Source organism: Neoarius graeffei, chromosome 4 (genome assembly GCF_027579695.1).
Source record: "Neoarius graeffei isolate fNeoGra1 chromosome 4, fNeoGra1.pri, whole genome shotgun sequence".
Lineage (NCBI taxonomy): Eukaryota > Metazoa > Chordata > Actinopteri > Siluriformes > Ariidae > Neoarius > Neoarius graeffei.
The window spans coordinates 17,653,872-17,917,540 of record NC_083572.1 but is presented as its reverse complement, the minus strand read 5'-3'; the positions used below and the strand labels follow the sequence as shown (position 1 = coordinate 17,917,540).

At 42.0% G+C, this 263,669-nt stretch overlaps 3 protein-coding genes and 2 long non-coding RNA genes across 7 annotated transcripts; all 5 read right to left on the bottom strand.

Annotated features, from left to right (window-relative positions):
• Window positions 1–35,980: 35,980 nt before the first annotated feature.
• Window positions 35,981–52,579, bottom strand: catip (ciliogenesis associated TTC17 interacting protein). Of its 2 annotated transcripts, XM_060918151.1 has the most exons (11): window positions 52,531–52,579; window positions 52,345–52,388; window positions 52,039–52,122; window positions 47,214–47,399; window positions 47,031–47,086; window positions 46,788–46,874; window positions 46,416–46,583; window positions 44,084–44,208; window positions 43,847–43,923; window positions 43,681–43,769; window positions 35,981–36,465 (listed from the first exon to the last, which is right to left on the bottom strand). In XM_060918151.1, the coding sequence occupies exons 2-11, from the start codon at window positions 52,361–52,363 to the stop codon at window positions 36,238–36,240; spliced, it is 1,119 nt and encodes a 372-aa protein (XP_060774134.1). In that variant the 5' UTR covers window positions 52,364–52,388; window positions 52,531–52,579; the 3' UTR covers window positions 35,981–36,237. The 2 variants fall into 2 exon arrangements, with proteins under 2 accessions (XP_060774134.1, XP_060774135.1); XM_060918152.1 differs by lacking the exon at window positions 52,531–52,579 and having other exon boundaries at window positions 52,295–52,480.
• A 4,347-nt stretch (window positions 52,580–56,926) lies between these two features.
• On the bottom strand, window positions 56,927–69,434 carry pnkd (PNKD metallo-beta-lactamase domain containing). 2 transcript variants are annotated; one of them, XM_060918957.1, is made up of 10 exons: window positions 69,271–69,348; window positions 68,563–68,621; window positions 65,824–65,939; window positions 65,013–65,125; window positions 64,735–64,793; window positions 64,383–64,475; window positions 64,065–64,231; window positions 61,802–61,888; window positions 61,476–61,591; window positions 56,927–58,507 (listed from the first exon to the last, which is right to left on the bottom strand). In XM_060918957.1, exons 3-10 carry the CDS (start codon window positions 65,903–65,905, stop codon window positions 58,334–58,336), a joined length of 891 nt encoding a protein of 296 aa, XP_060774940.1. In that variant the 5' UTR covers window positions 65,906–65,939; window positions 68,563–68,621; window positions 69,271–69,348; the 3' UTR covers window positions 56,927–58,333. The 2 variants fall into 2 exon arrangements, with proteins under 2 accessions (XP_060774940.1, XP_060774939.1); XM_060918956.1 differs by lacking the exon at window positions 68,563–68,621 and having other exon boundaries at window positions 69,271–69,434.
• Window positions 69,435–96,480: 27,046 nt separating this feature from the next.
• On the bottom strand, window positions 96,481–109,299 carry LOC132884906 (uncharacterized). The gene is made up of 3 exons (XR_009654504.1): window positions 109,232–109,299; window positions 96,948–97,021; window positions 96,481–96,762 (listed from the first exon to the last, which is right to left on the bottom strand). It is a non-coding gene; the product is annotated as an uncharacterized LOC132884906 (long non-coding RNA).
• An 8,086-nt stretch (window positions 109,300–117,385) lies between these two features.
• LOC132884321 (uncharacterized) lies at window positions 117,386–125,046 on the bottom strand. The gene is made up of 4 exons (XR_009654443.1): window positions 125,009–125,046; window positions 119,428–119,468; window positions 118,297–119,219; window positions 117,386–117,833 (listed from the first exon to the last, which is right to left on the bottom strand). It is a non-coding gene; the product is annotated as an uncharacterized LOC132884321 (long non-coding RNA).
• A 12,978-nt stretch (window positions 125,047–138,024) lies between these two features.
• Window positions 138,025–249,394, bottom strand: ube2o (ubiquitin-conjugating enzyme E2O). The gene is made up of 20 exons (XM_060918150.1): window positions 248,930–249,394; window positions 199,910–199,969; window positions 199,528–199,638; window positions 194,328–194,425; window positions 193,959–194,022; window positions 188,857–189,000; window positions 188,418–188,527; window positions 184,957–185,107; window positions 184,644–184,746; window positions 178,790–179,129; window positions 171,723–171,877; window positions 169,840–169,952; window positions 169,630–169,752; window positions 166,432–166,521; window positions 161,675–161,939; window positions 149,321–149,773; window positions 144,871–145,007; window positions 141,781–141,984; window positions 139,124–139,181; window positions 138,025–138,689 (listed from the first exon to the last, which is right to left on the bottom strand). The coding sequence occupies exons 1-20, from the start codon at window positions 249,392–249,394 to the stop codon at window positions 138,025–138,027; spliced, it is 3,909 nt and encodes a 1,302-aa protein (XP_060774133.1).
• Between the last annotated feature and the right edge of the window lie 14,275 nt (window positions 249,395–263,669).

Below are 263,669 nucleotides of genomic sequence, written 5' to 3'. Positions count from 1 at the left end.
GTGGATGCTATGATGCAAGGACAAGGGAGACGGCAATCCTGTGGAAGAAATGGCGGGAGGGACAGACCGCAGTGGGCAAAGAGAGACGATAGGGGTGAGTCACAGCAGTTTGCCTGTTCACGATGCAATGACCAGCATGGAAACGCACGCTCCTGCCCAGCTAAGAATAGGAGATGCAGAAAATGCAACAAAATAGGGCACTTCGAGGCTGTCTGTCAAAGTAGAGCACTTAAAGAAGTGAACGTTGCGTCCGACAGTGAAGATGCATTTTTTGTTGGCGCTGTACGTGAGGCGATGCCAGACGTGATTGCACAGCCTGACCCCGACAATGAGTGGCTAGTAGAACTGGATGTGAATGGCAGTCCTGTAGAATTTAAAATAGACACCGGTGCAGACATTACAGTAATGTCACAGACCATTTTCAATAAACTACTGCAACGTCCACGGTTGATCAGGACTGGGCCAAAACCCCTCATTACCAGCCCAGGAGGCGAGGTGCAAACTGTGGGCAGGTTCCTCGCCTTAAGTCCATACAAGGGACGGTGCTATAAGTACTGGGTGACAGTTATCAAGGGGCCATACTCTCACAATCTCCTGGGACGCAGTGTTGCCAAGAGAATGGGTCTAGTAATGAGAGTGAATGCCATTACATCCGATCTGCTTAATGATGTGTTTGGGGACATTGGACTGTTCAAGTGCGACCCAGTGAAAATCGAATTGAAGCCCGCTGCAGAGCCCTACTCCCTGGCGACACCACGCCACATCCCGCTACCTCTCCTTCCAAAAGTGGAAGCCGAATTGAAGCGAATGCTGTCTCTGGGCATAATCGAGGAGGTCACAGGCCCCACGGATTGGTGTGCCCCGATGGTCCCTGTTGAGAAAAAGAACAAAGAGCAAGTGAGTGTGCGTAGACCTAAAACGCCTGAACAAAGCAGTGCGGCGCGAGAGGTACATTTTGCCCACTCTTGAAGACATAGCTCCAAAGCTGGCTGGAGCAACAATACTCTCCACTCTCGATGCGTCAAGTGGGTTCTGGCAAGTGGGTTCAGCCACCTCATCAGTGCGGAGGGGCTGAGGCCAGACCCCAGCAAGGTGAAGGCGATCACCAAAATGGCCAGTCCAACAAATGTCGAGGAGCTGCGTCAAGTCCTGGGGCTCATCAATTATGTTGGGAGATTTCTGCCAGATCTCTCCACAAAGCTGCATCCAATCACAGACCTGCTGAAGAGGGAGAATGACTGGGTCTGGGGTGAGGCACAAGAAAGAGCGTTTCAATGCATCAAAGCCATGCTGGTGTCGGCCCCTGCTCTGGCGTACTACGAAGCTGACAGAAAGACTGTAGTAAGTGCTAGGGCTGTAACGATATGCGTATCGAAATCACGATACGCAGAGCCACAATCCGTATCGCGATACAAGAAGGCAGAATCGCGGTACACCCTTTCAAACTTCTCCTCAGCCCAAAAACAGAGGCGCTTCCAAACTTCAATTTATGAATACTTTACTTTTTATTTAAATTACATTTTAAACTTACTTAAATTACTTTTATTTTTTATATCTATTAGTAAGTCGTTTTTTCGCCGACCTGCGACAATCTTCTGCGAGTCACGCAACGTCCACACTCGCCACTGGCAGAGCATTCATTTCTTTTAAGCGGTCGCCATTCTGGTTGCGACACAAAGAGCGAATCTGTAAACAAGCAGCTCATTGGCTGGCTAGGTGTGCCACAAGCCAATCACAATCACTTGACCGGAAAGGCATGCAGTGTTGCCAGATTGGGCAGGTTTAGGTGCTTTTTGGCTGGTTTTGAACATATTTTGGGGTGGAAAACGTTAGCAATATCTGGCAACACTGAAGGCATGTCTGCTTGGGCGGAAGCCTTCTGCGGCAGTTACATTTTGACACGCGAGCAATGTTTCACCATAAAAATTCCGTAATTTCCATCTGTTTTCCACGATCACAGAAAATCATTGGCCCTATGAGAGTGAGACAGTGAGAGAGCCACCCCCCCAAAAAAAATCTTAACGGATTTACACGATTTGGAAAAATGACTTTTTCAGAACCGAAAAAAACAGAGCTTCCGGCTCAACAGTATTATTTTGAGAAATAAAACAATCTTTGGATATACATTTGTTCATTTTTGCATACATATTACTCATTCTCTGCAGTGGTCTGAATTATTTGTTATTAAATAGTTAATGTAAGTAAGTAAATGTTAATAAGTCAAATTTACTACTTTAAAAAAACATTTTAAAAAAAATCGTGGGTGTATCGAATCGTGGGTCAAAAATCGCGATACAAATCGAATCGTGAGTTGGGTGTATCGTTACAGCCCTAGTAAGTGCAGACGCGAGCAGCTATGGCCTAGGTGCTGTGTTGATGCAAGAACATGGGGGTGAGTTGAAGCCAGTGGCATTCTGTTCCCGTACACTCTCAGAGGCTGAAAAAAGGTACTCACAGATTGAAAAGGAGTGCCTGGCATGTGTGTGGGTCTGCGAGAGGTTCGCCCGCTACGTACAAGGTATGGCCAGCTTCCACGTACACACAGACCACAAACCTCTCTTGCCACTTATAAATACTTACGACTTAGACAAGGCTCCTCCCAGGTGTCAGAGGCTCCTCATGCGCCTTCTCCGTTTCAACGTGGTGGCTGAGCACATCCCAGGGAAACAGCTTGTTGTCGCCGACACACTTTCCAGGCGACCCTTGTCCGAGGTGAGCGATGGAGAGCTGGAGCACGAGGTACAAGACCATCTTGAGTCAGTTCTTGCAAATGCCCCAGTCTCATCACAGAGGCTCAGTGAGATCTGCACAGCCACTCAGCAAGACAGTGAGCTGCCACAGATCGTCGCTTTCATCAGAAATGGATGGCCGTCCAGGTCACGAGTGCTGCTATCCCTGCTGCCTTACTTTTCTGCGAGGGCACATCTCTCTGAAACAGATGGTCTGGTGCTGTATCAGGACAGGATCGTCATCCCTGCCGCTCTGAGACCTGCCATACTGGAGCAGATTCACGGAGGCCACCAAGGCCTCACAAGGTGCCGTGCACGAGCAAGGATGTCAGTGTGGTGGCCACGCATCAGTAGTGAGATAACACAGAGTGTCAACATGCCAATTCTGCATCCAAAACAGGCCCACTCAGCGACGGGAACCATTACTCACCACAGCTCTTCTGGAGGGCCCTTGGCAGCGCATAGCAGCAGATCTCTGTGAACTAAGGAAACAGACCTACCTCATAGTGACAGATTATTACTCCAGAGACATTGAGATAGCTCACCTCACTTCGACATCTAGTACACAGGTCATCAATAGGCTCAAGGCCATATTTGTGAGATGGGGAATACCACTTGAACTGGTGAGTGACAATGGCACACAGTTCTCATCTGGTGAGTTCAAAGACTTTAGTGAGAAGTATGGCTTTATCCATACTACAACTAGCCCTCACTATCCCCAAGCGAACGGTGCAGCGGAACGGGCCGTTCAGACGGCCAAGCACATCCTGAAGCAGCCTGATCCACATCTTGCTCTGTTATGTTACAGAGCAACCCCCAGTGCAGCAACCAGCGTGAGCCCAGCCCAGCTCATGACTGGGAGGTGCATCAGAACTACCGTACACTTCCTATGTTGGAAGAGAAGCTACAGCCTGCACCTGTTGACAGGCAACAGGTTCATGAGAAAGACACAGACAAAGTCATCGTACCAGTTCTACTACAACCGCCGCCACTCTGCTCGTCATCTTCCACCGCTTCATCAAGGCCAGGACGTCAGAGTCAAGATCGACGGAGAGAAGGCGTGGAAAACCCCTGCCAAAGTCATTGACCGGTGCAAAGAGCCCCGGTCGTACCTAGTGAAGACGGACAGCGGTGCAGTGCTGCGTCGCAATCGGCGACATCTACAGGCCGTGCCAGGGTCTTCGGATTCATCTGACCAATGGGAGCCAACGGTTGAGAGACCAACACCGCCTCCAGGTAGATCTTCACCTGCAGCCAGTCCAGTGCGCAGTGACAAGTCACCAGACCTGAGGGCCCCAGACTGAGCTGCGGGGCATGCAACCCCGCATACACCAGCGCAGAGTAGGGTACAGGTGACTTCCAGGGGCTGTGAGGTCAGACTTCCATGCAGGTATAGAGACACTTAGTTTAGGCCTTCCTTGTTATAACACTTTGAAAAAAGGGGGAAACAAATGTGTTTAAAAAAAAGGGAAAAAAGGAATGTGTTTTGAAAAGGTGTGATGCGAAATAATGATTATGCTATTTTAAGTTTTATTATTAAGTGATAGTTCATGTGTTATTGATGAGGTTTAACCATTTTCATACCGACAGGTATGAGTTATTATGAGTTACAATGAATGATACATTCTTGAGCCATGGCACGGGACTATGGAAATGGATTGAAAGGCTGTTGCCGAAGTTAACCACCCATTGACTTTTTGAACTGTTTTGAGTTATAGGAACAGCAACTATTGAGGGCAGAATAAATCCCTACGTTGCTGTGGATGGCGGGCAGTCTACCCCAAAATCCTAGTTTATATGGAATTGTACCTGTTCTGTCTGGGGTAGTTAATGGGGTTTCTCTTCAACCTAAAAGGGGGAAATGTGATGATATGTGAATGTATGGGCCACCGTAGTGGCTTTATGTATGATGTCATAGGGTCACGTTGAGAATAAACCGGAAGTTCTATTGAGTGCAACCTACATGGTAGTCACGTTATTGCCTCCACGCATGACAACAGCGAAGGCGAGTTTTACTACCCTGAGGAAGAAGAAATAAAATAAAACATTTCAGGAGAAAGCTAAAAACCTCTAACTTGCTAACAGTTTGATCTCATTAGTTAATGAGGCCCCATTTTGGACCATGTTATCCTAATACATAATATTACGTTAGGTAAAAACTTTAAACCAGTACAACCTCTTCTTCAAAGTTTCACCAAATGGCTTTATTTATGCAATATAAAGGTCATAATACTGTATAACTTTGGTCAAGCAAAAACATGGCTGAATCCTGAATGACTCCTATTTGTATAAATAGGGGACTACATAGGTGGCAAAATGTAGTTTTTTTTTTCCTGCCATGGAAGTGCACTTGTATACCGAGGAGGAAGCAATTTGCATTACAGCCGTGAATGAGGATTCAAAATGGTGGCTCGCCTCGGTTTTCCCTTTCGGGCGCTCTCGTTTTCTGTTAGAATTTGGTAAAGAAAAAAAATATATTATTTACTAGCTTAAGGTCGGTCTGTATGGTGAAATACCGTGACTTCGGCCCAGAAGGCCTCGGTCAGTACTTTCAAGACCTCGGTCACGGACGGTATTTCACGATACGGACCTCCCAGCTGGTAAATAACATGTATATCATTTCACTCTCACTCACTCAGTCACTCACTCACTCACATCCTTCTCCTTTAGGACCACAAAGACACCAATTCTAAGCTGCATTCAAATATTACAACATTCAAAATCCCAGATGACATCCCATCTCACAAGACTATGATCATATAAATATGTCTTCCAAGCAGAGGTGGACAGAAATTAAGTACATTTACTTGGGTACTGTATTCAAGTACACTTTTTTTGAGTATTATTATTATTTAACTTATGACTAACTTCACTACATTTGAAAGGCAAATATCGTACTTTTCACTCCACTACATTTCTATCAAGGTTCTCCTTCCTCATTACTATGAAGTGGCTTTGAAAGTGGATGTTTTTTCTTTTCTTTTTTTTCTAAAAACATGATTGGTTTTTTTTGTTTTGTTTTTTGTTTTTTTTGCAAGTGACACTGAGACAGCCTGTCAGTAATCACTAGGGTCACGTCCATACCTGCCAACACTCCCGTATTTCCCCGGAGTCTCCCGTATTTCAGAACAATCTCCCAGCCCCCTCCTGGATTGGCATTTCTCCCGTAATTCTCCCGTAATTTTGAAGGGCTCCCGTGATTCTCCTGTTATTTTGAACGTCAAATAAAATATATTATAAACGTGAATAGCGCATTTCGCCTATGTCTCCGGTTACCAGAGATCAGTACGAAAAGTAATCCAGTCTTCCCTGATAAACACCCTGCAATTTCAACTATCTCTGGCAACACACATACACATCTTCCTGAGCTTGCGTAGTTGATCTCTGTGCAGATCATCGAGCTCGCAGGACCGGGAAAAACAAAATGGCTGAAGGCGGGGGTCCCGCGGCCAAGAAGAAGTACTCATGTAAATTTAATACAGAATGGACAGCGCAATTTCCGACGGTGATTAAAAGTAAATGCAGTGATAATTTGGCTTTTTGTACAGCCTGCAGAGTGGATTTCAGTGTTAGACATGGGGGAAAGGGCGACGTGTCTCAACACTGCAAAGGACAAAAACATATAACTACACCAAACCTGCTCACAAGTATGCCCCTTCTAAAAATGTTCTAAAAGCGGCTAAGTCAGCCACCTACTTGTACCTACATGCCTCTACAAAAGAATAGGCACACTTACAATACACACTGTCAGAAGACATACAATGTATACAATCAAGGGCATAATCAGTAGCCTACAATAAGTGCGGATGTAAAATTAAAGTTTTTTCCTATGATGTCATTGTCATTTTGTTATTGTGCCATGTTATTTTGCTCTTACTTAATTTTTTAATAAATGTTGGAATGTGGATCAATACTGTGTTCAGAGTATTCACTTTATATACAGTGTGTGTGTATATGTGCATTTTATATATATATATATATATATATATATATATATATATATATATATATATATATATATACACTGAGTGCAGAATTATTAGGCAAGTTGTATTTTTGAGGATTAGTTTTATTATTGAACAACAACTATGTTCTCAATCAACCAAAAAGTCTCATAAATATCAAAGCTGAATATGTATGGAAGTTAGAGTGGGGCGTTTTTAGTTTTGGCCATTTTAGGAGAATATGTATGTGTTCAGGTAACTTTCACTGTGCAGAATTATTAGGCAAGTTAATAAAAACCAAATATGTAGCCATTTCACTTATTTATTTTCACCAGGTACACTGATATGACAACTCCAGATTTGCAAATAAACATATGACATTCAAACACAAAACAAAAACAAATCAGTGACCAATATAGCCACTCTTCTTCATGAGGACACTCAAAAGCCTTCCATCCATAGATTCTGTCAATTTCTTTATCTGTTCACAACCAACATTGTGTGCAGCAGCAACCACGGCCTCCCAGACGCTGTTCAGAGAGGTGTACTGTTTTCCCTCTTTGTAGACCTCACATTTTATAATGGACCACAGGTTCTCTATGGGGTTTAGGTCAGGTGAACAAGGGGGCCATGTCATTATTTTTTCACCTTTCAGGCCTTTACTGGCTAGCCACGCAGTGGAGTATTTGGACGCATGAGATGGAGCATTATCCTGCATGAAAATCATGTTCTTCTTGAAAGATGCTGACTTTTTCCTATACCACTGCTTGAAGAAGGTTTCTTCCAGGAACTGGCAGTAGGTCTGGGAGTTGAGTTTGAGTCCATCCTCAACTCGAAAAGGTCCAACAAGCTCATCTTTGATGATACCAGCCCATAGCAGTACTCCACCTCCACGGTGTCTGAGTTAGAGTGGAGCTCTGTGCCCATTACTAATCCAGCCACAGGCCCATCCATCTGGCCCATCAAGAGTCACTCTCATCTCATCAGACCACAGCACCTTAGAAAAATCAGTCTTAAGATATTTCTTGGCCCAGTCTTGACGTTTTATCTTGTGTGCCTTACTCAGTGGTGGTCGTTTTTCAGCCTTCCTTACCTTGGCCATGTCCCTCAGTATTGCACACCTTGTACTCTTTGACACTCCAGGAATGTTGCAACTCTGGAATATGGCAGAACTGGATGCTAATGGCTGCTTGTTAGCTTCACGCTTGATTTTCCGCAGATCATGTGCAGTTATTTTGCGCCTTTTTTTTTTTTCCCACACGCTTCTTTCGACCCTGTTGACTATTTGCAATGAAACGCTTGATTGTTCGGTGATCACGTTTCAACATCTTCGCAATTTCAAGAGTGCTGCATCCGTCTGCAAGACATCTCACAATTTTAGACTTTTCAAAGTCTGTCAGATCTCTCTTCTGACCCATTTTGCCAGAGGAAAAGAGGTTGCCTAATAATTATGCACACCTGATATAGGGTGTTGATGTCATTAGACCACACCCCCTCTCATTACACAGATGCACAGCACCTGATATACTTAATTGGTAGTAGGCTTTCAAGCCTAAACAGCTTGGAGTGGGACAACATGCATTAAAAGGATGTTGTGGTCAAAATACTCACTTGCCTAATAATTCTGCACTCAGTGTATATATATCCAAAAAAAATCTCCCTTATTTTGCTACTGCAATGTTGGCAGGTATGGTCATGTCACGTCCATAGACTGTATAAAATCAAGTTCAGTGATTTCTCAGCAGCATTATTTGAACATGATCAGTTGTTGGCAGAATGGAATGAGGTGGTTCTTCTGGAGAATGCACACACCCATGGCCATACCTAGAACCCATGTTTCAGTTTTCTGAAAGGTTTCGTTTTAAATTTTTGCTTTGTTTGCCGAAAACGAACCACATCACGGCCTACAAAAACTCACCATCCAACCTGCAGAAGCATATTGAGGTATATAAGCATTTTATTCCAAGAGAAAGCTTGCAACAAAGTTGTCTGTGCTTTTAGAGCTAGCAGTAGCGTTGCAATAGCTATGCAGTCTGGTTAATTAAATGACTTTCTATGGATTTGCCGCCAAGTTGCCATCGCCTTGTCCACGGCTAACGTTTACACATAGCTAGTTAACTTGGAGACTGTTAGTTAGCATGTAAAAACAGAGTTACGCTAACATGAATAACGTTAACTTATCTGAAGTCCTTTCAGAAATATGTTTTAGCATAATCTTGCCAAATCTTTCTTTTCTCGTAGCATTAGCTACTCAGTATGATTTTGAGTTTGAAAAGAGTTTGCTAGCATGTCAGGTGGAGCTTCACTGACTAGCTAGCTTAATGTTAAACCACCATGACAGCACAGCATGCGTTCATTTTGTGAATTCATATTTCTGTCTTTTGTAACGGCATTAGGTTTTGTAAGTGTTGTGGCAATAATACAACGATGTGTTGACAGAAAATGTACTTTAAATACTTAAGTATTTTTAAAAGCAAGTACTTCAGTACTTTAAGTAAAAACTTGACCGTACAACTTTCACTTGTATCGGAGTAACATTTGACCAGTGGGATCTGTACTTTGACTTAAGTAATGAAGATGGGTACTTTGTCCACCTCTGGTTCCAAGTTTCTATCTCTCTCTCACACACACCACATACTGTAAATACCATTTTCTCCAATGCATCCAGGCTCAGCTGACTGCAGCTCATTTGTGGTGTCTGGACAACACATTTATGTTAACATTAATATTGCATGGCAAAACCAAAAACTATTTTATCCCTGTCTACGACTAATATGCCAAAGGCTGGCTATGGGATGGCTGGCTGGTTCTGCATAGGCTACATGTAGCATTAAAACATGATTAAATGATGTCAGGGCAACTGTTGGTGTCTACATGAACACAAATTGTTGTTGACCTGTTAAATAAACTTAGTCAGGGCAAATAGACCACCACTGTAGATATTGATTAAATCACCCGAACTTTTGAGCTCACCTGGCACACTAATCCTACAAAACCTGCACTATAAATTCAAAATAACCAGGCTACACGGAGCGGGTTTTGTGCATCAACATAATTCAATAGGTTACACCGTTGATGCATTCTATATGTACACCCATGGTCAATGGCTTACCGTCTGTTCTCATCTTGAGAAATCCAACAATAGTTGTTTTTTTTTTAAAGAAGTCCTCTTGCAACCAGTTCTGAATGTTCTTCTTTATCTCCGAGTGGTGAACATATTCACGAGTGAGTGAAGCCAATGAGTTCCCCCACCCTGTCTTCAGATGCTACAAGTCAAGTTCCGATCTGTTTCAGTCAGTTGTTTTCTATTGGTCTCTTAGTTTTTTTTTTTGAGGGTGAAAATACCCAGGGCTAGGGCCTAATGCCGTCACTGGTTTATTAGATTGCATTTTATTGCAGTAGACTTACCACATTTTGCCAGTTTTATCAGGTACATCCACCATGTACAGTTGTGGCCAGAAGTTTTCATACACTCATCATGGACATGAATGTCATGGTAATATTGGGCTTTCACTGATTTCTTTTAATTGTTCTTTTTCTGGGGAAGAATGATTGTACAACATACAATGGGACATTCCACCGAATGGGTGCCATTTGCTTGTTGTACCACTCCCAAATTAAGCTTAATTTGTTATATCTTTTCAACACTGATTATAATAACACACATGTTTAACTATTCAAAATGTGTATTGCTCAACCTCAGGCTACGTTACAAGGTTTGGAAGTCAAAGATGGCTGCATTTTTTTCAGTCCTGTTACCAAAACTCTGAAAGTAACAGGACTGAGTTTTTAGCCTAGGATTAGCTAATACATGGAATTAAGCCACATGGCGTCATCGCTAATAGCATGACCACACTTAGCACATTCTAGTGATTTATCAAAAATCTGTATTTTTAAAATAAACAAATATCATCTAAGAAATAATTTAAGTAACAGGACCGTATGTTGACATTGACCTTATCAGTCAAAGTTAAAAAATCATCAAATATACAGAAAAGTAAATGAGAGAACTAACTTTTGGTCTTCCCATGGCCTTCAGAAGACACAACTGATGTAACTTCCTGTTGAGCATGTGATTTATGGAATGTTCCAAATTTGTCAGATGGGGTAATATGTTTGGGTAACAGGACTGAGTGAAAACCCAGGGACATGACTAAAATGTGTATTTTAACTAAGATATTGTGGATTTCTTATGAAAAAAAATATATTTAAACCATGGATAGGATATGGAGTCACACAACAGTGCAAAAGAATTACTGTTTCTGAAGGATTTTAATCATAATATTTCATAGTTAAGTATAAAGTTAGAGAGTGAAGACAGGTAACACATGCTATTTTTCAGTGTTTTAGGTAGTTTTTATTAATCCTTACTGTCATGGTCCTACCTGTGGGCCAACCGGAGGGGTCGACCAAAGGGTCCTTATCGGAATGACGATGCGCCAACCGCTACTGTCCCCGAGTCCGATTCTGAACCAGATCCTGAGGCCTTGGACACTGACCGGTCAGAGGAGTTCTGACCCTCCACCGGTATTCCACCTCCTCCCGCCCGTCTTTGTGGATCTGTGGCTAGGGACTTCGGGAGCCGTCCCTTGAGGGGGGGGTTCTGTCATGGTCCTACCTGTGGGCTTCTCTCTTCAGGTTACATCTCCACTCAGCATTACCGGCCATGCCCGCACTCACTTCCTCTTATTTACTTTCAGTGACTGTCATTGGCTGTTGCCGATCACCTGCTTTCCCCCTGTGTGTATTTATACTGCAGGTCTCCCAAGCTTCTTTGTCAGATTGTCTGCAACTCTCAGCATGATAACCTGCTCTGTGTTCCTACTACTCTGACTCCTGAAGATATTCTGTTCCGTCTGAAGGCCAATTTATGCTGACAACGCAGTCCTCGCAGACGGTGTCGCAGATAGCATCTGCGTAGCCCCCCCACCTTCGCAGACGCTCTGCGCACACCTCCCAAAAATTGTGACCACCGCAGAAGCCTCGCAGACAGCGTCGCAGACAAGAGGGCTCTGATTGGTCCACTCTACATCCGCTGTACACGCACTTCCGCTTCCCTACTTTCCCGGTTTGTTTTGTTTTCACGACCGCCATTTTTAAAAACACGAGCGAAGATGGAGCAGCATGAAGAGCGGTTGATCGAGGAAGTGAGGAAGTACATACATCTATACGACTCCAGTTCTAGTCATTATAAGTAACCGGAGGATAAACACTCCACTAACCACACACACCAACTACTCCTAGCGACTTCGTGCCCCCTTGCGTTGTAGCGGTGAATAACATCGCGCACGCCTATTACTCCCCGCTCAACGATAAATTACAACTGTCTGCGAAAAGCTGTCTGCGAAAAGCTGTCTGCGAAAGCCTTGTCGCAAGAGCATGCAGAGGCCTTGACTCTGTCTGCTCTCCAGCCCCGGTAACCTGATCTGCCTTCTGTCCTGTTGACTCTGCCTCTTGCCTGCCTCTCCTGTACCTTCGCCTGATCTCCAGCTCGCCCAGCCCTGCTGCTCGCCTGCCTCTCCATCTGCCTGGTGTGAGCAGCCCTGCCTGGAGCCCTGGCAGTTCCTACTACTACTTCCTACATTTGATCTCCTCTCCTGTCTGGTCTTTGATACCTTACAATTATATATCTTAAATTTGAAATCAGATCAATGTGCAGGACATTCTGCGTAATAAGAAAATGTATTTTAAAGTACATTTTTATGTGCATTTATACATATAATTTTCTAGGGATGGAAATGGCACCAATTTGGTGGAATGACTCACATCTTGAATAGAATAAAAAACAAGAATTTGGTGCACAAGTTTTAATTCATTTTGGGTTTTCTGAAATCAACACAGGGTCAAAATTATACATGCAGTGTCAAAAATATAGCACACGAGATTCAGCCTTCACCTTGAACAGACACTTTTGGTAGCCACCACCAAGCTTCTAGCAGAATTTTGGTTGGAGATTTGACCACTCTTCTTGGCAGAATTGGAAGTTCAAATAAATGTATGCGTTTTCTGGCATGGACTCAACTTTTAAGTAGAGCCCACATATTTTTGATAGGGTTGATGTCAGGACTTTGGGAAGGCCATTTTAATCCATTTCACAACCAGATGGATTCTTACTGTGTTTGGGGTTGTTGTCCTGTTGGAACACCCAATTCTGTCCAAGTTTCAAGCTGATGGTTTGAACTTATGCTGAAGAATTCTGAGGTTGTCCTTCATTATTCCATCCACCATGATTAACAGTTGGTATTGTGTTGTTGGGTTTGAATGCCTCACCTTTATTCCTCCAAACATACTCCTGGTCATTGTGGCCAACAACTCAATCTTTGTCTTATCTGACCATAAAACATGTGGCCAGCTGCAAACTTTAGTCAAACTTGAAGCTGTTGATTTTGGAGCAGGGGCTTCTTTCTTGGACAGCAGCCTCTCAGTCCATGGTGATGTAAAACTTACTTGACTATAGACAGACAGTGACAGTGGTGTTCCAGCCATTTCCAGTTCATGACAGGCCTGTGCCTTGGTGGTTCCTGACCATCCTAACCAAGTTCCTGAGGATTACAGTTTGGGTCTTCTTCCAGACCTTAGCAAAGTGGCTATGCCTCCCAATAACTTGTACTTGTGAAACAAACCCCTTTTATGTTGGCCCAGAAAAGTTACCAGTTGTAATCAATCATGATTACTAACAGGAAGATAAGAGGCCTTAACAAAGTTAAGACATTTTGGAACTTTCAGCACCACTGAATTAATAAGCTAAGTGGGTGAATGGATATTTTTGACCCTGTATTGATTTCAGAAAACCCAAAATAAATTAAAACTTTAATCTATTAGCATTTTTCTATTAAATATGTATGTTGTACAATCATTCTTCCCCAGAAAAATAACAGTTCAAAAAATAATTGAAAGCCCAATATTGCCATGACATTCCTGTATATAATGAGCGTACAACCGCAATTCCAAAAAAGTTGGGACGCTGTGTAAAATGGAAATAAAAGCAGAATGCTTTGTACAGTCATCGCAAATCATGTATGACCTACATTCAATTGAATATACTACAAAAACAAGATATTTAATGTTCAAAATGATTTGTGAATATACACTCATTCTGAATTTGAGGCCTGTGACACATTCCAAAAAACTTTGGGACAGGGGCATGTTTACCACTGTGTTACCTCACCTTTACTTTTAACAATACTCAATAAGCATTTGGGAACTGAGGACACTAATTGTAGAACTTTTGAAAGTGAAATTCTTTCCCATTCTTGCTTGATATATGACTTCGGTTGCTCAACAGTCTGGGTACTGTTATATTTTGCACTTCATAATGTGCTACATATTTTCAATGGGAGGCAGGCAGGCCAGCCAGTTTAGCACCTGCACTCTTTTATTACGAAGCCACACTGTTGTAACACAAGCAGAATATGGCTTGGCATTGTCTTGCTGGAATAAACAGGAATGTCCCTGAAAAGGACGTCTTCTGGATGGCAGCATATGTGGCTCTAAAACCTGTATGTACCTTTCACCATTAATGGTGCCTTCACAGATATACAAGTTTCCCATCCCATGGGCACTAACACACCCCCATACCATCACAGATACGGGCTTTTCAGCTTTGTGCTGGTAACAATCTGGATGGTCCTTTTCCTTTTTAGCCTAAAGGACACAACGTCCATGATTTCAAAAACAGTTTGAAATGTGGATTCATCAGACCAGAGTACACTTTTCCACTTTGTGTCAGTCCATCTCAGTTGAGCTCGGATGTTAGGACTTGGACTGCTTTGGCCTCTAGAGGCCGCTGTTATTTCCTTTTCATGTCATGTTTATTTTGGCCTCTAGAGGCCGCCACTGTTCCTGTGTTTTGTGTTTTTGTTAATTGCCTGTTTGTCCTGATTATCTTCACCTGTGTCCTTAATTAGTTTGTGTATTTATACCCCTGAGTTCAGTCCTCTTGTCACGGAGTCTTTGTGCTGTTATGTTTATCTCCAGTTTCCTCTATACCGTGTTCTTTGTTTTGCACTTTGCTTTTCTTTTGGATTTAGTAGTGACTGTGTTTTGTGGATCTTCTGAGCTTTTGCATTTTTGCCTTTTTCTTTTTGAACTTTTGGATTATACTCTTTGTTTTTGTTTTTTTTGTTTTGCCCTGTATATAGTGTATATAGTATAAATAAACCTTTTGATACTTTTTTCTACTTCCACCTCACGCCTCTGCATTTGAGTCATCCCCCTGGTGGGGGTTTGCTGGATTATCACACCAACGAACCAGGTTCGAATCCCAGCAAAACCCTAACATCGGACCCAGATAATTTGACAGCATTTCTGGATGTTGCTGAGATATGGCTTTCATTTTGCATGGGAGATGCAGCAACAAACTGTATTTACTGACAATGGTAATGCAATACCGCCTGAGAGATCAAAGGTCATGGGTGTTCAGTGTTTGGTTTTTGGCCTCACCCTTTACATGCAGATATTCCTCTGGATTCTCTGAATCTTTTGATGATGATATGGATTGTTGACAGTGAAATCCCTAAATTCCTTGCAATTTTACATTGAGGAACATTGTTATTAAACTGTTGGACTATTTGCCTACACAGTTTTTTACAAAGTGGTGAACCTTGCCCCATCCTTCCTTGAGAACGACTGAGCCTTTCCAATTACCAACTAACCTGATGCTCCAAACAGGTGTTTCAGCATTCCACAACTTACCCAGTCTTTTCTTGACCCTGTCCTAACTTTTTTGGAACATGTTGCAGGCATCAGAATGAGTGTATATTTACAAAAAAAAAAAAAAACAAGTGTTGCCAGGCAAAACAAAGCTCACCCAGTAGCACTTATGATGAATATAAAGGAAGATATCACACACAAAAAAAAAAAAATAGGTACCCTATGGGTACATGTGGCTACTGCTTATAAATAAAATTGTTTTCTGATGCCATGTCCATACAGTAAACATACTTACTTTATGAGGCAGTAGCCACAAAAATGAAGCGTAATCCAAAAATGAACAATTTAAAAATCACAGAAGTAAAATATATCAAGTGTCTGTACTTTTATATTATCCTACTCTTACAGTTTTCGAAACTGAAACCTCCGAACCGAGGCTGACATACACACACTGTTGCCATGACCCAAACTCTCATTTCCCAGAAATGGCCCGGCGCTAGAGCTCAGTGCAACGCACTTTCCTTTTATAATAAGCATAAACATGTCTGAAAGCAATTTCTTTAGTCTAGTCCATTTATTTCGAATGGTGAAGCGAATTGTATAGACTCACCGGCCATGTTAATCAGAACACGTATGTGCATGCGCAGTGCGTGATCATTACACTTACATTCTTACAGTACGATGACATGGTGAAGCGAATTTACTAGCGCCTATATATGAGGCAGTAGACACAACAAAAATGATTTTGACCTTTTTGGTGACCTTGACCGGATGACCCTCAAAACGTTGGAGGTTCTATTTGAGACCAATGCCAATCTATCCTGAAAGTTTCATGAAAATTGAGCCAGCCATTTTCCCGTAATATCATTTACAAAAAAACCCCCAAAGAAACGTGACTGAAAACAATACCTCACCCCGCTTACTCCGTAGTGGGCAAGGTAATAAAGCTTATCAGTCTGAACATATCTTGAATTTGTTTTGTATTCAATTGAATATAGGCCAAAAAGAATTTGCAATTCATTACATTCTGATTTTATTTACATTTTACACAACTTCCCAACTTTTTGGGAAATCAGGGTTGTATGTAAACTTCTGACGTTGCCAACCCTTTTCAGGGGAATGTAGTTAATGCATGTTCAAAAAATATCAACACATAATGTCATGAAGGAATTTGCATATTGATGTTGCATCATGATTATTCGCATATTAAAGGTGGAGTATGAGATTTTGGAATAACGGTTCCCGCAAGCCATATTTTGAAAAGAAACACGCCCGCCCTCGCCATGCTCCCACCCCCCACGTCTCCACCCCTCCTCCCCCTTATAAAGCCTGAGAAAGTCCGGCTTTATAATGGGTGTCTATTGCGTTACACACCAGTGGAGCTCGTTAAGTTAGAGTGTAGAGAGCTTGGAAAAATAGCTCAAACCTTCTCATTTAAACTGTGTTTTCAGCCCCAATTTTCACTCCACATGCACAATTTTCTCAAAAGTAGTAACCACACTTGTCCTGATTCACACAATGTGTCTACCTACACGATAGGACTTGCAGTTTTTGAATGAGAAGCCTGAAAGTGAGGAGAGGGCAGGTGCGCAGCCCCATAGACTGCCATTATAAACTTGGCAGAAAAGTCACTCGTTTTTAACTCGCTCTAGTGACCTCATTTTTTACACTACAGACAAAAAAAATGTCATGGTCCTACCTGTGGGCTTCTCTCTTCAGGTAACATCTCCACTCAGCATTACCGGCCACGCCCGCTCTCACTTCCTCTTATTAACTTTCAGTGACTGTCATTGGCTGTCGCCGATCACCTGCTTCCCCCCTGTGTGCATTTAAGCTGCAGTTCTCCCAAGCCTCAGTGTCAGATCGTCTGCATCTTCCAGCGTGATAACCTGCTCTGTGTTCCTACTACTCTGACTCCTGACGATATTCTGTTCCGTCTGACTCTGTCTGCTCTCCAGCCCCGGTAACCTGATCTGCCTTCTGTCCTGTCGACTCTGTCTCTTGCCTGCCTCTCCTGTACCTTCACCTGATCTCCAGCTTGCCCAGCCCTGCTGCTCGCCTGCCTCTCCATCAGCCTGTTGTGAGCAGCCCTGCCTGGAGCCCTACTCTTCAGCCCCGGTAACCTGACCCTGCATTTCTGTCCCCTATCTTGCTATCTGATCTGTGACTGTGTTCCAGCCTGCTGAGGAACTACTGCTGGGAGACTGCCTGAAACCCAAGTGCTGTCAGCCTACAGCCACACCTCTCTGACAACGCCTGATCCCGTCTGATCTCAGAAGCTAAGCAGGGTCGGGCCTGGTCAGTACTTGGATGGGAGACCTCAGACGTCGCCACCATGCTCCCACCAGCCATCCCTGCCTCTCAGTCCTCCTGCCACTGAACTTCACACACATTCTCCCAACTCCCTTTTCCCCTGTTATTATTAAACTGTGGTTTGATTGCATTTGATCTCCTCTCCTGTCTGGTCCTTGACAAAAAAAATTACATCAGTGTTTTCAGGAGAGCCTTCTGGCGCTCACTGTGAAAGAATTTTGTGAATATCTCCTTCCGTTTTCGTGTAAATCCCCGTTGTTTGGAAGGAGCGCACTGAGAAAATCCTGCGCTTTGTGTGACACTCTGCTTGCAGCGCGCGGGTTGGGGGAGGGGCTGCTCGCTCTCTCACACATACACACAGAAGGGACGGGCTGCTCGCGGGCTTCAGTCTGATTGACGTGTCAGTATCCAATCATTTTGAGGCGGTACCTCGATAGGATTTGATGGCGTTTTTCCTTTATTTTACACTGTAGACTGGATTAAAATATTTTGTTTTTGGGTCAAACCTTCTATTGTACTGCTTGCAACATGGGTGTGAGGAGCTTTTCAAGCAATATGGTAAAAAATACTCCTGAAAAAAGTCTCGTACTCCACCTTTAAACCATGTTAAATGGAGAAGAAAGTTTCAGAATGCACTTAGAATTGAATTGAATAGAGTTGTTAGAATAAAAAAAAACTGTTTATGTTCACCCTGTCTTCTGGAGATTGGACTTCAAATATCGATGTTGCCACAGCCATCTGTGGCCAGGAGCCCAAGACAGCAAAATTGGCCGTGCTCACAGGGACAGAGTGGTAGCATACTCTTTTTCTTCTATCAATCACTGGTCACATCAGTCAATCATGGGTGTCTGTGAGCTTCTGCATATGGAAGTTGGTGGATAGTGCTTTCCTCTGAGTATATTACAGCCCTGACACTGCATGAGCAACTAAAAAAAAGATGCGGTCAGCTGACTAAATGGGGGAGAAAATCCTGGGGAAAAACAACTAAGTTTATGCAATATCACACAAGAGTGCTGTTGTAGTGAATATTGGCCACAGGTAGCACAACAGCATGACTGCAAGTGTGATATTGCTTTTTTAAAGTGTAGATAATGCCTTATTGTAATGCTTTAAAATGAATATACATCATTAGTAACAACCAAAATGAATTAATAAAGTGGGGGGGGGGAATAATATAAATTATTTGTTATTTTATTATCAAGCACAAAACTATCAATAAATCGCGGCTTCCAGATCCCGGAATAAGGCAGCCTTGCCTCAGGGCAAATCTCGCATGACATCACAGATGGAACCCCAGTCATCTGGATCATTTCCATTCATCTGGCTCCGTGCTTGTTTACTCACCGAGATTGGATATTGTTGTTGGAATCTTACAAAAATAACAGTGAGAAAGTGCTGTGTTGTGTTTGGATGTTCAAATCCATATACAACAATATTCAGTTCACAAATTTCCAAGAAAAAACACAAATCTAAAGCAACAGTGGGTGAGGTTTGTGCAAACGAAGCGGGCATATTTTGTCACCTACTAATAATAAGTCTGATTCATCAAGTGTTCACCACCACCAGAACGACCACACGGGAATTAGTGGTGCCAAAAGAAACCCATTTATTTTTTAAATGACATTTGATCTGACATTTGGACAGTTTGTCAAATCCCCCATTATTTTACACTCTCTCTCTCTCACACACACAAACACACTGCACCAGATGCAGGATTATGAGCAACATTTACACGCTCGCGACATCTGATCTTATCACATCTGATGCACTTTAACAGGAAGAAAAATGTGCACGCAATCATGATTTAATTATTAACTGAAACATGTTAAATGCTCTCAGATTGCAATATTGCAAAACTCAATTTGTTTTTAGTTTTGTTCAGGAAAACATGAAGGGTAATCACCGCGTTCTGCACATCTCTCTCTCTATCTCTCCATCTGTCAAGGACCAGACAGGAGAGGAGACCAAATGCACTTGAACCACAGTTTATTAAATAAAAGGGAAGGGAATGGGGGAGTTAGTGGTGGCAGGTAGCAGTCAGGAGGCTGGTAGCTCACCGCAGAGTTACCAGGGCTGGAGAGCAGACAGAGTCGGACGGAACTGAATATCTTCAGGAGTCAGAGTAGCAGGAACACAGAGCAGGTTATCACGCTGAGTGTTGCAGACAATCTGGCAGAGAGCTACTGGAGAACTGGGGTTAAAATACAGCAGAGGCACTGATTGCAAGTGGCTGCAGGTGAAGGCACTGATTGGCTCATTGCCTATGAGCATGGATAGGTTAGGGTAGTGATTGAATTATGGCAGTGGGTGTGGCCGGTGAAGAGAATGTAGGAAGGTTACTCACTGAGAGTGGCAGGAAAACAGCTCATGACAGAACCCCTCCCTCAAGGGATGGCCCCAGAAGTCCCCAAAACAAACCCATCGAGACGGGAGGGAGGAGGGGGAGCCCGGCAGAGGGTTAGAACTCCTCAGACCGGTCAGTGTCCATGGCCTCAGGATCCGGTTCAGAATCGGACTCGGGGACAGTAGCGGTTGGCGCATCGTCATCCCGACAAGGACCCCTTGGTCGACCCCTCCGGTTGGCCGGCTGGTCCGGATGCAGGCGATGAAAGGTGCTGATGAGGGTACGGTCTATGATTTTCCCAGCAGGAACCCACATCCTCTCCTCAGGACCATAGCCCTCCCAATCCACCAGGTATTGGAGGCCCCTGCCCCTGCTCCGTGACTTCAGCAGTCGCCGGACGGAGTAGACCGGGCCACCATCGATGAGACGAGGAGGAGGAGGAGAAGGTGCAGCTGGGACCAGCGGGCTCTTGTGCACTGGCTTAATCTTTGAGACGTGGAAGGTGGGGTGCACTCTCATTGAATTGGGCAGTCGGAGCCGGACAGCAGACTGGCTGATTATCCTCTGGATCGGGAATGGTCCAACGAACCGAGGTGCCAGCTTACAAGACTCCACCCGGAGAGGCAGGTCCTTGGCTGACAACCACACCTTCTGGCCCACCCGGTAGGTGGGTGCAGGCATCCTCTGCCGGTTGGCTCCAGTGGAGTAGCTGGTGACAGACTTGAGGAGTGCAGCGCGGGCTTGAGACCAGGTGCAGTGGCATCGGCGTGCATAGGTGAGGGCAGACGGGCAGGTGACCTCTCCCTCCTGGCTGGGGAACAGGGGTGGTTGGTAGCCATAAACGCAGTGGAATGGGGACAGCCCAGTGGCTAAGCTGGTGAGGGAGTTGTGAGAGTATTCCACCCACAGCAGGTGCTCACACCAGGCCCTAGGGTTGCGTGACGCCATGCACCGAAGTGCCTTCTCCAACTCCTGGTTAGTCCGTTCTGACTGGCCGTTGGACTGGGGTCAGAATCCAGAGGGGAGGCTGGCGGTGGCTCCGAGTAGGTGACAGAACTCCTTCCAGAAAGAGGAGGTGAATTGCAGCCCCCGGTCTGAGACAATGTCCCTGGGCAGCCCATGGATGCGGAAGACATACTGCAGGACGATCTGGGTGGTCTCTTTGGCTGATGGTAGTTTTGGGAGGGGAACAAAGTGTGCCATCTTGCTAAAGCGGTCCACGATGGTGAGTATGACCATCATCCCGTTAGAAGGGGGCAGACCCGTAACAAAATCCAGGGAGATGTGGGACCAGGGTCGCATTGGCACGGGCAGAGGCTGGAGCAAACTGGCAGGGGGCTGGCTGGAGGACTTATTTTGATTACAGGCAGGGCAGGCTCAGACGAAGTCTCGCACATCCCTGCTCATAGAAGGCCACCAGAACCGTTGGGCGAACAGGTGGTAGGTGCGAGTGGAACCAGGGTGGCAGGCCAGATGGGAGTCGTGTCCCCATTGTATAACCTGGGATCGCAGGTCTTCAGGAACAAAGAGGCAACTTGCAGGGCATGCACTGGGGCTGGGTTGGTCACGGAGGGCTTCCCGCACTCGTTCTTCGATGTCCCAGGTCAGAGCAGCAACGATACAGGGGTCAGGTAGGATGGGAGCCGGATCCTTGGAGGGGGCATCATCCTTCTGGAACTGGCGGGAGAGTGCGTCAGGCTTGGTGTTGCGAGATCCGGGCTGGTACGAAAGGGTAAAATTGAATCTGGTGAAAAAGAGAGCCCAGCGGGCCTGTCTGGGGTTGAGTCGTTTGGCTGTGCGGATGTATTCCAGATTCTTATGGTCTGTCCAGACCAGGAATGGGACTACGCACCCCTCCAGCCAATGACGCCATTCCTCCAGAGCGAGCTTGACCGCCAGCAGTTCCCGGTTGCCTATGTCGTAATTGCGTTCGGCCGGCAATAGCCGGCGGGAGAAGAACGCACAGGGATGGAGTTTGTTGTCATCCGCTGACCTCTGTGAGAGCACTGCCCCGACTCCCACATCCGATGCGTCCACCTCTACGATGAACTGCCGCTCTGCATCTGGCATCCGGAGGACGGGAGCAGTGGTGAACCGAGCCTTGAGAGTGGCAAAGGCTTCGTTAGCAGCCAGAGTCCAGACGAAGGGCTGTTTGGTGCTGGTCAAGGCGGTGAGGGGTGACGCAATGGTGCTGTAATTACGAATGAATTTCCTGTAGAAATTTGCGAAGCCCAGGAACTGCTGAAACTTCTTCCTGCTCTCTGGTACTGGCCATGAAGTCACTGCTGAGACCTTGGCGGGGTCCATCTGAATGCTCCCCTCTGCCACGATGTACCCCAGGAACCCCACAGACTTGGCATGAAACTCACACTTCTCTGCCTTGACGAAGAGGGAGTTTTCAAGGAGACGACGGAGCACTTGCTGGACATGCTGGGTGTGTTCGGACAGGGTTTGGGAGAAGATCAGGATGTCGTCAAGGAAAGCAAACACAAACTTGTTCAACATATCTCGCAGGACGTCATTCACCAGAGCCTGGAATACCGCTGGCACGTTGGTAAGGCCAAACGGCATCACCAGGTATTCATAGTGACCGGTGGGGGTGTTGAACGCGGTCTTCCACTCGTCTCCCTCCCTTATCCGAACCAGGTGGTAGGCATTCCGGAGATCGAGTTTGGTGAAGACCGTGGCTCCCTGGGGCAGCTCGAAGGCGGAGGTAAGCAGTGGGAGAGGGTATCGGTTCTTGACAGTGATGTCGTTGAGACCCCTGTAATCGATGCAGGGGTGCAGGGATCCATCCTTCTTCCCCATGAAGAAGAACCCAGCGCCGGTGGGAGAGGAGGATGGACGGATGAGGCCAGCAACCAGAGAGTCACTGATGTAGTCCTCCATCAACTTCCTTCCCGGGGCGGACAGAGAGTAGAGACGGCCCTTGGGTGGTGCAATGCCTGGGAGGAGATCAATGGCACAGTCGTAGGGCCGGTGAGGGGGCAAGGAAGTGGCCTTGGCTTTGCTGAATACCTCCCGAAGGCTGTGGTAACACACTGGGACATTAGTGAGGTCGGGGGCAGAGCTGGCAGGTAGAGTACAGGGGGTTAGAGTGGCGGCTCGTAAACAGGCCCGGTGGCAGTCCTTGCCCCATTCTCTTATCGCTCCAGTGGCCCAGTTGAGGTGAGGACTGTGCTGGCGGAGCCATGGATAGCCCAGGATGAGAGGTTGGCCGGGGGAACGGAGCAGGTGAAATTGGATGGTTTCGTGGTGGTTGCCTGAAAGAGTCATCGGGACGGGACAGTGAGGCGGGTGACAGTGCCAAGGCGATGGCCATCCAGCGCTGGATAAGTGATGGCTTTGCAGACCCAACTGGCGCGCAAGCTCGGTGTCCATGATGTTTGCCTCGGCGCCAGAGTCAACCAGGGCGGCCAGGGTGTGGGTGGAATCCAACAGACGGAGGCAAACTTAGAGCATCGGTTTCTGGCTGGTGGAGGAGTGGATGGTTATTGAGCTCAGCCGGGCCCCTCCTATGTCCGGTGAGCTCGGGCTTTTACTGGGCAGGAGGCAGCACAGTGACCATCACCCCCACAGTACAGGCACAGATTGGAGGTGATCCGACGCTGGCGCTCTGCCGGGCTGAGGGAAGCACGGCCGATCTCCATGGGCTCTGACTGGTCCAGAAGTCTCGGCGGAGAAGCAGCAGGAGGCGTAGAAGGGGCTGGGTTACTCCGTGCGCTGGTGACTGACTGAGTCTGGCGGGCCCTCTCTCGTCAACGGGTCTGGATCCGGCGGTCAATGCGGACGGCCAGGGCAATTGCCTCATCGAGTGTCGATGATTGCTCGTAAGAGACCAATTCGTCCTTCATGTAGTCAGCCAGGCTGTGCAGAAAGGCGTCCACCAGCGCCTGCATGTTCCACTTGCTGTGCCGGGCCAAGGTCCGGAAATCGATCGAGTAGTCAGCCACTGTTCGTCTGCCTTGGCGAATACTCATCAGTCCTCCGGATGCCTCTACTGACGACGAGCCCAGGTCGAAGACCTTAGTCATCTCCTCTGCAAACAGGAAGAAGGAGGCACACGCCGGTGTCCGGCGTTCATACTCAGCAGTTCCCCACAGGCGGGCGCGGCCAGTCAGACGAGTGATGACGAAGGCCACCTTTGCTGCCTCTGACGTGAAGGTTCTGGGCTGCAGGTCGAACAGCAACTGGCAGCTGGTCAGGAAAGCACGGACTTGGGAGGGGTCACTGCCGACCTTGGGTTCCGGGGCATCGAGTGCAGCAGGAGCACCTGCCGGAGCTGGCACAGCAGCGGCAGGTATGACAGGGGCTGATGCATCGAGGGGCGGCGGTGGTTGACTCGGAGGAGCAGGGGGTGCTAGGGCAGTGAGCAGCTGGAGTGCTTGGTCCAGTCGTTGTTGCTGTTGCTGGAGCTGTTGCTGCTGATGATGACCAAGCTGGATCAGGGCTGCAATGTCGGCAGACATCCGACTGACATCTCCTTCGGTGCGCTGCAGCCAGTCTAGAGCAGATGGTTCGGGCGCTGACTCCATGTCTTGGTCAGATCATTCTGTCAAGGACCAGACAGGAGAGGAGACCAAATGCACTCGAACCACAGTTTATTAAATAAAAGGGAAAGGAATGAGGGAGTTAGTGGTGGCAGGTAGCAGGCAGGAGGCTGGTAGCTCACCGCAGAGTTGGGCTCCAGCCAGGGCTGCTCACACCGGGCTGATGGAGAGGCAGGCGAGCAGCAGGGCTGGGCAAGCTGGAGATCAGGCGAAGGTACAGGAGAGGCAGGCAAGAGGCAGAGTCAGCAGGACAGAAGGCAGATCAGGTTACCGGGGCTGGAGAGCAGACAGAGTCGGACGGAACTGAATATCTTCAGGAGTCAGAGTAGCAGGAACACAGAGCAGGTTATCACGCTGAGTGTTGCAGACGATCTGACAGAGAGCTACTGGAGAACTGGGGTTAAAATACAGCAGAGGCACTGATTGCAAGTGGCTGCAGGTGAAGGCACTGATTGGCTCATTGCCTATGAGCATGGATAGGTTAGGGTAGTGATTGAATTATGGCAGTGGGTGTGGCCGGTGAAGATAATGTAGGAAGGTTACTCACTGAGAGTGGCAGGAAAACAGCTCATGACACTATCTCACGCACGCTACAAAGGAAGACTGTCGTGAACTGGCAGTTTCTCGTCTCTTTCTCTCAAAAAGATAACCATTTACTCCAGAATATCCTTGATAATCATCTGCTCCTTCATCCGACATATAAGAATCCCAATCACTATCAGAATTCTCTCCAAAACGTGATTCCATATCGAGACTGGTCTAACCACTGCTGCACACATGAATGAAATTGATACCTGAATTGTTACATGTGTGACGTCACACACCCCTTCAGGATCTTCTGGATGAGTCTTGGCAGACTCATCCAGATGATCCGTGAAAATCGGCTAATCTTACTGATTTTCAATCAATTTATGGCCTTTTGGATCAGCCATGGTTCGAAAACACATGGTCAATCAACATAATGATTGTTGCTTTGTACAAGGAAAAAAGTGGGGTTTAGAGACATTACATACACTTTAAACAACAGTTCTATGCACAAAAAATTATCAAGTAACTGACATTTAAGACACAATATGGCCAGATAGTTTGTCTATTTTATAATTTCTATCAAGAACACAGAGAAAAAGTGGCAGTGAGTAGTCAGGAAATGAACATAGTGATAGAATAACTCACTTTTAATACAAATAGCCAAGATGACAGTTTTAAAACAAAGCAGTATTGCAGGTAGGACCAACAATGGCGATCAGTGATTGGTTTTTGGGAACAGTGGTATTCAGTGCGGCGGCACAGTGGTGTAATGGTTAGCGCTGTCGCCTCACAGCAAGAAGGTCCGGGTTTGAGCCCCGTGGCCAGCGAGGGCCTTTCTGTGCGGAGTTTGCATGTTCTCCCCGTGTCCGCGTGGGTTTCCTCTGGGTGCTCCAGTTTCCCCCACAGTCCAAAGACATGCAGGTTAGGTTAACTGGTGACTCTAAATTGACCATAGGTGTGAATGTGAGTGTGAATGGTTGTCTGTGTCTATGTGTCAGCCCTGTGATGACCTGGCGACTTGTCCAGGGTGTACCCCGCCTTTCACCTGTAGTCAGCTGGGATAGGCTCCAGCTTGCCTGCGACCCTGTAGAACAGGATAAAGCGGCTAGAGATAATGGATGGATGGGTATTCAGTGCAAGCACAACTCCATTAGGCTTTACACACTAGTGATGAGTTAACCAAAGCTGCTTTCTCAACTCATAGCCAGCAACTGTAATGTGAATTGGTGAACCCTATTAAATCTAGGACAGTTGCTAATGTCTGTTCTGAAAATCTCTAAATTTGTCACTCAGTTCTTTGGTTTTAAAAAATCGTCATTAACAGTGTCTTAGAAGTTGTCAAACCTAGTGACAAATTTGTTCAGTTGGCAGCACTAGACATTATATGGTAGTGGTGCTTAATATAGGGACTGGAGAGTCCTAGGGGTCCATGATCTTTATTTATGCTTTTATAGTGGTGGAAATCACCAACCACCATAATCAAAACAAATACATTTATTGGTAATCTGTAGTTTTATTAACTACAGTTCTTATAGTCATTTGCCTATTTGACTGGGCATTTTAATGGAATGGGTTGCTTACAAAACCTCAAAAACAAGTAATGTTAACTTGGACTTTAATTAACCTACTGATGGAAAGTCCAGGAATTGTATGCAATTAAATAATAAGCCTAATGTTTGAATAGTTGGATTATGTGCATTAAAAAAAAAAATCTATGCTGGTGGTTTGTTTGCACCTTGTATTATTCTACCCTTGTACTATTGCACCCCAGTAACATACACTTGACTAGTCATAACTTGACTACATTTCTGGAACTACAATTCTGGACTACATTACCTCAAACTTGACAACATTTCTGGATCACGGTGAATATTCTGGGAACTGTATGCCCACTGTCTGTCTATATGTTGTTAATTTGCTTAGCTGTTGATGTCTGTGTGCACTTTTATGTTTAGTTGTGTGTCAATTTTTTAATACTGCACATTTGGAGTTTGGGGAAACGCAATTTCAGTCCTCTGTGTAATTCTGTTCCATGGTCTGATTGACAATAAAGTTCACTTTGACTTTGTGGAATTTATTTTACAGTGGCCCTTGGCTGCAAAACGTTTGAGAACCCCTGCTGCAGTTGCACAATAACTTTGGTCTATCAGTTGCTATGGGCAGTTTGTACATAAAAATAACCGTGCAGAGCAAAAGAATTCAAATCCCTAAAAAGTCCTCAGATTCATCTGGATTACAAATTATGCTTAGACAGATTGTCCCAGCCAGTATTTTTACTACAAACCAATATGCTGTTAAAGTAAAATTTCAAAGTCAGAATTCATTATTTGCCAGCAGATCATAGAAAGAAAGAAAGAAAGAAAGAAAGACATGCTGCTTGTGTAAGTATTCAACCCCTTCAGACTAGTACAGTACTTGGAATAACCACCTTTGGCTGCAGTAACAGCTTCAAGTCTGTTGAGGGAAGTTTCTACCAGCTTCGAACACTGTTTCAGAGTTATTTTTTTCCCATTCTTCCAGGCAGTTTGGCTCCAAGGTTCTTCTGGTTGTTTGGATGTTGTTTTTTGAATACAAATTTCAAACAGTGCCACAGATTCTCAATGTGATTCAGATCTGTGCTGATGGCCTGGCCGCTGTCGAATATTCACCTTTTTTGTTTTGACCACTCCTTTGTTTTGGCATCGTGTCCACTGTCCTGCTGAAAGATGAAGTTTCTCCCAAGCTTTAGTTTTCCTCAAGTTCTCTTAGAATATCCCCCTGGTATTATCGACTCTCTTTTTATTTTTGACATGAAGCCCAGGTTCCCCAGAGCATGATGCTGCCACTACCATATTTCACTGTCGTGATGGTGTTAATTGTGGTATGGCCTGCATTGAGTTTTGAGGGAAGGCCTTGTCTCAAAAGCGAGTCAAAGAGTCCCATATATACGTTTGGGTACGTACGTTGGGGGGAGTGCCTGTTAGAGAACACACTCTGTCTAGGCCATCGGCATGGTGAGGTAGGATGGCCAGTTCCTTTCCTCGCCGCCTTTGACTTCCCCAGTGTTTTTCCACCAGGTCCCCATTCACTGCTGGGTGGACAGGGAGCGAGCCCCAGATCCTCGTCGAGCCGAGGCTTGAACCGGGGACCATTCGCTTAGCAGTCAAGCGCTCTAACCACTTGGCCACCTGCGCTCCTAGGCCTTGTCTAGTTAGTGCTTAATTGGCGTGATGCAGGTTTCACTCCCTCACTATTGATCCAACAGTGCTTACTGGAATGTCCAAACTCTTAGGCTACATCCACACGACAATGAGATTTTTTTTTTTAAATATCGCGTCCACATGGGCAACGGATCAGTAAAATATCAGGTTCATATGGCAACGCAACGCTTGCTGAAAACGATGCAATACACATGCCACACCTCTACGTGCGCTGTAAGACGGTCCCATCAGAGACACCAAAACAATAGATGTAGACGCATGCGCATAAACCCCTTCTTCTGTAGCATTAGCCACATAAAGTTTTGATTATTAATCAGTAGCATAAAATGAAAGACGCGGAAAGAGGAATGAATGGGGGTAGATGGAAGCCGGTACGCCAACATTCTGATATCCTCCAGAATTCTTTAATGGTCCAGAATAAATTGAATGCTATGCGTTGATGCTATGCGTTCTTCTACGCCCTTTTTGAGGAATGTATTGTCGGACTTAAACCAACATCTGAAGAGGTGAGATCGCTCCTTTTTTTCCTATTTTTGCTGGCGGGATTGTTTTTGTTTTTGGAAAGTGCAGAGGCGGTGCGCGGATTGGTACTGCTTCCGCAGTGTTTGGACTAAAGACTCTGCCCTAAGGGCTATTCTCTCACTCTCTCTCTCTCTCTCTCTCTCTCTCTCTCTCACTTTGCACCATTACACAATAAATATTCACAGTGAAAATATTTTGTAAGCGTGTTTCATGAACCAAGTTATAGGATTTGTTGACAACTCGCATCGAGTTCGTTACACTTCTACCCGGTGTAAAGCACTGACAGTCATGTGATTGTGGCGTCATCGTAAACAAATCCGTTCTACTCATCCAGACGACTTCGCAACGGCGCCGTTGCCAGATTTTTTCACTCTGGAACCCGTTCTCAAAAGATTTCGTTTTGGGGCACCCAAAACACCGGTGCCGTGTGGACGCCAGGCCGAAACGATAAACAATTTTATCAGATTCACCTGAATCCTTTGCCGTGTGGACAGGGCATTAGATATAATTTTACACCCTATTCCAGACATCCATCCATCCTCTATACCACCTTATCCATCAGGGTAGCAGGCAAGCTCAGGCAAGAGGCTGGGTACACCCTGGGCAGGTCATCAATCTATTGCAAAGCTAACACAGAGATGAACAATCATTCAGACTCACATTCACACCTATGAGCAATTTAGAGTAGCCAGTTGACCTAATCTACATGTCTTTGGGAGGAAATCGGAGCGCTCAGAGGAAACCCATACAGGCAGGCGGAGAACATGCAAATTCCATATAGAAAGGCCCCAGTCAGCCACCAGGTTTGAACCCAGAACTTTGTTGCTGTGAGTTTGTGCTAACCACTGCATTTCATAACTTAGGAATAGTGCTGCCCAGCCTATTCCTAAGTTATGAAATTCTCTTACCTTATCCTTTACTTCTTTAGAATGCTCCTTATCCTTCATTTTCACTGCTTCCCTTCAAAATAAAAGTCTTTTTAATGACAGTTCAACTGAGGTGTTTTTTGTTCAGAAAACAGGAGCTGCTTTAATATTTCACAGGTGAAGGCCAATTATACAGTTGTGGTCAGAAGTTTACATACAGCGACATGAATGTCATCTTGGATATGAATGTCATGACAATATTTGGGCTTTCAGTAATTTCCTGTTCTTTTTCTGTGGCAGAATGGTTGTACAGCATATACATCTTTAATAAAAAAAAAAAAACACTAGAATTTGGTGCACAAGTTTTAAATTTCTTTGGGTTTTCTGAAATCAACACAGGGTCAAAATTATACATACAGGGTCAAAAATTTACATACAGCACACCTAATATTTGGGTAAAATGTCTCTTCACAAGATTCACCTTGACCAAACATTTTTGTTTACCATGAACAAGTTTCTGGCAGAATTCTGGTTGGATATTCCATGACTCTTCATGGTAGAATTGATAGAGTTCAATTAAATTTGTGTTTTTTTTCTTTTTGCATGGACTCTATTTATAAGCACGGTCCATATATTTTCAATAGGGTTGAAGTCAGGACTTGTTTTAAGCTTAATGTTAGCCTGCTTCATCCTCCACAACCAGCTCTGATGTGTGTTTGGGTTCATTGTCCTACTGTAACTCCCAAGTCGTGTTCAAGTTTCTGATGGTTTATGCTGAAGTATTCTGAGGTAGTCCTCCTTCTTCATTATTCCATCCACTTTGTGCAATGAACCAGTTCCACTGGCAGCAAAACAGCCCCAGAGCATGATGATCCTACCACCACCACCAGCTGGTACAGTGTCCCTCTGTACATGGTGGTCATTGTGGCCAAACAACTCAATTTTTGTCTCATCTGACCATACAGCTATCCTCCAGAAGGCTTTTTCTTTGTCCGTGTGGTCAGCTTCAAACTTTAGTGAAGCTTGAAAGTGTCGATTTTGGAGCAGGGGGTTATTTCTTGGATAGCAGCCTCTTAGTCCATGGTGATCTGAACTGTAGACAGTGATCTATCAGCTTCTAGTTCATGGCAGGGCTGTGCCATGGTGGTTCCCAGGTTGTTCCTGACCATCCAAACCAATTTCCTTTCAGCTGAGGGTGACAGTTTAGGTTTTCTTGAAGCAAAGTGGCTTGGCAAAGTGACTACACCTCACAATAACTTGGATACAATTGTTTGAACTGATCTTGGAATTTGCAGTTGTTTAGAAATGGCTCCAAGAGACATTCCGGAGTTGTGTATATGGGTCTGTCTCAGAAACTGGGTACTGTGGGGGTACCCCACTACTCCCAGTCAATAAACTATATGGTTTTGAATGGTGATGTTAGTTTTAATTTGAAATAAAATGATGAAAGAAATAATACAGATAAAACTAAATCTTTGATGTGAATATTCAGAATTTGGCAAAAATTCTGCAAATTTGTGGAAAAACAGCGGCTTGATCTGGGACATGATAAATGGTTGACTACATAAATGGTTGACTACATCGCATTCCCTTAAAAAGGCAAAAAAAATAGTAAAATTAGAAAATTTATTTTTTGACCATAATGTCCCAAATGAGAGACCAGTTTCTGAGACGGACCCATATCTGCGATCCTCTTTCTCAGATCTGCACTGAGCTCTTTGGACTTTCCCATTTTACTGTGTGTTGGTAAATCCAAGGAGTGCTGTAAACAAACCCTTTTTATGAAGGCACAGAGAAGCTACCAGTTGTAGTCAATCATGATCACTAACAGGAAGTTAAGAGACCTCTGCTTTGGCAAGATAAGAGACATTGTGGAAGTTTCAGCACCTCTGAATTAATAATCTAAGTGAGCATATGTACATTTTTGACCATGTATGTATAATTTTGACCCTGTGTTGATTTCAGAAAACCCAAAGAAAATTAAAACTTGTGCACCAAATTCTAGTGTTTTTTTTTTTTTTTACAACCCCGATTCCAAAAAAGTTGGGACAAAGTACAAATTGTAAATAAAAATGGAATGCAATAATTTAGAAATCTCAAAAACTGATATTGTATTCACAATAGAACATACCGTAGACAACATATCAAATGTCGAAAGTGAGACATTTTGAAATTTCACGCCAAATATTGGCTCATTTGAAATTTCATGACAGCAATACACCTCAAAGTTGGGACAGGGGCAATAAGAGGCTGGAAAAGTTAAAGGTACAAAAAAGGAACAGCTGGAGGACCAAATTGCAACTCATTAGGTCAATTGGCAGTAGGTCATTAACATGACTGGGTATAAAAAGAGCATCTTGGAGTGGCAGCGGATCTCAGAAGTAAAGATGGGAAGAGGATCACCAATCCCCCTAATTCTGCACCGACAAATAGTGGAGCAATATCAGAAAGGAGTTTGAAAATATCATCATCATCATCATCATCATCATCATCTACAGTGCATAATATCAAAAGATTCAGAGAATCTGGAAGAATCTCTGTGCGTAAGGGTCAAGGCCAGAAAACTATACTGGGTGCCCGTGATCTTCGGGCCCTTAGACGGCACTGCATCACATACAGGCATGCTTCTGTATTGGAAATCACAAAATGGGCTCAGGAATATTTCCAGAGAACATTATCTGTGAACACAATTCACCGTGCCATCCGCCGTTGCCAGCTAAAACGCTGTAGTTCAAAGAAGAAGCCGTATCTAAACATGATCCAGAAGAGCAGACGTCTTCTCTGGGCCAAGGCTCATTTAAAATGGACTGTGGCAAGGTGGAAAACTGTTCTGTGGTCAGACAAATCAAAATTTGAAGTTCTTTATGGAAATCAGGGACGCCGTGTCATTCGGACTAAAGAGGAGAAGGACGACCCGAGTTGTTATCAGCGCTCAGTTCAGAAGCCTGCATCTCTGATGGTATGGGGTTGCATTAGTGCGTGTGGCATGGGCAGCTTACACATCTGGAAAGACACCATCAATGCTGAAAGGTATATCCAGGTTCTAGAGCAACATATGCTCCCATCCAGACGTCTCTTTCAGGGAAGACCTTGCATTTTCCAACATGACAAAGCCAAACCACATACTGCATCAATTACAGCATCATGGCTGTGTAGAAGAAGGGTCCAGGTACTGAACTGGCCAGCCTGCAGTCCAGATCTTTCACCCATAGAAAACATTTGGCGCATCATAAAACGGAAGATACGACAAAAAAAAAAAGACCTAAGACAGTTGAGCAACTAGAATCCATTAGACAAGAATGGGTTAACATTCCTATCCCTAAACTTGAGCAACTTGTCTCCTCAGTCCCCAGACGTTTACAGACTGTTGTAAAGAGAAAAGGGGATGTCTCACAGTGGTAAACATGGCCTTGTCCCAACTTTGAGATGTGGTGTTGTCATGAAATTTAAAAATCACCTAATTTTTCTCTTTAAATGATACATTTTCTCAGTTTAAACATTTGATACTGTATGTCATCTGTGTTCTATTCTGAATAAAATATGGAATTTTGAAACTTCCACATCATTGCATTCCGTTTTTATTTACAATTTGTACTTTGTCCCAACTTTTTTGGAATCGGGGTTGTATAAGCTAGGAATGTAGTCCTCTGCCACCGAAAAGATTCTGCCTCACGGATTGGTCCGGGAGCACACACTCACTGACCGAGATAGCTGCTCAGAGATGTTTCTCAGTTTACTGTAGGACAAACATGAGTGTATATACATTCACATTCAAGAGTGTGTTTGTGTAGCTATGTGATTGGATAATGATGATGATGATGATGATATGATTGACGAAGCTATGTATGACAGTGTAACAGAAAGGGTTATGAAAGAAGAGAGATATTATGTACCATTACATCACCTGTCAGGATCATAATCTTATGAAAAGAAGAAAGACATTACTGGTCAAAAGAACCTTCATTAAGCAGAGAGCAGAACGTGCAAGCAAAGATAAATCTGACGGATTTAACTAACCAAAAACAAGTAGCAATTAAAAAAGCCTGTTCCAGTTTGAAGCATCAAGTAACAGTCAGACCAGCCTGTACTTGTTTTAAGCATGGCAAACATATTTCTATCAGTGCCCTCTTAGATCCTGAAAGGATCTGATGCATGCTTGCTCACACTGGATTATCCTCATCTTTAAGGTCTTGCAATGGTACAGCTATAGTGCTTTTAACAACAGACGCCATTGGAAAATAGCTCCACCGAGAAACAAAAACTCCAAACAGACAAGCCAATTCCATCCCCAATAAACTCATTTATCCTGGACGAACCCCCAGAAAACTGTTAGGATTTGATCTGTCTATACCAAAGGAGGTCGAATTGATCAAGTATAATCTAGGAATGTAGACCTCTGCCGCCAAAGATTTTGTCTCATGGATCGATCTGGAAGCAGTCACTGACACAGAAATAGCTACGTTTCTCAGTTTATTGTGTATATATAGTGATTCCACGCTTATGGGTACTGAAATGGGGACATGAACTTATTCACCTAAAACCATTTCTTTTTTTACCATCAGGTCACAAAACATGTAATCTTTAATGAATGATATGTTAAAAGATAACTTTAATTTTCTGAGATGTAATAAAAACATATTTATATGCCAAAGTCAAGCCTATGAGTTCCAAAATGATGTCTGTTACATTACTTCTGTTACGATTGTCCATCTCGCGTCTGTTACAAATTAATTACAATCTAGCTATATACCATGTTAATCTTATTGAAAGAATGTGTATGTTTATTCTACTACACATGTTTATTAATTATATTTGCTAAAACATCACCTTCCTATGTTTCAAAAAGTAATTCTACATTGTTAAAATTGAGAATATATATATGTCCACAACACTTCTGTTACGGGCGGCACGGTGGTGTAGTGGTTAGCGCTGTCGCCTCACAGCAAGAAGGTCCTGGGTTCGAGCCCCGGGGCCGGCGAGGGCCTTTCTGTGTGGAGTTTGCATGTTCTCCCCGTGTCCGCGTGGGTTTCCTCCGGGTGCTCCGGTTTCCCCCACAGTCCAAAGACATGCAGGTTAGGTTAACTGGTGACTCTAAATTGACCGTAGGTGTGAATGTGAGTGTGAATGGTTGTCTGTGTCTATGTGTCAGCCCTGTGATGACCTGGCGACTTGTCCAGGGTGTACCCCGCCTTTCGCCCGTAGTCAGCTGGGATAGGCTCCAGCTTGCCTGCGACCCTGTAGAAGGATAAAGCGGCTAGAGATAATGTGATGTGTGTGATGTGACTTCTGTTACGTTCTGACTTTGGCATATAAATATGTTTTTATTACATCTCAGAAAATTAAAGTTATCTTTTAACATATCATTCATTAAAGATTACATGTTTTGTGACCTGATGGTAAAAAAAAGAAATGGTTTTAGGTGAATTTTTAAAAATAAGTTCATGTCCCCATTTCAGTACCCATAAGCGTGGAATCACTCATTATATATATATATATATATATATATATATATATATATATATATATATATATTTATTTATTTATTTATTTTCATATTCACATTCAAGAGTGTGTTGTAGCTACGTGATTGGATGATGATTAACGAAGCTATGTATGACAGGGTAATGGAACTGGGTGATGAAGCATTACATCACTGGTTTACACTACACTAAAGAGGCGAGACATTATGTACCATTACATCATCTGTTAGGATCATAATCTTATGAAAAGAAGAAAGACATTACTAGTCAAAACCTTCATTAAGCAGAGAGCAGAACGTGCAAGCGAAGATAAATCTCACGGATTTAACTAGCCAAAAAACGAGTAGCAATTAAAAAAAGCCTGTTCCAATTTCAAGCATCAAGTAGCAATCAGACCAGCCTGTGCTCGTTTTAAACATGCCAAACATATACTGTATTTCTATCACATATTGTAACCAGTGTTACAGAAATATATGTTGACAACTGTTTCTTTTTGGAGGTTTTAAAGCCAAAAGGCAAACTGGACTCAGTTGCAGACATTATTATTTTAGTAGAAGTGCATAAGGAATTACACTACCCTTAAGGGTTTTAATAAATGTGAATAATATTGCACATGGGCAACTGTTTTAGGAATGGGGAAGTGGAAGCTTTGATTCCATTGGAAACTTTGACAAGAAGAAATGGAAAGAATCAGTTCAAGAAAATGCTTCAAAGGTTTTGGTCACTTTTTTTTGGTCCTACGACACCATAAGTCTATTGTAAGAAAAATATAAAGAGAAGGATCACATCTGGAACAAATGGAAGAGCTTTATTAAAATATTCACTGCAAAATATTAAAGCCTAATTGTCAAAGTCCTTCCCATGCCACAAGGCACATTGGGCGATGCCAATCTCCGTTTCAATAGCCCTCGGCCTTTCACCTATTACATAGCTAGGGTTACAGTGGGGGGCTGGTCCTCTGGTAACCGTGAGAGTTTGACTTCCTACTCACATCTGTATTGTGGCATGCCTCACCAGATGGCAGTAGGTACTATTTTTATGATGGTTTTTGGTATGACCCAACCACGAGTAAAACTCTCAATCTCCTAGTTGAAAGGCTGGCATGCTAATTAAAGCCTGATTGGCCAGGATTCATCTTGTGCAGCTGTTCTATTTTGTGACGTGTTGAAGGTGATGTCTAGTGGGCGCTGAGAGTCAAAAGGAATGAAGAAGTCACGGGCAAAGGAGAAAACATCCTGAGGCTTTCTCAACAGCAACATTTGTAGGAAGTCAGCCAGTAGTGTTTTAAGCTCAGGGTGTTGTCTAACATAGGTGGAGTGATCAGCCTTCAGCTCTTCCTGCAGTGAAGAGATTAGGAGACAGAAAGATACTTAGCCTGTGTTCTTAACATGGAAATCAGTTACTATTTTTGGATAGTGCTATTTTCATCTGCTGGATGAGACTCTGGGGAAATCCCTGTCACAATCAGTGATGTATGCCAGATGTGAGGTTTGTGAAAGTCAACGCAACAGTAGATTTGAGGAGCAGAACTTGCCCAAAAGTCAAACATCTGTGGCAAACATGACAATTAGAATAACTGTCATTACTCTGCTAGCTGAATAGCGCTAATCAGTAGTGCTATGCACTACTGAGTCATACAGAGATGTTCACAAGGAAGTGTGGAAATATACGTACATATACACACACACACACACACATACACATGTACATATGTGATACATGAGTGTTTTACTGGGAAATACAGCACTTATTGTAGTGGTTGGCACTGTCGCCTCACAGCAAGAAGGTTCTGGGTTTGAGCCCAGTGGCTGACGGGGGGACCTTTCTGTGTGGAGTTTGCATGTTCTCCCCGTGTCTGCGTGGGTTTCCTCCAGGTGCTCCGGTTTCCCTCACAGTCCAAAGACATGCAGGTTAGGCTAATTGGTGGCTCTAAATTGACTGTAGGTGTGAATGAGTGTGTGAATGGTTGTGTCTCTCTATGTGTCAGCCCTGTGATGATCTGGCGACTTGTCCAGAGTGTACCCCGCCTCTCGCCCATTGTCAGCTGGGATAGGCTCCAGCTTACCCGAGACCCTGCACAGGATAAACGGTTACGGATGATGGATGGATGGATGGATGGATGGATGGATGGATGCACCACTCAATTTTCATAAGAAATGCATCCTGGACCTGAGTGACACATTTTCCAATATCTTCACTCCGATGAAATCACTCCCAATTTTTTTCCCCGCTGACTTGATGTGCACTGTTAAAATGGTGAACCAGTTCAAATTTTAAATTCTTTTGATTAACTTAAAGTTTTTTTGTTTCTTTCTTTGTTTTGTTGTGGAGGTGTCTTATATAATAAAAAGAATATTACACAGTGGTGCAAAGATACAAAGTTTTACTTCTCATGTTAAAAAATATTTCAGTCGTTTGTTACGCTCACTTGTGAAATATGTTCACCACTCAAAGAGTAACTTCCGATCTTTGTACCACTGTGTGGTGTATTTCCCAGAACATCTCCTCTCTCTCTCTCTCTCTCACACACACAGAGCTCTGGAAAAAAATTCAGAGACCACTTCAATTTTTTTTTAAAACAGCATCTCTGTACATGGCAGCCATTTCATTCCAGTGTCTGTGTTGGAATTCCAACACAAGCACACCTCATTTTACTTAATGAGGTACTGATTAGGTGATCACCTGAATCAAATCTTATTTAACAAGGAAAAGCATAAAAACCCCTGCTGTGGTCATCACCATCCTCTTGCAATAGGACCAATTTGGATGGCAAAAACAGTACTAGTATTACTTTAAATTTAAGTGGAATACAAAAATATATATTAACCATCCCAAAAGAGATAAAAAGAAAAAAAAGTTGTGTGAGAAAAAGAAGGGTTCAATTCTGGCTTTACTGGCAGAGGGACAGAGAGCGTCAGGTTGCTTCCATTCTCAAAATTTCAAAAGACGACAGTTCATGAGAACAAGGTCAAGCAGCAGACATTGGGGACAACAAATTTACAGACTGGCAAAGAGCAAAAATGACTCCACTGACTGGGATGATCATCAACTTCTTTGAATGTCATTCAACAACTGTAGGATGACATCAAGTGACCTACAAAAAGAATGGCAAATGGCAGCTGGGGTCAAGTAGACGGCAACGACTGTTTAAAACAAGCTCCTCTGGGTGGGGTTGAAGTCATGCAAAGCTAGAAAAAAAAAACCCTTCATCAATGAGAAGCAAAGAAGAGCCAGGCTGAGGTTTGCTAAAGAATATAAGGATTGGACTATAGAGGACTGGGAGTAAGGTCATCTTCTCTGAGTCAAATTTTCAGCTCCCCCCCCCCATCACCTCATCATCTAATGCCGCTTTTCCATTACCAACGCGGCTGAGTTGGGCTGAGCCGTGCCGAGTCGAGCTGAGTGGGGCTGTTGGAGTTGCATTTCGACTACAACCGCGCTGAACCATGCTGGCTGGAAGTGGGTGGACATATTGGGTGGAGTTAGCGAAAGTGGGTGGACGTCACGTGATGTCGTTAGGCGGCGCAAACAGTGACATCAGTGATCTTTTAAGCGGTAGTCTCACGACCCGGATAGTAAACAATAAACATGGAGTCGTTAGTGTTGCTGGTCTTGGTGCTGTGGCTTGTTGTCACCGACAACGCCAACAGGTACTGGCAAGAGCGTATAGATGAGGCGAGGTGCATAAGGCTTCAGAAATTCTCGTAATTCGTAATTATTATTCTTCCGGGTTTACGGTGTTTACAGATCCCAGCGTGCTCGCGGGGCGTGTGGGCATGTGAGGACACTCCTCCTCACCAATCAGTGCACAGGGGAGTGTCTGCTCACGCCCCTAGCCCCACTCGGCTTGGTTTGGCTCGCTTCAGCCTCACTCCAAAACCGTGCGAGTTTTGGGTGCTAAGCAAGGCTGAAGCGAGCTGAGTCATGCTGCTCTAAGGTAGTCGAAACGCGAGCTGTGTCGGGCTTAAGTGAGCTGAAGCGAGCTGAAAAAGGGTAGTGGAAAAGGACCATAATGGTTAGACGGAGACCTGGAGAGGCCTACAAGCACAGTGTCTCGTACACATTGTGAAATTTGGTGGAAGATTGGTGATGATCTGGGGTGCTTCAGTAAGGTTGGAATGGAGCAGATTTTTGTTTGTGAAGGACACATGAATCAAGCCATTGTACAAGGTTCCCCTGGAAGAAAACCTGCTTCCTTCTTCTCTGACAATGCTCCCGAACTCTGAGGATTGGGTTTTCTAGCAGGACAATGCTCCATGCCACACAGCCAGGTCAATCAAGGTGTGGATGGAGGACCACAAGATCTAGAGCCTGTCACAGCCAACCCAATCTCCAGACCTGAACCCCATTGAAAACCTCTGGAACATGATCAAGAGGAAAATGGATGGTTACAGGCTATCAAACCAAATCTGAGCTGATTGAGTTTTTGCGCCAGGAGTGGCATAAAGTCACTCAGAAGCAACATGAAAGACTGTTGGAGAGCATGCCAAGATGTGTGAAAGCTGTGATTTAAATGTCAGGGTTATTCACCAAATACTAATTTCTGAACTCATCCCAAGTTCAAAACATTAGTATTGTGTTGTTTAAAATTGTTTAAAAAAGTTGAATACAGAGTCACACCCCTCCCCCCACTAGGGAAGTCTGACCACAACCTGGTTCTTCTACAGCCGAAAGTACATCCCCCTTGGTTCAAAGGCAGCCTGCAACAACTAGTTCCATCAGGAGGTGGGTCCCCTGAAATGGAAGATGCCCTCAGGGACTGTTATGACATCACGGACTGGGATGTGCTGCTTAGCCCACACTGTGAGGACACAGAGGGGCTGATACACTGTCTAACGGATTACCTTAACTTCTATGCAGACGTGGTCTCCCCCGCTAAAGACTGTACAGTGTTACCCTAACAACAAGCCATGGGTAAACACAGGAAGTCAAAGCTGTCCTCAACAGGAAGAAGGCCCGCCTTCAGGAGCAGGGATAGGGAGGCATTGAAAGCAGCACAGCAGGAGGTAAAACGCTGTGTGAGGGAAGCTAAGGACAGCTACAGGAGAAAGGTGGAGCAGAAGCTGAAGGAGAACAGCATGAGGGAGGTCTGGGAAGGTGTGAAAACCATCACCAGGCCACAATACAAAGACCAGAGTCATTGAGGGGACAGTGGAGAGGGCGAATGAGTTGAATGACTTTTCAATCAGTTCAACCAAGCCACCCTCTCCCTCACTGCAGCCATCTCTCCTCTCCTTCTTCCCTCAACACACCTCCCCCACAGTCATCACAGCAGCCCCCTCCTCCCCCACCTCAACACAGACTCCTCTATGCATTACTGCAGACCAGGTCAGAGGTCAACTGAGGAAGACTTCACCCAGGAAAGCAGCAGGCCCGGGATAAGGTGTGTCCCCGACTACTGAAGACCTGTGCTGCTGAACTAGTGTGAACCACTCCAATGCATCTTCAACCTCAGCCTGCAGCTGGGGGAGAGTGCCCACCCTCTGGAAGGCATCATGCATCGTTCCAGTTCCCAAAAAGAATCAGCCCAGCAAGCTGAACGACTTCCGACCAGTGGCACTCACTTCACATCTGATGAAGACGTTGGAGCGGCTCTTCTTCAGCCCTCCGCAGACCCCAGGTACAACATGCCCAGGACTGTCTGCAGTTTGTGTACCGGGCAGGTGTCGGTGTGGAAGACGCCATCCTCTATCTGCTACACCGAGCCCACTCACATCTGGATAAGGGAAATGGCACAGTGAGGATCCTCTTCTTGGACTTCTCAAGTGCCTTCAACACCATCCAGCCCCTATTGCTTCAGGACAAACTGAACAGGATGCGAGTGGACCCCCTGCCTGGTCACCTGGATCTCCAGCTACCTCACTGACAGGCTGCAGTATGTCAGGCTGAAGGACCATCACGTCTGACACTGTGATTAGCAGTACTGGAGCACCCCAGGGCACGGTGCTGGCCCCCTCTTCTCTTCACCCTGTACACCGCAAGACTTCTGCTACAACTCAGAGCTGTGTCACATTCAGAAGTTTGCAGATGACACAGCCATCGTTGGGTGTATCACTGATGACAGAGAGGAGGAGTATAGGAGCCTGGTGAGGGACTTTGCTGTGTGGTGCAACAGGAACCATCTGCAGCTCAACACCTCGAAGACCAAGGAGCTGGTCATTGACTTTGGGAGGTCCAGACCAAGGTCACGACCAGTTCTGATCGAGGGAGTCGAGGTGTAGGAATCCACAGCCTCCAAGTACCTCAGGCTGTGGCTGGACAGCAAGCTGGTCAGCAAGCTGGACAGCAAGCTGGACTGGACTTGCAACACCAATCACTTATACAGGAAGGGACAGAGCAGGCTATACTTCCTTAGGAGGCTGCGGTCTAGGGATGTTAACCAATGACCGTTTGACCGATGGTTGACCGAATCAACGCCAACCGGTTAATTTTTTTTTGGGTTGTCAGTTAAAAAAAAAAAAAAAAATCAATCGTTTTGAAGCTGCCGATTTTGGAGCGGAGAACCTGGAATTCCTGGTGTTGTAAACGCTTGGGGCATGCCATGCGGTGAAAGGGACGACAGCTGACAAATCAGAAACACCCATTCAGTCATGTCCCCACCCTCCCGCCCCAGTTGAAGACAGCTGCCACTCGGCGAAAGAAAAGTGTAGACACAGGCTTTTTAGCTTACAAATTACTATTCTGTGTTTTTTTTTAATTATTATTAGAAGGCACATCGAGTTTAGTCCTGCCTTGGCCAGTGCATTCTGAAAGTATGTTTCAGTCTGTAGCCAACAATGCATGTCATTGCAGATCATATCTCTCCACACAAACTAAAGGCGCAGATGCCGACTTTTTCACGGCTGAATCGTGCAGATCTGATTTTTTTTTCGGGGGGGGGGGGGGGGGGGGGGGGGGGGGGGCATTGGAGTGTCTGAATAATTTCATCAGAGTAAATACTGTATTAAAATTACCTAAATAAGCAAATGCCATTACAGTCCATGAAACATAGGAAGTATGAGAAGGAAAACAGTAAATCAGAAAGCTGCGCACATTTGCGCAGCTTCCGCGAAAACGTGCGCAGCTTTCTGATTTACTGTTTTCTCATACTTATACTTCCTGTGTTTCATGGACTGTAACGGCATTTGCTTATTTAGTAATTTTAAATACAGAATTTACTCTGATGAAATTATTCAGACACTCCAACGCCCCCCCCCAAAAAAAAAAAATCAGATCTGCACGATTCAGCCGTGAAAAAAGGCGGCATCCGCCAAAGGCACGCCGTTTGCATCCCTGTTTAAACTCATAGGTTAACCGACTTTAACCGGCTAATGAGGCTCGGTGGTCGGTCAAGATTTTTTTTTTAGTTTTCGCCATCCCTACTGCAGTCCTTTAACATCTGCAGGAAACTCCTGTGGATGCTCTATCAGTCTGTGATCGCCAGTGTCTTGTTTTACACTGTGGTGTGCTGGGGGGGGCAGCACATCCAAAAAGGACACATCCAGGCTGGACAAACTGATCAGGCGGGCCGGCTCTGTGGTCGGCGTGAAGCTGGACTCTCTGGTGACGGTGGCAGAGAAGAGGTCTATGGACAAACTATTGAACATCATGGACGATGCCAGTCACCTTCTGCACACCGTCATCAGCAACCAGAGGAGCCTGTTCAGGGACAGAATGCTCCTTCCCAAGTGCAGGACGAACAGACTTAAAAACTCCTTTGTCCCTCACGCCATCAGACTGTACAACTCCTCTCTGGGGGGGAGGAGGGGTAACAGGAGGACAGAAGACAGAAAGGAGCAGTAGCCTAGCCTAACAATAAGCAATACCGGACAATGTGCAATATAATGTTCAACATCTCTCCTGCCATCGCCCCCCCCCCCCCCCATATCTTATTCTTTTTATATTTGTATATCTCATCTCATCATCTCTAGCCGCTTTGTCCTTCTACAGGGTCGCAGGCAAGCTGGAGCCTATCCCAGCTGACTACGGATGAAAGGCGGGGTACACCCTGGACAAGTCGCCAGGTCATCACAGGGCTGACACATAGACACAGACAACCATTCACACTCACATTCACACCTACGGTCAATTTAGAGTCACCAGTTAACCTAACCTGCATGTCTTTGGACTGTGGGGGAAACCGGAGCACCCGGAGGAAACCCACGCGGACACGGGGAGAACATGCAAACTCCGCACAGAAAGGCCCTTGCCAGCCACGGGGCTCGAATCCGGACCTTCTTGCTGTGAGGCAACAGTGCTAACCACTACACCACCGTGCCACCCTGACCAGCTGTCATTTTCTGCAGTTAAACACTTTAAGTGATAATATTTTTATCTGGAATTTGGGGGAAATGTCAGTAGTTTCTAGAATTTAAAAAAAAAAAAAAAAAAAAGTGTTCATGCTCCTCAAACATACCTGTAAAAAGTAAAACCAGAGAAACTGATAATTTTGCAGTGGTCTCTTAATTTTCTTTCAAGAACTGTGTGTGTGTGTGTGTGTGTGTGTGTGTGTGTGTGTGTGTGTGTGTGTGTGTGTGTGTGTGTACATATAAATATAAAACAAGCATAGCTACCTTTCTGTCAAAAAACCTCGAGTACAGCTCAATGTCCTCTTCCCAGACTAAGGGCTTCTTCTCATAGACTGACTTATGAGCTCTCTCATCTGAAAACAAAAACACGTTTTTGTGTCATGTTGTTGACAGATATAATCATTGGAAAGAAAGGAAACAATATACAAACCTTCAGTGACTACAGGAGGAAGCTGTCGGAGGTTCATTGTTACTGATGAGCCCACCTGCACTCTGCTGGCTAAATGTCTAGAGTGAGGGAAAAAAAAAAGTCATAAAAGCAGATAACAAAAGTCTCATGACCTCTTCATATATTAATATATTTTATACTGTGATTAGTTACAGTAAACAGACTGTAGTGACTGAATAGACCCAGAGTTATATTCTTTATTAGAGAAAGAGGTCCTACCCATCTGACAGGAAGTAGCAGTGCCATGTTGCAGGGATTTTTTCTGCCGAGGAGACAGTCCTTTCAATGCCAAACACCTCCACCACCTCTTTGCCGACTACCTGCTTCTTGACCTCCAGCTCCCTCTGAATTAGGGTAAAACAGGCTTTTAATTCTTATTCATAGTAAAGTATAAGAGTATGAGAATCAACATATATATTGTGTTAAAGCTAGCATCATGAAGACCAAGGTACTATCAAAACAATTCCAAGAAAACAAACATTCTGGAAAGGTATCAATCAAGGTTTGATTTTTTTTTAATATCCCAAACTCTGAACAAAAGTCACTGAACAGGTAAGGAGGGCATTAGTCAGAGAACCACTCAAGACACCAAGGGTAATGATGTTACTGCCACAATGCTTCACCATGGGGATGGTGTTCTCAGGGTGATTTAAATTTTTGGTCAAATTATATGACCTTTTTCAGTGTTTGCTACTCCAGCTGGGATTTCATATTGCTACTCCAACTGGGATTTTCAACGTGTATGTGGAGAGGGTCCACACCTTCCGGTTTCTCGGCGTCCTCATCTTCGCCGACATTTCCTGGTCAGTAAACATCACAGCAGTCATTAAGAAGGCTCAGCAGCAGCTTCACTTACTGAGAGTCCTCAGGAAGTACAACCTAAACTCCAACCTGCTGCTGACCTTCTACCGCTCATCCATCGAGAGCCTGCTGACGTACTGTATTACAGTATGGTACGGCAGCTGCACTGCTGTAGACAGGGAGAGGCTCCAGAGGGTAGTTAAGACAGCACAGAAGATCATTGGCTGCCCTCTCCCCTCCCTGATGGACATTTACACCTCCTGCTGCCTTAGCAGAGCTAAGAACATTATCAAGGACAGCTCCCACCCTGGCTTTGATCTGTTCGACCTGTTGCCCTCAGGGAGGCGCTACAGGTGCATCAGGACAAAGACAAACAGATTCAAAAACAGCTTCTTTCCAAAAGCCATAACTGCCCTGAACTTGGACATGCTCTGACTTTATAGTCTATTTATTTTACTGTGACTCTCCTCATGCAATAATTTATAATGTGCAGTACTTTATAAGGGACTCTCTCTGTGCAATACTTTTATAATGTGAAATGCCTCACACCATAATGCGAAACACAACACATTCACCTCACCTCAGGACTGTGCACCTTACATACAGCACATGCACCTCAGGACTGTGCACCTTACACACAGCACATGCACCTCAGGACTGTGCACCTACCTTATCTTGCAATACTTCATAAATGTGTAATATTTTATTTTATAATGTGACTCTTGTGAAATAATTTATAATGTGACTCTCTCTGTGCAATAATTTATATGTGTAACACAACACATACACCTCAGGACTGTGCACCTTACCCCCCTTCCACACTCCCCCCCCCCCTTTTTCCCCCTTCCACACCCCCCCCTTTTTCCCCCTTCCTCTCTCTCTCTCACTCTACATGCTGTTTGCACTGTTATTGGAGATGCTTTAATCTCATTGTACATGTGTATAGTGACAATAAAGGCATTCTATTCTATTCATATGGTTCACCACTCTTCCATGTAACCCAGCCTTGTGGAATGTCCAATCTGTGGTTGTCCAGTGTACAGCCTCTCCCATTTGAGCTGTGGATCTCTACATCTCCTTCAGAGTGATCCTTGGTTACTTCTCTAAACAATGCCCTCCTTTCCCAATTATGGTTTTTGTTGTTATTGGACAACCTCCTCTAGGAAGAATCATGGTTGTGAGATTCTTGTAATAAGTATTATTAAGTATTTAAACCTCATGGGTAACTGATTTTATTTGCCATATACATTAAAAATGGATTAGGAAATATCTTGGTGTAAGAAGACTTGTCCGTCATGATAAACAAGTGGATTTACAATAATGTACAAAGAAAATGTTGTGTACAAGAACCTGAGGAGAAACTGTTCATAGGACAAACACAGACTGAACACTCCACAATGCTATGAAAGAGTGCATTTCAGTTCTAGGTTTAATCACTGCAAAATGTGAAAGTATTCCATAGGAATATTTCCCATTACAAGGGAAGCCATGGTCTAATGGTTTGAGAAGCAGCTTTGGGACCAAAAGGTTGCCGGTTCCATTCCTTGGACCAGCAGGAATGGCTGGGTAGGTTGTACGTCACTCTGGATAAGAGCGTCTGCTAAATGCCATTAATGCAATGTATTCAAGAAGGGTTACGGGTTATTAAGTATTATAGTACTTAAGGCACTATAATACTTAACTAACCTCAATTAAAAAAAATAAAAATCAGTCAGTAACAAAAATAAATAAATAAAATGTAATTACATACATAGGTTGACACGCCAATCTGGGTGTCGGCATCAAAAGACAGAAATGTCAAATTTTCTGGAACTTTCTTCTGTTGAGCCAAAATGCGCAGGATCAGGAGGTTGGAGGCCTCAGACACGAAACCTTGTAGAGAATGCAGAGGGAATGTGAATGCTTGCTTCTTTACTTCCTACAAGAAAGCAGAAATGTACAAAAACAGGTAACGGACTGATCCTCTGGATTTTTTTTATTATAATAGAAAAAAGACAAATTCATGCACCTACTATAATCTTACTGAAAGGCTTTTCTCAAGGCTTTCTCAGCGCTTATGCAAACATGGATATTGACAGTTTATTATTGATGTAGCATTAGAAAATGAAACCACTGTTCTTACCTCTTTCTCTGTGATGACACTGTTCACCACTAGATGACTGCCTTGCCTCATTATATGTACCTTTTTGTCCAGTGTGTGTTCCTGCAGCTGGAGCATTGGCAACACAACAATGAATGACTGAATAAGCTACATGCTTGAATATTCTCTGGGATTATTAGATTGTGATGTGAACCACCACAGCTGTAATTTATAAACAAATGAAATTAAATGAAAAACCTAGACAGAGAGACAGACAGAGAATACCTTCATATATTCATTATGATTCTCCTCTAGTGTGTCAAGGCTCCTGGATATATAAGCTGTGATAGGAAAATGTACAGTTAATTACAGTAAAAAGATTTGCACAGAAATTATAAAATAACTCAGCTGTTTAGACCTTATGGAACTATATTCAAAGAAGAGGCCATGGTGCTGCGCTGGACTCACCCATAACAGAAGTGCCACATGGGATGTTGTCGATTGTTCCATGGCTGTTGGCGTGTACCAAATAACAAGGTTCATCATTATAGCTGGCTTTCTGTACACTACAACAGAACTCTCCTAGCTCTCTGCCAGTGTCTGAAACCGTCACCAAAGAGTCCACAAACAGGCACTGCTCTACATCTTTGGGGCCTGAAAGACCAATAAGAAACACCAACATCTCATCTCATTATCTCTAGCCGCTTTATCCTGTTCTACAGGGTCGCAGGCAAGCTGGAGCCTATCCCAGCTGACTACGGGCGAAAGGCGGGGTACACCCTGGACAAGTCACCAGGTCATCACAGGGCTGACACATAGACACAGACAACCATTCACACTCACATTCACACCTACGGTCAATTTAGAGTCACCAGTTAACCTAACCTGCATGCCTTTGGACTGTGGGGGAAACCGGAGCACCCCGAGGAAACCCACGCAGACAACATGCAAACTCCGCACAGAAAGGCCATCGCCGGCCACGGGGCTCGAACCTGGACCTTCTTGCTGTGAGGCAACAGCGCTAACCACTACACCACCGTGCCGCCCCAAAACACCAACAATTACCAAGTAAATTTTATCATCATTTGGACATTCTGATCAAAATAGTGTTGCTCTTTTTTTTTAAACTACACTTGGATTGCATTCCTGTTTTACTTGTGAATCATGTTGGATATGTGAATATTTGTCTGCCTACTAAATATAAATGTAAGCACCCACAACAATTTAAAAGGTTATAGGCAAGGGTCAGAGGTGGAACGTAGAATATCAACTTTATTTTCTAGAAGAACGACCCAAAAAGCAAATTCAATCTTCCTGGTGTCTAATTTACACCCTAAAATTGAATAAAACCGTTAAAATATACTGGTTTGCGCAAGTTCCGAAGGTTTGTTTACATCTCACTTACGCGCACTTTTACCGCCAGGGGGCAGTCGTCGTGACATCATTCAAGGCAAACAGACTGGGAGCAGTTTTGTGTTTACTTGCAAACCGAGCACACGTGTACAGACTTTAGTCATGAAAGGTTGTGTAAAACGTCTGATAGCGATTTTGAAGTAGGAACTCTCCAAATTGAATATCGAGAGGTGAAACCATATACACTATACTGCCAAAAGTATTTGCTCACCTGCCTTGACTCACATATGAGTTTAAGTGACATCCCATTCCTAATCCATAGGGTTCAATATGACGTCGGTCCACCCTTTGCAGCTAGAACAGCTTCAACTCTTCTGGGAAGGCTGTCCACAAGGTTTAGGAGTGTGTTTATGGGAATTTTTGACCATTCTTCCAGAAGCGCATTTGTGAGGTCACACACTGATGTTGGATGAGAAGGCCTGGCTCTCAGTCTCCGCTCTAATTCATCCCAAAGGTGTTCTATCGGGTTGAGGTCAGGACTCTGTGCAGGCCAGTCAAGTTCATCCACACCAGACTCTGTCATCCATGTCTTTATGGACCTTGCTTTGTGCACTGGTGCACAGTCATGTTGGAAGAGGAAGGGGCCAGCTCCAAACTGTAAAAACAGTCTGCATGCCTAGGTGCTTGATTTTATACACCTGTGGCCATGGAAGTGATTGGAACACCTGATTCCGATAATTTGGATGGGTGAGCAAATACTTTTGGCAATATAGTGTATGTATGAACCTATGGCCGTTGTGAAGCAATCAGTGAATGTGGCTCACTGGTTTGACTTTGCAGCCTCGGAATCGGACAGCGACTCGGCCGACTCTGATCGCGGTGACTCCGGACCCCAACAAGACTCGCGCCCAAACAATTTATCCTGGTAGTTATGATAAATCCTTACTTTCATCATAATACTAAATAAGAGCCCTTTTTGAAGAATAATTAAACCACACGGGCACACGCATAATCCCTATAATACACCGTGGATTCATTTATATTGCTAATATAATCTCATCTCATCTCATTATCTCTAGCCGCTTTATCCTTCTACAGGGTCGCAGGCAAGCTGGAGCCTATCCCAGCTGACTACGGGCGAGAGGCGGGGTCCACCCTGGACAAGTCGCCAGGTCATCACAGGGCTGCTAATATAATATATTGCTAATAGTAATACAAGCATTATACTATTTACAGCCTACTCTAAGCAAGGAAATATCCCTTTTGTCTCATTTCCACAATGATTGTACAGGATCCCTCAGGATTCTTGACTTGTCAATTGCAAGCAAAGGTAAAAATATTTACCTCCAATCTTCTCCTTTTTGCTTGAGCATTGCTGGTCCATTTCTTCTTTGACTGCTTGATTTTGTGTTCAAATTTTGTCGGAACAGTGTCAGGTTTGAGCCTTCTCTGTCCAACACTGACACCTAAACTCTCCAACAGATGGGGATTCTTCAAAAATGAATCAATGCTCCCCCCTCAAAGTGATTGGAGCACAGAGTGGCGTATTTACCTGGCTGCTAACCCTCTCGCTTCACACGCGCAATCCACTCTCTCCGCCTCTTCTCCACTCTCGGAAAAAGGTAAAAACATCTTCCTGAATGGGTCCTGTTGTTACAGTTCACTGCACAACAATAAGGCATGATTTTTCTTTGGAAATTCACAAACGCACGTCTGCACTCAAGCCGAACAGCAATGCAAATAAACTGAAGTGGACTCAATTTAAGCGATTTGTTTGTCTTGAATGACGTCACGCACCGAGTGGTCATGAAAATCGCTGAGCAGAAATTTGCCGCAATCCGTGCTAACTTATTCTAACATATATTTTAATTATTACTTATTACCAGAAGAAAATTACAGAGGGTTTTTTTTAACATATAAAGTTTCAAATGTACATAAATTGAAAAAATTTTGCCTATGCCAAGTTTATGGAAGTTAGCTGAACCTGCTTTGAAACTCAAAACCCAAACAAATACAGCCGATCCCTTCAGTGCTCCTAAACCGTGGCCACCAAAACACATGCTTGCTGCTGGTTAAGCTAGAAAACCAGAACGCTAGTGGTGGAATATTTGTTTGGAAAAAGACAACATTTATTGTCACATTTAATAAGTACAGTGAAATTTCTTTTCTTTTGTTTGTTCGTTTATCCTAGCTTGTTTGGAACCTTTGGTCAGAGGGCAGGGTCAGCTCCCAGAGCAGTTAAGACCCCAATATTGGCAGCTTGGGATTGAACTCGCAACCTTCTAATGAGTCTGGGACGCAATAAAGACAGGAATCTAAGCTGCCAAAATATAACAAACTGTACAAAAAAATGCTCTGGTCTCCTTCTGCAACTATAACACTACAGTTTCAATCAGGAGCAATAAAATGTCTGTCTGCACTATATGGCCAAAAGTATGCGGACACTTGCGTATTGAACATCCCATTGCTTCCCCTTAATGTTGAGTTGTTGTGATAACAGCCCTCCAGTCTTCTGGGAAAGTTTTGGAATGTAGTTGGAGGGATTGAGGACTGATGATTCTGTGCAGGCTTGCATAGTTTGGGGAAGGTCCACAGTGGAGTATGATGGTCAAGTGTTCACAAACTTTTGGCCACTTTTAGTGTAACATTTCCATAGACTGACTGACTTGTATGCTGTATTACAATTTCCCTTCACTCAAACTAACTGGCCCAAATATTTTTTTCCAGCACGACAACCATATAGGTCCAGCCATCCATCCATTATCTGTAGCCACTTATCCTGTTCTACAGGGTCGCAGGCAAGCTGGAGCCTATCCCAGCTGACTATGGGTGAGAAGCGGGGTACACCCTGGACAAGTCGCCAGGTCATCGCAGGGCTGACACATAGACACAGACAACCATTCACACTCACACCTATGGCCAATTTAGAGTCACCAGTTAACCTAACCTGCATGTCTCTGGACTATCGGGGAAACCGGAGCACCCGGAGGAAACCCACGCAGACACAGGCAGAACATGCAAACTCCACACAGAAAGGCCCTCGTCGGCCGCTGGGCTCGAACCCAGGACCTTCTTGCTGTGCGGCAACAGCGCTAACCACTACACCACCGTGCCACCCCCATAAAGGTCCATGAAGTTCAAAAAGCACATATGGGTGTGATGTTCAGAAACTTTTGACTATATTGTTATTTGGATAGGGGCGGCACGGTGGCGTAGTGGTTAGCGCTGTCATCTCACAGCAAGAAGGTCCGGGTTCGAGCCCTGTGGCCAGCGAGGGCCTTTCTGTGCAGAGTTTGCATGTTCTTCCCGTGTCCGCGTGGGTTTCCTCTGGGTGCTCCGGTTTCCCCCGCAGTCCAAAGACATGCAGGGTAGGTTAACTGGCGACTCTAAATTGACCGTAGGTGTGAATGTGAGTGTGAATGGTTATCTGTGTCTATGTGTCAGCCCTGTGATGACCTGGCAACTTGTCCAGGGTGTACCCCGCCTTTTGCCCGAAGTCAGCTGGGATAGGCTCCAGCTTGCCTGCGACCCTGTAGAACAGGATAAAGCGGCTAGAGATAATGAGATGAGTTATTTGGATACATTGTGTCACTACAAAAAAAAAGTTTAAAACACAAATCTGAAATCATTAGCCAGTGTGTACGTTATTTCTTAGTATTATCAGTGTTTATCGTCGCACACTGGAGAAAATTGCATCTAATTAGTGTGGCAACTAATAATAAAGTAAAGACAAGACACTGGAGCAGGCGAAAAGTCAGACTCTAGTGGTAAGACTAGAGTACAGATCTTCTGTCATTACCAGATGGTAACTGTTTCAGACTGGTACTACTGATCACTGATCCCAGAACAGGTAGCTCTGATAAAGGACCATCTCATAAAGCGTTGATATGATTCTGGGGTTAAAGTATACTGATGATGATGTTGATTAGAAGTCACTTACCGATACTGGAAAGAAACTCTAATGCTTTGTTCGAGGCTTTTAGTTCTTCTGTCTTTTCGTGCAGCTCTGCAGTTTCCTTCATATCTTTCAGTTTAAACAGAGAACAATACGTCTGAATCAACTATACTGATGTAAACAGATCCTATTTCAGCTAGCTCCATTGGTTGTGTGCTAAGATTTAACAAACTAGCTACATTTACAAAACAGCAGGTTTGAGAAAGCTCCAAAAAATACCGTTAATTGATGAAATACAAACCAAACGATCATAAAAGTTGCTAAGATGTTGCGTTCATTTCCCAAACTCACTCGCGTCCTTGGTCTCCATGGCGACGATGGGTCAAATAGTAAACCTGTTTGTAGGTGGGCAAAGGATAAGTTTACAATTAAATCCACAACAGCGAGTTTGACTGTACTGTAGGGCAGAATGCATTAATAAGTAGATTATAATATTATGTAAGCCATAAACAGGTATAACGTTGATGTTGTTTTTACCGAATTCACGGAGGAATACAACCACAAGCACACTTCCAGAATTCAGAAGCCCGTTTACGTCACATAGTACGTCATAATAACGAGAACGTATCTCATGACCCTCATTTAAAAAAAAAAAAGACCCTCATTCAATGGTGGGCGTCGCCACCATTGAATGTGAAGGGGGCGTGTCCCCTTCACATTTCATAATTCTTCATTTGGACCCGCCCACATTTAACATAAAATATTAGTACACCCAGCGCCGTTTCTGTCGTTATCTCGGGATAACAAGGTGAATTAAAAAAAAAGATTATATGAAGGGCCTCGTTTTGTTTTCTCGAGATCTCGAATTAGTTGTGTTGTTTTCTCGAGATCCTGAATTAATTATGTCGTTATCTCGGGATATAATCTTTTTGTATTCACCTTGTTATCCCGAGATAACGACATAGAGTAGAGTGGGTGAAAAAGCCCCCCTTAAGGAAAATTCAGTTTTTCTCCAAGTTGAAATGAACCATGTGTTTAGTTTTAATCATATTTGACAACAGTGACATGAACAATAATGCCACCTAAAGTTTGCCTAAAGTTAATACTTTTTTTTTTTTAAACAAAAATAAACATTGTGCCAAGGGGGCCTTTTACCCCCCCAGTGGGGTAAAAGGCCCCCTGGGGTGGGGCAATAGGCCCCCTCACTCAGAAAAAGCTGTTTGGATAGCAAAAGTGTTTACTTAAGCCTATAATGTGAAAGAAACAAGAAAATATCCCTGAGTTAATGAATAGATGCATTATTTTATTATATTTTGCATTTTAATTTCAATTTTTTTTTATTTCAATTATTTTTAATATTAAGTTCAAATTACTTGCTTTACTCAACCAGGTAAGTGAGATGTTATTAAAAACTATGTATCTGCTATTCAGAAATGTATGAAATACAGTAATTATGATAAAAGGAAATGATGCCCCCTGGGGGCCATTTACCCCGCCATTAAGGGGTAATTGTCTGTGTTTTACCCCACAGACTACACTTTTACAAAAAAGGGTCTTACTTTCAAAATGTGATTCAACTTTTTATACCTAATGTATTTTTTTAACGTACTGACTTGTCTACTCATACCACATACACAGCTGTGATATCTGACGAAATAGCAGCTATCTAAATACAGTTTTACTGATATCTGAAAATTATATCACCATGAAATTTGATTTCTCTCCGCTGCGTTGCTGATATGCGATCCACAGTGGATATTTGTATATCCCCATTGTCAAGCCAGTCCATAGCAACAATAGAAATGTAACTTTGCGCCATCTGGTGGTTATTTTGGGTAAAACAGGCCGGGGGCGTATTACCCCACTCTAATTAATTCAGGATCTCGAGAAAACAACACAACTAATTCGAGATCTCAAGAAAACAAAACAATTATAAAGTCGTAAAGTATGCTATATGGTAAAACTGAGTGTGGGACTTTGCCATTTTTCTGAACTGTGGGACTTTGTCATTTTTCTGCCTGACGCCCATGGTAATACTGAGAGTGGGACTTTGCCATTTTTCTGAACTGTGGGACTTTGCCATTTTTTTCAGCCTGACGCCCATGGTAAAACTGAGAGTGGGACTTTGTCATTTTTTTCAGCCTGACGCCCATGGTAAAACTGAGAGTGGGACTTTGTCATTTTTTTCAGCCTGATGCCCATGGTAAAACTAAATCTGTCATTTTTTTTTCAGCCTGATGCCCATGGTAAAACTGAGAGTGGGACTTTGTCATTTTTCTGAACTGTGGGACTTTGTCATTTTTCCGCCTGGAGCCCATGGTAAAACTGAGTGTGGGACTTTGTCATTTTTCTGCCTGACACCCATGGTAAAACTGAGAGTGGGACTTTGCCAATTTTCCTGCCTGACGCCCATGGTAAAACTGAGTGTGGGACTTTGCCATTTTTCTGAACTGTGGGACTTTGTCATTTTTCTGCCTGACGCCCATGGTAAAACTGAGAGTGGGACTTTGTCTTTTTTTTTTTTTTCAGCCTGACGCCCATGGTAAAACTGAGTGTGGGACTTTGTCAATTTTCCTGCCTGACGCCCATGGTAAAACAAAGGAGGCTCCAGCCCGACTTTGGAGGCCCGTAGCGCGGCCAGGGGAGGTCCCAGGCGCCCCAAACTTCACAGGCAGATGCCTCTGACCTCTCCCCAGAGAACCAGCGTGGGCAGGGCGCGCTAGCACCACGCCTAGCGGCGTTATTCGCCCCGAGGCGAGCCGCGGGGCTCCGCTTAGGTTTCGTTTTTTATACAGGGCTCCAGCCCGGTTCTGGAGGCCCCCGGCTCGGCCAGGGGAGGGCCCAGGCGCCCCAGACTTTGCAGGCAGGTGCCTCTGACCTCTCCCCAGGGAACCAGCGCCGGGAAGGCCCGCTCAGCAACCCGGCCAGGGGACGCTATTCCCCGCGGGGCTCCACTCGGGTGGCTTTTATACAACAGGCCCAAGCCCGGCTCTGGAGGCCCCCGGCTCGGCCAGGGGAGGGCCCAGGCGCCCCAGACTTTGCAGGCAGTGGAAGTGTTTCATAGCACGAACAAAGGAACATACCCCCCCCCACCAGTGCCCCCCACCCACACACACACATTAAAAATGCTTCTAACACCCCTGATTACAATGATACTATGTCATAACTGATTTGTGCCATAATGATGACATGCTATTTTATAATAATGATAACATTTTCTCAAAATTATTATAAACCCAGTTTTTTTCTTTGTTTTTTTAAGTTGGGATGCTGTGCAAAACATAAATAAAAATGCTCATTTTGAATTTGATCTTAGCAACACATTTCAAAAAAGTTGGGACCTCTACTTTTAATAACACTCTGTAAACGTTTGGGAACTGAAGAGACAAACTGCTGTAGTTTTTGAAAGTGAAATGTTGTCCCACTCTTGCCTGATATACAATTTAATTTGCTCAACAGTTCAGGGGCTCCTTTTGTTGTATTTTGTGCTCCATAATACACCAAATGTTTTAAATGCGAGACAGGCCTGGACTGCAGGCAGGTCAGTTTAGCACCAGGACTCTTTTACTACAGAGTCATGCAGTTTTAATAATATGTGCAGAACGTGGTTTGGCATTGTCTTGCTGAAATAAATCCCTGAAAATGTTTTCCTATGGATGGCAGTATGTTGCTCCAAAACCTGTGTGTATATATATATATATATATATATATATATATATATATATATATATATAAAATTCAGCATTAATGGTGCCTTCCTAGATGTGCAACCTACCCATGTAAGATGCTGGTTTTTGAACCGTGTGCTGATAACAAGCTGGATGGTCCCTGTCTTCTTTAGCCCAGAGGATGCAGTGATTTCAATGAGTTCCAAAAATAATTTCAATGTCAGACCACAGGACAGTTTTCCACTTAGCCTCAAGTCCATCATAAAAGAGTGCAGGCCCCGAGAAGGTGGCAGTGTTTCTGGATATTGTTTATATATGGTTTTTGAACTTATGGATGCAGTGGCAAACCGTGTTCACAGACGTTGGTTTTCGGAAATGTTCCTGAGCCCACGTCATGGAATTGTGTCGATTTTTAATGCAGTGTCTCCTGAGTGCCTGAAGATCACAGGCGTCCAATATTGGTTTTTGGCCTTGTCCCTCGCTTACAGAGATTTCTCCAGATTCTCTGAATCTTTTAATGACATGTACCATAGATGAAGTGATCCCCAAATTCTTTGCAATTTTACACTGAGGAATGTTACTCTTAAATTGTTGCACTATTTGCCCTCATATTCTTTCACAGAGCAGTGAACCTCTCCCTATCTTTATTTCTGAGAGACTCCGCCTCTCTAGGATACTCTTTTTATACCCAAAGATGTTAATTACTTGCTGCCAATTAACCTAATTTCTTTTTAACATTACACAACTTTTCCAGTCTTTTGTTGCCCTGTCCTAACTTTTTTTGAAACATGTTGCTGTTTATATTTAAAAAAAAAAAGATTTCTCACGTTTAACTTTTTTTTTTGTCTTTGTACCATTTTCAATGAAATACAGGGCTTGAATGATTTGAAAATAGCATTCTATTTTTATTTACATTTCACAATTTTTCTGAAACGGGGTTGTACTTAATATCTGAATCTCAACTTATGAGAACTTAATGAGATTACAAGTCATAATTGTGATAGTAAATCATTTGATTTTCTATATCATAATTATAAGATACGATCTCATTACTATGAGATAGAAAGTCATAATTATGAGCAAATTCATTATTATGAGAAACCTTCTCATTATAATGGTTGTAGAAATGGGCTTCCATACTATAGCAATTTCTACCAATCAGTTATTACTGTCACGATGCACCTTTTAAGCACACCACAGAGAAAACAAAATCATATTTGTTCAGTTTAATGTTCACGGGGGGGGGGGGGGGGGGGGGGGGGGGGGGGACGGAAGTACATCTAGTACCATTGTTCAAAAGGTTCATTATTAAAAATCACTACAGTACATCATTTATGGTGGCTACGGTATTAAGTTTAGCTTTGCAAGGAACAATAGCATTTTTATCAAGACCTACTGAATAGGTGCATTATGGCAAGTGTAAATGTTATACTATATAGCCTCTTCATTATTGCGTTATGGTGTTTCAGCCACTCTCATTGCTGACAGGTGCATAAAATCAACCCCATAGCCATGCAATCTCCACAAACGAACACTGGCAGTAAAATATGTCATACTTAAAAGCTCAGTGACTGTAAACATAGCACTGTCACAAGATGCCACATTTGTCACAAGTTAGTTTATGAAGTTCCTGTCTTGCGAGATCTGTCCCGGTCTGTTTTAAGCACTATTATTGTGAAAATCTAATAGCAAACAACTCCACCACAAAGTGGTAGACCATGCAAACTCACAAGGCCGCTGAACTCACTCACTACGGAGTTCCAAACCACCTCTGGAAGCAACCTCAGCACAGGAACTTCATGAAATAGGTTTCCATATTAATGTCTGTGGTTTTGGAATGGGATATTCAACAAGCTCATACACTGTAGGTGTGACGTTCAAGTATCCACATACCTTTGACTATAAAGTCTACTTATTGTAGCTAATTTACTCCTATGTGCAATTCTTCATCTGCACATCACTGGAAATGGAAGACTATGGGAACATCACAGTCCCCCATCCTGAAGACTTTCCCATGGTGAAAAAGTTCATTGTTAGAACATGGTGACACTGGAGACTCCTTCCTGACATATTATATGAACATCTCTTTATAATCCATTAATATTATTTCATTACACTGATAACTAGCCTTGTTGGTCATGTAACTCCTGTGTAAAGAATGGTCCACTATCCAAATAGTATCTGGGCGGTAGTGGTCTCTCTGGTTGGTTGGATGGGTGGGGGTCCAACCAACTGTGCATAACAGATGTACAAAGTGGCTCTAGAGTGTATGTATACCTAATGAAATGGTGTGTAAACATAGGTATAAGGTAGGAATACATAATGCAAAGTGCCTACTAGATATACAAATCAGTTCATATGGAAGCTTTAATAAACAGTACTGTTCTGTGCAGAGCTAGGTATGCTTACGTTTTTATATATTTTAAATATAAGAACTAATCTAGGTTAGAATAGAAATCACTCTACAAAGCCTGGGGGGGAACCCCTCCTACATAGTCATCCTAGCCTCAGTGTTCAACCATCTGCATCCTAATAATGCCCATATACAGCTTAGTATCAGTGTGCAATCTACACTTCACAGTCTACATTTCTGTGTGTGAGCTCCTTATGTTGCAATACAACAGGGCCAACTGGAATGGTTTATATTGGTTTCTTCCTCCAAATCTAAGCACTTATCGGCCCATGTAAATGTCCTTTCGTCTGCGTAGCTCCTCTAAAACTCGGGCCCTATACGAAGTCCAATCCTCATCTTGGTTCTGCTGCAGGCCCAGAGCATGGTGAAGGTCCAAAGCATGGCTCCTCAAAAACGGATTGTACTGCTTCTCTTCTTCCAGAGTAGATGGGCTCTAGCATGAGAAAAGGATAATTATTTTTTAAAATGATAACACAGGAGTTCACTTGGGCTATGTTCCAGTGAAACTATACTTTCCTTCCTGAAACTAGCCAGCCTATGTACAGTTGTGGTCAGAAGTTCATATACATGGACATGAATGTCATGGTAATTTCTTTGAAATGTTCTTTTTCTGTGGCAGGATGATTGTACAAAACCCTCTTTATTTATTTATTTATGTGCACAAGTGTTAATTCATTCGGCATTCATTCACAAGGTCAAAAATACACACACAGCCAATGACCTTATTAATTCAGCAGTGCTGAAAGTTCTAAAATGTCAACTTGCCAAGGCCTCTTAACTTTATTAATTATCACGATTGACTACAGCTGGTAGATTCAGGTAGAGGTGATTGTAAATCATGATTTGGTACAAAATCAACATCCAGGAAATGCCTAGTCTTTGAGGAGCAAAGATGGGCCAAGGATCTCCAGTTTGTCAACAAATGCATGGGGGAAATTATTGAAATGTTTAAAAACAAGGTGCCTCAAAGGGATATGAAGGGATTTGGATACATCACCCTCTGTGGTGCATAATATCATTAAATGATTCAAGGAATCTGGAGGAATTTCGGTAGGGAAAGGGCGCAAGCCTAAGCTGAATACCTGTGATCTCTGATCCCTCAGACAGCACTGCATCCAGAACCCTCACAGAACATTCTTCATACTTATTTGCTAAAAGGGGTTGCCAAATATATTTTGGCAGCCATTAATATTCCTGGGTGGTACACCCAAGTAAAGTCTATGTGTGAGGAAACACTGCAGACAATGAGGAAATTGTTGATAAATGCAAGTTGTTTAAATTCAAAATACAGTGGTTAAATTCAACCTTTTTTCTCATGGTAATTATTAAAAATAGGTCTTAAAATTATCAATAATTATCAACATAGATGAAAATGAAATATTTTATTGTGACACATTTTTCAGGTATATCACCCAGTTCTGATTCTCCCAGAAGCTTGTTAATGGCTACCAAAACCACTTGATCAAGGTTAAACTTGCTAACGAACATTTAACCAAATATTAGGTGTGCTGTGGGTATATTTTTGACCTTGCGTTGATTTGAAAATTTGTGCACCAAATTCTTATGTCAAGAACCGCTCAACTAAGTAAAGAGAAACGACATCCATCATTACTTTAAGACATGAAGTGTCTTTTAATTAATAAAAATGAAGAAAAACCATTGAATTAGAAGGTGTGTGTCCAAACTTTTGACTGGTACTGTATGTATGCATGCATGCATGCATGCATGTACAGTGGTGCTTGAAAGTTTGTGAACCCTTTAGAATTTTCTATATTTCTGCATAAATATGACCTAAAACATCATCAGATTTTCACACAAGTCCTAAAAGTAGATAAAGAGAACCCAGTTAAACAAATGAGACAAAAATATTATACTTGGTCATTTATTTATTGAGGAAAATGATCCAGTATTACACATCTGTGAGTGGCAAAAGTATGTGAACCTCTAGGATTAGCAGTTAATTTGAAGGTGAAATTAGAGTCAGGTGTTTTCAATCAATGGGATGACAATCAGGTGTGAGTGGGCACCCTGTTTTATTTAAAGAACAGGGATCTATCAAAGTCTGATCTTCACAACACATGTTTGTGGAAGTGTATCATGGCACGAATAAAGGTTATTTCTGAGGACCTCAGAAAAAAAAAGTGTTGTTGATGCTCATCAGGCTGGAAAAGGTTACAAAACCATCTCTAAAGAGTTTGGACTCCACCAATCCAGTCAGACAGATTGTGTACAAATGGAGGAAATTCAAGACCATTGTTACCCTCCTCAGGAGTGGTCGACCGACAAAGATCACTCCAAAAGCAAGGTGTGTAATAGTCGGCGAGGTCACAAAGGACCCCAGGGTAACTTCTAAGCAGCTGAAGGCCTCTCTCACGTTGGCTAATGTTAATGTTCAATAGTCCACCATCAGGAGAACACTGAACAACAAGGGTGTGCATGGCAGGGTTGCAAGGAGAAAGCCACTGCTCTCCAAAAAGAACATTGCTGCTTGTCTGCAGTTTGCTAAAGATCACGTGGACATGCCAGAAGGCTATTGGAAAAATGTTTTTTGGATGGATGAGACCAAAATAAAACTTTTTGGTTTAAATGAGAAGCGTTATGTTTGGAGAAAGGAAAACACTGCATTCCATCATAAGAACCTTATCCCATCTGTGAAACATGGTGGTGGTAGTATCATGGTTTGGGCCTGTTTTGCTGCATCTGGGCCAGGATGGCTTGCCATCATTGATGGAACAATGAAATCTGAATTATACCAACAAATTCTAAAGGAAAATGTCAGGACATCTGTCCATGAACTGAATCTCAAGAGAAGGTGGGTCATGCAGCAAGACAACGACCCTAAGCACACAAGTTGTTCTACCAAAGAATGGTTAAAGAAGAATAAAGTTAATGTTTTAGAATGGCCAAGTCAAAGGCCTGACCTTAATCCAATTGAAATGTTGTGGGAGGACCTGAAGCGAGCAGTTCATGCGAGGAAACCCACCAACATCCCACAGTTGAAGCTGTTCTGTACGGAGGAATGGGCTAAAATTCCTCCAAGCCGGTATGCAGGACTGATCAACAGTTACCAGAAATGTTTAGTTGCAGTTATTGCTGCACAAGGGGGTCACCAGATACTGAAAGCGAAGGTTCACATACTTTTGCCACTCACAGATACGTAATATTGGATCATTTTCCTCAATAAATAGATGACCAAGTATAATATTTTTGTCTCATTTGTTTAACTGGGTTCTCTTTATCTACTTTTAGGACTTGTGTGAAAATCTAATGATGTTTTAGGTCATATTTACGCAGAAATATAGAAAATTCTAAAGGGTTCACAAACTTTCAAGCACCACTGTACACACACAATAAAGATGCAATAGGAATAAAGCTAAATTAACTATAGAAGACTCCCTCACTGTGCACAGTCGTTGCCCTCTTTGTTGCAAGACCCACTGTAACTTCTGGTCACGCACCACATTACCAGGCTCCACCTCTGCAGCAAACAGCAGGCTATCTTCAGCATACTCATGGCCTTAAAATAAATAAATGAATGAATGAGTGTTACAGAATTCAGCTTTTCAACATAAAGTCCATCACTGGCACTCGTCTCTTATACCCTTATAGCCATGTCAGGTCTCAGGCATAACCTGGACACTAGATGAGCTATTGACATCAATGGAAGACAGATCAATAGGAAAGCTGTAAAAGATAAGGAGTCCGATGCATTACATTCAAGCCTTACCAGGCCAGAGCAGAGTGCTGTCGTTCAGTGAGCCAACTGTGTCCAGTGATGATAACATTGTTGACGCAGTGCCTTCAAACATTCGCCCTAAAAAGGTAAAGAATGCTTTAATGACCTTCATGGCTTGGGACAGGCTATAAAGACCTTACCAATTCTACAAAGCATTTTGTTTAACTCTTACCATGTATAAAAATCTACTAGTAGTATGTCATAATTAGTATCTGTAGTAGCTGCATTGGCTATGTGGCATTACTGGAATATTTAGCACAGAATCACCCTTAGGAGGTGCGCTTTTGCCATTTATTTGCCATTTTCAGCTGTGTGCTTTGCCTTTTGTGGCCATCACTAAATGAGAATCAGCTGGGTCACGATTGTGCTTTATAAATTTACTGCATTTATAACTGGTATTTTATCAACACACACAAGTATAAAGAAAAGTAGCCTTAAAGGAAAAAAAAACACTTTGGTAATTATGAAAGGAAGTTAACATCGTGGTTGTCCATGGTTTGATTTAAATGAGGCCCATGGTGTGTATCCAAAGTCAAGTGTTTTGATACAAGAGTTCTTATTATCCCACTTGCTACTTGCAGCCATTTAACTTTTCCAGCCTCTTATTGCCCCTGTCCCAACTTTTTTGAGATGTGTTGCTGTCATGAAATTTCAAATGAGCCAATATTTGGCATGAAATTTCAAAATGTCTTACTTTCGACATCTGATATGTTGTCCATGTTCTATTGTGAATACAATATCAGTTTTTGAGATTTGTAAATTATTGCATTCCGTTTTTATTTACAATTTGTACTTTGTCCCAACTTTTTTGGAATCGGGGTTGTAGTTGTGTCATTTCTGTGTGTTTGTGTAGTTTGATGTTTATTTGAGTGTTTCTGTCTGCCGGATGTGGTGTAGCTCCGGACCCAGTTTTGGGCGTCGGTTTCCTCCAGGACTTGGTTCGCCGTGGGTGATGCCTGTGCTCCCAGCTATGGACTGCAGTGAGCTCATTGCTCATTTTAACATCGTGGTTGTCCAGGGCTCTGTGCTTTAATGCTTGGCGTGATGTTCCGAGCGATGCTGCTCAGTGGCGTCGCGGCAGCTGTGCAGGTGGTTTGGGACACACCAGCACTCTGCATGGCGGTGCCTCTGTGCTCGCTTTGTGGATCTATGGCATGGTGTTCGAACAATGTTGCTGGCGGCGTCACGGCGGCTGTGCTGGCGGTGTGGGACTTGTTTTCGTGCGCCTTTTGGTGGGACTGTGGCTGCTACACCACTGGAATGACATCCTGACCCCTATTTGGTGGACTTTTCTTTTTTTTTTTCTTCTGTCTACAATTGTAACGTGACCTTGGGTTTTTAGAAAGGCGCTATATAAATTGAACCTCATCTCATCATCCCAACCGCTTTATCCTGTTCTACAGGGTCGCAGGCAAGCTGGAGCCTATCCCAGCTGACTATGGGCGAAAGGCGGGGTACACCCTGGACAAGTCACCAGGTCATCACAGGGCTGACACATAGACACAGACAACCATTCACACTCACATTCACACCTACGGTCAATTTAGAGTCACCAGTTAACCTAACCTGCATGCCTTTGGACTGTGGGGGAAACCGGAGCACCCGGAGGAAACCCACGCAGACACGGGGAGAACATGCAAACTCCGCACAGAAAGGCCCTCGCCGGCCACAGGGCTCAAACCCGGACCTTCTTGCTGTGAGGCAACAGCGCTAACCACTACACCACCGTGCCGCCCTAAATTGAACCTATTATTATTATTATTATTATTATCATCATCTGCATTAAGAATTACTTTGCAGTTCTTTACATTATCAGCCAGATCATTAATAAATATAATAAACAAAACAGGTCAAAGTACAGAGCCCTGTGGTACACACCATAGTTCCATGACATCAGATAATGTTCCGTTAACAGCTACTATTTGGGATCTATTTAAAATGTAATCCCTGAACCAATCCAGAGCTGCACCCTTCACTCCAACTGTTCCTAGTTTACTAAACAGAATAACTACAGCACAAAAACTTCAGCTATTCTTCACTAGAGTGCAAATCATAACGAAATGACTCAAGTCTGATGTCCAAACAAAACAAATAGACACTTTATAACCAGATGTTGGAGCTGAAATGGCATGAAAACAACATTTAAGCAACAATTTTTGGCAAAACTAATAAATGCAGCCTTTTGCCTTCGGAGAAGGGTATGATGGCATGCAGTTAATTGACGTGTTTGGACCTTTGACATCCTCAGACTTACCACATCCTGAGAGAAAGAGCAGGTCTCCTGAGAAGAGGCTGCTGGGACCCCCAAAAGTTCTGCCATCCAGAAGGTAAATCATGTGACCTACAGTATGGCCAGGGGTGTAGAAAGCCCTAAACTGCAGCCGTGTCCCAACATCTATGACATCTTTGTCTGTTAAAGGACTAGACAACCCGACAGAGAGCTTAGAGTTATATATAGCAACAGTAGTACCACTACTGACAGACAGCAATGTGTGTCATAAAATTGTTGAGGCTATCCAGAAAGCCCAAGTATGAGGCTGAATATCAGAATCCACTGGTGAAACGCACTTACTGTGTAAGACCAGGGATGTTATCCATAGCATTTCCATACACCTTGCACGAGCTGTGTTGCTTTTTTAAATATCTGTTTCCTCCACTGTGGTCCCTGATCAAGAAACATATGCATGCATACATACCGTACATACTGTGTGGTGACATCAGATAATCATGCACACATGAAATGCAAGCTTGTGAGAGAGAACCGTGGTTTACATTCCACATTACTCTACTACAAACACATCAAGGCCAGATGTGGATTTATTCCCTCAACCTTGACTTGCCTTATCATGGCTTAGATTAGAAGGCGACTCAAAAACTAAACTCTGTAACCTGGGCCAAGGCCAGCAGCTCCTTTCTTTACTCACCAGTGTTTGTGTGTGCAGAGAATAGCTTCTAAAGTCACCCCTTCCTCTTCCAGACAACTCTGTGTGGATGTAAAATAGAAAATCATGAAATCACGTGAATATGCTCCCAAAAAACGCAATCAAATCCCAGTGCTTTCATTACAGGATTCCAAATACAAAAAGTACACCAAAATTAAACAGATATAAATTGAAACAATTTTGAAAACCTTTGCGAGAAAGCAGGGATGTTTTATTCCAAACCATGTCCTCGAATAGTTTCAGAGGACACACAGCCTTACCTGGACAGAGCGAGGATCAGCAGGGTCCACCACCACGGCAAGATCCGATGCTGTGTCAATGATCACATAGCTGTAGTTGTCAGACAGGATGGCTAATGGAATGATCTTGATACCTAGGATAATACAAGTATAATGACAAATAAGAACATGTTTAGTCGAGTATATATACTGGTAATAAATGTAAAATAATAAGCCTTACACCATGGTGCTGCTGAAAGCTCAAATCTCAAAGTCTGGAATAATTTTATACAAGAGCAGCTCTAGCAAGAGTTCTCACTGTACTTCGAATGACAGCTTTATATTAATCTGCTCATTCTAATACACTAGAGTTTCTTTTGTAATAACCCATTAACGTGGACTTCCATGGCAGAGGCACCTCATAATCGAAGACTAATAATAAACTGATTAAAGAGGTGTTATTTAACAAAGAAAAACATATCATTGATATGGTGAAGCTTTCTGGAAGTAGATATTTATTTTAAATCCATGGAAGGAATCTTGAGTGTCATCACCTGCTATAGGACAGTCTTCAGAACTGACAACTTTGTTTCTCAGAAACACAATAAACTGAATTTTTTTGTCTTATTAAGTTAAAGAAAGAGCGAGACTGGTGAGGGAAAGACAGTTTATTGTTGATATAATGCTAGCAATAACAGGAAATGGTTTGTCTCTTGGATGTTCCCTGATATTAAATATAACTATAAATAACTAAAAAGCACAACAAACCCTTCACATAATGAATTTGACATTTTCTACCATATACTGTAAATAGTTTTGAAAATGATAGACCATCACAGATATTACTCCTCACCGTTTATTGTTGTGGGCTCCGTTCTCGAGTGGCCAGTTGGGTACTTCTCTCTTGCTTTTCTCATCTGCCGTTTGTAAAACATGTAGCCAAGTTTGGTCCGTGTGTATAGAGAGTACCTGGATAAAAACAAACCTTTATGACTTTAATACTGTGTTAGAAGTTCTTCTTCTTGATTTAATGTGGTTTAAAGACCTTATGACGCCTTAAAAAGCAAACAAACAAAAAAAGCTAATTGCCAAAAATTGTATTCTCAGTGCCATCAGCATATTATCATGACCTATACAGGTGGCATATTATACATATGATATACGTGAGACATTTAGTGGCATCTGTTAGCTCCTAATCACCATATAAAACAATTTTTGTTTAAATGCAGTTTGATTTATAGCAAACAGTTCTCTCTTTTTTTTTAATGTGTATATTTAAAAAAAATTGCTGATTCTCGTGTCAGTATGAAAGTCGGAATTATAGAACAATTCAGAATTGTTACAGAATTCAGAATTACTGAGCTTGTTACACTGTATGTACCGTATACACGTTTATTTTCTTACCTGACCGAATTCCTTACTCTAGAGATTTTCATCTGCTTGAACCTCTCCAAAAACGTAGACTGAATTATGCAACAGCCAATCCTGCCTACCATCCACAGAAATGATTAAAGGGGAACTGAAGGCAAATTTTTTAATCAAAATTCTATATATCTCATTTTATTAAATATAGGAATGCACTTTTGATAGCTATTTTGTCACTGCTATAGCAAGTTATGAGTGTGTGAAATATCCCATGTAATATATCAGTCCATATGTCAAAGCAATGGCCGTAAACGAGATTCGTTGAGACCTGTATGAGGCATCGTAGGACGGAAGTAAAACGTACAGCGGAAATCAAAGTGACCAACATCTGCCAACGTTCCGTGTCCGAAATCGCTCACTCATTCACTACTCCCTACAAAGGGAATTACTATATAGAGGACTATATAGTGAGCTCATTGGTAAAATGAAAAAACGCTTCCAGACACTCATCCGTCACGCTGGTATTTACGTCACTACCGTCACACAATTAAAACATGCCAGATCAGTCGGCTGGTGGGTTTTCAAAATAATAAATCCATATTATACTGAGTGTATTTCCCACATTAATCAATACAAAGTACCTGCATCTTTCAGTTTTTTTAAATCAAGGCTGAATACTTTCTTCTTTGCCGCTGCCTTTTATTAAATCAAATTTGAGACTTTTAATTTGATTTCTTTCAGCGCAACTGCAAAAAAAGACGCACGCACCCTCTTTCAAATGCTGACGTAATCAAGCCGGAAGTTTTGTTTGTTTTGATAACAATCAGGAAAGTTTGAAAAAAAGTAGGCAGTAATCGTCATTTAAACTCATTTTTGTGCAATATTTAGTTTGGAAAACAATTTTCAAAATGGCTGATACTTCACGTTTCAAAGTCTCACACAAGTCTCGTGAAGATCACGCAGATAAGAGACGCCTGCCGTGGAGCAAACGAACTACATTCAACATGGCTAAAAAACGAACAGGCCGATAAGTATAATATTTAATTGCAATTAGTTGCCAATACAAGTCACGACATAAGGTTACTAAAACCGAAAACGTAATTAAATAACGTTAATTAAGAAATAAAGCAAGTTTAAAAATTACTTCAGTTCCCTTTAAAATTGTAAAGTGTAATGCCACCTGGGCAATGTTAATTAGTGAATTGATTCATAAGTAAAACTAGAAGAGCATGCAATAGAATGCATACCTCCACCAAGCCACATATCACCATCAAAATTAAAAATCACTTGAACTGAGGTGAATTCAAGTACCTGGGGTCAACTGTGCAGGAAAATGGGGGCTGCGATAGCGAGGTGAGAAAGAGAGTGCAGGCAGGGTGGAGCAGTTGGAGAAGGATTTCAGGAGTCATTTGTGATAGGAAAGCCCCAGCAAAAGTGAAAGGTAAGATGTATAAGACAGTAGCGAGACCAGCTGTGATGTATGGATTGGAGACCGTACCCTTAACGAAGAGACAGGAGGCGAAGTTGCAGGTGGCGGAGCTGAGGATGTTAAAGTTTGTGATGAGAGTGACGAGGTCAGACAGGATAAGGAACGAGCACATCAGACGGACAGCACATGTGGAGAGCTTGGGAATTAAGCGAAGAGAGATGAGACTGAGATGGTATGGGCACATCCTGAGAAGAGATGCAGAGCATGTAGGAAGGAGAATGTTGAGGATGGAGCTGCCAGGCACATGAAAACGAGGAAGGCCAAAGAGGAGATACATGGATGTGGTGAGAGAGGACATGAAAGTGGGAGGTGTGGTAGAGAAGGATGCGGAAGACAGGGAGCAATGGAGATGAAAGAGCTGCTGTGGCGACCCCTAATCGGGAGCAGCCAAAAGAAGAAGACGACGACTTGAACTGAGGTTAATACTAAAACTAAACATCCAAATCCGTTCACTATTTTTTGAGTTACGTTGGGAACGGACCAAAAAAAAAAAACTGGATCCACATACAGTACATATCTGGATTTGCATGAAAATCTAAAATCACTTGTTTATTGACTCATGGCTCACCTTTCGTCAAAATTTCATCAAAATCTGTTTACTACTTTTTGAGTTACATTGGAAACACAAACAAACAGAGGTGAAACCATAACAACCTCCTCCTTTTAGCTTTCAGTTTGTGAATTGTTGACTGTGTTTGATGTGAATTGATGAGTGCCATTAACCCTTTGGTGACTGACCCCTTGAAAATGGTTCCTCCAGGAACGATGACGTTTCAGTTGTCAAGACAACGGAAAAACTAAAATACAAAAACAGAAAGATACGTCACAATGCTCTTGTGCACAAAACAAAATGCTCTTGTATTTGTATTTTAGTTTTTCCGTTGTCTTGACAACTGAAACGTCATGGTTCCTGGAGGAACCATTTTCAAGGGGTCAGTCACCAAAATTCAAAGTAAAAATTCCAATTTAAATACCCCTTATATACACAGTATATTTTAAAGAAATGACACCTTTCTTATGACAATGATGAATATGGGCAATGCTAGCTTTAAAAATCCGACAAATATCCCTTTAATATACAAAGATATCTAAATACACTGTAGTACAAAGATTTTGTCATAGGGTTTTTTTTTCCCTCTTTAATTTCTATCATCAGTTTGTGTGGAGGTGCACAGACACCCTCTCACCGGAAACCGTGATATTTTAAGTCTTGGTTATCATACCGTGAAAATATCAAACCTTAAACATCCCTCCTGTCACGATGCACGACTCTGGATGAAAACCCAGTGGATGTGGAGTGATGTCTGATCTGATCTAATCTAATCTAATTTAATCTAATCTAATCACGCCTGTCTCTGGAACCATAACAGTTCACGAAAATGAAACTGTAACCAAAAAATAAAAATCAATGAATCCTTCAAATATAAATAAAATACACCGACTTACGCTATCCAAAACAGCGGTTTCTCTGTGCGCGCCATCAAATCCGCAACAACACTCCTTTTCCATGGACCTCTCCTAGGGCGTCTGAGGAGACGGTAAATACAAAAGCCCCCACAAATCGAGGCAGCGACACCAAGTAAACACACCGTCCAGTCCGGAAGCGCCATAACAATGGGCGTGGCCTCGAATACATCACTGCGGAAGTCAGTCTAAATCTCAAAGCTCTCATTACCAGAACTAAAGTCCACTAGAACACACTCTACTCTATTATTCAGTGCACTTGTGTAGAAAGCAGCCATTTTTTAGGATGTAACATCCGTTATCAAAATCATAAACCCATACAAATAGCCTATTTTCATTTTCATGCATAAATCTAAAAATGAATATAGTTTATAGCCCTATTAAACTGATTTATGAACTCCAGTTCCTACTGCAGCCTAGGGTATTAGATATATGGAAAGTCAGAGGTGGACAAAGTACCCAACTTCATTCCTTAAGTCAAAGTACAGATCCCACTGGTCAAATGTTACTCCAATACAAGTGAAAGTTGTACAGTCAAACTTTTACTTAAGTTAAAGTATTGAAGTACTTGCTTTTAAAAATACTTAAGTATTAAAAGTACATTTTCTGTCAACGCATGGTTGTATTATTGCCACAACGCTTACAAAACCTAATGCAGTTACCAAAGACAGAAATGTGAATTCACAAAATGAACGCATGCTGTGCATCATGGTGGTTTAACGTTAAGCTAGCTAGTCAGTGAAGCTCCACCTGACATGCTAGCAAACTCTTTTCAAACTCAAAATCATATTGGGTAGCTAACGCTACTAGAAAAGAAAAATTTCTACGTTCTGTTTATTTGGCAAGATTATGCTGAATCATATTTCTGAAAGCACTTCAGATAAGTTAACATTATTCATGTTAGCCTAACTCTGTTTTTACATGCTAACTAACAGTGTTCAAGTTAACTAGCTATGTGTTGACGTTAGCCGTGGACAAGACTGTGGCAACTTGGCGGGCAAATCCATAGAAAGTCATTTGACTAACCAGACTGCATAGCTACATTTGCAACGTGATCGCTAGCTCTAAAAGCACAGACAACTTCATTGCAAGCTTTCTCTTGGAATAAAAGTTTATATACCTCGATATGCTTCCGCAGGTTGGATGGCAAGTTTTTGTCGACCGTGATGTGGTTCGTTTTCGACAAACAAAGCAAACATTTCAAATGAAACGTATCTTTAATTCTTTCAGAAAACTGAAACATGGGTTTTAGGTAAAGCCATGGTTGTATGCATTCCCCAGAAGAACCGCCTCCTTCCATTCTGCCATCAACTAACTGTGTTCAAATAATGTTGTTGAAAAATAAATGAACTTGATTTTATACAGTCTATGGACATGACCTGACCCTAGTGATTACTGATAGGCTGCCTCAGTGGCACCTGTGAAAAAAACAATCATGTTTAAGAAAAGAAAAAACATCCATTTTCAAAGCTGCTTCATAGTAACGAGTAACGAGGACCTTGACAGAAATGTAGTGGAGTAAAAAGTACGATATTTGCCTTTCAAATGTAGTGAAGTTAAAGTCATAAGTTTCCAAAAAAATATATACTCAAGTAAAGTACAGGTACTCAAAAGTGTACTTAAGTACAGTACTCAAGTAAATGTACTTTGTTACTGTACACCTCTGGGGAAAGTCAAGGAAATTAGACTTCTAATGTATGCATTATACAGAGACTCAGATTGTTTTGCAGGTCAAGGGGCCCACAGGGCCCCTTCTGGGAAAAAACAGGGGCCCATTTCTACAATGGGGAGCCCAGTGATTATCCTTCAGTTGAAGCGAACCTAGTGAGCAAAGTGAGCCCAATGAACAGCTGGGGCAGCCCAGGGACTGTTTTTTTCTTCTCAATTCTGTTTTTTTTTTGTATCAGAGGCCATATGAAGCAATGTAGATGACAAAAATCAATGCTTCAACCAAATATATTGAGATATTGTTTAATCAGTGGCAATATTTTGGAATTCAACCACAGGCCACTATATATCACATCTATATTATCTCCTCCTTGTAAATTATAGCACAAGAATGGGTTTGTTTTTCGCATGCTGTGACGATCTAATTCTGCTTGTCTCTAATCATCTCTACTTCTAATTTCATTAATTTATTTTATTAACTTGTTTTCAGTTTGGTGTAGGTCTATAGTAGTAGTAGTAGTAGTCGTCACCAGTGGTAGTGGTGGTTGCTGTTGTAGTAGTTGATGTTGCAGTAGTAGTTGTTGTTGTTGTAAATCTCATCTCATCTCATTATCTCTAGCCGCTTTATCCTTCTACAGGGTCGCAGGCAAGCTGGAGCCTATCCCAGCTGACTATGGGCGAAAGGCGGGGTACACCCTGGACAAATCGCCAGGTCATCACAGGGCTGACACATAGACACAGACAACCATTCACACTCACATTCACACCTACGGTCAATTTAGAGTCACCAGTTAACCTAACCTGCATGTCTTTGGACTGTGGGGGAAACTGGAGCACCCGGAGGAAACCCACGCAGACACGGGGAGAACATGCAAACTCCGCACGGAAAGGCCCTCGCCGGCCACGGGGCTCGAACCCAGAACCTTCTTGCTGTGAGGCGACAGCGCTAACCACTACACCACCGTGCCGCCCTGTTGTAAATCTAGTATGACTAATTACCTTGGGTATCAGGGGTATCAGTTTTTTCAGGTGAATGTACTCTCTTTCTGCCGAAGAATGACAAAATAGATGTATTTTTTCTTTTTTTTCTTATCCATGTTTTCTTGTCTCTTTCGAATATTCGTACATAGACCGTAAGACGCCACCTAGCGAAAGACATGGATCAGGTTTTACTCGCTTGGGACGCTACAAACGGGGTGGCGTAAATACACGAATGGGTCTGACATATATTCAATATGGCAGCAGTCAAAACAAATTCATCCGATGCTGAAATCTGTTGAATATCCAGATAATTATGTTGGAAGTTGGATATTTGTACAAGATTTTCGATACTGAGACCATGAAGTCAAGTAATATGCCACGAAACGTTCCAAATAGGGTACAAAATGCTCGCGTCCATATTGGCCCCTGCCCCTCTCGACAATGCGTTCATTATTCGAAATAGTACATCTTAGACGCGGGCGCGCCAACAATCTGAGTCTCTGATTATAATCCTCAAGAATATATAGAAATATCAAGCATAATGCGTGGGTTTCCTCCAGGTGCTCCGGTTTCCCCCACAGTCCAAAGACATGCAGGTTAGGTTAACTGGTGACTCTAAATTGACCGTAGGTGTGAATGTGAGTGTGAATGGTTGTCTGTGTCTATGTGTCAGCCCTGTGATGACCTGGCGACTTGTCCAGGGTGTACCCCGCCTTTCACCCGTAGTCAGCTGGGATAGGCTCCAGCTTGCCTGCGACCCTCTAGAACAGGATAAAGCGGCTAGAGATAATGAGATGAGATGTCGTGGTGTCCCAAATCCGGTAGCTGGTTTGCTGAACACTTTCCAAGTGGAATAAATACATCCATCCATCCATTATGTGTAGCCGCTTATCCTGTTCTACAGGGTCGCAGGCAAGCTGGAGCCTATCCCAGCTGACTATGGGTGAGAGGCAGGGTACACCCTGGACAAGTCACCAGGTCATCGCAGGGCTGACACAGAGACAAACAACCATTCACACTCACATTTACACCTACGGTCAATTTAGAGCCACCAATTAACCTAACCTGCATGTCTTTGGGGGCAGCACGGTAGTGTAGTGGTTAGCACTGTCACCTCACAGTAAGAAGGTCCTGGGTTCGAGCCCAGCAGCCGATGAGGGTCTTTCTGTGTGGAGTTTGCATGCTCTCCTCATGTCTGCATGGGTTTCCTCCAGGTGCTCCGGTTTCCCCCACAATCCAAAGGCATGCAGGTTAGGCTTATTGGTGGCTCTAAATTGACCATAGGTGTGAATGGCTGTCTGTGTCTATGTGTCAGCCCTGCGATGACCTGGTGACTTTTCCAGGGTGTACCCCGCCTGTCGCCCATAGTCAGCTGAGATAGGCTCCAGCTTGGACAGGATAAGCGGCTACAGATAATGGATGGATGGATGCATGTCTTTGGACTGTGGGGGAAACCAGAGCACCCAGAGGAAACCCACGCAGACACTGGGAGAACATGCAAACTCCACGCAGAAAGACCCTCACCAGCCGCTGGGCTAAAACCCAGGACCTTCTTGCTGTGAGGCGACAGTGTCAGGGGCGGAGCTAAGGGGGCCGGGGGGGCATGGCCACCCCAGGGCACGCCTTGGCCCCGCCCTGGCCACCCCAGGGCCGGACAATAAAATTTATAAAACCGATATGTCCCACGAAATGTTAGTTCCACCTGCTGGATTTTTGTTCCGCCAATTTGGTTTCTGCAGGGATGCATATTACCGTAGCACATAAACATTTCGCGCGTTCAAGCAGCAGGTGGTATCAGATAGTCATGCTCTAGTCCAACAACACAACAACCTACGAACTACGTGAACGTGCGATTAATTTGGGATGCAAGTTATTCATCTCTTATATCTTATACTCTCTTCAAGTTTTTCACTTTGTAGACATACAGTTACAATTCTGTCCTCAAACAATTCAGAGTTTCCAGAAATCTCCCGAGTTTCCAGAAATCTCCACTCTGCCCAGAGTTTTTGAAAGTATCCGTTTTCAGTGACTGAAACCTTCGTTTACATGTAAATGCAACCGTATAGATAAATATGCGCCTTTATAGATATCCGGCTACAGTGGGATTTGTGCTGTGTGCACACATAGATAGATAGATAGATAGATAGATAGATAGATAGATAGATAGATAGATAGATAGATAGATAGAAAGCAAAACATCGGTGGTTTTTGATTGTACGACTCAAAAGAAAAAATTACATCTGCAAGTTGGCTGTCTGTGAATCACTTTGCTCACTCTAACCGCAGAATACAACTTTTAAAGTTAATGTTTGTCTGTTACATGAAAATATAGAGATGTTGTGTGTTACTGGTGGGAGTACACATTGATTAATAATTGTCACACTCATACATACACAACACTCATGCATTCTCTCAACACACACTCTCCCCCTACCCCTCTCATGCACCACATTTCTATATTTACATGTAACACACTCACTCATACACAACACTTATGCACTCTCTTAACACACTATCTCACTCTCACACACACAATTTGTGCACTACATTTCTATATTTACATGTAACATTCATACACTCTCAACACAGACACACAACTCATGCACTAAAGTCATCTCATCTCATTATCTCTAGCCGCTTTATCCTTCTACAGGGTCACAGGCAAGCTGGAGCCTATCCCAGCTGACTACGGGCGAAAGGTGGGGTACACCCTGGACAAGTCACCAGGTCATCACAGGGCTGACACATAGACACAGACAACCATTCACACTCACATTCACACCTACGGTCAATTTAGAGTCACCAGTTAACCTAACCTGCATGTCTTTGGGGGAAACCCACGCAGACACGGGGAGAACATGCAAACTCCGCACAGAAAGGCCCTCGCTGCCCACGGGGCTCGAACCCGGACCTTCTTGCTGTGAGGTGACAGCACTAATCACTACACCACCGTGCCTGCCATGCACTAAAGTTTTATATTTAAATGTAACACTCATGCACTGTCTTAACACTCTCTCTCTCTCACTCATATATGAACACATACTTCACTCTCTTAACACACACTATGTCTTTCTCTCACTCACTATAAGATGCAACTCATGCACTCTCAACACACACCCTCTCTTACACACACCACTCATGCATGATGCGCTACATTTCTATATTCACATGTAACACACTCACTGGTATACACACCACTCATGCACTCTGAACACACACTCACCCACACACCAGCCATGCACTATTCATAACACACACAACACTCATGCACTCTGAACATACACTCTCTCTCACACACAACTTATGCACTTCATTTTTGTATTTACATGTAACATATCTACACACACAATTCGTATACTACAGCTCATCTATATCTACATGCAGTGCACATACTTTCCCCCTCTCTCTCTCACACACACACCACTCATGCACTACACCTCATCTGTCATGTGTTTCATCAGTGTAACACTTTCACTCACTCACACACATGCACGCACACACAAACACATTTTGTAACTCAACACATTTAGTTTGTACAGTACTTACAATTGACAATATCACAACATGTTGTGTTTACATATGTTGTACGTATGAGTTAAGTATACAAGTATTTTCCTTTTCCTGAGCAAAGCACTCTTTATTCAAGCCTGAGTAATATCCTTACTATTTCCCAGGTGGGGTGGCACGGTGGTGTAGTGGTTAGCACTGTCGCCTCACAGCAAGAAAGTCTGGGTTCGAGCCCCGTGGCCGGCGAGGGCCTTTCTGTGCGGAGTTTGCATGTTCTCCCCATGTCCACGTGGGTTTCCTCCGGGTGCTCCGGTTTCCCCCACAGTCCAAAGACATGCAGGTTAGGTTAACTGGTGACTCTAAATTGACCGTAGGTGTGAATGTGAGTGTGAATGGTTGTCTGTGTCTATGTGTCAGCCCTGTGATGACCTGGTGACTTGTCCAGGGTGTACCCCACCTTTCGCCCGTAGTCAGCTGGGATAGGCTCCAGCTTATCGCCTCCATACTCATCCAGGTTTTCATATGTGTGTCCATGTAGAACGATGTCTGCAGCACCAGGTAGTTTGAGATGTTGGGGGATGGATAATTTTCCAGCTCATAATGAATGAATGAATGAATGAATGAATAACTAACACAATAAGTTGATCAGCAGAGCTGGTGGGGTCATGTGTGTACAGATACAAATAATTACAAATACAAAAGACTAAAAATAAACAATATTTAAACATTTTAATCTGTTGATTATCTGTTAATTAGTTTCACATTAAGTTAATTAATAGTATGCATAACTATTGTGTTTGTATTTAGTTCCGGCTACAATAGGATCAAAATTTATTCTACTAATGTCAAATTTAGATAGTAAATTTTTCTTTCAAGGAAAGGCAAGTTTATTTATATAGCACATTTCATACACAGTGGCAGTTCAATGTACTTTACAGAAGTAAAAGCAAAACAGTAAGCAACAGAAAATAAAAAATTACATAAAATAAATGGGGAAGAGAAAAAAATAAACAATAGTATAAATAAAATAATAAAATTAAGTAAAAGTTCTAGCCTGGCAAGCCAGACTAAATGTGAATATTTAGTCTGGCCTCGATCCATAGACATTTCCGAAGGGGGTAGGAGGAACAAACCGCTGTCTTTCAAACTGTCTCTGTGCGTATAGGCCAATGCTCTGACCAATCAGCGCAACAGTGACTGTGACGTAGTCAGAGCGACAGAAAGCAGTGGGGGAGGCCTTAAAATAAATAATTTTTCAAAATGCGTATTAATTAATAAACAAGTTCTAGATATTAAGAAGTTTGGAGATAATGACCACAAGTTTGGAGTCTGTACCACATACACATTTTTTTCCAAGTGTTTTTCAAGGGTTTGCTTAAACTGTTTGAGAGTTTTTATTTAGTGGTGTTTGGTGAAATAATTTCCCTTAAATTTAAAATAACGGGAAAATAAGAAACAATCAAAAAGTAATGTTTCAAAGCTGTTTATTACAACCCCGATTCCAAAAAAGTTGGGACAAAGTACAAATTGTAAATAAAAACGGAATGCAATAATTTACAAATCTCAAAAACTGATATTGTATTCACAATAGAACATAGACAACATATCAAATGTCGAAAGTGAGACATTTTGAAATTTCATGCCAAATATTGGCTCATTTGAAATTTCATGACAGCTGTATCTTCGGTTGCGATGCACTCACCATGCGGTCCTCAAATGTCTTGACCATAATGCCATCAGGCAGTGAAGTGGCCAGCAAAGCCATCTCCTTTCTGACTGTACTGAAGAACTTCTTAGCTTCAGCTGGTTGGAACTCCATCTTCTTAAACGTGTGGGTGTCTAGCAAAGGCGGGTAGAAATATTTCTCATGCACAGCCCAAATTCAATTAAAATCCCTGAGGCATATTACAGCTTTAATAACATGTACAAACCTTTGAGATGTTATCAACTCGTATCCACTCATCAATCAGATTAATGAAGTTTTTTCGGATATGGACGAGTGACATGGAGTTAGTGTTAAAAACTGGAAGCTAGAAGCTGCCCTTTGTGCTGCTACGCAAAGTTTGTGGTGAAAATGAAATGCAAATGTATCCCCTTAACCCAGATATATTCAGTCAGACAGGAAGTTACAAGGTTTTTGTAACGAGATACATATACATTTCATTTTTCACCAAACACGGTCTGTCCTTGATGATAAACTGTGTTTATTAAATATCTCACACTATCTAAAATAAGAAGCACAGTTTGGGTATTTAAACACATACACTGATCAGCCATAACATTAAAACCACTGACACGTGAAGTGAATACCGAAGTCGTTACAATGGCACTTGTCAAGGGGTGGGATATACTAGGCAGTAAGTGAACAGTCAGTTCCTGAAGTTGATGCGCTGGAAGCAGAAAAAATGGGCAAACTTGGGATCTGGAGTGACTCCTGGTATGCAATGGCTATTACACATCAAAAGTGGTTCAAAGAAACGAAAACCAATGAAATGGCGTTGGGACTGGGGCACCCAAGGCTCAATGGGAACAAAGGCCAGCATGTCTGGTCGGATCCCACAGAAGAACTACTGCAGCACAAACTGCTGAAAAAAAAATTAATGACAGAAAAAAAGTGTCAAAGCACCCACTGCATTGCAGTTTGCTGTGCATGGGGCTGGGTAGCTCCAAACAGGTCAAAGTGCCCATGTTTCCCCTGTCCATCAGTGAAAGCACCTACGTGAGCATAATAAATCATATTTTCCTTTTACATCATGTTGACGGCCAGGTGTGTGTATTGCTGGGGAAGAGATGGCACCAGAATGCACTATGGGAAGAAGGTATGCCAGGAGAGGCAGTGTGATGGTCTGGGCAATGTTCTGATGGGAAATCTTGAGTCCTGGCATTAATGTGGATGTTACTTTGACACGTACCACCTACCTAAGCATTGTCGCAGACCAAGTACGCCCTTTCATGGCAACAATATTCCTAATGGCAGCGGCCTCTTTCAGCATGATAATGCACCCTGCCACACTGCAAAAATTGTTCAGGAACGGTTTGAGGAATATGACAGCGCTCGAGGTGTTGACTTGGCCTCCAAATTCCCCAGATCTCAAGCCAATCAAGAACCTGTGGTAGAGACTACGGTTTTCCGCGATCATAGTAAACGGACAGAAGACACGGAATCCAGTATTTGAAACGGAATGTCCAAAAAGTTTATTTGCACAAATTAACACTAAATATTTTGTATCAAATAAGCCATTATGATATCGGACTTCACCTTTAACTTCGTTGGAGGATTTCCGAGGCTTGCCCATAGCATGCATAAATCATGTGCTTATTGGCTGTTTGGTATCTGAGCTGGGTGTCCTTTAGCCAATAGCTTCGCTGCTCTCATACAGAGACTGGTATTTATGTTGCCATGCCTAAGTGAACAAAAATGGCGACCGGACCAGCACCTGTACTGACAGTAAATGCATTATCAAGAGTGAATCAATTTCCCGATCAATTATATAAAGACAACGGTATTTTATTTTGCAAATACTGTCAACATTCGATAGATTATGTGCGCCTTGACACGATAAAAGGCTACTTAAGCCGCTCTGAGTCAGATTCTCTTTACTACTCTAACACGCAAATGTGAATAAACCAGACAGAAAAACAATTGCACTACTAAGTAGTGACTATTTAAACTTATAGTACAAGTATTACAAGTCAGAAACACCAGTGATCCAAAGAATTTAAGTTCAAGACAAGCAGTAGTACGGATGCCGGCGATGAACCAAGACCGGTGACGCTTAAAATATCGTATGTTCAGGGAACTGATTCGAAAGACCTACAGGAACAATTTGTGCTCAATTTTGTACAACCCCGATTCCAAAAAAAGTTGGGACAAAGTACAAATTGTAAATAAAAACGGAATGCAATAATTTACAAATCTCAAAATCTGATATTGTATTCACAACAGAACATAGACAACATATCAAATGTCGAAAGTGAGACATTTTGAAATTTCATGCCAAATATTGGCTCATTTGAAATTTCATGACAGCAACACATCTCAAAAAAGTTGGGACGGGGCAATAAGAGGCTGGAAAAGTTAAAGGTACAAAAAAGGAACAGCTGGAAGACCAAATTGCAACTCATTAGGTCAATTGGCAATAGGTCATTAACATGACTGGGTATAAAAAGAGCATCTTGGAGTAGCAGCGGCTCTCAGAAGTAAAGATGGGAAGAGGATCACCAATCCCCCTAATTCTGCACCAACAAATAGTGGAGCAATATCAGAAAGGAGTTTGACAGTGTAAAATTGCAAAGAGTTTGAACATATCATCTACAGTGCATATCATCATCAAAAGATTCAGAGAATCTGGAAGAATCTCTGTGCATAAGGGTCAAGGCCGGAAAACCATACTGGGTGCCCGTGATCTTCAGGCCCTTAGACGGCACTGCATCACATACAGGCATGCTTCTGTATTGGAAATCACAAAATGGGCTCAGGAATATTTCCAGAGAACATTATCTGTGAACACAATTCACCGTGCCATCCGCCGTTGCCAGCTAAAACTGTATTAGTTCAAAGAAGAAGCCTATCTAAACATGATCCAGAAGCGCAGACGTTTTCTCTGGGCCAAGGCTCATTTAAAATGGACTGTGGCAAAGTGGAAAACTGTTCTGTGGTCAGACGAATCAAAATTTGAAGTTCTTTATGGAAATCAGGGACGCCGTGTCATTCGGACTAAAGAGGAGAAGGACGACCCGAGTTGTCATCAGCGCTCAGTTCAGAAGCCTGCATCTCTGATGGTACAGGGTTGCATTAGTGCATGTGGCATGGGCAGCTTACACATCTGGAAAGACACCATCAATGCTAAAAGGTATATCCAGGTTCTAGAGCAACATATGCTCCCATCCAGACGACGTCTCTTTCAGGGAAGACCTTGCATTTTCCAACATGACAATGCCAAACCACATACTGCATCAATTACAGCATTATGGCTGTGTAGAAGAAGGGTCCGGGTACTGAACTGGCCAGCCTGCAGTCCAGATCTTTCACCCATAGAAAACATTTGGCGCATCATAAAACAGAAGATACGACAAAAAAAACCTAAGACAGTTGAGCAACTAGAATCCTACATTAGACAAGAATGGGTTAACATTCCTATCCCTAAACTTGAGCAACTTGTCTCCTCAGTCCCCAGACGTTTACAGACTGTTGTAAAGAGAAAAGGAGATGTCTTACAGTGGTAAACATGGCCTTGTCCCAACTTTGAGATGTGTTGCTGTCATGAAATTTAAAATCACCTAATTTTTCTCTTTAAATGATGCATTTTCTCAGTTTAAGCATTTGATATGTCATCTATGTTCTATTCTGAATAAAATATGGAATTTTGAAACTTCCACATCATTGCATTCCGTTTTTATTTACAATTTGTACTTTGTCCCAACTTTTTTGGAATCGGGGTTGTAATTCTTCGTACTGCACAAACTAGCCCATCCTTTTGGCTACGAGCAGAGCCAGCTGGTAGATCAGACTTTTGCCATAGCCGGTCGGCAAAACAGCGAAAACGTCCTTCTTGAAAAGGAATGAGCGGAGAGCCTCTTCCTGCTCATGTTTCAATGAAAACTCCAAGTCTAATTCTTCTAAAACTGATTCCAAAGCGGAGTCAAATGCGCGCTGTTCAATAGCCCAAAGCCATCTTTCCTGTTGCGCTTTCTCCAGCGTCGCGCAGCTTTGTCGTCACTCCTGCAAAAGCCCGCCCAAAGAATCCAAACAAAAACCTTGCGTTGTGATTGGCGGGCACGATTTGATGCCCGGGGTGTTTTTGTTTATATGGTGCGAGGCTAGACCCATTCGCTAGGCAAAAATATTTTTGGCCGCTAGGCGGTTGGGTCTAGTTTACTAGGCTATAAAAGTTCAGTAAAAACAGCAGAATAAAATAGAATAAAAGTTAAAGTTTAAAACATGCAGAGACTGTAAAAGTTAAGTAAAGTTTCAAACATGTAAAGATGACAATATTTATCAGTTAGCATAGGAAAAATCCTTTGTTCGTGTGTAAGGATCTAATCCCATTGAGTGGTTTCTATATCCACTTCTTTTGAGTGCACTTCTTGGTTTTAATAACCTGCTCGTCTGCTGTACACAAACATGGCAATAAGTTCTTGTGTTAATGGACCAGACTCCACTTTTGGATCATTAATCCCTTGTGACTGAGATGCCCTGCATGCATGGTTTTATGATGGCTTCTGGCACATCCATACAGTTTTAAATACAATACCTTCAATTAAAAATAGTTTTTTATTGCATTTATTTAATTCCTGGGCTCCCATCTGTAATAGGGAGTGATGTTGCATTCCATTAATACACTTTACAGTCAATTATTTGATTCTAATAGAATAGATGAGCCAAAATAATTGGGGATCTTTTTTAATGGGCCCCGACTCGTTACAAGTATGAATAGGTGGGCCTGATAGTAGAAAAGGTTGAGAACCCCTGCCTTAAGAGATGGCATGGTGGTGTAGTGGTTAGCACTGTCGCCTCACAGCAAGAAGGTTCTGGGTTCGAGCCCAGTGTCTGACAGGGACCTTTCTGTGCAGAGTTTGTATGTTCTCCCCATGAATGCCTGGGTTTCCTTAGGGTGCTCTGGTTTCCCCTCACAGTCCAAAGACATGCAGGTTAGGTTAATTGATGACTCTAAATTGACCGCAGGTGTGAACTGTGTTTGTCTCTACTAGTACATTTCAAAAAATTAGAATACCATGAGGGGCGGCACGGTGGTGTAGTGGTTAGCGCTGTCGCCTCACAGCAAGAAGGTCCGGGTTCGAGCCCTGTGGCCGGCGAGGGCCTTTCTGTGCGGAGTTTGCATGTTCTCCCCGTGTCTCCATGGGTTTCCTCCGGGTGCTCCGGTTTCCCCCACAGTCCAAAGACATGCAGGTTAGGTTAACTGGTGACTCTAAATTGACCGTAGGTGTGAATGAGAGTGTGAATGGTTGTCTGTGTCTATGTGTCAGCCCTGTGATGACCTGGCGACTTGTCCAGGGTGTACCCTGCCTTTCGCCCGTAGTCAGCTGGGATAGGCTCCAGCTTGCCTGCGACCCTGTAGAACAGGATAAAGCGGCTAAAGATAATGAGATGAGATTACCATGAAAAAGTTCCTTTTTTTCATAATTTAATTCAAAAAGGTAAACTTTCATATATTCTATATTCATTACATGTAAAGTGAAATATTTAAAGCCTTTTTTGTTTTAATGGCTTATAGCTCATGAAAATCAGAAATCCAGTATCTCAAATTATTAGAATATTCCCAAAGATCAAATTTAAAAAAAAGGATTTACAATACAGAAATGTCCAACTTCTGAAAAGTATATTCATTTATACACTCAATACCTGGTTAGGGCTCCTTTACCATGAATTACTGTATCAATGCGGTGTGGCATAGAGGTGATCAGTCTGTGGTACTGCTGAGGTGTTATTGAAGCCCAGGTTGCTTTGATAGTGGCCTTCAGCATATCTGTATTTTTGGGTTGGGTGTTTCTCATCTTCCTCTTGACAATACCCCATAGATTCTCTATGGGGTTCAGGTCAGGCAAGTTGGCTGGCCAATCAAACACCGTAATATCATGGTCAGCAAACCATTTGGTAGTAGTTTTGGCACTGTGGGTAGGTGCTAAGTCCTGCTGGAAAAGGAAATCAGCATCTCCAAAAAGCTCGTCAGCAGATGGAAGCATGAAGTGCTCTAAAATCTCCTGGTAGATGGCTGTGTTGACTTTGGACTTGATAAAATACAGTGGACCAACACCAGCAGATGACATGGCACCCCAAATCATCACAGACTGTGGAAACTTCACACTGGGCTTCAAACACCTTGGATTCTGTGCCTCTCCACTCTTCCTCCAGACTCTAGAACCGTGATTTCCAAATTAAATGCAAAATGTACTTTCATCTGAAAAGAGGACTTTGGACCACTGAGCAAGAATCCATTTCTTTCTCTCCTTAGCCCAGATAAGACACTTCTGACATTGTCTCTGGCTCAGGAGTAGCTTGATATTAGGAATGTGAAAGTTGTATCCCCTTTCTTGAAGATGTTTGTTCGTGATGGGTCTTGATACATTGACACCAGCCTCAGTCCACTCCTTGTGAAGCTCTCCCAAGTTCTTGAATCGACTTTTCTTGACAATCCTCTCAAGACTGCGGCCATCCCTGTTGCTTGTGCACCTTTTCCAGCCACCCTTTTCAGCAATGACCTTTTGTGGCTTACCCTCCTTGTGGAGGGCATCAGTGATCATCTTCTGGACAACAGTCAAGTCAGCAGTCTTCCCCATGATTGTGGTTGTGTGTACTGAACTAGACAGAGATACACTGTGCTCATACTGTTTTACTCAAACTCGAAATGAAATATTCTAATATTTTGAGATGGTTTTTTTTATGTTTTTGTACTGTATGCCATACTGATTAAAATTAAAAGAGAAAAATGCTTGAAACATTTTAGTTTGTGTAATGAGTCTATAATATATAACTTTCACTTTCTTAAATAACTGATTGAAAATATTGAACTTTTTCACAATATTCTAATTTTTTGAGATGCACTAGATGTCAGTCCTGTGATGATCTAGCGATTTGTCCAGGGTGTACCCCACCTCTCACCCATAGTTAGCTGGGATAGGCTCCAGCTTCCCCACAACCCTGCACAGGATGATGATGATGATGATGATGATGGATAATGCACTAAGTTTTACTGAAAACACATGGGCCAATCAAAAATAAATTCACAAACCCTACTATTGCTATTGAAGTCAGCTGGAATAGCCTATAACAAATATTAATTAATTGTTATAACTTTAAATAGATTGTACAATTAATATTTTGCAGGTTAATAAAAATAAACTCATACGCCGAGTGCCTTAGTGCCAAATCTGACTCTAATAGAGCCCAGTGCCAAAAGTATCATTCTACACATTCTTTGTGTTGTACTTGAAAACTGAATAATCAGATACTGTGTTGAAATAAAATACTTTGTGTGATGAAGAGGATGTTCAAACATTTGAATGTCATCACATAGTATGGAAGAGGACTTATGAAAACACACACACACACACACAGCATCACAATACAGTACAACCACAAGCCGTGATCTGTGGGGTCCAAGCAACAGACCTCAAAATGGCCAGTTGTTGCCAAGTTACACAGAACACTACAAAAACAATAGACAGCCATACTGTTTGAGCTTCATGGCAGTTTGTAATCCTAACCGTATTACACTCTCAAAGATGAAACCCAGCCTACGTTCAAAATTCACTTACAGTTCAGAACATCCGACCCTACACGCCAGCCAGATCCCAATGCTCTGCTGCTAATGGATGCCTGGCCCCTCCTCTCTGTCCTGCCCAGCCCACTCAAGACTGCTGTCTATGCTGGCTCTCTGTTGGTGGAATGACCTTCTCATCAAGGTCAGAGCTGCTGACTCCCTGACCTCCTTCAAACACAAACTAAAGACCCACCTCTTCAGGCTGCACCTCTCCCCTGCCCACTGTGTAGTGACAGAACAGTCCTGAACTACCCAGACTGTGTACTGTCTAGCCTGGTCATGATGACTTGGTGTTAGCCATTGGGGTTTTATTTTTCTCTATGTAGTTGTACTTTGTCAGCTCATTTGTATGGTTGGCTTGTTTTCCTTGACTGTTTGCTGATTGTTACTTCAGCAGAACATTACACCAAGTATTATTCTGTCACTTGTTCAGTTGGCACTAGAACTTTCTTATCTATAAGTTCAGCACTTCTTGCACCTGACTTTTGCACTTCTTGTACGTCCTTTTGGATAAGAGCATCTCACTGATTTTGACTGTGGCATGATTGTTAGTGCCAGACGGAATGGTTTGAGTATTTCTATAACTGCTAAATTCCTGGGATTTTCACAAACAAGAGCCTCAAAAGTTTTCTGAGAATAGTGAAAAAAAAAATCATCATTACAGTGAGCGGCAGTTCTGTGGACAGAAATGCCTCACTGATGAGAGAGGTCAATGGAGAATGGTCAGACTGTTTCAAGCTGACAGAAAGGCAACAGTAACTCCAATAAGCACTCTGTACAATTCTCATTATCTGTAGCTGCTTTATCCTGTTCTACAGGGTCGCAGGCAAGCTGGAGCCTATCCCAGCTGACTACGGGCGAAAGGCGGGGTACACCCTGGACAAGTCGCCAGGTCATCACAGGGCTGACACAGACAACCATTCACACTCACATTCACACCTACGGTCAATTTAGAGTCACCAGTTAACCTAACCTGCATGTCTTTGGACTGTGGGGGAAACCGGAGCACCCGGAGGAAACCCACGCGGACACGGGGAGAACATGCAAACTCCGCACAGAAAGGCCCTCGCCGGCCACGGGGCTCGAACCCGGACCTTCTTGCTGTGAGGCGACAGTGCTAACCACTACACCACCGTGCCGCCCACCTGTACAATTATGGTGAGCAAAAAAAAAAAAGTATCTCAGCATGCACAAATATTGAGGTGGATGGGCTACAACAGCAGAAGACCATTTTGGGTTCCATATCTGTCATCCAAGAACAGAAAGCTGAGACTACATTGGGCACAGACTCACCAAAACTAAATAATTGAAGACTGGAAAAACAGTCTGGTCTGATGAATCCCGATTGCTGCTGAGGGACACAGGTGGTACGGTCAGAATTTGGTGCTAACAGCATGAACCCATATCAACCTGCTTTGTGTCAGCAGTCTTGGCTGGTGGAGGTGGTGTAATGGTGTGGAGAATGTTTTTTGGCACACTTTAGGCCTGTTAATACCAATCATTACTAGAATGAGCCAGCCTACTTGCATATTGTTACTGACCATGTGCATGCCTTCCTGGCCACAATTCTTCTAATGGCTACTTCCACCAATGTCATGCACCATATCACAAAGCAGAAGTAATAAACTGGTTTTACGAACACTAATCAGTCTAATGTTCTTCGATGGCCCTCTCAGTTCCTGGATCTGCATCTAGAAGAACTTATTTGGGGTTTTGCAGATTGGAAGATTCACAGCATGAAAGTGCACCTGAAAAGTCTGTAGGAATTGCATGATGCAATCATGTCAACATGGGGCAGAATCTCAAAGGAATGTTTTCACATCTTCTGGAATCCATGCCACAAAGAATTGTGGCTGTTTTGAGAGCAAAATGAGGCCCTGCATAGTATTAGTATAGTGTTCCTAATAGTCAAGTTTATTTATATAGCACTTTTAACAATAAACATTGTCGCAAAGCAGCTTTACAGAATTTGAACAACTTAAAACATGAGCTAATTTCATCCCTAATCTATCCCCAATGAGCAAGCCTGTGGCAACGGTGGCAAGGAAAAACTCCCTCAGACAACATGAAGAAACCTCGAGAGGAACCAGACTCAAAAGGGAACCTATCCTCATTTGGGCAACAACAAACATGACTAACATTAACAGTCCTAACAAAGTCAGTTTCACTGATGTTATAAACTCTTCATTGATGGAAACCTGAGTGCAAAACTGTTCATGACAACTGCAGTCCCAAAGTCAGCAAGTCAACCGCAGTCCCCAGCCATAAAAGCATCACTGCAAGTGTCCAGAGCATCTTCCAAGTGTGACTTTCAACTGTCTATATGGGGCCGTCCTCCACAGGAGTGATGTGATGAGACTCCAACCAGACACAGGACACCAGGATGGATCAGGCAGGTCCAAGGAGCAGAAGAGGTCAGTACCTCAATCCCAGGACCAACATGTAACTCAGAGGGACAGATTGGAGGGGGAAGAGAGGGAAAAACAGGTTGTTAGGTATGCCCAATGTCACCTGAATAAGTAGGAACAGTATACATATTGCACTGAGTACAAGTAGGGACTCTGGCAAAACTAACTAAAAGGGGAGAGCCTGAAGGTAACACAGGCATGAGGGAGCCCCGGGATATAAAGCAATCAGCCACTACACTGTCAACAAACTCGAGTGAGCAAGCGAGTGGGGGACTGACAGCATCCATACATCCCAGTTTACCAAAACACTGTCTTACCCCTTTTCCACCAAATCAGTTCCAGGGCTGGTTCGGGGCCAGTGCTGGTGCTGGTTCACAACTCGTTCAACTTGCGGGCCAGCTGAGAACCAGTTTGCTTTTCCATAGCTCGCGGTGCTAACGGAAGACATGTCATTACGTCGCTGTACATGTCAGTTACGTCGTTGTATACGTCATTACGTCGCTGTATACGTCAGTTACGTCGCTACGTTCGCATAAACCTTGGCGCGAATATCGAAGCAAAAAACACGGAAGAAGCAGCAGCAACAACAATAATAAATGACTTCGCGTTTGTACAGCTGCTGCTTCTCGTCACTTAAAAATGGCGATCTTTCGCGGTCTTGTTATTGTTCTTAACAACTCCGCCCCCCCCCCCGCTGATGTAAGCGGTTCTTTTCTCTGGCCCAGCAGAGAGTTGGTGCTAGCCTGGAACCGGTTTTTCTGGCCCCAGAGCCAGTTCTTTGTCAGTGGAAATAGAAAACCCGGTTCCAAACTAAGCACTGGCCCCGAACCAGCCCTGGAACTGCTTTGGTGGAAAAGGGAAAAGACCCTCCAGATCTACTCCTTTACCTCAAACACCATTGACAAAAAAGACTTGACTAAACAGGTTTTCAGCCTAGACTTAAATGCTGAGACTGTCTGATTTCTGAACATTACTTGGAAGGCTGTTCCATAACTGTGGGGCTTTGTAAGAAAAGGCTCTGCCCCCTGATGTAGCCTTCACTATACAAGGTACCAGCAGATAGCCTGCACCTTTTGATCTAAGTAGGCGTGGCGGGTCATGGAGGACCAGAAGTTCACTCAGGTACTGTGGTGCGAGACCATTCAGTGCTTTAAAAGGTCAATAGTATTATTTTATAATCAATACAAAATTTGATCGGGAGTCAATGCAGTGTGGATAAGACAGGGGAGCTGTGGTCATATTTTCTAGTTCTAGTAAGGACTCTTGCTGCTGTATTTTGAACTAACTGGAGCTTGTTTATGCACTTATTGGAACATCCAGACAGTAAGGCATTACAATAATCCAACCTGGAGGTAACGAAAGCATGAACTAGTTTTTCCGTGTCATGTAGTGACATTAAATTTCTTATCTTAGCAATATTTGAGATGAAAGAAAGCTATCCAGGTAATGTTATCAAAGTGAGTTTCGAATGAAAGACCGGGGTCAATAAATCACTCTGAGGTCTTTTACTGCTGCACGTGAAGAAACAAAGGCCATCCAGAGTTACTATGTAATCAGAAAACTTACTTTTAGCTGCATGTGGTCCTAGTCCAAGTACTTCAGTCTTGTCAGAGTTAAGCAGAAGGAAGTTAATAAGCATCCAGTGTCTAATGTCCTTCACACATTCCTCAATTCTATTAAGCTGGTGTCTCTTATCTGGTTTTGCAGAAACATACAACTGTGTGTTATCAGCATAACAGTGGAAACTAAAACAATGTTTACGAATAATATCGTCCAGAGGTTACATATGTTTAAAAAAAAAAGGAGCTACATTATCTAAAGTATGGCGGAATGTTGACTCTAAGCACTCAGTTGCCTGATCAAGTTCTGCAGGGGCTGACAGTGACCCAATCAAAGTTGATAATTCTGGGAGATCATTTATAAAGCTCTGTGCAGTAGTTGACGTGAATGTACGTTTAAAACAGTAGCGTGGTGAAGTGCATACATTATTACTCAGACATTTTGAATGAGAGGAGATAATGATCTGAGAACTTTTGACTGTGGACGTATGACCATGTTTTCTACGTTGAACCCGAATGTTAGTATTAGATCGAGGGTGTGACCACCATTATGGGTCAGTCCTATGACATTAATCCCTACTGAATCTAAAATGGACACAAATGCCGTTTTCAAAGGGTCTTCTGGATTACCGAAGTGAATATTAAAATCTCCGACAACTAAAGCTTTGTCTAAGGAAATAACCAGGTCTGAGATAAAATCTGCAAATTCAGAAAGAAACTCAGAATATGGCCCCAGGGGGCCTGTAAATAATAAGTAACGGAATTAACTGGGTAGACTTATTTTTGGCGGCACGGTGGTGTAGTGGTTAGCGCTGTCGCCTCACAGCAAGAAGGTCCTGGGTTCGAGCCCCGGGGCCGGCAAGGGCCTTTCTGTGCGGAGTTTGCATGTTCTCCCCGTGTCCGCGTGGGTTTCCTCCGGGTGCTCCGGTTTCCCCCACAGTCCAAAGACATGCAGGTTAGGTTAACTGGTGACTCTAAATTGACCGTAGGTGTGAATGTGAGTGTGAATGGTTGTCTGTGTCTATGTGTCAGCCCTGTGATGACCTGGCGACTTGTCCAGGGTGTACCCCGCCTTTCACCCGTAGTCAGCTGGGATAGGCTCCAGCTTGCCTGCGACCCTGTAGAACAGGATAAAGCGGCTAGAGATAATGAGATGAGATGAGACTTATTTTTCGAGGCTACATGCATTGAGTATGAAGAACTTCAAATGTATTAAATTTATAACCAGGTTTTTGTGTTACACCTAGATAATCGTCATAAATAACCACAACACCTCCTCCTCTGCCAGTTAGACGAGGCCGGTGTATATAACTGTATCCAGGAAGACTAGCTTCATTTAATGCTATATATTTATTTGGCTTAATCCATGTTTCAGTTCAACAAAGTACATTAAACTCCTGATCAGTAATGAGTTCATTAACCATTAGCGCTTTAGATGTAAGAGATCTAATATTTAATAGCCCCACCTTTAGATCAAAGGTGCTGGCAGCAGCTGTACAGTCAGTATGATCTAATTTTATATTGATTAGGTTACTGGAACAAACTCTCTGAATATTTCTACCTTTTTGGTGAGCTCGGGGAACAGATACAGTCTTGATGTAGTGGACCCTGAGTGACGACTCCGTGCAGCTAGCAGACAGTCGGTTTAGCCTGTTCGTCTGCTCCCTGGCCTTGGCTCTGGATTGTCAGAAATTAACTAGGCCTGTTCTGAGACTATGACCTATGCTGCAGGAAATGAGAGCAGCACCTTCCCAAGTAGGATGGATACCGTCCCGCCCGAACAGGCCAGCAGTGCCCTCAAAATTAGCCCAATTATCTATAAAGCCCACACTGTTTTCAGAGCACCCCCAGTTAAGCAATCATAACCTGCTGTAAGCTACATCGCCACACCGCAGTGGATAAAGTTCCGTGAATGTAAATAACATTAAACGCAGGGTGGATAGTACAGCCACCAGGGTCCCCAGTTCAATCTGGAGTTCAGGTTAACGTGTGGTGTTTTGTTTGTACCCTCCGTGTCTGTGTAGCTTTTCTGCAGGTACTCCGGTTCCTCCCCAAGTCCCAAAAGCATGCCAGTAGATGAATTTGGCTAAACTAAGTTGTCTCCAGGTATGAATATGTATGTGCATAGTACCCAGCAATTGGCCCATGTTCAATCCATGGTGTATTCCCACCTCACTCACAGCCGGTGCTCCTGAAGAAAGGTCCTGATCCGCTGAGTCCGTAACCAGAATAAATAGGTTACTGAAGATAAATGAATGAACATTTGATACATTAATGGGTCCTCTGAGCAGCACAAATCAAAGATGTTCAGCCTTGAATATTTGAATAGTTTTTAATAATAGGCTTCAACAAAATATTGTGTTTAAATTTCTTCTTATCATTATTATTACTGGGTCTTTAGAATATGTACCAAGCCAAACACTATTGCACTAAACAGTATGCCACTAGAGTACGAACAAGATAATGTGTCACAGACCTGGGCATTTTACGGCCCGCGGGCCGTATGCGGCCCTTTGGTTCATTCTGACCGGCCCGCCTAAGGTTAATTAGAAATTACAAAATAAACGTATTTTCTACTTTTACCTCATGCATGGACTGAATGTGCATTGCTTTTATTTTGAAGTTATGTTCAACAAAAACACAATGCACACGACATGAACATGACATGAAATCCCATGAAACCTAATCCCGTGAGAACTACTTCCGTAATTTGTCCAAACCAACCACAAACTTGTACGTCATCCTTCAAACGGTCCAGCCAATCACATAGTGTGATGTCACCAGCAGGCGCCGGAGCCCGAGCCGATCTGTAGATCTGATACCTACACCGAATCAACGTTTTTGCGAGCAGGTCATAAGACTTTAGCCCCCAAAATGTCCGCAAAAAGAAGAAAGGTAGATGCCGAATGCAGGGCTTTCAACAAAACATGGACTGTATCTTGCTTGATATTTGGAGTAGAAAGACAATATTGTGATGTCTTTATTGTGTTTTGGTGTGAATGTGACTGGGGAGGGAGAAAAAAAAAAAAAAAAAAGTACAAACGTTCACATTTTGTTAACCATTGTTTTGGGAAATTTGATTGAATAAATGACATTTTTTGTAAGGCAACCTCATTTTTTCCATACTCTTACCAGTCTTAGCAGCTTGTAAAAACAAATGTTATTTACTGCTTTATATAAAGAAATACAACTAATATTATGCAGAATTTAGTTCAGCCTTTTGGTCCGGCCCTCCACAAAATTTTCTGTTTCTCATGTGGCCCCATGGAAAAAAATAATTACCCACCCCTGGTCTACAATATGAACCAAATTATCAACGAAAGAAATTATGCCAACTTTTTACAACGTAATTATCTTTAACTAACTTATCTACCAATACTTAATCTAAAGAGCTAAGTGCTAACAAATTATTTTTGGAGTTCCAATTTGTCAGTAGGAGCTGATCAATAGCAAATTATACAGTAAAGTCATTCCTCTTATTCCTTAATATACTGTACACACTGCATAAGAAAATAGGAATAAATGCGTTACTTCCATGTTAAGGTGTCCTCAATGACTTCAGGTTTAAAGATCGTGAAAAATTTTATCTAGAAGGATATACATTGACTGGGTTACTTTAAAAAAAGTGTGTTAAAAATCTTTTATTTCACTTTCCATCCATTGGTTACATATTACTGCTCCTGACAAATGATTTTACTTTTGAATAACAAAATTGCTATCATATTTCATGACTTAAAATAAAACATTGTACATTACATACAAGGACTCAGACATACAATCAGTGGCCATTTTAATAGTTGTACCTACTTTGCATTTACACTGAATCAGATTCATTTACTTTATGGGTCACTTATACAGTACGCAATTACTTACTATAGCCCACCCGTTGCTCTGCATACTATAATTTGTTGGCCCTCTACCCTGTCCATCAGTGGAAAGTGACCACCTCCCCACTGATCAACACCAATCAACGATATTTGGCCTAAAAAGTACCCTGATGAGTATATGGAATAAAACTTTCAGTGCATGCATGTACATTCTAGATAGATCTAATAAAGTGACCACTGAGTGCATATGCATACATGCACATACAACAAATTAAGAGGGAGGGAGCTGCAAAAACTGTGTTAGTAAGGTTTCGGGCCACTATTAGTCACAAGAACAGCTTCAATGCACTTTGGCATAGATTCTACAAGACACTGTAACTGTACTGGAATGAACATTCTCCCCCCCCCAAAAAAAAAAATCAATTGGTATTACTCCAAAATCTTGCATCTCATCATTTTCATACAAATCTTTGAATGGGAACATTGTGCAATATTTAATTTAGTATCATTCAACATCTTGTGCTTGAAAGTTTGTGAACCCTTGAGAACTTTCTACATAAATGTGACAAACATTCAGATTTTCATACAAGCCCTAATAGATAAATAGTAGATAAATAGAACCCAATTAAACAAAAAAAAAAAATATAAATAAATATATATATATATATATATATATATATATATACTTGGTCATTTATTCATTGAGGAATATGGTCCAATATTATATAGGCAGTGGTAAAAGTATGCATGTGAACCTCTAGGATTAGCAGTTAATTTGAAGATGAAATTAGAGTCTGTGTTTTCAATCAATGGGATCAATTAATAAATTGGGAATGAATAAATAAATTCCTCCAAGCCGGTGTGCAGGACTGATCAACAGTTACTGGAAGTGTTCAGTTGCTGCACAAGGGGGTCACACCAGATACTGAAAGTAAAGGTTCACATACTTTTGCCACTCACTTATGTAACATGGGCTCATTTTCCTCAATAAATAAGTGAACAACTATAATATTTTTGTCTCATTTGTACAACTGGGTTCTCTTTATCCACTTTCAGGACTTGTGTGAAAATCTGATGTTTTAGGTCATATTTATGCAGAAATATAGAAAAAACTTTAAAAGGGCTCCAACTTAAAAGGATAGTTCGGGATTTTTGACATGAATCTGTATGGCATCCCCATCAATAGTGTCGTGCAAACACACTGACTTACCCCTGACAGCATCCTGTGAGTCCAGTTCTTGTCCAGACGAAAGTAGTCCGGCAAGTTTGTTGGGGTCACGAAAGTAAAACGTTTTTCGTCTCAAAACAGTATGTGTTCAAAAGAGTGATATATTTGCATCACAAAACCGTTGCCAAATAAAAAGTCAGACCTCGAAATCGCTCGGCACTATTTTCTCTCCCTTCTTATCACTGCGCGCTGCCGCCAGGTGACAGCCACGGCTGTTTCATTCATTGTTTTAGTGATGGGAATTTCGGCTCTTTTGGCTCTTCTTACTATAAGGAGCCGGCTCTTTCGGCTCCCAAGATTTTATTTTTGATTTAATTGCTGCAATTAACTAGTTAATTAATTACATTATTATTTATATTTTATCAAAAGGATGTTTTCCATTTTATTTTTTAGTTTTTGTAGCCATTGTAAAGCTTTGTAAAGTATAGCAGTGTAACAATGTTCTAACTATAGAAATAAAACTTACTTACCAATTAATAAATTATTTTCTCACAAACAATGCAAAACTGTGTTATATTACCAATATAAAATACACAGAAGACAACTGTATCCTTTATGGCTTTATTTCACACTCGACCTTGAACAAAATGCCACAAAATAAATTATGAAGTATAAATCAGGCCTAAGAAACTATGAAGCAAAGTTGGAAATTATTTTAACAAACACAGAACAATGTGCAACAAAATATGTGGCACCTTGAGCGCACGTAAAAAGAGAAAAAAAAAAGTGCTGCACTCTGCTCCACCAGTAATGAGAAGCCGCTGGAACAGCAAATATGCTCCTGTTATAATGACTGCTGTCTCGTTGTATACCGCAGATTAATCTGGCCATGCCAAGGCGGTTGCCGACCGAACCTGTCAATTTATGAGCGACAATTTATATCATGAGCTTTAGGAATTCACGGCAACAAAACAATGATCATGGTTGTCAAATAGACAATCATCCTTCAGCTGAGCTGAGCTCTCTCTCTCTGAGGCACCTAAGGACAAAAAACTAATTCGGCTCCCCAACTCGGCTCCCACCGAAGAGCCGGCTCCCGTCGTTCACTTCAAAGAGCCGACTCTTTGAACCGGATCGTTTGCGACCGACACATCACTACATTGTTTACTGCTAGCAAAGTTAGCGACAACATGTCTGACTACGACGGTGAAATGTGTGCGGAGATTCAGCCACATCTTTGTTGTTACAGCCTGGATAGTTGCAAGTGCGCACCATTTTCACAAATATATTATTGTATAGGTTATAGAAGGTGATAAATTTGTCGCTGTTCTTGCTCTCAAATTAGCTTGTTAGCGCCGCTGATCTGAACTCCTAAATCACCGCCAAACAATGGGAAAGGTGTTGATTCCTGCGCAGATGTCAACATGACAGCGCACAGTGATACCGAGGGAGAGAAAATAGTGCCAAGCGATTTCAAGGTCTGACTTTTTATTTGGCAACGGTTTTGTGATGCAAATATACATCACTCTTTTGAACACATACTGTTTTGAGACGAAAAACGTTTTACTTTCGTGACCCCAACAAACTTGCCGGACTACTTTCGTCTGGACCAAAACTGGACAAGAACTGGACTCACAGGATGCTGTCAGGGGTAAGTCAGTGTGTTTACACGACACTATTGATGGGGATGCCATACAGATTCATGTCAAAAATCCCGAACTATCCCTTTAAGCACCACTATGCGTGTTTATATATTGTATATACTGGGTTTGTGTGTTCACCAATTTCTATATTACAGGCTTTCGTACTCTTTAGGGGACCAATAAATTCTCTCTCTGCTTTCAGAGATCATCCCCATCTGGACAGAAAACGTCATCATAGGATAAAGGTGATCAGATAGAAGAACCTTGTATTGATCAGCAATGATGTTTCTTCTAAGAGGATAAGTGAAGCCAAATCACGCAGCAAAAGAATAACAGATTAAGATTCGGTGGGTGTGCAAGTCACTGAAAAATACTGAACTCAATGTCAAGTTTGCTGAAACAACTTCAGATGAATTGTCACTTTGTAGAAGTGTTTTAAAATGCTGAAAGAATACAGAAGAATACTGTAACTGTTACGGATGCACATCACTAGCAATAAAACGTTTGTAGTGTGTGGCATTTAAAGCTTTAGTATTACGGGGCTTAATTTATCCCTTTAAAAAAAATAAAATACCAACCACACTGCCCACAGCACTGCACCACCACCAGGGAAACTGCTAAAACAAATCAGGATGACAATCATTTCATGTTATTAAGGACAACATCTAACCCTACCATCTGTAAATTGAGATTCGTCAGAGCAGGTGACATTTTCCTTTCTTCAGCTATCCAGCTGTGGTGAGCCTGTGCCCATTGCAGCCTGCATTTCCTGTACTTGGCTTACAGGCGTGGAGCCGCTGTAGCCCATCAGCTTCAGGGTTCGACGTGCTGTGCGTTCAGAGATGCCTTTCAGTTCACCACTGTTATAAAGCATGGTTATTTCAGTTACTGTTGCCTTCCTGTCAGCTTGCACCAGTCTGGCCAATCTCCTCTGACCTTTCTCGTTAACGAGGCGTTTCCGCCCACAGAAATGCCGCTCGCTGGATGTTTTTTCTTTTTCACGCCATTCTGTGTAAACTCTGGAGACTGTTGTGCGTGAAAATCCCAGGAGTTCAGCAGTTTCAGAGACACTCAAACCAGCCCGCCTGGCACCAACAACCAAGCCACGGTCGAAGGCACTTAGATCAGATTTCTTCCCCATCCTGGTTTTTATTTTTTTTCCTTCAAAATTTCCTTTTGAAATTGAGAGTCCAAAAAACAAAACAGCCAATTAAACAAATACCTTGAGGTACTCCATGGATCTGCTGCAAATAAACACCAACTCGATCACTGTTTTTACAGATAACACTGCACTGAGAACACCAGACAGCTTTGTCTTTTGCAGGGGGATGGAAATAGCATCATTTTCTGACTTGGTCCAGACAGGTCTTTATTTCATGTGCGTCCGTTCAATCTCGGTCCGTTTCTCCTTTATGGCAAACGGTAATATAAACTGAAAGAATAAAGCAAGAGACTTAAATATATATACACACACAAGATCAGACATTGTTAATTAGGAATAAATTTAAGACTGGAACTTAACTATATTAAAAATGTTAGTGTTTTGATCACTGTTTAATGTAACATTATGAGATGACTCAGAGGGATAGATAGACAAAGAAGTCTACACAGTCTTACCTCACAAGGACATGAAGCTGCAGTTTTCACCTCACTGTGCCCTTCATGGAGTGAAACGGAAGAGCGTTTAATGCCTGAAGAGTACAAAAAGGACACATACACAACCAGCTCCGGAAATAATTCAGAGACCACTTCAATTTTTCATAAAAATCAGCATTTCATTCCAGTGTCTGTGCTGGAATTCCAACACAAGTGCACCTCGTTTTACTTAAGGTACTGATGAGGTGACCCGAATCAAATCTTAACATGGAAAAAGTATAAAAACCACTGCTGTGGTCATTACTATCTTCTTGCAATAGGACCAGACATTAAGCATTTACCACTGGTGGCCCATTGGGCCAGTGGAATTGAAAAGTTACTGGCCCAAATGGAAAATGTGGTGGCCCAAATGCGCACGGTACCTGAACCACGGCTGCCACAGGCAGCCGCCGCAAGCACCACAGGTGCTTGCACAAAGAGGGGGGTCCGGGGGCCCTCCCCCAGAAAATTTTGATTTTTCAATTCATATTCATGCATTCTGGTGCATTTTAAGGTGAAATTAATGAAAAGATTATTCATATTTTGCTAACATTATTATATCTTTATTGTTTGTTCACATTGATATGTTATTGTTTGCATTTCTTGTTCTATCAATTTCTTAGTTACATTTAAAAATTTCCTTTGTTCTTGTTCTCTGTTCATTTAACACATGCTGTTGATTACTGTTTTACATTAACAATTGTTTGTATAAGTTTTAGAATAAGCTGTTTTGCCTCACCATGCAACTAGCTCGTTTATAGAATAAGCTTTGCCTGTAACCCACCCTGTGTGATGTAGACATATTTTCTTTTTTTGTCATGGTTTCAACTTTGGCTCATATATTCTCAACATTGTAGATATTGAATTCTCACCACTGTAGATATTCTTATAGAAATAGAAGTACAATGAACTTTTTAAATACACCTTTATATAATAGCCACAAGACACACACAGGCCAGTCCCAAGTCTGGATGAAAGGTGAGGGTGGCATACTAACCCTTATCATGCTGGATTTAAATGGGCATTTTTATTGCCCATGAAGTTTTATTTCTTAATAAAATATCATGAGAATCATTGACAAACCATACATTTCCTGAAAGGGTGGACTTTGGGGAATAATCTAGTGAGATTTTTGCAAAGCCTTACCTGCTCGGGGGTGATTTATAACCCTAATTACCTGTTAATTAGCTAATTAACAGGTATGCTCAGGTGAGCCAAAAAGGGGTGAAATGTTGTATTTTTTTTTTAATAAGACAAGACATAAAACACCAAATTTTCAGGATATGTCCTTAGGGGAATTAGTAGTAAATTTTTGCAAATTCAGCTCATTTGCATAAACCGTTGCCATGGCAACAGCAGATACTCTAGCAACTGGGGGTATACTGGGTTTAGCATGGCCTGGTTGTACCAGAGAGGGTCAGAATAGTTATTGTTCATGTTGTAATGAACTAATGTAGACCTAGTTTGGCTATTTTGATAGATTTCATCATCTTTGGATTTGAATAATATATGGGATCAGATCTAATTTACCACATTATTTTATCTGTTCTTCTATTTCAGTCATAGCAACCAACATTTATACTTCATTCTTTAATCACTAGAAGTTGATACACGTGTAGCCATATTTCTTGGCAGTGTATCCTGAAGTTTTGATATTAATATACAAAGTCTGAATGATTTTACACCACCTGAAGCTAAAGCGCGTGTTGAAATGCTGTTTTACGATTTGGCGAGTTGTAAACCAAGCGTGACGTCGCGCGCTCTGATTGGCTCCAAAGTTCAAAATGAAGCTGTTCGTTAACACCCAATAGTTAATTTATGCACGATCGTATTTATGAATGACATCATTGAACTCTCTAGCGGAAGAGGCAGAAAGTGGTACAAAGATGACGACGATCGGACAATGAAGTTTGTTTTTAGCTCAAACTGTTTATCTGGCCTTTGGCCAGGTTGGGGGAGCGTGGAGTTTGAACATATTTGGATTTCACCATTCTGATGGTCTCCTTGCTGCAACCGTCTTCGTCTACAAGATGCTATTTTCCCACCAAAATGACGCTTCCGAACAGCGCCGAAGACGCACGAAGACGACACACTCCTGCCGCGGAGCGTGACGAAAACAAAGATAGCAGACCTCGTATCGAAAAGGTGCATTTTACGAACAATTTCTTCACAATTCTGGGTAAAATATGAGTAATAAAATTGTTAATTTGTATCGAAAACATACTGGCCTGCCTGGGCAAATTTAAAAACAGTACTAGTAATACCTTAAATTTAATTGGAATACAAAATAAATAAATAAATAAATAAATAAATATAAATAAAATGCCAAGAGAGTTAGTTTTATAGATGGATCTTTGAGTGAGAAAAGGAAGGGTTCAATTCTGGCTTTACTAGCAGAGGGACACAGTGAACATCAGGTTGCTTCCATCCTCAAAACTTCAAAAGGTGGCAGTTCATAAGAAGGTGGTCAAGCAGCAGATGTTGGGGACTGCAGGCAGAGGGTGAAAACAACTCTCCACTGGCCAGGATCAGCTCCTTGAATATCACTCAACAACTGACCTACATAAAGAATGGCAAACGGCAACTGGGGTCACGTGGACGGCAAGGACTGTTGAAACAAGCTCCTATGTACAGGGTTCAGTCATGCAAAGCTAGAGAAAAAAAAAAAAGTCCTTCATCAATGAGAAACAAAGAAGAACCAGGCTGAGGTTTGCTAAAAGACCATAAAGACTGGACTGTAGAGGACTGGAGTAAGATCATCGTCCCTGAGGAGTCCAATTTTTAGCTCACCCCCATCACCTTGTCATCTAATGGTTAGATAAAGACTTGGAAAGGCCTACAAGCCACAGTGTCTCACACATTGTGAAATCTGGTGAAGGATCGGTGATGATCTAGGGGTGTTTCAGTAAGGCTGGAATAGGGCAGATTTTTGTTTGTGAAGGACACATGAATCAAGCCATGTACAAGGCTATTTTGGAAGAAAACCTGCTTCCTTCTGCTCTGACAATGTTCCCTAACTCTGAGGATTGGGTTTTCAAGCAGGACAATGCTCCATGCCACACAGCCAGGTCAATCAAGGTGTGGATGGAGGACCACAAGATCAAGACCCTGTCATGGCCAGTCCAATCTCCAGACCTGAACCCCATTGAAAACCTCTGGAACATGATCAAGAGGAAGATGGATGGTCACAAGCCGTCAAACCAAAATTGAATGTGTCAGGAACGGCATAAAGTCACTCAAGAGCAACATGAAAGACTGTTGGAGAGCATGCCAAGACGCATGAAACTGATTAAATGTCAGGGCTATTCCACCAAATACTGATTTCTGAACTCCTTTTAAGCTCAAACATTAGTATTGTGGTGTTTAAAATTTAAAGGTGATCTTTCTGTTCATTATTCAAGGTCTGAAAACACTTCATCTTTTTTCTTTGGCATCATCATGTGCACCACATGGAGATCAGGAAAAAAAAAATTAGACAAGCATGTTAAAGGCAAAGGCTAGAAGACCATCTCCAAGTAGCTTGATGTTCCTGTGACTACAGTTGCAATTATTAAATGATCCTGGACATGACTGCAGGAGGAAAATTCATCATAGACTGAACAGAAGGATAGTGCCAATGATAGAAAAAGAGCCAAGGACAACTTCCAAAGAGATAAAAAGTTCAACTCCAAGGTCAAGGTACAGCAAAGGTATTAGGTCATACATACTACTGGCATATCTTAAAACAATGAGTTATCTTGTCTCCAAGAAACAAAATCTTCAAGAATAAAACCTGCTGTTTGGGTTTCATTCCTAGCTTGGAATTTACATGTTTTTCTTAAAGCATATACGCAGAGCCACTTTCGTTTATAAATGCCTTGAGACCTCAAGAATGACACAGGAATAGTTTTACACGCTAACAAATCTAACATAGTAATTTTTACAATTAGAGATTTATATAGTAGCGGTCTGAGTGAATGACCTTGACGTCCGTAACGTCACAACAGGAAGTCTATCGGTCGCGTCACCATTTCCGCTATAATAAGACGCAGAGCTGACTGCAATGCCGATCCTCCATTTTGAGCTAATTTATCGCCATAGCACGAAGATGTGTTGCTGGTGGGTGCAGCAACACAACAGAATGTGGATTTACGTTGCATTCATGACCCAAGAATGTTCACACGGCAAAGATTTGGATACGTTTTGCGAGTAGTTCACGGGCACATTGGGCGGCTATGAAGTGGTCTCTCTTCTGCACATTTTACTGAAGACTCGTACGAAACCTCTGATCTGTTGAGGAGCGTTGGCTATAAGCCCATATTGAAAGACGGTGCAGTACCAACAATTAAAGAAAAATAAAACAAGAAAAGGCTTTCCTTTTTCATTTTATTTATTTTTTATTTTTTTTAAAAAAGCGAGTTCAGGGGGCGTCGTGGCTCAGGTGGATAAGGCGCCATACCATAAATCCGGGGACCTGGGTTTGATTCCGACCCAAGGTCATTTCCTGATCCCTCCCCATCTCTCTCTTCCACTCATTTCCTGTCTCTACACTGTCCTATCCAATAAAGGTGAAAAAAAGCCCCAAAAAAAAAAAAGTGAGTTCAGTTGCGCCAGTCCTCCTGGAGCGTGAGCTGAGGGTTGTTGGTAAAACCCAGTATGGAACGGGACGTATCACTCGGGCAGTGACCTCCCCACGGTTGTTGCTAAAACCGGTTCCATCCCGGGTTTTAGTAATTGCCTGAGCCCAGCAGTAACGGCGGAATACACGGCATGGAGAGAATGACCGGACCAGCCATCTTATTCCTAAACTGGATATTGCTGCCATCTCGCCCTTACATGGAAGAAGCGAATGAATGGAGAACTGAACGAACAACTGAAAGTCAGATTGTTTCAAAACAAATCGGCCACAAGGTCGGCCTTCAAGAAGCGAGAACACAGACGGGTAAGCTCCGACTCTCATTTGGATACAAAACAAAAACACGTCGTTTACCTGCATTTAGATTAAATACACAATACAAGTTACATGTATTAAGTTACCGGTATAAGATTATTTAATTTGCTTCAAAATGCGATTGTCTCAGTTAATCTGATTTAATTAGCCTTTTACGTTTTATCAGTGAAAATGCATGCATGTACATGTATGTTGTGTAAGTTATAACACATCCTGTTTTAATAAGAGTCAAGTCACAATCAGTGAAGTCAAATCAGTCTCAGCTGAGCAAGTCGGTGACGGTATTTCTTACTTTCACCACAAGTTTTTTTTATTTATATGACTTTGGTCTATAGCTGTCAAAGGCCTCGGCCTTAAAACCGGTTACCACTGTGACGTCACGTGCTCAGGGCTGGCTGGCTCAGCGGGGCAGACAGCGGTCAATTTTAACTCTCAAATATATATTTTTTATTCCCATTTACGCAGCATACAAGAGTCAAGGATGGAGATACTATCCACTCAGAAATTTATTTAAAAATAAAAAGGTTCTGCGTATCTGCTTTAAGGAATATCCGCATCCCTACATTTTCAGGCAAGAGCTGAGATCTTTCAGCATTCACAATAATACATTTATAAGTGCCTTTCAAGACACTCAAGGACACTGTACAATGAATAAAAATCAACATACACAAACAATGGAGTGTGTAATAGAAGTTAAAATGAGTGAGCAATCTTACACAGGTGAGTTTTGAGTTTAGACTTGAAGATGGGGAGAGTGTCAGAGTTACGGATGTGAGGAGGCAGAGAGTTCCAGAGGTGGGGAGCAGAGTGTCTGAAAGCTCTGCTCCCCGTGGTGCTGAGGCGGGCAGAGGGGACTGTTGCCCCTTTTCCACCAAAGCAGTTCCAGGGCTGGTTCGGGGCCAGTGCTTAGTTTGGAACCGGGTTTTCTGTTTCCACTGACAAAGAACTGGCTCTGGGGCCAGAAAAACCGGTTCCAGGCTAGCACCAACTCTCTGCTGGGCCAGAGGAAAGAACCGCTTACGTCAGCAGGGGGGCGGAGTTGTTAAGACCAACAACAATAACAAGACCGTGAAAGATCGCCATTTTTAAGTGACGAGAAGTAGCAGCCGTACAAACACAGTCATTTATTATTATTGTTGTTGCTTCTTCCGCGTTGTTTTTGCTTCGATATTCGCGCCAAGGTTTATGCAAACGTAGCGACGTAACTGACGTATACAGCGACGTAACCGACGTGGCTTCCCTTAGCACCGCAAGCTATGGAAAAGCAAACTGGTTCTCAGCTGGCTCGCGAGTTGAACGAGTTGTGAACCAGCACCAGCCCCGAACTGATTTGGTGGAAAGGGGGTATGTGAGGTAGATGGAAGAGGAGGATGTGGAGTGGCGATGTGAAGGTCGGACAAATACAGAGGGGCGAGGATGTGGATGGCCTTGAAGGTATACAGGAAGAGTTTGAATTCTACAAGTTGCTTGACCGGGAGCCAGTGGAGTTGCCGGATGATGGGGGTAATGTGGTGACGAGGGGGTTTTAGTGATGATACGGGCAAGCAGAGTTCTGGACCAGTTGGAGTTTACGGAGGGACTTTTAAGGGAGGCCGAAAAAAAGAAATTAAATGTTACGTAGATGAAAGTATGTAGAGCGGGTAATGTTATTGATGTGGGATTGGAAAGATGGCGTGCTATCGAGGATGACACCCAGGCTCTTAACCTGAGGAGAGGGGGGAAACTAAGACATTGTCAATGGTGAGGGAAATGGTGTCAGCTTTAGACAGTATGGATTTGGTGCCAATGAGGAGGAATTCAGTTTTATCACTGTTTAATTTTAGGAAGTTTGAGGTGAACCAGGATTTTATTTCAGATATGCAGGAAGGAGACAGGATTACGGTTTACAGGTTAAGTAGAGCTGAGTGTCATCCACGAAGCAGTGGAAATGAATGTTGAATTTGCAGAAAACGTGGCCAAGGGGAAGGAGGTAGGTGATAAAGAGAAGGGGCTCCAGGACAGAACCCTGGGGCACACCTGAAGTGACAGGAAAGGGGTCGGATTTAAAAGTTTTGAGCTGTATGAACTGAGTGCAGCCTAAGAGATAGGAGTGAAACCAATCGGGGGGGTATAAGTGATGCCAAGGGAGAAGAGTCGGCTGAGGAGGATGGGATGTTAAATGGCGTCAGAAGCCGCACTCAGGTCAAGGAGGATGAGGATGGAGAGTAGCTCAGAGTCAGCTGCAAGGAGGAGATTGTTTGTAATTTTTAATAGGGCGGTTTCAGTGCTATGCCGGGGGCAGAAGCCAGACAGGAAACGCTCATAGAGGTAGTTTTGAGTTAAGTGTGTGTGTAGCTGGGTGGTGACTTTTCTCAAGAATTTGGGATGGGGCGGAGATTACTGTAGTTATTGGGATCTAAACCAGGTTTTTTCAGTACTGGAGTGACTGCTGCAGTTTTGAATAGTGATGGAACAGTGCCAGTGGAGAGTGAATAATGGCAGATATGAGGGGAAGCAGAGAGGAGAGGCAAGATTTGACCGAGATTGTGGGGAAGGGATCAAGCTGACATGCGGAGGGCTTGGATTTAAGGATAAGGTCAAAGATTTCAGAGGCATCGGGGAGTTGAAAACTGGAAAATGGCTGGCAATGCGGGAGAAATTCAAAAGGGGAGAGAGGCAGTGGATTTAAACAAGTGCTGGCGAATATTGTGCATTTTTTCATCAAAAAACAGCATCAGAGATTTACAGATGTCAGATGACTGAATATCTCTGATGTTGAAAAATAAAGGTGTTTTAAATGCTGAAATATTTGTAGTGTTTGCAGTATTGTAGTTGAACAGCGCCTTGCAACATTTGCATATGGTTTTGCCCGTTACCTTGTCTCTTTTGTTAATGCTGGGTTTCAGTCATGTGACTTTTCTTAGCAGTTTTATCGGAAGTGAAATAGCTGGTGGTGTAAACGGCTGCCATAGCGCAAACAACTAGCAATAACAGAGTATGCTCGTAATCTAGGCTCTAGTACCATAAACTGGTAAACTGGGCTCCAACACAATCAAAGCTGGTACTAAAGCAGTAATTCAAAACGCTAGGCTTACAGAGCACAGAAAGAAACTCAATTATTGAAGAATCTTCCCAAACGATCACAGTCAATCGAACAAGATTCATGTCAATCCACTACCTCAAATACCGCAGCCTCCTTGCCCAGTGAGTGCTCCATTATAACTAAATGCGTCATATAGTGTGTAAATGTTGCATGTGTTAGATAGAATCATTTTGACTGCATCAAAAGATGGGTATTTAAAATAGATTTGAGAAATGAATACAAGCTTCTAAATGTAACTCTTGGAAGGGCCATCCAGTAAGTTAAAATAAGTCGAATAAATTATATTATCGCTTGGAAGGTGTCTCCCATAACCCGGTATGGAAAGTATGAACCGGAACAGGACGGTATATTACAATAACGTTACGTTTTCTAAATATTCAGGGGTTTCATACTTAACATTTCGTACTCACACGCATCACTGTCATGTATTCTTTCATTATCCAGTATTATTATATCCCATCACATTGTATTAACGTTATATTCACAATATTTTCAATTGAAGTTGATCCAAAAGCCCAGAACTCCAATTACGGAATATACCTCGGCGTGACGTCACAAAGAAATCCCGTGTGGCAGAACGAGCGTCATCTCGAAGCGGAACAGTAAATTACACGTGACGGGACGGTAACTAAGGGTCCCTAGCAACCAGACAATGGGTAGATCGATCCAATAACACACTTTACATTTGCCATCGTTATATGCTTGCATTCAGAAATGCGCATAAAACTCCAATTTTTTTTTTAAACAGAGAAACACCTATAAGCACTCAAGAAGCTGAACAAATCTGATTGTGAAAACGTGGGTCATAAAACAGAAGCACAGATCAAAAAAAAAAAAAAAAAAAAAAAAGATAAGAACTTGAGATGTATACTATGTCAGCTGAAGAAATGAAAAAGGTAGAGGCAAGAACTTGTAAAATAGATGAACAATAGTTAAATTTGAAAGATTTGGGCAGCACAGTGGTTAGCGCAGTCGCCTCACAGCAAGAAGGTTCCGGGTTCGAACCCAGCGGCCGGCGAGGGCCTTTCTGTGTAGAGTTTGCATGTTCTCCCCGTGTCTGCGTGGGTTTCCACCGGGTGCTCCGGTTTCCCCCACAGTCCAAAGACATGCAGTTAGGTTGACATGGGGCGGCCTTGGGCTGAGGTGCCCTTGAGCAAGGTACCTGACCCCTGAGTGCTCCCCGGGCGCTCTGGTGTGGCTGCCAACTGCTCTGTGTGCGCGCATGCTCACTGCTTCAGATGGGTTAAATACAGGGGATGAATTTCACTGTGCTTGAAGTGTGCATGTGATGAATAAAGGTTTCTTCTTCTTAAGTTATATGTTGACACTAAAACAACATTTTGCTTTTCTTCTAACTTTATCATACGTGACGGGTTCATCTATAAAGGCGGGATGACTAACGGAACTACCGATTAATAAAATGGTGGACATGACTGATGTCTCTGTGAAACTAGAACAAAAAAAGGTAAATTTATACATTTTGTAAATAAAGTGAGTGTGTGTGCAGGCAGGGTGGAGTAGTTGGAGAAGGATTTCGGGAGCCATTTGTGATCGGAAAGTCCCAGCAAAAGTGAAAGGTAAGACGTATAAGAGAGAACTGAGACCAGCTGTGATGTCTGGATTGAGACCGTACCCTTAACAAAAAGAGACAGGAGGCAAAGTTGCAGGTGTTAAGGTTTACGATGGGAGGTTGGACAGGATAAGGAACGAGCATCAGAGGGACAGTACATGTGGAGAGCCTGGGAATTAAGCCAAGAGAGACGAGACTGAGATGGTATGGGCACATCCTGAGGAGAGATGCAGAGCATGTTGGAAGGAGAATGTTGAGGATGGAGCTGCCAGGCACATGAAAACGAGGAAGGCCAAAGAGGTTGTGGTGAGAGAGGACATGAAAGTGGCAGGTGTGGTAGAGAAGAATGCGGAAGACAGGGAGCAATGGAGACGAAAGATCCGCTGTGGCGACCCCTAATCAGGAGCAGCCAAAAGAAGAAATGGTATTGCGGGATGGAACAGAAAATACTTGACACCACTGTTCCGTCCCATCCCGGGTTATGGGAGATGCAGCTTGGAACACTGTTTACTGATGCTATACTGTGTGCTGGCGGCACGGTGGTGTAGTGGTGAGGCGACAGCGCTAACAGCAAGAAGGTCCGGGTTCGAGCCCCGTGGCCGGCGAGGGCCTTTCTGTGCAGAGTTTGCATGTTCTCCCCGTGTCCGCGTGGGTTTTCTCCGGGTGCTCCGGTTTCCCCCACAGTCCAAAGACATGCAGGTTAGGTTAACTGGTGACTCTAAATTGACCGTAGGTGTGAATGTGAGTGTGAATGGTTGTCTGTGTCTATGTGTCAGCCCTGTGATGACCTGGCGACTTGTCCAGGGTGTACCCCGCCTCTCGCCCGTAGTCAGCTGGGATAGGCTCCAGCTTGCCTGCGACCCTGTAGAACAGGATAAAGCGGCTAGAGATAATGAGATAGTCAGTGCGTTTACATGCACATAGAAAGAATCAAATTTCTGCCGTTGCTCGACTGAAATCGAAGTTCAAAATGCCATGTACACACCTTAATTCGGCTGAAATTGAACCGAACTTGATTTCTCGGAATCGAGCTACACGACCTAGATTATGCGATTTCTGCCGAGCTACTTAGTGCATGTAAACCCTATCGAGCTACGTATTTGAGCTACTTACTTCAGCACTGCCCCTTCCGGAAGTGACGAGTGACGAGACCACAAGCGGGAAACACAACAGCCTCGGTCGGCATGACAACGAATCATGACAACAGCATGAATCTTTTCTTTTTGTGGCATTGTTTGCACTGTTAAAATTTAGCTCACTTACTGTATCACCAAATACATCTGTACAGCTGTTCCATAGCTGTGAATTGTGTACATAAACAAGTCATTTTGTATATAATATATACAATGTCCAACAAATGAAGAATGTCAATAAAACAAAACAATTGAACTTTGTGTTTATTAAGACAAGTTAAATTGTAAGCAAAAAAAATGGACTTTAGAAAAATATACAATTGTGCAAAATAAGTTGTCTTACAAAACAGTGGTCTGCGCAGGACAATTTGTAGCCATACAGTCTGTTAGAGCAAGCCTAACAGCTTGAGCACGGAACTTGTGAACACGGAACTGCCAGTGTTGCCAGATTGGGCGGTTTTAAGTGCATTTTGGCGGATTTGAACATGTTTTGGGCTGGAAAACGTCAGCAGTATCTAGCAACACTGCTGATAACTTTGTTTATACTCTTGAATAGCTCTTCTTCATGATGACAACCGGAAGTGTACCAACACGATGGGGCGTGTAGCGCCACCTGTGGCTCGGGTGCACAATGTACCTCACACAATAGCTCGATTTCCTTGTGTGCATGTAGGATTAGATTTCTCTGGCACCCCTGCTGGGACCCTTAGCTCGATCTGGATGTGCATGTAAACGCACTGACTGTGTGCTTGTATATCCTCCAACACGGCGGCAGTCAATGACGCAAGCAGTTTGGGTCACGTGGTTGCAAACGAAAATTATGCCAAAAGAGCAGTCTAGTATACCCAATCATGAATCTAGAAGGAATTCTGGAGGCATTTTTGGAATCTCGGGTATCATCTCAAATATATAATTAATATCGGTTCCAATCCAATATACAGCTGTTTCCTACAAACCTCCTTAAACCTGAACATTTTAGTTTTCCCTCTCAGATTCCGGATGATTAAATTATTAAATTGTGTCTCGTTTTGTTTTTTAACGGTAGCTCGAAAGCACAGAAAACTCTAAAATCAATCTGACACATGCCTAGTGGTGATTATCCGGGGTTCATGAACATGATACATGAATTTGCGTTTTCAGGATCGGAGTGCTTCGGTTTTATTGTCAACACCGCAAACTACATTCTTACTTATTAACTTTCAGGGCGTATCTGTTAACGGATTAAATATCCAACCTATCGTGCTTTAATAAATAAACTTCGCGTGGGCAAATCGTCGGCAAAATAATAAGAAAAAACCTTTCGTACCTGATGTGTTTGGAGAGAACAGCCATCGTTTTGTTTGCAGTACGCACCATACTGTTTTATCCCTAGCTAGCTAGCTAGCTGTAGCTAACCCAGACCCACGCTAGGCCTACTGTCACATCAGAGATTCATCTTGTGTTTATAAATACACAGCTATATAAACTGATCATGATCCAGTGATGCTTTTGAAACGAACAACGCAAACTACATGAATTACAGTACTGATGTTAAATTAGCCAAACACTCACCCCAGCTGAGCTAAAACCGCTGCTTCTTCTTTCTTCTACTGAATGGCGCTCTAGTGCATTACTGCCACCAAGTGGACAGGAGTGTAACTGACCCATGTTATGCTCTGTCTTTTGAGGCGTGTGCACCGAGCTCATAGGCTCGTCATTTAGCCGCCATCTTACCACTCACATCGCGTAGCAGAACTTTCATGTAGGCTCCTAGAACCGACACAGAACTGGACAAGTTATTTATATAGTTGGTGAGAAAAATTAGAAGAAAAATGTCTGCATGTGCAGCAGTGAACTGTACAAACCATCAACTCAGTGGTTGTAGACGGACATTTCAACTGCAAGTGATCGTTTTTGCACTTGCGTGCACAGTGCCTTTTGCATGGACCCCCTATAGCATTTTATGATGGTTTGCAAGAGCGAAAGAAAAAACAGAAAATCTCTCATCGTCTTGTCTGTTTTTGTTGAAAATCTGATATTAATATCTGGGATGGGGGCGACACGGTGGTGTAGTGGTTAGCGCTGTCGCCTCACAGCAAGAAGGTCCGGGTTTGAGCCCTGTGGTCGGCGAGGGCCTTTCTGTGCGGAGTTTGCATGTTCTCCCTGTGTCCACATGGGTTTCCTCCGGGTGCTCCGGTTTCCCCCACAGTCCAAAGACATGCAGGTTAGGTTAACTGGTGACTCTAAATTGACCGTAGGTGTGAATGTGAATGGTTGTCTGTGTCTATGTGTCAGCCCTGTGATGACCTGGCGACTTGTCCAGGGTGTACCCCGCCTTTCGCCCGTAGTCAGCTGGGATAGGCTCCAGCTTGCCTGCGACCCTGTAGAACAGGATAAAGCGGCTAGAGATAATGAGATGGGATATCTGGGATGAGCACTGTAACCGTCAGATTTTTGATGGAAATGTCCCAGACTAAATCAAAGCCAGACATGTTTGATGTTGAACGTGAGAGCTCAAACTCAACAGGTCAAATTCATAAAGAAAAATGAACTGAGTAAATTAGCCTCAGGAGCCGAAATGAAAGAAGGACCATAGCCTTAGGTAGAAATGGCAGTGAGGGATGCAAATAAAAAGAGAGGTTGCTGCTAAAACCCGTGACACAGAATGTAACGTGACGTGAAATCGCTCGGGCAGTGACCTCCCTGCAATATGGGATGGGACACCTACCTTATTGTTCGTGATGGGATATAATTTCTCATCTCATCTCATTATCTCTAGCTGCTTTATCCTGTCCTACAGGGTCACAGGCAAGCTGGAGCCTATCCCAGCTGACTACGGGCAAAAGGCAGGGTACACCCTGGACAAGTCGCCAGGTCATCACAGGGCTGACACATAGACACAGACAACCATTCACACTCACATTCACACCTACGGTCAATTTAGAGTCACCAGTTAACCTAACCTGCAGCTGGGATAGGCTCCAGCTTGCCTGCAACCCTGTAGGACAGGATAAAGCAGCTAGAGATAATGAGATGAGATGAGAAATTATATTCCATCACGAACAATAAGGTAGGTGTTCCATCCCATATTGCAGGGAGGTCACTGTCTGAGCGATTTCACGTCACGTTACATTCTGCGTCACGGGTTTTAGCAGCAACCTCTCTTTTTATTTGCATCCCTCACTGCCATTTCTGCCTCAGGCTATGGTCCTTCTTTCATTTCGGCTCCTGAGGCTAATTTACTCAGTTCATTTTTCTTTTTGAATTTGACCCGTTGAGCTTGAGCTCTCATGTTCAACATCAAACATGTCTGGCTTTGATTTAGTCTGGGACATTTCCATCAAAAATCTGATGGTTACAGTGCTCATCCCAGATATCCCATCTCATCATCTCTAGCCGCTTTATCCTGTTCTACAGGGTCGCAGGCAAGCTGGAGCCTATCCCAGCTGACTATGGGCGAAAGGCGGGATACACCCTGGACAAGTTGCCAGGTCATCACAGGGCTGACACATAGACACAGACAACCATTCACACTCACATTCACACCTACGGTCAATTTAGAGTCACCAGTTAACCTAACCTGCATGTTTTTGGACTGTGGGGGAAACCAGAGCACCCAAAGGAAACCCACGCAGACACGGGGAGAACATGCAAACTCCATACAGAAAGGCCCTCGCCGGCCACGGGGCTCAAACCCGGACCTTCTTGCTGTGAGGCGACAGCGCTAACCACTTATACCACCATGCCGCCGGGGGATATAATTTGTTCATTAATAAATAATTTGTTGAAAAATTCTTGTGTTGACTTGTCATTTCTTCTTCGCATGTCATACTCATGTAATCTAGGAGTCATCCTGCCATTGTAATCCCGGGATGTGTTGGGACAATGGAACGGAACGGAACGTGGCGTGACATCATAAACGACAACAATGAAACACCAGTTCCCATCTATGCAGGGACTGTATTCTTGCATAGAGGTTGGTGCAATTAAAGCTTATTCTTGCATATAGTTTGGTGCAAACTGTACCACGACACGTGACAGGACAGCTAAGGTAAGATCCCTCGGGATGGGACGTGACAAGAGTTCGAATGTCCTTGAGCGATAATATGTCCTTGACAATTATTCCGGTCCATGATGGGACGGAGAGGTCACTGACCATGAGCGATAATATGTCACGTCATGTTCCATATCACGGTGTTTAGTAATCATCAAAAAGAGAGATGTTATTGTTCTAGTTTGGTCAGTAGTTATTTTCATTTACCTAAGGCTAAGCACAAGTGGCAATGTAGATGTCACACCCACTTGCACAAATTGACAAAATGGGCATGATTTTAGTTTAAATTGAGTGCAAGTATATTCTCGCAAACTCTCGTGGTTACCAGAGGACCAGCCCTCCACTGTAACCCTAGCTATGTAATAGGCAAGAGGCCGAGGGCTACAGAAACGGAGATCGACACCGCCTAATGCGCCATATGGTGTGGGAAGGACTTTAGGCTTAGACTAGGCAAGTATATTGATAAGTACTCTAATCAGAATTGGTCATATTTCCCGGGCGGTGTCCAATATACGATTTCCTGTACAAAGAAAAACTGAAATAATCTCTGTAAAAATAATTATATTAGTAAAAGAGCTGTTCAAAAAAAAAAAGATCAGAGACAGAACTGGAAACGGAAAGAAAAAAACAGTAACATCGAAGGGGTGTGCTATAAAGATATGTAAGGAATGTGGGTAAAGTTGAGAAAATAAGAGGAGGTAATGAAAGGAGGAAAAAAGTCAGAAAATACTTTTCTTGGGGCAAATTTGATCAGATACGACAGTTTAACACTACAAACTGTCGACGTAGACGCAGCTGTTCGGAGCTGTGGCCGCAAGGTCTCCGGTGCCTGTCGTGGCGGCAATCCCCGAACCCGGTGGTGGACACTGGAAGTAAGGGATGCCGTCAAGCTGAAGGAGGAGTCCTATCGGGCCATGTTAACCTCCTGAACTCCTGAGGCAGCTGACAGGTATCAGCAGGCCAGGCGTGCCGCAGCTCGGGCAGTTGCGGAGGCAAAAACTCGGAACTGGGAGGAGTTCGGGGAGGCCATGGAGAAGGACTATCGGTCGGCCTTGAAGAAATTCTGGCAAACCGTCCAGCGCCTCAGGAGGGGGAAGCAGTACTCTGCCAACACTGTTTACAGTGCGGGTGGGGAGCTGTTGACCTCGACTGGGGACATTGTCATGCGGTGGAAGGAATACTTTGAGGATCTCCTCAATCCCACCGTCATGTCTTCCATTGAGGAGGCGGAGGCTGAGGACTCAGAGGTAGACTCGTCCATTACCCAAGCCGAAGTCACTGAGGTGGTTTGCAAGTTCCTCGGTGGCAAGCCACCGGGGGTGGATGAGATCCACCCTGGAGTATCTCAAGTCTCTGGATGTTGTGGGGCTGTCTTGGCTGACACGCCTCTGCAACATCGCGTGGTGGTCGGGGACAGTGCCTCTGGAGTGGCAGACTGGGGTGGTGGTCCCTCTTTTTAAGAAAGGGGACCGGAGAGTGTGCTCCAATTATAGGGGAATCACACTTCTCAGCCGCCCAGGGAAGGTTTACTCCAGGGTACTGGAGAGGAGAATTCGGCCGATAGTCGAACCTCGGATCCAGGAGGAACAATGCAGTTTTCGTCCTGGTCGCAGAACACTGGACCAGCTCTATACCCTTCATAGGGTGCTCGAGGGTTCATGGGAGTTTGCCCAACCAGTCCACATGTGCTTTGTGGATCTGGAGAAGGCATTCGACCATGTCCCTCATGATATTCTGTGGGGGGTGCTTCGGGAGTATGGGGTTCGGGGCTCTTTGCTAAGGGCTGTCCGGTCCCTGTATGAATGGAGCAGGAGTCTGGTTCGCATTGCCGGCAGTAAGTCAGACATGCTCCCAGTGTATGTTGGACTCCGGCAGGGCTGCCCTTTGTCACCGGTTCTGTTCATAATTTTTATGGACAGAATTTCTAGGCGCAGTCAGGGGCCGGAAGGAATCCTGTTTGAGAACCACAGGATTTCATCTCTGCTTTTTGCAGATGATGATGTCCTGTTGGCTTCTTCAAACCAAGACCTTCAGCATGCACTGGGGTGGTTTGCAGCCGAGTGTGAAGTGGCTGGGATGAGAATCAGCACCTCCAAGTCTGAGGCCATGGTTCTCGACCGGAAAAGGGTGGCTTGCCCTCTCCAGGTTGGTGGAGAAGTCCTGCCTCAAGTGGAGGAGTTTAAGTATCTCGGGATCTTGTTCACAAGTGAGGGAAGGATAGAGCGTGAGGTCGACAGGTGGATCGGGGCAGCCTCCGCAGTGATGTGGTCTCTTTACCGGTCCGTTGTGGTGAAGAAGGAGCTGAGCCAAAAGCCGAAGCTCTCAATTTACCGGTCGATCTACGTTCCGACTCTCACCTATGGTCATGAGCTTTGGGTAATGACCGAAAGAACAAGATCGCGGATACAAGCGGCCGAAATGAGTTTCCTTCGCAGGGTGGCTGGGCGCTCCCTTAGAGATAGGGTGAGAAGCACAGTCACTCAGGAGGAGCTCGGAGTAGAGACGCTGTTCCTCCACATTGAGAGGAATCAGCTGACATGGCTAGGGCATCTCTTTCGGATGCCTCCTGGACGCCTCCCTGGGGAGGTGTTCCAGGCATGTGTCCCCGGGAGGAGGCCCCGGGGAAGACCCAGGACACGCTGGAGGGACTATGTCTCTCAGCTGGCCTGGGAACGCCTCGGTGTTCTTCCTGAGGAGCTGGCTGAGGTGTCTGGGGAAAGGGAAGTCTGGGCTTCCATGCTCAGACTGCTGCCTCCGTGACCCGGCCCCGGATAAAGCAGATGAAGACGAGACGAGACAGTTTAACACAAGCGATGTGAGTGGTAAGATGGCGGCCAGATGACTTAACTCATCTCTATAGCAGGGAATAAGCTATGAACTCTCCATATTTTTCGGTAGAGATCAGTGGTTTTGTGGGGGTGTCATTAACGTGATATTTTATGCCTTTCATTGTTCTTTCAGCTCTAATTTGTGAATCATAACCGCTTGTTGTGCTTTGTAAAAAAAGAAAAAACATATTCCACTACTTCAGTCCTACTGGATGTTTTACAATATATAAATATCCCCTATTATTTAGAGGGGCAGACTTGGGCCCAAAGGGTCACTGGTTCGATTCCTGGGACCGGCGCGAAAAACGTGAGCGGAGTTGATTGAATGAACAGCACTTTCCCCTCCCTCTGTATCATGGCTGAAACACCCTTGACTAAGGCACCTAACCTCCAACTGCTCCCTGGACACTGTAGCATAGCTGCCCACTGCTCTGGCTGTGTGTGTGCATGCATCTGTTCACTGTTTCAGATGGGTTAAATGCAGAGGAAGAATTTTGCTGTGCTTGTGTACATGTGACAAAGGCTTCTTCTATTTTATTTCTCCAGCTCTCACCTTGCCCCTTTATTTTATCCAGGTGTCTTCCCATTTTCTTCCAATAATACAAGCCCGATTCCAAAAAAGTTGGGACAAAGTACAAATTGTAAATAAAAACGGAATGCAATAATTTAAAAATCTCAAAAACTGATATTGTATTCACAATAGAACATAGACAACATATCAAATGTCGAAAGTGAGACATTTTGAAATTTCATGCCAAATATTGGCTCATTTGAAATTTCATGACAGCAACACATCTCAAAAAAATTGGGACAGGGGCAATAAGAGGCTGGAAAAGTTAAAGGTACAAAAAAGGAACAGCTGGAAGACCAAACTGCAACTCATTAGGTCAATTGGCAATAGGTCATTAACATGACTGGGTATAAAAAGAGCATCTTGGAGTGGCAGCGGCTCTCAGAAGTAAAGATGGGAAGAGGATCACCAATCCCCCTAATTCTGCGCTGACAAATAGTGGAGCAATATCAGAAAGGAGTTCGACAGTGTAAAATTGCAAAGAGTTTGAACATATCATCATCAAAAGATTCAGAGAATCTGGAAGAATCTCTGTGCGTAAGGGTCAAGGCCGGAAAACCATACCGGGTGCCCGTGATCTTCGGGCCCTTAGACGGCACTGCATCACATACAGGCATGCTGTATTGGAAATCACAAAATGGGCTCAGGAATATTCCCAGAGAACATTATCTGTGAACACAATTCACCGTGCCGTCTGCCGTTGCCAGCTAAAACTCTATAGTTCAAAGAAGAAGCCGTATCTAAACACGATCCAGAAGCGCAGACGTTTTCTCTGGGCCAAGGCTCATTTAAAATGGACTGTGGCAAAGTGGAAAACTGTTCTGTGGTCAGACGAATCAAAATGTTTAGTTCTTTATGGAAATCAGGGACGCCGTGTCATTCGGACTAAAGAGGAGAAGGATGACCCAAGTTGTTATCAGCGCTCAGTTCAGAAGCCTGCATCTCTGATGGTATAGGGTTGCATTAGTGCATGTGGCATGGGCAGCTTACACATCTGGAAAGACACCATCAATGCTGAAAGGTATATCAAGGTTCTCGAGCAACATATGCTCCCATCCAGATGACGTCTCTTTCAGGGAAGACCTTGCATTTTCCAACATGACAATGCCAAACCACATACTGCATCAATTACAGCATCATGGCTGCGTAGAAGAAGGGTCCGGGTACTGAACTGGCCAGCCTGCAGTCCAGATCTTTCACCCATAGAAAATATTTGGCGCATCATAAAACGGAAGATACGACAAAAAAGACCTAAGACAGTTGAGCAACTAGAATTCTACATTAGACAAGAATGGGTTAACATTCCTATCCCTAAACTTGAGCAACTTGTCTCCTCAGTCCCCAGACGTTTACAGACTGTTGTAAAGAGAAAAGGGGATGTCTCACAGTGGTAAACATGGCCTTGTCCCAACTTTTTTGAGATGTGTCGTCATGAAATTTAAAATCACCTGATTTTTCTCTTTAAATGATACATTTTCTCAGTTTAAACATTTGATATGTCATCTATGTTCTATTCTGAATAAAATATGGAATCCACAGATTGGTATATGATATCCACAGATTGGTATATGATATCAAAATATGGTATCCACAGTAGTGATGGGGCAATGAAGCTTTCTGAAGCAATGAGGTTTCGAATCCAAAGGAGTCGAAAAAAAGGCTCATTACTCAAACTTTTGTTTAACACAGTGCACACTAGCGACCCCTAATGGCAAACAAAAGCAGAGGCATGTTTTTGTTACTGTTCCCAAAATATATACGACTTATTTCTGTACAAGATGTGTAGTGTTAATTATTAACTGATATTTTAACATATGTAAAAACAATATAGATAGATAAGGGATAAAATTAGCTCATGTTTTAAGTTGTTCAAATTCTGTAAAGCTGCTTTGCGACAATGTTTATTGTTAAAAGCGCTATACAAATAAACTTGACTTGACTATATTTTGTGTGACTAATGAAAACATGCTTATGTGACAGTAGGACACAACACTGAGCTCAGGACCAAATGAAGAACACTGGTGTTCTGAGGGAATAACAACTTTTTTTTTTTTTTAAAGCTGACTCACTTGCTAACCCAACCACAATGCCTCCACAGATGGATCTAACTGTTGCTCAGTAAATTCTAGTTAATTATGATTTGCTTTCCTGAGCACCTTACGATGCTGTTTTGACCATTCCTGCCTTCAGCTTTCAATTAAAATGTTAATTCAGAGGCTGAACAGATTGCTTTATTTACACAGCATTTTTTTTTTTATTTTGTGACCCAAAAAACCAAACAAACAAAAACAGCAACTCAGAACCCACAACACAGCAGTGACAAAAGAAAACGTAAAACAACCAAAAGAAATTTACACTAATCACTTTTCTTAGTCAGTCTGTTAACCTTGGTTTTAATTGCAGATACACATGTGCAAGGGGCACAAAAATTCATTCTGACAGCTTCTGAGCACCTTGACATCAATTCTACAAGTCTCTGGGACTGTACTAGACTGATGAACACCAAACGTCTTTTCTTCCCAAATATATTCCCTCAATTGGTATTCTGATGATAAATGGTAGAGAATATTGTTTAACATGTCGCTCCAAAGTCTCACATAGGTATTCAACCGTGTTGTAATCTGGTGACTGAAAGACACAGCATATCGTTGAAATAAAACCCATTCAGTGAGCACCTGTGCCTTGTAGATGGGGGCTGGCTCATCCTGGAAGAGACCACTCCTATAAGGATAGAAAATGTTTCAGTCAGATGGAATTTTTGGTGATTTGCAGCGACACTTCACTCTCAGGGGACAAGTGGAGCAAAACGCCATACACAGGAGTTTGGTAAAGGGGAGCATATGGTCAGCAACAAAACTTGGGTAGTCTGTGCCATTTAAAATAAAGTTAAATTTGGTATTACTGGGTCTAATATATACCAAGAAAACATTCTCCACACCATTACACCACCACCAGGCTAAACCATTAATACAAAGTAGAAAGAATCCATAGTTTGATGTAATGTAGGGAAAATTCTGACAACTACAAGCATATTGAGAAGTTTCAAGCAAGACCATAGTTTCCCCTTTTTCAACTACATTTACAGCATTTTTGGACTCAAGGCACAAATAGTGGCAGCTTGGCAGTGCTGGGGTTTGAGCATATACATTATAGCACAGTGAAATTCTTTGGTCACATAACCCACCTTGTTAGATCAGCACACAGGGTCAACCATGATATGTCACCCCTGGAGCAGAGAGGGTAAAGGACCTTGGTGTTGGGGCTTGGACCTCCAATCTTCTCAACAGTAACCCAGAGCATTAACCATTGAGCCATCAGTCTTCTCAGTTTTGCTTAGTCTTAACTCCTGAGCAACTAATTCTATCCAACTGTGATGACCCTGCGTCTACTGAGGCAGTGGGGCCTTTGAGACACCGCTCATCAGTCTTAACCACTGACCTACCAATACTATCAGACTGTAGCGAGTCTGCATCCACTGAGGCCTGCGTTTCCTGTACTTGCCTTACAGGAATAGGTGGTGTTCTTTTGCTGTAGCCCATCCACTTCAGGGTTCGACGGGTTGTGCTTTCAGAGATGCCTTTCTGTACACTACTGTTATAACGCATGGTTATTTCAGTTACTGTGGCTGTCCTGTCAGCTTGCACCAGCTTAGCCAATCGCCTCTGACCTCTCCGATTAACGAGGCGTTTCCGCCCACAGAAATGCCGCTCGCTGGATATTTTTTCTCTTTCACGCCATTCCGTGTAAACTCTGGAGACTGTTGTGCGTGAAAATCCCAGGAGTTTAGCAGTTTCAGAGACACTCAAACCAGCCCGTCTAGCACCAACAACCAAGCCACGGTCGAAAGCACTTAGATCAGATTTCTTCCCCATCCTGGCTTTTAAATTCCCTTTCAAAATTTAGAGTCCAGAAACAGAGTATGTATTAAATACTAACCCTATGCTTGTCTATGGATCTATGAGAAAATCACCAACTTGTCAGTGGTTTACAGATAATTAGACTGCACTCAGAGCATTTTCTTTCTTTTTCCTTTTTTTCCTGACTTTCATCCATGTTCTTCTGCTTCATCTCAGACTGTTTTCCTTTTGGATAACCAATGATATAGAGCTGAAAAAAGAAAGCAAAACATACATTAAGATATATGATGCAAAATTCTGTTAATTATGAATACATTTGTTTAAGAATGGAATTTGGCTGACATATCAAAACACTAACACTATGTATAAAACATTTAAAAACAATATTAGCTAGTACTGATGAGATTATCTGGGGTATACAGCCGTGTAAAAAAAAAAAAAAGGCTACATAATCTAACCTCACAAGGACGATGTTGGAGGTGCAGAGTCAACTGCAGGTCTGGAAAGTAAAGAAGGACAAATATTAAATGAACGTTACCCTAAAAAAGAGTCAGCATGGGGAGTGAGCCTGAAACACTAACTAAATCGCTGACCCTTGTGTACATATTGCCTGCTTTCAGCTCACTTGGAAAAATTGTACACGTTTATTAAAAACAAAAATTAGTCAGTCAGTCAAACAATCTGGATTTCACTCTCTAAAGACTGGAAACAACAGGCTTGAGCCAATTTATACAAACTAAAATAATAGACATCACTAAAAATACTACTTTAATAACAAATAGTATCATTTCACATGTTAAAGTCTTATCTTTACAAGTATCTAAGAAACGTATAAGCGTTTTGTATAAGGCCTTACATTACAACCTTCCTTCTACCTCGAACATTACTAAACAAGACTGGGAGAAAGATCTAGGCATCATTATTGATGACTTAGTTTGGCAGAAGGTGTGGACTAATGCTGAGAATTTCCATCTGCAATCGCACCAAATCCACTCAATTCAGAATTCTGCATTGCACTCATATACAGGGTTTCTGCAGGCTTGAACAAGTTCAATTTAAGACTTTTTAAGACCATAACAGGTTAAATTTAAGACTTATGCTGCACAAAAAAAAATAAAGAAAATTGGGAGAGCCTGAATTACTTTCGAAATAACAAAATTTATCATCATTCACCAATGAACTCATTACATCCCTAGGGTGCGCGCTCGCATTAATGAGGAACTAAGTTGCAGTGGAGCCAAAGACATCCCGCAAATCACTTGAGGATGAGGCATTCGATTCCGTACGGTTTGCGTGTTGTAACGTTACAGTTCGCACGGAGTTAGCTGATACACCGTCTCGAGATGTGCTTGGACCTGACAACGGTGAACAAAATTGAGTGATGGCATGCGATTGTTGCAGACTTTTATGGGCAGCCTGGTGCTTCTCCGCTTTCGCGTGCGATTCCGGTGCCTTTACACCCAGGGTGCTGAGTTTGAGTGTTCTTTTGCACAATGTGCAGTACGCCTCAAACGGATTGTTTGGTACACGTTTTAACCAGTCTATGAAATCATTGCGTTCAAGCCAGCAGTCTTTATACTTGCATTTGCCCATTTTGCTACAAACCATGAGAATAGGGCTGTGCGATATGGGAAAAAATGAATATCCCGATACATTTTCTCCATTTCACGATATATATCTCGATATATTTAAATCTCCTCTAAAGGACCCCATGAAATCTAACTTTTACTCTTTACTGTTTTCACTACAATCCCTGCAGATTAAATAACATTCTTGGTTAACTTTACAGGTGGTTTTCAACAACACATTTAAAATTTTCATGTTGGTGATTAATCACAATTGAATTGAAATAAGACTATTTTTATTCAACAAAGATGTGGCACAAACTGCAAAAACAACCTTGAAAATTGCAACAAAGGGGCAATACAATACAGAGCTGCTCAGAGCTCAGATCAATAAAGTGCAAGCTCAACACTGAGAAAGACATTTAGCTTAAATAAGAAAAGTGCTCATTCATTAAATTATTTTTAAAAAATAGATCTCCAAGCTATTAACCTGACTACTGAGAACCACTGGAACATTCACAATAGAGAGAGAGATTGAGGGAGATCTGCAAAACATAATTTTTCTCTTTGCACACTTTTGAACTGAATCTTTTCTGGCTCTGCCTCTCAGATGTGTATAATTCCAGTATTGCCTTCTCTGTAAAATGTCTGCGACCAGGCAACTCATGTTTGGGATCATGTGTTTAGTAATTTTTGGAAGCCTGGTTTTTCCACTATACTAACTGGGATCATGTCTTCGGCAATGAAGTTAGTGATTGCATCCGTTATAGCTCTCCATCTCTGACTCGTTTTCTCATATGGGGTGGCTTTGGAGAACGAGGCCGCTATGGTCATTTGTTTAGCTCGTGGGCAAGTAGTTCGGAGTTTAAGAGATTCTCCATACTGTACCAGGTGAGTTTTCAGGCGATGGAACATTTGTCGCGCTGCTGCCTTTCGTGATGACAGGGTTTTTTTTTACACACTTTACAAACTGGCATTTGCTGTTCCACGTCCTCCTCGCGATATCCAAAAAAATGCCAGCTTACTGACCCCTTACTAGTTCTTTTAGGAAGCAATTCGTCCGCTTCCATTTTTAATTTGTCGCTGAAATTGACAGAGCTTACACGGTAGCCTATGCAACACCAGCAATTGCACGAACTGAGTCAGCGCTGTAAACCGGAACCAGAAAATCTTCCCGCCGGCAGTGTTGCCAGATACTGCTGACGTTTTCCATCCCAAAATATGTTCAAAACCCGCCAAAACGCACTTAAAACCGCCCAATCTGGCAACACAACCGAAACTAGAAAATCTTCCCAGAAGTTCCTTTCAGCACCGAGATGCCAACCAATCCCGGGTGACATCTAGGTGCTGAAAGGAACTTCCGGGAAGATTTTCTACGTGCAGAATAATTCTGCACGTAACCTAGGTCTTAAATTACCCAAATGAGATTTTAAACCAACAGTAAAAAATATCTCTGTATTTTAGACTTTTTTAGGCCTAAAATTGAAAATGTGTAATTTTAGACTTTTTTTGACTCCGCGGACACCCTGCATATAACACCTGTTTTGAAAAATAAAATGAATTCTAATGCATATTTGCTCTACTGGAAGTGTAACTCCAAGACTGATCATTATTTTCACTGTCTCTGGTCATGTGTTAAGTCACAAAGCTACTGGTCTGATATTGTTAAAGAACTGTCGGTCATATTTGGTGTCCCAATTCAGCTTAATCCCATGTGTCTCCTGCTTGGCTTCCCAGATGCTCACATTGTAAACACAAAAGACTATTTAACCTGTTAACTTTTGCTGCCTGGAAGAACATCCTGCTCTTTTGGACTAAGGATGGCATAATATTATGGAGTGCATACATCTTCTGTTTGCTCCACTCCACAGTGGACTCCTTTCACAAGGTCTGGGACCCTTACTTAAAATATATTGGATCTACTTTATTATCTTTATTACAAGGATTTCCAAGAACATCTTAGACTGAACTTGTGCCCTCTAAACTGGACTCGAGTTTGCTGACAGGTTTCTAACCTTGTTACTCATGGATGTAAATATGTTGCAGGATTTTTCTATTTTGGAGGCAGGAGTAGGTTATGAGGGGAGGCACGGTGGTGTAGTGGTTAGCGCTGTCGCCTCACAGCAAGAAGGTCCGGGTTCGAGCCCCATGGCCGGCGAGGGCCTTTCTGTGTGGAGTTTGCATGTTCTCCCCGTGTCCGCGTGGGTTTCCTCCGAGTGCTCCGGTTTCCCCCACACAGTCCAAAGACATGCAGGTTAGGTTAACTGGTGACTCTAAATTGACCGTAGTTGTGAATGCGAGTGTGAATGGTTGTGTCTATGTGTCAGCCAGTGGCGGCTGCTGGTTTTTAAAACAGGGGAAGCCCATTTTACGCATTCATCGTAAAACCTGTAGGCCGGATATCAAAGCATAGAAAGGTGTGCCCCATTAGCATAGTGAACTAGACAACCCTACCTAGTGGCAGAAAGTATTTTTGCTTGTACATTTCATGTTATAGTCTGGCTTGCCAAGCTAGTGCCTCATATCTTTAATCAAAAATATCAAACATCCAAAAATCACTGGCTATTCAACGAAGAGCCTTGAACATCATACCCTGATATGCAACACAGAGTCTTTAACACAACACCCAGCTGTGCAACACATCCTTGAACATCATCTGCAACACAGTCTGGAAATTCATAACCAGGTAGGCTATGCAACACACAGAACCTTGAATATTATACCCAGGTATAACCTATAACACAGAGCCCACCATTCTCTTAACATTACTGAACAATATACACACTTCAGATTCATGAACATGAACACTATTTATACACATTCTGCCCTCCGCTCCTTTTCCAGAAAATGGTCTGTGACCCTGTCATACCAGCTGGTTGTGCTTTCCAGAGACTTCACCAATTTCTGTTAGCAGCTAGCACTGCAGATCCCAATAAGGCTCAAGCTAGCCTACAACCAGATTGAACTACAAATGAAATAAACGAGTGAATTCACAAATGATCAAACTGATAGAATGGATGAAAGTTAACGGAGCACAATGAGTAATATTTACATTTATTTACAGAGTAATGTACAGAGACATCAATGAGAAGAACCGTTTATATGAAAAGAAATTCGGACAGCACTTTAGCACACAACTACATTTTCTCAACATCCGCTAGGGACTGACTGATCATACTTCCGTGTTCCTCGCCGAAGTACCGCCCTCCTCATGTCTTTCAAACACTACCTCCAATAATCCTTCATCAGCCCGGATTCTTGTCCCTCCCACTGTCTCGTTTAGTCCCAGAGAAGCCCGGCTTCCCTGGAAGTGACGATTTTGTTGATTTTAACCAATAACAACTAGCCGAAATTGGCTGTTCAGAGCCGTCTCGTAGACTGCAACGGATACCCGGCTGCCAGTCAGTGTTGCCAGATACTGCTGACGTTTTCCATCCCAAAATATGTTCAAAACCCACCAAAATGCACTTAAAACCGCCCAATCTGGCAACACTGCTGCCAGTCCATAGAGCCCATTGAAATAAGAAAGGTTACAGCCTGGCAGCAAAGGTGATTCTCATAGCAAACTGCAAGTTCGTCAGACATCACTCAAATAAGTTACAGGATAGTTATGAACATAAATACAATCTTGGGCATATATTATGCAAGTTATTGTTTTAATGAGAATTCAACGTCGTAGACGCCGCAGTTTGGGGAGAGAATTTTAGGGGAAGCTCGGCTTCCCTTGTTGTCTCTGAGAAATCGCCCCTGGTGTCAGCCCTGTGATGACCTGGCGACTTGTCCAGGGTGTACCACGCCTTTCGCCCGTAGTCCGCTGGGATAGGCTCCAGCTTGCCTGCGACCCTGTAGAACAGGATAAAGCAGCTAGAGATAATGAGATGAGATGTTTCCTGGAACTCATTTTCCCACCTAGTCTTTTTATCTGCCATGTGATGTCTGAGCTGTTCGTGTTTTGTGTTGTTCGGGGGGGGGGAATCAATAACAATATAATTTAAGATATTCTTTAAATAAATAAGTGAATAAAAAAAAATTACATACTTCAGATTGGCTACTTAAAACACTCAAACGTTAAAACACAGAAGCATTATTTTCCAGAGTCAATGATTTAAAAAAAATTTTTAACAAACAAATACATACAAACGGACGGACAGTTGGATATTAACCCTTTCAGACACAAGGGAAAAAAATACTATGGAACTTCATGTGTACAATTGTACACGTCTGAAGGGGTTAATGGTGATTATCTGCGCTACATCGTTTTGACCAGCAGAGGCCACTAGCGGACACGTTGAAATGTTTCGACTAATGAAGTCTTTTCCAAACAGTTGGGAGGAAAACTTCATTTTTTCCATCATTATGCATAGCATAGAATTTACTGCATCATGTTTTAGACTACTTTAAAATCATAAACGTTTGGAAATTAAAAAGTAAACCGCGCGCATTACTATTAATCTTAAACTAACCAAACACTCACCTCAGCCGAATCAGCTTCGGCAGCTGCGACTTCTTCCTGTTCTTTTTTTTATGGCGGTTGGCAAACAGATTAGTGCACTATCGCCCCCTACTGGTATGTAAGAAAGACCATACCAAGGGAAGTGACTCAACAATTTCAAACAGCCTAATTATACGAAAAGCAGTGTCTTCATAAAATGCGTCATATTCTAACCTACATTTTTCTTGTCAAGTTTTTAAAGCTTTAATCTCTTTTCTTTCTGTTTTGTATCGACGGCTGAAACATAAGAAGGGACTGATATTTCATCTGTGCTGTATGTCGAGCATGTATAGCATATTTGACAATAAAGTTGACTTGACTTGAAACTCCATGTAAAATAATAAAAAAAAATACTAGTAATTTTTTAAAAGGCTGGGAACCACCTGCTTAGAGTTTGGACCCAAACATATATCTCTTTTCATTATTTAAATATCTATGACATTTTATAGAGTTTCATATCAATAAATTACTGAAAGAAGGAGAATTGAGAGAGAAAGAAGAAAAGGAAGCTGCAATTACAACCACTACCTGCTGTGACATTCACAAGAAACAGGGTGATTGGAGCATCTTGAGTTTAGGTCTATCTCATCTCTCTCATCTCATTATCTCTAGCCGCTTTATCCTGTTCTACAGTGTCACAGGCAAGCTGGAGTCTATCCCAGCTGACTACGGGCGAAAGGCGGGGTACACCCTGGACAAGTCGCCAGGTCATCACAGGGCTAACACATAGACACAGACAACCATTCACACCTACGGTCAATTTAGAGTCACCAGTTAACCTAACCTGCATATCTTTGGACTGTGGGGGAAACCGGAGCACCCGGAGGAAACCCACGCGGACACGGGGAGAACATGCAAACTCCACACAGAAAGGCCCTCACCGGCCACGGGGCTCGAACCCGGACCTTCTTGCTGTGAGGCGACAGCGCTAACCACTACACCACCGTGCCGCCCTCGTTTAGGTCTATATAGATGGCTAAGTGTGACAGCTAAACATCTCATCTCATCTCATTATCTCTAGCCGCTTTATCCTGTTCTACAGGGTCGCAGGCAAGCTGGAGCCTATCCCAGTGGACTACGGGCGAAAGGCGGGGTACACCCTGGACAAGTCGCCAGGTCATCACAGGGCTGACACATAGACACAGACAACCATTCACACTCACATTCACACCTACGGTCAATTTAGAGTCACCAGTTAACCTAACCTGCATGTCTTTGGACTGTGGGGGAAACCGGAGCACCCGGAGGAAACCCACGCGGACAACATGCAAACTCTGCACAGAAAGGCCCTCACCGGCCATGGGGCTCGAACCCGGACCTTCTTGCTGTAAGGCAACAGCGCTAACCACTACACCACCGTGCCGCCCCACAGCTAAACATATTAGAATTATTGTTATGCATTAGCCATTTGTATCTGCATTGAGTTATGATTTTGTAAGGGAAAATAGTACATTCAGGTCCATAAATATTTGAACACTGGACGTTGTTATGCTAGCTGTCTAACATTGGGTCCATGTCAATTCTTTTGAAGGAGACCCCAATTAACGGTAAGAGGTACAATACCTTTTTTAGGGTTGCCTGTGAATTCACCAGCTGACAGAGGCAAGCAACCCCACCTGCATACATTGCCACAAATGCCTGGCTGATAAAAATGGTGTTTTGAGCATTTTATCCTATTGTAGGTATCCTGCCATAGGATTACAATATGCTGCCTGGAAAAGAATTCCCCCCATACTTTGCTATGCTGCAGCAAGGCCTATCCAAAATCACAGGTTTTAATATTTTCCTATACCCCTGGCCAATTCGTCCACAAAATGAGTGGATGGATGAGAGAGCGACTAACCACCACCTCACACTATGTATTTGACCCTAAAATGTATTAATACTGTCAGCAATTAATATTCATCAATGTTCCCCCATGCATGCACCTGATTTGCAACAATCATGTATTTCCCAGTGCTCCACCCTGAATTAGGCTTTGGTGGATTGGGGTCTGATTACAACCCAAGTCTATCAAGGCACGATGTATATACACTTGTATGCAGTGCATTCCCGCATGGTCAAGGGAAGCCTGAGGTACATCAGGGATTCGGATCAGTATACTCACTTGCATGAGGGAACACTGTTCCTGGAAATCCCTACAGCCCCAACAAACCTGCCTGGGCTTTGCCCCAATCCCCTTGTGTGGAGAGAAATGTAACGGGGAGATGATGGGGAGGAAGTGGAGGGATTTGAAAAAGAGCAGGTTGAAAACTGCATTAGAGGTGCTGTTTTAAGGGCCCTGGCACCTCAGTCCCAAGGAGCTGGTACAGGAGGAGAGAGACAGAGGAAAGACCAGATGTTTTTCCAATCTTCAACTGTCCAGTTTTGGCAAGCCTGAACCCAATGTCTTCTCTGATTCCTGTTCTTGGCTGAAAGGAACTGAACCCAATGTGGTCTTCTCATCTTAGTTCATGACATGTACATTCTGAGATCCTTTCTGCTCACCACAAACTTATTGCTAATGGAATCGGTTGAAGAAAGTACTTTATTTAATTTGACAAAATATATTTTGTCAATGCGGAACATCAGTGGCAAAAGAAATTACAAGAAAAACCACCAAAAGAAACAGATTTACACACTTTCTTTTGCTTTGAATGCAGATGTGCAGACAAGATTTTGACTCCGTATAGCCATGACCCCCAAAGAGAATATAATTTACGGCATTTGGCAGATGCCCTTATCAGAGTAAATTATATTTACCTTCATTATCTAGAATACAAAATGGTTAGTAAGCAGTATTGTTAGATGAATGCTTTTTTGTCCATTTCTTCTTATAACTGTGTTTATATTGTCTACAAATTAAGGCATTTTGTATAAACATTTGGGCAAAATGGGTGATTTAAGTACTTGTACATGGCAAGATAGATAACTTTACTAACTAACTTAATCAGAAAAAAAGCAGATAAAGTGTTATAGTAAGGTGTTGGGCCACTATGAGCCATCAGAAAAACATCAACTTGCCTTGGCATCAATTGTACAAGTCTCTGGAACCATACTAGACGGATGAACACGATTCTTCCAAAAGATTTATTCAAGTAGTTTGAAATCTGATGACTGTAGCAAAGCGAGAAAATAGTCACCTTATCTTGCCTTGAACCCAGGTCTACAGGGTACCAAACCTGCACCCTGACCACAATACTACAGAGGCCAGGCTCATTGGTATGGCAGTCAGAGCACATACTCAATTATAGTGACAGGCACTCCGTCACACTGCCCTCCCCTTTTTTTTTTTTGGGGGGGGGGGGGGGGGGGGGGGGGCACACTTGCGCACTTCATGCACACAGACGTCCCTCACGCATCCCCCAGCCATACTTCTCCCATACAGACTCGTGCTTTATCCATCTCTGGGGTCCCTCGTACAGCTCACACATAGGGTACACCTCCAATGGCCTCCCAGCAAGCCATCCCACTTCTGACACCATCTGTAGAGAAGCAAGAGAACAGTCACCTTATCCTGCCTTGAACGCAGATCTACAGGGTGCCAAACCTGCACCCTAATCACAACACCAAAGAGCCAGGCTCATTGGTATGGCAGTCAGAGCACACTCAACTGTAGTGATGGGCACTCCGTCACAGTGCCTATGAAGGCCATGACATTCAACCGACATCATTTTCATGCAAACCATCTCTCATCACTCTAAGGGAACAAAGTAGAGCAAAGCCATACCAGGAAAGTGCTTTACACAGGATTTAAACAAAACTAATTTGGTATTAAGAGGCTTAACGTGTGCCAAGAAAACATTACATACTGCATTGCACAGCCCCCAGGCTAAACCATTAATACAAAACCAGCTGAATACATGGTTTCATAACTTTAATGTCAAATTCTGATTCTACCATCTGAAAACTGGCAGAATTTTCAGATGAAGTGCCTTTCCCCTTCTTCAGCTCTCTGGCTGTGGTGAACTTGTGTCTACTGAGGCCTGAATTTAATGTGCTTGGCTGAAAAGAATAGAGCATACTGTTTTGCTGTAGCCCATCCATTTCAGGGTCCAAAGTGCTGTGCATTCAGAGATACATTTCCATACACAGTTGTTATAATGGTTATTTCAGTTACTGTTGCCTTCCTGTCAGCTTGCACTAGTTTGTCCAATCTCCTCTGACCTTTCTCATTAACGAGGTGTTTCCGCCCACAGAAATGCCGCCCACTGGATGTTTTTTCTTTTTCCTGCCAATCTGTGTAAACTCTGGAGACTGTTGTACGTGAAAATCCCAGGAGTTCAGCAGTTTCAGAAACACTCAAACCAGCCCGTCTAGCACCAATGACCAAGCCATGGTCAAAGGCACTTAGATCAGATTTCTTCCCCATCCTGGTGTTTTTAAATACCCTTTTGAAATTTATTTTAGTTCCAAAAATCGAGAACATTAACCCTGAGGTGATCTATGGATCTGCTGTAAATCAACAACTTTTTGACACACTTTTTCCAGATAATTATACTGTGCTGAGATCACCAGCTCACTTTTCAGTCTTTTTTCCTTCTTTGGACATTGATCAGGCTTTATTCCATGTGCTTCTGCTTCATCACAAATTGTTTCCCTTTTAGGTCAAATGGTGATATAGAGCTGAAAGAAAAAAGGAAAAAATTTTTGCATGCATGTGATCAGAAACCTTGTTAGACTGAAAATGGACTGATATATAGTAAACAAAGCAGTTCCTTAAAAAAGTTATACACAAAGAGTAACATTAGCTCGTACACATATACAGAATATATTTGTTTAGTGTGACCCCACAATCATATCTGTATTACCTAATGTTATTTTATATGTATAGTCAAACCTCACAAGGACACATACCTACAGTTTGTGTGTCTGGTTCTGCCTCACTGTGTATAATTAAATAAATGAATAGTACACTGTCAGAAATACAGGTACAATTGGGGTCCATTTCTGTCCCCCAAGCTACAATCTACACTAATGTACCTCCCTAGGGCTCCATTACTAGACTTCAAGGTAACTTTGTGTATCTTTTCAGGGACAAACATGTACAGTGGCATGCAAAGGTTTGGGCACCCTTACTGAAAATGTCTGTTACTGTGAATAGTTAAGTGAGCAGAAGATGAACTAATCACCAAAAGGCATAAAGGTAAAGACGATACATTTCTTTTCAGCGTTTTCTGCAAGATTTGTGTATTATTTTTGTTTTGTACAATTGGAGAGTGAAAAAAGAAAAGGAACACCATGTGAAAGTTTGGGCACCCTAATACATTTGAGTTCTCAAGTAACTTTTACCAAGGTTCCAGACCTTAATTAGCTTATTGAGCTGTGGCTTGTTCAAATTCTTCGTTAGGAAAGGTCAGATGATGCAGATTTCAAAGCTGTATAAATTCTCTGACTCCTCAAACTTGTCCCTAAAATCAACAGCCATGGGCTCCTCTAAGCAACTCCCTCACATTCTGAATAATAAAATATTTGATGCTCACAAAGCAGGAGAAGGCTACAAGAACGTAGCAAAGTGTTTTCAGGTAGCTGTTTCCTCAGACTGTAATGTTATTAAGAAATGGCAGTTAACAGAAGCAGTGGAGATCAAGGTGAGGTCTGGAAGATGAAGAAAACTTTCTGAAAGAACTGCTTGTTGGATTGCTAGAAAGGCAAATGAAAACTCGTTTGACTGCAAAAGACCTTCAGAAAGATTTAGCAGACCCTGGAGTGGTGGTGCACTATTCTACTATGCAGCAACACCTGAACAAATATGACCTTCTTGGGAGAGTCATCAGAAGAAAACCTTTCCTGCGTCTTAGCCACAAAATTCAGTGTCTGAAGTTTGCAAATGAACATCTAAATAAGCCTGATGCATTTTGGAAACAAGTCCTGTGGACTGATGAAATCAAAATAGAACTTTTTGGCCACAATGTGCAAAGGTATATTTGGAGAAAAAAGGGTGCCAAATTCCAGGAAAAGAACACCTCTCTAACTCTGAAGCATGGGTGTGGATCGATCATGCTTTGGGGTTGTGTTGCAGCCAGTGGCACAGGGCACATTTCATTGGTCGAGGGAAGCATGGATTCAAATAAATACCAGCAAATTCTGGACGCAAACATCACACCATCTGTAAAAAAGTTGAAGTTAAAAAGAGGATGGGTCCTACAATAAGACAATGATCCAAAACACACCTCAAAATCTATAATGGAATACCTCAAGAGGCACAAGCTGAAGGTTTTGCTCATGGCCCTCACAGTCCCCTGACCTAAACATCATTGAAAATCTGTGGATAGATCTCAAAAGAGCAGTGCATGCAAGACAGCCCAAGAAACTTGTAGAACTGGAAGCCTTTTGCAAGGACGAATGTGTGAAAATCCAGGGGTGCCCAAACTTTTGCATACCACTGTACATACTGTCAGATTGTTTGGCCATAAACATGTGATCAATGCCAGAAGCTTTGTTTCCGTACACGGACACACAACTGTTATGGAAACTGGTTCAAAAGAAACAAAAACTCTGATGTGCTTGTGTGTGTGTGTCGGGGGGTTTGGAAATTAGCAGTTTGAGTGAATTCGTAATATGGAGCTAGTTTTGGAAGCAGCAAAGAAACAAGGATGAAACATCACCAGATAAAGTTGTCTTTGAATAAGAAATTTGGTATTAATAATTTCACTGCCAAAATCAATATCACAATCAAACAAGTTCAGTTCAGCCCACACAAGCCTTGCTGAGTTTATTTGTCTACTATAAATAAATTCAATACAAGTGTTGCCAGGCAAAACAAACCTCGCCCGTTAGCACTTATCATGAATATGAAGGAAGATATCATGAAAATAGGTTAGTACAGAAGAGCTACTGTAGCACAAACTGCTGAAAAAGTTACTGCTGACTAAAACAGAAAGGTATCAGTATTAACTTTTTCAGCAGTTGGGCTACAATAGCTCTTCTGTGGGATTGGACCATATGGGCTAGCTTTCATGCCCCATGCAAATCATCTCATCTCATTATCTCTAGCCACTTTATCCTGTTCTACAGGGTCGCAGGCAAGCTGGAGCCTATCCCAGCTGACTACGGGCGAAAGGCGGGGTACACCCTGGACAAGTCGCCAGGTCATCACAGGGCTGACACATAGACACAGACAACCATTCACACTCACATTCACACCTACGCTCAATTTAGAGTCACCAGTTAACCTAACCTGCATGTCTTTGGACTGTGGGGGAAACCGGAGCACCCGGAGGAAACCCACGCGGACACGGGGAGAACATGCAAACTCCACACAGAAAGGCCCTCGCCGGCCACGGGACTCGAACCTGGACCTTCTTGCTGTGAGGCGACAGCGCTAACCACTACACCACCGTGCCGCCCCCATGCAAATCAATCAATGAGATTTTGACACCCATGACCCTGTTGCCGGTTCACTGATCATCCTTCCTTGGACCACTTTTGGTAGGTACTAACCACTGCATACCAGGAACACCTCACAAGATGTGCCGTTTTAGAGATGCTCAGACCCAGTCATCTAGCCATCACAATTTGGCCCTTGTCAAAGTCGCTCAGATCCTTACACTTGCCCATTTTTCCTGCTTCCAACACATCGTCAAGAACTGACTGTTCTCTTGCTGCCTAATATATCCCACCCCTTGACAGGTGCCACTGTAATAACAATGTAATTCACTTCACCCGTCAGTGTTTTTTAATTTTATGGCTGATCGGTGTATAGCATTTCTTTTAGACAAAGTGTTGATGTGGAATTAGAAGGAAATCATTAAATTACTTTTTCCCCTTTATCACTTTACTTGTAGTGGTTAGCGCTGTCGCCTCACAGCAAGAAGGTCCGGGTTCGAGCCCCATGGCCGGCGAGGGCCTTTCTGTGCGGAGTTTGCATGTTGTCCGCGTGGGTTTCCTCCGGGTGCTCCGGTTTCCCCCACAGTCCAAAGACATGCAGGTTAGGTTAACTGGTGGCTCTAAATTGACCGTAGGTGTGAATGCGAGTGTGAATGGTTGTCTGTGTCTATGTGTCAGCCCTGTGGTGACCTGGCGACTTGTCCAGGGTGTACCCCGCATTTCGCCCGTAGTCAGCCGGGATAGGCTCCAGCTTGCCTGCCAGGATAAAGCGGCTAGAGATAATGAGATGAGATCCATGCAAAAGAAAACCTGTGGTTTTCAAAATCTCACCATGTAAAGAAGCCATATGGGTTTTCTTTGGGTTATTGCCCAAAAACATGACAGTAAATGGATTCACAACTCTAAATTGCCCCTATGTAAGTGCGTGCATGGTGTCTGCGATGAAATTGCATCCCACCCAGTGTTCATGGGCTAGGCTCTAGATCTGATAAAGCAGTGACTGAAGATGAATAACTGAATGACTATACCAAGGGTTCCCAAGTTGCCACACATTTATTGTGAGGAATGATTAACGAACAAGGTTTTTCTCAGGAGGAACACAAATGCGCACGTCTACAGCCAAACACACACTGCTGCCTGATCTTGACAGGTACCCATGTGATGCCTGCTATCAATCTGAGGAGTTGGTGCCTCTCAGCCAGCTTCAAAGAGAGTGTGAAGGGCTGCAGATCATCTTCATTGACCTGAATTAATGCTTTGGATTCAAATGGATTATAAAAGCAACACTCAGGATGTTGAGATTTTTCATGTCTAGGTCTTAGCTGTTTCTAGCGTGGTCCAGTGCAACTCTACAGGAACATCAAATTTTTTTTAAATTAAGTGTCAGACTTTGGGCAGCTTTACTAGGTTCAACTATTTGGTTCTGCAAATCAAAGCTAAATAATGTTTTTGGGGTTTATTCCCACCCACAAACAGATCCACATCAATGAGCCTCTTTTTGGTGTCATAAATCACTACCTGGTCATCAACCCAGTTGCCACTTTCCTGGGGCTTGCAATGCTGTGGTTATTCAGGAGAAAATAGAAAAACTTTTCCATTCTTGTATTAGTATTTTTTGTTTTATTGGTTTATTTAAAACTCCCAATCAGCACCTTTAGTCCATTTTATTATGTTATTTTAAAGTGAAAGCAATGGAGTAGATATGTGAGAACATGGTTATAAAAAGCATTATATGCTTAGCTAAAACACAGTACCTTATGTAACATTACATTAATGACATTAAGCAGACGCTCTTATCCAGAGCAATGTACAACATACTCAGAGAAGCCTGGGGAGCAGTTAGGGGTTGGGTGCCTTGCTCAAGGGCACTTCAGCCCTGACTGTTGGTCCAGGAAATCGAACCGGCAACCTTCTGGTCCCAAAGCTGCTTCTCTAACCATTAGGTCACCGCTTCCTCCATGGCCCATGTAAAACAGTCCCTCACTCACACACTGTCAGCCACAATGGACTCTCCATGTACAAATGTTCGGACAGAACCAAAAATAAAATCATTCTTGGTCATTTTATCCGACTAGTTTTGTTGTAGTGCTATATATTTATTTAAATTGGATTAAGTGTTAATGTGCAAACAAAACAGAAAACGAAACTTGGAGAATCTCTGGTTCTGCTCGCCAAGAGTTTAATGCTTCACTTTATACATTTGAATTTTTAATGCAACCAAAATAAATTGTTAAAAAAATACAAAGGAACCAAAAGAAAATACAGTAATACACACACTCCGCAATTAATATGCCCCAAGCATTCACAATAAGGACTTTGAACTCATGTTTGTTAAATATATATATATAATCTATGTATTTATATATAGTCATGACTTCTGTACAGAGGAAATCAGGCTACAAATCATGTGTTTTTTTTTTTTTTTTTCCCGCTCCTCCATTAGTTTACCAATACAGGCCACTGTGGAAATGTTTTATCATACAGTCAAGTCTTGTGAGTAGCCATAAGGCTTAAAGCGACGTGTTACATGCTTTGGCTGCTGTCTCTCGTCAACAGGACCGCACGGATGTGAGAACACGGGTCAGAGCTTTATGTGCTTGATGTCCGATTTATTTCAAGACTTCATATTTGTTGTCATAATAGCAGAAATGGAGAAGGTTGGAGGTCAAAGATGAGCAGTAGGACAACAGCAGGAAACAGTCACAGTAAGAGGGGTTGAACATGGAAAAAAGATGTAAAAGATGATAAATGCAAAAAAAAAAAAAAAATCCACTGATGTCAGTTCCCTTGTGCATGATCGTTAAAAAAAAAAAAAAAGACTGGACAGGCCATCAGATCAGAGTTCAGCAGGAGGATACTGATCTTTATAATAAGAAGGACTGACTTAGGCTAACTCCAGCTCTGGAGGACCTGTGGAGCGTGTAGTTTAACGCATTTTCCTGTTCCAACACAGAAGAGCAGCGCAAACCTCAGTGCCATTAGATCCAGCAAAGTTCAAATGGATAAGCTCGATAAGGAACCACTGAATCCCGTTCTAATACATCCACACTGTGTCAGCAAGGGCATGCTCTTTAATTGATGGGGGAAAAAAAAAGGAAACACCCCCCCCAAACCTTACACTATATCCAAATATGCACATCAGGACTTTTCCATGTCCAGTCTCGGGAGTGCTTCTCTGGACATCATCGCTTTTAATTAAACTGAATCCTAGTACATCATGACAAATCATATATTCAGGAAGATGGGTAAACTGTAAATCTAATACATTTCTGTAAGCTGCGAAAAGCTATCGCTAACCGTAAACAAACATGCTGTTTGTCCAAAGAGCAGAATCACAGCAATCATTGATTTACACAGCGATCCACTTACTGATCAGCATAAAGAATAAAATACAGACATGGAAGACATGTAAGAAAGAATAAGGAAAAAAAAGTCAGGAAAAAGAAACAAAAAAAAGATAAAAGATGAGCAAGAATGATGGATAAAGTTAGTTAAGAAAGAAAGGAGAGGAATGAAAAGAGGAGAAAATGAAAATGTGCTGAATGCCTGTGTACCAACACTAGTCTTCCTTCCTTGTAGTAATACTAGAATGCATTTGCTCCCATGCAAATCTAATGAGTTTCCTTTAATAAAGTTGGCAAATGCAACCTTTTGGCTGTAAATGTGACGCAGAGAAACCCAGGTTTAATGCAGCATCGCCGGGTCGTTTCTGGTCAGAAGCTGTGTAGGTGATCATTCAAGTCATTTCAACTGATGAACACTGAAGAAATAAATGACGGCTTTCAGGGGATATGTACAGGATATGTACAGGAAATGTACAGAAATTTGAAACATGATGTGACATCGGCTCAGAGGTGCTACAGCACCCAGACTGAAACGAGTGCAGCAGTTAGCATCGATGATACGAGTACACGATCAAAACCTGCCACCCTTCACTTATAAAGCAGCAGAAAGCTACAACTCTTCATGAATAAACAAGAAGAACGTCCTTCTGCCTCCTCAAGTTTTCCCATCGTGCTTAGGATTAAAAAAAAAAAAATCAGGAGTTTATATTTAGGACCTTGGATCCAAACTGCACAATACTATACTAAACAATAAGCCAGAATCTCCCACTAGCCACACAAAAGCAGTGTGGCCAAGAGCCATGCTGTTGCATCTACTCACACCACGTACACTGTGTCTACAAAAGTGCTGTGTCTCCCCCTAGTGGTCATAATAGGCATGTATACATAATTAGCCTCCCTTTTTGTGCTACATCAGAATACTGGTTGTTCCATAAACACAATGACTTAAGTGTTAAATGCAATAGTGTCTAAAAAAATAAAATAAAAGAATACAGATTAAATTGGATAAACGTAGCATTTCACAGCATGAAGAAAGTGTTGGGATTGTGCTTCTAAAAATAACTTTCTGTTAGGAATAATGTGCAATGTGTATCGTATGGCATCTTCAAGTGGGGCAGTGTACATTACAGAAACTGGATAAAGGATAAGATTTTTGCTCACTAAGGGAAAGGAGAGAGAGAGAGAGAGAGAGAGAGAGAAAGAGGTTAAAGATCGTGTCTATGCGCTTTGTTCAAACCCAGGTCTTTGAAAGCTCGTCTCTTGAAGGTCTAGTACAAGTCTCAACACTTGCTTGTGGGTTATAAAGACACACCGTGTAGCAAAATGGTGTCACTCTTCCTTATAAAAAGTGTAAAATGTATTGTACATGAATGGAGTGAGCTTAAAGAGAAGGCAGAAATGAGCTACACAGAGCGAGGTCTTGATGGCAGATGTAAAAAATTTTCCCGTGATCTAGTTTGAGAATCAAGAGTTTACTGTGTCTTGTTTGTTTTTTGCATGTAAACTTGGAAACCAGGCGTACTAACTGATTATCAGGCTCACAGCAACATTTGGGCAGTTTTGTGACATTCGATATGCAAGTGTGTGTGTGTGTGTGTGTGTGTGTGTGTGTGTGTGTGTGTTGGGGCAAAACATGATGCAAAACTGTCAAGCAACACTAATGTTAAAGTTTGAGATTGACTCGAATATGAAAATGAGAAAGCAACATGGAGCAGCACTTCATGAGGAAATGAAAAGTGGAGAGCATGCTGGAAAGTGGAGTTCTCCAGTGAACAAGAGGATGACGATCAGCCGAGCCAAAATGTCACGGTGACTCAGACAACAACAAGCCACAACTCTCATTTCCTCCCAGCAGTCATTACCAATAAATAACTTGGTGCAAAACCCTTTGCATGTTTCAGTAGTGTGACGACAGGTCCTCTCCATCAGCTTTGGTCTCATGGCTCAGGTTTCAGGACGGCGCCCTTTCGGTCTTGAACGATGCATCTGTCCCAGCTCTCGGGCATTGCTCTACCTCACAAATCACTAAAATTTCACTTAGGTCTTTGTTACGCTTCAAAAATGAATCTTCTATTGTCATCCTCCTCCGCTTCCTTCTCCTCCTCCAAACGCTTCAGGCATCTCAATATCTCCCTGAGAGACCAGAGTCGATATGAAAGAGGCATTTTTACAGCACACAGAGGGGTTTGGGAAAACATAATGCCTTGGGGAGGGATCAAAATGTGCTTGGCTTGCAAAGACAGCATAACCTTGCTGGAAGTCGGATGGTTAAAGGGATTGAATGCAGCTCTTAAAAGAAGCGAAAGAAAGAGTAAAATATGAAAGATGTGATGAGTGGATGAGTGATTATTTCTCTTCAGGAATGCCGGCAGCATTCAGTGCTGCACGATACTGAAACAGGACGCCACGCACACTCTTAACAAAGCCTTTTGAGAGGGGAAACAACGGGAAGCCGATGTCTGGGTAGCCGCTCCGTTCAGGAAGGAAGCTGCGGTAGCTCCGTCTCCGCTTCTTCGGCCTGACAGAAGGCTGAGATTCCTGTGCCACTTTGCCACCTTGCTGTGCAGGCTCTGCCCCTCTGGAGCCGTCCAAATCGGAGTTCAGGCTGAGGTCCTTGGAGGCACCGAGACCAGAGTCTTCAAGCTCCTCCTCACCTCTGGACTCGGGTTTGCCTGCAGGGCTGCTGTGTGCCAGCGCCTCAGGAACCTCCTCGTCCAGTGGCTCAGCCCGCATGGTGCCAGCATTTCGAGCACCACGTTCAGACACGGCCGTGTCCAGCTCCAGCCAGGATTCGAGCCGCTGCACAAGTCTCCAGCCGCTGGTGCAGAAGTGCTCACGTATCTCCTGCTGGAAGACCTCAACTGGCTGCACCAGGAGCTGCGTCATGGATTGCACCATTTTGATGAGGGTCATCTCGTTGTAGCAACGACTGTTTTCATAGCCCTCCTGCAGGCCGCGGTCACTGTCAAAGCCCGCCTCGTTGTAATACGGCTCGTTGACCAAAATCAGGCCTGGAGTGAAACATGGTTCAAAGAATATCAGTAGAAACTCTAAAATCTCAACTAAGGATGCATTGATACTGATGCCGATATGGGGCAGATTTTGTGCTCAGTTGTTCGTACTATCCAGTACCATGTTATACAATATGATATAAACAGTGTAAGTCATGCAATTGTTTATCACCTTTGGATTAATGCTATATTATAATGTTCATATTATCAGTATTTAGTTATGTCCACATTTAAGCTCCATATGACAATATATAAGCATGTTGCATCAATCAAGACATTACATTAGTAAACTGGCTAGTGAGCTCACTAATGTGTTCATGTTGCTTTATCCTAAGCATATTTCAAAGTCCTTGACGACACACACACACACACACACACACACACACAGTGCATGAATACTTCATAGTGTGCAATGTAGCAGAGCAGTTACTGACCTTGAATAGAGATGAGCACCTGCAGGAGACTCGACTTGCTTGTCCACCTCTCTGTGCCCTGAGGACACAAACAAACAAACAAATAAATAAAATAATAATAAAAGCCCTTTAAAGACTGAAACAGGATCACAAGGTACATCAAAAAGTACAAAGCTAGTCACAGTGGTAGTGTAACATGGCGAGGGTTAAACAAGCTCACAAGCTTTATCACCTAACGACGATTCTCCAGTATAAATGGGCGACACATCTTTTAAAATCCAGCACTCTTTTACCATACTGGTTTTATTTACCCCCTTTTCAGCTTTCCCGCTTCTACCCTGAACGACTTGCATATCAACGTTTATAATTCCAAAAAGTTGGGACGGTGTGGAAACTGTAAATAAAAACAGACTGTGAAGATTTGCAAATCATGGGAACCCTGTATTTCGTTGAAAATGGTACAAAAACAACAGAACAGATGTTGAAACTGGAACATTTTATTGTTGTTTTTTATTTATTTATTTTTTTAATTATTATTTTTTTTTTATAAAGATTTTTTTTTGGGCTTTTTTCACCCCCATTAGACAGGACAGCGCAAAGACAGGACAGGAAATGAGCGGGAGAGAGAGACAGGGAGGGATCGGGAAACGACCTCGGGTCGGAACCGAACCCTGGTCCCCGGAGCCATGGCACGGCGCCCTAGCCACCCGAGCCACGACGCCCCCCATTTTATTGTTGTTTGAAAAATATATGCTCACTTTGAATTTAATGCCAGCAACATGTTTCAAAAAAGTTGGGACGGGGCAACAAAAGACTGGAAAAGTTGTGTAATGTTTAAAAACATTCAATAAGGTTAATTGGCAACAGATCAGTAAGACGATTGGGTATAAGAAGAGCACCCCAGAAAGGCGGAGTCTCTCAGAAGTAAAGATGAGGGGGGGGTTCACCGCTCTGTGAAAGACTGCGTGGGCAAACAGTGCAACAAGTTAAGAATAATGTTCCTCAATGTAAAATTGCAAAGAATTTGGGGATCACATCATCTATGGTATATAATATAATATTATAAGATTCAGAGAATCTGGAGAAATCTCTGTATGCAAGAGACAAGGCTGAAAACTGACACTGGATGCGTGTGATCTTCAGGTCCTCAGGCGACACTGCATTAAAAGCAGATACGTGTCTGTGAGCACCTCAGAAGTGTTCCTGAGCTCACTGTATGAGCTCAGGAACACTGCAGAAAACCCATCACCTGTGAAAACAGTTCATTACTGCATCCACAAATGCAAGTTAAACCAGATATCCAGAAATGCTGCCACCTTCTCTGGGCCTGAGCTCATTTACGAAGCAAAATGGAAAACTGTCCTGTGGTCTGACAAATCGAAATTTGAAATGCTTTTTGGAAATAATGGACACCATGTCCTCCAGGCTAAAGAGGAGAGAGATCATCAGGCTTGTTATAAGCACACAGTTCAAAAGCCAGCATCTGTGATGGTATGGGAGGCATTAGTGCACATGGCATGGGCATCTTGCACATCTGGGAAGGCATCATTAATGCTGAATGATGCATACAGGTTTTGGAGCAACATGCTGCCATCCAGATGACGCCTTTTTCAGGGAAGGCCTTGTTTATTTCAGTAAGACAATGCCAAACTGCTTTCTGCACATATTACAAGTGCATGGCTCCATAGTAAAAGAGTCTAGGTGCTAAACTGGCCTGCCGACAGTCCAGACCGGTTCTCTTTTGATAACATTTAGTGCATTATGAAGTGCAAAATAAAACAAAGGAGACCCCAAACTGTTGAGCAGTTGAGATTGTATATTGGGCAAGAATGGGACAACATTTCTCTTTCAAAACTGTTTACAGAATGTTGTGAAAAGTAGAGATGATGCAGCACAGTGGTAAACATAGCTCTGTCCCAACTGTTTTTGAAATATGTTGCTAGCATCAAATTCAAAATGTACATTTTTTTCAAAAAACAATAACATTTCTTAGTGTCAACATTTTGATACGTTATCTTTGTACTATTTTTAATGAAATGTAGGATTTCCATGATTTGCAAATCATTGCATTCTGTTTTTATTTATATTTTACACAGCATTCCAACGTTTTGGATTTGGGGTTGTACTAAGTCCATCACAAATATTTCAATATAGATGCATTTAATTTGTTTCAGGGTGGAGGTTTCCTTTAAAGATAGTTTAAACCAAAAACAGTTGGTTGGTTGGTTGGTTGGTTGGTTAGTTAGTTCACTCAAATGTATTCAATCAGCCCATGTCTTTGGGTTTGTGTTGGAGCGATGAGCCATGTTGTTCAGAAGTAAAGAAAGCATACAGTCTCAGGTTTTTTACAATCTGCCTGACATCACACACTTGCCTCAAAAATCTAAGTTTAATAAATCTGTATTAACAAAATAAATAAGACAAATCAACTATATTGTCTTCTGAACTGCTTCACACTTCGAGACTACAGCTATACTGTACTTGCTGCGAAAGCCGCATGTATTACTGTATTTATATAAAAAAACAAAACAAAAAAACAATATGCACCACTTTTCCTCTTGGCTGTTAGTACACACTAGTGTTATGAAGGTGTGATACATTTCTGAAGCTGACAAGAGCGTGTTTAAATACAGCACTGGAACATAGCCCAGAAAAAGCAGGAATGGAATGACTCTTACCTTGCCAATCCATGTGCCTAGCAGGCTGACACACACTTTGCCGTTGTCGTAGAGGTTCGGGTTGAGGCGTCCGCTGCACTGTGACAGGTAGCGGAATAGTGGCGGTACAGCGGGGTAGATATTGGGCAATTGGATGTCAAACAAGAACAGGCCATCCTCATATGGTGTACGTGTAGGGCCCTTGATTAGAGCTGAGAACAAGTCCTGGAGAAGTGGGACACAGGAGTCAAAAGTCAGTAAACCAGAGGTAATTCCATACTTTAGAAATCACAGAAATGGGCAGAAATCCTCAAATACGCACCAAAAATGTCAGCTGAGGAAAAACTATAATGAAAATTAATTTACATATTAAATTTCCTTTATTCATCATCAGTCAGAGCTTTATCACAGTCGGGTTGTGGTGGATCCAGAGCCTGTTCCGGGAATACTGGGTGTGAGGCAAGAACACACCCTGGATGGGACGCCAGTCCATCACAGGGCACCATGCACATATACAGTACCAGTCAAATGTTTGGACACACCTACTCATTCATAGGTTTTTCTGCATTTTGTATTTTGGAACAGATATGAAATTATGTAGGTTTAAAAAAAAAAAAAAACCCCACACATTTCATATTTTAGATTCTTCAAAAGGAGCCAGCGTTTACCTTGATGCTTTACAAGCTATTGGCATTACCAGCTTCATGAGGTCATCACCTGGAATACTTTTCAATTAACAGCTGCGCCTTGTCAAAAGTTAATTAGTGGATTAATTTCTTGCCTTCTTAATGTGCTTGAGATAAACAGTAAATAATAACAATACAGTAAATAGCCCTATTCCACAACTGTAGTAATCCATATTATGTCAAGAAACCGCTCAACTAAGTAAGACATGAAGAAGTGTCTTTCAGACATGATGTGTATTTTAATTAATAAAAATAAAGGGAAAAAAACCCCCCAAAAAACCTTGAATTAGAAGGTGTCCAAAGTTTTGCCTGGTACTGTACATTCATACCTTCATTCATACCTAGGGGCAATTAAGAGTCACCAATCCACCTACAGTGGTGCTTGAAAGTTTGTGAACCCTTTAGAATGTTCTATATTTCTGCATAAATATGACCTAAAACATCATCAGATTTTCACACATGTCCTAAAAGTAGATAAAGAGAACCCAGTTAAACAAATCAGACAAAAATATTATACTTGGTCATTTATTTATTGAGGAAAATGATCCAATATTACATATCTGTGAGTGGCAAAAGTATGCGAACCTCTAGGATTAGCAGTTGATTTGAAGGTGAAATGAGAGGCAGGTGTTTTCAATCAATGGGATGACAATCAGGTGTGAGTGGGCACCCTGTTTTATTTAAAGAACAGGGATCTATCAAAGTCTGATTTTCACAACACATGTTTGTGGAAGTGCATCATGGCACGAACGAAGGAGATTTCTGAGGACTTCAGAAAAAGCGTTGTTGATGCTCAACAGGCTGGAAAAGGTTACAAAACCATCTCCAAAGAGTTTGGACTCCACCAATCCACAGTCAGACAGATTGTGTACAAATGGAGGAAATTCAAGACCGTTGTTACCCTCCCCAGGAGTGGTCGACCAACAAAGATCACTCCAAGCATGTAATAGTCGTCAAAGTCACAAAGGACCCCAGGGTAACTTCTAAGCAACTGAAGGCCTCCCTCACATTGGCTAATGTTAATGTTCATGAGTCCACCATCAGGAGAACACTGAACAACAATGGTGTGCATGGCAGGGTTGCAAGGAGAAAGCCACTGCTCTCCAAAAAGAACATTGCTGCTCGTCTGCAGTTTGCTAAAGATCATGTGGACAAGCCAGAAGGCTATTGGAAAAATGTTTTGTGGATGGATGAGACCAAAACAGAACTTTTTGGTTTAAATGAGAAGCGTTATGTTTGGTGAAAGGAGAACACTGTATTTCAGCATAAGAACCTTATCCCATCTGTGAAACATGGTGGTGGTAGTATCATGGTTTGGGCCTCTTTTGCTGTATCTGGGCCAGGACGGCTTGCCATCGTTGATGGAACAATGAATTCTGAATTATACCAGCAAATTCTAAAGGAAAATGTCAGGACATCTGTCCATGAATTGAATCTCAAGAGAAGGTGGGTCATGCAGCAAAACAACGATCCTAAGCACACAAGTCATTCTACAAAAGAATGGTTATAGAAGAATAAAGTTAATGTTTTGGAATGGCCAAGTCAAAGTCCTGACCTTAATCCAATTGAAATGTTGTGGAAGGACCTGAAGCGAGCAGTTCATGTGAGGAAACCCACCAACATCCCAGAGTTAAAGCTGTTCTGTTCGGAGGAATGGGCTAAAATTCCTCCAAGCCGGTGTGCAGGACTGATCAACAGTTACCAGAAATGTTTAGTTGCAGTTATTGCTGCACAAGGGGGTCACACCAGATACTGAAAGCAAAGGTTCATATACTTTTGCCACTCACAGATATGTAATATTGGATCATTTCCCTCAATAAATAAATGACCAAGTATAATATTTTTGTCTCATTTGTTTAACTGGTTTCTCTTTTTCTACTTTTAGGACTTGTGTGAAAATCTGATGTTTTAGGTCATATTTATGCAGAAATATAGAAAATTCTAAAGGGTTCACAAACTTTCAACCACCACTGTAACCGCATGTTTTTAGATACTGGGAGGAAACAGGAGAAACCAGAGGAAACCCGCAAAGACATGGAGAGACTGAAACTCTGATGGACACTATCCTGAGCACAGGATCGAATTGGGGATCCTAGAGGTGTGCAGTGCGACCCTTTGCAGCAAAGTGTGTCACCGATCTTAAAATACCTGACCTAAATCATCCTAAATTTGCAGAAATCTGGCTAGATTTAACAGCAGTTCACCAGAAATGTGGGTGACACGGTATCTCAAGTCAACAATATTTGTGCTACTGTCAGGAACTCGAGTACAAATGTACTCAAACATTGGCATGTTTGAAATGATTGATCAAACAATTGAGCAAACCTCAAAATGGTAGAATAAATGTAAGGGCTTCTGATTAACCTTTTGTTTTATTTTTTTATTAAACCAACCACAGCTGTATCTTCGGTTGCGATGCACTCACCATGCGGTCCTCAAATGTCTTGACCATAATGCCATCAGGCAGTGAAGTGGCCAGCAAAGCCATCTCCTTTCTGACTGTACTGAAGAACTTCTTAGCTTCAGCTGGTTGGAACTCCATCTTCTTGAACGTGTGGGTGTCTAGCGAAGGCGGGTAGAAACATTTCTCATGCACAGCCCAAATTCAATTAAAATCCCTGAGGCATATTACAGCTTTAATAACATGTACAAACCTTTGAGATGTTATCAACTCGTATTCACTCATCAATCAGATTAATGAAGTTTTTTCGGATATGGACGAGTGACTGATGACTTAGACATGGAGTTAGTGTTAAAAACTGGAAGCTAGAAGCTGCCCTTTGTGCTGCTACGCAAAGTTTGTGGTGAAAATGAAATGTAAATGTATCCCCTTAACCCAGATATATTCAGTCAGACAGGAAGTTACAAGGTTTTTGTAACGAGATACATATACATTTCATTTTTCACCAAACACTGTCTGTCCTTGATGATAAACTGTGTTTATTAAATATCTCACACTATCTAAAATAAGAAGCACAGTTTGGGTATTTAAACACATACACTGATCAGCCACAACATTAAAACCACTGACACGTGAAGTGAATACCGAAGTTGTTACAATGGCACTTGTCAAGGGGTGGGATATACTAGGCAGTAAGTGAACAGTCAGTTCCTGAAGTTGATGCGCTGGAAGCAGAAAAAATGGGCAAACTTGGGATCTGGAGTGACTCCTGGTATGCAATGGCTATTACACATCAAAAGCGGTTCAAAGAAACGAAAACCAATGAAATGGCGTTGGGACTGGGGCACCCAAGGCTCAATGGGAACAAAGGTCAGCATGTCTGGTCGGATCCCACAGAAGAACTACTGCAGCACAAACTGCTGAAAAAATAATTAATGACAGAAAAAAAAAAAAGTGTCAAAGCACCCACTGCATTGCAGTTTGCTGTGCATGGGGCTGGGTAGCTCCAAACAGGTCAAAGTGCCCATGTTTCCCCTGTCCACCAGTGAAAGCACCTACGTGAGCATAAAAAATCATATTTTCCTTTTACATCATGTTGACGGCCAGGTGTGTGTATTGCTGGGGAAGAGATGGCACCAGAATGCACTATGGGAAGAAGGTATGCCAGGAGAGGCAGTGTGATGGTCTGGGCAATGTTCTGATGGGAAATCTTGAGTCCTGGCATTAATGTGGATGTTACTTTGACACGTACCACCTACCTAAGCATTGTCGCAGACCAAGTACGCCCTTTCATGGCAACAATATTCCTAATGGCAGCGGCCTCTTTCAGCATGATAATGCACCCTGCCACACTGCAAAAATTGTTCAGGAACGGTTTGAGGAATATGACAGCGCTCGAGGTGTTGACTTGGCCTCCAAATTCCCCAGATCTCAAGCCAATCAAGAATCTGTGGTAGAGACGACGGTTTTCCGCGATCGTAGTAAACGGACAGAAGACACGGAATCCAGTATTTGAAACGGAATGTCCAAAAAGTTTATTTGCACAAATTAACACTAAATATTTTGTATCAAATAAGCCATTATGATGTCGGACTTCACCTTTAACTTCGTTGGAGGATTTCCGAGGCTTGCCCATAGCGTGCATAAATCATGTGCTTATTGGCTGTTTGGTATCTGAGCTGGGTGTCCTTTAGCCAATAGCTTCGCTGCTCTCATACAGAGACTGGTATTTATGTTGCCATGCCGAAGTGAACAAAAATGGAGACCGGATCAGCGCCTGTACTGACAGTAAATGCATTATCAAGAGTGAATCAATTTCCCGATCAATTATATAAAGACAACGGTATTTTATTTTGCAAATACTGTCAACATTCGATAGATTATGTGCACCTTGACACGATAAAAGGCTACTTAAGCCGCTCTGAGTCAGATTCTCTTTACTACTCTAACACGCAAATGTGAATAAACCAGACAGAAAAACAATTGCACTACTAAGTAGTGACTATTTAAACTTATAGTACAAGTATTACAAGTCAGAAACACCAGTGATCCAAAGAATTTAAGTTCAAGACAAGCAGTAGTACGGATGCCGGCGATGAACCAAGACCGGTGACGCTTAAAACATCGTATGTTCAGGGAACTGATTCGAAAGACCTACAGGAACAATTTGTGCTCAATTTTGTACAACCCCGATTCCAAAAAAAAGTTGGGACAAAGTACAAATTGTAAATAAAAACAGAATGCAATAATTTACAAATCTCAAAATCTGATATTGTATTCACAACAGAACATAGACAACATATCAAATGTCGAAAGTGAGACATTTTGAAATTTCATGCCAAATATTGGCTCATTTGAAATTTCATGACAGCAACACATCTCAAAAAAGTTGGGACGGGGCAATAAGAGGCTGGAAAAGTTAAAGGTACAAAAAAGGAACAGCTGGAAGACCAAATTGCAACTCATTAGGTCAATTGGCAATAGGTCATTAACATGACTGGGTATAAAAAGAGCATCATGGAGTAGCAGCGGCTCTCAGAAGTAAAGATGGGAAGAGGATCATCAATCCCCCTAATTCTGCACCGACAAATAGTGGAGCAATATCAGAAAGGAGTTTGACAGTGTAAAATTGCAAAGAGTTTGAACATATCATCTACAGTGCATATCATCATCAAAAGATTCAGAGAATCTGGAAGAATCTCTGTGCGTAAGGGTCAAGGCCGGAAAACCATACTGGGTGCCCGTGATCTTCAGGCCCTTAGACGGCACTGCATCACATACAGGCATGCTTCTGTATTGGAAATCACAAAATGGGCTCAGGAATATTTCCAGAGAACATTATCTGTGAATACAATTCACCGTGCCATCCGCCGTTGCCAGCTAAAACTGTATTAGTTCAAAGAAGAAGCCTATCTAAACATGATCCAGAAGCGCAGACGTTTTCTCTGGGCCAAGGCTCATTTAAAATGGACTGTGGCAAAGTGGAAAACTGTTCTGTGGTCAGACGAATCAAAATTTGAAGTTCTTAATGGAAATCAGGGATGCCGTGTCATTCGGACTAAAGAGGAGAAGGACGACCCAAGTTGTCATCAGCGCTCAGTTCAGAAGCCTGCATCTCTGATGGTACGGGGTTGCATTAGTGCATGTGGCATGGGCAGCTTACACATCTGGAAAGACACCATCAATGCTGAAAGGTATATCCAGGTTCTAGAGCAACGTATGCTCCCATCCAGACGACGTCTCTTTCAGGGAAGACCTTGCATTTTCCAACATGACAATGCCAAACCACATACTGCATCAATTACAGCATTATGGCTGCGTAGAAGAAGGGTCCGGGTACTGAACTGGCCAGCCTGCAGTCCAGATCTTTCACCCATAGAAAACATTTGGTGCATCATAAAACAGAAGATACGACAAAAAAGACCTAAGACAGTTGAGCAACTAGAATCCTACATTAGACAAGAATGGGTTAACATTCCTATCCCTAAACTTGAGCAACTTGTCTCCTCAGTCCCCAGACGTTTACAGACTGTTGTAAAGAGAAAAGAGGATGTCTCACAGTGGTAAACATGACCTTGTCCCAACTTTTTTGAGATGTGTTGTTGTCATGAAATTTAAAATCACCTAATTTTTCCTCTTTAAATGATACATTTTCTCAGTTTAAACATTTGATACGTCATCTATGTTCTATTCTGAATAAAATATGGAATTTTGAAACTTCCACATCACTGTGTTCCGTTTTTATTTACAATTTGTACTTTGTCCCAACTTTTTTGGAATCAGGGTTGTAAAAAATGTGTACAGTTGCAGATATTCCTCTGCAGAAGCTGAAACTGTTTATTGTGAAACACTGTAAACAGGGTTATTTTATTTTTTTATTTTATGAATTCAGCATTTATTAAACTTTACAAATATAAATCAAAATGCAATTTGCAAGTGTATTTTTTTGTTTTATATCTACCACACATGCACAAACAGTGTTTTAAAGCAGTCCTAAGTCCTTAAAATTTGGGTGTCATACAGGAAAACCTGAAACCGGTGTTGAAATGGAATTTAGTAAAACTAAAATGGAAAGATCCTGAATTATGAAGCGGAAAATCATTGTCTCTAATCCGTGGGATATGCTGGATATACAAAGTCTAACCCATGGAGGATGTGCTACGAACGTTTTGGTGTCAGATACCACAGAACACCTTCAGAGGTCTTGGGGAGTCCATGACTCCCTTGAAGGGTCAGAGCTGTTTTGGCAGCACATGGGGGACCTTTACAATATTAGGCAGGCGGCTTTAATGCTATAGTTGATCAGTATCTTCCTGGCACTGTTTAGAGGACTGACATTCCAATACGTTATTTAGATATTAATTTGATAGAACCCTGCTGGCAATTTACTCAAAGTTAGATTTTCAGAATTTGTCATTTTCTGGTTCAGAATCTTCTGTATATTTTTCCATCAATAAATTTTCCTAGTTCATACCTGGTGCCCACTCGAGCACAGAGAATACCTCGCCCTTGGCACTGGTGAATGTAACACCAGGTTTACCGCCACTTTGCTGGCACAGGACAGGCGTATCACTGGGCCACTCAGAGCGCACTGGTGTCTGAGGCTCGACGGGGGCTGACACCCGCTCCTCTTCCATCTTCTCCTCTTCTGCGATGGCCACATTGTCCAGTGTTTTCTTCAGGTTCTCTTGCAGCTTCTTAATGTCATCCAGGAAGCGTTTCTCCTTCGTGGGCTTGACATCAGCTGGGGTGGCGGTGCCAGTGGCACCTGTTGGCTCGGCAGTGGGTGAGGTGGGTGAGCCAGTCCACAGCTGCTCCACTGTCATGTTCTTCAGGCTTTCCAGGATCTTCAGGGCCTCCTTGAGCTCGCGGAAGGCCAGCCGCGGCGTCTCTTTACTGGGCTTCTCCTCACTTGTTGGTGCTCCACCTCCGCATGGAAAACAAACAAATGAGGATTAGACTGTTACTGCACATATAAATGACCTTACAAAATACCAATTTTAAATTAATAACATCACACCCAAATGATAAAAAGTATTTGTCTAAGAAAGATCTGATTACAATAATCAATCCACAACCTGTCTGAATTCTCCAATCAGAAGGTGTTGATTAGTGTTCGACTACAACATGGATCTGAATATTTATGACATAGTAAATCATCTGATGGTTTATATTGATGCGCCCATTCTAGCACATCATTACTATAATGGCTCATTCACAGGCACTTGTATGGTGGACACTTCACATAATCTAAGGCTACGTTTACACTAGACCGTATCTGTCTCGTTTTCTTCGCGGATGCACTGTCCGTTTACATTAACCCCCCTGAAAAAGCGGGGAAACGGGAATCCGCCAGCGTCCACGTATTCAATCTAGATCGTATCAGCTCCGGTGCTGTGTAAACATTGAGAATACGCGAATACGCTGTGCTGAGCTCTAGCTGGCGTCTCATTGGACAACGTCACTGTGACATCCACCTTCCTGATTCGCTGGCGTTGGTCATGTGACGCGACTGCTGAAAAACGGCGCAGACTTCCGCCTTGTATCACCTTTCATTAAAGAGTATAAAAGTATGAAAATACTGCAAATACTGATGCAAATACTGCCCATTGTGTAGTTATGATTGTCTTTAGGCTTGCCATCCTTCCACTTGCAAGTAATAAGTGATATGCGCTGGGATCTCACACACAGCGGCTCAGTCCCGAATCGTGGCTTGTTCACTTCACTCGCGCGCTCTGTGAGCTGCGCAGGGCCGGAGTGCACACCCTCCAGAGGGCACTCGCTGTTCAGGGCGGAGTGATTTGGAGCGCAGGATGCCTGCGGAGCCGAGCGTATCCGCGTATTGGTGTTGCTGTGTGCACGGCTAACGGTTTTAGTGTAAACGCGAATCGTTTTAAGAACATTAATCTGATGATCCGCTGATTCGACGTAATGTAAACGTAGCCTAAGCCCAACAATAAACATTAAAATGTATCACTCTGTATAATGAAATAATATTGACTGGCCTTTTTTTCGTGGTACTGTATATCAGATATATTCCATTCAGCTTGTGGAAGACGAGTTCAATATCACGTTAGCTGAATGGAATATACAGTGGATTAAAAAAAAAAAAAAAGTGTACACTCCCTGTTAAAATGATAGGTTTTTCTGATGTAAAAAAAAAAATCCATCAGTTATTTAAGAAAGTGAAAATGTTATATATTATAGACTCATTACACAAACTAAAATGTTATAAGCATTTTTCTATTTTAATCAGTATGGCATACAGTACAAAAACAAAAAAAAAAACATCTCAAAATATTAGAATATTTCATTTCGAGTTTGAGTAAAACAGTATGAACACAGTGTATCTCTTGGTCTAGTTCAGTACACACAACCACAATCATGGGGAAGACTGCTGACTTGACTGTTGTCCAGAAGATGATCACTGATGCCCTCCACAAGGAGGGTAAGCCACAAAAGGTCATTGCTGAAAAGGGTGGCTGGAAAAGGTGCACAAGCAACAGGGATGGCCGCAGTCTTGAGAGGATTGTCAAGAAAAGTTGATTCAAGAACTTGGGAGAGCTTCACAAGGAGTGGACTGAGGCTGATGTCAGTGCATCAAGAGCCATCACGAACAAACATCTTCAAGAAAGGGGATACGACTTTCACATTCCTAATATCAAGCTACTCCTGAGCCAGAGACAATGTCAGAAGTGTCTTATCTGGGCTAAGGAGAGAAAGAAATGGACTGTTGCTCAGTGGTCCAAAGTCCTCTTTTCAGATGAAAGTACATTTTGCATTTAATTTGGAAATCATGGTTCTAGAGTCTGGAGGAAGAGTGGAGAGGCACAGAATCCAAGGTGTTTGAAGCCCAGTGTGAAGTTTCCACAGTCTGTGATGATTTGGGGTGCCATGTCATCTGCTGGTGTTGGTCCACTGTATTTTATCAAGTCCAAAGTCAACACAGCCATCTACCAGGAGATTTTAGAGCACTTCATGCTTCCGTCTGCTGACGAGCTTTTTGGAGATGCTGATTTCCTTTTCCAGCAGGACTTAGCACCTATCCACAGTGCCAAAACTACTACCAAATGGTTTGCTGACCATGATATTACTGTGTTTGATTGGCCAGCCAACTCGCCTGACCTGAACCCCATAGAGAATCTATGGGGTATTGTCAAGAGGAAGATGAGAAACACCCGACCCAAAAATACAGATACGCTGAAGGCCACTATCAAAGCAACCTGGGCTTCAATAACACCTCAGCAGTGCCACAGACAGTGCCAAAGGTATCCCCTATTGTGGCCAATCTTTACATGGAGGAAGTGGAACATAAAGCTTTGACCACTTTTTCAGGAGTTGCTCCCAGCCACTGGTTCAGATATGTGGATGACACTTGGGTTAAAATCAAAACCCATGAGGTGGAAGCCTTCTCTAAGCACATCAATGCAGTGGATATTAACATCAACTGCACTCGGAAGGACGTCAGTGGGAATAATCTAGCCTTCTTGGATTGTGATGTACACATTAGACAAGACAGAAGCCTGAGCATCGAGGTCTACCGGAAACCCACACACACAGACCAGTACCTACTCTTTGACTCTCACCACCCACTGGAACACAAATTGGGGGTCATTAGGACCTTGCAACACCGGGCTCAGAATATCCCTACAACGATAGAGGGAAAAGAGAAGGAGCAGAATCCCAACTGGTCTTTCCTCAAGAGCAGAAAAAGGAACAGAACGGACAAGGAGGATAACAGGAACAAACGCAAGAACATTGTCATTCCCTACATTTCTGATCTGAGAAACTCAGGAGGATCTTCTACAAACACAACATTCCGGTACATTTCAGACCCAGTAACACTCTGAAGCAGAAACTGGTCCACCCTAAGGACAGAATACCCAGACACAAACAGGACAACGTAGTGTATGCCATTCAGTGCAGTGAGGAATGCACGGACTCGTATATGGAGCACTTGCATGTGACGTCACATCTGCTCCAGATTGTAGACAAACGCCATCTTGGCGGTCAAGCACCATATTTCCGCCGCTGACTTTCATTTTTTTTTTGCCGAAATATTCAAAAATTACCGTGCCACAATGCCGGATACTTGCATGGCATATAAATGCCACAACAGGAGAGGTCAGAAAACAGGAAGAAAGTTTCATAGGCTGCCACAGGACCCTGACAGGCGCGCAAAATGGATTGCTGCTATCGGCCGGGCCGATCCAAACAACAACAACAAGGCATGGGTACCGACTGGAAGGAACAATCGCTGGCGCCTGTGCAGTGACCATTTCATCTCAAGTTCGTCATGTATTTATTTCAGTATATCCATGTGGTTATTTGCAGCATAAGTTTATGACTTGCTCTAATAAAAAAATTCCGGGAAGTGGGAGCCTGAGAAAAGAGGGTTGGGGCGGGGGTGGGTTGGGTCTTTAGCGGTGTGGTACAAAAAAAAAAAAAAAACAGTAAAGAACTTATAAGAATTTACCACTGTCTTAGTAGTAAATCCTTATAAATATAAGGATCAATCCTTATAAGGACTTATAAATAAATATATATGCCATGTATGATTTACTCCTGAAAGTGGCGCTTTTTGCATTATCCTCATACAAATTTATGAAAATCTAGTATGTATGAAGTGAACATTGTGCATGGTTTTTACAGATAATGTGTATGATGAATTACACTGTCCTGAATTTCTGTAGAGATAACTCTCCAGAGATTTATAAGCACGCAGTGCTTCACCACTGAACAGCGAAGGAAAGTTGATTAGGTAATTATACACGTCTGGGTATTCCACCTCCGGCAGTTCAAGATCCTATCACTACGTTTACATGCACGTCCAAATCGAGCTGCTGTTGGTAATCGAGCAAAGGGTCACAGCAGGGGTGCCAGAGAAATCCAATCCTACATGCACAAGTGAAATCGGGCTATTGTGCAAGGTGCATTGTGCACCCGAGCCACACGTGGCGCTACACGCCCCATCGTGTTGGTACACTTCCGGTTGTCGTCATGAAGAAGAGCTATAGTGTTGCCAGATACTGCTGACGTTTTCCAGCCCAAAACATGTTCAAATCCGCTAAAATGCACTTAAAACCCCCAATCTGGCAACACTAGCAGTTCCGTGTTCAAGCTGTTAAGCTTGCTCTAACAGACTATGGCTACAAACTATCCGGCGCAGACCACTGTTTTGTAAGACAACTTATTTTGCACAATAATATTTTTCTAAAGTCCATTTTTTGCTTACAAAAATTTTTTTTTTGCTTACAATTTAACTTATGTCTTAATAAACACTCATCACTCGTCACTTCCGGAAGTAGCTCGACAAGTAGCTCGATAGGGTATACATGCACAAAGTAGCTCAGCAGAAATCGCATAAACTAGGTCGTGTAGCTCGATTCCGAGAAATCAAGTTCGGTTCAATTTCAGCCGAATTAAGGTGTATACATGGCATTTTGAACTTCGATTTCAGTCGAGCAACGGCAGAAATTCGATTCTCTCTATGTGCATGTAAACGTAGTGACTGACACGGTCATGAAAACTCCGTCCGGAAAGCCATAAGGGTCACAAATCTGTAGACCATTTATTTTAGACATATATCTAATTATCTGTGCATTAGAAAAATGAGCCGTGTAGTCCGTCGGTTGAAAGTGATCCATTCTGTACACGAGTGCAGCAGTATTCAGCTGTGTTGTTGCCCGACAAGATGGCGTCTGTGTACTTTCCGGTCACATGACTGCAAGATCTCTATTGGGGATACAAAGCAACCGCTTCACAGGCACATGGCTCAACACAGGAGAGCCAGTTCCTCAGGCCAGGACTCTGCTGTCTACCTTCATCTTAAAAACAAAGGACACTCATTTCAGGATTGCAGCGTACGCATTTTAGCCAGAGAGGATCGTTGGTATGAGCGAGGAGTTAAAGAAGCCATTTTTGTCAACCTGGAACGGCCATCACTGAACAGAGGTGGGGGTCTAGACATCATTTATCAGCCACCTACAATGCAGTCCTTGGCACACTTCCCAGACAACTGAATGCACACCAAAACCCAGCTGTTTTCAGTGACTCACAAGAGGACAGAGAGAATCAGCATTCCATTGATCACCCTAACGGGCAATCCATTGATCATCCTAACGACTCTCAAGGCCGTTCACAACCAGCCCCCAGTTGACCCACACCAACAGGATGACTCAATGACACCTTAGATGAGCTTTTCATCTATGAGAGGATAAATACCTGATGCTCCCTACCAGTCAGACAGAATTGAAGAAGCCTTTCGGATGAGAGGTGAAACGTCTTCAAGAATCTTCAAGCAAGTCCAGTTGCTCTCTTTTACCACCCACAGTTCCTTTTTTTGATTGATCTTAGGGAATATTCTAATAATTTGAGATACTGGATTTCTGATTTTCATGAGCTATAAGCCATAATCAAAGTTAAAACAAAAAAGAAGGCTTTAAATATTTCACTTTACATGTAATGAATATAGAATATATGAAAGCTTACCTTTTTGAATTAAATTATGAAAAAAAGGAACTTTTTCATGGTATTCTAATTTTTTGAGATGCACTAGTGTGTGTGTGTGTGTGTGTATATATATAAAGTTTCAAAACTTGTCCCACCTTTAAATGTGACCTATAACCTGTACAATTCAATTGAAAAACAAACAAATCTGTTAGGGGGAAAAAACACACACACACACACAAAAAAACGTACAATAAGCTGGTTGCAGAAGTATACACACCCTCAAACTAATACTTTGTTGAAGCACCTTTTGATTTAATTACAGCATTCAGTCTTTTTGGGTTCACACCTGGCATTAATTAAAATGACACTGATTAACCCCGAATAAAGTTCAGACATTTACTCAGTTGCATCCTCCAGCAAAAGCCAGGGTTCACAGAGAGCTTACAAAGCATCGAAGGGATCTCATTGTTGAAAGGTATCAGTCAGGAGAAGGGGGCAAAAACATTTCCACAGCATTAGATCTACCATGGAGCACAGTGAAGACAGTCATCAAGAAGTGGAGAAAATATGGGACAACAGTGACATTACCGAGAACTGGACGTCCCTCCAAAATTGATGAAAAGACGAGACGAAAACTGGTCAGGGAGGCTGCCGAGAGGCCTACAGCAACACTGAAGGAGCTGCAGGAATTTCTGACAGTACTGGTTGTGTACTACATGTGACAACAATCACCCGTCTTCTCCACATGTCTGGACTATGGGGTAGGGTTGCAAGAAAACATCCAGCCCAGGCTAAATTTTGGGAAAAAAAACAAACAAACAAAAAACATCAATTCTCCCAGAAGCATGTAGGAAAACGTGTTATGGTCTGATGAAACCAAGGTTGAACTTTTTGGCCACAATTCCAAAAGGTATGTTTGGCGCAAAAACAACACTGCGCATCACCAAAAGAACACCATACCCACGGTGAAGCATGGTGGTGGCAGCATCATGTTTTGGGGTTGTTTTTCTTCAGCTGGAACAGGGGCTTTAGTCAAGGTGGAGGGAATTCTGAACAGTTCTAAATACCAGTCAATTTTGGCCCAAAACCTTCAGGTGTCTGCTAGAAAGCTGAAGATGAATTTCATCTTTCAGCATGATAATGATCCCAAATAAGTTTTGGAACGGCCCAGCCAGAGCCCAGACCTAAATCCAGTTGAAAATCTGTGGGGTGACCTGAAGAGGGCTGTGCACAAGAGATGCCCTCGCAATCTGACAGATTTGGAACGCTTTTGCAAGGAAGAGTGGGCAAATATTGCCAAGTCTGGATATGGCAGGCTGATAGACTCCAACCCAAAAAGACTGAATGCTGTAATTAAATCAAAAGGTGCTTCAACAAAATATTAGTTTAAGGGTGTGCACACTTATGGAACCAGCTTATTGTACGTTTATGTTTTCCCCCGGAACAGATGTTTGTTTTTCAATTGAATTGTACAGGTTATAGATCACATTAAAGGTGGGAAAAGTTTTTGAAATTATTCATCACGGTCTCTTTTTTTTTTTTTACATCAGAAAAACCGATCATTTTAACAGGGTGTGTACACACTTTATATCCACTGTATTTGATATACCACAAAAAAACCATTATTTTTATTATTACTACTACTACTACTACTACACGTAGGAGAAGCGATATGCTAATATTGCATGCTCTCAAACCAAATGAACGAAACCTGCTAGAAAGGAATAGAATACATGTTTTTACTCCACTGAAAAAGTGTCCTGTATGTACAATAATCATTGATAGGGTGACATTTTCTGCTCAGAGCTGTTTGTTTAACGTTCATGTCAGTGCTTTGTAAAAGAAATCAGTAAGTTTCCCAACAAGGGAGTTAATTACAGCTTCACCAATTTCTCGTTGTTCTCAAAACACAGCTTTGACAGAAACCAGAAAGGACAAACTTCTATTTCCTGGAGACATGAGTATGTCACTATGAACCATTAAAAAGTGTATCGTGTTGTTCATTAATATATTATAATGGTAATCATTGGTAGAACAGAACAAAACTCAATTTAAAATCCTGTTAAGGCTATTTCTTTCCTTGTTTGCTTACATATTACCTCCGCCAACTTTGTTGGAAGAAGTTACGTTTTCACCTGTGTGTGTTTGCTTGACTTTTCCCAATGCAACTCAAAAAGTAGTGAACAGGTTTTGATGAAATTTCGAGGAAAGGTGAGCCATGAGCCAAGGAACAATTGACTAGATTTTGATGCAAATCCAGAGATGTATGTGGATCTAGGATATTTTTTCTGTTCCCAAGGTAACTCAAAAATAGGTACCTTATGGGTACGTACATGTGGCTACTGCTTATAAATAAAATTGGTTTTCTGATACCATGTCCATACAGTAAATATAGCATATATATTTATTATGAGGCAGTAGCCACAAAAATGAATTAAAAAAAAATAAAAAATCATCACAGAAGTAATATATACCAAGTGTCTGTACTTTATATTATTCTACTCTTACCTCTTACAGTTTTCGAAACTGAAACCTCCGACCCAAGGCCGATATACACACACTGTCGCCATGACCCAAACTCTTATTTTCCGGAAAAGGCCCAGAGCTAGAGCTCAGTGGTCACAATACTCTTTTCGACAACTTCCCGTAACAACTCGGAAGCGCGTCACATCTACATTGCGTATGGGACCACTGGTCGAAAAAGGTGAGGAAAGGGAGACAACCTGGAGTACATTTTAAAATACGAACGCACTTTCCCTCGGCAATAAGCATAAACATGTCTGAAAGCGATTTCTTTAGTCCATTTATTTCAAATGGTGAACTGAATTGTATACACTCCCTGGTCATTTTAATCGGAACACATGCATGCGCATTGAACGACTGTTACACTCATTCTTACAACATGATGACATAGTGGCTACAGCCTCAATAGTAGAGCTGTTAAGGCCCTATAAACATAAGAATTGTGCACAACATGATAAAAGCATGAAACTTTCAGGGTTTGTTCTCCAGGGCATAACAATTAATTTAAGATCTGGAGGCGCTCTCAGTTTGACCTTGGAGGTCATCGACCCTTATGTGCAATTTCAATGGACAGGATTAAAAATTGGGGCATTTTATCATACAAGTGTGACAAAAATTGTAATTACATGTGGATTTCCATTTTTCTAGGTCATGAGGGTCCATTTATAGTAATATTACACTTAGAAGTCAAGGTTAAGATAAAGGTCACTCTAAAATATATGATGTGTTATGTCAATTTCAACAACTTTTATGATTTTGTAGCATATTGCCAAGCAGTATATACTTTGTAATTGTAAAATGACTTCCAAATGAGTGATACAAGTGATACAGGCCTAATGTGAGTATTCTAATCATTGCAGTCTCCAGAACATGCACAAAGGGCAGTACACTTCAATTCTGCCTTTTTGCATTTGCAGTGACCACAACAGCCCTTTTTGCAACCACAATGCAAAAGCTCATAGCACAACTGTGAGGCCTCAGGTAGTGTTGTCCAAAGTGGCTGCCATCCATCATCACTGTTAACCCATCCCCAGTCTGAAGGACTTGGCAACTGGGGCCTAATAACCAAGGCAAGGTTCCATACATGAGCCTGATACATGGCTCGTTTGATGTGTTGCCTCAAAGCTTGTGTAGGTGGGATGTTTTCCAACGATCTTGACTTTCGTGTGAAAAGATGTTTCCGTGCCTCATTGACACCTACACATGCACTTGTTCTGTCATAAATGAGAACAACAAAGCGTTCCAGCTGTGACAAAGACAGGTCACTCAGGCTACATCCACACGACAACGGCAACGAGATGTTATTAAAAAAAAATCGCGTCCACATGGGCAACGCATCAGTAAAATATCAGGTACATATGGCAACGCAACGCTTGCTGAAAACGATGCAATACACATGCCACACCTCTAGGGGCGCTGTAAGACGGTCCCTTCGGAGACACCAGAACAATAGAAGTAAGGACGCATGCGCATAAACTATTATGCGCGAGACTTCATATTAGCTACAAAGTCAGAAAAATCTGTTCGTAAAATTACATTATAATGACCAAATACAATGAAAAGAATTTTTCCAGTCTCACTTGTGAAAGGTAATCCTATGTGATCTCGTTTGGACGGCAAACCTGTTGGTACAGTTAAACGCAGCACATGAATGAGGCATCTTTATTCTCCGCTTTGACCCATCCAATATGGCGGCGAGGATGACGTATGATTCTACGCGGAAGGCGGCGTCTTTAATGGTCCGGAATAAATTGAATGCTACACGTTGATGGATTAATTTGTTCTTCTACGCCCTTTTTGAGGAATGTATTGTAGGACTTAAACCAACATCTGAAGAGGTGAGATCGCTCCTTTTTTTCCCCTATTTTTGCTGGCGGGATTGACTCTGCCCTAACTCTCTCTCTACACAATAAATATTCACAGTGAAAATATTTTGTAAGCGCGTTTCATGAACCAAGTTATAGGATTTGTTGACAACTCGCATCGAGTTCGTTACACTTCTACCCGGCGTGAAGCACATGTGGTTGTGACGTCATCGTAAACAAATCCGTTCTACTCATCCAGACAACTTCGCAACGGCGCCGTTGCCAGATCTTTCCACTCTGGAACCCGTTCTCAAAAGATTTCTTTTTGGGGCACCCAAAACGCCGGTGCCGTGTGGACGCCAGGCCGAAACGATAAACAATTTTATCGGATTCACCTGAATCCGTTGCCATGTGGACAGGGCCTCAGTTCTTGTGGCATCTGCAACATTTCGTGAAAAGCCTCCGTGACTTCTGGGTACACAAGCCACGTGTCCCAAGCAGTCTTTTTACACGGCCACAGAATGCTGATGTTGTATCACAGCCAGTGAAAGAATGAAATGCGAGCAAAGCATCGCTAGTGGAAGGACCAAGAGCAGCAACCACCTTGTGGATGCCAATATAGCAGAAAGTGCTACCAGTTCCAAAGGCTATCCACATTTCTTCAAGGTCAACTTTCTGAAATACAGCTACTGCCAAGACGACCCCATCTGAATCCACTGTTCTAACTAACACATTCTTAAGTCCCTTTTTAGCAGCATCTGCCACATGAAGGAATAGCCTTGTGTCTGCCTCCTCTTGAGTGCATGGAACCAAATTACTTACATCACAGTCAACAGGAGAGCTGAGGACATTTTTTTCATTTGTGGCATATACTTCTTTGCCAGGAGTTAATGCCATGGCAGCAATTTGAACAGAAAGAAAGTGGAACAATTCTGTTTTGTTTTCACTAACAGATAAGAAATCCTTCCAGTTTAATGATTACATTTATGCGGTATCTATCAGTTACAGTTCATCTGCCATTTCCCAATTTTACGTTATCATCATTACTTTTTTGTTTATTTCATTCATTTACCTCTATGGGTGTATATCTATTTATGTTTATTTACTTGATTATGCCTTAATACATGCATATTTATACTTACTGTACATTTTTAGCAAAATTGCTCCCAAAAACACACCCATTTCAGCTCTCATGCATAGAAATGTCCTATTGATGACCTCAATGACCTCTAATTGACCTCCAAGGTCAAACTGAGAGCGCCTCCAGATCTTAAATTAATTGTTATGCCCTCAAGAACAAACCCTGAAAGTTTCATGCTTTTATCATCTTGTGCACGATTCATCTGCTTATCTGCTCTACTACAATGTGAGGTAGTAGTCACAAAAAATAGTGAATGGATTTTAATGAAATTTGGTGTACAGGCTTTAGTATAATCCTGGATTCAAGTGATCTGATTTTGATATGTGGCTTGGCGGAGGTATGCACGCTACTGAGTGTCCTAGTTATTTTAGCAGATGCTGCTGCATTTGAAGTTAAATGAATCCTAAAAGTATCTTCACCACCCCACTTCCAATGTCCTTGATTACTACTTTAATTTGAAGCATCGCAGAGTTTGGATTGTGGTATCTGTGATAGAAACCCACTCTGCAATCTGGCCATTTAAATTTGTTACTTCAAACAATGCAATCAAGGTTAGATATTTTATAATAAGCACTTTAGCACACAGGATTGAAACCCCACAAGACTACAGTTTGAAAGCGCAGCCCCCCCCCCAAAAAAAAAACAAAAAACAAAAAACCAAACCCATTCCTTGGTGGATTCCATTAAAAACCAGTCCATGTAGCTTCTAACACAGCTGTTAAAAAATGACAAATCAAGCCCTCAGCATTACTAACACAGAGATAACATCTGTCAGAACTGTGCAGAAGACAGAACTAACTTCATGAGTGTACAAGCTTTGCAACTTCCAGTGCTCCAGTACTGTAGATGGTGGTATAAAAATTGATCTGAACATGGCCATTTAAGAGTGAATTCTCTGCCCTTGTACCTGCTGGCAGTTCAGGTGGAGCAGGTGTCCCTGGTGTGTCTGCGCCAGCCGTGGCACTGGGCGTCGAGGTTTTGACCTCAGGCAGAGTTTCTGTTTTGGAGGTGGAGTCTTCTCCACCTGTCCCCGCCTCCTCCTCTACCTGGCCATTATCAGTCTCCCAGCTGTCGCTTTCGTCCTCCCATTCTTCTGAGGAGGCGCCGCTGGTGCTGCCCTCGCCAGAATCGTAATACGTCTCCTCAATCTCTGACTCAACGTTGTAAAGGTGCTGAGAAAAATGTTATAAAATTCAACCTATTTAACAAATTGAATATCTGACATGTACTTCCTAGATGGTATTAAGACTCAATTCATCATTATATAAAAAAAAAAAATCAAGCAGCAATAAAACTGGGAGTCTCTTTTTTGTTGCCAACATTATTGTAGTACAAGTCTAATCATTACAGCCTATAAATAACAGCAATTTATCTACTCCATATAGAGCAGCAGCTACAATTATCGACAGTCCATAATTATCGACAGCTTTTCAGATTTACCAATAAAAAACAATTTTACAAAGGTGAGTTTCAGTTACAACAGTTATTATTGGTTAATTAATCAACCAGAAGATCCCCCTCGCCCTTTGATCTTGTTGTCTGATGACACAGCTCGTTACCGGAGATGGAATTTTTTTTTTAGCATGATCAGCAATTTGAGGAAAACCCAGACGTCATCGCAGGTAAGCAATGGTGGAAAGATCATGGACATGTTTTTACTTCTCAAATTCACTGATATTTCATGATCTCCTTATCAAAACCTACTGTGTTTCTTACTCTTTCATTTGACGGTTGCCATTTTATATCGAAACGCGTGTTTGAGAAGTCACATGAGGTGTCAATAATAGTGATCAATTTCACCGGTGTCCACCGTTATCGACACCCTGTGGAATTAAAGAAGTGCTGTGATTTATAATTGTTTTTCTGATTCATAACAGAATGGAATGTTTGTAGAGTATTTGGAATCCTATTGCAATAAATAGAATTAGACTAGAATTAAATTCCGAGCATATAAAAATTACAGTGCCTTGCAAAAGTATTCATACCCCTTGAACTTTTTCACATTTTTCCACCTTACAACCATGAACTTAAGAGTTTTTTATTGAGATTTTATGTGACGGACCAACAGAGTAGGACATAATTGTGAAGTGAAACGAAAATGATAAATGGCCTTCAAAATTTTAAACAAATAAAAATCTGAAAAATATGGTGTGCATTAGTATTCAGCCCCCTGCACTCTGATACCTCTAAATACAATCCAGTGCAATCAATTGCCTTCAGAAGTCATCTAATTAGTTAAGAGTCCTACTGTGTGTAATTTACTCTCAGCATAAATACACTGGTTCTGTGAAGGCCTCAGTGGTTTGTTTGAGAATACACAGCATCATGAAGACCAAAGAACTCACCAGACAGGTCAGGGATAAAGTTCTGGAGAAGTTTAAAGCAGGGTTAGGTTATAAAAAAATATCCCAAGCTCTGAACATCTCAAGAAGCACTGTTCATCATTCAAAAATGGAAAAAGTATGGCACAACTGCAAACCTACCAAGACATGGCCGTCCACCTAAACTGACAGAGCGAGCAAGGACAGCACTGGTCAGAGAAGCAGCCAAGAGGCCCATGATCACTCTGGAGGAGCTGCAGAAATCCACAGCTCAGGTGGGAGAATCTGCGCACAGGACAACTATAAGTTGTACACTCCACAAATCTGGCCTTTTTGGAAGAGTGGCAAGAAGAAAGCCATTGTTGAAAGACAGGCATAAGAAATGTAGGGAACACAGCAAACATGTGGAAGAAGGTGCTTTGGTCAGATGAGACCAAAGTTGAACTTTTTGGCCTAAATGCAAAGCGCTATGTGTGGCGGAAAACTAACACTGCTCATCACCCTGCACACACCATCCCCACTGTGAAACATGGTGGTGGCAGCATCATGCTATGGGGATGCTTTTCTTCAGCAGGGACAGGGAAGCTGGTCAGAGTTGATGGGAAGATGGATGGAGCTAAATACAGGGCAATCCTGGAAGAAAACCTGTTGGAGGCTGCAAAAGACTTGAGACGGGGAAGGAGATTCACCTTCCAGCAAGACCATGACCCTAAACATACAGCCAGAGCTACAATGGAATGGTTTAGATCAAAGAATATTCATGTGTTAGAATGGCCCAGTCAAAGTCCAGACCTAAATCCCATTGAGCATCTGTGGCAAGACTTGAAAATTGCTGTTCACAGACGCTCTCCATCCAATCTGGCTGAGCTTGAGCTATTTTGCAAAGAAGAATGGGCAAAAATTTCAGTGTCTAGATGTGCAAAGCTGGTAGAGACGTACCACAAAAGACTTGCAGCTGTAATTGCAGCAAAAGGTGGCTCTACAAAGTATTGGCGCAGGGGGGCTGAATACTAATGCACACGACATTTTTCAGATTTTTATTTGTTTAAAATTTTGAAGACCATTTATCATTTTCATTTCACTTCACAATTATGTGCTACTCTGTGTTGGTCTATCACATAAAATCTCAATAAAAAACTTAAGTTCGTGGTTGTAAGGTGGAAAAATGTGAAAAAGTTCAAGGGGTATGAATACTTTTGCAAGGCACTGTACATGCATGAAATATTCAGATTTTTCCATTCCATTCAGAATTTTTTTTTTTTTGCAGTTTGTTGTAAATATCTACCACATATTACAATATCAGTAGACATTTTATATTTTGGTTCGAGGAATGACATGTGACCTTTGACCTGGATTTTCATGTGGTTACAATGTCAATTGCCTGTTGACATTTATTGGTAAAGTACAAAACTAGAAATTAATACAATGACGAATGATTAACAAAATGTGATCTATGAAAATACTTAGAAAGTGGGTAGAAAGTGGAACAAAAAGATTTTCTGACAGGTTAAACATCAGTTCATTTGTTCACAAAAAGAATTACTTCCTCATTTACTGTACGTAAGCACCGACATCGATATATTTATACAAAAGATATTTTGTACTAAATATAAGTCTGTGTAAAACATTTTATATAAAAACTGTTTCGTTAACTTGATACGACATATCGATTTTTTTTTTAATAATAAATCATCTGGGTGTCAATAATTGTGGAACAGTGTTGATAACTGTGGACAAAGGTGTCGATACTTGTGGAACTGCGTCACGTGATCTGATACGCCAAGCAATCGGGAAATCAACTCATTTTTTTTTCCCCACTGGAAATTTGAGTAATTATTCATGCACAATTTACATACTAAAAGTCTTCTCTACTTTTGCAACGGCCAAAAGATCATTAAAGTGCATATCACGGGTAAATTCAGGAGCAAGATCAATGTAATTCTCCTATTTTATATTAAGCTTTGGTCAAATATTTGTCACATTTTGCACAATTTTTTTTACCTTGCACAATACCAGAAAAATTCAGTTTAAATCAAGCCATTTGAGGCGAATTGGTCCGCCTTTGAAAAAACTTGGCATTTGAATTTCCCGGCAAACATTGATTTTCGTGACGTCGCGTCCGGGACGCCTCCCTCTGAATCCTACGTCAGCGCTGGTTTGTTTATGAGAAAACGACCTGGTGGTTTTCTGCAAATTTCTTCAACGTTATCATGTATCGTAGATGTATTGTAGGAGGGTGTAGCAACACCAATCTTGATGGGATTAGTACTCATCGTTTTCCAAAAGACCGGACAATGAGAGAGAAATGGGAGCGCTTGGTCTACACAGGCTGTGCAATCGAACCGTGCAAAGTTCGCGCAGCCTGCTGGCGCTTCCGCAAGTAACGTCACGAATCTGGCTCCAGACTCCCTTGGGATTTTTCCAGACGCGTTTTGTTATTTTATTTTTTTCTGCTGTAGACAGATGGCCTTGTGTAAAATTATCCTTCTGGATGAGTGTGTAAAGGGACATACTTTCATATATTAAAAAAACAAAACAAAACAAAAAAAAAACCACGAAAATTGGTCCAGAATATGCACTTTAAGGTGTCGATAATTGTAGCCGCTGCTCTAGTAATTATTTGTTAGATCTACATTCTAGTAAATATAATATAGTGCTCAAGTATTATAAAAAAAAAAAAGTTTGGCTGGATGATCATGAAGCTGGTTAAAAAGATGAAACGATTAGATATATGATGGAATAATATATGATTAGCATAAATACAGAGGTGATTATAGGGAAGTCGCGTGCGCTGATTGGTTGAGAAATTCTGACTATTTCTCGATAATCACCTCGAGCGACTAGGCAAAATGGCGGCCAAACGCTTAGTCACCGAAAGTGAGGAAGAATTAAAATTATGAAAGAAAATGCTGTTCCTAAAAGTACTAAATATGCTATGAAGTTTGGTCTAAAACTATTCAAAGGGAAGGTGGAATTGTGATTTATTTTATCCATTTCAAAATAATATATTTTATGTGACTCGGCATAGGTGAGTGACAAGTTTGTGCCACATCTTTATTACATATGCATGTCGCTTTTGAAGATTGAAATAATTTTAATACTTTTTTTTTTTACATTTAAAAAAAATAAAATAAAAATAAATAAATTAATAATAATAATAATAATAATAAAAATAAATAAATAAACCCACCCACTCACCTGTGTATTTATACTAAAACAATTATCCGCCTCAGGCTCAGTGAATATTGGTGAATGATAACCTCAACTTTGTTTCAGTTATAATTATTAAATAAAGACTGGGGACTAGAGATGTAACATGTAATGCGGGTGAATGGATTGATACCTGGGGCAAGACGACAGATTTAGAGTTATCAGCCCAGACAACCTCCACCTTACTGCTGACATCAACTCGGCACACCTGTCCCACAGTCCTCTGTACACAGCCACACACAAAGGTTAGGTATAACAGACAGATAGCAGAATAGAGGGGCACGTTTAGACAGACATGTCACTTGGACACGGACTGGGAAAAAAAAATCCCACCTGTAAAAATGTCTTTATACTGTATTTTATTCTTGTATTTGAAGCTTATCTATAACTGCATTTTTCAATTGAAAAAATTTAGAACACTAAAATTTATGCAAATCTGCCTTTTTGCATGGTACCGTTTTCTGCCTTAAATATTATTCAGATCGGATTTCTGTTTGATTATTTATTACCTCATTACGATGTAGTCAGTTAAAGATTGGGTAATTAACGTGATATGAAAATTTAATGCCTGTGTCTACTGCGGTCTCAACAACACAGGAATTAATATCAAAATGGGTCAATATTCATGGTAATTCCAAACCTTCTCAGTGTAATAAAGCTGATTGGCATACATTCTCATAATAATACTGAGCGCCAGGCCCAAGTCTACCCAATAAACTGTCTTCAGTCAAGCTTGGAGGGAAAAAGTCACTCTCTAAAAACAAGCAGCTCGCTTGCGAAGCAAATAGTGATTTATGAAGTGAATACGAATTGGCACGAGTTTAGAGTCTGCTGCTGTACACTTCTGTGCACCTTCAATGAACTAATACAGTGGTGCTTGAAAGTTTGTGAACCCTTTAGAATTTTCTATAATTCTGCATAAATATGACCTAAAACAACATCAGAATTTCACACAAGTCCTAAAAGTAGATAAACAGAACCCAGTTAGACAAATGAGACAAAAATATTATACTTGGTCATTTATTTATTGACAGCGATGGGAATAACGGCGTTAGAAATAAACAGTGTTACTAACGGCGTTACTTTTTTTTTAGTAACGAGTAATCTAACTAATTACTTTTTACATCGTTATAACGCCGTTCCCATTACTTACAATAAAATGCTATGCGTTACTTTATTAAAGCTGTTTTCATCTGGCACGCTGCTCGTTCAGCCTTTCTTTACTCTGCTTTAGTGTGGGGCGGGGAGACGCGAGACAATGGCACAGTAAGCCAATCAGAGTAGATTTGGACAACATACGTAGGTAGGCCACGCCTACTGCACTACTGCGCACTCTTTCAATCAGAAGACACAGCGACGGCGAGCGGTCAGCCCAACACTGCGTTTTCACATTGGAAATACAGCCATTGCTTTTCACTACTTGAAATAAAAGGCAAAAATGTGTACGTGCAATGCACATTATGTCGAGGAACAAAGCGTTTGTCCTCGTCAGTGGCCAGTAATTAGAGTAATTAGTAACAATTTTAATAACTACAAAAATATATTAAATTTGATAGATGTCTTCTCACATTGTCCCACAAAAATGTTAATATAGTGTAGATAATGTTACTGATTGGTTCTGTTAAGTGTCCATTTCAGATATTAAACACATTTAACAATCACTTTTATTATGATTACACTAATTGAATTTGATTTTTTTTTTTTTTGGGGGGGGGGGGGGGGGGGTAACAAAATGTAATGGAATAATTACTTTCCCTGGTAATTAGTTACTTTAATGACAAAGTAACTCCGTTACTAACTCAGTTACTTTTTGGGAAAAGTAACTAGTAACTATAACTAATTACTTTTTGAAAGTAACGTGCCCAACACTGTTTATTGAGGAGAATGATCCAATATTACACATCTGTGAGTGGCAAAAGTATGCGAACCTTTGCTTTCAGTATCTGGTGTGACCCCCTTGTGCAGCAATAACTGCAACTAAACATTTCTGGTAACTGTTGATCAGTCCTGCACACCGGCTTGGAGGAATTTTAGCCCGTTCCTCCGTACAGAACAGCTTCAACTCTGGGATGTTGGTGGGTTTCCTCACATGAACTCCTCGCTTCAGGTCCTTCCACAACATTTTGATTGGATTAAGGTCAGGACTTTGACTTGGCCATTCCAAAACATTAACTTTATTCTTCTTTAACCATTCTTTGGTAGAACGACTTGTGTGCTTAGGGTCGTCTTGCTGCATGACACACCTTCTCTTGAGATTCAGTTCATGGACAGATGTCCTGACATTTTCCTTTAGAATTCGCTGATATAATTCAGAATTCATTGTTCCATCAATGACGGCAAGCCGTCCTGGCCCAGATGCAGCAAAACAGGCCCAAACCACCATGTTTCACAGATGGGACAAGGTTCTTATGCTGGAATGCAGCATTTTCCTTTCTCCAAACATAAGACTTCTGATTTAAACCAAAAAGTTCTATTTTGGTCTCATCCGTCCACAAAACTTTTTTTTCCAATAGCCTTCTGGCTTGTCCACATGATCTTTAGCAAACTGCAGACGAGCAGCAATGTTCTTTTTGGAGAGCAGTGGCTTTCTCCTTGCAACCCTGCCATGCACAACATTGTTGTTCAGTGTTCTCCTGATGGTGGACTCATGAACATTAACCAATGTGAGAGAGGCCTTCAGTTGCTTAGAAGTTACCCTGGGTCCTTTGTGATCTTGCCGACTATCACACTCCTTGCTCTTGGAGTGATCTTTGTTGGTCGACCACTCCTGGGGAGGGTAACAATGATCTTGAATTTCCTCCATTTGTACACAATCTGTCTGACTGTGGATTGGTGGAGTCCAAACTCTTTAGAGATGGTTTTGTAACCTTTTCCAGCCTAATGAGCATCAACAATGCTTTTTCTGAGGTCCTCCTTTGTTCGTGCCATGATACACTTCCACAAACATGTGTTGTGAAGATCAGACTTTGATAGACCCCTGTTCTTTAAATAAAACAGGGTGTCCACTCACACCTGATTGTCATCCCATTGATTGAAAGCACCTAACTCTAATTTCACCTTCAATTTAACTGCTAATCCTAGAAATTCACATACTTTTGCCACTCACAGATATGTAATATTGGATCATTTTCCTCAATAAATAAATGACCAAGTATAATATTTTTTGTCTCATTTGTTTAACTGGGTTCTCTTTATCTACTTTTAGGACTTGTGTGAAAATCTGATGTTTTAGGTCATATTTATGCAGAAATATAGAAAATTCTAAAGGGTTCACAAACTTTCAAGCACCACCGTATGAAGCTTAAGGAAGTGAATATGGAAGGTGCTTTACTTCATCGTTGAACTCCTCCGAGCCCGAGTTGCCTATCCGTATGACGATGTCTGTGGTGTGAAAGTGGAAGTCGGGGTGATCCGATATATCATAAACACTGACATCTTCCTCCTCACCGATCACCTGAGCAATGCAACAGAGAAGGGACAAAGGAAGTGAAAGAAGGCAGGTCAACCTGGCTGTATGGGTTAAACAAACCCTCTCTCTCACCTCCACATCATCCCCTGGAGCGTTCAGTTTGATCCACTTCACCACACATGTCCTGGCTTTATGGTCTCCTCTCTGAATCACACCATACACGCTTGGGTCCTGCAGCGTTTGGCCTGCAAATCAAACATTTTTTCATCAAATTAATTTTCTCACCAAAATTAAAAACATGCATGCATTTTTTGTGAACAAATCTGGTGTTCAGAGCTGTTTGCTGCTTTAGTTTTGCACTCCTGCTCAGGCTAACATAGCTAAAAATACACTAACAAGCAATATAGCTAACAAGTCTGTATCACCCAAATATTAATAGACTTCCTTAAGCACTCAAGAACTATTGAGCTAACCCCAGAAAAAGTTATTTTGATTGTCCAAGATGGCCGCCACCATAAGCTCCAGCATGAAAGCGGACGCATTAGAAGCTGTTCGGTTTGAGCAGTGGGTACAGAAGAGGGAGGTGAGAGAGCTGGACAGACGCAAGGACTGAAGTGTTGCTGTATCAGTCTCTTACTGACGGTGCCTGTATCATTTTGTAGCCAAAGGGCATTGTGGGTAATGTAGGAGACATTAACCAAAGTGAAAATAGACCAAGGACGTAAAAAAATAAAGAAATCTTGCATGCCACTGAGGATCACGTTTTAGCGATAAAGATTAATATGATTTTTCCTTTAGGTTTTGCTCATGTTTTTAGATTTATAGATCACAGGAAGTCACAGTGTGTCCTCAACCACTTCAGTGAGTCTTTGTGACATTACTGAACAATTGAATGAGACATACAGTGTATATTTATGGAAACATTTGGGTGAGACTCTCCTAGCGACATTAGCCCTAGACAAAGATGTACAAAGAAAGAAATACCAGACCCCAAATATGTCTTGGCTGATTTTTATTTTTTTTTTTTAAACAAATGCTCCCACAGCAAAAAAAGACTGCCAGCCAGGCTTGTAGTACTCGAGTCCGACTCGTGCCCTAATTTTAAGGACTCGTGATTTGACTTGGACTTGAGCACTGATTACTCAGACTCGTGCATTAACTACATTCGGACTCATAAATTGGAGACGAGGACTCGGATTTTTTCTTTATTTTTTGTAACATGCCATAATAATTTGGCATAAGATATTCATAGCTACATTAATTTTTGTACGAATTTCGTGCAAGTGTGTTACACATCAGATAGACTCTCGGGTACACTCCGGACAGCGCGTGTGCCAAGCGGACTCTCGCACACACTGTAAACAACTTGCACCTGCACGGGATTAAGGCGCAATCAGCGCACCTATATAAAAACTCTGAAAACACGCTTACTTTGCCAAGTATTGAATTGCGTTGCTGACACGTTACCGAGCCTTATTTCCTTGTTTGGGTTCCTGATCCTTGATGTCCTGTTTCTCGTCTTTGATTCTGCAATAGCTTGTTTGTGTGTCGCTCGACCTATTGCTTGTTTCACCGTTTTACAGTTTTTCCTGCCGTTCTGGATTGTTTACCTGTTTTCACTTGCATTAATAAACACACCTTCTGCACTTACATCTGTCTCCCAACCATCTCTGACAGAATACTTTGCACTCCCTGACAAAGAGAATGCACATTCACCTGTTCATACGTCACGTTCAGGAACAAACTCATGTTAAAGGCGCTGAAACAGCCACCATTAAATGGTGCGGTTGGAGTGTTGTTCTCAGACTCAACATTTTTTAATGACTTGGACTTGACCACTGGGGACTCGAGACTGGACTCAAGGTTTAGTGACTTGACTACAACACTGCCATTAGCACACGTCTTATTTAATCGGGAAAATCAAACACCGCTAAAATTATGAGCAAGTTAAGACTTCTGGCTGAACGACTTCTTTAAATACAGGTATGGAAGAAATGCATGAGTGTAGCACTCACTGCGTTTGTCCACTACATAGTCTCCAGGGCAGAACTCATGGTTGTCCAGGTGTTGGATTGGGATGAGGTCGTTAGAACGAATCCCTGTCTCTAGTCGACCGTCCTTCCACATGACATCAGCTGAGGTAACCGTGGAAACAATCTCCACTGCCACTCTACACACACACACACACACACACACACACACACACACACATTAAATTCTAACAATTTCAACACTTCCCTTTATACAAGGATGGCTGATTCTATACATCACCACACACTAGCTGCTATTTAAAGCATAGCTGTGCTGACAGGTTTTCTCCTCCGAGAGATAGAAATGGGATGAAATTTGGGACACGGCCAAAAAAAAAAAAAAAGCGGCTCTGTCCTAGCTGCTGGATTTCTATTTTCTCTCTCTTTCGATCTTCGTTCACACATTAGAAACGTGATCACTAAATACATAAACGTCTCCCCCCACCCACATTTTGCTGCAACTTGCATTACACTAAGCCCTAACAGGTAGAGTGTGTATAAAGACACTTACTGATATTTCAAACAAGACCAGGGACATTGTAAGACACCAAGAGCACAAGAGAGCGGTCAATAAACACGTGTGTGTGTGGTGTTAAATATCCCCTATTGCAGCTGATGAGATGCTGCACTGGCTAGAGAGCTCCAAAAGGCTCTCACTGACCAGGTTTATATGAGCACCATTTCACTCTGTGTATACTGTACACATCTATATGGATATCATAATTTTAACCCTGAAAGATTAGTAAAGAATTAAAAGATTGGTTTAAAGAAAATTAACCCTGAAAGATAAGTAAAATAGCTTGGCTTGCACATTCGGGGTGGAACACAACGCCACTCTCTGTATTCGGATTTAAACCTGAAATGGGCATGGCCTAAACCAGAAGGTTTTTTTTTTCCCTTTGTTAAATATGAACCCTACCACATTTCCCCCCCCCCCCCCCCCCAACACTGGAATACACTAGAAAAAGAAAACAGAGGTAGAAATGCTGCACTGTCAGAACAGTATGTTAGTTCTGACTCTGATAGTTCCTCCACTCAAGTCCATCCGTGTGTCCGAAATCACTCCCTCGTTCACTACTCCCTATATAGGGAATTACTATATAGAGGACTATATAGTGAGCTCATTGGCAAAATGAAAAAACGCTTTCGGACACTAGTCCGTCACGCTGGTATTTACGGCACTACTGTCGCACAATTAAAACATGCCAGATCATGCGGCTGGTGGGTTTTTTAAATAATAAATACATGCATGTATTTTTGTGATAAATCCATATTATACTGAGCGCATTTCCCACATTAATCAATACAAAGTACCTGCATCTTTCAGTTCTTTTTTTTTTTTAAACTCAAGGCTGAATACTTTCTTCTTTGCTGCTGCCTTTTATTAAATTAAATTTGAGACTTTTAATTTGATTTCTTTCAGCGCGACCGCAATGCATGATGGGATATATTGCTTTGGTTAGTGACCATTATTATACACTACTTTTCATGATGCATTGTGGGATACTTTAAGTGCACTATATAGGGTGTAAATAATCCTCACTCGGGTTTTGGACAGCGCTACAAAATGGCGTCCTCACTATATAGTGCCTTATATAGTGAGCAGGGAGCGATTTCTGACACGGGGTTGTCAAAAGACGCGCCCGCCCTCTTTCGAATGCTGATACAATCAAGCTGGAAGTTTTGTTTGGATAGCAATCAGGAAAGTTTGAAAAAAAGTAGCCAGTAATCATCATTTAAACTCATTTTTGTGCAATATTTTGTTTGGAAACAGTTCTCAAAATGGCGGCACTGACACCTGGCTGATACTTCACGTTTCGAAGTCTCGCACAAGTCTCGTGAAGATCGTGCAGATAAGTGACGCCTGCCGTGGACCAAACGAACTACATTCAACATGGCTAAAAACCGAATAGGCGGATAAGTATAATATTTAATTGCAATTAGTTGCCAATACGAGTCACGATATAAGGTTACTAAAACCGAAAACGTAATTCAATAACACGTTAATTAAGAAATAAAGCAAGTTTAAAAATGACTTCAGTTCCCCTTTAAATGGATTTTAACCAGAGTTAAGGGCTGAAATTATTTAATCCAATCTTTTTTTTTTTTTGCCATGACACCAAATTTAGTTGGTTCTATTTTCAAAAATACCAACAAACTAGTAGCCTAATTTAAACTACTGCGACCCTGACTAGGAAGTTACTAAGGATGCTGTAAATACATCATGCAGCACTGCACATTAACATACAGTGGGGAAAATAATTACTTGATCCCCTGCTGATTTTGTAAGTTTGCCCGGTTACAAAGAAATGAGCGGTCTATAATTTTTATGGTACTTTTATTTTAGCAGATAGAGACAGAATATCAACAAAAAAAGTCCAGGAAAAAACAAACAAACAAACATGCATTATATAAAGGTTATAAATTCATTTGCATTTGATCAAACAAAAGTATTTGATCCCCCACAAACCAGTTACTGTATGTACCCATGAGGCACACAGATTAGTCTGTCACTTTAAGAAAGTACTCCTAATTTCTACTCGTTATATTTATAAAAGACACCTGTCAACAGAATCAACCTCTTCCAACCTCTCCACCACCATGGGCAAGACCAAAGAACTTTCAAATAACATCAGGGACAAGACTGTAGACTTGCACAAGGCTAGAATGGGCTACAAGACCATCAGCAAGAACCTTGGTGAGAAGGAGCCAACTGTTGGTGCAATTATTAGAAAATGGAAGAAATACAAAATGACCAACTGCCCTCGGACTGGAGCTCCATGCAAGATCTTGCCTCGTGAGGTAAGGATGATCATGAGAAGGGTGAGGGATTAGCCCAGAATTACACGGGAGGAGCTTGTTAATGATCACAAGGCAGCTGGGACCACAGTCACCAAGAAAACCACTGGTAACATACTATGCCGTAATGGACTGAAATCCTGCAGTGCCCGCAAGGTTCCCCTGCTCAAGAAGGCGCATGTACAGGCCCATCTGAAGTTTGCCAGTGAGCACCTAAATGATTCAGAGAAGGCTTGGGAGAAGACAATGTGGTCAGATGAGACCAAAATTGAACTCTTTGGCATCAACTCAACTCGTCATGTTTGGAGGGACAGAAATGCTGAATACAATCCCAAGAACACCATCCCCACAGTCAAGCACAGAAGTGGAAACATTATGCTTTGAGGCTGTTTCTCTGCTAAGGGTACAGGACAACTTCACCGCATTGAGAGGCTGATAGACGAGGCCATGTACTGCAAGATCTTGGAAAAGAACCTCCTTCTCTCAGTCAGAACACTGAAGACGGGTTGTGGATGGGTGTTCCAGCATGACAATGACCCAAAACATACGGCCAAGGCAACAAAGGAGTGGCTCAAGAAGCAGCACATTAAGCTCATGGAGTGGCTTAGCCAGTCTCCAGACCTTAATCCTGTAGAAAATTTGTGGAGGGAGCTGAAACTTCGAGTTGCCAAACGACAGCCTCAAAACCTTCAGAATTTGGAGATCTGTAAAGAGGAGTGGACCAAAATCCCTCCTGAGATGTGTGCAACCCTGGTGACCAACTACAAGAAACATCTGACTTCTGTGCTTGCCAACAAGGGTTTCTCCACCAAGTACTACGTCATGTTTTGCTTCAGGACCAAATATTTATTTCACTCGATCAAATGCAAATGAATTCATAACCTTCATGTGGTTTTTTTTCTGGACTATTTTGTTGATAATCTGTCCGTTTGTTAAAATAAAAGTACCATAAAATTTATAGACTGCTCAATTCTTTGTAACCAGGCAAACTTACAAAATCAGCAGGGGATGAAATAATTATTTTCCCCCACTGTACATGGTTTTTCCTCATGTATGAAAGTAAGAAATTTCTACTTTAAAAAAATTTTTTTTAAATGCGTCCTGTTGGATCCCAGTCCTAATGCATGTTTCTAGTCTCAACCACATGCCTTGTAAACCTTTTGATTTTTTTGGGGGGGTGGGGGGAAGACACAACAAAACAGAACAGGAGTTCCCTCTATATTCAAGCACATTGTGTTCATTCTGATTACCGTATTCATATTTAGTTACATCCCTAACTTAAATAAATATAATCGTCACTGTCGAACCTGACCTGGGCTTGAGGTGAACCATGTTTGGTTGACTTGGCCAGAATTGAAGCAGTAGGGTGGCCAGTTCCTTTCTGTGCACTCGTACACATTCACACCTCAAGGCAAGTTAGAGCAACCACTGCATCATGAAATAAACTTCCTTTACCACGAAAGCTTTTCTTGCTCTCCAAAGACTGCATGTGGGTGAAACCGGAGCACCCGGAGGAAACCCATACAGACATGGGAAGAACATGCAAACTCCACACAGAAAGACCCCCCCGTCAGCCATTGGGCTTGAACCCAGAACCTTCTTGAGATATATATATATATATATATATAAAAACCAAACACGTGTTTTACTGGGAAATACGCCACTCACTTTCCATAAGAACTACATCCTGGACCTGAGTGACAGATTTTCCAATATCTTCATTCCGATGACATCACTCCCAATGTTTTCCTGCTGACTTGATGCACGTTGTGAAAATGGTGAACCGGTTCAAAATTAAAATTCTTCTTATTAACTTAAGATTTTTTTTTTGTGGGATGTGTCTATATAATAAAAAGATTATTACACGGTGGTGCAAAGATATGAAATTTATCTTGTACTGAAAAATATTTCAGTCGTTCACTACGCTCACTCATGAAATATGTTCACCGCTTGAAGAGAAACTTCATATCTTCGTGCCACTGTGTAACGTCCTCCCTCTCCAACACACATGACAGACAGAGCTCTGGAAAAAAAAAAATTCAGAGACCACTTCAATTTTTTTCTCAAAACAGCATCTCTATGTATTTCGTTCCAGTGTCTGTGCTGGAATTCCAACACAAGTACACCTCGTTTTACTTAACGAGGTACTGATGAGGTGATCACCTGAATCAAATCTTATTTAACGAGGAAAAAAAAAGTAGTATAAAAACCCCTGCTGTGGTCATCACTATCCTCTTGCAAAAGGACCAGTTTGGATGGCAAAAACAGTACTAGTAATACTTTAAATTTAAGTGCAATACTAAGATATATATTTCATCATCCCAAAAGAGTTTAAAAAAAAGTTTTGAGTGAGAAAAGGAAGTGTTCAAGTCTGGCTTTACTGGCAGAGGGATACAAAGAGCGTCAGGTTGCTTCCATCCTCAAAATTTCAAAAGACGACAGTTCATAATAAGGTGGTCAAGCAGCAGACACTGGGGACAAATTTATAGACAGGCAGAGGGCGAAAACGACTCTCCACTAACCGGGATGATTGATTTCTTTGAATGTCACTCAACAACTGTAGGATGACATCAAGTGACCTACAAAAAGAATGGCAAACGGCAGCTGGGGTCAAGTGGACAGAAAGGATGGTTCGAAACAAGCTCCTCTGGGTGGAGTTCAAGTAATGCAAAGCTAGGGAAAAAAAAAAGCCCTTCATCAATGAGAAGCAATGAAGAGCCAGGCTGAGGTCTGCTCAAGACCATAAGGATTGGACTGTAGAGGACTGAAGTAAGGTCATCTTTCTCCAAGATGACTGGGCTCAAACCCAGAACCTTCTTGCTGTGAGGCGGCAGTGCTAATCACTACACCACTGTGCTGCCCAAATAAATATAATGTTGCAAAAGGTGCAGAATGTATTTCAAACCCTTTCTACAGCTTTATGTCATTCTTTAATGCATCTCTCTTTCAAATGATTTTCCAATGATTGACTTTTGTCTTTGTTTCGGAGGAGCAAAGGATCTGAAATTGCCTTGGCTCTGTTTAATACAAGACCTGATGTGCATCTCAAAAGATCCCACATATTAAAGATACTTAAAACAGCGGATGATAATATAGGATACAACTGACCGCTCTTTCAGTGCAATACAACGTGACTGAACGGACTACCACGGAGGGAGAGAGCAAGAAAAGCTTAGTGGTAAATGGAATTCATTTAATCTCATCTCATTATCTCTAGCCGCTTGATCCTGTTCTACAGGGTCGCAGGCAAGCTGGAGCCTATCCCAGCTGACTACGGGTGAAAGGCGGGGTACACCCTGGACGAGTCGCCAGGTCATCACAGGGCTGACACATAGACACAGACAACCATTCACACTCACATTCACACCTACGGTCAATTTAGAGTCACCAGTTAACCTAACCTGCATGTCTTTGGACTGTGGGGAAACCGGAGCACCCGGAGGAAACCCACGCGGACACGGGGAGAACATGCAAACTCCGCACAGAAAGGCCCTCGCCGGCCACGGGGCTCGAACCCAGACCTTCTTGCTGTGAGGCGACAGCGCTAACCACTACACCACCGTGCCGCCCCGGAATTCGTTTCATAGCTTTTCTTTATTTAAAAAAAAAATACTAAAAGTAAAAATGTGTGATTAGAGATGAACAAATCACTAGCTCAGGCACCTGGGACAGGCAGATTTCGTACCAGAGTTTGTCAGTTTTTCATTCCAGTTGCCTGGGGGACAAGCAGGTTCATAAATCTGTCACAAACTTGTTTTTTTTTTTTTTTACTTCACCCATCTAACGACCGGGGGGGGACAACAACAAAAAAAAACCCTCTTCTCCTTAATGACCCTCACAAAAGACAACTTTCCATTTGATATTTCTGTAAAAAGTAACACAGCTTGTGGTTTGTATATTTCTTTGTGGTCGAAATCACCTTGATGCTGTCCGTGTACACGAACCAGGACATGGTCTGTCCCTCGGCATGTTAATTAAGGGTTGAGTTTCTCGTGAAGGGATGTGGAAACTAACTTGCTAGCACAACATGCGGTGGCATTTAAAACGTCATAAAAGGAAAATGAAGAATGCTAACTCAAATCATGTCTTTATGTGCAACAAGGGAACACCATATAGCTGAAAGGTCAGAGGTTTTGCCTCTTATTTCAGTGGAGCAAACACAATCCTTCGTCACCCTTCTCAGGTATTGAAGTACTCGCTAATTGCATACATAAGTAGCTTGTCATGCTTTTCAAATCATTGTTTTTACTCACCTGTCTCCTGGTTTGAACTCTCGAGAGAACTTGGTCTTCTTCTTCTTGTGTTTCCTCTTCAGGTTGCGGATAGACAGAGGGATGCTCTTCTTTCTGCTTGGGCCGCTTTGCAGCGAGGCTGTGGAACTGGCCGAAGAAGTGATTGAGCTCGTGTCATCCGTGTCCTCTGCGGCATCCTCATCTGACTCCAACTCCCCGAGAAGAGGCCACTGTGTCTGTGGAATGGTGGGCTCTTGCTCCCTTCTTTCCTCATCTGCCTTGTTTGGGACGGGACCATTATTGGAGTGTTGTGGTGCCGAGTCCTCCTCTGTACAGTCATGAGGTGCCTCCGACTGTTGCTCTATTAATATTTTATATATACACATTAGTTAAAAAAAAAGTAATCAGACACAGGCTCTACAGGAGTTTGCACAAATTACTAACAAATTAAAGACTGATTGCTTGCTCATAATTATTAATCCATGCAATAATAAGAGGAAAAGTAAAGCACAGTTTAATTCACAAATCAATTTATTTTCATTTTATACTGACATTCATTGCCTGAATCCATTTCATTTTAATCATAAATACTGTTTATTATGCATTTAAGTTTATTATATAAAATTAACATCAGTCCCATCAGCTTAAATTAAATTTACTTTTATTTAAAGTGGCAAAACTGTTTTTGTGGAGCATTAAGATTAGCTCTCCTGCATCATGCCAATACGATTAACTGACTCTTAGCTGACAGCATAACACACTTGAAGGAATGAGCCATCTACCTTCTTCCGCATACACAGAAGCCCACTAGTACTGGGCAATTTCTTGTGAACTTGTGGTCTCCCAGGGATAGGGTGAACATTTTTCTGTTCTGTACACTTTCACACAGTGTTTCTCAACCACTGGGCCGTAGCCCACTCATTTTTTCAAGTTTGAAGCCAAATACTATATAGTTCAGGATATCATAGTGTCCCAAATCCGGTAGCTGGTTTGCCAAACACTTTAAGTGGAATAAATACATTTGTGGGTAAATTAAGAAGAACAAGCCTTTGTTTTTGTCACATTCCACCTCTGTATTTAACCCATGTGCACACAGAGAGAGAGAGAGAGAGAGAGAGAGAGAGAGAGAGAGAGAGAGAACACAATAGAGTGGGCAGAATAAATAAATATGTTTGTGGGTAAATTATATCGTTCTGTGATGCCTGTTGGAAGAGACGAGCAGGGAGGATTGAGAATCGAGCAGCTGTGGTTTGTTTACACCCGATACTAAAACTGGTAGCATCCTAGCAACCGTCGCAAAAATGTGTACAAAATGCCCAGAAATTCCTCCTTACCCGAGCAAAAACAATCCAGGAGTTATTTTGTAGTGTCCTGATCCCCAGATTTTTAACACATCTAAAAAGTTGTACACCTCCATGCTCTTCCAGATTTTCATCTGTGTGTCCATGTAGAACAATGTCTGTAGCACCAAGTAGTTTAAGATTTCGGGGAAATCAACGGCTGGATAAATTTTCCAACTCACAATGAACGAATGAATGACTATTTACACACGATAAGTTGATCAGCAGAGCTGGTGGAGTAGTGCATGTACAGATTCAAATAATTACAAATGACTAAAAATATACACAATCTTAAAAAAAAAAAAAAAAAAAAAAAATCTGTGAATTTCCTCACATTAAGTTAATAGTATGCCTAACTATTGTCTGTATTCAGTTACAGCTATAATAGGATCGAAAATTCATTCTACTGATGTCAAATTTAGTTCGTAAATTTTTCTTTCATTGGAAAAATCCTTCTTTGTTAGCGTGTAAGGATCTAATCTAGAGTGGTTTCTATATCCACTTCTTTTGAGTTAGAGATGAAAGTGGAGCAAAGAAAAAAAGTCCTGAACTTTTGAAAGTCAAATTAAGATTGGGGGGGGCGCACACCGTCCCCCGAAAAAATTTTAATAACAACACGCAAAACCCTGCATTCTAGTACTTATTTTCACTAAGTTATAACTTTTAAGCCTTTTTCTTTCATGTACTTTAATGATTAACATGTCAAAAATATCAAATTTAATTCCCCTAGTTAATGAGTAATTTTCAGGAGTGCATTTAGAAAACGAGGTGATTTTCATGGCTACACAGTTCATTACTTTGAAAAAATCAGACAGTTGAAGGTAAACTCAGCAAAATCCCAAAACAGTCCTGTTAAAAAGTAAAGGTCTGTTAGAGTTTCTAAAGCTTTCAGGTTTCAATGTTGGGGACATTGAGCCTCGTCTATCAATCTTTTAGTAGAGTTGTGCGTTTGCATAAGCTAAAGTGAACTAAAAATTTCCAATTCATATTTATGCGAGTTGAAGCCAATTGTTTACATTAGTTCGTATTGTCTGTAAATTTAAACACGCCAATGAATACCAAATTTCTCATGTAAATCAGGGGCGTAGCTAGGTTTTTTTAGGGGGTGTGGTGGTGTCACACACTGACTGGTAGCCTGAGTACATTATGTACCAAAAAATAATTACCACTGCTAGTTTTAGGTAGCTTAGAAACCGGCTCTTCCATTATTGCTGTTTCTTCCATGTTTTCTTGATGCTGTGTTCTAGAAACGGCACTAAAACTTAGCTTCAAAGCCACAAAATGCAACTTTGATGGGAAAAAAAAATTATATACAAAATAAATTGCTTACCTCTCTTCACGTCGAAAGGAGGAGGAAAGTTTTGCTTGTTTTGACATGGCCAATTATTAACACGAGGAAATGCTTGTAATTTGCAACTAAAAGACTGCAGCTACACTGGCAGCTTGAACATGCTTTCTAGTGCGATTGTGTTGCGCTTGCACAGAATGGTGTCAGTCCTGCGCGCCTTAGCTCGTGCACCTGAAGGCGTGCCTTGGGCGCGCGTGCCTAACGAGCTCCGGCACGCGTGCCGTTAACAAAGAACACCTGTCTTTAATCAATGAGCTGTGTCTGGGCTATTTAAGGACCGTGCCCATGCAAGGACGATGCGAAGTATTACGCCACGTCTAGGAACGCGAAAAATCAGAAAAATAAATTTCTCCATTTGGAAAACCAGAGATTTTCAAGAGTTTTGTCAAATATCTGGATTTCCGGGTAAATCCGGAAGACTTTCATCTATATTTTGAGTGTACTTCTTGGTTTTAATAACTTGCTCGTTTGCTGTACACAAACATGGCAATATGTTCTTGTGTTAATGGACCAGACTCCACTTTTGGATCATTAATCCCTTTTGACTGAGAATGCCCTGCATGCATGGTTTGACTTCTGGCACATCCATATGGTTTTAAATACAAAACTTACAATTAAAAACAGTTTGTCTTGTTGTATTTAATTCCTGAGCTCCCATCTATATCTATTTATGTCGATAACAGTGTGTCATACAGTGTCAAACCACAACAGTAATCTAAAGTCAGACATGAGCAGCAATTCAACATGCTTAAGCAGTGTATGAATTACTTTGCACGATGCTAAACCCAAAGTTACTTCTATGATATTAGAGACAAAGCAGCTCCAGTGCAGGAACTACGGCAAAAAGGCAGAAGGGGATATATATATATATATATATATATATATATATATATATATATATATATATATATATATATATATATATATAATAAAGCCATGAGCCATGGTGGAGACTGCAGAACTCCATTAGGTGACTCACGCAGTGACCTCCATGCCAATTTGCTTCGTAGTCATTAGTTTCTGAACAAACATCCACCCCTGAAGCCTTCTAAGGAATATACTGCTCAATAGTTCAAAGACTTCTCCACACGTGTGAGCTCAGCCTTCATGTTCATTCCTACAGACATGGCAGGAACAAAACTCACACAGGGATAACATCCCTGCTCACACAGATTCATCGTTTACATGCACACTTTTAGCAGACCCTTTCATCCAAAACAGCTTATAAGCAAAGTACAACAATTGAAGTCGGCAGTGGAGACCCAACTTTTTTTTTCCCCCCACTAGCTTGAAACTTTACCAATGCTTACATGTAGGGAACAAAAGGCACTTGAGAAACAGTGTAGGAAAAAAATTAAAAAAATAGGTTTCAGCATGGGAAGGTCAATGAAACATGACAAGCAAAGCATGAAAGCAACCATTGCGTGTAACCGTGTACATGGGTATCCATAGCACAAGTGTAGAAAGCGTTTGTTAAAACATTTCATTTATTAACAGTCACAGTTTTGAGATCAAGATGGAAGAAGCGCAAACTTTACCGGCATCTTCTCACAAATAAGTCACTCACAGGTACAAGTCAATAATTTGCATAGCAAAGGATGAGTAATATTTCATAGGTCAATAATAAATGTTATTTATTGAGCTACTGCTCACTTACGTATCCCCCCCCACTCTCGCTCGTTTCAGAATGCAAGCAATCGAAAGAATAGGACACTTATTATGAATGTTGACTTCAACAAATAATTAACCCTAAAACAAGCAAGTAAAGAGCAGTGTTCTCCCCAGGGATTTCAAATAGCATCCTGGTAAACTCATTTTGAAATAGCATTTTGCTTCTTGAAATAGCATCAAAATCCACCCTATACGTTTCGTAAATACATTCAGTCGGTAAACAGGAAGTCAATGTGCGACAGACCTGAAAACGGTATACACGGTATAGAACCCCAGGCTGCAGCTCGGTACCAAATATCAAGCAGTTGTGATGTGTAGTTGCTGAGAAAAGTGTTACGAAAATGTTGTAAATCCACACTATATGTTTCGTAAATACATTCAGTCGGTAAACAGGAAGTTGATGCGCAACAGACCTGAAAACAGTATACACGGTACAGAACCCCCAGCTGAAGCTCGGTACCAAGTAGCTATGATTTGTGGTTGCTGAGAAAAAGCGTGTTTTGGACAGATGAAAATACGGAGATACTGACGGACAGAGGTAAACCAGTATACTGCCCCCTCCTTCAGAGCGGGTGTATAAATATCAAGCAGTTGTGATTTGTAGTTGCTGAGAAAAAGTGTTATGAAAATATTGTAAATCCACGCTATATGTTTCGTAAATACATTCAGTCGGTAAACAGGAAGTTGATGCGTGACAGACCTCAAAGCGGTTTACATGGTATAGAACTTCAAGCTAGGGGCGGCACGGTGGTGTAGAGGTTAGCGCTGTCGCCTCACAGCAAGAAGGTCCGAATTCGAGGGCCTTTCTGTATGGAGTTTGCATGTTCTCCCCGTGTCCGTGTGGGTTTCCTCCGGTTTCCCCCACAGTCCAAAGACATGCAGGTTAGGTTAACTGGTGACTCTAAATTGACCGTAGGTGTGAATGTGAGTGTGAATGGTTGTCTGTGTCTACGTGTCAGCCCTGTGATGACCTGGCGACTTGTCCAGGGTGTACCCCGCCTTTCGCCCGTAGTCAGCTGGGATAGGCTCCAGCTCGCCTGCGACCCTGTAGAACAGGATAAAGCGGCTAGAGATAATGAGATGAGATATGAGAACTCCAAGCTGAAGTTTGGTATCAAGTGGCTTTGATTTATGGTTGCTGAGAAAAAGGGTATTATTTCAGACGGACGGAGATACGGACAGATAGAGGTAAACCAGTATAACCCCCCCCCGGAGCCGGGGTATAACCAGAAGGTTGTGAGTTCCAATCTTAGAACTACCAGAGAAACACGGTTTGGCCTTTGAGGAAAACCCTTTAAAGCTCAGCTCTAGTTGGATTAGAGTCTGATTCACTACTAAGCGACCCTACCTAGACATATCTGCCAAATGAATGCCTGTAATGGATTAACAGAATCCATAAAAGTGAAAATGAAACATGGCTGACGTTCATGAGTGAGTGAGGACCCATTTCAATTTCGTCAGCCTGCTTTCAACACAGATAACGATAGCAGAGAGACATAAAATTTGCAAAGGTCACCTTCAGCGTCATCCGTTTTCCCAGCCGTCTGCACACTGCTGGACTGCAAGTCAGCGCTCTCTGTCGCCTTCTTTCCTGGGTGCTTTTTAAACATTCGTTTGACCTGTAAAACAGGAGCAGAGACATCAGTAATTCAGAGGAACACTGCTGATCAAAGGTGTTGATGATCCTTGACTCGCACATTCACAGCTCTGATAATATCAGGAAGGTGTAGGGATCAGGATTAGGCTCTGCTGCTGGGTAGTTTTTCTGTTTTTGTAGAAGAGTAATTAAAAAAAAAAAAAAAAAAAGGTAGTGAGAGAATCCAGCTCACCTTCCGGATGACTGGGTCCTCGGGTAAGACCTGTGGCCCCTCTGGGCCCTCGCAGGTGATTCGTGTTGCATCTCCTTTAGCAGGAAAGACGTACAGAGCTCTCTCACCCAGCTGCCTCTGTGTGTGGTCAAAGTACCCCAGACGCTTCACTCTGATTAGATCGGACAACACACAATCATGCGATCTGACAACACGGCTTAATACAACCAGGTACGTTCTCTTTGATAAAAACAGTTCTGCCTGCAACGTTTTCACATCTGTGGTGAGTTATAGGGTTACCTTCTCTTTTAAATGTGTGATTGTCCTTCAAAAAGCTGCACCATTCAGAGATGGACTTTAGTTCAACAGTAAAAAGTGTACAAAACATGCTGCCTACCTAGGCAGCCTCCAAGGCAGTTCTGAATTTCTCTTTTTTTGATTCATACATTTAACTGTGTGCGATTATTATTCCTGAGTTATGTTCAATTTTTTTTTTTTTTAATTATCCATGTTAGCATAGTCAGATTTGGGGGGGGGGGGGGGGGGGTGTTTCCCCTCAGCGTCGTCATATTAACATTTAGATTAATGAAGGTTTAAAGTTAGACTGCCTTTTGATTTCATAAAATTGGTGAAATTTAGTTCCGTCAGAAATTTGGTCATTGTGATACATGTTCATTTCTGCAATATCTCCCCAAAAAAAAAAAAAAAAAACGACACAGGCCATTCTGTGGCTGGGAAGTTATTTAATTTGAGGGAATTCCCGAGCAAATAACGTGCATGAAATCGCTCGCTTTGCGCAGTCAAGCAGACAGAGGAAGTCCATCTGCGCATGCGCAGGTTTACCTTGACCGTGCACTGACAGTTACATCATTCTGTCGCTAAACGAACAGATGATCGCACCGAGGTGCTCGCTGACTGCCGATTATATACGAGTTTGGTCCTGTGTTTCCTTTCCATCGCAACATAACATCTTTTCTTCTCGCTTTCCGTTACTGTAGTCAGTCTGTCATGTTTCATTCACATCCTCCATTTTTCTCTCCTGTTTCAAATTTATATCCCACCAATGCCTTGCACGAACGGGGAAAGCCCACCACATGATGCATGACGTAGCATCTTGAATTGGGTCATGGTGAAGCAGGCAAAAATAGCGGAGAATTTAAAGCCACGTGGCCCTAAATTAATTAATTGTTCCATTTTAAAAAACTAATAAAATTGGAAGTCTGTTATTTGATTTCAGTAGCTTTCGGACCACTAAACGAAAATAACTGGGTGTCGGGGTAAAATTCTTTTTATGACCTACGCTTGAAAAATCAGAAAGGTAGTCTACCTTTAACATGACATCTGGGTGTTAAAGCCTGTGTAATCTTATGCACATTTTTTTTACTTCTTGTTTTTGAGGACGTTTTATTTGGTACTTGTCATTATGGACACTGATAATGAAATGAGTAACCTAGTTAGTATTAAGCAATTTGGAAGGTCTTGATATTTTCACACAGTGCAGTTTGCAGTCTGACTTACTTTGATTATTTTGATTCTTAATCATGACCTACATCCAGATCGCTGTCATTTTGTGATGACTGTTCATCAGCATGACAACGCATACTAGGTTTATGCCATGTAGTCCCACGTGGTATCATATATTATTATTTTGGTAGATAATATACATTTGTGTATAATTTGAAATGTGTACTATTACAAAGCTTGTTTTTTTTTTTCTGAGCATGATTTTACTTGTAATCATTAGATCTACTCTATTTTATTCAGTTCCAAGGTTAGCACAGTGGAAAATCTTGAATAGCCATTACTCATGAGATGATCAAGAGATGACCATGCATTACTGCACTGCTGCAGAGAGAAATTTCTAGCAGAATATCAGAGCTTTGCGATAAGCAACACCGCTCTGATGGCACTGCAGTGCATGATCTTCAAGCACAAATGGATGAATCCAAGAGTACACTGTGTAACACTGAAACCAATAGCTGAAGATACGCACAGCACCGTGTCTTTAAATGCACACTAAATTGTTTAGCTCCTCGACGCTATACACCAACACTTTATCAGTTATAAGAAGAGACAAAAAGGTTTTTTTAAATCCTAAAACATGTTAAAGGTGCAGTTCTTAAACTGTAAGAACTTCTAAACCTGTAATTATTATACAATTTAAAAAAAAACACATTAGAATCCCTTAAAACTGAATATTCTGAATATTATCACACAAGGATTCATTGCATTTTAGGCTCCTGTTTACATTTCCTGTTCTATAAAGCAGTTCCAACACTAACTTTACTTTAAAACGAAACCCAAGGGTGGGGTCAGGTGTAGGGTACGGCCACATTGTTTTATAAACTTTGGTGTGCAATTAAAAATATATTAGATAGATGGATAGATCGATGGAGAGAAAGAGGCAGGCAGATAGGGAGGGGAATAGAGAAGCACATAGAAACAGACAGACAGAAAGAAAGAAACAGAGGGAGACAGACAAGCTTCTGCAGGCTTCGGATGGATGGATGGATGGATGGATGGATGGATGGATGGATGGATGGATGGATGGATGGATGGATGGATGGATGGATGGATGGATGGATGGATGGATGGATGGATGGATGGATGGATCAGAGAATAAATTGGAGAGGTGCACAGAGAGAGAGAAAGAGAAAAAGGCAGATAACGAGACAGACAGATAGATAGAGAGGGGTATAGACACAGACAGATAGATATCAGAGCTGGACAAAGAGACAGTCAAACAGATAAAGAGGCAGGCAGCTGGAGAGGTAGACAGAAGGACACAGAAACAGACAGAAGGAAACTGCAAAGACAGATACAAGCTTCACCCGTTTCATCCAAATAACGTATTCATATTCAGTAGATGGATGAGTGGGTTGGTGGATGGATGGATAAGTGGATGGACGGATGGGTGGGTGGACAAACGGACGGGTGGGTGGGTGGACAGACGGGCGAGTGAATGGATGGATGGGTGGACAGACGGATGGATAGGTGGGAGAGTGGACGGATGGGTGGGTGGATGGGTGGGCGAATAGACAAATGGATGGGAGGGTGGGCAGGTGGATGGGCGGGTGGTTGGATGGTGGATGGATGGGCGGGCGGATATTCAGACAGACAAGCAGACTCGCTGTGGTTCCCCCCTGTAAATGTCACACTGTTCTACTGTTTAAAGGTTAAATTAAATCATAATGAGAATTGGAAATGGAGGTTTAAAAGGTGCTGTTTACACCCCACTCCTTCAAACATAGCCAGTAATTTGTTTAGCGATGCCAGATTATCGTGAAAGAAAACCTGTTATTGTTATAACACATTAACACACGCCAATTAAGAATGAATGAATGAATGAACGAACACACTAAGAATGACAGGTAATAGTTTACCATTTACCCAAATTAAATAAAAATATGAAAATAAGCTTTCCATCACTGCGACACATCAGTCAGGAGACGAATTATATTACTGTGTAATGGTGTACGTACTTGCAGAGGTTCTCCTGTGTGATGGTGGATGGAGGGGGGAAGACGCTATCCGAGCCTTGAGGAGAGTAGCTCTTGGTGATCCACGTCACTTTGAGCTCCACAACCTGTACCTAGTTAAGACAAACAACGATGACTGATGAATGGAAGCTGCTTTAAAATTAAACAGATGCTCATTTCCAGAGCTCTGTGTTTATATAGTGTCTATAACATACCTGAAGAAAAAAGAAACATTTCCACCAAAAGGGTACTCCACAGATAAAACTGCTGAATAAGGAATTTGTATATGCAAATTTTACGATCAGAATATAGCACGTGTAACTTTGACAAATAAAGGCCATTGTGTTAACCGTCTTTTGTAAGTCCCCCCCCTCAAATGAGCATGAAATTCTATCCACATCAGCACCCTATAAAGCTGAGCAGGTGTCCAGACATCACCTACCTCTTCTACTACCACTCTGAATTTGCTCTTCTTGCTGAGGACGGGCTTCACGCCGTACAGCCATTGCACATTGGAGAAGACCTTAGCCGGCCCGATGAGGACCTGACCCTGGTAAAAGCCGTACGACTCGTCAAAGAACAGCCCCTGACACATGAAAATGATGAAGATATGGATTAGTGAGTTGAAAACAATTATCTTAAATCCTAACACTAAACCAAGGTCAGTCCTTTCCTGTGGAGTACAAACCAGGTGGTGACCCTATAGCTAAGACTGAATTAGAGCAAATTGTGAATATCTTCCCTGATTTAAAAAAAAAAAAAAAGTAGAACTACATATTTACTCAGATCACTGGCCTGCTGATGTGAGCCAAGCTATACATCCAAATGGAATTTTTATTTATTTATTTTTTAAATGTCCCAATTAAATATTCTTAAACAAAATATAACGGGGGCGGCACGGTGGTGTAGTGGTTAGCGCTGTCGCCTCACAGCAAGACGGTCCGGGTTCGAGCCCCGTGGCCGGCGAGGGCCTTTCTGTGTGGAGTTTGCATGGTGTCCGCGTGGCTTTCCTCCGGGTGCTCCGGTTTCCCCCACAGTCCAAAGACATGCAGGTTAGGTTAACTGGTGACTCTAAATTGACCGGAGGTGTGAATGAGAGTGTGAATGGTAATGGCAATAAATTTTGGTTTAACCGACATTGATGAGTACCAAAAAACAAACAAACAAACAAACAAAAAAAAACAGAGCGGCGGCTACAATTATCGACAGTCCATAACTATCGACACCTTTTCAGATTTACCAAAGGTGAGTTTCAGTTACAATAGTTATTATTGGTTAATTAAATCAACCAGAAGACGCCCCCCCTTGCCCTTTGAGCTTGTCGTCTGATAACAGGGATGGGAATCAAGAACCGGTTCTTGCAGAGTAGTTCAATTCCTTGGAATTGTTAGTCTGCTTGCCTAACGATTCCCTTATCGGTTCCACTGACGTGAGGACGCATTATGAGGTCATACACATGCACCGTATTTGGTTCAGAAGTATCCAACATGGCATCGAGGCAGAAGCGCTCTAAAGCGTGGTTATATTTCACTAGGAAAGATGATAGTAGGGCCACTTGCAACACGTGCAAAGCTTCAATTACAATGAAAGGGGGAAATACCTCCAACATACTCAAACATTTGAATACGCAGCATGCAATTAATTTGCATGAATCTTGCAATGTGTTTGATACGCTGCTTAGCGGGGATTCTCAAAACCGAGCTTTCAACACACCGTCCTCTGTATTAAATGTTGTGGGTAACGTTTAACTCTCCTGGTCCTGTAGATTGTATTAATGTTAGCACCATTTCGCTGTGTCAACCTGCTGTCACTATACTGTATGAATAACCGCCATTTCCTATCAACATTTAGTTGATGAGGACTGCCAGAGTCTGACTGGCTCAGAGTCTAGCTCTCGCACACCATTAGCTACCCCTTTCATCGAGGCAGGGAAGAATAAAATGACCGAGGCGAAAATAAATGAATGTCACCGAGCAGTGACTAGATTTGTGGTGAAAGGTTTGCACCCCTTTGCCACGGTGGAAGCCCCTGAATTTCGGCAGGATAATTTCCTGCATATTATCTGGCATGGCTCAAATGAATAGATAGGCAACTTTAGACAACTTTGAAATTAGAATTGTTAATTGCTTGCTATTTTAACCAGTACGGTTGTTTCATTCATTCCCCAATACATATTCTCTGTAAGATGACGACAAAGACTCTTTAAGTCATGTTAATAATGACCCCAGACACACACACACACACACGCTAATTTTTCTGCACAAAATTATTGTAAATTCTTATTTTTTAATTTTATTCTAATTTTGATATACTTTACATTAAAGACTTAATGTAAACACACCCATTTCTACTATATTTTATTTCCTAACCCAATGAGAATCGATAAGGAATCGAATTGATAAGTGATATCGATAATGGAATCGGAATTGCTAAATTCTTATCAATTCCCATCTCTATCTGATGATACAGCTCATTACGTGAGATGGAATTTTTTTCAGCACGATCAGCAATTTGAGGAAAACCCGGATGCTATCATCGCAGGTAAGCATAGTGGAAAGATCATGGACATGTTTTTACTTATTCACCAATATTTCATTATATCCTTGTCAAAACCTACTTCGTTTCTTACCCTTTCATTTGACAGTCGCCATTTTGTATCTAAATGCGTGTTTGAGAAGTCACGTGAGGTGTCAATAATAGTGATCACTTTCACTGGTGTGCACCATTATCGACACCCTGTGGAATTAAGTGACATTTACAACTGTTATGGATTGATCTTTGTGTAACATTGTTAAAAGTAGATGAAGTACTTTAAAAAAAAAAAAAAATATATATATATATATATATATATATATATATATATATATATATATATATATATATATATTTTTTTTTTTTTTTTTTTTAAATGCTGTGATTTATAATCTTTTTTTTCCTGATTCAGAACATAATGGAATGTTTAGACAGTATTTGGAATCCTATTGCAATAAATAGAATGAGACCAGAATTAAATTCCGAGTATATAAAAAAATTACATGCCTGAAATATTCAGATTTTTCTATTCCATTCAGAATTTTTTTTTTTTGCAGTTTGTTTTAAATATCTACCACATATTACAATATCAGGAGACATTTTATATTTTTAGATGTAAATTTAAAATCTCAAAAAAAAAAAATTCACTGTTTGAAAATACTGAAGCTTCACCGCAAAAAATTAGAGCATTGTTTGAATTACTGGTAAGCTAGAAATTAATAGAAACAACAACGAATGATTAACAAAATGTGATCTACGAAAATACTTAAAGTGGAACAAAATGATTTGACACAGGTTAAACATGATCAGTTCATTTCTTTACAAACATTAGAATTACTTCCTCATTTACGTAAGCATCGACTTCAATAAATTTATATAAAAAGATATTTTGTACTTAATACAAGTCTATGTAAAACAAATTTGATATAAAAACTAATTTTGTTAACTTAATACCACGTATAGATTTTTTTTTTCATAATCAATCATCTGGGTATCGATAATTGTAGAACAGTGTTGATAATTGTGGAACAGTGTCATGTGATCTGCTACGCCAAGTAATCAGGAATCAACTCCTTTTTCCCCCAGTGGAGGTTTGAGTAATTATTCATGCACAATTTACGCACTGAAAGTCTTTTCTACTTTTGCAACGGCCAAAAGATCATTAAGGTGTCGATAATTGTAGCCGCCGCTCTACTTGTATTTGTACTCGGTTGCGGGGGGAAATGGCACTGATGTTTCAGTATTTTCTAGGAATGCATCTACAGTTAGGTCCATAAATATTTGGACAGAGACAACATTTTTCTAATTTTGATTCTGTACATTACCACAATGAATTTTGAACAAAACAATTCAGATGCAGTTGAAGTTCAAACTTTCAGCTTTAATTCAGTGGATTGAACAAAATGATTGCATAAAAATGTGAGGAACTAAAGCATTTTTTCAACACAATCCCTTCATTTCAGGGGCTCAAAAGTAACTGGACAAATTAAATAATTGTAAATAAAATGTTCATTTCTAATACTTGGTTGAAAACCCTTTGTTGGCAATGACTGCCTGAAGTCTTGAACTCATGGACATCACCAGACGCTGTGTTTCCTCCTTTTTAATGCTCTGCCAGGCCTTTACTGCAGCGGTTTTCAGTTGCTGTTTGTTTGTGGGCCTTTCTGTCTGAAGTTTAGTCTTTAACAAGTGAAATGCATGCTTAATTGGGTTGAGATCAGGTGACTGACTTGGTCGTTCAAGAATATTCCACTTCTTTGCTTTAATAAACTCCTGGGTTGCTTTGGCTTTATGTTTTGGGTCATTGTCCATCTGTATTATGAAACGCCGACCAATCAGTTTGGCTGGATTTGAGCACACAGTATGTCTCTGAATACCTCAGAATTCATCCGGCTGCTTCTGTCCTGTGTCACATCATCAATAAACACTAGTGACCCAGTGCCACTGGCAGCCATGCATGCCCAAGCCATCACACTGCCTCCGCCGTGTTTTACAGATGTGGTATGCTTTGGATCATGAGCTGTACCAAGCCTTCGCCATACTTTTTTCTTTCTATCATTCTGGTAGAGGTTGATCTTCGTTTCATCTGTCCAAAGAATGTTCTTCCAGAACTGTGCTGGCTTTTTTAGATTTTTTTTTTTTAGCAAAGTCCAATCTAGCCTTTTTATTCTTGAGGCTTATGAGTGGCTTGCACCGTGCCGTGAGCCCTCTGTATTTATTTTCATACAGTCTTCTCTTTATGGTAGATTTGGATATTGATAGGCCTACCTCCTGGAGAGTGTTGTTCACTTGGTTGGCTGTTGTGAAGGGGTTTCTCTTCACCATGGAAATTATTCTGCGATCATCCACCACTGTTGTCTTCTGTGGGCGTCCAGGTCTTTTTGCATTGATGAGTTCACCAGTGCTTTCTTTCTTTCTCAGGATGTACCAAACTGTAGATTTTGCCACTCCTAATATTGTAGCAATTTCTCGGATGGGTTTTTTCTGTTTTCGCAGCTTAAGGATGGCTTGTTTCACCTGCATGGAGAGCTCCTTTGACCGCATGTTTTCTTCGCAGCAAAATCTTCCAAATGCAAGCACCACACCTCAAATCAACTCCAGGCCCTTTATCTGCTTAACTGAGAATGACATAACGAAGGAATTGCCCACACCTGCCCATGAAATAGCCTTCGAGTCAGTTGTCCAATTACTTTTGGTCCCTTTTAAAAACAGGGTGGCACATGTTAAGGAGCTGAAACTCCTAAACCCTTTATCCAATTTTAATGTGGATACCCTCAAATGAAAGCTGAAAGTCTGGACTTTATGTCCATGTCCATTACATAACTATAACTTGAATATGTTTCAGTAAACGGGTAAAAAAACAAAATTTGTGTCAGTGTCCAAATATATATGGACCTAACTGTATTCACTCTAAACACAAAGCATCATTCCTTCATCAGAAGAATACACCTTTGCATGAAAAGCTTTAAAAGCATTAAGATATCTGTGAAAATCGGCCTGTTGAGATCTTACCGAATCACTGACATGTGGGTAAACGTCGTAGAGTTTGGCTCCGTCTTCTTCACTCATTGAACATCTGTACAAAGATGATAAAGCATTTTGCAATGAAGAGCAAAAACGCTTGCACAAATTAAAATCCGTAACTACACTCAAAGAACATTAACAGTGTGGAAAAACGCACACCAGACATAATGTAGCTATGGAGGCTACTACAGTGATCAGATAGAAATCTGCATTTCTTGGCATGGCCAAGGAAAATCAGTCATTCAGCATTAACTTTACGACAAAAACAAATAAACAGCACAAGTCTTTGTTTCCAGTCACTGTAGCCGTCCATGCTTAAAATCTTCAAAAATCCCGGAAAAGGATAAATGGGAATACCGTGCTCCGTTGGACAGCTTCAGGATGATGCGATTGCTGAGGTCATACACCTTCCCCAGCCAGAAATCGTACACAATGTAATCACCATACATGAAAGACTACAGGAAGGATCAGGAGAGAAAAAGAACAACTATGGGCAAAGATTACCTTATTTCCTGGACTATAGATATGGAAAAATAAATAAATAATTGAAACCAAGTAAAATCACAGATGACAATCATTTTTGCAGGCTGAACATTATTTTAATAGTTGTGTGGGTGTGGTTAGAAAAACGACAATTGCAAAAAAAGTATTCAGAGAATACACTATCGCAATAATTGAGCAAGCTGTGAATTTATGTCAAACGTATAAGCTATTTTTTAAACACTGAAGATAAATGTGAATATCACGTCATTGAACGTACAGTGTCTTGCAAAAGTATCCATCCCCCTTTGGGTTTGTCCCGTTTTGTCGCATTACAAGCTGGAATTAAAATGGATTTTTGGGGGGTTAGCACCATTTCATTTACACAACATGCCTACAGCTTTAAAGGTGTAAATTATTGTTTTAATGTGACACAAACAATAATTAAAGATGAAAAAACAAACCTGGAGTGTACACAGGTATTCACCCCTTTTCGTATGAAACCCCTAAATAAGAGCTGGTCCAACCAAATTCATAAGTCACTATTATTTGATTAAGATCCACCTGTGTGCAATCAAAGTGTCACATGATGTCTGTATAAAATCAACCTGTTCTGGAAAGACCCGGACTCTGCAACACTACTAAGCAAGCAACATGAGAACCAAGGAGCCTCCAAACAGGTCAGAGACAAAGTTGGGAAGAAGTATAGATCAGGGTTGGGTTATAAAAAAATATCCCAAACTTTGAATATCCCAGGGATCACCATTAAATCCATTATAGCAAAACGGAAAGAAAATGTCACCACTACAAACCTGACAAGAGAACTCCGCCCACCAAAACTCACAGACCGGGCAAGGAGGGCATTAATCAGAGATGCAACAAGGACACCAAAGATAACACTGAAGAAGCTGCAAAGATCCACAGCGGAGATGGGAGTATCTGTCCATAGGACCACTTTAAGCCATACACTTCACAGAGCGGGGCTTTATGGAAGAGTGGCCAGAAAAAAAGCCATTGCTTAAGAAAACACGTTTGGAGTTTGCCCAACAGCATGTGGCAGACTCCCCAAACACATGGAAGAAGATTCTCTGGTCAAATGAGACTAAAACTGAATTTTCTGGCTATCATGGGAAATGCCATGTGTGGCACAAACCCAACCCTCTGAGAACATCATTCCTACAGTGAAGCATGGTGGTGGCAGCAGCATGCGGTGGGGATAATTTTTATCTGCAGGGACAGGAAAGCTGGTCAGGACTGAAGGAAAGATGGATGGCACTAAATACAGGGCAATTCTGAAGGAAACCCTGTTTGAGTCGGCCAGAGATTTGAGACTGGGACAAAGGTTCACAGTCTAGCAGGACAATGACTCTAAACATACTGCTAGAGCTATAGAGATCTTGCAGTCACGTGACCGGAAAGTACACAACCGCCATCGTGTCGGTCAAAAACACAGCTGAATACTGCTGCACTCGTGTACAGAATGGATCAATTTCAACCGACGGACTACACGGCTCATTTTTCTAATGAACAGATAACTAGATATATGTCTAAAATAAACGATCTACAGATTTGTGACCCTTATGGCTTTCCGGACGGAGTTTTCACGACCGGATTTTGAACTGCCAGCGGAATACCCGGACGTGTATGATTACCTCATTAACTTTCCCTCGCTGTTCAGTGGTGAAGCACTGCGTGCTTAGAAATCTCTGGAAAGTTTTCTTCACAGAAATTCAGGATTTGTCAGCGACTCAGATGTGGCATCTTGTAAGCAAGAAAATGATCCTCACTGGATGGGTAAGTCACTTAAGTATTGAGTATAGCACTGACCAGCCGATTATAGAATAAGGTAATTCCAAATCGTCCGTGTTGTTTACATGGATGTGGCGTTGGAGAGGTAGAGGCTTGGCAGTGGAGGTTTGAGTAGCTGTTTTCTGAGCTTAGTCAACAGGCCGGCTCTGCCTGTAGCATCGCTTTTGCTTCCACTCCCGGCGCCGCCTCCTTCGCTTTGCTTCCGATAACAATCCACGGAGACCCCGCTGGTCTCGCAATCTGGTCTCGTTCGGAATGTTTTGTTTTTTTCTCGCCCGGAACGTTGTGCATGCGATGGAAATCGCTACAAACCGTCATTTTCTGCTGGAAACCAATGTCCAGTAAGTCCATACGGTTGTAGTGGATATTGAAGTCCGGTACAGACGAACAGCACGCAAAAATACACACAAAAAACATAAAAACCGTGCACAGGTAGGGAGAGCTTGTAGCCGCAGCCGTTGTAGTAGAATTGTATATAGTAGGGTTTTCCAGAAGAAAAGGTAGAAGTAAAAGCAGAAGTAGAACCAGAAGTAGAAGGCGGAATATGGCGTTTGCCCGACACGATGGCGTCTGTCACAATCTGGATCAGCTGTGACGTCACATGCAAGATCTCTATACTGGAGTGCTTCAAAGGGAAACATTTAAATGTCTTGGAATGGCCTAGTCAAAGCCCAGACCTCAATCTAATTGCGAACCTGTAGCAGAACTCGAGGATTGCTGTACACCAACACAACCCATCTAACTTGAAGGAGTTGGAGCAGTTTTGCCTTGATGAATGGGCAAAAATCCCAGTAGCTAGATGTGCTAAGCTAATAGAGGCATACCTGAAGAGACTTGCAGCTGTAATTGGGGGGTGAATACCTATGCACACTCCAGATTTCTGGTTTTTCCATCTTAATTATTGTTTGTGTCACGATAAAACAACAATTTTCACCTTTAAAGTTGTAGGCATGTTATGTAAATGAAATGGTGCAAACCCTCCAAAAATCCATTTCAATTCCAGCTTGTAATGCAACAAAACAGGGCAAACACAAAGGGAGATGAATACTTTTGCAAGACACTGTATTCTAACTGCACCAGTTGATCTATTGAACATTTTCTGTGAATAATACAATGTTTTAAAGTGCTGATGACACGTTTTTGACATCTTTGGCGATGTTTTATAACATAAAAAGTAATTCCCGATGATCCATATATTAATTCACGAAGGCGCCTATTTTACAAGTTATGATAAAAAACGCGGCTATTTGGGCAAATTTGACGGGGCTGCAGCACCCAGGAGACGGAGGAGGAGCTATAGGACGTCAGCGAAAGAACCTTCCTCCTAACTTACCAGTTTGTTGTTGATGCGGCAGGTGTTCAGTTTATCATTATTAGTATTATTATTATACATTTTATATATATATATATATATATATATATATATATATATATATATATATATATATATATATTAGTGCTGTCAAAAATGTCGCGTTATTAACGCGTTAACTTGACTCAATTTTAACAGCGATAATTTTTTTATCGCGAGATTAACGCTCTGTGACATGATGTAGGTTTTTCATAAGCTTTTGAAACTGCCAGGAACTTGGAACAGAGACTTTGCTTAGAAAAACGATAGCAGCTAGCCACGCCCCACACAGCCAGAGTCCTCTGCCCTCCTCCCTCAAAGAACCAGCGCGGGCAGGGCGCGCTAGTAGAGATAGGATTTATGGCTCTTTGATGGGATCCGCATCTTTGTGATCCGTTCTTTGAAAAGAGCCGTTCAAAAGACTGGCTCATTTGGCTCTTTTTAAATATTTATTCAGTTTTAAGAAGACAGCGTCTAAAGAAGCCAGATCCCTCTGAACTGTAAACTCAATGCTATCCCAGAAATCCTTCCTGTAATATGCAAATTTGGCCACCTCTGATTGGACAGCGCAACGCATCAACAGGCAGAAAGTGTAAAAGTACAAAATGTGTCAAGTGAGGTGAAACAGTAAAGATCAGATTCAATGCAATATTTATCAACGAACAACTTAAAGTTAATATAATAGTGTACTTTCACTTTATGCTGGTAAGAGAATTACAATGGTTTTTCGTGTGACAAAAATGTGCGATTAAATTGCGATTAATCGCAAGTTAACTATGACAGTCGCGACATTAATCGCGATTAAATATTTTAATCGCTTGACAGCACTAATATATATATATATATAGTTATTATGCCTTCGCATTGTGTTGCCGGCTTTTGCTCCAAAACCCACAAGGATGGGGTAAGTTTATTCAAGTTTCCCAGAGATCCTGAGCTGCATGCGAAGTGGGTGAAGCAAGTCAGGCACACTCGTGACAAGTGGGAGCCCTCACCAACATCTGTCCTGTGCTCTGAACACTTCGATTAGGATTGTTTTGACACCCTTCCCAGCTTAAAAGAATCTCTTGGGTGTTCAGTTCAGCACAAACGTGTGTTACTACCATCAGCAGTGCCTACACAGTGTTGCCAGATTGGGAGGTTTCCCGCCCAGTTGGGCGGTTTCAAGTGCATTTTGGTGGGTTTTGAACATATTTTGGGCTGGAAAACGTCAGCAGTATGTGTTGCCAGATACTGCTGAAGTTTTCCAGCCCAAAATATGTTCAAAACCCACCAAAATGCACTTGAAACCGCCCAACTGGGAGGGAAACCTCCCAATCTGGCAACACTGCCAGTATTCCGGAGGGGGTCTACTAGTAGCTATGCCGGATCCAAAGACAGTCCTCCTGTCAGAACATGTGTTGTGAAACGACATAAGATAAAGGTACGTAGAGCTATAGATTCTACATGATAATCATAAATGTAATCATAAAGTCGGCGTGATATCAGTCATGTATTTGCTTGTGAAAGCTTGCGGCTTTCATGTAACTGCCGCCTAGCAACGAGAGGCAAAGGGTAAAGAGGGTAGGCTATCATAGATTCTATTCGGAAGAGATCAACACAATTCTAGACTCCCAGAAGAGGAAGAGCTAGCACTAGAGAGTTCACCGGCGTTTTCATGCGCCATTTCCATTGAGTAGAACCAGAACACGAATCTGAAGCTACAGCAAGTATAGATCAGTTCAAGACTGGAAAAAGACCAGGCATAGTTCTGCTCTGACCCCTCTCACTTTTTTTTTTTTGGTACCCACATAACTGCTGCTCACTGAATGTTTTTTGTTTTTCACACCATTCTGGACATATAATAAAGTGGGTGGTGAGTACTTTTTTTTTCTTTCAGGAATGATGAAATCAAGTTTGAAAACATCTAAAACTTACCCAGATGTGTTGCAGGTCTCGGCTATTTACAGGATATAAACAACAGTTGGTCCCCACCAGTTTCACGGCGCACTCTGTGTTAATGTTGGTCACTATACCACACTGCTTATCCTGCAGGACCCGAATAACACACGAGTTACTTACAGCCTTGTCACACCAGTGCCATCGCACACTTTAATCTCTAATAGCTGGCTGCAAATTAGTTCCAAGCAATTTTATCTGTTACACTGAGCGGATTAAATCAGGTCCATTAACATTTGACAACTGAGAACAGTTTGATTAATAAAGTGTCAAGTGCGAGGCCAGACCTGATACAGGCTTGGGGGGGGGCACACCGTGCAATGGGTAATTAACAAACTGAGGTGACAAATGCTTGACTCACATTCGAATTCATTCGGCGCACAAAGTCTCGAGGCACAATGGATCGATCTTCAAGTTTCAGCTGTGAAAGAGAGAGAATGGGCAGAGTTAGGGATAATTGCAGCAGGCAGGTTCTTGTCCCCTTCAGCAATGGTGAGCTTTTTCTATGACGTTCCCAGCAGTAATCAGCAGTGGAGAGCTGGAACCCCATGAACTGTTCTGTGCCGTTATATACAGGAAGTGATGGATACGTGTTCTACATATTCTTACGAGTTCCCTCTAGCAGCGCAGTTGCTTCTCACAAGGTTCTTCCAAATTCAGAACAATTGTACTACTGGCCAATTATGGTCGTCTGTTAGGGATTAAAAATAAAAAAATATGCGATACTTTTAAAGGTGTCATTGCATCGTTTTTTCATTAATTGTGCGGTGGTCTCTAGTATAAATGAATGCCCTGTGAAAAAAAAAATGCTGTGGTGCTCCTGTTTCAGGCTGTTCTAGTTTGGTGGAGGAGTGGGTGGGGAGAGAACGACAGGATTTCAGCTCTTGAATATTCATGACATGTAAACTGCTTCTGATTGGCTAACAGCACTGTGACGCTCCCTCCAGTGGGTTATGGGCGAGGCCATGACTACTAATTTTCGAAGTGACGTAAGTTCGTAGGGCTTTTTCTGATTCGCTCGTTTTTCCGTCAATTTTCTTTCATAGGCTAATACAGGGAATGGGGGTAGAAGAACATTTTCACGTGCAGCATGCATATGCAACTCGGAGTGACCTATGGTATTTCAAAAAGAGCAAGTATTAAACGGTTTGTTGTGGAATGACACCTTTAATAATGACACGCCCACTCACTATTTTATTACACATTCAAACTTGATCTTCACAAAGAATAAAATAAAATTAATACAGGCCCAGGAGCACCAACTGCATCAAATCCTTTTCGCTGAGGAGGAGACGTTTATTTAGCATTTATAGAGTCTCTTTAAATGGAGGAGAGTCAGTGCTTTGTAAAAATCAGGGGTAAAACCGTAATTTGAAGCTTTTCCAAGCCGGGAACATCTCTGTGGCTTCTCTGTAACACAAGCTGCATTTTTGTCTTATTATTTTCAAGAGGGAAAGGAAAAACCAGGAACCTCTAGAACATAAGTGACAACTTGTTTCACAGCATTAAAGCTAGATGGCCTTTCGATTTCATAAAATCGGTGAAATTTAGTTCCCTCTGACATTTGGTCATTGCGATCCATGTTTATTTCTGGACTCTCTCACAAAAATATCAGGCCATTCCGTGGCTGGGAAGTTATTTAATTTGAAGAGATTCCCGAGCAAATAATGTGCATGAAATCGCTCGCTTCGCACAGTCAAACAGACAGAGGAAGTCTAAGTGCGCATGCACAGGTTTACCTTTGACCGTGCACTGACAGTTACATCATTCTGTCACTAAACGAACAGCTGATCAGACGGAGGTGCTTGCTCAGCGCCGATATTTATTAGTCTGGTCCTGTGTTTCCTTTCCTTAGCAACATAACGTCTTTTCTTCTCACTTTCCGTTACCGTAGTCGGTCTTTCATGTTTCATTCACACACTCACGTCCTCCATTTTTCTCTCCTGTTTCACTTTTGTATCCCACAATGCCTTGTGCAAACGGGGAAAGCCCACCACGTGATGTACGACCTTGTATCTTGAATTGCGTCATGGTGAAGCAGGCAAAAATAGTGGAGAAGTTGGGGCCATGTGGCCCTAAATTCATTAATTGTTCTATTTAAAAAAAAAACAAAAACAGTAATAAAATTGGAAGTCTGTGATTCGACTTCAGTAGCTTTCGGTCCACTTAACAAAAAAAATTGGGTGTCAGGGGAAATTCTTTCTATGACCTACACTTGAACAATCTGAAAGGCAGTCTACCTTTAAATGTAAAATTAAACATCCCATGATTGATTATTTTCCTATCATGGCACACCATTTCTTCATTACATAATAAACAGGACTGTCACCGCAAAAGACGCACAACCTTAGCTTCAAGAGCGAGTTAAATATAGAATCAGGGACGGTTCAGCATGTTTGAGATCCTTGACATACTTTTGCTTTCAGGTCAACGTTGTATAGCAAGATCCAAAAACCTGAATCATCAACCAACATCTGTTTTTCCTTCATCAGTTAGTTATCAAAACAAATAGAATTTGGTCATGTTATACTTCTGTTGCCATGGGAGCCAGCGAGACGCAAGACATACGAGTATGACTTTTGGGAACGGATGGTGAAATCATTAAAGAGTGAGGAGTTCAAGTAAATGCTATGCAGATATTAAAAAATAAATGTGCAGACTAGCAGACAGACAAGGAATCTCCAAGTAGCATACAGTTTAATAGGCTGAGATTTTGCCGATTCCTCAAAATAACTGCACGTCAAGACTCCAGAAAATGGTTTATTATGGTCTTCAGCACGCATGTTGTAGCCTGATTAATCCTGGAGTCCTCATATTTGCATGAAGCATATTCAAACACTGGGCTTCATTTAATCAAAAGGGATATGAACAAATTTCTTTGTATGAGAATCCAGTGAGATCTTATCCAACAAGAGCTCCCGAGTTTGTCTAAATTTACATATAAGGAGATTCACTAATGTGACCCTCATTTGATTTGCTTCAAATTGTATATTAGATAGAAGTCAAGTTTAAATAGCTTATTTTAATGACGTGCCAAATGGTATGAAAATTTCATTTCATAATGCCGTGAAAGAATGAAATCCAAAAGAAATCCTTAAAATTAAGGCAAATAAGACTAACCGTTCAGTCTGAACAAATGAAATGAAAGTCACTACGTTTACATGCACAAAATATTCTGGTTTTTGTCTTTATTCAGAAAGACAATATTCCTACCAAAATATTTTCATGGCTAAATAAAAATGATTATTATTATACATACAGGCCACTTTTTCCATGGAATAAAAACATGTATTCTATTCCCTTCTAGTGGGTTGATTGATGGCACGCAATATTATCATAATCGCTCATCCTCCGTGTATTACGCCACTCTCCCCAATGGAGGATGAACGTGCAATATTGTTATAATATTGCATGTTGTCAAGACATCGCGACGTCACATGTCAGAGCTCATGCGAAGATCCAGTGACAAAACTTTTCTGCTGCGCATGCGCACAATCATTTCTTTGTCAGCCAGGAAACAAAGAAGTCGAGGCTAACCCAGTGCTAGGTTTAAGCACTAAATAAATAAACTGAAACTAGACACGCTGAACACCTGAACGGCTACCGAAACTTCATTAAATATTCTTCATGCATATTTACAAGAGAAAAACAGACCAACGGACATCGAAAAACTGGAAGAGAGACAAGTCGGAGATGTAAAACTTCCGCGCTACCAAGTGACAGTGGCAGTTTGTAAACAAACATGGCCGTAAGGTTTGCTTCGTTAAAAGTGGAAGATTTAAAGAGAAAGATGCGCTGAACACCCAAAAGGCCACCAAAACGTCACTGGATATTCTTCACGCATATTTAGAAGAGAAAAACATACCAACGGACGTCGAAAAACTGGAAGAGAGAGCAATAGCAGAAATACAGTCAAAGTTCTACTTGGAGGTGAGGAAAAGTGACGGAGAATTACAAGAGGACTCCACTCGTGGACTTCACTCAGCAAAGCCCTTTTGTTTTGAACAAATGCAATGGAACAATTAACTTCGACCAAAAGTAACTTTCAACTTGAACTGTCAACCTGGATATAGCTTGTATACAAGTTGGGTTGTTCAGGTTTTTTGGACTTGTACAATTTTTATCGTTAGAACTTTGTACAATGGATTGGCAGAACACTGAATTACATTCGATCAGAATCAGCATTCAATATTGGCAAGTTACCCCGTTCTTAACTTTTTGTAAAATCTATAATTGTTCCATCAAATGTGTATATAGTATAATAATATTATTGGCTGGCTATTTTCGTGGTATATCAGATATAACCCATTCAGCTAACATATTGAACTCGTTTTCAACTCGTTCAATATCATGCTAGCTGAATGGAATATATCCGATATACCACGAAAAAAGCCAACCAATATTATTTAAATGCTAAATTCGGAATAAGGGCAGATTTGGAATATCCAAACAGATGATGCTGTTGACATGACCCAAATCGAATTGAGAATACTGTCATATTCAGAATAATAGTTGAATATTAGCGCTCATGTAAACGTACTGAGTGACAAAGATAGATAAAGTGTGCGTCTATTGTAGCCAACACGCTGCATTGGCTGAGCTGCATTACTGGAAAATTTAGCACATACTGTGCTTAGGAGGTGCGCTTTCACTGTTTAGTCATCATTTTGACATTCAACTTTCTGTGAGCTTTGTCTTTTATAGACTTTTGTAGGACACACAATGTAAGTCAGCTGTGGAATGAATGCAAATTAGGAAGTGGGGGCACGAGGTGGTGTTTTTTGCCCTTAAATAAATAAAATATATGAAATAATCTAAAATCATGAATTAAACTTCATGGTTGATTTTTTTTTTTAAAGAGACACATCCCTTTTAACAAGCTAACTAACAAATACAAGCTGATTCTACCTCGAGTGCACACAAGAAGTCATCCTTTAAAGCTTGACGGCCTTTCGATTTCATAAAATCGGAGAAATTTAGCTCCTTTTGAAATTTGGTCATTGTGATACATGTTTATTTCTGGAATATCTCTCAAAAAACATACACACCAGGCCATTCTGTGGCTGGGAAGTTATTTAATTTGAGGGGATTCCTGAGCAAATAATGTGCATGAAATTGCTCGCTTCGCGTAGTCAAGCAGACAGTATGCACATGCACAGGTTTACCTCTTCCTTTTTCTTCTTCTTTTGGGTTTTTACAGCAGCTGGCATCCACAGTGTTGCATTACTGCCATCTACAGGTTTACCTTTGACCGTGCACTGACTGTTCCATCATTCTGTCACTAAACGAACAGCTGATCACACAGATGCCCCTTTTCCACCAAAGCAGTTCCAGGGCTGGTTCGGGGCCAGTGCTTAGTTTGGAACCGGGTTTTCTGTTTCCACTGACAAAGAACTGGCTCTGGGGACAGAAAAAACGGTTCCAGGCTAGCACCAACTCTCTGCTGGGCCAGAGGAAAGAACCGCTTACGTCGGGGGGGGGGCGGAGTTGTTAAGACCAACAACAATAACAAGACCGTGAAAGATCGCCATTTTTAAGCGACGAGAAGCAGCAGCTGTACAAACGCGAAGTCATCCATTATTATTATTATTGTTGTTGTTGTTGCTTCTTCAGTGTTGTTTTTGCTTCGATATTCGCACCAAGGTTTATGCAAACGTAGCGACGTAACTGACGTATACAGCGACATAACTGACGTGACTTCCCTTAGCACCGCGAGCTATGGAAAAGCAAACTGGTTCTCAAATGGCTCGCAAGTTGAACGAGTTGTGAACCAACACCAGCACTGGCCCCGAACCAGCCCTGGAACTGATTTGGTGGAAAAGGGGTAAGAGGTGCTCGCTGACAGCCGATATTTATTAGTTTGGTCCTGCGTTTCCTTTCCTTCGTATACAGCATAACGTCTTTTCTTCTCGCTTTCCACTATTGTAGTCGACTTTTCACGTTTCACTCGCGTCCTCCATTTTCCTCTCCTGTTTCAAATTTGTATCCCACAATGCCTTGCGCAAACAGGGAAGGCCCACCACGTGATGCATGACGTAGGATCTTGGATTGCGTCATGGTGAAGCAAGAAATAATGGTGGAGAATTTAGGGTCATGTGGCCCTAAATTCATTAATTGTTCAATTAAAAAGAAAAAAGCTAATAAAGTTGGAAGTCTGTGATTCGAATTCAGTAGCTTTCGGTCCACTAAACAAAAATAATTGAGCATCGGGGAAAATTCTTTTTAGGACCTACACTTAAAATCTGAAAGGCAGTCTACCTTTAAATGACTCCAGTATTTTACGTAAACAGAACAAGAGAGAGTGTATATAAGATTAAAGACAGCTAGATATATCGCATTTAATTCCCCTCTGTCTGTGGCTGGTTTCTGGAAAGCATGCAGGACCCAAAAATTGCTGTTTAAAAAAAAATAAAATAACTAACTAACTAAATAAATAATAGTAAAAAACAACAACAGGAGTGACGACAGTCTTTGCTTGCTTTGCCATTACCTGTGTATTAAATAAAGCAGGCAGTACTGCTGATCTGAGCTTCCTAAGTGTCGCAGCAAGAACATGACAATTTTGAACTGATCAATATGAGGTTATTTATCAGACACGCCAACACAAATCCAAAGCAAGCATATGAGCCAAAAACTGATTTAGCACCCTTCTACAGCTTGAAGAATGCAATTAAATGCACACAGCCTGACTGCACATCAATATCTGGAGACTTTTCTGGTGACGTGGAAACTGGGTGACTATTAATAGCCATCAGGAGACTGGGCAACATCCTAAATCTCAGTGTCATACCGTACTGTAGCTTTGGCTCAACAGATATAGATGGGATGAGGAGATTGGCTAGAGATGATGTCATGTATGCAGCCGAGCTGATCAGGGGTGAGGCATCGCTCTCCTTGCAGCCTGCATTTTAAACAATAGGATGGAAGCAGCTCCGACGCTGACTCTTCAGTGACTCACTTGAATGTGTAGATATGCAGCAAAACAACACCCTCCACCTGCCCCTTTTCTCTCTGTCGCTAGTCTAAAACCGTGCAAGAGAGTGAGCACAACCGAGGCTTTTCTTGCTAAAGCTCATGCCCCACCTTGCATCTCAGCTATCCTCTGCTGGTCAATGCTGCAGCTAAAAAAAATAATAATTTTACCACAGAGAACAAGTATTGATCCAGGATCGGCTCTCGCTCCCATCACAACCCCCCCAAAAAAAGCTTCAAAAGCAGAAATACACCTTCGATTCCTTTTAACAGCTCGTCACATTGTGGTAAAATGAAACTCGATCCAAATCCCCCCCCCAACCACCTGAACCTGATGTTTAAAGCACTGGGATGACAGTAGATACTCCAGGTACCACTGAAATAACGCTTATAATGCAAGGAGTTTTTAAAACGCCATTAAAAACGTGGAATAAAATCTACACCAAAAAAGACAATCACAATTTCTCTTTTAAAAAATAAATAAATAGAAGCTGCTGAATACATATCAATACCTTTATGCCCATCTTACACAGTATGTTATTAGACATAACCAAATATTAATACATTATTCATACTGAACACTGAATATGAATAGTAGCTGCACTATTCTCATCTCATCTCATTATCTCTAGCCGCTTTATCCTGTTCTACAGGGTCGCAGGCAAGCCGGAGCCTATCCCAGCTGACTACGGGCGAAAGGCGGGGTACACCCTGGACAAGTCGCCAGGTCATCACAGGGCTGACACATTATACACAGACAACCATTCACATTCACACCTACGGTCAATTTAGAGTCACCAGTTAGCCTAACCTGCATGTCTTTGGACTGTGGGGGAAACCGGAGCACCCGGAGGAAACCCATGCGGACACGGGGAGAACATGCAAACTCCGCACAGAAAGGCCCTCGCTGGCCACGGGGCTCGAACCCGGACCTGCTGAGAGGCGACAGCACTAACCACTACACCACCGTGCCGCCCTGCACTATTCTTTTTTTGTTATAATTTATCAGACAGTTCCATGCGCATCACTATTCGAAATCAATTATGAACTTGTCTGATGTAGCTGTGAGGAACAACTGTTATAGCTGCTATAATGCAAGCGATAACAGGAACTCACTTGGTTCATGAACAAGCTCTCGTTTTGTCAAACAATAGTCAGGCTGTATCCCAACAACCAGTCATTGATTAATTTCCTTTCGTATAAATACACGGGTGATTAAAGGAAACAGCGTGCGCTGATTGTTCGAGAAATTCGGACTATTTCTCAATAAATCACCTTGAGTGACGCAGCAAAATGGCGGCCAATCGCTTTGTCACAGTAAGTGAGGAAGAATTACAAATATTATGAAAGAAAATACTGTTCCTAAAAAGCACTGAAGATGCGACGACGTTTGGTTTAAAACTATTCCAAGGTAAGGTGGACTTGTGATTTATGAATTTCAAAACAAAGTATTTTATGCGAGTTGTGTAGATAAGTGGCAAGACCGTGCTGTACTGTTAGCACATTTGCATGCCGCTTTTGAAGTCTGAAATAATTATTTTTATTAAACAATCAATCACCGATGTATTTATGCTAAAATATTATCCACATCAGGCTCAGTGAATATTGGTGATTATTATACATACGGGTCACTTTTTCCATGGAATAAAAACGTGTTCTATTCCCTTCTAGCATGTTTATTGATGGCATGCAATATTGTTCTCATATCGCTAGGCTTGGGCGGTATCCATTTTTTCATACCCCGGTATATTCCTGACTAAATACCCCGGTATGCCGGTATTTACGGGTTTTATTTTTTTTGTGTGTGTGTTTTTTATATATACTATTGTAGGCTTTATTTCATATCTTCTTCACATTCTATAGTAATTATGTTTCTTTGTTATTCTATTTTTTATCTATTCTGTTTTAGATATTCTGTATTTGATATTCTAAAACAGGATAAAGCGGCTAAAGATAATGAGATGAGAAACAGTTGAAATGTTTAAAGACATTTATTTAAACTGCCAGGATGACATGTTTTTGAACTCAGTGCCAAGCAATCAAGTAGGCCTATATTAATATTGGAAATAAAAACACACATTAATAAAAATAAGTGCAAACGCCAACAAAGCCAGCAGAAAACAAAACATTGCATGCGAGTTCAAATCGCATCTTCTGTAAATCAAAAGAAAATGATTTGCCTAATTCAAGCAATAACAGGTAGCTTTTTCCACTCAAACAGGCAAATAGGCTATACAAGTAATGAAATAAAGCTATTTCGGGCTGCTAGTAGGCTGTGCCCATTTAGAAGAAAATTAGGAATGCACTAAAAGCCTCTTTATGCAAAGCAAACGGGTTAGCATCCTTAGCTGAGTGATTGGAGAGAACTCAAAATATAATGCAATTCAGTGCAATAGCCAATCCAAGGCAGAAACAACAAACATGAACAGAAACCATACATGGGGCCCCATGCTCCCAATAGCCTAAATGAAAATAATTCGCTAACTTAAATTTACATTTCTGGTAGTGGTAGGCCACAAGCAATTCTTAATTTCTATCAAACATTCTTTGCCAAGAACACCAGCATATTTACTTTATCTGGCTTCAGTTGGCAACGCTGTGGTGTGACCGTATTTCCTGCTGTACTGAATACGCGCTCAGATGCAGCGCTTGTCGCGCATATGCAGAGGAATTTGCGGGCAACTTTTGACATCATTGGCAAACGTGTTTCATTCAGTTTCTGCCATTCAAGCGGATTTTCTTCAGCATGGATTGTGTCCTCTTGCGCATATACTGACAGTTGTGCCTGTGCACGCGCCGCTCGGCTCACCTTTATCATTCGGCAGAAAACCAAAATGCTCCCAGACAACGGCGGAGGCATTGGCCTTTTTGACTAATTCCGCACCGCCATCATTTGCAGTCGCCATCCTCACGCACTGACTGGGCCAACTGTCGCTGCTGCCTGTTGACCAAAGATTCTAGAATCTTTGCTGTTGACCCGCAAACTGCCATCTAGTGGCGTGCGCGCGCTGTACCAGAGACGGTTGTACTATAATAAAAGGACATTACAGTCGTTTCAAGTAAGTTGGATAAAAATACAAATATATTTATTTTTGACGGTATTAAAAATATAATCGGCGGTATTTTTTCGTACCGCGGTACACGATATTTTCACCATACCGCCCAAGCCTATTATCCTCCATGTATTACGCCACTCTCCTCAATGGAAAATGAGCACGCAATATTGTTATAATATTGCACGTTGTCAAGACAACATGACGTCACATATTGGAGCTCATGAAAAGACAATGACAAAACTTTTCTGCTGCGCATGTGTACGATCATTTCTTTGTCAGCCGGGAGAGAGAAGACGAGGCTCATCCAGTGCTAGGATTAAGCACTAAATAAATAAACTGAAAGCTGAAAACTACAGATGCACTGAACACTCAAAAGGCTACTGAAACTTCATTAGATATTCTTCATTCATATTTACAAGAGAAAAACATATCAACGGACATCGAAAAACTGGAAGAGAGACATGTTGGAGATGTAAAACTTCCGTGCTAGCGAGTGACTGTGACGGTTTGTAAATAAACATGGCCATGAAGTTTGCACACTAAATTACAAAAGGTATAATAATAATAATAATAATAATAATAATAATGATGGCTTTTTCCCCCCGTGGTCCATCAGATGTATTCCATTCAGCTAGCATGATACTGAACCCGTCTTCGGCTTGTTAAATATCATGCTAGCTGAATGGAATACATCTGATATACCACTCAAAGTCAGCCAATATTATTTCAATAATAATCTCGATCTCACCTTCGGCAAATAATTGTTAAATAAAAATTGCACCCCATTGCATTTGATTCCTTGCTTATCAAGCAGCCCTAAACAATCAATCATATTCTACAGCATTGCTTCATCTCACATGCACCTATTCCTCTGTGTTTTATTATTCAAGCTCTTTGTAACTTCTAGTAGCAGGTTATAATGACATACCTGCTGCCTCCAAACAGTAAGATGCAAAAGGATTTAGAAGGGGGGGGGGGGGGGGGGGGGGGAGTCATTTATCATCATTGTCTTGTGGAGCATATTACTGTCTAGTGGAAGCCTTACTGAGAGGAATGAGGTGAAGTTGTTTTAGCTTACAACAACAAACTTCACTTGGCTGAGCTCAAAATTAGGAAGCAGGGATTGATTACAGCGAATCGATACGAATCTGTTCGGCCACTGTGTTTGTTTTTACTTGCTGGGCTAATGAGCAAAACGCTACCTACATCCCTGAGCGAGACAAAGGGAGAGGGAGGGACTGCAGCAGTGGACTGCAGCAGAGGATGAGGCACGCCTTAAACTGCAGACACGCCCCCCCCCCACACACACACTCCTTTAGCTCTCCTCAGTATTTAATATGCAATGTTGTGGGTTGAGCTTAACATGCAACACAACTCTAAGAAAAGCAACACAGTATTTAAAAAAAAAAAAAAAAGATTTATTACATAAAATTGTAAATATTTGGGCTAAGGGAAGGGAAAGACAGTACATGCACAAAATCCCAGATTTCCACCTGTTCTCATGCTAACCAAGGATGTGTTTTTGACTCTCAGCCACTTGTTTCCATGGTACACAATGTGCAGTAATATGATGCATGAATAATATGCAGTTCCACAGCTTGAGTAATGGACAGATGATAAAGGTTTATTCGCAGTGAGTCTGAGGCTAACGTTTTACATTCTTTGCTGTAAGGGTGTTATGGTTTGCATTTTTCACGGTATAAATACCCGAGTCCAAAATGATCACGATATTAACTGACCATTTCAAAGCGCACAAGCTAGAGGGGAAAGTTAAATTAAATTAAACATTTAGCATAAGATCTTTAGTAGAAGTGTCTTATTTCTGAGAATGACTTGACCATAAAATCCGGCACTGTCAGCGTCGTAGATATGGAACTGTTGTATAAAAGCAATATCGCGTTTGCAACATGTGTGGTTATGCTGAAGATCAGTACAGCTGCGATTCAGCTGTGCTGATATTCGGTATAACTACACTCTTGCTCGTGAGATGTTGCTTAAATATAAAATATTAAGCCTGCACACTTTTTCTTCATTTTGGATATGAAAGACTTTTGAAAGGACATCGCTGGCAAAGAGCAATGAGGTGAAAGAAGTATTCAACTGGGGGGAAAAAAAAAAAAAAAGTTAGTTAGTGGGACTAGACTTTTTTTTTTTGCATTTAAAAAGATCCACTCAAGTGGTGCGACTAAACAAAAAACAACTGTCTTCTTTTGCATGAAGAGAACACACGTATACATCATTGTACATTAAAAACACACGCACACACAGAAATAAGCATCTTTACCATTAAAATGATTTGTAACATACTAGATCTTACACTTCATTTTAGGACTGAATTTCAGATTTTTCAGGTTTAGGTCATTTAAAAATAAATAAATAAATAAATAAATAAATAAATTTCCCCCGACAGCCAATTATTTTTGTTTAGTGGACTAAAAACTACTGAATTCGAATCACAGACTTCCAATTTTATTGAATAGAGCAATTAATTAATTTTGGGCCACGTGGCCCCAAATTCTCCAGTATTATTTCTTGCTTCACCATGACACAATACAAAGATGCTACGTCATACATCACGTGGTGGGGCTTTCCCCGTTCGCGCAAGGCACTGTGGGATACAAATTTGAAACAGAAGAGGAAAATGGAGGACGTGAACGAAACGTGAAAGACCGACTACAGTAACGGAAAGCAAGAAGAAAAAGGCGTTATATACGAAGGAAAGGAAACGCAGGACCAAACTAATAAATATCGGTGGTCAGCGAGCACCTCGGTGTGATCAGCTGTTCGTTTAGCGACAGAATGATGTAACTGTCAGGGAAACCTGTAGATGGCAGTAATGCAACACTGAATGCCAGCTACCGTCAAATCCAAGAGAAGACGCCGAAAGGTAAAAATGCATATACCAGACGTCCCCTGTCTGCTTGACTGCATGAAGTGAGTGATTTTATGCGCATTATTTGCTCGGGATCCCCTCAAATTAAATAACTTCCCCAGCCACAGAATGGCCTGGGTTCCTTTTTTTTTTTTTAAAGATATTAGAGAAATAAACATCACAATGACCGTATTTCAGAGGGAACTAAATTTCACCGGTGTTATGAAATCGAAAGGCCGTCAACTTTTAAATGATATAATTCTGGACATGTACAATGTTGGCCAAGTCAAACATACATTGATTTTGAAGTTAAACAGATTTTATTTCCCAGTAATGAACTTAAAATAGGCATGTAAAGATTCACCCAATTCACAATTCAATTGTGTCACCATTTTTGAAAAAATATTAAATTAAAAAAATGTTTATTCTCCCCCAAAACCGCAACATTTATTTTCCTATTCTTTAGCAACTTAAACATTCCTTTTGTTAAATTGAGTTTAATTTTCTTAATAAATCAACAATTTACGCACATTTGTAAAGGTCGGAGTAGAATATAAAAGCCGATTAACTAAAAGATTTTTTATTAAAAATGAAAACGCTAATAACAAATGAACCTTTTCGTAATAAACTTATTTCTACTACCTCCATCTGCGTTCTTTTTCTTTAACTTTCAGCAGTCTGTAAAAAGAGAGCTTGGATTTCTTGTTCAATTTATTTGTACAATCACACAACAGCTCTTTCCCCAGTTGAGATCTATCTTTTTGTGTTTTTGCTGTGTTACTTCCGCCTAGGGTGAAGTCACGCGCATTCCTGCTACTGTAGATTATTGCTGTCTAAACAAACAAACAAAAAAAATTACAGCTAGGAAAAGCCAAGATATTACGCAGCCTGAAAATAATCATGATTCGTTTTTTATTTCTTCAAATTATCAAATTTGTAATCGTGACTCATCAAGATATATATATATACAGTTAAAGAAAGTAAAGGTGAATCTAAATGTGAGAGCGGGTGGAGCCTCCAACGTGTCGGTTAATATCGGAGAGTTCAAAACACCTACACACATCTCTTTTTATTTGGGGAAAATGGGCAAGACTGCTTTTCATGCATTTTTGAGTGCTAACTTACTAAATGCTAAAACACAGAGTTTCTAAACATTGGCAGGTCTCCAGCTAGAGGCATGCACACACCCCAGTACTCTCTGTATCACGATTAAGAATTTGCTCCTGGAGCTCTTCCAAACATGCTAACGGATAAATTTAATCCCCACACACACACACACACTCTCTCTCACACACACACACACACACACACACACACAGAGTATAGACACAGCTGTGTAAGTGTGTCACTTCAAACCTGCTCATCTTTGCTCAACCTAACTGAATTAAAATACATGACAGGAGAAACTTGAGACAGAGTACATGGAGCCCAGACTAGTTAATTCCATTAAAGACTCCGATCTGATATACCAACACCAGACAGAAGCACTTGCTGGCATTGGCTAATGGGGAGTCACGAACAGCTTCGCTATATGCCTTCTAGCTCCTTATCAGCCACAGACTGAAGCACTGTAGTTTGCTTTTCCACCTCGTTTAGCACACTAGATTTGACTCAGTGAAGCCTCCTTTCCTTTGTGGTCTAAACCTGATGCTTGAATTTCATTGTATTACAATCTGGTTCTGGGCTCGATTGAAGTAGGGTTCAACTAACCAACCAACCAACCAAGTTCCAGAACAACCCTTGGACATGGTCAATTAGTTACTGAGATCACAAAATTGTAACAATTTACCTGTAAATTTCAGAACAAATACAAGATCAACTGTCAGGCACTGCTCACTTGCGTATCCCCCCTACTCTCGCTTATATCAGAATGCGAGCAATCGAAGGAATAGGACACTTACTATGAATGTTGACTTCAACAAATAATGAACCCTGAAACAAGTAAGGAAAGAGCAATGTTCTCCCCAGGGATTTCAAATAGCATCCTGGTAAACTGTCATTTTGAAATAGCATTTTGCTTCTTGAAATAGCATCAAAATCCACCCTATATGTTTTGGAAATACATTCAGTCGGTAAACAGGAAGTCAACACGCGACAGACCTGCAAACAGCATACCTGGTATAGAACCCTAAGCTGAAGCTCGGTACCAAATATCAACCAAGTGTGATTTGTAGTTGCTGAGAAAAGTGTTACGAACATTTTGTAAGTCCATGTTATATGTTTCGTAAATACATTCAGTCGATAAACAGGAAGTCGATGTGCGACAGACCTGAAAACGGTATACACAGTATAAAACCCCAAGCTGAAGTTTGGTACCAAGTGGCTATGATTTGTGGTTGCTGAGAAAAAGGGCGTTTCGGTCTGACGGACAGAGGTAAACCAGTATTAATAAAATATTACAGTATTTTTTGACCTGCAACATATACATCTAAGGCCAAGTTTACATTAGACCGTATCTGTCTCGTTTTCTTCGCGGACGCACTGTCCGTTTACGTTAAAACGCCTGGAAACGCCGAGAAACGGGAATCCGCCAGGGTCCACGTATTCAATCCAGATTGTGTCTGGTCCGGTGCTGTGTAAACATTGAGAATACGCGGATACGGATGTGCCCCTCCTTGAACTGCCACCTTATTGTGGTGGAGGGGTTTGTGTGCTTGAATGATCCTAGGAGCTATGTTGTCGGGGGCATTATGCCCCTGTCAGGGTTTCCCAAGGCAGACAGGTCCTAGGTGACAGGCCAGACTAAGAGCAGTTCACCAAAACCCCTATGGAGAAAAATCCGAGGACCGTGACGTCGCCCGGGATGACGCAGCCGGGGCCCCACCCTGGAGCCAGGCCCGGGGTTGGGGCTCGTATGCGAGCGCTTGGTGGCCGGGCCTTTGCCCATGGGGCCCGGCCGGGCTCAGCCCGAAGAGCTGACGTGGGCCCGACCTCCTGTGGGTTCACCACCCACAGAGGTAGCAGTAGGGGACTGGTGCAATGTGGATTGGGTGGCAGTCGAAGGCAGGGGCTTCTGTTGGGACATGGAATGTCACTTCGCTGGGGGGGAAAGAGCCTGAGCTTGTGCGGGAGGTTGAGAGGTACCGGCTAGAGATAGTCGGGCTCACCTCCACGCACAGCTTGGGCTCTGGAACCCAGCTCCTCGAGAGGGGCTGGACTCTCCACTTCTCTGGAGTCGCCCGTGGTGAGCGGCGGCGGGCTGGTGTGGGCTTGCTTATAGCTCCCCAGCTCAGCCGCCATGTGTTGGAGTTTACCCCAGTGAACGAGAGGGTCGCCTCGCTGCGCCTTCGGATTGGGGAGAGGGCTCTTGCTGTTGTTTGTGCCTATGGCCCAAATAGCAGTATAGAGTATCCGGCCTTCTTGGAGTCCCTGGGAGAGGTACTGAGGAGTGCTCAGACTGGGGACTCCATTGTGTTACTGGGGGACTTCAATGCTCACGTGGGAGATGACAGTGACACCTGGAGGGGCGTGGTTGGGAGGAACGGCCTCCCCGATCTGAACCCGAGTGGTGTTTTGTTATTGGACTTCTGTGCTAGTCACGGTTTGTCCATAACGAACACCATGTTCGAGCATAGGGGTGTCCATAAGTGCACGTGGCACCAGGACACCTTAGGTCGGAGGTCAATGATAGACTTTGTAGTCGTTTCATCTGATCTCCGGCCCTATGTCTTGGACACTCGGGTGAAGAGAGGGGCTGAGCTGTCAACTGATCACCACCTGGTGGTGAGTTGGATCCGCTGGCGGAGGAGGAAGCTGGACAGACCTGGCAGGCCCAAACGTATGGTGAGGGTCTGCTGGGAACGTCTGGCCGAGCACTCTGTCGGGGAGGTCTTTAACTCCCACCTCCGGGAGAGCTTTTCCCAGCTTCCGAGGGAGGCGGGGGACATTGAGTCTGAGTGGACCATGTTCTCTACCTCCATTGTGGACGCAGCTGTTCAGAGCTGTGGCCGCAAGGTCTCCGGTGCCTGTCGTGGCGGCAATCCCCGAACCCGGTGGTGGACACCAGAAGTAAGGGATGCCGTCAAGCTGAAGAAGGAGTCCTATCGGGCCATGTTAACCTCCAGGACTCCCGAGGCAGCTGACGGGTATCGGCAGGCCAGGCGTGCTGCAGCTCGGGCAGTTGCGGAGGCAAAAACTCGGAACTGGGAGGAGTTCGGGGAGGCCATGGAGAAGGACTATCGGTCGGCCTCGAAGAAATTCTGGCAAACCGTCCGGCGCCTCAGGAGGGGGAAGCAGTACTCTGCCAACACTGTTTACAGTGCGGGTGGGGAGCTGTTGACCTCGACTGGGGACATTGTCGGGCGGTGGAAGGAATACTTTGAGGATCTCCTCAATCCCACCGTCATGTCTTCCACTGAGGAGACTGAGGCTGATGACTCAGAGGTGGACTCGTCCATTACCCAAGCCGAAGTCACTGAGGTGGTTTGCAAGCTCCTCGGTGGCAAGGCACCGGGGGTGGATGAGATCCGCCCTGAGTATCTCAAGTCTCTGGATGTTGTGGGGCTGTCTTGGTTGACACGCCTCTGCAACATCGCGTGGCGGTCAGGGACAGTGCCTCTGGAGTGGCAGACTGGGGTGGTGGTCCCTCTTTTTAAGAAAGGGGACCGGAGAGTGTGCCCCAATTATAGGGGAATCACACTTCTCAGCCTCCCAGGGAAGGTTTACTCCAGGGTACTGGAGAGGAGAATTCGACCAATAGTCGAACCTCGGATCCAGGAGGAACAATGCGGTTTTCGTCCTGGTCGCGGAACACTGGACCAGCTCTATACCCTTCATAGGGTGCTCGAGGGTTCATGGGAGTTTGCCCAACCAATCCACATGTGCTTTGTGGATCTGGAGAAGGCATTCGACCGTGTCCCCCGTAGTATTCTGTGGGGGGTGCTTCGGGAGTATGGGGTTCAGGGCTCTTTGCTAAGGGCTGTCCGGTCCCTGTACGAACGGAGCAGGAGTCTGGTTCGCATTGCCGGCAGTAAATCAGACCTGTTCCCAGTGCATGTTGGACTCCGGCAGGGCTGCCCTTTGTCACCGGTTCTGTTCATAATTTTTATGGACAGAATTTCTAGGCGCAGCCAGGGGCCAGAAGGAATCCTGTTTGGGAACCACAGGATTTCATCTCTGCTTTTTGCGGATGATGTTGTCCTGTTGGCTTCTTCAAACCAGGACCTTCAGCATGCACTGGGGCGGTTTGCAGTCGAGTGTGAAGCGCCTGGGATGAGAATCAGCACCTCCAAGTCCGAGGCCATGGTTCTCGACCGGAAAAGGGTGGCTTGCCCTCTCCAGGTTGGTGGAGAAGTTCTGCCTCAAGTGGAGGAGTTTAAGTATCTCGGGATCTTGTTCACGAGTGAGGGAAGGATAGAGCGTGAGATCGACAGGCGGATCGATGCAGCCTCTGCAGTGATGCGGTCGCTTTACCGGTCCATTGTGGTGAAGGAGCTGAGCCAAAAGGCGAAGCTCTCAATTTACCGGTCGATCTACGTTCCGACTCTCACCTATGGTCATGAGCTTTGGGTAATGACCGAAAGGACAAGATCGCGGATACAAGCGGCCGAAATGAGTTTCCTTCGCAGGGTGGCTGGGCGCTCCCTTAGAGATAGGGTGAGAAGCACAGTCACTCGGGAGGAGCTCGGAGTAGAGCCGCTGCTGCTCCACATCGAGAGGAATCAGCTGAGGTGGCTCGGGCATCTTTTTCGGATGCCTCCTGGACGCCTCCCTGGGGAGGTGTTCCAGGCATGTCCCCCCGGGAGGAGGCCCCGGGGAAGACCCAGGACACGCTGGAGGGACTATGTCTCTCGGCTGGCCTGGGAACGCCTCGGTGTTCTTCCCGAGGAGCTGGCCGAGGTGTCTGGGGAAAGGGAAGTTTGGGCTTCCCTGCTTAGACTGCTGCCTCCGCGACCCGGTCCCGGATAAAGCGGAAGAAGACGAGACGAGACGAGACACGCTGTGCTGAGCTCTAGCTGGCGTCGTCATTGGACAACGGCACTGTGACATCCACCTTCCTGATTCGCTGGCGTTGGTCATGTGACGCGACTGCTGAAAAACAGCGCGGACTTCCGCCTTGTATCACCTTTCATTAAAGAGTATAAAAGTATGAAAATACTGCAAATACTGATGCAAATACTGCCCATTGTGTAGTTGTGATTGTCTTTAGGCTTCCCATCCTTCCACTTGCAAGTGGTAAGTGACGCGCATGCCCAATATGCACTGGGATCACACACACAGCGGCTCAGTCCCGAATCACTGCTCGTGCGCTTCACTCGCGCGCTCTGTGAGCTGCGCAGGGCCGGAGTGCGCACCCTCCAGAGGGCACTCGCTGTTCAGGGTGGAGTGATTTGGAGCGCAGGATGCCTGCGGAGCCGAGCGTATCCGTGTATTGGCGTTGCTGTGTGCACGCGAATCGTGTATTGGCGTTGCTGTGTGCACGCTAATCGTTTTAAAAACGTTAATCTGATGATCCGCTGGTAGTCTAATGTAAACCCCACCTAACTCTGGTGAACTTTTTTTTTTAAAAGGACCAAACATAATTGGACAAACTAACCACCAGAAATTAAGTGGTCTGAGACACCACTTATCATCCACCTACAATGCAGTCCTTGGCACACTTCCCAGAAAACCGAATACACATCCATACCAAGACTCAGCTGACTTTAAGGCCTCACATGATGGCAGAGAGCACCAACGACCCACAGATTACACCCTAACGACTCTCTAGGCTGCTAACACCATTCACACCCGGCCTCCAGGGACCCGAGCACCTACAGGATGACTGAGGCCCTGTCCACACGGCAACAGATTCAGGTGAATCTGATAAAATTGTTTATCGTTTCGGCCTGGCGTCCACACGGCACCGGCGTTTTGGGTGCCCCACAACGATATTTTTTGAGAACGGGTTCCAGAGTGGAAAAATCTGGCAACGGCGCCGTTCCGAAGTCGTCTGGATGAGTAGAACGGATTTGTTTACGATGACGTCACAACCACATGACTAGAACAAGCAGCACTCTCGCGGTTTTGTATGAACCACTGCATTGCATTCACTTTTGTATACAGCTTTTCTTTTAAATAAACAAGTAACTGAACCATTTCTTGAATAAGACTGCTTTTCAAAATGTTCACACACAATAAGAAAATTAAAAGTTATATAAAACTATGCACACTAATAAAACTAATTTGTACACACAGAAGGCACAATTTCCTCGTGTAGTCGCAGCCATCTTCTTGTTGTGTGTTTGTTCCTGACAGTGCTTCACGCTGGGTAGAAGAAGGGGTTTATGCGCATGCGTCTACTTCTATTGTTCTGGTGTCTCCGATGGGACCGTCTTACAGCGCCCCTAGAGGTGTGGCATGTGTATTGCATCGTTTTCAGCAAGCGTTGCATTGCCATATGTACCTGATATTTTACTGATCCGTTGCCCCTGTGGACGCGATATTTTTTTTAATAAAATCTCATTGCCGTTGTCGTGTGGATGTAGCCTGAGTGTGTCAACAACTCATGTGACCTCAACGACTCTCCTTAGGGTTGCTTTTGGTCCACTAGAGGATAAATACCTGGAACTCCTCACTAGTCAGACAGAACTGAAGAAGCCTTTTGGATGAGAGGTGAAACGTCTTCAAGAATTTCAAGCAAGTCCAGTTGCCTTCTTTAGCACCTACAGATCTGAAATTAAATTAATCATTTTTAATACTTGGCTGCCAATCAGGAACCCACAGACCTCACCAAATGCTGGGTTTTGTCCCTGGTGATGCTCAGTCAGGCCTTTACTACAGCTGTCTTCAGTCTGTGCCTATTCTTGAAGTGTTGTGCTATTCAGTTTTGCCTTGAGCAGGTAAAATGCATGCTCAATTGGATTCAGGTCAGGTGACTGACTTGGCCATTGCAGAACATTTCACTTCTTTGCAGAGATTTTGACTGAACCTGAGCTGATAATACAACCCTGTACACTTCAAAATTCATCTTGCTGCTTTTATCAGCAATCATAATCAACAAGAAGACAGAGTTGTCTATATCCTCCACCCTATATACCAAGTTTCAAGATATTGTCACATTTTTCAAGTTCTGCTGCAGGAAACCAACCCTACCTCTTTACACTGACCTCAGCAGCCCATGGCATAAACTCACCAGACCTTTGGTCCAGGTGAGCTAAAAATTTAAATTTCTCAAAATTTCTTAGCATCAAAAGGCACATATACATTAATCAATCAACACATACCAACTTTCATGACCAGACCACTCAGTTTTCAAGTTCTGCTCCGGAAACAAAACATACCCAAGACTAACCTGAGAGACCAAGTCTGAAACTGTTTCCATGGAAACATGAAAAATTTAAATTTTTCAAATTTCTTAGTATGAAAAGGCACATCTACATCACCTTGTTAACTTGTATACCAAGTTTCAAATCCGTATCATGAAGTGTTTTGGATATATGCTCCGGAAACGAACATTGCTCTTAGAAACCGAGTCAAAATCTATTTAAGGTAAAAATTTGAAAAATACTTTTTTTTTTCCAAAAATCCAAAATAGCAAAAGGCACCAGTTCACATGTTGCTTGATATGTATGCAAAGTTTCATGAAGGTATCTTTAAGGAGTTTTAAAATATATGGCCTGGAAACGAAAACGTCACCAGATGGACGGACGACTGAACCCCGTTTCTATAACTTCGTTTGGGCGGGGGATAATAAATACAAGGGAACCTGTTCCACTGACAAGGTGGTGTGCTTTGGATCATGAGCATTTCCTTCCCTTCTTCACACGCTTCTCTTCCCATCACTCTGATACAAGGTGATCTTTGTCTCATTTGTCTATAGGATGTTGTTCTACAACTGCACGGGCTTTTTTAAAAAAGATAATTTGGGTAAACCGTAATCTGGTGTTCCTGTTTTTGAGGTTTACATCATGTTGTAAACCCTCTATGTTTACTCTGGTTTAGTCTTCTCTTGACTGTTGACCGACACAGATGTACCTATCTCCAGGTCTGTGTTCTTGATCTGGCAAACTGCTGTGAAAGAGTATTTTTTGAATCAGGGAAAGAATTCTTGTCCATCTACAGCAGCTGTTTTCCAAAGTCTTCCTGGCCTTTCAGTGTTCCCGAGCTCACCAGCATGAGCTTTCTTTTCAAGAACATACCAAAGAGTTGATTTGGCCACACCTAATGTTTTTGCCATCTCGCTGAGGAGTTTGTTCTGATGATGGCTTGCTTGATAGGCAGTGACAGCAATATTGAGCGTTAACAGCAACAGATTCCAAATGCAAATACTACACTTGAAAATCAACTCTAGACCTTTTACCTGCTTTTACTGCTAAGGGAGGGTAAAATTCATCGATAAAGGGGAACTGAAGTCATTTTTAAACTTGCTTTATTTCTTAATTAACGTGTTATTCAATTACGTTTTCGGTTTTAGTAACCTTATCTCGTGACTCGTATTGGAATAGCAATTAAATATTATACTTATTGGCCTATTCGGTTTTCAGCCATGTTGAATGTAGTTCATTTGGTCCACGGCAGGCGTCACTTACCTGCACGATCTTCACGAGACTTGTGAAAGACTTTGAAATGTGAAATGTCAGCGCCGCCATTTTGAAAACCGTTTTCCAAGCGAAATATTGCACAAAAACGAGTTTAAATGACGATTACTGCCTACTTTTTTCAAATTTTCCTGATTGGTATCAAAACAAAAACAAAACTTCCAGCTTGATTACATCAGCATTCGAAAGAGGACGCGCGCGGCTTTTGACAACATTGGTAGATGTTGGCCACTTTGATTTCCGCTGTACGTTTTACTTCTGTCCTACGATGTCTCGCACAGGTCTCAACGAATCTCGTTTACAGCCATTGCTTTGACAAATGTACTGATATGCTATGTAATATATTTCAAACACTCAGAACTTGCTATAGCAGTGACAAAATAGTTATCAAAAATGCATTACTATATTTAATAAAATGAGATAAATAGAATTTTGACAAAAAAATTTGCCTTCAGTTCTCCTTTAAATTGGTGCACCGATGCGAAAAAGTTCATCATGCGGGTCATCTGTGCATTTAGAGCCGAGAGCAAGCGAAAAGCAAGAAGCAGCAGGGAGAAACCACGAGGCATCGCAGATTTCAACTGAAGAGGTGCAGAGGCAGGAGAGAAAGGACTGACAACTCTGAAGAACATGTAAGAAATCTGTGGGAAATCAGGAGTCATCTGGAGATGTGACCCCATCACACACGATTCCTGAAATTAACTAGGGAGATTGAGGGCTTGACCTCTCAGCTAAAGAAAATGAACTTCGCGAGCCAAACTGAAACCTGTGACGCAGGTGGAAACTCCCCTCTACACTAGCAGAAATAGGGGTACGGTACGAGTCCATTTCGGTCCCCTGAGGTACAATCTACAGAACACTAATGTACCCATTAGAGCTCATTATTGGACCTCAAGATAACTACTTGTACCTTTCATGGCCAAAATGGTACATACATGTTCCCAAGCAAGATATAAAGGGTACAAATAAGTACCTTAGAGCGTACTGCCCCAGTGGCAAGCCGTTGTACCCACAAAGTTACAACAACATATTTTCTTTTCTGAGTGCGCACCTGTTGAATCCGCTGAGGAACTGACAGTGCCTGTGCTTCAGTAAACAAACTTTAGGGATTGTGGTTTAAGAACCAGTTTTATCTAGCTTGCTTCTACAAGTAGCACCTGTTGTGGTTTAGAACCAGCATGCTCAAGTTTGCTCTGCGTATTATATTGCTTAATAAGGTCCAAGTAGCAGATTTCCATTTGTGAGTAAATTACAACTTGGTATTTTAATCATGCTTGGCTGTTTAAAGTCAAACAAAACCCAAAAGTAAACGCCATTTGCCGATCACGGCAAGTGCCCTGATGTGCCCCCACGTCGCTCATTTAAATTAAAAATAAAACTTTAACCACAATTTATCCATTTGAAAAAAAAAAAAAAAGATATTGCTATGATACTGCTAAAAACAGGCTTACAGTGGATATAAGAAGTGCACACACCCCGTTAATTTTTTTTTTACATCAGAAAAACCTGAGACCACGATAAATCATCATTTCAAAACTTTTCCCACCTTTGTGACCTATAACCTGTACAATTCAACTGAAAAACAAATCTGTTCCAGGGGGAAAACATAAAAAATAAACGTATAATAAACTGGTCGCATAAGTGTGCACACCCTTAAACTAATACTTTGTTGAAGCACCTTTTGATTTAATTACAGCATTCAGTCTTTTTGGGTCGGAGTCTATCAGCCTGCCATATCCAGACTTGACAATATTTGCCCACTCTTCCTTGCAAAAGCGCTCCAAACCTGTCAGATTGCAAGGGCATCTCTTGTGCACAGCTGTCTTCAGGTCACCCCACAGATTTTCAACTGGATTTAGGTCTGGGCTCTGGCTGGGCCATTCCAAAACTTTGAGGTCATTGTCATGCTGAAAGATGAAATTCCTCTTCATCTTCAGCTTTCTAGCAGACACGTGAAGGTTTTGGGCCAAAACTGACTGTTATTTAGAACTGTTCATAATTCCCTCCACCTTGACTAAAGCCCCTGTTCCAGCTGAAGAAAAACAACCCCAAAACATGATGCTGCCACCACCATGCTTCACCGTGGGTATGGTGTTCTTTTGGTGATGCGCAGTGTTGTTTTTGCGCCAAACATACCTTTTGGAATTGTGACGTCTGAACTTTATTTGGGGTTAATCAGAGTCATTTTAATTAATGACAGGTGTGAACCCAAAAAGACAATGCTGTAATTAAATCAAAAGGTGCTTCAACAAAGTATTAGTTTAAGGGTGTGTATACTTCTGCAACCAGCTTATTGTACGTTCCCCCCCCCAACAGATTTGTTTGTTTTTCAATTGAATTGTACAGGTTATAGGTCACATTAAAGGTGGGAAAAGTTTTGAAATTCTTTATCGTGGTCTCTTTTTTTTTTTTTTTACATCAGAAAAACCTATCATTTTAACGAGATGTGTATACTTTTTATATCCACTGTAGCTAGCCACAGCCAAATGTCAGGCACACTATTACATCATTTTCCTTAGTAACACAGAGCCATCAAATAAAGATTTCTAATTCTTAAAAAATTAAAAAAATAAAACCTGCTCACCCGTACACTCGCGCGTGCGTGCACGTACGCATTTCCACTGTTTCAGCAGGGTTAAATGCAGAGAAAGAACTTCACTGTGCTGTAAAGTATGTGTGACAAATAAAAGCTTCTAAGAATCTAATCAGAAAGTTTCTGTGACCATGTGCTTTTTACTGGCAGCAAAATACGCAAATCAACATACTTCACTTTTATGAAGTTTAAATCTCACTCGGCCGGATAACACCTTGTGCAGTACTGACAGATACTAGTAAACAATGGCCAGTCATATCAACGTGATTCTGACGTCTAAAAAGGTCACTTTTCTCAGTGAATAAAACAAAAACGTCACACAAAAATGCAAGGAAAAATGTAACTTTTTGAAAGTTTACCAAAAAAAACCAAACAAACAAAAAACCCAGACTTTATTGGGGGCAGCACGGTGGTGTAGTGGTTAGCGCTGTCGCCTCACAGCAAGAAGGTCCGGGTTCGAGCCCCGTGGCCGGCGAGGGCCTTTCTGTGCGGAGTTTGCATGTTCTCCCAGTGTCCGCGTGGGTTTCCTCCGGGTGCTCCGGTTTCCCCCACAGTCCAAATACATGCAGGTTAGGTTAACTGGTGACTCTAAATTGACCGTAGGTGTGAATGTGAATGGTTGTCTGTGTCTATGTGTCAGCCCTGTGATGACCTGGCGACTTGTCCAGGGTGTACCCCGCCTTTCGCCCGTAGGTCAGCTGGGATAGGCTCCAGCTTGCCTGCGACCCTGTAGAACAGGATAAAGCCGCTAGAGATAATGAAATGAGATGAGACTTTATTGGGAGCAAAAGGCTCCCAAACCAGCAGACCTGGTTATGGGTCTGCTCTCTGTTCACTTGTGTGCATGTTTCACTGCTTAAATGATCGGGCTTACTGTATTGTTATACCCAAACGCTTGACACTCCAGCATCTTCAGGGTTATTTACAACAATTTAGAAGCAATGTATCCACTAGATCTCAGCCTCAGTAAGTCTTGTAGCGTGTAAGTGACGTCACAATCTCAGATTCTCTCGCGTAATTCAGCCCTCTCAATATATTTCTGAGAAAGGGGCAAGTAAGAAAGAATAGTAGGCAGAGGTTAAGCCAGGGATCCCAGCTGTAATTGTAAAAAATAGAGGAATGTAAGAAACTATCAGCATGGGTCAAGGGGGCTGCAAGCCCCCTGAAGCTGTTGAGATTTTAACATTTAAAGATGCTATAGAACACATTTTTTACATAGATTTAACATAGAAAAGCAACAGAATTTAACAATAATGTGCATCTATTTGATGCCATATTTTGTAATCTATGACATAAGTGGCAAAATTTTTTTTTTATAAAAATTAGACGAAAATGTAGCTTTGAAGAATATACTTGCCTAAATAGTCCACTGATTGTTATAACAATAGTATCCATAGTTCATCTCATTTATTTTTTTGTTTCGAGTTAATGTCAATACTAGTCTAATATAAGCCACATTCATTTTTCAAAAATCATGAATATGAGCAGAAATCAATGATTCAGTAATATTAGATATATACATATGTACAGCAAATATTGGAGATATTTGATTTAAACCTCTCTTTTTGAAAGGTTTCACTGCAGAGGAATTTAATGCTGGGTCATTCCATGCCAAATCAACAAGAGGTTATGCTCAACCAACTCGGATTTCAATGAAATTTGGAGGGCTCAGAGATACTATTAAAAGAAGTTAATCCCCAAAACTTAAGCTTCCTATCACCAATAGTTTCAGAGATACAGGCATTTGAATTTTTCGATTTTTTTGCTTTTTGCTCAAAACATACATATTTCCAAGTGCAACATAATCTTTATTATGCAAGATAGAAACCTAAAATTTTGCACAGAGAGACTCAATGTCTTGTACTACAAGCTTCAACTTAGAATTTCAATGGTCATTGTATATTAGATGGTGATTTTAACAAGGAAATTAAAAAGACAAATTTGCATTTTTTGCATTTTTAACTCATTCTGGAAGCTTGCCTGTGGCAGTAATGCTTAAACTAAGAATGTTATTCAAATCTACACAGAAATATCTACCAATTTCAGTTTTACCAAGTCTCCAGTTAATAACATTGGTAAATTTTCTCAGTGCTCTGTATTACAATGTATTTAATATAATCCAAGCAATATAATGTTATCTGAACAAGTATGCAGTTTACAGACTCTAAAACTATAAGATATGAGCCACCTGTTCTGGTATCAAAGGTCACCTATTGTGCTGTGTTGATACTGATAAGGCTGGCTGTTGACTGGTACACGATAGCTGGTCATTGATTGCTAATGTTACACAGTCTTAGATTAAAATCAATTTACAAATAATTAATACTCAGCATTAATTGAAATTTTATTTAAAACTGAGGAAGAAACATGTCTCCTAACCTACTTGAGCCTTATTGAAGCATTTATTAATCCTCAAATATCAGTTATATAAAAATATATCAAAAATTCGAATTTGGTGAAAATGGATTTTTTAAACCCCTGTAGTTTAAAAATACTTGAGAGACACAGAACAAAAATTTGGAAATATAAAATATGGGTCTTGGGGATTACTGAAAAAAATTTACAAGTTCCTAACTGCTATCCCACATTGGATTTCTTGCTACTGAAAATGGCATGTTTTAGAAATCGGTGAATTTTAAAACCCTATTACAGACAAACTAGGAATAGTGGAGACTTGGTAAAACTGAAATTGGTAGATATTTCTGTGTAGATTTGAATAACATTCTTAGTTTAAGCATTACTGCCACAAGCAAGCTTCCAGAATGAGTTAAAAATGCAAAAAATGCAAATTTGTCTTTTTAATTTCCTTGTTAAAATCACCATCTAATATACAATGACCATTGAAATTCTAAGTTGAAGCTTGTAGTACAAGACATTGAGTCTCTCTGTGCAAAATTTTAGGTTTCTATCTTGCATAATAAAGATTATATTACACTTTGAAATATGTATGTTTTGAGCAAAATGCAAAAATATCAAATGCCTGTCGAAATCAAAAAATTAAAATGCCTGTATCTCTGAAACCGTTGGAGATAGGAAGCTCAAATTTGGGGGATTAACTTCTTTTAATAGTATCTCTGAGCCCTCCAAATTTCATTGAAATCTGAGATGGTCGAGCATAAATTTGTCAGATATTTGTTGATTTGGCATGGAATGACCCTGCTCTTTTCTGGGGTGCATTCTGTGATCTTTCCTCCAGTTTTCTCTGCTTTTGTTTCTCTGATCTTTCCTTCTGCTTTTTCTGATGTTCCTGCAGTGCTCTTTTGGATAGTTTCTTGGCTACTCTGTTCACATGAGCTTTTGTTTCAAGTTCTGTATTCACCACACTCATTAATCTCTTCTTGGATTCAACTTCCTCTCTGGCTAAACACAACTACGCTTTCCACGACATATTGAATTAAGTTCAACGCATTAGAAACAAAAGCACGAACGGAGTTAAAACACGTTTTCTAGCAAACGGGCGCAGCCATATTGTTTTCTCGTTCTATCGCGTACAGTCTCGCGGTATTTACATCAATTTAACTTCCGAGTGTTCCCGAATGTCAACGAGAACAAACGAAGCCAACGAAAACATCGCTAAACAACCAAACCAAATCAGAACGTATTCTGCTGGTCATTTTACTTAAACAAACATTAACAGATATGCAAGAGGATTAAAAATAAATAAATAAAACACTTTGGCTAGAAAAATAGCGGAATTCCGCTAAATAGTGGACGTCTGGGATCCATGTTAAGTGTAAGCTGAGCAGAGGCTGCGTTAGCCGCCTCCGCGATGTATAAAAAAAAAAAAAAAAAAAAAAAGAGGGGGGTCCGGGGTCCTCCCTCGGAAAATTTTGAAAATGTAGATGTTAACTTGTGAATTTCAATTCTTTGAAAAACCACTGCGAGTAGCCGGCAATGGAGCGTTTGTAGGCTGCAAAATCGCCGGTTGCCGGCAGTTATTGAGAGGACTGGTAATTTGTATTCAGAGTGCGATATTTAAACCTCAGAGAGAGTGAGATGTCGGCGCCAAGGGACAACGCTTTTCTTTTAAAAATGGGTACAAATATGAACAAGAGAACACTCAAACATGTCTTGTATGGATATTATCTGTCAGTATAAAGTAGTTTATTTTTGGGTTTTGTTTGGCTTTAACTCTAAAAGATACCAGGAAACCTCTTTGTATTAACAGGTTAGGATGCTTAGAACTTTGGTTCTTATTATTCAGGTTTTCATTTTATACAAGTCTTCTGCTGACAGTTAATCGGTCACATTTATTTGCTCTTGGAGATTATGCTTAGTTTATCACGGGTTTACTGTGGATGGAATTGCTCGCTGTAGCTCGGTTCCCCCCACACACACACACACTTATTTTACTTTCTTTTATTTCAGATTAGTCTGTACTCAAACATTATATGCTAATTTTATATAGATTTTGCATAAACCGAAGCCCTTTTAAAGGTGATTTCGTTAAAAGGCACATCTTAGTATTTTGAGTCTATTATTTAATCTGAGGACTTCACTGAATCAGACGATCTCACAGACATCCCTTCAAAGAAGCTCTGCACTCAGATGAGAACACATTCCTCATATTCTCATGTAACTCTTTAAGGGCCGTCTCTGATGCTTCAGCTGAGCGTAACCTAATTTTACTCAGAAAGGTTTCTCTATTTGAATTAAACTTGGTGTTAAGGTCATACAAAAAGGCTTGTGTGTTTGCCCTGGTTTTAAAAAAAGTGTGCACCAGATACAATTTGGGATGAGCTCATTTCTAACATATTTTCATTCATAAAATCCGATTATAAATTTTTTAGCAGAAGTGCTATGCCTTTATTTAGAAAGGTGAGCAATCATTTTTGACCAATAATTTGTTCTCATTTCCACTGCTGTTAGCAGCGAATTCTTATGGGTAAGTGTTGCGCGAGTTGGAGACGTATCCAGGAGTCCCTATATATATATATAAAAAGTCCCTGTGGCTCGCTCTCCATCGGGCCAACAGGATTTCAAAATAAAATTCTCTTCTCTCACGGAACCCTTGAGTCACATGGAGGAGGAAGAGCTATCATTTTGAACTACATAACACCATATTGTTTTTTTATTGCATCATACTGTGTTGTGGTGAATCACAGTGCATCGCAATAGGGGTAAATCATTAAATCACATTAGTAGTTGCTTCATATGTATCTTTAAAGGTAGACTGCCTTTCAGATTTTTCAAGTGTAGGTCATAAAAAGAATTTTTCCTAACTCTCAATTATTTTTGTTTAGTGGTTGAAAGCTATTGAATTCGAATCACAGACTTCCAATTTTATTAGTTTTTTTTATAGAACAATTAATGAATTTAGGGCCACATGGCCCTAAATTCTCAGCTATTTTTTCCTGCTTCACCATGAGCCAATTCAAGATACTACGTCATGCATCACGTGGTGGGCTTTCCCCGTTCGCGTAAGGCATTGTGCAGGGTTTCTGCAGGCTTGAACAAGTTCAATTTTAAGACCTTTTTAAGACCATAACAGGTTAAACTTAAGACTTATGCTGCACAAAAAAATAAAGAAAATTGGGAGAGCCTGAATTACTTTCAAAATAACAAAATTTATTATCGTTCACTAATGAACTCATTACATCCCTAGGGTGCGCTCTTGCATTAATGAGGAACAGAAACATACGGTAACATGAAGTGGAACGTTATGGCATTAGATCATCGACAAACCGACTAAAATGGAGGTGTGGGGTCAGATACCCTTTTTCCACCAAATCAGTTCCAGGGCTGGTTCGGAGCCAGTGCTGGTTCACAACTCGTTCAACTTGCGAGCCAGCTGAGAACCAGTTTGCTTTTCCATAGCTCGTGGTGCTAAGCAGAGCCACGTCATTACGTCGCTGTATACGTCATTATGTCGCTGTATACGTCAGTTACGGCACTATGTTTACATAAACCTTGGCACGAATATCAAAGCAAAAACAACATGGAAGAAGCAGCAGCGGCAACAACAATAATAATGGATGACTTCGCGTTTGTACAGCTGCTGCTTCTCGTCGCTTAAAAATGGTGATCTTTCGCGGTCTTGTTATTGTTGTTGGTCTGAACAACTCCACCCCCCCCCCCCACTGACGTAAGCGGTTCTTTCCTCTGGCCCAGCAGAGAGTTGGTGCTAGCCTGGAACCGTTTTTTCTGGCCCCAGAGCCAGTTCTTTGTCAGTGGAAACAGAAAACCCGGTTCCAAACTAAGCACTGGCCCCGAACCAGCCCTGGAACTGCTTTGGTGGAAAAGGGGCACTTGAGGGAGAAAGGGATGTTAGGAAAGGGTTTGAAAAAGTTTGAAAACCACTGCATTACGCTAGATCATTAACAAATTGATTAAATGGAGAGAGAGAGGAGAGAGAAAGAAAAAGAGAGAGCGCGCACGCACTACATTGCCGCAGCGGAACGTTTGGGCAATGTTAGAATCGAGAAACATGGCCTGAAAAAGCTCCCCAATCTTGTCATTGCTTTTATGAGTGATGCATTGTCACTGTGTTTAAAATCCACAACATTTCGGCTTTTAAAGTTGCAGTGGAGCCAAAGACATCCCGCAAATCACTTGAGGGTGAGGCATTCGATTCCGTACGGTTTGTGTGTTGTAACGTTACAGTTTGCACGGAGTTAGCTGATACACCGTCTCGAGATGTGCTTGGACCTGACAACGGTGAACAAAATTGAGTGATTGTTGCAGACTTTTATGGGCAGCCTGGTGCTTCTCCGCTTTCGCGTGCGATTCCAGTGCCTTTACACCCAGGGTGCTGAGTTTAAGTGTTCTTTTGCACAATGTGCAGTACGCCTCAAACGGATTATTTGGTACACGTTTTAACCAGTCTACGAAATCATTGTGTTCAAGCCAGCAGTCGTTAAACTTGCATTTGCCCATTTTGCTACAAACCGTGACAATCTCCCTCGCTTCTTTTAGGCTCTACTGTCTAAATGCGCGCGTACCATGCCCTGTGCATCACCATGCCAACCGGGCTAGATGCCGGATTCCATTGTGTCTCATTTGTAGTTTGCAGCATAGCCTACTGATACTAAGTAGGCCTAGCCTATATGACTAATTATGAATATCACCAACGCGAATGGGGTAAATGGATGTAAGGATTTAAGACTTCACAAAATTACATTTAAAGGAACAGTCCACCGTATTTCCATAATGAAATATGCTCTTATCTGAATTGAGACGAGCTGCTCCGTGCCTATCCGAGCTTTGCGCGACCTCCCAGTCAGTCAGACGCAGTCCGACGCGCTGTCACTCCTGTTAGCAATGTAGCTAGGCTCAGTATGGCCAACGGTATTTTTTGGGGCTGTAGTTAGATGCGACCAAACTCTTCCACGTTTTTCCTGTTTACATAGGTTTATATGACCAGTGATATGAAACAAGTTCAGTTACACAAATTGAAACGTAGCGATTTTCTATGCTATGGAAAATCTGCACTATAATGACAGGCGTACTAACACCTTCTGTGCGCTTCGGCAGCGCATTGATATCTGAGCTCCGTATCAATGCGCTGCCGAAGCGCGCAGAAGGTGTTAGTACGCCTGTCATTATAGTGCGGACTTTCCATAGCATAGAAAATCGCTACGTTTAAATTTTTTTAACTGAACTTGTTTCATATCACTGGTCATATAAACCTATGTAAACACGAAAAACGCAGAAGAGTTTGGTCGCATCTAACTACAGCCCCAAAAAATACCGTTGGCCATACTGAGCCTAGCTACATTGCTAACAGGAGTGACAGCGCGTCGGACTGCGTCTGACTGACTGGGAGGTCGCGCAAAGCTCGGATAGGTACGGAGCAGCTCGTCTCAATTCAGATAAGAGCATATTTCATTATGGAAATACGGTGGACTGTTCCTTTAAGACCTACAATGCAAAATATGCTCGTATTTTAGACTTTTTAAGACTCCGCGGAAACCCTGATTGTGGGATACAAATTTGAAACAGGAGAGAAAAATGGAGGTCATGAATGAAACGTGTTAACTGACTACAGTAACGCAAAGCGAGAAGAAAAGACATTACGTTATATGCAAAGGAAAGGAAACACAGGACCAAACTAATAAATAATCGACGGTCAGCGAGCACTTTGGTGTGATCAGCTGTTCGTTTAGCGACAGAATGATGTAACTGTCAGTGCATGATTAAAGGTAAACCTGTAGATGGCAGTAAGGCAACACTGGATACCAGCAACCGCAAAACCAAAAAGAAGAAGAAAAACGTGCATGCGCACACTGGACTTCGTCTGTCTGCTTGGCTGCACGAAGCGAACGATTCCATGCACGTTATTTGCTAGGAAATCCCTTCAAATTAAATAACTTCCCAGCCACAGAATGGCCTGGATTTAAAAAATATAAAAAAAATTTAAAAATAAAATATTACAGGAATAAACATAATCGCAATGACCAAATGTCAGAGAAACCCAAATTTCACTGATTTTATGAAATCGAAAGGCCATCTAGCTTTAATGTGTCGGATCATTGCCAATGAATTGAGATGCATCTTCTACTTCAGTGATTGAGATGTACATCCCTAGTGCTTACTTGTAAAAGAAATAATGAAGGAATCACACACCCCGGCCATGGAACAGCTGAGCAGCCAATTGTCCAAGTACTTGCGGCCTGTTAAAAGGGACTGTTCACCAGATTTGGTTGCAAATATCTCATCTCATTATCTCTAGCCGCTTTATCCTTCTACAGGGTCGCAGGCAAGCTGGAGCCTATCCCAGCTGACTATGGGCGAAAGGCGGGGTACACCCTGGACAAGTCGCCAGGTCATCACAGGGCTGACACATAGACACAGACAACCATTCACATTCACACTCACACTCACACCTACGGTCAATTTAGAGTCACCAGTTAACCTAACCTGCATGTCTTTGGACTGTGGGGGAAACCGGAGCACCCGGAGGAAACCCACGCGGACATGGGGAGAACATGCAAACTCCACACAGAAAGGCCCTCGCCGGCCCCGGGGCTCGAACCCAGGACCTTCTTGCTGTGAGGCGACAGCGCTAACCACTACACCACCGTGCCGCCCAGTTGCAAATATCTGCAAATTAAAGGTAAAAGTCTGCACTTTAACCTTTAATTTCATGCTCCATTATCCTGTAGTAGACCGCTAAAATATCAATTATTGATTATGCAAATGTCCAAATATTTATGATCCTAACTATAAGTAGAGTCTACCTATCCAACAGTCCATTTCTTTTTTTTGTGTCACTGGGTGGAACTTGGTTTATCTAGTAAAAAGCAGACCAAAAGTTTTAAACACTTGCAATTTCACATCATGGAATAAAATGTGATGTTTAGTGAAAGCTGGTAGCTGTTTTATAGCCGTTTACAACAGAACGAAGGAAAAAACACGATGCCAAGGACAGAAGACAGAGGCAACAGGCAGCTTCTGGTTCACACTGAACCTACTGCATCTGATGGCCTCGAATTCAGTGCACGTTCAACTCCACACAGCGATGACACAGCAAACAGCGATCCTGAGCTAACTAGCTCTCAGACCCTGTCTGACTCAAGGAGGACACAGTAGACTTTCACACAAGTTCGGGACAACCTGACATGCCGTGGTTATGTCTTGAACAAACTGGGCCGATGCTCTCTCACACACGCTGTTGCATGCGAGTGTGTCCGGTAGGGCGTTGAGCTACCAAAAAAACACACAGGCTTCATGATTATTAGCCTGTTCATCACCATTTGTGATAATTACAACAACAAACAGTCCAAGCTTTCTCACTGGTCCTCTCTGGCTAGCCTACTTTCCATGCATGACATTTCTCTCACCTTAATACACACACAGTTGTGGTCAGAAGTTTACATACACTCATCATGGGCATGAATGTCATGGTAATTTTGGGCTGATTTCCTTGAACTGTTCTTTTTCCAGGGTAGAATGATTGTATAGCATACAGTTGTGGTCAGAAGTTTACATACAGTTTTACATTCAGTTTACCTGAATGTCATCTTGGATATGAAGGTCATGGCAATATTTGGGTTTTCAGTAATTTCTTTGAACCGTTCTTTTTCTGTGGCAGAATGTACAGCATATATCTTTATATATTTAAAAAAAAACACTACAATTTGGTGCACAAGTTAATTTTTGAGTTTTCTGAAATCAACACAGAGTCAAAAATATACATACAGCACACCTAATGTGACCCCTCACCGAATCCAGGGACACATGTCGGCCGAAACGAATCCGAGATAAATCGCAAAAGAAGCATTTTTTTTTCGAAATTTGTGATTTTTGTTTTTTTCCATCATGTGCAAGTTGAGATCTTGAAGAATGCAATCAGTATTTCAGATAATAGATTGTTTTGTTGGAAAAGCATACATTTTTTGTTGTAAACTGTCTCGTTTTTGTCAGGACTGTAGCCTGCTGGGGGGTGTGGGTAAATTACCATATGGGCCATTCACATGATGATTTAAGTCTTTTGGGGTTTTTTTTTCGCGAATCAGCTGTATGATACGAGCTGAGCTCGTGGCTACTTAAGCTGCATACAGGCATGTAATTTCACTATGGAATGAGCAAGCTAAACAGAGCGCAGAGGAGCTGAAACACCGCGAAGCAAACAGACACACGGTATTTACATCGGAGATAACCATTTCTAGCAAAAAAAAAAACGCAACCTCGTTTTCCAGATTGAATGGAATACTTCAATGATCGGATGATACACGGACCGTTCTAGGACTACATTCCATCGGCGGCACTGATGTGTGCAAGGCGACGTTTCTCTTTCTGATGGGGTAAGTTTATTAATCTAAGGCTGTGGTTATTTTTGCATGTAACGGAGAGTGTTGTGGTTTGGTTAAGCCTAGGTCACAACCGGACGTACGATTTTTTGGCCGTGTGATTTTTGGCGTTTCCCAAATCGCTGCGTTTTTTTTTTGTTGTTGTTCATGGAGAAAGACGCGCGTTGGCCGTAAGTTTGTCTTGCAACCTGAAAAAAACGTAAGCGCCCGTAGAGTTTGTTTGACACGACAACGAACCTCTGCGGCTGGTCTACGGCTCGAAAATCAGCACGTCACACGCGCGCTCTCATGCGTTTCATGCGCGCCGTCCGTGCGTTTCCTGCGTTTTTTGCATGTAGACCGGCCGTAGGAGCACGTACGGCCGGTTGTGACTGAGGCTTTACATGAAACTAGCATTGTGTTAGTTGTGTCATCATTGTGCTATCTTTCTTTCTTACGGTGTGAGTAATTTTTCAACCACAAAACGTTAAAGTATACTTTAGGACTTATTTTTGTACTTCATAATTGTTTTGGGCATACTTTGCATGGAAGGAAAATTGACGTGGTGATCTTTGTTTACATGAAAGTAGCATCGTGCTAGCTCGTAGGGGGTAGAGCTTTCCTTAATGTCATGCAAATGAGCACCATTATGTGCCCGCCCTACACCCAGAGTAGCTGAGATGGAAAACTTTGAGGGCAATTTTCTCCCTTTTCTGTTTTAAGAGGTATACACTTTCAAAAGGCCACACATTCTTCAAATATTGTCAGATCTCCACATGGAAGGCATCATTGGAAAGCTTAGAAACTGTACTTTCTGAATCTGTCAATAACTCAAAATGCCCCCGGGCGGACATGTGTCCCTGGATTCCGTTATCTGACACAATTTGGGTAAAATGTCTCTTTGCAAGATTCACCTCGACCAAACATTTTTGTTTACCGTGAACCAGCTTCTGGCAGAATTCCCGTTGGATATTTGACAACCCTTCATGGTAGGATTGGTAGAGTTCAATTAAATTTGTTTTTTCTTGCCCTGGACTCGACTTATAAGCACGGTCCCATGTATTTTTAATAGGATTGAAAGTCAGGGCTTGTTTTAAGCTTAATGTTAGCCTGCTTTATCCTCCACAACCAGCTCTGATGCGTGTTTGGGTTCATTGTCCTGTTGTAATTCCAAAGTCACCCTTACAGGAAAAAAAAAAAAAAAACACATGACTTTCCCATGTATTTCACATGTGATCACGTGGTAACGTGGAATACATGGTATCAGATTTTGTAACGTGTTACCATGTAGAGCACATGTGGAAAACATTCCCACATGTGATTCACATAAAATTGGGCCAAAACCACGTTTCCCATGTGCAAAACACATTTTCCACATATTTCACGTGTGAGAAAGTCACATGTGAAGTTCATGTGGTTTTTCTGTAAGGGCGTGTTCAAGTTTCTGATGGTTTATGCTGAAGTATTCTGAGGTAGTCCATTATTCCATCCACTTTGTGCAACGAACCAGTTCCACTGGCAGCAAAACAGCCCCAGAGCATGATGATCCTACCACCACCACCAGCTGGTACAGTGTCCCTCTGTACATGGTGGTCATTGTGGCCAAACAACTCAATCTTTGTCTCATGTGACCATACAGCTATCCTCCAGAAGGCTTTTTCTTTGTCCGTGTGGTCAGCTTCAAACTTTAAGCTTGAAGGTGTCGATTTTGGAGCAGGGGGTTATTTCTTGGATAGCAGCCTCTTAGTCCATGGTGATCTGAACTGTAGACAGTGATCCATCAGTTTCCAGTTCATGGCAGGACTGTGCCATGGTGGTTCCCAGGTTGCTCCTAACCAACCAAACCAATTTCCTTTCAGCTGAGGGTGACAGTTTGGGTTTTCTTGAAGCAAAGTGGCTTGGCAAAGTGACTACACCTCACAATAACTTGGGTACAATTGTTTGAACTGATCTTGGAATTTGCAGTTGTTTAGAAATGGCTTCAAGAGACATTCCGGAGTCGTGTACATCTGCGATCCTCTTTCTCAGATCTGCAGTGAGCTCCTTGGACTTTCCCCATTTTACTATGTGTCAGTCAATCCAATGAGTGCTGTAAACAAACCCTTTTTAGGAAGGCACAGAGAAGCTACCAGCTGTAGTCAATCATGATCACTAACAGGAAGTTAAGGCCCTGTCCACACGGCAACGGATTCAGGTGAATCCGATACAATTGTTTATCGTTTAGGCCTGGCGTCCACACGGCACCGGCGTTTTGGGTGCCCCAAAACGCAATCTTTTGAGAACGGGTTCCAGAGTGGAAAGATCTGGCAACGTTGCCGTTGCGAAGTCATCTGGATGAGTAGAACGGATTTGTTTACGATGACGTCACAACCACATGACTGTGAGTGCTTCACGCCGGGTAGAAGTGTAACGAACTCGATGCGAGTTGTCAACAAATCCTATAACTTGGTTCATGAAACGCGCTTACAAAATATTTTCACTGTGAATATTTATTGTGTAATGGTGCAAAGTGAGTGAGAGAGAGAGAAAATAACCCTTAGGGCAGAGTCAATCCCGCCAGCAAAAATAGGGAAAAAAAGGAGCGATCTCACCTCTTCAGATGCTGGTTTAAGTCCTACAATACATTCCTCAAAAAGGGCGTAGAACAACAAATTAATCCATCAACGTGTAGCATTCAACTTATTCCGGACCATTAAAGACGCCGCCTTCCGCGTAGAATTATACGTCATCCTCGCCGCCATATTGGATAGGTCAAAGCAGAGAATAAAGATGCCTCATTCATGTGCTGCGTTTAACTGTACCAACAGGTTTACCGTCCAAACGAGATCACATGGGATTACCTTTCACAGGTGAGACTGGAAAAATACTTTTCATTGTATTTGGTCATTATAACGTAATTTTACAAACAGATTTTCCTGACTTTGTGGCTAATATGAAGTCTCGCGCATAATAGTTTATGCGCATGCGTCCTTACTACTTCTATTGTTCTGGTGTCTCCGAAGGGACCGTCTTACAGCGCCCCTAGAGGTGTGGCATGTGTATTGCATCGTTTTCAGCAAGCGTTGCATTGCCATATGGACCTGATATTTCACTGATCGTTGCCCATTTGGACATGATATTTTTTAAAATAACATCTCGTTGCCGTTGTCGTGTGGATGTAGCCTAAGAGACCTCGACCTTGGCAAGATAAGAGATGTTTTGGAAGTTTCAGCACCTCTAAATTAATAATCTAAGTGAGCATATGTACATTTTTACGCTGTATGTATAATTTTGACCGTGCTGATTTCAGAAAACCCAAAGAAAATTAAAACCTGTGCACCAAATTCTAGTGGTTTTTTTTAAAGATGTATGCTGTACAATCATTCTGCCACAGAAAAAGAACAGTTCAAAGAAATTATTGAAAGCTCAAATACTGCCATGACATTCATGTCACTGCATGTAAACTTCTGAGCACAACTGTACATCTTTAATGACTTCAAAAAACAAGAATTGAGTGCACAGGTCTGAATTTATTTTGGATTTTTTCTAATCCACACAGACTCAAAATGATACATACACCCCCACTAATATTTGGTTAAATGTCCCTTAGCAAGTTACACCTCGACAAGATGCTTTGGGTAGCAATCAACAAGCTTCTAGCATAATTCTGGCTGGATATTTGACCACTCTTCTTGGCAGAATTGGTAGAGTTCATTTAAATTGGTTGGTTTCCTGGCACGGACCCGTAGCCCACAAATTTTCAATAGGGTTCAGGTCAGGGCTTTGGGAAGGCCATTCCAGAAGCTTAATGTTAGCCTGCTTTATCCATTCCAAAACCAGTTCTGATGTGTGCTTGGGATCATTGTCCTGCTGGAACACCCAATTGTGTCCAAGTTTCAATCGTTTAGCTGTTGATTTGAGGTGAAGTTGAAGAATTTGGAGGTAGTCCTCCTTCATTATTCCATCTACTTTGTGCAATGCACCGTGGGTGGCACAGTGGTGTAAGCGGTTAGCCCGGTCGCCTCACAGCAAGAAGGTTCTGGGTTCGAACCCAGCGGCCGGCGAGGGCCTTTCTGTGTGGAGTTTGCGTGTTCTCCCCGTGTCTGCGTGGGTTTCCTCCGGGTGCTCTGGTTTCCCCCACAGTCTAAAGACATGCGGTTACATTAATATGGGACGAGCTTGGACTGAGGTGCCCTCGAGTGAGGCACCGAACCCCCGACTGCTCCCCAGGCGCTGTTAGCATGGCTGCCCACTGCTCTGGGTATGTGTGTGTTCACTGCTTCAGATGGGTTAAATGCAGAGCGGAAATTTCACAAGTGTGTAATGAATAAAGTTGTGCTTTCTTTCTTTTTTTTCCCTTTCAGCACCACGGGCAGCAAAACAGCCCCAGAGCATGATGCTACCACCGCCGTGCTTGACAGTTGGTCCAGTGTTCTTCGGTTTGAAAGCCTCACCTTTACTCCTCCAAACATACCTCTTGTTATTCTGGCCAAATGGCTCAATCTTTGTCTCGTCTGACCATAAAAATTTTCTCCAGAAGGCATTTGGCTTGTCCATGTGGGCAGCTGCAAATTTCAGTCAAGCTTGAAAGTGTCGATTTTGGAGCAAGGGCTTCTTTCTTGGTCAGCACCCTCTCAGTCCATGGCTATGTAAAACTTGCGTCACTGTGGACAGTGACACTGGTGTTCCAGCAGTTTCCAGTTCATGGCAGGCTTGAGCCTTGGTGGTTCCTGGGTTGTTCCTGAACATCCTAATCAATTCACTCTCATCTGAGGGTGACAGTTTGGGTCTTCTTCCAAACCTTGCCAAAGTGGTGACACATCCGAATAATTTGGACTTGCATACAATTGTTTGAATTGATTATCTTGGAATCTGCAGTTGGTTAGAAATGGCTCCAAGAGACCTTCCCAACTTGTGTAAATCTACAATTCTCCTTCTTAGATCTTCACTGAGTTCCTTGAACTTTCCCATGGTTCTGAGTATTAGGCCCCGTCCACAAGAGTACGTTTTTGTCAAATCCACATAAATACTTTATCGTTTTGGCCTCGCGTCCAGACGGAGCTGGCTTTTTCGAGGTGTGAAACCAGTATTTTTTTTCCCCAGAGTGGGAAAATCCTAAAACGCCAGATAGCCCGGAGTCGTCTGGACGGCGAAGCGGATTTTTTCAGAAACGATGACGTATAAGCCCCACCTCTCTAACCTTTAACCTCAGCCGCCGCCGCTAGACGCGTCATAACAACAACGGCGGACTACAGGCTTGTGCTCGTACTGCAGAAACAACTCAGTCTATTACGGCTGCTACAACAAAACCTTCTGCTTTTATATTACTGTGAGGAGCAACAAAACTTCTCGTTATGAGCTTGTTTTGTAAACAGCGTGTGACCTTTATACGCATGCTCCATGGCTTCTCTTCCGGTTTTAGTGTATTGGTGTGGCGGCGTCACAGCGCCACATACAGGCCTGGCATATGTACTACAGCATTTTGGGTCATTTCCAGTGAATCGAAACGACGCCGTGTTTACGGAGATTTTTTTCAAAATGACAGCGTATTGGGTGAGGCCACGTACTCGTGTGGACGGGGCCTCCACACGGCAACGGATTCAGGTGACTCCGATACAATTGCTTATCGTTTAGGCCTGGCGTCCACACGGCACCGGCGTTTTGGGTGCCCAAAACGCAATCTTTTTGAGAACGGGTTCCAGAGTGGAAAGATCTGGCAACGTTGCCGTTGTGAAGTCGTCTGGATGAGTAGAACGGATTTGTTTACGATGACATCACAACCACATGACTGAGTGCTTCACGCCGGGTAGAAGTGTAATGAACTCGATGCGAGTTGTCAACAAATCCTATAACTTGGTTCATGAAACGCGCTTACAAAATATTTTCACTGTGAATATTTATTGTGTAATGGTGCAAAGTGAGAGAGAGAGAGAGAGAGAGAGAGAGAGAGAGAGAGAGAGAGAGAGAGAGACTCTGCCCTTAGGGCAGAGTCAATCCCGCCAGCAAAAATAGGGAAAAAAAGGAGCAATCTCACCTATTCAGATGTTGGTTTAAGTCCTATACAATACATTCCTCAAAAAGGGCGTAGAAGAGCAAATTAATCCATCAACGTGTAGCATTCAATTTATTCCGGACCATTAAAGATGCCGCCTTCCGCGTAGAATCATACGTCATCCTCGCCGCCATATTGGATAGGTCAAAGCGGAGAATAAAGATTAGCTGCGTTTAACTGTACCAACAGGTTTACCGTCCAAACGAGATCACATGGGATTACTTTTCACAGGTGAGAAACAACAAATTAATCCATCAACGTGTAGCATTCAACTTATTCCGGACCATTAAAGACGCTGCCTTCTGCGTAGAATCATATGTCATCCTCGCCGCCATATCGGATAGGTCAAAGCGGAGAATAAAGATTAGCTGAGTTTAACTGTACCAACAGGTTTGCCGTCCAAACGAGATCACATGGGATTACCTTTCACAGGTGAGACTGGAAAAATACTTCTCATTGTATTTGGTCATTATAATGTAATTTTACGAACAGATTTTCCTGACTTTGTGGCTGATATGAAGTCTCGCGCATAATAGTTTATGCGCATGCGTCCTTACTTCTTCTATTGTTCTGGTGTCTCCGAAGGGACCGTCTTACAGCGCCCCTAGAGGTGTGGCATGTGTATTGCATCGTTTTCAGCAAGCGTTGCGTTGCCATATGGACCTGATATATTTTACTGATCGTTGCCCATTTGGACGCGATATATTTTTAAATAACATCTCGTTGCCGTTGTCGTGTGGATGTAGCCTTAGTCAAGCCAATGAGTGCTGTCAAACAAATCCTTTTTATGCTGGCAAAGAGAAACTAGTTGTAGTCAATCATGATCACGAACGAGAAGTTAATAGGCCTTGGCCTTGTCAACAGTTCAAGGAAATCATTAACAGCCCAAAATTACCATGACATTCATGCCCATGATGAGGGTTTGTAAACTTCTGACCATCAACTTCTGAGAAGCTGATAACAGCTTCTCTAATACTGAATGTAATGTTGGGTGTACAGAGCCTATCACGAAAGAGGAGCTAATCACCATTCAAGGACAAAAGCAGAATCATTAGCATAGACGCCATCTGCCCTTGAGGCTGACCGATGACTCGCAGGTTCGAGAGCAGCGTTTTGATGAGGCTTTGATGATAACAGCTTCAAAAGTAATTGCCCTATTTGAATACAGAAGTAGACAAACGATAACTCTGCTGATGTAAATGTACTAGTTGACTGTGAGATACAGTGCAGCAGCAATTGTTAAACCCATTCCTAAACCACCAATTCTGTGTGTTGGGGGGGGGGGGGGGGGGGGGGGGGGGTGATGGTGGTATTTTAAAAGTTTAGTTGACTGTAGCTGTATGATGATGCACTGCATTTTGCTAGATAACTAGAATGAAAATGTCTATCAACACATGTTTTATCCAGTCTTGCAACGTTGTTCAAATCTCGATAACATTTCTCGATTTTGGGGCTTGCAAAGCATAAATGATGCGTCTCTGGTGGATCTTGCGGTGAGTGAAACGTTAGGATGGATCCTCAATGGGTTTTCTTAATTTTCCGCTTAATAATGAAAAACATTAACACCACTGCTGGGTGACATGACAATATATGATATCGATATCATGATAAACAGTCACAGTATTTATTTATTATGGGTTTTAATGACCAGGTACAAACTCAAAGCAGATGCTATTTTCCCCCCACAAACTGACTGGAAGCAGCGGATTTAAAGTATTATAATTTAGATTATAATTTTTTTTAATTACAATTATTGACACCCCCCGTACAGATTAGTAAAAAGGGCTAGGGAAAAAAATTTTACCTTTTGGTGAAGTCGCTTCATCTCACACCGAAAAAAAAAATTAGAAAAATCCAACATTTAATTGAAAAATTTATTCAGAGAAAAACAAATCCCCCATTAAGAAATAATTATTTCCAACAAAAACACATGTGCCACTATTATTGGCACTCCTGCATTTTAATATTTTGTACAACCTCCCTTTGTCAGGAAAGCAGCACCGAGTCTCTCCGAGAACATTTTATAAGGTTGACGATACAGAGCAGGGCATCCGAGACCATTCCTCTTTACACAATCTCTCCAGATCATCCAGAGTCCTCGACCCTCTCTTGTGCTCTCTCCTCTTCGGCTCACCCCACAGGTTTTCAGTGGGGTTCGGGTCAGGGCAGAAGCTTGATTCTGTGCTCAGTAACTATTTTTGTGTTGATTTAGACATGTACTTTGGATCATTGCCCTGCTGGAAGAGACGACAACCCAGTTTTAGTTTCCTGGCAGAGGCAGCCAGATTCTGATTTAAAATGTCCTGATATTTCATGGAGTCCATGATGCCATGTACCCTAACAAGGTTTCCAGGGACTTTGGAGGAAAAACAGCCCCAAAACTTCACAGAACCACCACCATGTTTTACAGTTGGGATTGGGTTCTTTTCATTATAGCCATCCTAATTTTTACGCCAAACCCACCTTGAGTGTTTACTGCCAAAAAGCTCCATTTTTGTTTTGTCAGACCAGAAAACACGGTTCCAGTCAAAGTTGTAATAGAGTTTCGCAAACTTGAGCCGCTTTCATTTGTGGTTAACTGACAGAAAAGGCTTTTTTCCAAATAATCTGTTGGCATGTAGTTGGCATCTGATGGTGGTTTTGGAGACTTGGAAACCCCAAGATTTTACTTTTCCTTGTAATTCACCAACAGTTATCCTTGGGGATTTTTTTGCCTCTCTTGCCCTCCTCCTCACTGTATGTGGGGGCAAAATAAACTTGGGTCCTCTTCCAGGCAAGTTTGTAACACAGGTGGTGTCCACTTTTTTCTTTTTTAATTATTGCCCTAACAATAGAAATGAACATTTTCAGACGGATAGGTATTTTTTTTATAACCATTTCCTGACTTATGAAGGTCAACACACTTCTCCCTCATTTGGTTTGTGTTCTCTTCTCTTTCCCATTTTAATGGAAGACGAAGGGAATTTGACCTCTGTGCTACCTCATGTTTGTTCCCCGGGTTAATCAGGAAGTCACGGATTACAGCTTGAAAGTTCCTACACACTCCAAGCAACTCAAAAATGTACAATTTAAACGGGAAACCTGCTTCAGTTACCATCGTGTTCACTGTCATTTCCAGGGGTGCCAAATAAGAGTGGCACATGTTTTTGCTAAAAGTAATTATTTCTTGATGAGGGATTTGTTTTTCCTCTGAATAAATTTATTTCAATTAAAGGTTGGATTTTTCCCCATTTTTTCAGTGAGATATGAAGCGACTTCAATTAAAGGAGGATTTTTTTTCTAACCCCTTTTTACTCATCTTTATAAAGGGGGGGACCAATAATCATGAGGGCACTGTCTCTGAATGGATGGATGGATGGATGTAGCAAGCAGTGGTTTCCCAGCATTTTAAAAAGTTGTTTCGCCAAACTTACCCACGTTTGCCTCTGTCCTCGAAATGCAGTTGATCAACCAAGACATACAGTACCAGTCAAAAGTTTGTACACCCCTACTCATTCATAGGCATTTCTGTATTTTGACTATTTTCTACATAGCAGAACAATACTGAAGACATCAAAACTATGAAATAACACATGGAACATGTATGGAATTGTGTTAAAAAAAAAACAGTGTGTATATTTTTTTAAAAAAGGTTTCATATTTTAGATTCTTCAAAGTATCCACCTTGATGATGCTTTACACACTATTGGCATTATCTTAACCAGCTTCATTCGTTCACCTGGAATGCTTTTCACTTAATAGGTGTGCCTCGTCAAAAATGAATTAGTGCAATTTCTTGCCTTCTTAAATGTTTGAGATCAAACAATAAATAGTAAAAAAAAAAATTTAAAATAAAAAATACACTAAATAGCCCTATTCAACAACTGTAGCAATCCACATTATGTCAAGAACCGCTCGACTAAGTAAAGAGAAACAACATCCATCAAGACATGAAGTGACTTAATTAATAAAAATAAATAAAAAACACTGAATTAGAAGGCATGTCCAAACTTTTGACTGGTACCGTCTATACATAGAACTGCAAAAGCAGTACCATTTTAAAGATTTAAACCAGTACAAACCTTCACCAAATCAGCTGATTTGATGTTTCCATTTCACTCTTAAATCTCATTCTTCATTAGATATTTCACACGTTAATGCATGAAAACTACTTGCCTGAGGAGACTAAACTACTTAATAAAAAAAAAAAAAACATGTTTGGTTCACTAATAAATGTGTCCTCCCACAAAACTCCTAGACTGTCTTTAGAAACGTAATCTGATTATAGATATATTCTCATCCATGAATCAAAATGAATTAAATGAGGCTTTCTTATCCCTATATTCAGGACATTATTTAACAGCCAGGCAATCTCTTCCACTTAGTAAAAAAAATAAGTGTAATATTTAGGCTATCATTAGATATAATATTAATTATAGCTGCAAGCGGCTATCTATGGTATGTGGTCTGAGCATCATTCAAAAATAGTGCCCCCAGTGGCCAGGTCTCATGAACAAGATTTGCAAATGACAGCCATGTTTTCTTTAAATTTATCAACCAAGTTTCCCAAAAATCCACTTATAGAGTCATACTCCATTGCATATAACAGTTATTCCATGAAATCGAGTCGTACATGAGCTGAAAGCTGACAAGGCAAGTAGCACCGAGCACCATATAAGCCATGTACGACGAGATTGAGTGGAATAACTATTTTATTCTATCCACATTCGCTGGATTTTGAAAAAGAGCATTTTTATTTTTGCAAATTCGATAAATAAATGTCCGACAAAATCATTCCCGCTTAGAATGTAAACAAACCGGCGAAATGACAATAGCAACTTGTGAAAAATGCTATAACAATAATTCTGGAAAAATTAAAAAACACGTTCTTGCCATCAAATACTTTCATTCCATATTTTGTTGCTTTTTTCTTGTATTTTTTGAGGTTTTGTTTTCAAGTAGAGTTTTTCTTTCATCCTCGGTGGATTCAGCAACACGCGCCGCCATTTTGTTTTTCTCTACTCTCGGTATACGAGCTGATATCCGAGTAGTAGCCAATTAGAGTGCACGATTGCTCATATCCAGTGAATGTGGACAGAATAAGATACATATATCAGCATTTCATCTCATTTCAACATTCTTTTGAGGAATGGATCAAAACTTAAAACTCCAGCATCAGTCTCACGGATGTCCCCCGAGTAGAAAAGAGGATTCTGCCACTTCTTGAACAATTTGGTGTTTCTTAGTCACCTCATTGTGTTCTTGTTGAGAATCAGAATAACATATGATAACAGGTACTTCTGGTGCTCGGATCCCTAATTAGCAGCTTTCGTATCAGTAAAAGTGCTGCTCCAGTCAGTCTTTTTATATTTAAAAAAAAAAAGCCTGGCATGAGCATAGTCTTAACATTTTGTAAGCACCATTGTACAATTCTTTATAAATGCTCTCAGTTCAAAAGTCAAAACTCCAAAAGATCAGAAAACATTCTGCTACTTTAAAATTGATAGGACTCCTCAGCATTGACAAGAAACTGAAAGGTCTCTACAGCTGTACAATTTGCTCATAATTGTGGTTACAGGCCTCACAAACAGCATCGCGGTTAAAAAAAAAAAACCTACTGGTGAATTCTAAATCTCCTGCATTATTTGTAACAAACTTTGGACTTGATCTAAAGTCCTTCCCATGACATGCAATCAGGCGCATTGGGTGGCACCGATCTCCGTTTCCATAGCCCTCTGCCTCTTGCCTACACAGCTAGGGTTACAGTGGGGGGCTAGTTCTCTGGTAATCGTGAGAGTTTGACTCCCCACTCACATCTGTATTGCGGCGGGCCTTGCCAGACAGCAGTAGGTACCATTTTTACGATGGTCTTTGGTATGACCTGACTGCAAGTAGAACTCATGATCTCCCGATCGAGAGGCGGACACACTAACCACTAGGCCACTCACGGTTCTAGCTTGTGACTCCTTGGACCGTGTGCGAGTCACAAATCATCTTTGGCTTGTCTAGGATGATTACAATGCAAACATTTAGCAACTGGTTAAGTGGCTCAGATGCACATTGCAGTCTTCTCATATTTAAGATTTTCTACATTTTATACTTCCTGCATAGTCAGCGACATGCTCAATGCTTGAAATTGTATAACAAATCGAACTTCAGTGCTAATCAATGCTGAGACACATCTAGCTCCACGAGGTCATCCTGGTCTTGTCGATATTGAAGAGTGTAATTTAGCGCTGCACAATTTGGATGTCTTATGACCATTTCAAATCCGCAGTTGTGAAGAAAAATTTGATATTCAACATTTGAGACCAGCCTGGATTTGTTGACCAAAAATGTTCCAAAGCAGATGGGCTGATCAGATGTACTCAGCTAGCCCAAGCAGTCGTCACTTCTCTGGTGTAAGGTAAAAAGCATGTTTCTTCATAGACTCGTACGTTACATTTGCAGCCTTTCCTGACCATTTTTTTTCTATCACTTTTACGTCATGATTCAAACAGAAATCCACACGAATGCACATCACCTCAGCCAATCAACAATGTTAGCATGTCATACTTCCAGCATGGTGAATCACAAAGCATTTGAGAATCAGGCCAGAGAAATTGGCTCCCAGGAAATACGTCCCCATGGACTCAAGACGGCAACACCCAGGAGCTGGACTGCTATGTGGACAATGCTGCAGTAAGCAAACCTCGTGGAGTAATCCATGTTGGATACATTTCGGGATTGATTTGCATGTTGCTGCATTTTCAGCATGAAAGTTCGGCAAAAGCCAATTGTAACGTTGAAATAATTAACATAGGACACATCCTGTTGTTATGGTAATACAATTGATCTGCTCCAGCTTTCTTTTAACAGCAAGCGCCTCGCCTCTAATGATGGGCTTTGCACTAATGGCCAAAATAAGGGTGGTTGGGCCTGGTCTGGAATAATCAATCCTATTGTTTGTGGCACACAAAAGGCAAAGTGCAGGAACATTTGTCCAGCCCACGTTGTCAACACATACAACCTGCCCTCTGCATTGTCTAGATCATTTCAGGCTGAATTGGATGTCCAGAATGTGTAGAAGGTAGAACCATCCAACAGTGTTGCTCCAATCAATCAATCAATCAATTCCAAGGCCCTCAGCAGGGACGGGCGGTAACTTGCTGACATACTGAACAGTTCCTGAATAAAGAGGCGCTTCTCTTCACCTAAAGCCCGTTCCTGAAAAAAAGAAGTCATCGTCGAAACTAAAACCCATGTCTGACCAAAGAAGCGATCCAGCAGGTTCTGCTTGTTCCCAGAAGCACTACGAATGTATCTAGTTTATGAAGTGCATACTAGCTAGTTGTAGTGTTAGAAGCAAAAGTACTTTTCATTATGATCATCTTGCATGATGTTTTGTAAGAAACCCTGAAATGCACACAGCTACTCTGGACCAGTCACATCATAAGGTGGGGAGTGTCAGCTTAGGGTGGGTCGAATAAAATGCAAATGAATAGTGGAATTTAATCACTATTTAATGATTTCATTGAGAAAGCAATGACAATCTAAGTGGCAGTGATGATGATGATTATCATCATGCAACAATGAAGCATGGACAATGCAAACAATACCATAAAATAACCGGATGTTTTGTTTTTTTCACCTTCGTTTCCCGAACATCCTGCTTCGTTCCCTCGGGATACCACTGCACGCGCACGAAACCCCTACCGAGAGGCCACGTTCGGGACTCCGGTGCCCCGTTCTCAGTATCCGAGCACCCGGGGACACGACCGCCGCCTCCCCCGACTCCTCCTCCTCCTCCGCCGCCGTCTCCACCGCCGTCTCTGCCTCCTCCACCACCTTCTCTGCCTCCTCCGCCGCCATCAAGGTCCTCATCCTCGTCCTCGGTCCAGTCCTCCTCTCCGTGGATCATTCGCACGAGGCCGAAGCGCAGTGAACCGCGGTGCCGACCAGACACCAAGTCATGCGAGAAAAGGAGCCGCTGTGTGCCGCCCGCCGACGGAGACAGAGCCGCGGAGGGAGGCTCAGAGCCCGGACTCGCCGCTGGAGAAAGGCCCGGAGTCGGACACGGAGAGGATGCTGCTGCTGCTGCCACAGGATCCGCCATCACGGCCTCTGCTGCTGCTACTGACAAGAGGAGAGAGAAACAGAGATGGATAGATGGATGTGTGATTGTAGAGGAAATGCCAATAGAAACCCGTAACTGGAGGACCGGCACGTGTTTACGTCGATACGTAAAAGGCTCAAGCCCCTGTGTGCGCGCGCGCGCCGGCACGCGTCACTAATACAAAACAAGTACAGCGCCACCGGGATGCGCGCGCACACCACTCAGAACGGGATCGATTAAACCCTAAACATACATTAAACTAGGATTTAATACAATTGTGTCTTTAGAAGTACCTGTTTTTAAGGTGTTAATTCTATTATTCATATTTTTATTATTCATTTCAAAATTATTATAATTATTGATATTTAATTGTTTCTAGTAAGATTAGTTTTGATTCAATATCGCCTTATTCTGATTCGTTTATTATTATACACTTCTTATCTCTTCTCATTTACAGCGTAGCTGGACCTTAGTACTCTTGTTACTTAAACACGCCCATGGACAAATTGCATGTGTGTGATTGGTCAGTCTCCGGCCTCCTGCAGGCTTTCCTACTTCCTCATTGGATTAGTGTCAACGGTGCCGCCATGTTGGAGGGGCTGGCTTTCCAAATTGATTAGAAGAGGATTTTGGGTAAAGGCTGTTCGAACGTCTGTTTTCTCCAGACGTACAGTATTTACATATTATAATCACAGAACAAGTTTTTACTTTTCACAAATTAAAGTTCTAACCAATTATATAGCCTATAATAATCATTTTTGCTGTTTACTTTTATGACGGCGTTGAGGTATTACAGTACCTAACAGTGGTTATGCAGCGTTTTGTTTGTTTGTTTGTTTGTACAGTTCAATGAAAACAAGCACAACGCCACCGGGATGCGCGCGCACACCACTCAGAACGGGATTGATTAAACCCTAAACAAACAAACAAACAAACAAACAAACATTAAACTAGGATTTAATACAATTGTGTCTTTAGAAGTACCTGTTTTTAAGGTGTTAATTCTATTATTCATATTTTTATTATTCATTTCAAAACTATTATAATTATTGATATTTTATTGTTTCTAGTAAGATTAGTTTTGATTCAATATCGCCTTATTCTGATTCGTTTTTTATTATACACTTCTTATGTCTTTTCATTTACAACGTAAATTTAGGACGTTTGTACTCGTTACTTAAACACGCCCATGGACAAATTGCATGTGTGTGATTGGTCAGTCTCCGGCCTCGTGCAGGCTTTCCTACTTCCTCATTGGATTAGTGTCAACGGTGCCGCCATCTTGGAGGGGCTGGCTTTCCAAATTGATTAGAAGAGGATTTTGGGTAAAGGCTGTTCGAACGTCTGTTTTCTCCAGACGTACAGTATTTACATATTATAATCACAGAACAAGTTTTTACTTTTCACAAATTAAAGTTCTAACCAATTATATAGCCTATAATAATCATTTTTGCTGTTTACTTTTATGACGGCGTTGAGGTATTACAGTACCTAACAGTGGTTATGCAGCGTTTTGTTTGTTTGTTTGTTTGTACAGTTCAATGATAGAAAAAGGTGAAGAAATGTTACATGTTAAATATGCATATGAAGACAGCTTTCTGAATTTTTTTGTCATTATTAAACTATGCTAATTTTACACCGGCTATATCTCTTGTTCCTTTCTCTTACTAAAAAATGTATACAGCAGTATAAATACTTAACGCATTTTAGGGAAGCTGAGTCAGTGCAGTACATTCAGAGAAGGAAAGAAAACAATAAACTGTTACTTAACAGTGTGCAAATGTTACAATACTGAGTAAATATATGCTCATATTCGATACTGGATCCTGAGAAATTTTACTCTGTCATGACACATGACGGCCGCTGGGGGTCAGTAAAGTGACAGCAGGGAAAAATGGAACGGAGACATGGGTTGCCAGATTGTATCCGATCACCTGGCTGCTTTAAAAGGTGATAACAGAGGTGTTAGATAATGTAAACAAGGGCGTTTAGGGGGCCTTCGCTCACCCGATCCCCAATACACACACACATCAATCATCCATCCGTTATCTGTAGCCGCTTATCCTGTTCTACAGGGTCGCAGGCAAGCTGGAGCCTATCCCAGCTGACTACGGGCGAAAGGCGGGGTACACCCTGGACAAGTCGCCAGGTTATCACAGGGCTGATACAGAGACAAACAACCATTCACACTCACATTCACACCTACGGTCAATTTAGAGCCACCACTTAACCTAACCTGCATGTCTTTGGACTGTGGAGGAAACCGGAGCACCCGGAGAAAACCCACACAGACACGGGGAGAACATGCAAACTCCACAAACTCCACACAGAAAGGCCCTCGCCGGCTGCTGGGCTCAAACCCAGGACCTTCTTGCTGTGAGGCGACAGTGCTAACCACTACACCACCGTGCCTTATCTTCTCGTGTTGAAAAACTTGCACTTTTCATACGAAATACATCGCGGATCTGAGTGACATATTTAAATAATATTGGCTGGCTTTTTTTCGTGGTATTTCAGTTATATTCCATTCAGCTAGCATGATATTGAACGAGTCAAAGACAAGTTCAATATCATGCTAGCTGAATGGAATATGTCCGATACGGCACCAAAAAAGCCATTATTATTATACATTCCTTTCGGGTGTTCAGCACATCTTTCTCTTTCAAAATTCTCTCAAAATCTTCTGTATTTAACAAAGCAAACCTGGCAGCCATGTTTGTTTGCAAATTGTCAGTCGCTCGCTCGCACAGAAGTTATACGTCTCCGATGTGTGACATCATGTTGTCTTGACAACCATGCAATATCGTAAATCACATTCAACAATCAGTCTCCATTGGATAGAGTGACGTAATCCACGTAGGATAAGCAATATGATAATATTGCATGCCATCAAACCAAATGAATGAAACCCACTAGAAGGGAAGAGAATACAGTACATATTTTTATTCCATTGAAAAAGTGTCGTGTATTCCTGATATTTCACTCCAGTGACATCACTCCCAGTGTTTTCCTGCTGTCGAGATGCACGTTGTGAAAATGGCAAACTGGTTCAACATTAAAATTCTTTTGATTAACTTGCAGGGGGGTTTCTTTGTGTGTGGATGTGTCTGTATAATATAAAGAATATAACACGGTGGTGCAAAGATATGAAGTTTATCTTCTTGTGTTAAAAAATATATATCATTCGTTTGCTTCGCTTGTGAAGTAAGGTGAGAGAGAAACAGCATTTCGATTCTCCTATATGTCCTGGATATATAGTGAATGGATAATACAACCCCGATTCCAAAAAAGTTGGGACAAAGTACAAATTGTAAATAAAAATGGAATGCAATAATTTACAAATCTCAAAAACTGATATTGTATTCACAATAGAACATAGACAACATATCAAATGTCGAAAGTGAGACATTTTGAAATTTCATGCCAAATATTGGCTCATTTGAAATTTCATAACAGCAACACATCTCAAACTAGATAGAACTCCACGCCAACAGCGTCTATGGGGATGCCTCCGCCCGATAGACTACACACCTTATTAAGTTGTGATTTGGGGATGGACATTTGACCTGACAGTAATCTTGACCGGGTGAAATTACTTGTATTAGCCTTGGAGATATTGTGTTCACAAGGTTTTCGGACAGACATTTGACCTCACAGTGACCTTGACCTTAAACCCTTTGATCTGAAAATCTAATCAGTTTATCTCTGTCCCCAAATGCACAAATGGTGAAAGTTTGGTGAAATTCCTTTCAGTAGCCTTTGAGATGTCGCGTTCACAAGGTTTCGGGACGGACGCACGCACGGACGCATGCACGGACAGACGAACAACCCAAAAACATAATGCCTCCTGCACCTTACGGTGGTGGAGGCATAAAAAGTTGGGACAGGGGCAATAAGAGGCTGGAAAAGTTAAAGGTACAAAAAAGGAACAGCTGGAGGACCAAATTGCAACTCATTAGGTCAATTGGCAATAGGTCATTAACATGACTGGGTATAAAAAGAGCATCTTGGAGTGGCAGCGGCTCTCAGAAGTAAAGATGGGAAGAGGATAACCAATCCCCCTAATTCTGCGCCGACAAATAGTGGAGCAATATCAGAAAGGAGTTCAACAGTGTAAAATTGCAAAGAGTTTGAACATATCATAATCCACAGATTCAGAGAATCTGGAAGAATCTCTGTGCGTAAGGGTCAAGGCCGGAAAACCATACCGGGTGCCCGTGATCTTCGGGCCCTTAGACGGCACTGCATCACATACAGGCATGCTTCTGTATTGGAAATCACAAAATGGGCTCAGGAATATTTCCAGAGAACATTATCTGTGAACACAATTCACCGTGCCATCCACCGTTGTCAGCTAAAACTCTATAGTTCAAAGAAGAAGCCGTATCTAAACATGATCCAGAAGCGCAGACGTCTTCTCTGGGCCAAGGCTCATTTAAAATGGACTGTGGCAAAGTGGAAAACTGTTCTGTGGTCAGACGAATCAAAATTTGAAGTTCTTTCTGGAAATCAGGAATGCTGTGTCATTCGGACTAAAGAGGAGAAGGACGACCCAAGTTGTTATCAGCGCTCAGTTCAGAAGCTTGCATTTCTGATGGTATGGGGTTGCATTAGTGTGTGTGGCATGGGCAGCTTACACATCTGGAAAGACACCATCAATGCTAAAAGGTATATCCAGGTTCTAGAGCAACATATGCTCTCATCCAGACGACGTCTCTTTCAGGGAAGACCTTGCATTTTCCAACATGACAATGCCAAACCACATACTGCATTGATTACAGCATCATGGCTGCGTAGAAGAAGGGTCCGGGTACTGAACTGGCCAGCCTGCAGTCCAGATCTTTCACCCATAGAAAACATTTGGCGCATCATAAAACGGAAGATACGACAAAAAAGACCTAAGACAGTTGAGCAACTAGAATCCTACATTAGACAAGAATGGGTTAACATTCCTATCCCTAAACTTGAGCAACTTGTCTCCTCAGTCCCCAGACGTTTACAGACTGTTGTAAAGAGAAAAGGGGATGTCTCACAGTGGGAAACATGGCCTTGTCCCAACTTTTTTGAGATGTGGTGTTGTCATGAAATTTAAAATCACCTAATTTTTCCCTTTAAATGATACATTTTCTCAGTTTAAACATTTTATATGTCATCTATGCTCTATTCTGAATAAAATATGGAATTTTGAAACTTCCACATCATTGCATTCCGTTTTTATTTACAATTTGTACTTTGTCCCAACTTTTTGGGAATCGGGGTTGTAAAAAATTTTTGAAATATCCATTCACCACTGAAAGATAAACTTCATATCGTCACGCAACTGTGTAATATCCTCTATATATGAAACAATGTCCAAAATTTATAATACCTCATTACCTTGGATGTAGGGAAAACACTTAAAACACACACACAAAAAAACATTGACGTTGATGAGTCCCCAAATATTTCCTAATAGCACTTGAAAAACAACCATGACACCATTAAGCTACTTATTATAACGAAAGGCTTATGGACTTTGGAAAATCATCTCTTCACTGATTGTGAGTGTCTGAGTTGCTTTCATTCTGAAAAGATCTCAAGGTGATTAGTGTTTCAATCACCTGAGCAGTGATTATATTCAAAGTCAACAGGCTACTGTTCTCAAAGCTCATAGCAAATTAACATGTTAGCCTTATTCTTCTTACCCAAGATATATAGTCCTGGATATGACTTTAAACTACAACCGGTGGTGAGTCTCAGATCCAGGAGGACTTGAGTATTGGGGAAAGTGGAGTTACCCCTTAATCACCATTGTTCCCAGGTCTGCTTTGACCCAGAGTGGTAGCACCTGCCTGGGTTCCAGCTATGGGTTAAATAGTACATCACCAATAAGGCACGGCCAGCAGGCACTTTTTGGTGAAATATGGCAGATGAACCCAACAGGGTCAATGGCACACTACCAGATAGCATGCAGAAGAGCCACTCAAATGGCCAACGGATGGCATCACTCAGCAAGTCAGTTGTCACTGCGGGGCAACTTCCATACCCGTCAGGTCTGTGACACTTTTGTGCACCACTTGGCATCAGGACTGGAGGTCCAGAGAGACAACACGATGAGGGCACAACATCGTTTGTCTTACTTTACTGTGCAAGGCGCTTCATGAGGAAATCACAGCCCATCTGCATTTCTGCCCATCCTAATGAAGCAGTCATCATCACTAGTGATGGACAGCTGCCGTTGCTGACGACCCAAGATATTAGCTAGCTAGTTTAAGCTATTTTTTTCAATTTCAATTATATAAAAAAACAGAAGCAAGAACATGAACAAACTGATGAAATTCAAATAATTATTATGAATATCTTACCAGAGTTTTGGTACCTCTTTTTACACAACAGAGTGCCCAATACATGACTGATATGTGACTGACTGATACATTTAGCAATTATTCCATGAAATCAAGCTGTAGATGAGCACCGAGTTGGCTATAAGCCACGTACAGTGCCTTTCAAAAGTATTCATCCCCCTTGGTGTTTGTCCTGTTTTGTTGCATTACAAGCTGGAATTAAAATGGATTTTTTGGGGGGTTAGCACCATTTGATTTACACAACATGCCTACCACTTTAAAGGTACACATTTTTTAATTTTTTTAAATTGTGACACAAACAATAATTGAGATGAATAAACAGAAATCTGGAGTGTGCATAAGTATCCCCCCCCCCCCCCCCCCCCCCCCCCCCCAAAAAAAAAGTCAATACCTAATAGAGCCACCTTTTGCTACAGTTATAGCTGCAAGTCTCTTGGAGTATGTCTCTATTAGCTTAGCACATCTAGCCACTGGGATTTTTGCCCATTCATCAAGGCAAAACTGCTCCAACTCCTTCAAGTTAGATGGGTTGTGTTGGTGTTCAGCAATCTTCAAGTTATGCCACAGATTCTCAATTGGATTTAGGTCTGGGCTTTGACTAGGCCATTCCAAGACATTTAAATGTTTCCCCTTTAAATCATTCCAGTGTGTAGCTTTAGCAGTATGTTTAGGGTCATTGTCCTGCTGGAATGTGAGCCTTCGTCCCAGTCTCAAACCTCTGGCTGACTCAAACAGGTTTTCCTCCAGAATTGTCCTGTATTTAGTGCCATCCATCTTTCATTCAGTCCTCACCAGCTTTCCTGTACCTACAGATGAAAAACATCCCCACAGCATGATGCTGCCACCACCATGCTTCATTATAGGGATGGTGTTCTTAGGGTGTTGGGTTTGCGACACACGTGACATTTCCCATGATGGCCAAAAAGTTCAATTTTAGTCTCATTTGACCAGAGAATCTTCTTCCATGTGTTTAGGGAGTCTACCACATGCTGTTGGGCAAACTCAATGTGATATTTTAAGCAATGACTTTTTTCTGGCCACTCTTCCATAAAGCCCCACTCTGTGGAGTGTATGGCTTAAAGTGGTCCTATGGACAGATATTCCCATCTCCACTGTGGATCTTTGCAGCTCCTTCAGCATTATCTTTGGCGTCTTTGTTGCATCTCTGATTAATGCCCTCCTTGCCTGGTCTGTGAGTTTTGGTGGGCGGCCTTCTCTTGTCAGGTTTGTAGTGGTGACATATTCTTTCCATTTTGCTATAATGGATTTAATGGTGCTCCGTGCGATATTCAAAGTTTGGGATATTTTTTATGACCTAACCCTGATCTATACTTCTCCACAACTTTGTCTCTGACCTGTTTGGAGGCTCCCTGGCTTTCATGTTGCTTGCTTAGTAGTGTTGCAGAGTCAGGGTCCTTCCAGAACAGGTTGATTTATACAGACATCATGTGACACTTTGATTGCACACAGGTGGAATCCTTGGATTGTCCTTTTTTGCACACTATTTTAAAAATCATCATGGCCCCCTAGTGGTCCAGGGGCCCTACACAATTGACTATGTCACTTTTCGGAAGGATTGGTCCTGTATGTAAAATATCACGAAATAATTCCCAATACATTGACTGTCTATGTTTTATCTCCATTACATTTTATCCACCACCTCAAGACTATTTAGACAACTATATATGATTATAAACACCCCAAGGAAGTGAGAGGGAAATTCCCAGTCAAGCAACTCCACCATCTTGTGTTTTATTCAGACCAGTTCAACCAGGTTTAGGTTTAAAAGAGCAACAGTTTTATGACAAAATTAAAAAAAAAAAAGTTAAACATTTTTAATCACAGATTTTATAGATTTCTGTAATGATCACTAATAAAAGTTATGAAAAGTGTGTATTAATATATTTATAGTAAAATGAGGCTCTTCATCCTTGTGTTGCTCAGTGTCTTTATGGAGTTTTGGAAAATGTCCTCTTGGTGCTTGTGTTTTTTTTTATCTGGGTTCTCTGGTTTCCTTCCACCTCCCTAAAATATCCCAGTAGGTACAGTGGTGCTTGAAAGTTTGTGAACCCTTTAGAATTTTCTAGATTTCTGCATAAATATGACCTAAAACATCATCAGATTTTCACACAAGTCCTAAAAGTAGATAAAGAGAACCCAGTTAAACAAATGAGACAAAAATATTTGACTTGGTCATTTATTTATTGAGGAAAATGATCCAATATTACACATCTGTGAGTGGCAAAAGTATGCAAACCTCTAGGATTAGCAGTTAATTTGAAGGTGAAATTAGAGTCAGGTGTTTTCAATGGGATGACAATCAGGTGTGAGTGGGCACCCTGTTTTATTTAAAGAACAGGGATCTATCAAAGTCTGATCTTCACAACACATGTTTGTGGAAGTGTATCATGGCATGAAGAAAGGAGATTTCTGAGGACCTCAGAAAAAGCGTTGCTGATGCTCATCAGGCTGGAAAAGGTTACAAAACCATCTCTAAAGTGTTTGGACTCCACCAATCCACAGTCAGACAGATTGTGTACAAATGGAGGAAATTCAAGACCATGGTTACCCTCCCCAGGAGTGGTCGACCAACAAAGATCACTCCAAGAACAAGGCATGTAATAGTCGGTGAGGTCACAAAGGACCCCAGGGTAACTTCTTAGCAACTGGAGGCCTCTCTCACATTGGCTAATGTTAATGTTCATGAGTCCACCATCAGGAGAACACTGAACAACAATGGTGTGCATGGCAGGGTTGCAAGGAGAAAGCCACTGCTCTCCAAAAAGAACATTGCTGCTCGTCTGCAGTTTGCTAAAGATCACATGGACAAACCAGAAGGCTATTGGAAAAATGTTTTGTTATGGATGAGACCAAAAGTGAACTTTTTGGTTTAAATGAGAAGTGTTATGTTTGGAGAAAGGAAAACACTGCATTCCACCATAAGAACCTTATCCCAGCTGTGAAACATGGTGGTGATAGTATCATGGTTTGAGCCCGTTTTGCTGCATCTGGGCCAGGACGGCTTGCCATCATTGATGGAATAATGAATTCTGAATTATACCAGCAAATTCTCAATTTTTCAATTATTCCAATTATTTTCAATTTTAATTGGTGATGTCAAGTCTACCCCTTTTAATTATTTTAATTACTTTTAAAATTTTTGTTTATCTTTATATTTTACACATTTATGCCATTTTTCTACACTTTCTTGCTAGCTTGGGTTTTAATCTAGTCCAATTTCTCTATTTATTCTGTTTCCCTGTAAACATTGTTCCAAATCTTGTGTTATGTTGTGAAGCACTTTGGGGCCAACTTTGTTGTATTTAAATGTGCTATATAAATAAAATGACTTGACTTGACCAAAGAATGGTTAAAGAAGAATAAAGTTAATGTTTTGGAATGGCCAAGTCAAAGTCCTGACCTTAATCCAATTGAAATGTTGTGGAACAACCTGAAGCGAGCAGTTCATGTGAGGAAACCCACCAACATCCCAGAGTTGAAGCTGTTCTTTACGGAGGAATGGGCTAAAATTCCTCCAAGCCGGTGTGCAGGACTGATCAACAGTTACCACAAACGTTTAGTTGCAGTTATTGCTGCACAAGGGGGTCACACCAGATACTGAAAGCAAAGGTTCACATACTTTTGCCACTCACAGATGTGTAATATTGGATCATTTTCCTCAATAAAGAAATGCCCAAGTATAATATTTTTGTCTCATTTGTTTAACTGGATTCTCTTTATCTACTTTTAGGACTTGTGTGAAAACCTGATGATGTTTTAGGTCATAATTATTTATGCAGAAATATAGAAAATTCTAAAGGGTTCACAAACTTTCAAGCACCACTGTAGATTGACTATGCTAAATTGCCCCTGGGTACAGTGGCAGCTCAAATCATATGGTCCACATTCACTTTTTAAATTCTGTTGAAACACTAATTATCTATTTTGTCTGAATGACGACTAAAATGGTGATATTTCAAAGAAAGGTGATGTTTCATTTATTTCATTGTCTTTGTACAGTAGTATAATCATGAGACAGTATACTCACTATCCCATTTAGCTCCATAGAGTTATTATTGTCAAGAATGTCAACTGCAAAAAGGTAATTAGGGGCCCACTGGGGCAGGAATCACGCTGCCTCATGCTCATTCAATATGAATGTTTTCAGGGGAGGAAGAGCAGGATAGTTAGCCGCAGTTCACTATGACTTGTTAGGGTTATCGTGTATGTTGTTCTTTTTTTTTTAACTTCAAATAGAACTAGTTTTTAAAAATACTCAGGCTATGTAAAATGTGAGAAATAGTTTCTCGAAAAATAGAAAGTCTTTTGTGTGGTTTTTGAGATCTAGTTGTGCTGGAAATTTCTCTGAAACCTGGCAATCCTGGCGAATGATAAATTAGCTCTTCTGTGTGCACTTTGAGAGGAAATAGTTTTTAAGTAGTTTTAAACTACACTACCGTTCAAAAGTTTGGGGTCACCCAGACAATTTTGTGTTTTCCATGAAAAATCACACTTTTATTTACCACCATAAGTTGTAAAATGAATAGAAAATATAGTCAAGACATTTTTCTGGCCATTTTGAGCATTTAATCGACCCCACAAATGTGATGCTCCAGAAACTCAATCTGCTCAAAGGAAGGTCAGTTTTATAGCTTCTCTAAAGAGCTCAACTGTTTTCAGCTGTGCTAACATGATTGTACAAGGGTTTTCTAATCATCCATTAGCCTTCTGAGGCAATGAGCAAACACATTGTACCATTAGAACACTGGAGTGATAGTTGCTGGAAATGGGCCTCTATACACCTATGGAGATATTGCACCAAAAACCAGACATTTAGTAGAATTTAGTTAGAATAGTCATTTACCACATTAGCAATGTATAGAGTGTATTTCTGATTAGTTTAAAGTGATCTTCATTGAAAAGAACAGTGCTTTTCTTTCAAAAATAAGGAAATTTCAAAGTGACCCCAAACTTTTGAACGGTAGTGTAATAATTAGCTCAAAGAGGATAAATAGACCTAACATAAAGCAGGTAAACAACAAATCCAACACTGCTAAAAAACCCAAAGTAGGTGTTACTTTGAAATTTGTTCAACATATTGGGAGTTATTTTTTTTTTTGGACAAAGAAGCTTAAAGGAGATGCGCAGAACCATGGCCTCACTTTTTGTTTATAAATGCCTTGAGACCTCAAGACTGGCATAGGAATAGTTTTGAGCGTTAACAAATCTAATATAATAATTTTTACGATTAAAATGATTCATATAGGTAGCGGTCTGAGTGAATGACCTTGACATCTGTGACTTCACTGCAGGAAGGGTATCGGTCTCATCGTCAGTTCCGCTATACTAAAACACAGAGCTAATTGCAACTTCAATCTAGAGGTCTGTGCGGGACAGAATTTTCAGTCCCGCCCGCTCCCGCATTGTGCAGTCCCACTCCCGCCCGCTCCCGCAAAGAATTATGATTTTCAGTCCTGCTCCCGCCCGCAAATCCTGCATGATGCAGACGTTCACGTTATTTCTCACGAAAGTTCTTGTCATTGGCTTGGGGAATTAAACATGCTGAGCTTAGCTGAGCTCTCCACTGACCGATCCTTCACCTAGCGCACGTAGCGAGGGTGCGCATTGCCAGGCGGCATGCACAGCTGAGGCTTTACAGAGATACCCAACACACCTACCAAAATCTACAGTGGATATTAAGAATATTGTACATTGCACATAGCTTATATGTCACTCCTCACATTTACATTCTAGGAAATACAAGTAGGCCTATAAGAAATTAATATAATTTAAAGACACAGCGTGATGGTGCCCCGCCCCCTACTTAGAGTGGATTTAAGCATAAATATCTACAGCTCACGTTCAGGGGTACGTTTCAAGCAATGTACCTCTTTTTAAAGCAGCACTTACTTCTGAAGCACTGTGAGCTTCACTAGAGGAGCTCTGCTCTTCTGCCATGATCGGAGATCTCAAACACGGAAGAGCGGAAAGGAATCGGAAACGTACGCGAGATTAGACCAAATCCGCAAATTTAGGCATCTTAAAATGTTTTTATTAATGCCAAATAAAATATCCAGCACAAATTATATATGATAGACATACATTAATAATTTATACATTTTATTTTAAACACGTTTTTAGTTAGCAGGACTGCAGCTTATCACCTCTCCCGCCCACTCCCGCATTGTGCACTCCCCCTCCTGTCCGCGCCCGCAATGAGCTTTCAAAATTTGTCCCGCGCCGCACTGCTTTGCGTCGGGTCCCGCGGGAGTGCAGGGCTCTACTTCAATCCTCCATTTTGAGCTAATTTATCGCCATGCCACGTAGATGTGTTGCTGGCAGGTGCAGCAACACGACAGAAGGTGCATTTACATTGCATTCATGGCCCAAGAATGTTCAAACTGCAAAGATTCGGATGCATTTTGTGAGAAGTTCACAGGCACATTGGGTACCTACGAAGTGGTCTCTCCTCTGCTCTGCACATTTTACTGAGGAATCGTACGAGACCTCTGATCTGTTGAGGAGCGTTGGCTACAAGCCCATGTTGAAAGAGGGTGCAGTACCAACAATTAAAGGGTGCAGTACCAACAATTAAAGGAAAAGAAAACTACAAGGAAAGGAAAGTAAGTTCAGTTGCACCAGTTCTCCCGGAGTGTGAGCCAAGGGTTGTTGCTAAAACCCAGGAGGGAACGGGACGCGACATCGCTCAGGCAGTGATCTCCCCGCGGTTGTTGCTAAAACCGGTGACGTCTGGTCCTGGGTTTTAGTAATTGCCTGAGCCAAGCAGTAATGGCGGAGTACTCAGTATGGAGAAAATGGAGAATGAGTGGACCAGCCATCTAAATTCTCCGCTGGATATGCTCGCCTCAGCAGCAATATTTCGCCCTTATGTGGAAGAAGCGAATAAACGGAGAACTGAACGAAGAACTGAAAGTCAGATTGTTTCAAAACAATCGGCCACAAGGTCAGCCTTCAAGAAGTGAGAACACAGACGGGTAAGATGCGACTCTCATTTGAATACAAAACAACACCACTCGTTTTTTACCTGCATTTGGATTAATACATGTAACTTGTATTGTGTGTTTAAGTATAAGAATATTTAATTTGCTTCAGAATGTGATTGTCTCAGTTCATCTGATTATTTAATTATCCTTTTATGTTTTATCAGTGAAAATGCATGCATGTACATGTATGTTGCATAAGTTAACACACCTATCCTGTTTTAATGAGAGTCAACCTACAGTGGTGCCTGAAAGTTTGTGAACCCTTTAACATTTTCTATATTTCTGCATAAATATGACCTAAAACAATCAGATTTTCACACAAGTCCTAAAAGTAGATGAAAAGAACCCAGTTAAACAAATGAGACAAAAATATTAGATTTGGTCATTTATTTATTGAGGAAAATGATCCAAAATTACATATCTGCGAGTGGCAAAAGTATGTGAACCTTTGCTTTCAGTATCTGGTGTGACCCCCTTGTGCAGCAATAACTGCAACCAAACGTTTCCGGTAACTGTTGATCAGTCCTGCACACTGGCTTGGAGGAATTTTAGCCCGTTCCTCCGTACAGAACAGCTTCAACTCTGGGATGCTGGTGGGTTTCCTCACATGAACTGCTCGCTTCAGGTCCTTCCACAACATTTTGATTGGATTAGGGTCAGGACTTTGACTTGGCCATTCCAAAACATTAACTTTCTTCTTCTTTAACCATTCTTTGGTAGAACGACTTGTGTGCTTAAGGTCGTTGTCTTGCTGCATGACCCACCTTCTCTTGAGATTCAGTTCATGGACAGATGTCCTGACATTTTCCTTTAGAATTCGCTGGTATAATTCAGAATTCATTGTTCCATTAATGATGGCAAGCCGTCCTGGCCCAGATGCAGCAAAACAGGCCCAAACCATGATACTACCACCACCATGTTTCACAG

Bases quoted from the DNA above. Each gene is read 5' to 3' on its own strand.
- catip (XM_060918151.1), bottom strand. The intron at 47,087-47,213 runs GTGAGTCCAGCG...TTCCTATCACAG, and splicing joins ATGTGGCACTTCTGTTATGG to CTTATATATCCAGGAGCCTT. The intron at 46,875-47,030 runs GTATTCTCTGTC...CCAATGCTCCAG, and splicing joins ATCATAATGAATATATGAAG to CTGCAGGAACACACACTGGA.
- pnkd (XM_060918956.1), bottom strand. From the start codon at position 69,434: ATGGCGCTTCCGGACTGGACGGTGTGTTTACTTGGTGTCGCTGCCTCG. The intron at 65,126-65,823 runs GTGAGGAGTAAT...GTATTATCCTAG, and splicing joins GGAGCCCACAACAATAAACG to GTATCAAGATCATTCCATTA. The intron at 58,508-61,475 runs GTGAGGGAGTCT...TTCTCATGCTAG, and splicing joins GAGGGCAACGACTGTGCACA to AGCCCATCTACTCTGGAAGA.
- ube2o (XM_060918150.1), bottom strand. From the start codon at position 249,394: ATGGCGGATCCTGTGGCAGCAGCAGCAGCATCCTCTCCGTGTCCGACT. The intron at 199,970-248,929 runs GTGAAAAAAACA...TCTCTTTCACAG, and splicing joins AGGATGTTCGGGAAACGAAG to CTGAAACTTGAAGATCGATC. The intron at 171,878-178,789 runs GTGAGTAAAAAC...GTGTGTGTGTAG, and splicing joins GAGTTCAAACCAGGAGACAG to AGTGGCAGTGGAGATTGTTT.